We start from the raw sequence: 288,358 nt of genomic DNA, 5'->3' as shown, positions 1-288,358 counted from the left end.
CGGTAGTTTCGATTTGTGTCGAAGTTCCAGTACTTAGTGTGGTTACTACCGAGGGTTGATCTTCTCTGCAAAAAAGCACTCCTGTAAAAATAAATAAATAAATTGTAGTCTGTGGTGAGACAGACTGAGTTTTACACCAATCGCAGACATTGTTTTAGGCACATTTATCCAGAGGGTACTCGGTAACGTTTCTAGGAGTCATTGAAGTACGTATTACCTTCGAATACATTCACACAACGGAGTCCGCCCGCGGAAGAGTCTCGAGGACCCCCAAAGAGAACACTAAAAACTCAAGAGTACGGAATCTACAAACCCAAGAGACTCGACAGTAAGGTGTCTCTACAAAAGTTAAGACCTAAATTTTCGGTCAGGTTTTTTTTTTTTTTCCGTCTTTCACTTGTAAATAAAAAGGGAAGTCTTAATTAAACAGACTGTACTTTGAGTGTTTTAACAACAATTCTTTTATCTGAAGCAAAGTGGTGTATTAGTTCTCAAGTGACACGAGATTTACCATAAAACACTTTTGCTTTTGAAATGTGGTTTCCCTAGTAAAAATTATTTGTATAAGACAAATGTCCCCGAACAATAGAATGTAAATTTTGAATGAAATGTATAAATATTGTCCATTTGTCTGAGTTTACATCAAATCTAATTTAAACCCAACTAAAACTATATAGTACGGAGAATATACCTTCGATAAATAGACCATTGGAATAGTTTGATCTTATATTCTCGTTCGAAGACAGTACTGACACGTGTGTTAAGATTGGTCGAACCAATAGACCTAAGGGAACAATCTCTTCTAATCTTCGTTCTCAATCTTCGATCTTAATCTATTAAACTGTTAACAGCTTTTCTATCCAACTGTTGGACGGTGTCTCACTTTATTATGTTTTATGGATTTTGTATTTTTGTACGTACTTTTATGTTCTGGGTATCAAACCTCGATAATTTACATCTCCATTTAGTTGCCGATGACTGGAAGTTTGGTGTAACTCTTTACAAAGTTCATCAGTAGTTTGTACGTAACTTTTATAAAGGTAGGTTTTACAAAATTTAACTAAAGGTAGGTGACGAATATCCCTATTAGAAGTCTGTAAATTTTACGTTTAAATACACATATCCTGAAGTTTCAGTCACCTATTTTCTCTACAACCATATATAAAGATTTTTACTGTCTTTGATAGTCGTGTTAATCAAATTTTTTATTTTTGTATGATGCTGTGGATTATTTCTTAAAAAGGAAAACCCACTTAAAGGTTGCATCCAGGTGTACGACCTAAAGTTTTCGACTGAGGTACTTGACAAAGAACCTTTTGACGAACGTTTTCTACTAAAAATCTTTTTTTGTCGATTCGCTCAACTTCCGAATAAGTGTTATACTTAATCCAAATAACTTCAGAGACTTTTCAGGGTGTCATTCCATTATAAGATTAAAACAATCTGGGACATGAAGTATTAAATAACCTGGTTACTTAGAAAAAAATTACATTTTTAATAAGGATAAAATGTCATAGGTAGAAGACAGTTAACGAGAAAACCTTTATGACCAGAGACCGTTACTAAGGGTAAAGTCATTCCCTAGGTCGTCCTCTATCTACTATGTAAGTTTTCCCAGATCGACTTCACTAACATTATTTCCCTGATAAGACTCTCTCCCTCTTCCGTTACCGTGGGGTGAGGACATGACAACGGACCTTTTAGGGTACCTATCTCCTCGGACCATCCGACATCAGGTACCCCAGCGATTTTCAGCCTGTGTTGACTCGCTGAAGTGAAAGTGAAAGGTGAAAGTACGTAACCTCTTCCTTTACCGTTGGGTGAGGTCACAAGAACGGACCTCTTAGGGTATCTGTCTCTTCGAACCTTCCGACGTCAGGTACCCCAACGTGTCTCAGCCTGTGCTGACTTCACTGAATCGTCACCATCATAAGACTCTCTCCACCAGTCTAGTCTCCATTCTCTTGGTCGTTCTTGGGTCCGCAATCGTTTACTATCCTTCGACAGAAGTAGGATCCCTTCCCGTGTCATATTGGTTTCATACCACTCGGGACCTCACCACCTTCCCCTCGTCCGAGGTCCTTGACACGGATCACCATACGAAGGACATACAAATTGTATGTCCTTCATACAAATTGTTGGGTGAAAAGTCCCTCTTTTTTTTTTTTTGGATAAACATTATAAACGACTAAAAGTACCGTATTTAGGAGGACGGTATCAGTTAAAGTTCGATGGCTTCATTACAGTCACTTACACCTCAATCCTCCTCTACGTCTTATGTGTGGAAATGGATCCTAAAGATTGTGTCCTTGTGTCATCAACATTCATCTGAGAACTCTCAGGAAACCTACCGTTCCTCTAGTTTGGTCAGTTATAAATTCGATTGGTTGGGACTTATAAGTAATCTTCCTGACAACGACTTCGACTTCGAGATTATGAACTGAGTAACCCTTTTTTGGGAGTACGACCCTTTCTAACTCCTGTCCTCTTCTTACACCGTCTCCTACTCTACCAATCTATCGTAGTGGTTGAGTTACCTATACCTCAACCTCTATCACTTCCTACGCCTTCGCATCGTCCCCTAGGACCAGGGGGACGTCAAGTTCTCCAACGTTTCTCAACCTGAGCTGAATCACTGACTTTTTGTTGTTCTTGTTGAAGTTCTCGTAGGTATTAATTCTTTATTACCCAAAACTCATAAATTATAAAAATTACGGTACATAAAGGATATTTAAATGGATAAAATTTTTGTCCGATACAAATTGTTGATCGAGTGTTTTAATGACTCGTAAATTGTTCGCTAATTGTCGTTTGATAACGGACATTGGTATGTACCTTACCAGTGAATAGTTTTGGTCTTGGTACCCCCTCCTAGGAACTTACTCTGTGACCCGAGAGACTAGAGATTGGTTTCTCAACTCTCTTGAGACGTAGGTACTCGTCTAGGTACTCTTCTTCCGACGTCCCCAGTCGGAGGGTCCCATGTCCTGTCCCGTCGTCCCCTGTCTCTTACCTAGACCCCTTACCTCCGTTTCCCTCTTATTGGTCACCTAAGGGTTGACACATACAAGTTCTGAGTATATGATTAAACCTGTTCACGGAACTTTTCATGTGTGACTTCGTTTTTAGTGATCTATAATATGTACAAATTACGACGAGTCCACTAAGACTATATGTCGATCTAAATTTTATTTCATAATATACTTGTGTCCAGAGTCATAATTACTACGATGTTGGTAGTGTTAACTGACAAAAAGAGAAAGGAACTTGAGTCGACAAGAAGTGACTGAACAGATAAACTCTTTTATAGGAAGATCTAATAAAACGGTGTAGTCCCCATCAAAATCCCAAGACCCACTAAGTCCATTCTCATCATGATATCGGTCTTAAGTTTCCAATCTCTCTCCCGACTCTCCTCGATGTGTCCACTAGTCCTGGGGTGGATTGAACATTCGTCCCATGTCATCAGGGGGACTCGTCTCCTCTGTCTTTAGTCTTCAATCCCGTCAACTTCATCGACTTTAGACGGTTTGTCGAGCCCGACAGTATTGTTTTATGGTCTCTGACTTCTCGAATTTGTTGTCCTTGAATAAAGAGTGTCAAGACCCTCGACCTCCAGGTTCTAGTTAAACCGCGACCAGTCAAACCAAGTAGTCACTCTTGAGAGAAGGACCGGACATCTTTTGACGGAAGAGTGATACAGGAGTACTCCACTCTTCTCTTGCTACGATGGGCCTTCAGGTAAGAGGTCTCGAACATTTGGTGTCGAACTGAGACAAGTGAGTTGTTCGTAAAGTACTTCTGGATGGTTTACGACCCGTGAGACTGAGAAAACGAATTTTAGAAAGTCGTCCAAGAACAATGACAGGTTCAGTGACCCTGCAGGTTCAGTGACCCTGGAGGTTCCGATAGAGTATACTCTATAGTGAGAGGAAAGAACACAACCAACAGGAAGTGGTATTCAGGGGACTAATTCAGTGGAGGACTTCCGATCACCACGAAACTCAACCCCATAGTTAAACTCGAGGTAGTGAATGTACCAGTACACTGAAACTTGTACAAAAAATCGGGGTGTCTCGAGTCAAAGAGATAGATATTATTCTTCATTATTATCACAGACGGAGAAGTCCAATTGAACTTCTAGTTTTGATTAGAACAAGTATTAATGAATCGGTACAAGGACTGTATCTCCTTTTCAAGTAAAGTACTATTTTCAAGTAAAACAATAGTAATATGGTACACCCCGAGACACTTCCTGACAACACGCACACCCACGATTCAGCGAGCCAGCACAGGCTGAGAAACTCTGGGATACCTGGTGTCGGGTGGTCCGAGGAGGCAGGTACCTCAAGAAGTCTGTACTTATGACCTCACCCAACGGTACGGGAGGAGGTCCCCTAGAAGGGGTGAGTCCCTAACTTGAGCACAGAGAATGCAGAAGTTGTAACCGTCCACCCAAGAAATAGTTGTCGCGGTGGACCCTTCGGTTACTTCCTGTCAATCTCTGTACGTTTATAGACGGACAGGGGGTCTGAAAAGGGGTCATGACCAAGTTTTGGTTCTGAGAAGTTTATAAACAAGTTATAAATTAGAGTCTTCCTACAGACCACGAGGGCAGGACTTATATAGAGGGAGTAGCTTCGTTTATGAGTCTCGACTAGTCTGGGTGAGAAGTATCTTCCGTCACATAGTAGAGAGATCGTCACTTGAAGAGGCATCCCTATTGAACAACGGTAGGGTGAGTTGGGTTAATAGGATCCAGGGTCCCGAAATACTCAAGGAACCGTTCCCTGTCTATGTCTCCTTACATGGTAGTCGGATCTCGGTTCAGTCGTAATTACAAGGTAGTTCTTTCGTCACCCCTCCGGAGGTTTTTAGAAAAAGTATTCCGTCTAGAGGTTACTGTTGAAAGAAAATGGCATAAACCTTACACTTTCCTGTAAAAATCTCTTCCCGTACTTCGTTCGTTACTTCACATTCTTACATAAAGGTCTGGAATTTGTAAGAGAGAATACCATCTATTCTCTCTACTACAAAACCTTCCAGATCGACATGGAACGGATCCTTGTTATCTGTCACCATCGTTGGATAACTACCTTCTAAGTCTCAGATGGTGGGATGGACACCTTACAGGGACTCTTAGAAGGTATTTTCCTGCGAGTCCGTCGAAGTGTCGGGTCCTGAAAGAGACGGCACAGGAGACAGATGATATAAAAAGGTACAGGACAAGATCAAAGTATTCCGGTGGTATTTACTTAATGGTGTTCGAACGTGTCAAATTTTGTGTCTTAAATAACGGAGTATCAAGACCTCGGACCTTCAGACCTTAATTCCAAAGTCACCCCAATCCAGGAAGACCTCCGAGCCTCTTAGACAAGGGACGGAGAGAGGATCAAAGACCACTTTCGTTCACTTCGTTCGTTCGTGTTTAGGAACGATTGAAAATCTCTTCACGTACTTTGTTGTTTCCACACATTATTACATAAAAGTCTTGTAAATTCCAAGAACAAACGAGTAATAATGTATAGAACGTAGGAGACAGGTACTTTAAGAGGTCCGTTCTTATGACCTCACCCAACGGTAAGGGAAGAGGTCCCCTAGAAGGGCTAGGTCCCTAATTTGGGTCCAGAAGGTGTAGCGTCCGTCTAAGAAATGGTAGTTTTGGTGGTCGTTAGGAACCGAAACTAAACACTTACATAGTGAGGGTAGAGACGAAAACACAGTGTACCGTAAAGAAACACACAAAAACACAGGTTTGAAGAGAGAAGAATATTTCCGTGGTCGGTAGCTGAACCCTGGGGGGAGTAAGTCATACTGAAGAGAAATTGGACCAAAAAAGGTGTTTATGGAACAATCTAATCTAAGGGTCCAGGACCCCGAATCCAAACATTGAAGGGAATATCCCTTTGTGTCGAGTTGAGTGTTGGTGGAGGTACGCCGTTTGTGGATGGATACAAGTTCTGAGATTAGTACAGTTTTTGATACCGACCTGGTGTTGACGAAAAAGATGACAACAAGGATGTACAACTAACGGTTCAGTCAATAAAGAAAAGGACACTAAAGTCAAATCATTTCATTCTCAATATATCTAAATTCCCGAAACATCTAAGGCTTATACGTGTAAAAGTTAGATAATAAGAGTCGACTTGGAACTATTCAGAATAAATGGATTACGCTGTCCCTTATGGATTACGCTAGTCAAAATTATGACTAGTCATTTCTGTCGTAGAAAAACTTTTTATCTACTTGGTTTTCTAAAATATTCACTGTACGGTCATACAAACATAAAGAGTCGTAAAATTCAAAATATATAATATGGGTTTCTGAATTATAGTTGTCATTCGTTGTCATCCCTCTTTTATTATATAACTGTTTAAGATAAACAACTAGAAAGATTTAGATAAAATAAATTACTTATTTTAATATTAACACAAAGGTTTTTACTTGAAAATCAAAAGATATTGACCCCAACAGTAAATAATGTGTGCAATTGTGTCTTCCAAAAGTTCGTTATTGTAAGACTCTAAAGCTAATTTATTAATCCCAACTTATATATCCCTCTTTCCTCTACCCAAAAACGGTAAATTACTCCTGTCGCAAAGTAAGGACCTACTATTATCCAAGACCTCTACCTATCATATTGTTGTACTGACATGAATTACTGGAACTTTACTTGTGAATTTTCATTAATTTACCCTTTAAAACAAAATTTTATTTTACGAATCGAATATCCATCGGAGCGCCTTCTACGAAGACTAGGTCAGTAGAGAATATCTTAACCAATGAGAGAAAGACACAAGGGAGACTAGGAGACAAGTCAAAAAACAGAACACATAAGATATGGAGGGAACCAGAGATAGTCTTATGAGTTCGTAGTCTTTTATAAATTCGTAGTTATAATTCTCGAAGGAAGAAGGAGAGTGGGGCAGGAACAGGAGCGACGAGAAGAAAAAAAAGAAAAAAATTATTACATAAATAAAATCAAATCAAAATAAAACCAACGTGACCCAGAAACAACGACGAAAGAGATCAACGTCACTCGTCCCGGTGAGAAGTAACATCCCACGTTTGAAGAGTAACGTCTCCGAAGAGAACAACGTCTCGTACCTCAGAACCCGTCCGACTGAAGTCATCGACACCGACCACCTGAGATCTCGTATCCGAGTCATTAACACCACGTACCTGAATCAACGAGGTGTCGTACCTCCTAGAAGGGTCTGGTCCCTAGGTTGGGATCAGGGGACGTGACCAGGGATCTAAGAATAGGTGACCTGGTGGTCCCTTCAGGGTGTGGTAAGAAGAATTTCCGGTAGGTGTGAACATGACATTCGGTAAATCACGACCAGTCCCATTGTCCATCTCGTCGTTTCAACCGTTCTCAGATGTCCTTCACCGATTTAACTAAATGTACTCTTTACCACACTTAGTGAGAGTTCCTTCTGTTATATAGGTTTTCAGTTTTCCTTCTGCCCCCTAGACTTACGAGGAACCCTAGATTGTGTCCGGTACATAGCAAAACTTAGTGGTCACCTTTTGTGTCAGGGACCTAGAACCATCCATTGATAACTAGTATCTACTCTAGTATCTTTTTCGTTCTCGTAAGGTCTTTTTGTAGATAAAGACGAAGTAACTGATATGATTTCGGAAACTGACACACCTAGTGTTGTTTGACGCCTTTTAAGAATTTCTCTACCCTTATGGTCTGGTGTAATGAACGGAGGACTCTTTGAACGTACGTCCAGTTCTTGTCCATGTTGACCTATACCTCGTTACCTGACCAAGGTTTAACCCTTTCTTCATGTAGTTCCGACATATAACAGTGGGACGAATAGATTGAATATACGTCTCTTGTACTCTTTACGGACCGACCTACTTCGTGTTCGACCCTAGTTCTAACAGTCCTCTTTATAGTTATTGGAGTCTATACGTCTACTGTGGTGGGAATACCGTCTTTCACTTCTCCTTGATTTCTCGGAGAACTACTTCCACTTTATTCTTACACTTTTTCGACCGAATTTTGAGTTGTAAGTTTTTTGTTTCTAGCACAGTAGGTCAGGGTAGTGAAATACCGTTTATCTACCACTTTGTTACCTCTGTCCCTGTCTGAAATAAAAGAACCCGAGGTTGTAGTGACGTCTACCACTAACGTTGGGACTTTAATTTTCTACGAACGAGGAACCTTCTTTTCAATACTGGTTGGATTTGTTGTATAATTTTTTGTCTCTGTAATGAAACGGATGTTTCCAGGTAGATCAGTTTCGATACGAAAAAGGTCATCAATACATACCTACACTTTCAACCTGGTATTTTTTCCTACTCACAGTTTCTTAACTACAAAAACTTGACACCACAACCTCTTCTGAGAACTCTCAGGGAACCTGACGTTCCTCTATTTTGGTCAGGTAGGATTTCCTTTAGTTAGGACTTATAAGTAACGTTCCTGACTACGACTTTAACTTCGAGGTTTTGAAACCTGTAGACTATGCTTTTCGGTTGAGTAACCTTTTCTGGGATTACGACCCTTTATAACTTTCGTCCTCCTCTTCCCCTACTGTCTCCTACTCTATCAACCTACCGTAGTGACTGAGTTACCTGTACTCAAACTCGTTTGAGGTCCTCTACCACTTCCTGACGCTTCGACCATACGACGTCAGTTACCACAGAGTTTCTCAGCCTGTGCTGACTCGTTGACTTGTTGTTTGTTGTTTGATAACTTATTTAATGAAGTTAGAGTGTTAAACCCTCGATAAGTTTCCAAAATTTCCACACTCTCATCTCTGTGTTCTCCGAAACACGAAATGTTTCTAGTAACAACATCTTCAGACCTTAGACATCTAAATAGAAACCCTAGATCTTGAGACTAAGTAGGGTAGAAAGTGTTTATTCCAAACCAAAGTTATATTTAATAAAGTGGAGGAACCTTAAGACTTAGGACTTTTTATTTTTCTAGTCTATTTAGGTTTAAAAAATCTAACTCCCTGTCAGATGTTTTATGAACTGGTTGTGAAGAATTTTGATAATTCCAGTATTTTTTTGTTTCCTTCAAAGTCTTTTGACAGTCTCTAATCTCCCTCGATTCTACTGTTACTGATATTCATTAAACTATAGAACCATCCTGAGACCTTGTCTTTTTACTATAGTCCCTTTTTCATGACTTTAGGCTCATTTGTCACCTTAAATCAACTGTCATTTCGTCTTTGAGGTTATGTAACCCGTAGACTACGCTTCTTGACCGAGTAAACTTTTCTGGGACTACAACCCTTACTAACTTCCGTCCTCTTCCTCTGCTGTCTCCTACTCTACCAACCTACCGTTGACTGAGTTACCTGCACTCACACTCATTCGAGACCCTCAACCACTACCTGTCCCTCCGGACCGCACGACGCTAAGTACCCCAGCGTTTCTCAGCCTGTGCTCACTGACTTGACTTGACTTGACCTGACTTTCGTCGTCACAACAAAGGAATCATCACTGTTCGTCATTTCTTTCTACAATTGTCATCCTCTTTGATCCACTTCACATATACTCTTGGGAGACACGAATGATGGAAATATAAAACATTTAGACTTTTATGAGATTTTAAAGTTTCAAATGAAAGTTTTTCAAATCCCCTACATACATCTCTAATTGTACCTTTGAATTAATGGGATACATTTATCCATCGGTTGCCCTTAAACGATATACAAAGTCCTTTGAGTTTGTCCCGAGACTAAGTTAGATCTCCTCACCCTACCCCTCCATCTACCCTCCCTCCAAGTTTTCCCTCTCCTATATACATATGGCACTTGAAGGACTACAAGTTCGACCAAAATCTTTTCCGTCTCCTTGGTCTCCAGTTTAACGGTTGTAGGCGACCTAGTATCTTTTTCGTTCTCTCAAGGTCTTTTTGTAGATAAAGACGAAATAACTGATACGGTTTCGGAAACTGACACACCTTATGTTGTTTGACACCTTTTGAGACTTTCTCTACCCTTATGGTCTGGTGGACTAGACGGAGAACTCTTTAAACATACGTCCGGTCCTTCGTTGTCAATCTTGACCTGTACCTTGTTGTCTGACTAAGGTTTATCCTTTTCCTCAAGCAGTTCCGACATATAACAGTGGGACAAATAAATTGAATATACGTCTCATGTAGTACTCTTTGCGACCTGACCTTCTTCGTGTTCGACCTTAGTTCTAACGGCCCTCTTTATAGTTATTGGAGTCTATACGTCTACTGTGGTGGGAATACCGTCTTTTACTTCTCCTTGAGTTTTCGGAGAACTACTTTCACTTTCACCTTTTAATTTTTTAACCGAATTTCGAGTTGTAAGTCTTTTGCTTCTAGTACCGTAGACCAAGATAGTGAAGTACCCTTTATCTACCCCTTTGTCACCTTTGTCACAGTCTGAAATAAAAAGACCTGAGGTTTTAGTGATGTCTACCACTGACGTCGGTACTTTAATTTTCTACGAACGAGGAACCTTCCTTTCAATACTGGTTGGATCTATCGTATAAGTTTTCGTCTCTGTAATGAGACGGTTGTTTCCAGTTCCGATACCAAAAAAGTCATCAGTAAACATCAACCTGATATTTCTTTCGACTCACGACTCCTTAACTACGAAAACTTGACACCACAACCTCTTCTGAGAACTCTCAGGGAACCTGACGTTCCTCTAGGTTGGTCAGGTGGGATTTCCTTTAGTCACGATTTATAAGTAACCTTCCTGACTACTACTTTGAATTTGAAGTTATGAGACCGGTGGACTACGCTTCTTGCCTGAACAAATTTTTCTGGGACTACGACCATTTCTAACTCCCACCCTCCTCTTCCCCTGTTGTCTCCTACTCTACCGACCTACCGTAGTGGCTGAGTTACCTGTACTCAAACTCATTTGAGGTCCTCAACCACTACCTGTCCCTCCGGACCGCAAAACGTCAGGTACCCCCAGTGTTTCTCAGTCTGTGCTGATTCGCTGACTTCATTTGACTTAACTATTGATACCACACTACGTCTCTAGAGATTTAAGAACTTAAAGTTTCTGGTCATTTTCAAGTATATTTTAGGTCCTTAGATAGTCACAATTTTTATTAAACAAAGTAGGTTATTCATTTCATTGAAAAATCTTTTTGGTGGTAAGATCTTAGACGGACATTACGTCCTCTGGACCCAAACTAGGGACCCAACCCTTCTAGGGGACCCCTTCCCTTGTCGATGGGTAAGATTATAAGAACGGACCTCTTAATGTACCTCTATCCGCGGACCACCCGATGTTAGGTACCCTAGTGTTTCTAAACCTATACTGACTCACTGATTGTAAAAGTGGTAAGTCAACAATCATTGTGTAATATTTTCCTATCAAAATTGTGGGGATTTACCTGTCTTACTTTTAAGCTTATTTCTTTCGGAAAAATGAAAAAACGTAAACCTCCGAAAATATGTAGGACGGTTACATTGTTGTACCTACTACGACTCCTGTACTACGATTCACCTTTTTCGGTTAGTGTCTTCCAGTTTATACACGGTTCACACGAAAAGTGAGTCGACACAGACTGAGACACTGGGGTACCTGACACCGGGGTGGTCCGAGGAGACAAGTGTCCTAAGAAGTCCGTTCTTATGACCTCACCCAACGGTACGGGAGGAGGTCCCCTAGAAAGGTTGGGTCCCTAACTTGGGTCCACAGGGTATAACGTCCGTCTAAGAAATGGAAGACTCGGTGGTCCCTTTGGGTTCTTATGACCTCCACCCATCGGATAGGGAAGAGGTCCCCTATAAGGACTGGGTTCTTAGCTTGGTCCCAGAGGACGTAACGTGTGTCTAAGAAATGGTCGACTCGATGGGCCCTTCGGGTCTTGTTTATATAGTCCATAAATTTTATCAGTCTGAGAATCTTTGCTTCCATGTTACTACTGACGGTCTGCGACCCTCCTCCCACCTTGACCCGTCGACGACAAGTTACCCATGTTTCACCGTCATATATTCTATTTGCGCAACATCCAAGGAGGACATGCTGTAACACGGACGCGACATGACACGTGAATTTTTCAGTAAGGAGTCTCCCGACTCACAAGAATGGTGTTATTTTCTGTTTCTTTATTCCTTTTCGGGAAAAGTGACTGATAAACAGAAATACTTTTGGAAATGTACCAAGAATGAAAAGAATCAAAAGACGACTGACCGGTTTTGACGAAGAATCTACATCTGGTTGTAAACCTTTGACGACCCTATTTTCTACACCGACTTAGACACGACCGGGGTCCTTCAGTGACCTTCTCAAGAGACAAAACAAAACTTATCTAATAACTATACCCAAAAGGGGGGTTACTGAGTCGGGAAAAAGTAATTTTTTTTTTTTTTTCTTTCTCTCTCTCTCTAAAACCCTCGGTCATTTACACGTAAAAAAACGGATCTTGTAATTCCACTCTTAAGTGACGACCGAAATGACTACCGGTCAACATTCTGGAACTAGTTCAACGATTAGAGAAGTTGTAGAAAAAGAGGGAGACGTTTCATCCTTAATAATACGATACCATCCGTTGGAGCTTCTACCAGGGGTCACCAGGATTAAGGACCATAGGTATGGGAAGACATTAGGTGAGAGGATGTCACCCCGACCTGGGTCACTAAGTGAAGATTGTTTGTCTGATACCTGTTTCATTACCCTCCAGTGAGGTTCTAATCCAATGTTTCTTTAATACTCTCGAGAAAGGTGAAAGAACGACTTAGTGACCCTCCCTTCGGTTGACGGTACAACCCTCGACAGAACACCTCTCCAGTGATACCGTTGGGCGACTACCTCGGGAGTCGATCCACTCCTTGACTTCGGACGGTTGTCGGTGAGTTCACTCGACCTTTCCCTCAAGAGGAGACGGAAATCTACTCGGGTATCGATTCTGGTCGTCGTCTTGACACCGGAGGGCCCTCTGGGACTGGGTCTCCATGGGTCACTTCGGTGTGGGTCCCAGGACTGGGTGTCTTTCATACTCTAGTACTTATGAACACCAAAAGTCGACGAATTACAACCCCATTAAACATATGCCGTTATCCATGATTATGTTTACGGATGGAACGTTTTGACACTTCTTGTTAACCATTTTACACGAATTAATCTAATAGATACGATTATTCGATTTTGTACACTTTGTCCTTCTCTTTTCGGATCGAGTATTTTCCGTCGGATATTTACAATCAAAAGAGAAGGTAAGTGGAGATTTTACTCTTGTTAGTATTGACGAGAGAACACTTTTACAAAACTTTTTACATTAGATGATACCTTGATATTATGTACATTATTACATTCCATAATAACATTGTTCTTTCTTTTGTAACAATGAAATTTTCGACAAACGTCAAATGTGACCAGACCAACCGGGTTTTCCTTACTTCTTAAGAATTCTTCTGTGATCGAGAAAACAAACCCTCCACCCCTGGGATTTATTCACCCATGCTAATACTCTTTCTTTCCTTAAGTGACTTTCGACCTTAAGTTTTGTCCTCCACTGGGACTATTACATTCTTAGGGGGGTCCTTCGAAACCGTTAGAACCTTTTCCACACCAAAAGGGTGTTATGAGTTCTAACCCGGTGTATGATAAATTACGCATACAAGTTTCTGTTTCACAGAGATTTTCCTACCTCCCGGACCTCCCATGTACCCGTCCTTTATGTTTCTAGTACTCTATCCATGTCCGGACTTTAGACTGGGGTCTTATTTCGAATCGGAACTCAAATCCCTGTCTTACTTCCATATTTCATTTAATAATATCTTTGTGAGTTCCTTTTCCGAGAAAGAGTTTCATACCTCCTGTTCGTACAAACAGTATTTATAAAAGGTGATGGAGAGTAAAAAAATAAGAATAATTAAGAATTAATTAGAAGAATTAGAGAGTAAGTAAATTCTCTATGTTTCTTCCACACAACAAACGATCAGTTCCTTGACTTAGTTATCATTCAGTTTTAAAGGGTGTTAAATACAATGAAATTATTTTAGTACACTAAGGAACCCAGAAGAGGAAAAAATAGAAAATGAAAGAAACTCCCTCTTCATCTTAAAATTTAATAAATAAATAAATAATAAAAAACCGACACGGTGCACCGAACGTCCTCAAATCAAGGGTTTGGTCCCTAACTTGGGACCGGGACCGTCACTTTCACGGTTCAGGATTGAGGGCCTGGTGATCCCGTAAGGACCATACTCAAACACACACACACACACACTTTTGATTCCTAGGTCTCATCAGTCTCTTATTCTGTAAACATATGGGTCGAACCCGTAACACGGACGTCTACACCGACCCAGACAGGAAATAAAGTCAGAAAGTATTCGGTGTCCTGCTTCAGATTCGACGAACCACGTTGTAAGTTCCAGGAAGTAGTAGACGGAAGACTGGTAGAGAGGTCACCGTGAAGGGTGGGTTAGGAATGGGGGAGGATACTGTGTGTGGTCGTTGTGGTTTGACAGGTTGACGGTCTGAAGTGGACGACAGAGTCTGAAGAGACGGATATTAGGTGGTACATGAAGTAGGAATTCTCGGGTTGAGTTTCCAGTGGGGATGGTCCTTCGTAGGAGGTCGGGGGTAGCCAGAAAAGGGTGTTGGTTGGGGAGACAGGACCCGCAGACAAGGGTATTGACGTAATACAAATTCACACACCCGACGAGTTTCGATGGTGAGGGATCGATACACTGGAACTTGGTCAATAAATTGAGGAGACAGGGAGTCAAGGAATAAACAATTTACTACATCCATATAACACTCCTAATTTACTCAGTTAGGAACATTTAAATCTTGCCACGGACCGTGTAGTGTTCACGAGGCAAAAGTAATATTAATACTTAAACGAATAGGAAGACAAACGAATAAACTAAGACTCGAGGAACCTTAATTCCTGTTGTGTTACAGGTTGTGTATTTTCTTTGACTTCTGATATGTAAAGCACGATTACTTTTAGACCACACACACGTACTCACACATAAAAATTTGTCTTTGAAGACATCGATACCTAAGGAATCACTTAAGGAATTATTACGGGTCTACAAACGTTTGTACTTGATTTAAACTAAAACATATAAGGTATTCGTAGATAACTATTACTATTATTTTTAGGATAAAAACAAATTTTTATTCGGGGGTTTGTGATAGGAGTCTCGGGTACCTCTTCGTTTGGTCCAGGTAGAAAATAAAAGGAGGTACATTTGTTTTGTGGTTTAAATTAAACGTAGACATAGTTCTTCGGAAAAAAAAAAAAAAAAAACTCTCAAAGTAATTTTCGTCTTATATCGTAAACCCTTCCTATTAATTTACGTAGACTTTGGGTCCTCTATTGTTCTCTACTTCTTAAAACATTATTTTAGTCGGATCAATTTAGGGGAGGGGAAGGAAGATTCAAGTTTTTACTGACAGGAACCTTTTGTCTCACCCGAGAAGTAAATCTCGGAACGACCTCCGAACGTCACAGGGAACCTCAGAGGTAAGGAACTCCGTCCTCCATCTGTGACAATGTCTTAATTAAACTTTCAGATTCGACCCCTCACGTCGGTATGACGAAGAGGACGTCTGGACTGGGTCCAAGATGTTGGAGGTGCACTGGAAGGGACTGGTGGGTCTGTAGAGACTTCAGTATCATGAATAATCGATTAGGTCTCTGAAGGTTTGAAAAAGATAAGTGTCGTAGAACACAGAGGGTCAAAAACACGCACACCATAAGGAACCGGTTTTCTTTATGGATTAGAAGTAGTAATCGACGACGACGACGACGACGATTCAGCGAAGTCAGCACAGGCTGAGACACGCTGGGGTATCTGCCGTCGGGTGGTCCGAGGGGGCAGGGACCCTAAGAGGTCCGTTCTTGTGACCTCACCCAACGGTAAAGGAAGAGGAGTGTAATCGTCAATACAGGTTTTTTTAGTACAGGATTGTTGAATCGGCGACGAACTTTCTTTATGATGTATACTTGACTTTCTTTTGACGAGAAACTTTAAAATAAGAATGTATTGGTATTAATGAATGATTACCTATATACACGGACAACCCGTGATGTGTTGAAGAATTTGAAACTTTAGTCTAACCTGTGGTGGTGAAGGAAACGAACAAGGTATGTCTAAAAACACATCATGAATTGTAAAAAATAGTGTCATCTCAATGACACTCTTAAGTCGAAACGGTTCAACATTCTATCTCCTTACATCGCACTAGATTACATCTTTGTTACTTGATGATCATTGTGTATACTACTCCTAATGACAGAGACCCTAAAAAAATAATTTTTTTTTTATGTGACTTAAGTGACATCGTGGGACCCCACGGAGTCACACGTCAAACCTTTAGAATTTATAATAGGGACCGATGAGATTTAAACCGGTACTCGGAAGTCGGAACCGTAATTCATCCTTGAATAAGGGTGGCGGGGGTTTGATGTCTAGTCTTACGCGTAAAATTGTTCTACGGATTTCTCTAAACACACGTATATTGTCAAACTCTTCGTGTCAATATTCGTAATAACTCGTGGTCTAGTATAGGACGATAAGACTCTACGGGATATAATCATCTATAAAAATCTAAGAACACGAAAAATTTTTCTCATAACGTAGAAAAGACATGTTGAAAGGGTACACCCATCAGTCGATCTACCTCCCGTCTCTACAGTAATACAAAACACTAGAGGGGTCACAAGTCACACCTCATAGAACGTACCTCATTCCCCGAGTTTATAGACGACTTGTTTACCTAGGTTAGAGACCCGGAGGGTCTGTGTGAACCACCCTAGTGAACATGTTCTTTTAGCAACCGTTTCGATCTCGGGTTTCTATGGTTACTGTAAGAATCATCTATGTCTTACTTATACCGTAAAATCCTAGAACCCAAATTATACAATCAAGAAAATTTTATCTGTGTAGGGTTATAAACCCAGTATCGTTCTACTCTTAATATGGAATAAAAAGTCGGACCACCCTTATATTAATACAACATCTCAATGTATCGGGGTTTGATGTCACTGTACTGATATATTTTCACTTCCGTCTTGTCTTCGACAATTTTAAATCCATACGACGTAAAGGACTTTTATATTACGTGACTCACAAGCTTCTATTATTACGGTAAATAATTAACGTGAGTGCTTAGTAGACTTACGGTTTTAGACGTAGGTACGTTTTACAGTACCTTTAACCTAAACTAAGACAAATTTTGTCGACAGAGGTGATGTCGGTTTGACTTACATGGTTTAAGAACCCTTATTTAAACTTTCCTTTTCTTTCGTCTTTGTAAAGAAACGAAACAGTCTCGCAAGTTCACACAAGAGTCACGGTGGTCCATGAGTGATGAAAAGAAATAGGAAGTCTCTATAAAGAGGGTAGTTTACAAGGTGACTGAGTAACTCTGTTTCGTAGTACCATCACCTATGTTCCAGTGAGACCAGAGAGACGTCGGTCACACTTAGACGGAGTATTGGTGTTTGATGAAAAGAGTAGGGCTCGTCGGTAGAGTATCTACACCTTCCCTTCTCCCCCTCGGTCGATCCTCGTATCTCACTACCGTAGAATTATCTGGTCATCCAGAACCTCCATATTTGTAGGTGGGAATCCCACACGAGAACTGAGGTCGAGACATCGCGTGGGGTCGGGGAGGGTGACGTCGGTAGTGAGTCGACCCAATGACGTCGTCCACAAATGAAGTACAGAACCGAAGTAAGAATGAGTAATTATGTCGGGTAGAAGTGTCTCGGAGGACTGTTTAGAAATTTTTGTTTTGTTATGTTTTTATCTGGTGTAATGAGGGAACGGGGTTTGACAGACTATCCAGTCTTAACGAGTACTGGTGAACTTATTTTAGGTAGGGGGAAGGTGTCGATTGGTCTGGAATGTCCTAGACCGGTGGTACGTGGAAAGATTGGAGTAAGGTATAGGTGAGGCAAATATGATGAGAGGTCGGTGCATCCACCGTGATCTCCATTTCTTGGACGGACGGTTACGTCCTCCACATTCTCTGTGTCCAAGTTAGGGACCCAACCCTTCTAGTGAACCTCCTCCCGTGCCGTTGGGTGAGGTCATAAGAACGGACCTCGTAGGGTACCTATCTCCTCGGACCACCCGATGTCAGGTATCCCAGAGTGTCTCAGCCTGTGTTGTCTTCGTTGAATCGTAGTCGGTGTGAGTGGAGGAATAGGGACCTTACATGGTTTAAGGAAGTGAGAAGGTCCGGAACGCGATCGAGGAGAACGACAGACCTTACGAGAAAGGGAGCTAGAAGTACATCTATTGACAAAGAGTGGTGAGTTTATAGTCGTTTCTTCCTTGGAGAAGTCTTTTCAAACGGACAGATGGGTGGGATATATTTATCAACGAGAATTGTTTGTGTATAGAGAGACCTATAATAACCATAATAGGGTAAAGTACAAGAATTTGTACATACGATAGACTTACGTAGGATAAATAATTAATTGTACGGTCAAAATCTTTAATACAAAGGGGTATTATTATTTACCTCTTCCGTTACCGTGGGGTGAGGTCATGAGAACGGACCTTTTAGGGTACCTGCGTCCTCGGACCATCCGCCGTCAGGTACCCCAGTGTGTCTCAGCCTGTGCTGACTCACTGAAGGGAAAGTGAAAAGTAAAAGTACGGAACCTCTTCCTTTACCGTTGGGTGAGGTCACAAGAACGGACCTCTTAGGGTCCCTGCCTCTTCGGATCACCCGACGACAGATACCCCAGTGTGTCTCAACCTGTACTGACTTCGCTGAATCGTCGTATTATTATTTACGAGTCACCCTAGTCCCTAGTATATATAAAATAAGTGAGGGTGCAAGGAACTTGTCTCAGACTATATTCTCAGTGCGAAAATATTTCCGAAATCTTTACTTGAGAGAACAAAAGGATCTTATTAACTCTAGGTCTTCTCAACACCCGTACACGGTGTGGTATATCCGTCAATTACTTCTCCGGTTCCTGGGTCAGATCCTCAATGACCAAGTGACGATAAAGACAACGTGGAGGACCGAAAGTAAGTTTCCTTTTTGTTAGAGTTGGTTTCACCGAATTTTTTTGACAAGTTTTCTTTAAGTCTACTGAGACTAAGTCTGTACGGAGTAGAAACCTGTACTTTAACAGACGTTTCAAGTAACAGGTTTGAGAAGACACATTTCTGACGAGTGGTTTGAAGGGTCCCGTAAGTGTATGTTCAGTCAGATCTGAAGTTCCATCTTCAAAAAAAAAAAAAAAATTCAAAGTAGAAAATAATTGTTTTATTTAGACAACAACTTTAATTGTATAGTCTACCTTGTTGTTTTGATCTTTATTGAATCTAGAGACTTCTATTAAATAAGTAATTTAATCTTGAAAATTTGTGTCCGTTTTCTCTTTTATTGATAATAATTTTACAAGGTTGGTTTAACGACGAATAGAATGTGATACGATTAATCATTGTCGTGGGCTTTAAGTGAGAAGGTGTTGGTAGTCTCTTTTAACCTCTAATATCTTTCCGACGTCCTCCTCCCAACTATCCGTCCGTCCCCCCGACACGACCATCAATAATCTTTCTGACTTATGTTTGGTAATTCCAAACTCAAGTTTTGGTAGGAACCCCAAAAACAGTCTAACAATTATGAAGAGAGAAGAAAGGTAGTAGGACTCCTGTTGGGACATTATGAAAGTTCAATCCAAAGAGTATCCTAATACTCTTTGGTAAAAGACGTACATCTATCTTACTAGGATTATTTCGTATCTTATATGATCCAGTGCAAGGGTGAATTTTGGGAAGTTTCAGAGGAGTAACAGGAATCCTCTTTTTACGTATGAGGAATCGTACTTGATGACCAGGATAGTGTCACCATGGGGTAAACGAAGAGTTAAAATAGAAAGGAAACATAAGAGACGGAGTCAGTGTACGTTGATATAAGTCAGAAAGTGGACTCTTGTAAACATCTACGACTGAAGAATCGACCTACATATAAAGAGAAAATTTACAACCTTCATATCATATTGTCGTGTACAATACCTGACTGGAAACATGAGGGTTTTAAACATACAACTTCGAGATTGAAGGTCACACTAACATACACCTCTATCCTGGGAATCCTCCATTGATTCCAATTTACTCCAGTATTCACACTCCGAGATTATACTATTCTAATTACAGAAGTATTTTTCTCTTTGGGTCATTGAAAGAGAACGAGAGAAAGAGAGAGAGACACACATGTTCATTCGTTAGTAACTCGTGTGTCGTTCTATCTACCACCGGGGAATGTTCTGTTCTCTTCTTCGAAGCCTTAGTTCCGATGTAAAGACGGTGGAACTAGAACCTATCGTAGAAAATATTCGTGGAACTAGGTCAGAAATCTTGACATTCTTTATTTAAAGACACCAAATTTAGTGGATCAGATACCATAAAACAATACTGTCGGACTCAACCGATTATGTGAGATCTTTTATAATAATTTTATTATTTTATTATTAATGGGGGTACAGGTTCCATTCTCTTTGGGTTCATTCTACCATCCACAACGTTCTCCTGTAGTCTCCCGTCTGTGTGACTTTGGTATGAGTGTCTTTTGATCAATTAGATTAGTGTGATCCTGGTGTCGGAACAGATTTGTTACTTTGATTCGGTACGGGTACCCCGGTGGGTTCTACCCGCCCAGTACCACCTCTTCAGACTGTCTTACACCAGGTGACCTTTTCCCTTACCGTTTGGTGAAGTCATAAGAACCGAACTCTTGGGGTACTTGTCATACTTTTCCGTTTTACTATCCTATAACTTTCTCCTTGAGGGGTCCAGTCATCCACGGGTTATACGACGACCTCTAGTCACCTCTTTATTGAGGTCTTTCTTACTTCCCTACCTCGGTTTCGTTTTTGTTATGGGTCAAACCTACACTGACCACTATCTTCGTTCCAGGTTACGACATTTCTCGTTATAACGTATCCTTGGTCCTTACAGTCCAGGTACTTAGTTCCGTTTAACCTTCACCAGTTTGTTCTCTACCGTTCTCACTTACAGCTGTAAGATCCTTAGTCGCTTGAGTTTACCTGACCTTACCCACTTAAATTAAGTCTACTGGTAATATAGATGATGACGTCCGTCTTTCGGGAGTCTTCTTTACCTCATCAGTAGTACCAGTTGTTTTCTCAGGCTTTACGTCATGAACCTACGTTAGAGTTTTTACTGACTTACTAGAGACAAGTAAAGGTTCCGTTTGGTAAGTCATAGTGTCATTAGGTTCAGATACGGGGTTGGTCATTGTGACTTCTTCGACTTGAACTTACCAAAATACTTCTGGATGTTCTGGAAAATCTTGATTGTGGGTTTTTTCTACAGAAAAAGTAATATCCCCTGACCTTACGTTTTCATCCTTCAGTTCTTAGTGGACCTCATTGTCCGTTTAAACCGAAACCTTATACCTTACTTCGTCCCGTTTCCGATTATCTCAAAACGATTCTCTTACGTGACCAGTATCGTTTGTGGGAGAAGGTTGTTGTGTTCTCTTCTGAGATGTGTACCTGTAGTGGTCTACCAGTTGTGGCTTTAGTCTAACTAATATAAGAAACGTCGGTTTCTACCTCTTCGAGATATGTCAGTTGTTTTTGTTCTGGTCCTCGACTGACACCGAGTCTAGTACTTGAGGAATAATGGTTTAAGACCGAATTTAACTTCTTTCATTCCTTTTGGTGATCTGGTAAGTCCATACTGGATTTAGTTTAGGGAATACTAATATATCACCTTCACTCTTTATCTAAATTCCCGGATCTAGACTATCTATCTCATGGACTACCTGATACCTGCCTCCAAGGACTACAACATGTCCTCTGTCCCTAGTTCTAGTAGGGGTACCTTTTCTTTACGTTTTTTCGTTTTACCGACAGACCCCTCCGGAATGTGTATCGACACTTTTCTTCTCTTCACTTTTCGTTTCCTCTTTTCCTTTCTATATTCGTAGACTTACGTCTCAAGGTTTCTTATCGTTCTTCTCTATTCTTTCGGAAGGAGTCGTTAGTTACGTTTCTTTATCTCCTTTTATTGTCTTACCCTTTCTGATCTCTAGAGAAGTTCTTTTAATCTCTATGGTTCCGTTGTAAAGTACGTTTCTACCCGAACTCTTTCCTGTCTTTACTATACCTGGATTGTCTTCGTCTTCTATAATTCTTCTCCACCGTTCTTATGTGTCTTCTTGACATGTTTTTTCTAGAAGTGCTGGTTCTATTAGTGCTACCACACTAGTGAGTGGATCTCGGTCTGTAGGACCTTACACTTCAGTTCACCCGGAATCTTTCGTAGTGATACTTGTTTCGATCACTTCCACTACCTTAGGGTCACCTCGACAAAGTTTAGGACTTGCTACTACGACACTTTCACGACGTGAGTTATACGGTCGTTTAACCTTTTGAGTCGTCACCGGTGTCCTGACCTTTTCCAGTCAAAAGTAAGGTTAGGGTTTCTTTCCGTTACGATTTCTTACGAGTTTGATGGTGTGTTAACGTGAGTAGAGTGTGCGATCATTTCATTACGAGTTTTAAGAGGTTCGGTCCGAAGTCGTTATGTACTTGGTACTTGAAGGTCTACAAGTTCGACCAAAATCTTTTCCGTCTCCTTGGTCTCTAGTGTAACGGTTGTAGGCGACCTAGTACCTTTTTCGTTCTCTCAAGGTCTTTTTGTAGATAAAGACGAAAGAACTGATACGGTTTCGGAAACTGACACACCTAGTGTTATTTGACACCTTTCAAGAAGTTCTCTACCCTTATGGTCTGGTGGACTGGACGGAGAACTCTTTAGACATACGTCTAGTCCTTCGTTGTCAATCTTGACCTGTACCTTGTTGTCTGACCAAGGTTTATCCTTTTCCTCATGCAGTTCCGACATATAACAGTGGGACGAATAAATTGAATATACGTCTCATGTAGTACTCTTTACGACCCGATCTTCTTCGTGTTCGACCTTAGTTCTAACGGCCCTCTTTATAGTTATCGGAGTCTATACGTCTACTGTGGTGGGAATACCGTCTTTTACTTCTCCTTGAGTTTTCGGAGAACTACTTTCACTTTCACCTCTCACTTTTTCAACCGAATTTCGAGTTGTAAGTCTTTTGCTTCTAGTACCGTAGACCAGGGTAGTGAAGTACCCATTATCTACCCTTTTGTCACCTTTGTCACAGTCTGAAATAAAACCCCCCGAGGTTTTAGTGACGTCTACCACTGACGTCGGTACTTTAATTTTCTGTGAATGAGGAATCTTCCTTTCAATACTGGTTGGATCTATCGTATAACTTTTCGTCTCTGTAATGAAACGGTTGTTTCCAGGTAGATCAGTTCCGATACCAAAAAGGTCACGAGTACATACCTACACTCTCAACCTGACACTTCTTCCGACTCGCGGCTTCTTAACTACGAAAACTTGACACCACAACCTCTTCTGAGAACTCTCAGGGAACCTGACGTTCCTCTAGGTTGGTCAGGTAAGACTTCCTCTAGTCGGGACCCTAAAGAAACCTTCCTTACTACGATTTCGACTTTGGTCATGAAACCGGTGGACTACACTTCTCAACCGAGTAACCTTTTCTGAGACTACGACCCTCCCTAACCCCCGTCCTCCTCTTCCCCTGCTGTCTTCTACTCTACCGACCTACCTAAGTGACTGACCTACCTGCACTCAGACTCACTTGAGACCCTCAACCACTACCTGTCCCTCCGGACCGCACGAAGCTAAGTACCCGAACTTTTCTCAACCTGTGCTGACTCGCTGACTTGACTTGACTTGACTTGTTGTTATCACATCAAACACATAAGGTCCATAACGTGATTGGTAAGATCTTACACTATCGAGTGTATTAGAAGTTCTGTGGGCATTATATCGATAATAACAAAGGTAAAATGTTCATTTCATGTCAAATCTCTCCAATATAGAAAGAGAATCGTCACTATTTGGACTTTAGTCACATCCATTTGTTACATGTCCAGTACCCGTGTTCCACGGACTTCTTGTTCCTGACACGGGACCGTGATTGACCGACGTTCAGGAAACATTAACGACGGGGCACGGACGGGTCTCTAATTTCGGGACCTCAGGATACTCCCTAAGGACTTCCTGGGACCCTACAGAACGGATTGTTATAGATTACCACACGGGTTTCTATGAGTGGAGTTCATAGACCTCCTCCCTAATTAAACCTTCTCCCTGATCTAATAAAAGGTTTTTGAATTCGTTTCAATAAACTCAGTTACTGTCCTTCAAAGACTTTTATCTAAAGTCGGTGGAGTTACTTCTAAAAAGATTGTCAAGTCTCTACCCTACCCGATAGACCTCTGGACCCAGAGTTCTTCACCCGACTTCTTCCTTGACCTTTAATTAATTTCCGATCTTACCTCTACTGGTCTGTGATCTGATCTCAGCCTGGTCTAATGGATTTTCCAAGGTAGGTGGAAGCCCTTATTGGCTGGGGTCCAAAAGTGTCACCCACCTGAGAAGTGCTGGAATAACAACCATGTTGGTAAATTCAAACGTTTTGTACCCCAGGATTTGGTCGGTCTGGACAATCCACTTCTACACCAACGTAAAAAGACAGCGAAAATATTGGTCTGAAGGAAAATGACTTACGGACTTCCTCCCATGTCACTTCACGGGTAAAAACGAACCCTTATTCGTTAACATGAACACTCAAGCTTTTCCAGTAGGGTCAAGAGGTGAAAATGAAGTGGGAGAAGGGGACGGAGGACTTCGGGTTTGATCCTACCATTTTATGTCGTTCCGGGTCACTCCCCTCAATTTGGAAGACGAAAGGTAGAAAGTAATCGTTTTAATGTTCATATTATGAAATACTTTCCTTCAAAATATAAAATGTTTTCCTTCAAAATGAAACTTTTGATAACCTCTTCTCTATTCCCTTTGCTTATAAAGATCGAACGACATCAAGTGAAACGGTTCAACCGTCGTCTAAATAAGAAAAAGACCCTAACAAAATGAAAAATGAGACAAAAGGGGGGTGTAAATTAATATGTCGGTAGTTCGAAAACAAGAGGGTTATATGGATTCATTGTAACCTACCAAAGAAAAGTAAAATCTGACTGGTCGTGTCAAGAGTCTTTTAATTAATTAAGTCGGTTAAACACGAAACGAAATTTCGTTATTTATTTACAGAACTCACGGATAAGACACGGTCCCAGAAACGATCTGAAGTCCTATGTTTTTTACTTGTTTGGGACCGGAGGTGGGACCTCCTTTTTGAATTGACTTGAAAAACCCAACGTTTAATATCTTTGGTTTGAAGTTAATCGACTCCGTTTTTTCCCCTCAAGTAACTGAGTGTATAAGTTTGGTGTCTTTACTGGTCCTACTGTGCTTGATCTCTGAACTCACGAAAAGTCTACAAAGAAGGGTAGCGAATAGAGTCGAACTAAAGACAAAACCGTTAAAGGGTACTTTGACTGTGGTATTATTGGTTCTTGAGGTCCAATATGGAAGAGAGAAAAAAAGGTGGGTTCTCCTTTTTTTTGAAAAGTTGTGTCAACGTATATTTTTACAGGATCCTTTCTTGAACTAACCGGGTCGTATCCAGTATACGACAGTCTGTGACACCGATGTCCCCGTTCCAGTCGTTAGAATCTGAGACACCCTCTCCCTCTCCCACCCTTCTAAACCCTCTTACCGTAACTTTGTACATTTTATAGTACATTCTTTTTTTTTATTTTATTTATTTTTATTGACGTTTTTTTATATAATTTCATATTAAGTATATGTCTCTTGACGTGTATAAATTATACATGTCAAACTACTCAGGTCTGTAGACGATGGTAAATTTAGAGTATAATGTTGTCTCCCCAGACGTTCCCATCTCTCCCTCTTGTCAAAGGATTCTGTTTCACCCACGACCACTACCAAATCAACGAGTCAATACAACCTGAGAAACTTGGAGTACTGACATCGGGTGGTCCGAGGAGACAGGTACCCTAAGAGGTCCGTTCTTATGACGTCACCCAACGGTAAAAGAAGAGGTCTCCTAGAAGGACTGAGTCCCTAACTTGATCATAGAGAACGTAACGTCCACTTAAGAAATGGTGACTCGGTGGTCCCTTCCCCCATGACAATACAATGAACTTTTTTCTCACGAGGATACGTCTGGTGTTTAAGTAGAGTTCCTCGAATGATCCAATATCCCTTCTGTCTATACGTTCGTTTATTGTTATTACATCACAATATTGTGTGAAATTACCTTCATACAAATTCTCATTACGACTCCCGGTAGTTTCGTGCTCTTTCTTTAATTAAGAAGGACCTCCAAATCTTCCTCGACTTAAGTACCTCTTTACTCTTCCCTACCCTTTTGTCCTACTTTAGTCCAACACCATCCGGATCACATACCTCAACTCCTCAAACCCATGTTAAGTCACCCGATGTCCTACCCTGAACTCTGATAATACGTCCCCTCACAGTGTCCTGGTGAATCTCTGTAGGAGGTACCCTAGGACGAGAAAACCTTTGGGTCGACCGGGAGACTATCTGTATGGTTAAAGGTGTTCTGTTCCTCAGGTGTCCCGGTTACTCCACACAAGTAAGTGTCGGACATAAGAAAGGGTGAAGATCTAGTGTTAGGTTCACGAGTCTTTGACTTTAAGGGACGAGTTTCCTACTGTTCGGACGAAAATCCCAAACATTCAAGACGTCTGACGGTGTCCAGAGACGAGATCTGGAGGTACCCAGATAGGTTACCCTTTTCTTATTAGAAAAGTTACTTGACACGACCCTTTTGACCTATAGGTGTACGTTTTCTAACTTCAAATTGTGAATTGGAGTGTAGTATATGTTTTACTACATATACTTCAACTTGTGAATGGAGTGTAGTATATTTTTTAATTAAGTTTTACTTCGTTTCTGGATTTATATTCTCTAGACATTTTGAGAATCTTCTTCTTTAACTCTATTTAGAAATACTGGAGTCTAAACCCTTACCTGAATATCTACACTGTAACTTTCGGACTTTTTGTTTTCCTTTTTATCTATTTAATGTGAAGTAGTTTCAATTTTAAAAACACGCAGTTTCCTGTAATAATTCTGTCACTTTTCTGACCCCTTCTTTATAAACATTTAGTTTACAGACTACTTCTTCTATATAAATATATATTTCTCGAGTATATCGAGTCATTATTTTTCTATCGGATTAAATTTTTAATCTTTTACTTGACTTATTTGTAAAGAGGTTTATTCTATCTGTTTACCGGTTATTCGTTTACTTCAACAAATTGTAATAATCAGTAAGTCAAGAGAAGTCAAGTCAAGTCAGGGAGTCAGCACAGGCTGAGAAACGTTGGGGTACTTAGCGTCGTACCGTCCGGAGGACAGGTAGTGGTTGAGGACCTCAAGTGAGTTTGAGTATGGTAACTCAGTCACTACGGTAGGTCGGTAAAGTAGGAGACAGCAGGGGAAGAGGAGGACGGGGGTTAGGAAGGGTCGTAGTCTCATAAAAGGTTACTCAGTTGAGAAGCGTACTTCACCGGTTTCATGACCTCAAAGTCGAAATCGTAGTAAGGAAGGTTTCTTTAGGGTCCCGACTAGAGGAAGTCTTACCTGACCCACCTAGAGGAACGTCAGGTTCCCTGAGAGTTCTCAGAAGAGGTTTTGGTGTCAAGTTTCCGTAGTTAAGAAACCACGAGTCGAAAGAAGTGTCAGGTTAAGAGTGTAGGTATGTACTGGTGACCTTTTTGGTATCGGAACTGATCTGCCTGGAAACAACTGTTTCATTACAGAGACGAAAACTTATACGATAGATTCAACCAGTATTGAAAGGAAGGTTCCTCATTCGCAGAAAATTAAAGTACCGACGTTAGTGGTAGACGTCACTAAAACCTCGGGGGGTTTTATTTCAGACTGTGACAAAGGTGACAAAAGGGTAGATAAAGGGTACTTCGCTACCCTGGTCTACGGTACTAGAAGCAAAAGACTTACAACTCGAAATTCGGTTGAAAAAGTGAGAGGAGAAAATGAAAGTAGTTCTCCGAAAAATCAAGGAGAAGTGAAAGACGGAATTCCCACCACAGTAAACGTATAGACTCCAATAACTATAAAGAGGACCTTTAGAACTAAGGTCGAACACGAAGAAGATCGGGTCGTAAAGAGTACTACATGAGACGTATCTTCAATTTATTCGTCTCACTGTTATATGTCGGAACTGCATAAGGAAAAGGATAAACCTTGGTCAGACAACAAGGTACAGGTCTAGATTGACCACGAAGGACTGGACGTATATCCAAAGAGTTCTCCGTCCAGTCCACCAGACCATAAGGGTAGAGAAAGTCTTAAAAGGTGTCAAATAACACTAGGTGTCAGTTTCCGAAACCGTATCAGTTATTTCGTCTTTATCTACAAAAAGACCTTGAGAGAACGAAAAAGGTACTAGGTCGCCTACAACCGTTACACTAGGGACCAAGGAGACGGAAAAGATTTTGGTCGAACTTGTAGACCTTCAAGTGCCAAGTGTATAACGACTTCGGACCGAACCTCTTAAAACTCGTAATGAAATGATCACACACTCTACTCACGTTAACACACCATCAAACTCGTAAGAAACCGTAACGGAAAGAAACCCTAACCTTGACTGAAAAAGACCAGGACACCGGTGACGACTCAAAAGGTTTAAACGACCGTATAACTCACGTCGTGAAAGTGTCGTAGTAGAAAGTCCTAAACCTTATCGAGTTGACCTTAAGGTAGTGGAGGTGATCGAAACAAGTATCACCACGAAAGATTCCGGGTGAACTAAAGTGTAAGGTCCTACAGACCGAGATCTACTCACTAGTGTGGTAGCACTAATAGACACAGTACTTCTAGAAAAAACATGTCAAGAAGACACATAAGAACGGTGGAGAAGAATTACAGCAGACCAAGAGAATCTAGGTAAAGACAGGAAATAACACGGGTAGAAACGTACTTTACAAGGGAACCATAGAGATTAAAAGAAATTCTCTAGAGACGACGACGATGGCTATTCAGCGAAGTCAGTACAGGGTCGTCCGAGGGAGCAGGGACCCTAAGAGGTCCGTTCTTGTAACCTCACCCAACGGTAAAGGAAGAGGTTACGTACTTTCACTTTTCACTTTCACTTCAGTGAGTCAGCACAGGCTGAGAATCGTTGGGGTACCTGACGTCGGATGGTCCGAGGAGACAGGTACCCTAAAAGGTCCGTTCTCATGACCTCACCCCACGGTAACGGAAGAGGGATTCTCTAGAGATCAGAAGGGGTAAGACAACAAAAGGAGATAAAGAAACGTGACCAACGACTCCTTCCGAAAGAATAGAGAAGAACGATAAGAAACCTTGAGACGTAAGTCTACGAATATAGAAAGGAAAAGAGGAAACGAAAAGTGAAGAGAAGAAAAGTGTCGATAAACATTCCGGAGGGGTCTGTATGTAAAATGAAAAAACGTAAAGAAAGGGTACCCCTACCAGAACTAGGGACAGAGGATATGTTACAGTACTTGGAGACAGGTATCAAGTAGTCCGTGAGATAGATAGTCTAGATCAGAGAATTTAGATAAAGAGTGAAGGTGACATATTAGTATTCCTTAAACTAAATCCAGTACGGACTTACCAGATCACCAAAAGGGATGAAAGAAGTTAAATTCAGACTTGAACCGTTATTCCTCAAGTAATAGACTTGGTGTCAGTCGAGGGTCAGAACAAAAACGACTGACATATCTCGAAGAGGTACAAGATGATGAAGATAGATGATGAAGATGTCGAAGAGGTAGATAGATGATGATAGAGGTAGATAGATGATGAAGATGTCGAAGAGGTAGATAGATGATTACACCCGTCCTTAGGGAATCTTCTTTACCTCATCGGTAGTACCAGTTTTTTTCTCAGACTTTACGTCATGAACCTACGTTAGATTTTTTACTGTCTTACTAGAGACAAACAAAGGTTCCGTTTGGTAAGTCATAGTGCCATTAAGTTCGGATACGGGGTTGGTCATTGAGACTTCTTCGACTCCAACTTACCAAGATACTTCTGAATGTTCTGGAAAATCTTGATTGTAGGTTTTTTCTACAGGAAAAGTAATAGTCTAGTCTAGTCAGCGAGTCAGCACAGACTGAGAAACGCTGGGGTACTTAGCGTCGTGTGGTCCTGAGGGACAGGTAGTGGTTGAGGGCCTCAAGTGAGTCTGAGTGCAGGTAGCTCAGTCACTACGGTAGGTCGGTAGAGTAGGAGGCAGTAGGGGAAGAGGAGGACGGGGGTTAGGGAGGGTCGTAGTCTCAGAAAAGATTACTCAGTTGAGAAGCGTACTCCACCGGTTTCATGACCTCAAAGTCGAAATCGTAGTAAGGAAGGTTTCTTTAGGGTCCCGACTAGAGGAAGTCTTACCTGACCAACCTAGAGGAACGTCAGGTTCCCTGAGAGTTCTCAGAAGAGGTTGTGGTGTCAAGTTTTCGTAGTTAAGAAACCACGAGTCGGAAGAAGTGTCAGGTTGAGAGTGTAGGTATGTACTGGTGTCCTTTTTGGTATCGGAACTGATCTGCCTGGAAACAACCGTTTCATTACAGAGACGAAAACTTATACGACAGATCCAACCAGTATTGAAAGGAAGGTTCCTCATTCACAGAAAATTAAAGTACCGACGTTAGTGGTAGACGTCACTAAAACCTCGGGTCTTTTTATTTCAGACTGTGACAAAGGTGACAACGGGGTAGATAAAGGGTACTTCACTACCTTGGCCTACGGTACTAGAAGCAAAAGACTTACAACTTGAAATCCGGTTGAAAAAGTGAGAGGTGAAAGTGAAAGTAGTTCTCCGAAAAATCAAGGAGAAGTGAAAGACGGTATTCCCACCACAGTAGACGTATATACTCCAATAACTATAAAGAGGGCCGTTAGAACTAAGGTCGAACACAAAGATCCCCTGACCTTGCGTTTTCATCCTTCAGTTCTTTGTGGACCCCATTGTCCGTTTAAACCGGAACCTTATGCCTTACTTCGTCCCGTTTCCGATTATCTCAAAACGGTTCTCTTGCGTGACCAGTATCGTTTGTGGGAGAAGGCTGTTGTGTTCTCGTCTGAGATGCGTACCTGTAGTGGTCTACCAGTTGTGCCTTTAGTCTAACTAATAATCAGTACTTTCACTTTCACTTCATCGAGTCAGCACAGGTTGAGAAACCGTGGGGCACCTGACATCGGGTGGTCCGAGGAGGCAGGTACCCTAAGAGGTCCGTTCCATGACCTCATCCAACGGTAAAGGAAGGGGTCCCCTTAGAAGGACTGGGTCCCTAGCTTGGGTCCAGAGGGCGTAACGTCCGTCTGCGAAATTAGTCTAACTAATAATCGGTAATCCCTTTACGTTTAGTTTGGATTTTTCTGTACTTTCACACCGTACACTTAATAGAGAGTCACTCAGTTTAAGTGAGTCAGTACAGATTGAGAAACACTGGGGAACCAAACATCGGGTGGTCCGTGGAGACAGGTACCTTAAGAGGTTCGTTTTTGTGACCTTACCAAACGGTAACAGAAGAGGTCCATTAGAAGGACTGGGTCCCTAGCTTGGGTCCAGAGGACGTAACGTCCGTCCAAAAATGACAGACTCGGTGGTCCCTTCGGATAGAGAGTCATTTTGAATTAAAAAAAACTTTCCGTCGGACTTCCCTTCTCCTTTATTCATTAAGTCATTTATATATCTGTGTATGTGTTCACGTATTTATGTTACCTGTATATAAATTTTGTTTTACAGGTCTAAGGGAAACCCCTTAACGGTCACTATAATTCAATAAGACATTGTTTGTTGTAAATCCATAGTTTTAAGAATTGATGAATTTTCGAATTTTTACTTTTCGTAAGGTAGGTGAGGTCAACGGATAATTTACCCATTAATTAGGGACAAAAGTCCGGAGTATATAAGGATACCTTTATAAGAAGGTCACGTTGTGTGGACCGGAGAGGTTTGGGGACAAGGGTTATGTCGTCGTTGAATTGACTGACCACTTAAATTTTTACTTTGACTCGCACGAGAGGTCACGTCGACCCAGACGGAGGTCTTTCCGTAAAACCTTCGAGGAACACCGTCAGAAACAAGGACGTTCCCTAGTCTTGTGTTGAATCTTACCTCCCCTTTCCACAATCTCTAGGTGCACCACGTGTGACACCACCAAAATTTTGTATAGACGTTTAAGAAACCGTAAAAAGGGTAGACCTCCATCTCAGAGATACGTGAAGGGAAAACTTGGATCGATTCCTGAAACGAATTAGTTATCTTATTCTGTTTACACCACTTCGGACTGAAGACTCCCACAAATTTCTTTTTTACGACGTACCGAAGACAATCAAAGAGACCTTGTTAGTAAAACCCTGAGAAATCAGTGGCGTTTTCTTCAAGTCCTCGGGGCTCCAGTGGTATACCTCTCTCGTATACGGTGCCCTCCCTCTCTGTCACGAGATCGGTGTCGACAACCTCCGAAAGGTCGGGTCCACGATCTGTACCGTCACTTACAAAGACGAGGGGTGGTGGTAAACTGGCGTTGGTGCACTCCCTGGTACACTGTGAGTGGAGGTACTCTGATCGTTCAAGGGCAAATAAACATTCGTTTATTTACTAACCATAGTAAAATTCCGTATTAGTAAAATACTAAATCCCACCGAATAGTCTCCCCTTTTTTTAGGTCTTGTGTATTATAAGAGGTGGGGTTAGAAATGATTATTACTTCAAACTAGAGGAGAGAAAAAAAGTAAAAACCGGGGTGGTACACCGTACACCCTAGGGTCAAGACGGTGGCCCCTAACTTGGTACGGAAGACGTCACTATCGTACCTCAGAATTGGTGACCTGACGATCCCGTCAAGGACTAGACGAGAAAAAAAAAAATTAAAATAAAATAAAAATTTGAAATGTATTAACATAATCAAAACGGTTTATAGTTTTACTTAGGAGGTGTCCATATGTACACAAGGGGTGGGACTTGGGAGGAGGGAGGAGGGAGGAGTATGGTAGGGAGACCCAGCAGGGTCACGTGATCGGGGTTCGCAGGTCATAGCACGTAGCTTGGACCTGACCGTAGAGCAAAGTATGTACTACAAAATGTACAAAGTTACGGTAAGAGGGTTTAGAAGGGTGGGAGAGGGAGAGGGTATCTCAGGTATTCTGACAAGAGATTGGAGAGAAAGTAAAACAGTTAACCAAGGTTTGAGTCCTCCCTTTTAAATAAGTTACCGGAGGATTTTGAGGTTGCAATAGTTGGGTTATATTCTTAAAAAGAACAGGTGATTCACCTGTACCTACCACAGAGACGAACTGAAATCACCAGTTTTTACAGAGGGGTTCGTCAGTTAATCTCCCCGAAAAAGAATCTTACAATAAAGAATTCAAAAACTTTTCAGAAATTTTATCGTGACTTGTTCAGACGAGATAGAACACGTATATGTAGACAGTTTGGAAAGTGTCGTCTGTAAAAAGAGTTGCGGAACGGTGAAAAGAAGAATAATCTCCAAGTTTATCATGTCACCAGGAGTTTGAACGTACACACAGTCTTAACACACCTCCCGAGTGTTGTGCCCGAGGACCTAAGGGAGGGGTCTTAAAGACTAAGTCATCCGGACCCTCCCCGTCTTCTTACAAGTATAGATCGTTCAAGGGTTCACGACGATTACGACACTAGGTCGTGTCTATGAGAAACTCTTGGTGACTCGAACTTCTTAGTTTACATATCTTACCATCTTTCTCAGGAGTACAACCGACACGGTAGAAGATCATTTTACGTTTCCAGGGATTACTCTGCTTCCAGGGGTACACTTATTTCTCCGTGTGTACCTTCTATTAGTCAAACATTGAGGGTAAATAGTTCACTGTTACTGGTTCTGGTAAAGTACTTCCAACCAGTACTTCGTTCACAAAAGAAAACAGAGTAATTTTACGTACCAAACCAGTGTTTCTGTCAGGGCCCGATGTTCGTGATCTGTGACCAACCTAGGGTTTACGACGGACAATTATTACTCAGGTAGATACTCAGACCCTGAGGTTCTACTGATCATTGTACAAAGTATTCTCTTAATAAACTTAATTCTATACATAAAGGATTTATTTATTTACTTACTTAAGAATTTTTGTTTTTCTGTTTCAAGGGGTCATTTTTGGTTCTGGAGACGGATATTATGTCAACACTCGTAGTTGTTACTATTACTGTTTATTCACGAAACATTTAGCAGACTCCAATATATCGGTCCTTTACACCGAACTTCTCTAAACGGACACCTAAAGTAGATTCACAATTATAGAGAAAAGTTTCACTGTACTCTTAGTTTACTTTATACTGTTGACTTTCGACGCCGTCTTAGGTGATTGGGTAAAGGACAAACAAAGGAAATATCCAAGGACACGAAAGGTCTTCGGGGATTTTGGGCCTTCATTTTCGTCTCCCCCATTGTACACGACTCACGAAAGTACACGTGTGCTTTCTCCGGTATAAGGACCTTCCCCTCTCGACTACGGTCAGATCGACCCCGGTAATAAGACTCAGAGTAAAGTAGACGTTTTTCCCTGTTGCTATCGGAATTAAATATTCAACACTCCTGACTCAATTATATACATTTCGAGAATCTTTGTCTGAACCGTACATAATTAATTAAAACAATAACAACAATGACAGTAAAAGAGGGAAAATTTTTACTCCTAAGCCGAGTCTCTCAAACTCTTTATATGGGGTCTAGAGGACCGACCTTGTAGAGACGTTAGGACGGAGAGTTAATTTGTCTCCTTAATCCCGTCCTTTCAGCTTTATTTTACACATGGGTATTTAGACGGTAGTAGTAAAGACGGACCTTTTATGTAACGATTACCTAGTGTCGTGTCACGAGACGTCTCAGTTCCGAAGTCCTGGAAGGACGGAGGTCACGACACCAACTACTCCCGACGGACCTTCGGGAACTCTACATGGACAAACTGGTGTGGTCCTCCCCCTTTTAACTTGGACCGTGTGAAAATCTCGTAATATTTCACTCTTCTGGTTTGGGTTGTTACCTTAGGACCTTACTTTCCGAACCCGACGAATGGTTATCTTGTGATAGTGGTGGAAGGGAGAGGAAAACCCAATATAAAGGGACTGAGCGTCGGAAGGTGTAGAACCCCACTTCAGTTTCTTTTCTCCCGTTACAGATGACGGTAAGATGAAAACCAGATCCGGTTCCCAAAGAAGTAGAAAATTTTTTAATTGAAACATAAAGTCTTCTATACGAAGTCACTGAGTTAAAACAGGCTCCGTTGAAGTGTAATTTACGAAGGACTAGTCGTCGTCCTTGAGGTAATTTTGGATTATTTTTCCCTTTGTAAAATTCCTAGTTTCTTCTACTTTGTAATGTCTTTGCGGTGGTAGTATCAGTTTTCAGGTCATTAAGATGTGGTACTCAGGGACTAAGAAATGTTACCACGATCTTTTTAATTAACAAATTAGTACTACTTCTGTACCGATATTCATTATAATTAACTATAACGGAACCCGGATTTAAAATAAGAAGATGGTGTGACTCTTCCCCTAATAATACATCTCATCACCTATTAGAAGTTTCTCTATAAAAGAGTAAGAGACGTGGGAGAGAGGTCGTACGTGAGTACCCGTGAAAGAGAGCGACAACGAGGGATCGACTGAAGTGCTAAAGAATAAGATCAATTCTCGAGTCTTGTCTTAGTTCAAGAGGAACTTCCACTTGTACAAATTTCAATATCGATTGTGTATAAGTTGAGAATCTACAAAGTTCGTGTCAGAACAAATAAATTACACAAGTCACGTATGACAAGATTCGTAAAGTGTTTATAATTGAGTAAATTGGGAGTATTGTTAGGATAGTTTAAAATGTCTTCTTGTTCAGATTGTGTCTTTCCAGTTCATTGAACGGGTTCCAGTGTGTCGACCTTTCACCGTGTTGTCGATGGAATCTTCGTCCACACTACTAAGTCGGATCCCTTACACATTACAATCCACAAATACCATTTCGAGACCGATAGACAACTACTGGAAGTGCGACTCATACTTGGTATGAGTGAACGTACGAACTTGAGTGAATTAGGATTTAATTGGGATTTTCCATCTGAGATTAAAGAAAGGTGAAACGTCAACAATTCTTGGTTCTGTTTTTACCGGTTCATTGAACGGTCCCGGTGTGTCGATTATGTACCCTAAGTTTGGGTCCTCCGTCTGGGGTCTCGTCCGTGGACATAGGCCGTCCGACATGTCCTCTCTGAACATCGAGATAAGCGTGACACGAAACAGAGTCTGTATTTGGAGGACAAAAGTTTACTTCGGAAGTGGTAGTGGTAACGACGCCAGAGTAATACACCAGACTCATTTGTCACAGTAAGGCGATAGGTGTGAAAGTGGAGGGGTCATGCTGTGGGTCGACGAGAATTGTGTCTAGATCTGTGCACTCAATCAGACTGAGGGACAGACTGTAGTCCCACTTCCAGTGTACACTCTCGGTCTTAAATCAGTATGATTGGTGGTCCGTAAGGAGTTGGGTATAATGGTTGGGACGAGTTTATCTCAGTAATTACGGTTCTTTGTCAGTTGAGGTACTGAAAATTGGATTTTAGACGTAAAGGGGTCGTTAATTTAAAAGAATGAACGTGTAGTCCTTGCCAGTGGTACCGTCTCAGACCTGGTTTCTTACTTTGGTTTAAATCAAAATTTATCTTTCCACCTCCTTTCCTAACATTATGTTTCCCGTCACCTTTGCAATCCAAGAGTCGGAAAATTACGTAAATCGTAGACTCCCTGTATCTGAAAGGGACTTCTAAAACCTTTGGTTTTGTGGACCTAAGATCTCCGAGTACGATCACCAATAGAATGTCTGTAAGGAAGAGAGAGGAGAGAGAGACAGAGACACTTCGTCGTGTACCGATAAGTAAAGGACTACCTCTCGAGGACCCTGAACCATTGTTCTACAAACGCTACCTACGGGAAATAGAAACCTTAGGGAAGGAAGGACGTGACCGTCTTAGGTTTAGAGAACCGAAAGGTGTATCGGACAAGGTTTCCAACAGAAAAATTAACTCGAAGACGAATTCTTACGAATTCCGAGATACACAAAAGAACGATGAATGACTGTGGTGGTACTTTAGGACAGGCTGTCACGACCCGGGAGTAAAGGGGGGTGCTGAAATTTCTATGTCGAGTCGTGAGTAAATTGATTATTGATTGGAGGGAGAAAATTAAAAGATAATTCTCACAAAAGAAAAGAGTCTGGGATTCTTTTCCGAAATGCCACTAGTCGAATCCTGAGAACCCTCAACTTGGATAAAACTCTCCCTTCGTGTCTCTCTTCGGACATCATCACCTAAGGTTACCGATCCGATTCGATTTGGGGTCGTAGTCTACACTCAAGGTTAGAGACCTAGAAGGTCTTGTTTACTCTTCCGTATTTAATTAAAACTTTCTAAAAATTACAATTACTGAAATTTCAAAATCATTTCTCGTGATAAAAGGGATTGTAATAGAACGTGTTTTCAACTTTATGGAACGAGAAACAGGTCTCAACTCATTGGTTTGACTGGACTCTAGTAATAAAAAAATCTTTTTTTTAGGATATTTGTGTTTGAAAGGTTTTCGTTGTATAAGTCATTGATTTTCAAATAAAACAGGTGACTTTAGGTAAAATAACACACAGGGTAACAGGATCATTTTGAACTCACTCCTTTAGTTTTACGTACAATTTTGTCCCCATCTAAAACGCCTAGACCGACCGAGAGTAATTGAGAACTAAACATATAAAGGTGTACAACCAGCGACAGAGGTTTTGTAGGGAGACATAGAGGTTCCGGTTAAGTAATGGTCCTGACCCGAAGTACGAGATTGACCTAACAGTAATAGGATGAGAAAAGACCGTGGACAGTTTTGGGACTCTACCGAAAAATTCTGCGATTCCAGTGAAAACCGGTAGGTCCGTCTCCGTCCTTCCGGAGGACCACAAACGTCTAGTCTCATAAGGGACTTAGAACCGAAGACCCGAGGACGAAGGACGGACAAAGGGGAACTTCCTCAGGGTGTCCCGGTACCTGCCTCCTACGTCAAAGGTGTTGAGTCCCCGATAGTTCTGAGACCCAGAACCAAAAAAACTACTGGAGACCCGGGGATAGAACGACTGAAGGGGGGGAGAGGGGAGGGAAGGGTAAGTCCACAAACTTTACTGTTCGACGATAAATAAAACGAGGTAAAGGGTGAAAATTGTCTTTGGTCATCGACTTCTACACGGTCCACCAGGACAACTATTTGTTACTCAAGATTATGTTCTAAAGGAGGACCTTGCGGTCGAAAAAAAAAGACCGTCTACTGGCTCCACCCTCCTTTGAACCGAGACAGAAGATCTGTAAAAAGGAAACCGTCGAACAGAGGTAAGGGATGTCTCACTGTCTTCTTCCTCTTACCATGCGACCGACACGTCCTCAAGGACCCCGATAAAGACCACCACCGATTGTCAGATTGGAATGAGTTGAATGATTTAAGGACTCCAGTCCGGTGAAGGGTTGACTCGCAGACCAGAATTTCACCGGGGGTAAACTGAGATCCTAAGGGACCACTATAAGGTAGACGGTGTCGACACTTTTTAGGTTGGAAAGCTAGAGAACGTGGAAGGTAGTTTCATAAAGAAAAGAGACAAGGACCTGTGTCATTCACGAGTTATCTGGAAAAACTTTCGAGTCACTTGAGATGAGAGATAAAAGGGTCAAAGTGTTTATAAGGTAATAACGTCTTAATTACGTAGTCGGGTCATTGACTGCAGGATGAAAGATTCAAGGTACTCACTCTCCCCTCACACGACCTCCGACTTCCAGACTACCTCTGGTCAAACCAGTGCACACCCGGTACACCGGAACCGATCAAAGACGTCTACGTTCTTCGTAACTAGCTCACTGACACCTAGTTCCTAACACGTCCTGTGTTTCTATTTCTTTACTTTACGTAATACGGGTGTACGTTCGTCAGATATCCCCTACCTCCCGTACTTCGTATCGTCATAACCGTACTACACTACCTTAATACACTAAGGTCACCGTACCTCCACATTACTTCCCGGTCAGGTCGACAAACACCCTAGCCGTCGGTTCTTTCAGAAGGGTCTCCTTTAACGTGAAACCGATCCAGGTCTTAATACTTAGTTGGTAAGTTCCTTCCCTTTCTCCGTATGAAGACCGTATCTCTTGTCTTATATGTTTAAGTTTTTGTCAGTCTCCGTGTGTCTACCGGTTGTCCGTGTATTTTTATACGGGTCGTAGTGATAAATAATCTCTTTACGTTTAGTTTTACTACTCCATAGTGGAGTGTGGTCAGTCTTACCGTCAGTAAATTTTTAACTGTTTATTGTTTACGACCTCTCCCATATCTCTTTTCCCTTAGGAGGAGGTGACAACTACCCTTATATTTAACCACGTCGGTCATACCTTTTGACCATACGTCTAAGGAGTTTTTGATATTTATATTAATGATAAACTAGGTCGTTATGGCGAGGACCCGTCATAGGTCTGTCTTGATAATAAACTTTTCTACGTACATGGAATTACAAGTGTCGTCGTGATAAATGTTATCAGTTCTGTACCTTCGTTGGATCTACAGACGATTGTCTACTTACCTATACTGTCTTCTCCACCATACATATACGTAACCTTATAATGAGTCGGGAATTTTTGTTACTTTATTACGGTAAACGGTCTTGTACCTACTTGGATGTCTACTAGTATGATTCACTTCATTTATTCTTTCTCTTTCTTTTTATGGTATACTATAACGATTTTATACTTTATGTACTTGAATAAGTGTTTTGTCCTTGTCTGAGTGTCTACATCTCTTGACTAAACACCAATGGTTTTCCCTCCCGACCTCCTCCTTACCTAACCCTCAAACTCTAATCGTCTACGTTTGACGATACACATACATATTGACTTAGTGAAACGACATGTGGCCCTTGATTCTGTTGTGACATTTAGTTGATATGAAGTTATTTTAGGTAATTTTTGTTTTACCAGTCTTCAATAGTTGCTACCAAGTTTTTTCGACCCTGTTTACAACAGTACCGTCTTACCATCTGCTACTCCGGTCTTCCACTCCGTTCCACTAGACACAAACTAAAAGTGGGTCTTCTACCGCCCCTCGTTTACTCCCAAATTTTTGTCCTCATCGTATAAGTTTTCGTCTCTGTAATGAAACGGTTGTTTCCAGGTAGATCAGTTCCGATACCAAAAAGGTCACCAGTACATACCTACACTCTCAACCTGACACTTCTTCCGACTCACGGCTTCTTAACTACGAAAACTTGACACCACAACCTCCTCTGAGAACTCTCAGGGAACCTGACGTTCCTCTAGGTTCGTCAGGTAAGATTTCCTCTAGTCGGGACCCTAAAGAAACCTTCCTGACTACGATTTCGACTTTGAAGTCATGAACCGGTGGAGTACGCTTCTCAACTGAGTAACCTTTTCTGAGACTACGACCCTCCCTAACCCCCGTCCTCCTCTTCCCCTACTGTCTCCTACTCTACCGACTTACCGTAGTGACTGAACTACCTGCACCCAGACTCACTTGAGGCCCTCAACCACTACCTGTCCCTCCGGACCACACGACGCTAAGTACCCCACCGTTTCTCAGCCTGTGCTGACTCCCTGACTTGACTTGACTTGACTCGGACTAGTCTGTACGTAAAAATTCACGAGTGAGACTGATTCCTTCTCTTTTGTCAACTCCCTCAATTTTAGGTAAATCACCGTAGAAGACACGTCTTCGTCGACCGTCGGATTCTCCTTCTGACACCCCCGGTTATATCCTGTCTCCCTTACTTCTCTTCCTACAGATAAACTCTTCAGAAATCCTCCATATTAATTATTTTGAATCACCGTCGAATCAACCCACTCCCGTCTTCTCTCCTATTCCCTAGAACCTTCTGAAAGTCCAAAGAAAGAGTCCGTTAACTTATAGGTTACTACTGTAAGCATATCGTAAAGAAAAGAAAAAAAAAAAAATTTAACCTCCTATTAATGAAATGTCATAACACTACCAAAGACGGTATATAGTATATCACAAAGAATTATCTCCACGATCACCGTAGAACCTGTCCTTCTAAGAAATACACACCGTAAGGGAACACGTAAATTTTAACAATTGTAGAAACCGGGTTAGGGGATTCGAGGTCATCGTAAAGGATCAATAAAACTGTAGATTTTTCACTGAGGGGTGTAGGGGAACTCTGGGACTTATGTCTTCCTTCTTACTTAACCCCGATCACTCCTCCTTACTCTGGTCAACCCCCGTGTGAGTCAAACTCCATTATTAATTTCGAGGGTACAGAAGTGGGTTAGTAGAGGAACACTGTAGTGAATTTCGGTGAGGTTGATCTTTCCATGGAACTTAACTTGGTTGAGTTCAGATTACTGAGGAGACAGTGTGTTATACGGGACATAGTAAACCAGGGTCGAGTCGCATCACGTATTTACACCAAAGGTTACAAGTGTGCCCACCCTTTAAAACACTCTTCGGGTTCTAGAGACGTCAGTCCAATGTCTTGTACCCCAGACACGACAAATAAGAGGGACACGGAGAGACATAGGTAACAGGTGTAAGGGGCAGAAGGAGACACGAGGACCTCCGATTCCAGACGTTTACGGATTTGAGTCTCAGTGCAGACCGACGTCGAACCAAACCGGTTATCCTCCGTGGTCATGTCTCTGACCTTCCGTCTTCTCTCCGGTCCCCACACAGAAGAGAACGAGCGGGAGGGGACGGACGAGACTAAGACCGTCGTCACCGGGGCCATGACACCTACATCGAGGACAGTCAGGGGAGAGAAGGTACAGAGTCCGAGGTCATGGTGACAGAGGGGAGAAGGACGAGAGAGTACAATCGTCTGATCAAGTGTAGGAAAAATTAACGTTTAGGTATTAATTTTGAACGTCTTCTCTGACTGGTGGGGGAAGGAGAGGTCGAGGGTGTATATCTGTAAATTCCATGAAGTAACCGGTGGAAAGTAGATGTGAATGGAGACCCAGGAATATCAGAGGAGAAATTCCCGTAGGCGATCGACACAACTCTCAAATCGTTTCTCCGGGGAAACTACCGATACGCTCTGGGGGCGGAAGGTTTTCTGTCTACGGGACTAACCTCACTACCGAATGGACGAGACTTGTCAAACAGAGAGATTTTGTAGCGACCGGGTTTAGTTTGATATATTTTTGCATAAGGATATTAAGGTCACGTCTTCTGAATCACTAGGTCCATCATAATAGAATTGGAACTACAAAGATCTATTTTTGTCTTTTGTCGTACAACTGGTAGGAACTTAATGGTATAATTTTGGGAAATTTTTTGAATTGTTCTATGCATTTTCAGGGTTTCTTTATTGTCCAAATCTTCTGGAGTCTCCAGTGGAATTAAAAGAGTACAAAGACATTAAGGTAAAACATTTTTTCATCCCGTAATTAATTAGTCAGACACCATTATCCTCAATAGATCTCGAACGGTGAGTCTCACTGGATACCTGATCGTTTAGTCGTAGAGGGTCCTTGAACAGTCTTTACGTCTTAGAGGTAGGGGTGGAGGGTCTGGACGACCTAGGTTGGACGTGTAAGTTGTCCAAGAGTCCATTAGGGACCTCTTCCTTTACCGTTGGGTGAGGTCACAAGAACGGACCTCTTAGGGTCCCTGCCCCCTCGGACCACCCGACGACAGATACCCCAGCGTGTCTCAGCCTGTGATGACTTCGCTGAATCGTCGTCGTCGTCCTCGTCGTCCATTGGAGGCACATGTAACTTTAACTTCTTCGTGACTAGATTTTCTCAAGAGTTTGATAGACACGACTTCTTGATCTCACACCACAAAAAAAAGGGGGAAATTAGACAACACCTAACTACGTAAACTTTTACGTTACTTTAATTTAATATTCTTATTACTTTATTTTTCCGTCTCTGTATATTTATATTTTATGTTTGGGTTTGAAAATAATAATCTAAGATTTCTGTACCTTAATGAGTCAGTTTAACGATACTTTCAGAGATTTACTACGTGTGAGTGACAAAGAGACCTAAGGTGTTGTAACTGGCTGTTGTCCAAGTACCTACCAGTCATGCGTCACCCGGTGTGAAATTACTCGGGACAAGGCCAAATAACTGTAAAAATGTCTTCCCTTTTGTCTCCGGGTCTGTTTGTTACATGAGTTCCACTGTGTCGACTTATTACTTTCTGTGTCATAACTTAAAATGTAGAGGTTTTGAGAAGGACTATATGGAATAATTGGGATCATTTTTAAAATTTATGAATATCTCGTGTACTAATTCCAGTCCATATTACAAAATGTTCCTAACAGAACGTCAGTGAAGTGTATGAACAGTAACTCTAAGACAGTCACCGGAATAAAATACCAACTCCTTTGACTTCAAATCTCTCCAATTATGGATCAGGTTCAGAGGAACCCATTTATTCACTACTTCGACCCCACACCTGAGTTCGAATTGGTAATTCATTTGTACGAACATGGTCAGTCTCAAGAGGTCTCTTTGTCTTGGTTTATCCTCCACACGTACACACACACAAACACACACACACACACACACGCACACACATACACAGAATTCCTCTAAATAATAATCTTTTACTGAGTGAGTTAATACGTCCATCCGTTCAGGGGTCCAGACGTCCCTCAGTTTCCGACTTCTGGATCTTCTTGGTACAAATTAAGGTCAAACTCAGACTCTTGGTTCTCTCGGTTACCACATCAAGGTAAGTTTCCGACCGTCCGAACTCTGGGACCTTCTCGGTCACGAAGTCAAACTCAGGTTTCCGTCCTTTTTTCGACTACAAGGTAGGTTTCTGTCCGTCTGTTCTTGAGAGAGAATGAGTGCCTTCTCAGTCGAAAAGACAAGATACGTCCGAAAGTCGACTAACTTACTCCGGGTGAGTGGAATCCCTCTCGTTAGACAAAATGAGTCAGATGGTTAAGTTTGTCATTAGAATAGATTTTTGTAGGAGTGTCTGTGTGGGTCTTATTGCAAACTGGTTTATAAACCCGTTGGACACTGGGTCGGTTCAACTGTGTATTATAATTGGTAGTGTCACAAATTGGTGATGGGGTGAAATGGAGGACAGAGATGAGACAAGTACTTAATAATTAATACCCCTGTTTTCGTAGTCAATGTGTTTAGGGTGTCTGGACCCCAACGTCCGTTAGATAAAATGTAATTTTATTATACGACTGGGTTTAAGGGAACCCCATAGACGTTAATTCGGTTCAAAAGACGGTGAAATATCGTTCCTTGTAAAAAGGAGGTTATAAGTTATTGTATTGGGAGTAAAGGTAACTCTAGAGTGGTCTTTGTGGAAATTGTAAGTACAGACATCACTGTAAGATAAGGACTGTTATATACATAAGAGATTCTGTTCTCGAAAGAGATGTCTAGACGAGTGAAGAAAGGCTCAGAAGTAGTTTTGACTAAATTACAGATGAAGATGGTTGTTAGAAGAGTTCTATTAAAGATAGTGTATGGAATTTTAAGAAGGTCGACGATGACGATAGGTTAAAGTTTTGTAAAGGTGTAAAACTCCGTAAATAATATCGTCGTAGGACGAAAGTCATGGTTTCAGAGATAGTCAGTACCAGGAGGAAAATAAAATTCCTCGACCGTATAGGTTTTAAGTACACCGGTTACCTGACCTTTAGGTTCGTCCTCGAGTACAACGATAGAACAGAACTCAGGTTTTAAACAACCCATCCGTTCGTCCGACCTTTGAGAACATCCTCCATTTCGATGTCAGAACTCCGGTTTAAAAAAGCAGAGACCTTTGGAGTCAAAAACGAGAATTCCGGAAGCTGACTAATCCACTCCGGGTGACACAATAGTCCCGAAGGGGATACCGAGTCGACCATTACTTAGGTGGACGTCACGTCCTCTGACCTAAGTTAGGGATTCAGTCTTTCTAGGGGGTCTCTTCCCTGTCAGGTGGGTAAGATCATAAGACCGGACCTCTTAAGGTACCTGACATATCAAGTACCTCAGCGTTTCTCAACCTGTACTGACTCACTGAGAGTGAAAGTGACACAATAATTCACACTAGTGGAAATAAATTTCAGTCAACCAATACCTATAATTGTTATAGATGTTTCATGGAGATATTGTTGTGGACTAGTAACATAAATAAAAAAAGGTCTCGTAAATTGTAGGGGATTGTGTAATCTATGTCCGAGGGGAACACCGAGTCACCATTTCTTAGGGGGACGTTACGTCCTCTGTGTCCTCTATACCCAAACTAGAGACTCAACCCTTCTAGGGGACCTCTTCCTTTACCGTTGAGTGAGGTCATAAGGACGGACCCTTTAGGGTACCTGTCTCCTCAGACCATCCGATGGTACCGTAACGTTCTTAGGCTATGTTGACTTGCTGATTTGTTGTTTTTGTTTGTATAATCTATTAAATAAATAAATAATACAATAAATGACATACGGGGAGAGGAAACTTAAATATTTACATTCCTTAGAAAAGACAAAACAAGTGACTACACCGAATTTATGGATCTTATCACAGGCTGTAAGTTATTTATACTTAACTTACTTACTTAGGTCCAAAACGGTGAATTATTTTTCGTTGTTGGTTACCTACTTAATAAATTGAAGTGACTTGTCAATTTTCGTTCGTTTACTTGTTTTTAGACAGAGAATTCTAACAGTATCCTGATTTCCTTTATTACAAACACTTCACAGACCTTTTGTCTCTCGTAAGCCATTCACCGTAACAACTGACAGCAGAGAAGAACAACAAGTAAGTTGTTTATCCCACAATCGTTCATCCCCGAATGTTTCGGGGATGACACGTAGTTCATGACCAGTGACTTCTATAGTGTCTCACATTTTCTCAGGGACTGGAGAACTCTGAATGAAAGATCACACTTGTTTACAGGACGGGATCTATCGATCGAAGATGTCACAATAAGATGTTTGGACACCGAACATAAGATGAAGATGTTTGGGTACCGAGATAAAGTATGAGTCCAAGTACCTGTTTCAGTACGGAGTTCCTGTGCTACCCGTAGACAAAGTTTCAAGTCGTGAAGAAGTGACAACCCACGAAACGGTGTGTCTAGAACGAGGAGACCCGTCAACCCTACATATGTGAACCCGAATTGTTACTGTCTAGATGGGACTTCCCAGTCCCATCAATCATAGTGTAGACTTCGAAGGAACTCTCATCCGAACAAAGTGTATACTGAATTTTTTTTTTTGCCTACTTTATAGTAATCCCACCCTACTTTCTCTTGAAAGGTCCATTAAGATCAGACTTACTACAACTGAAATAATGTTAATGACGAGATTCCTTCTACTATTAATGTTAATTGATGTCCGACTTGTCCGAAAACTACGAAAGATATTGTGGGGTGGATGATGTTTGTGTCCCCGTCTACGTCTACAGACCAACACCCCTACACCCACTTGGGACTCCTGGATGTCTCGTACCAGTCCGTAGGGGTGTCGTCCCCAAGAGTTGGAGTCGACGTGAAATCTTAGTAGATCTCTCGAAATTTTTAAGACCTACAAGTCCGACGTTCATTTAGTCTTAGAGACCCTCACCCTAAGTCCGGAGCCAGGAAAAATTTCGAAGGACCTTGAGAGTCGTACACCAACTCTAAATCTGGATGTGGGAAGTTCCGAGATCAAGGACGATGCTGACGATTTTGAAGTTCTCATGGGTTCAGTGGGTCCCTAAACGATTACCGTGTCTAAGACCAAGTCATCGAGACCGCGACTCTGAGCTGTAAAGGTTTTTCAAGGGTTCATCTACGACTCCGACGATCAGTCGTAAATATAAAAGTCATCGTTCTGAGATCAGTCAAGACTAAGTTTCGTCTGGGACCTCCCATCAAGACATTGATTGTCTCCTCGAGCACAACTGAGACCTCTCTCACACCCTACCAAGGTTTTCAATATTTCTTTAGATTTCCGGAAGAATTTGATGTAGATGACGGGACTTCAGGCGTTCGACCGAATCACGACTTCATCACGTTTCATTACTAGTTTTTACACTTTGGACCTCAATTTGGTATACACTTAAGTTTGGGACCAAGGGGGGTAGAGGTCGACACGCACACACTCGTACGATCCAACTCAGTCAGCACAGACTGAGAAACACTGGAATACCCGGTATCGGTCGGTCCGAGGAGACAGGTCCCTTCTTATGACCTCACCCAACGGTAAAGGAGGAGGTCCCCTAGAAGGACTGGTTCCCTAACTTGGACGTAGAGAATACAGAGGACGTAGCTGTCCACCCAAGAAATGATGATCACGGTGAACCCCTCGGGGGACGTCGACACACAACACGATACGAATCAGGGAGTGAGGAACTCTGGGGTACCTGACATCGGAAGGTCCGAGGAGACAGATACCCCTAAGAGGTCCGTTCTTACGATCTCACCCAACGGTACGGGAGGAGATCCCCTAGAAGGCTTGAGTCCCTAACTTAACCCCAGAGAACGTAATGTCGACCTTAGAAATGGTCGACTCGATGTCTGACATTGTTTAGTGGATTGTAAAGGTACGGAGTTAAAGAGGTAGACCTTTTACCCGTACAATCGTTGTGGATGGAATATAAGAACAATACTTCTAATTTACTTAATTATGTATATTCTGTGGTTCTTGTCACGGACCTTTTATCATTCACGAGTAATTGACAATCCACACATGAATAATCTCATCTTTCCATATCCAAACCCCTAGTTCCGTCTGTACTCAAGTTCAGGATCGAATCGATGCATTGTTAATACACTGTGATTCCTTAAACAGAGGAGATTCGGAGTTAAAATAGTAGACATACACTGTCATTACGGATAAGGTATCTGAAGAACTTTTCCAGTTTTACTATACACATTTCGTGTACCGTGTATCATCCAGACTTACAAACACGGAGAGTTTTAAGCATACAACTTTAGGATTGGAGACCACACTATATAGTCCTTCACCCCAGAAACCAGTCTTCTCACCCCGGGAGCACCTACCCCAATCACGAGAATATTTTCTCTAGGGTCTCTCGAGGGACCGGGGAAGGTGAGACACTCCTGTGTCACTCTTCAAAAATTGGACCTTCTCCCGGGAGTGAGTTGGTCCGACCACGAGACTAGAACCTGAAGACCTAAGGTCTTGACTTTATTTATTTATAGACGACGGGTATTCGGGGGAGTCGGACGTTTTATGACAATATTGTCGACTCGTCTGAGTCTGTCATCCGTAGTCACTCGTCGCCTACTACCCCTCCCGAGTCCGGACCTATATGAAGTACCACCCCCGAGGATGACACACTGATTGAAAATCCCACTGGTGGAGAGTCCCAGAGGTAAAGACGTAGTCATCTTAGTTCTACTGTCGTCACGTCGATCCTCCTCTAGACTCATGTACACTTTCACAAATTAGTTGACGTCTTAGTTTTTGACGTTTATATTCCAACATTACACCATTACCGTAAAGAGGGGTTTGGAGGTGGGGTCTCTCTTGTCTTTCACTCTGAGCACGAGGCCGTGGGTGGTTTGTGAAAGGGTTTCATGTCGCAAGTCATTCACCCTTTAACTGTGTCCATTGTAGAGTGAACGGCGAATTCGGACTACTGTGACACTTTCTTTACAGTAGTGAGTTATTTTTGTTTTTGGGGAGAACGGAACAAACACCCCGTCAAAGAGAGACTGTTTCGAAGAGAGGATACGAAGAGAGGAAGGGAGACGTCGAAAACCACCATGAGAATCGTTTATGGGGAGGTTTGTGATGGGTTCAGGTAATTTCTCCCTCCTCCAACACACAAATTACCCATAACTTTTCGTTTAACCTATTACGTAAGATCTCCCTTGGGGGTCTCCCTCGTTCCACCGTGGGTCACCACGGTCCGGTGAACAGAGTCGATTATTTTGGAGGGGGTTGTCGGTGGGGGACGCGGGTCGAGGATTCACGGTAGACCGTGGGTGTAGAACTCTAGACGGTGAAGACAAACACGAGGTCTGTCGATGTCGAGTGAAGGTACACCGTTGTATTCACATAACTGTAAATAGTAACCTAAGGTGAAAGGGCTTGTCTCTCTCTGTCCGGACCGTCCGTGCCTCCCGTATGAAGCGACGTCCTAGCGCGGGTCGACGACTGTGACCCCTAATGAAGGGATAAGACAGTGGGAAACCGTGTCTGTGGAGACGCGCCACGATTACTGTTAGTGACCGAACACGAAGTCTATTCCTCCTCTCTCCCACCAAACGTTTAGAGATGTGAGGTACGTTCGAAGAGAAAGATCCTGTTTTCCTACGTTGAAAACATTTACATTAAGTACAAAGTTCTTTGCGGTGTTTGTACATATATACACACACACACATACATATGTAGTTATAGGTGTACATATGGGTATATACACACACATAGAGATAAAGATATATAGATGTAAAGATATAGATAGAGGTATACAAGGACAATTTTTATGACACCGCAATAAACTCGTACATAGACACGTACACAGTCGCACAAGAGTATGCGTACAGACACACCTATTTGTCGTATATTTTTATGTCCAATAAAAGGGTGTTTGACGTAGGACTATGACGTAATTCGTTGTCTGAGTCAAAGGTAACGTCATAATTCTGAGTCCAAAAACAGGGGTGACTTCCCGATTTTTAGACGAGTTTTTCGGTTTTACAAAAGGGAAAGGTAAATTTGAGTAACATAAGGGCAAACACTCTCAGAGTTTGCTCGAAAATCGTTTTTGTTTGTTTGTTTGTTTTTTTCTGTTGAACTGGGTTGAAAACCTCGGTGACGTTTACGATGCATTCGGTCTTTCAAGGGGGTTTAGTGGAGTAAACAAGTCCACAATCGGTAACAAGGATCAGAAAAAAAAAAAGGGGTGGTGTATGGTAACAAAACTTTCACTCGGACACCAGTCTTGTTACGTAGAAGATATTGACCCTAACAGTTTCTTACTTGGAGAGTGACACAATAGTCCCCGAGAGTAAACGACACTAGAGTATCAGTTTATTATTCGGAACCCTCATCGGTCACTTAGTGCGACGGAACCACCGTCACACTACTGCTGTCGATGCTGTAGACCTTAGATGATCTATCCTCTGGTTCCTCCTTTGCAGACACCCACTTGTCCTCAAATGATGTCTCTTTCCTTTCTTTTTCTGGAATAGTGACCCCTCCTTACCTGTACCAAAAGACATTACGGATGGCACAGAGTTTCCTAAATCAGTAAGTTATTTATAATAGGCTCAACTTAACTTTCTAGAGATAGTTGGACTTGTTTCCGTTTCTATCTTGAGTTTAAAAGTAATTCCTACATGTGAACATATGGACACCGCCTAAGTAAAACTACGTATCGTTTTGGTTATGTTATAACATTTCAATTTTTTATTTTATTTATTATTATTTTATTTTTAAATTTTTTTTCCTACATGTGAACGTTCCTTCCTATTACTCCGTCTTAACACAGGTTTATACGAACTGAAACCTAACTTGAAGGACAGGTGTCTATACCTCCTACTCGGCCGTTCTCAGAAGACACTTTGTCCTTCTGTTTCCCAGCTTCTTTAATTCTCGACCTTCCTTCAGTCTACTCCACGGAACTCGGGCCCGACACTCATTGAGGGTTCTTGTTCCGTCTACCGAGGGTGAGGTCCCGAAAAACCGGAGGGACACGACAATACACAGGCGCGGAAGACCCCTAACTTTTTACCACCGGTTTTGGAAGAACGGTCTCCAGTCTGTCAAGGGAATTCATTCTCTTTTTCAGTTTACCTTCGTCAGAGTAAGAGTGGAACCTTTGTCTTTATTTCCCAGTCTTCTGTAGAGGTGTTCAGTAAGTTCCGTTTCTGAGAAATCACGATTATCATTCTCTGTACTATACCCCTTTACTTGTACTAGTATAGGGTGACCCTCCTCTGATGTGACCATTCTATAAAGACTTCCTGTCGTATTGTTATCCATACTTTTCGGAAGTTTAAAACGTATAGGAAACTGGGTCGATCTCATATTAGCTGGGTTAACATCCTAAAATAAGTATCCCTTATTTGATAGTCCCGAAACGTGTTTCGATATTGATTTTATCATAATTAAGACGACAGCGAAGATTGTCATTTTTTATCTTTGTTAAATTTAAAAGAGAATGTCCCTAACCTACTTATTAATCATGTATCTGTTTGGTTTTAGAATTCGTCATTAATTCAACTACACATTTTTACAATTAATCGTCACTTGACGGGTACGATACATTAAGTTAAAAAAAATTCAATATTTTGATGTTTATACCACACTAGGGTAAAAGTATGTTACGTACTCATCTTCATGTGTGTGGATTTATAACTCCCACCAATAGAGATCTACCTCCCTATTACATACTGAGAGTAAAAGAAAAAATATAAACAAAGATTACAGACTCAAAAAATTATTTGTACATAATAAAATTAATACAAATTTTACTCATTTACCATTTAGTAGACAAAGACTTTTGAAACATCGACTAACGGAATAAGGAACCCCATCTCTACCCCCAACCCCTCCTCCTCTTATTCATCTCTAGTTTTAGTAGAAAATTTTAATCATAATAACATGTAATATTATAATATATATTATAGTATAAAATAAAATAACATATATTATATGGTGCATATTATTACTGTGGGAAAGAGAATAGATTGTGTCATAGGAAATACCGAAAACAAAATAAACGACGTGGAAGAGTCGGAGGAAACGACCGAGGAAAAGTAAGGGGAACTAGTTCTAGAACATGGTAACCCGATAGGGTACTGAGCCAAGAACCCGGGAAGAAAAAAGGGTAGGTGTGAGTGAAACGACCACCAGAGTAAGTTAGAGTATCAAAATTTATATTAGAGATACGATTATGGAGAGATTAAATATAGAGGTAGGGACCGAAGGGGACGGATAGGGAACGGGGTTCTTGAGGTCCGAGTATCTAGAGGGAGGGATGAGTCGTAGAAATGAACCTACAGATCGAATTATTCAGTTTTTTCGTTCAAGGGAGAGAATCGATGGTTTAGACGAAAAGGAATCAGTAGTGTAGTTTATTACCGTTGAGGTAAGAAGGTTACCGAGTCCTGTTTTTAAGTCACAGTAGGAGTTAAGTAGACAAAGAGAATATAACACATAAATTAGGTAGTTCTCTAAGACAAATGAGACGGAAGTTTTACATAAGTACAAGACAGGTCAAGAATAGGAGACACACCGACAATGGGACCATTTTCGGTGATAATAGAGAACGGACCTAGGACTGATTGACCAAACGGAACGGATGAAAATCAGACAAGAATTAAATCGTCGGTCCCGCTAGGACGATTTGTAAGTAGTTTAGCCCAGTACGGAAATAGTTTTAGGAGGGTGTCAAGGAGTAAGGAAAGGCTCTCACTCGGTTTAGGTAATGCTGTCGAATTTCCAGGACGTACTAGTCTAACGGAAGAGATTGGAGTAAAGAAAGAAACGAGGGGGAGACACCGTCAAAATTTTGGACGAGAAGTTTAAGAAACTGCGACAAAAATAAATCTCCGGTCCCTCGAGACAGAGAACGATAACTAGACCGAAGACACTGACGATCCGTATTCCAATGTACGTCGTCGAAGGTAAGTGACGGAAAACTCACATAAATTAAGTTACCTAGGCCGGTGGTACCGACTCCCTCGGATCCTCTGACATCTTGCACGGTGTACCTCTCTTTGACTTCTGAGGTCGGTCATCGGGGAGGACTCGAGAGTCGACTGTCGGTCGTGGATGAACGGTCTATACACTCACTCGGAAGAAGTTTCACCTACGGAGTCGGGAAGTGACTAAGAGAGGTCGGTTGTGGTGCCCCCTTACCTCTGTTCAACAGGGGTGGTTCAGGACGAGTACATTTGTTTTTCTACTAACAACAACATCGGTAATACAAAGTGTCACCAAACAAGATGTCGGAATCTCTAAGAGGGTGACGTCGTCGGAGTGGGGAGATACAAACGGAGAGATAGGAGAAGCGACGAGGGACTGGTGTGTCTGTACGAAAAGAGTACCGGAATCATGAACGACAAAGGTAGATGTAGGGGTATAAATGTGTTTCCGGAGTGAGTCAGAAAGGACCATCGAGTCGACCATTTCTTAGGTGGACGTTATGTCCTATGGGGTCAAGCTAAGGACCCATCCCTTCTAGGGGACCTCTTCCCTTGTTACCGATGGGAAAGGTCGTAAAAACGGACCTCTTAAGGTGTCTGACATATCAGGTACCCTAGTGTTTCTCAGCCTGTGTTGACTCGTTGGAAATGAAAGTGAACGAGTAGAGGAAATCCAGACGTTAGTGAACGATAGGAAGGTCATTATTAAAGGGAGGGTTTGACCGTTTGGTTTGTACGAGAGGGATCACAGAAGGGAAAAAGGTGAAATAAAAAAGGGAACCATTAGTAGTGACAGATTAGTGCCGTAGGTCAGAGTAGTGAAGTACCGTTTATCTACCCCCTTGTCACCTTTGTCACCGACTGAAATAAAAAGACCCGAGGTTTTAGTGACGTCTACCACTAACGTCGGTACTTTAATTTTCTGTGAACGAGGAACCTTCCCTTCAATACTGGTTGGATCTGTCATATAATTTTTCGTCTCTGTAATGAAACGGTTGTTTTCAGGTAGATCAGTTCAGATACCAAAAAGATCATCAGTACATACCTACACTCTCAACCTGATATTTCTTTCGACTCACGGCTTCTTAACTACTAAAACTTGACACCACAACCTCTTCTGAGAACTCCCAAGGAACCTAAAGTCCCTCTAGGTTGGTCAGGTAGGATCCCCTCTAGTCAGGACCCACAAGTAACCTCCCTGACTACAACTTCGACTTTGAGGTCATGAAACCGGTGGACTACGCCTCTCGACTGAGTAAACTTTTCTGGGACTAGGACCCTTTCTAATTCCCGTCCTCCTCTTCCCCTGCTGTCTCCTACTCTACCAACCTACCGTAGTGGCTGTGTTACCTGTACCCAAACCCACCTGAGGTCTTCAACCACTACCTGTCCCTCCGGACCGCACGACGTCAAGTACCCCAACGTTTCTCAGCCTGTGCTGACTCGTTGACTTGACTTGACTTACCTGATATACTAAATAAGTAAATCTAACAAACAACGTGCAGTATCGAAATTTATAGTAGAGATATGACTAATGATCTTCCACTTGAGACACCTCTATCCTTAGAAACAGACAAAGTAAGGGATAACTAAGGATACACGGAGCTTGTCACAGAGGGTGCATCAGTGGAGAGTTATAAACACCAAGATGACGTCGGTACATGTTCCTAGACAAAGGAGACTCTAAACTGGTAGGAAGAGTTCGAGAGAGGAGAGACCCCGAGAGACAAAAGGAAGAGGTACGAGAAGGGGAGGAACGATCTGTTTTCGTCGTCGAGACGAGTTCAGAGTCTGGTAGTCTCTGTGACCTGTTCGATCAAGGACGTGATCTTTCTGAAAGAGGAAGGACCCGTGGTCCTTGGAAGAGACATAGTCTAGGACACAAGTAAGGTGTCATCCCTAACTAACGTCTGAAATACGAGTCCAAAGGTTCGGAACGAGAACTATCGTTTTTAGTCATTTTTGAAGTCGAGACTGTTACTTACTCGGTTCTTGTCCACTTAATGTACGAGATTCTTAGATAACAAAACATTCTTGATGGGGGTTAGAATCTCCAAATTTGGTTGTTAGTGAACGAAATAAGTACTCAAACGTCAAACTTGACCCGAACCATTTCTGTCAAAGGGAGACGAGATACACGTAGGTGACCTCCGTTTAGTTAATCCCCGACCCTCTGGATGAAAGTTCACACATTAAAAAAAAATTAAATATTATAATAACCTCATGTTAACGAAATGTTGCACACAATGAAAGACGACGTGTTGTCTTACTTAGTCGATATACATGCGTATGTAGAGGAAGGAGAACTCGGAGGGAAGGAGGACAGGGTGGGTAAATCCAGTAGTACATCGTGGCTTGGCTCAAGGGGTGTGAAATATCGTGAAGGGTGATCGGTAGATAAAGTGTGTACTATCACATATATACGGTTAGGATTAGAGGGTTAAGTCGGGTGGGGAGGGAGGGAGGGTACAAGTGTCCAGGTAAGAAATGTAGACTTAGAGATAAAGACAGGACGTTTATCCATATAAACATGGTAAAAAGATCTAAGGTATATATACGAAATTATATACTATAAACAAAAAGAGAAAGACTGAATGAAGTGAGGAAGAGGTCGAGTCGTTTTAGACCGAAAGTCTGAAATAGATATAAAACGAAAGTTTTTTTAAGATTAAACTTCGAGTCTTGTGTGAGTGAAAAGAGTCTGAAGTGACCCTGTAAAAACATATCCTTCCTTACGGTAACCGGGTTTCCGTCTCTAGGAGTCCCGTTGTGTCGATTATTACTAACTTTATACATAGTCAAATTAAAGTGTTTATTGATTATATATAACATAAACTAAGTAAGTAATTAAATGGATTATAAGACTAATACTCTTGTCCTTAACTTGACTGTCAATATACAGGTCCGGACTCTATGTTCACGAAATTGTTTATAAATCATTTACTTACTTGTTACTATTAGTATCAATTGTAGATCATATTATCAATTTAATTAATAATAATAATAAAGAAACGACCGTGATCAGTATCGTAAAATGGACTTGTTGAGATCTTCTATAATAAAAAAAAGGATAAGCATAAAATGTCTACCCATTGACTCCGTGTCCCTCCAATTCTTGGACGACACTTTACCGTCTCGACCCTAAGTGTGAGTCCGTTAGTCTGTAACTATGGGCAGAGATTGGGAATGTATACTTGTCCCACGCTACCCCTGATATATCCTCTTCGTAGCATTGGGTTGAGAGTCCTCGACTCATTCCGAAGGGTCCTCCATTACAGATTCGTCTGAGGATTTCCTGTTTATCTTTATTCTCAGTACGTTTCTCTAACTCTTTCCCGAAAGAACCGTCCTAAACGTTCTAGTGGAGCTCTCTCACGGTCCGTACCACGATCCTTATGTTCCTCTTTATTTTGTAAGAAGAAGTACTTTGTTACGCACCACCCCCTGTCGTCTATACATGTGTTCTGTGGCACTCCTCCACCTCCTTCGTCCTTAACTTGGACGAACTCATTGTTCAATCACTCCCGAAGGGTCTCCTCCACCGTAATCTCAATTTAGAACCTTTAACACATTCTCAAACAATTTGTTTGTTTCTCAACTTCCCAGTAAAGGTTATCTTCCTTTCTGTACACGTCACTTTACACTTTCTCGAAAACCTTCAATTCGTTTATAGTTTATCCCATCCGTCTAGTATCGAAATAAAAAAATTATAAAAGTCTTTTAATCAGACGTCACAACGTGTCGAAACGGAGTTCGAAAGACTCTCGTCGTTCAAGACAAACTACAACTTGGAAACAAGTACAGAGACTTTATGTCTGTATACATAGGAACAAGAGGTCGGTCCCCAGTATATCCGAGTAACAGAAACAGTAAGTGTTCTATGGGGAAGTATACCCTCCTCTAACGATTAGATTCAGAGAACAGAAGGGTCTGACGTCCCTAAAGTAAGAGAGGAACCGGTGAAGTGAGATATTCGTTCTTCAAGTATGACTTGCGGCCGTACACACACGTGTCTACCTCGATCGGTGACGTCCCTTATCTCCTCTTTAGGTTTCACAAAAAGGACGGTAGAACTTCGAGGAGTGATAATCGGACATTCCAGACGAAAAGGTTGAAGTTTAGTGTCACGATGGAAGGTAAGTTGTGAGAGGTTACGGGGACGTATTACACCCTCAAATTCCTACTCAAGTGACTTCAGTCCACCTGTGCAGTATACTGGAACCCGTTCAATAATTAGAAAAACTCGAAACCTCAGGAGTAGATACTTTACACTATTATAATAATTGGAATACCCCTTAAACACTCCTAACTTTCTCAATTACGTACACATCTTTAACTGTGTTAAAACCTTTCTTCAGGGGCTTTTTATGGAATTACACCAAATTCCTCTTTCCCCCTTAAACATCTAAGTGTACTAACTTTTTCGGTCTCCCATACGGTTAATGTCCTTCTCGAACTAGGTCCCCGAGTTTACAACAGTGGTCTTGAATTAAAAAGAGGTACAGAGACGAGAGTAAAGAACCGAAACAAGTTCCGAGGTGTATCATAATTCTACCGTCGGTTCTTTGTATCTGAGGTAAAAGGATACCCGGTCAGGTTGTAAGTTTAGCTCAGGACTCAGACTGTGAAAACTAGACTTGTGTAATTCTACAAGTAGAACTTGACTAATGGACCGATCCCCTACTCTTTAGATTAACAGAATTCGAACTGATGATGAAAAGTGTCTCTGAAACTAGAAGTACTATAAGTGACATTACTCAAAGTTGCTCCCTGTTGTACTTTTCACTTCGACGGATGATAACCGAACATAGTTCCAGGTCGTGATTCTTACACCTGAGATTCCGTTCTGACGGACTTAAACTGACACCGCGACCGTAAAAGACCTCTTCCGTTACCGTTGAGTGAGGTCACGAGAACGGACCACTTAGGGTACCTGTCTCCTCGGACTATCCGACGTCAGGTACCGCAGCGATCCTCAGTCTGTGCTGACTCGCTGAAGTGAAAGTGAAAAGTAAAAGTACGTAACCTCTTCCTTTACCGTTGGGTGAGGTCACAAGAACGGACCTCTTAGGGTCCCTGCCCCCTCGGACCACCCGACGGCAGATACCCCAGCGTGTCTCAGTTTGTGTTGACTTCGCTGAATCGTCGTCGACCGTAAAAGATCGATACATTGATGTACACTTAATAAATCAGAGAAAGACGGACAAAGGGTAGACTATTAATCCGAATAACTATCATGAATAGAATATTGTAACGAGTATTTCTTACTTTTATCAATTATAAACATTTCACAAATCTTGTCACGAAAAATCACGTAACATTCAAGATGGTGTTAAAAATTAAAAAATTTTTATTCGAACATCAATTGATTCGAGAGTTTAGAGACAGTACATACACCGACGGTTGAGTCAGAGGGGGTTAGATTTTCACACGTTATTCCGGAAGGGACCACCGAGTCTGTCATTTTCACACGTTAACTAAAGAAAAAAGGTCAGATTTACGTGCTGAAACGTAAATTGGGATAATTTAAAGAAGGGCACCACGACCGAGTCGTCGTGAAATAAAGGGAGTGAACGACGTAGGTGGGTAGGTGGGCAGAGACCCACGTTCACGACTATTACTCTCTCCGCCTTTTCTCTTCCCTTTCGTCACGGGACGTCTGATTCGTACGTCGGACGTTAGTAGTTCAGGACGGACGTTGAATTGTGACCTCGGGTTGGATTACATTCACCAAGATTAGTAAAATTTTAATCTGTATCTCAATTTTCAACTGTTCGTGTATTTGAATTATCGACTAGAGGTCCGTTGTAATGATAGTTTGACGTAAGTTTTATTCAGGTCCTCCAACAATAGGTTTCGTGGAGTCATTTTACTTTGCTCGTCCTGTTACCAACACTGTTAACGTTTTAACGACTCTGGTGTCCACCTTAATTTACAGACAGGACATTTAACTTATCTCTGTTAAGTCCCTTCGTTCGGTAGTTTCTATGTAGTGAACTTAGGACAAACCGATGAGACTGTAACTTCTTCCATTCTTTTTCTTAGTTGACCCCCTTGGGATTCTACACCTTGATGTTTTTATTTGAACAGTAGGGACTGTAGACACAAATATTTGCGTAATACAATTTTCTGTGTCTCAAGGGATACCGAACGTTATGGTTCTACCGTAGAACCGACAAATTCAAAAAGGGTATCGGGTCAGCATCCCCGAAAAGAACGATAGAGAAACGAAGGTCGAAAACAAAGTCAGAGAGGTATTTTCAAACGTTTCTCAATCAACCTGTCAAAGTTTTTGTGTCAAATATTGGTTGGACGAAGTTTTTCACTTGGATATGATTAACAAGAAATTACTTCTTCATCAACCGGGTGGTGTGGTGGTGATGGGGCGGGAAGGTTAGGGTCTACCTCTAAAAGAAATAGTTATTAGGGTCCCGTCCAAACTTAGTTTCTCCACTGTGTGCGTCCTCGGTCTACAAACCTCCCATTCTTCCCCTCCATCCAAGTGTGTTAACAAGACGGAAGAACTAAAGGCGACTCCAAGAAAGGACACCCGGCATTCTGTGTCGTTGTCCGAGGCCCGCGTACGCGCCTGTCGGGGCGTTCCCAACGTCACCCTCAGACGAGTGTCCGACGGAAGGACAAGGCCACGTCGACCACAAACGTCTTCTTGCGCTAGACTTCCAACTAAATAAATGGGACAGGGGGGAGGAAAAAAAAAAAAAAAATTACTTACCTGCATCTACAGACAAACAACTTTGTTAATTATTTGAGATCACAACACTAATTTTAAATTGTCTTTGTGTAGGAACCGACCGTCCACCTTGAGAGACGTGACTGAGAACGTTACAAGTATTACATTGAGTCTCACTCTAATCTCCTAAAAACAACAACAACAAGACAAAATTTCTTTTGTCGACTAGTGAAAGAGAACACGTTTCGTTATCCGAGACCAAGGACGGGGAAGTAAAACAGAAAAAACAGGCACCTCTGAGGCTTCTACAACTACCCCCACACCCCCCCCCCCCCCCCGCGGAGTAGATACCTCCCTTCCTTTACACGGACTTCCAGGCGGAGGAGAACACGGTCGAGGAGGAGGGTTCAGACAAGTTTTAGTTTCCATATCTCAGGACTCTCTGCGTCAGACTAACGGCACTTTGCTCCTCGATCCGGTCTCCTTCATTTGAAAAGAGGAAATTCTTTAAATTAGAAATAAAACTCCCCATCAATCTTGTACGTGTGGGTAACTATTTCGAAATTTCCTCATCAGTCACTTTTTATTAATTAAAAAAGAACGTGGGAAGGGGGACGGAACGGGGTCGAAGGTGGGGTCAGGGTCGGTAGTCAAGGGAATGGTCTCCATTAGAAATAATTGTCAAAGATCTCGTAAGAAGGTCTCTGTAGGATATATCTATGTTCGTAAGTATATACCTATACGCAGAATTTATGTTGTTTATTATTGCAAGTTATGTGTAACAAGATGTAGAACGAAAAAAAGTAAATTGTTATGTAGTTTCCAAAACAAAAACAAACGAAGGGGTTTCACGATAGCTTCTCTCTTCAGTAGGAAGCCAAGTTACTAGACTAAGTCCAAGACCGAGTGATATGACTGTTGTTTCTATGGTTTAATTTGAGATGGAGTTAGAGTCCAGTACAGTCAGATCTCTTTGTCCCTAGACGATAAAGACGATTTATACTGAAGTTTATTGTTCTTCAAACCGTACCTATCTTTTCTTCCCCTTCCTACCTAAGACAAATTATAATTATCCTACGGCACACCCTGACTGTCAACTCGTCTTCCTGGGAAACTTGAGTCAGGACGCTTTGTTTTTGGGTAATCACGGAGAGGGACGCAAACATTCATCCTGAGTCTGAATGACCAGTATCAACACAGTAAAAACGATCAATTCCTTGAGATCCCCGTTCTATTGTAGTCATAAGACCTATGTTATGTCAACTGGGCACTTGTCATACCCCCGATACCCATGGTTGGAGGATACGTCGACTTTTAGGTGCACGTCCAAAACTGAATGGGTTCCATTGATCATTATCGGATGACAATTGGTCTTCTGAATGACCATTATATTTGTCAGGTAATTGTGCATAAAACATATACATGACATATTGGAACGTTCTGTTGAAGTGGGTCACTGAGTCACCATTTCTTAGGTGGACCTACGTTCTCTGAACGTCTTCTGTGTCGAAGCTAGGGACCCAGTCCTTCTAGGGGACCTTCTCCTTTACCGTTGGGAGAGGTCATGAGGACGAACTCTTTAGGGTACCTGTCTTCTCGGACCGTCTAACGTCAGGTGCCCCAGTTTTTCTCACCCTGAGTTGATTTCGTTGTTGTTGTTGTTTTTACATAATATATGTCACATAAGAATGTTATTTCATTCAATCTCTTTTCTACGATATTTCTCTTTGAATTTTGTATAAATGTCATGACAAAAATAGTTATCACATGTAAATACAGTAGACAAATGTTCTACTTAACAGACAGTTATAGACGTAGTTATAACAGAATATGTTTTGTGACATCTACAATACATACGTATAATGATTACGATCTGTGGTTACTTTTCTATTACACTTTTTTAAGTCTAAATAAATGACCATATTACTCAGTACATAACTATTGTTTCTTCTTCGTTATACTAACGAAATACCATCACACCACATTAGCTATGTTATCGAAGTGTCATCGGATCGGACATGTGATTACTTAAATAACATTATTTTTAAAATACCGTAAGTCATAATGTCACAACTTTTGACACTGAAAAAACTTTTTGGTGACTGAACACTGCTATCTTACTATACGTCAAAGAGATTAATGTTCTCTCAACGTGACATGTATACATGTAATATATATACTGTACATACAGTATATACGTTAAGAAACTTTCGTTTCAATATTTTGTCATTCTTTTGATTGTGTAATTAAAATGTAATTTATGGTGAGTGGAAAATGGATACATTCTAATCTGATCACATAAAATACGTAAGTACTGTATGGATTGAAAAAGAATTAGTAAAGTTATAAAGATCCCATATACCAAGTAGATACTCAGAAAAGTTTAACAGTGTTTAGAGGTTTTAAAAAAGATTATATAATTAAATTTATTTAGGTACATATTCAACTGGACGTGTCGAGTTTGGTCACAACAAATTCCCAGTCAACATGTTCCCTCCACCTCTACCTTTGTACAGTCCGAAACCTGACCTTGTCTGGACTTACAATTATGACCACCAATATTGTCAAAAATTGAATTTATTCAATAACCTGGAGAGTCCTGGAAGTAAAAGGAAATACATTTTATCTTTGTGTATAGAATTTCTCACCAACACTCTGCAACAATTTTTTTCAGTCCCAGACATCCGTAGACGACAGCGACACTATTACGGCGTATTGTTTGTTAGGGTCTAAAAGGTGCTGAATGTCGCTACCAGTAGGTAAAGTGTGTGTACCAAGAGAAGGCCACTAAACCGACAGCAGTCGCCATGAACGGACTTGAACCGACCTGAGTCGAGACCCAGTTCAAGTCCAACCGAGTTATACAGAACCAAAGTCCAGTTTTTCGTTGTTAATGACCCCCTATACAAGGAGAGTACCACCTTCTTCCTCGGAGTTCTTTCGACCGTCTTTGAGTGGTCAGGAGAAAGTCCGAGTCGAACATTGACCGTGTAAGAATGAAGACGGGTACAATATAACCAGTTTTGTATTATACTGACTTCGGTTTCAGTTACCTCATCCTTCTTATGTCATGGGTATCACTTGGAGTCCCTTCCTTCTTAACGTCTGTTTTACATATCCGTGTGTCACTTTCACAATCAGTGAGTCACCACAGACTGAGACACTGGGGTACTTGACATCGGGTGGTCCAAGGAGACAGGTCCCTTAAGAGGTCCGTTCTTATGACCTCACCCCACGGTAAAGGGTGAGGTCCCCTAGAAGGGTTGGGTCCAGAGGGTGTGACATCCGTCTAAGAAATGGTAGACTCGGTGAGGTCCCTTCAATAACAAGAAGAATAATATATAATATAATAGTATTATATTGATAATATAGTTAAATAATCGTGTGACTCCTTCGTTTAGATCTATTTTTCCGTCTACAATTTAAAGTGATAGTTGTAATCGTATAATGACAGTATACAATATATTATTGTATAAACAATAATAATATATGGAAAGTGTATGTCTTCCGTATTCTGTGACGTGATTTAAATATTATGAAGATTTTTTGTGGGATTTTTCGTTACAAAACTTTTGTAAATTACAAAAAGTTGAAATTTTTCCGTTAGACAAACAATAGTAGAGTAGCTATATGGATTAGTCGTGACTTTTGTAAATTATAAAAATTTGAAATTGTTCCGTTAGTCAAACAATAGAACAGTAGATATATGGATTAGTCGTGACCACATCTTAGACTTTTTCTGACAAGGGAGATTCGTCCACGGTGGGGTCCCGATTATCGTACCGTCAAGTCAAGTCAACGAGTCAACATACGTTGGGGTACTTAATGTCGTGTGGTACGGAGGGACAGGTAGTGGTTGAGGGTCTCAAGTGAGTCTGAGTGCAAGTAGCTCAGTCACTACGGTAGGTCGGTAGAGTAGGAGACAGCAGGGGAAGACGAGGACGGGGGTTAGGGAGGGTGGTAGTCTCAGAAAAGGTTGAGAAGCGTACTCCACCGGTTTCATGACCTCAAAGTCGAAATCGTAGTAAGGAAGGTTTCTTGTGGGTCCTGACTAGAGGAAATCTTACCTGACCAACCTAGAGGAACGTCAGGTTCCCTGAGAGTTCTCAGAAGAGGTTGTGGTGTCAAGTCTTCGTAGTTAAGAAGTCGTAAGTCGAAAGGAGTGTCAGGTTGAGAGTGTAGGTATGTACTCGTGACCTTTTTGGTATCGGCACTGATCTGCTTGGAAACAACCGTTTCATTACAGAGACGAAAAGTTATACGATAGATCCAACCAGTATTGAAAGGAAGGTCCTCATTCGCAGAAAATTATAGTACCGACGTTAGTAATAGACGTCACTAAAACCTCGGGGTTTTATATTTCAGACTGTGACAAAGGTGATAAAGGGTAGATAAAGGGTACTTCACTACCCTGGCCTACGGTACTAGAAGCAAAAGACTTACAACTCGAAATTCGGTTGAAAAAGTGAGAGGAGAAAGTGAAAGTAGTTCTCCGAGAAATCAAGGAGAACTGAAAGACGGTATTCTCACCACAGTAGACGTATAGACTCCAATAACTATAAAGAGGGTTGTTAGAACTAAGGTCGAACACGAAGAAGATCGGGTCGTAAAGAGTACTACATGAGACGTATCTTCAATTTATTCGTCCCACTGTTATATGTCGGAACTACATGAGGAAAAGGATAAACCTTGGTCAGACAACAAGGTACAGGTCAAGATTGACCACGAAGGACTGGACGTATATCCAAAGAGTTCTCCGGTCAGTCCACCAGACCATAAGGGTAGAGAAAGTCTTAAAAGGCGTCAAATAACACTAGGTGTGTCAGTTTCCGAAACCGTATCAGTTCTTTCGTCTTTATCTACAAAAAGACCTTGAGAGAACGAAAAAGGTACTAGGTGGTCTACAACCGTTAAACTAGAGACTAAGGAGACGGAAAAGATTTTGGTCGAACTTGTAGACCTTCAAGTGCCAAGTACATAACGACTTCGGACCGAACCTCTTAAAACTCGTAATGAAATGATCGTACACTCTACTCACGTTAACACACCATCAAACTCGTAAGAAATCGTAACGGAAAGAAACCCTAACCTTACTTTTGACTGGAAAAGGTCAGGACACCGGTGACGACTCAAAAGGTTTAAACGACCGTATAACTCACGTCGTGAAAGTGTCGTAGTAACAAGTCCTAAACTTTATCGAGGTGACCTTAAGGTAGTGGAGGTGATCGAAACAAGTATCACTACGAAGGATTCCGGGTGAACTGAAGTGTAAGGTCCTACAGACCGAGATCCAGTCACTAGTGTGGTAGCACTAATAGAACCAGTACTTCTAGAAAAAACACGTCAAGAAGACACATAAGAACGGTGGAGAAGAATTATAGAAGACGAAGACAATCCAGGTATAGTAAAGACAGGAAAAAACTCGGGTAGAAACATACTTTACAACGGAACCATAGAGACTAAAAGAACTTCTCTAGAGATCAGAAAGGGTAAGACAACAAAAGGAGATAAAGAAACGTAACTAGTGACTCCTTCCGAAAGAATAGAGAAGAACGATAAGAAACCTTGAGACGTAAGTCTACGAATATAGAAAGGAAAAGAGGAAACGAAAAGTGAAGAGAAGAAAAGTGTCGATAAACATTCCGGAGGGGTCTGTTGGTAAAACCAAAAAACGTAAAGAAAAGGTGCCCCTACCAGAACTAGGGACAGAGGACATCTTACAGTGCTTGGAGACAGGTATCAGGTAGTCCGTGAGATAGATAGTCTAGATCAGGGAATTTAGATAAAGAGTGAAGGTGAGACATTAGTATTCCCTAAACTAAATGTAGTATGAACTTACCAGATCACCAAAAGGAATAAAAGAAGTTAAATTCAGAGTTAAACCGTTATTCCTCAAATACTAGACTCGGTGTCAGTCGAGGGCCAGAACAAAAACGACTGACATATCTCGAAGAGGTAGAAACCGACGTTTCTTATATTAGTTAGACTAAAGCCACAACTAGTAGACCACTACAGGTACACATCTCGGAAGAGAACACAACATCCTTCTCCCACAAACGATACTGGTCACGCAAGAGAACCGTTTTGAGATAATCGGAAACGGGACGAAGTAAGGCATAAGGTTCCGGTTTAAACGGACAATGAGGTCCACAAAGAACTGTTGGATGAAAACGTAAGGTCAGGGATATTACTTTTCTTGTAGAAAAACCCCACAATCAAGATTTTCCAGAACATCCAGAAGTATCTTGGTAAGTTGAAGTCGAAGAAGTCACAATGACCAACCCCGTATCTGAACCTAATAACACTATAACTTACCAAACGGAACCTTTGCTTGTCTCTAGTAAGTCAGCAAAAACTCTAACGTAGGTTCATGACGTAAAACCTGAGAAAACAACTGGTACTACCGATGAGGTGAAGAGATTCCCTAAGGACGGGCGTCATCATCTATATTACCAGTAGACTCAATTTAAGTGGGTTAGGTCAGGTAAAATCAAGCAACTAAGGATCTTACAGCTGCAAGTGAGAACGGTAGAGGACAAACTGGTGAAAGTTAAACGGAACTAAGTACCTGGATTGTAAGGTCCAAGCATACGCTATAAGGAGAAATGTCGTCTTCTGGAACGAAGATAGTGGTCAGTGTAGGTGTTGACCCATAACAAAACGACACCGAGGTAAGGAAGTAAGAAAGACCTCAATAAAGAGGTGACTTAAGGTCATCGTATAAACCGTGGATGACTGGACCCCTCAAGGATAAAGTCACAGGATAGTAAAACGGAAAAGTATGACAAGTACCCGAAGAGTTCCGTTCTTATGACTTCACCAAACGGTAAGGGAAGAGGTCACCTGGTGTAAGACAGTCTGGAGAGGTGGTACTGGACGGGCAGAACCCACCGGGGTGTACCGTACCGAATCAAAGTAACTCAATCTAGTCCGACACCAGGTACACTAATCTAACTGATCAAAAGACACTAATATCAAAGTCACACAGACGGGAGACTACGGGAGAGCGTTGTGAATGGTAGAATGAACCCAAAGAGAATGTACCGTTCACGGATTGTTTTTATTGAGGAACGGACTTCGTCTGCACCGAGACGACCTTTTGTATCCTCAACCGTGGAACCACTCGACTGGTTCGTGACTTGTCCTCGACGGGGGAGTCGTCGTACGACACGTCACGTGCTGGACACACGGTATATGTCACTACGACGAGGGCTCTCCCCTTCCGCCGGGTCCTCAGAGTAGGGCGTACCCAAGACCGAGTAACGGTGGTTACGGTCTTCGTCAAAGGAACCTCGAAACTAAGTGTCGGATGAAAGGTGCAAGGTTTCATACCTGACCTTTCAACCTCGAAACTCTTGTGGTACTGTAAGTAAAGGGTCTTGAGGACTTTGAAAAGTACAGACTTGGGTGTGGGTCCACTACACCCTTGAACGTCCGTCGAGATTCAGGACCCTCGATCCTAGTGTCTCTTTGCGTGTCTGAATGTGCTGAATTAAAGAAAGTAGGACTGACTGTCCTATTCCTGTCTTCCTTCTCCTCTCTTTAGATTTCCTCGAAATGACCGCGACTGTAAGATTCGAACGGTCTCTATTCGTCGATCACCCCTCATCCCCCCACCCCATCCTCCGACGTCTGTACCACCCCGACCCCCCTCTCGAACTCTCCCCGTGGGTCCCAGTCCACCCGCCCCCTCTGGGAATAAGATGTGTCATGTTGGTTACACTCCTCTTTTCTACACCTTAAGTCAGGATTTAACGAATAAACCTTTTATTAATCATTCACCAATCACCTGTCACCAAGGTGACTTACCTTATAATTAAAAGGGGTTTCAATAAATCTTGGATCAGTACCTCTCCTCTCCTTCTTCCACCCTCCCCTCTTTGTCTCTGTCTCTCTCCTCTCTATCTCTGTCTCCCTCTTCTGTGTCCCTCTCTCTGTCTCTCTTCCCTATCCTTACCTTCGCTCTCTTCTGTCTTTGGTTCCCGAAACGGGTGGCAGGGCGGGGGTGGGGTCTTGGACACACGTCGAGTCCCAGACCGTGTTATTATTACTTCCACACTCTCACTCTTCTCCACTCCACTGTAGCCAGAGATACTACGATGACTTTCGTAACGGGTCTCTAGTCTGACCTTGTAGATTTGAAGGGTGACTGAACAACCGAGAGAACAAACCTCTTGAAGGTATATACGAGAAATCGTATTGAGCAGGTAGGAACGGGATGAAGGAAGTAACAGGAAGATCTGAAACGAGAAGGAAGGTGAAGGGGAGGACGTCTGTCTTGTTTCCTTTCGTAGAGACCGAGGGACGGAACTTCTGCCAGAGAAACCAAAAGGACAAAGGAGAGAACACTCTCCGACAGTCCGTGAAGGAGACTCCAAATAGACGTCAGACTAGACAGTCAGAAACTCTACCAGAGAGAGAACCAGAGAGGGACGTCGCTGTGGTGCTCCGGGGGGAGTCATTCCAGACTCCTCGTCGGCGAGTGGACCGCTAGAATCGACGGCCCGATAAGAGAGGACGCGACACCTCTGACTTCGAGGACTTCTTCCTTCCCCCATCTTCCTACGACGGACCACTTACGACGAACCTATGGTCGTTCTTAACTTCGAACCGAAGAAAAGTGGGAAATTTTACACCTACCCGAGTGCAGAATGGACGGACGATACGAGTCCTTACTGAGAGTGGTGACCTGTCGGGGCAGAAAATGGACTTGGGCAAGGTCTAGGTAGGTCTCGGGTCGACGGCCGTGTCCCTAAGTCGTAAGGCTCGTACCGTACAAATAAAGCTTTGTCAGTACTCCGAACTAAACTACATCACTTTCTTTAATCACGAACGACTTATGTCGAGTTAATAATGACGTAATTAAGTATGTCTAATCGTCGACTGTAACCGACCCTCCGTTCTTAAGCCTGTAAAGTCATTCAAACCGACTTCTCTCGACGGAGAGGTGCCGACGACTTGTGGGGAGGAATCGGGGTTGCACGTCTACTACTGAGGCACAGATCTTACTGAAAGTGTAGGCCCCACGTACTACAGTAAAATTACAATCGACCTTTGCCCGTTTAATTTTGTACCAACTCTCTACGGGGTTTTAGTCAGTAGTTTGACTGTGGGAATCTCTGGACGAAAGAGGGTTCGGATAGTAGTTTACTGAGAAGTTTCAACCTTCTTTGACCTTGTACGATGGTTCCTCTACATCGTTCTAAGGAAGGACACGTAGTAGTTGGAACCATACACTTAGACATGGAACACATTCGTCAATCCACAGAGTCGACGTCCATTGTTGCCGCTTGTGTATTTCCTACTAAACGAACGACATATGAGGAGAGGTTTTATTATACAACTTTGGTCCTGAGGATTATGGAGTCTTACACCGAAATAAACCTCTATCCTGGAAATATCTACACTAATTTAATTTTCCCTAGGACCCCTGAAGGGACCACCAGGTCACCAATTTTGAAGTGGAAGATTACGTACCCCAACCAAGCTAGGGACCAGTCCCTAGACTCCAGGGTATACGGAGCACCGGTTTTTCGGTTTTGTCATTTGTTCTCGTTATAAAAATGTTTAAGTTATGAACTTTTTACCAGGTGTAGTTTCTTTTTTTCTTAGAATCTTTTTTTGTTTCCTTAGGGAGGCTTACCCGGGAACACAATTAAGTCGTAAGAGGTCCCTTTGTCTTGGTTATCCTATGTGTCTCTCTCTTTCTCTCTCTCTCTCTCTAAGTAATGTCCTTTAACCGAACGCACCAATAAAACAACAACAAGTCAGTGATTCAGGACAGACTGAGAAACTCTGGGGTATCTGACGTCGTGTGGTCCGAAGGGACAGGAAGTGATAGAGGGTCTCAAACGAGTTTGAGTACAGGTAACTCAGTTACTACAGTAGGTTGTTAGAGTAGGAGACATCGGGGGAATAGGAGGACGGAAGTTAGAAAGGGTCGTAGTTCCAGAAGAGGTTACTCAACTGAAAAGAGTAGTCCACCAGTTTCATGACCTCGAAGTCATAGTCAGGAAGATTACTTATAAGTCCCAACTAAAGGAAATCCTACCTGACCAACCTTGAGGAACGTCAGGTTCCCTGAGAGTTCTCAGAAAAGGTCGTGGTGTCACGCTACGTACCAATACGTTCGACCGTTCAGGGTACTAGTCGTTCTGACACAGTCGTCCGACTTCCGTGACCTCTCGTCTACCAAATCAAAGGTGGACTAGACTACTGGACCCTTGACCCTCTCGACTTCCCCAACGACGACGACGACGATTCAGCGAAATCAGCACAGGCTGAGACATGCTGGGGTATCTGCCGTCGGGTGATCCGAGGGGGCAGGGACCCTAAGAGGTCCGTTCTTGTGACCTCACCCAACGGCAAAGGAAGAGGTTACGTACTTTCACTTTTCGCTTTCACTTCAGCGAGTCAGTCCAGGCTGAGTCGCTGGGGTACCTGACGTCGGATGGTCCGAGGAGGTAGGTACCCTAAAAAGTCCGTTCTCATGACCTCACCCCACGGTAACGGAAGAGGCTCGACTTCCCCATTCACGTAGGTTAACGACCGTCCGAACTCCGAGTCCTTCTCGACTACAAAACCAATCCTTTTTTCACTCGGGATCAAGTTTCTTCCGTATCTGTCCTCTTTAAGAAAGAATGAGCCCCTTTCCAGTCGGCAAACCCCAAGACACAAATAAGGACGACCAGTTCAAGGGTTTGTTTGAGTTAAAGTACAACATGAATGATGGAGTTTCGGGAGAGTGGTAAGTAAGTAAGTACATACGTGTTTTCTAATAAGATTTATGAACCGTACACAACAGAGTAAATTGGTAACCTAAACCCTCCCCCCCGTGGGTCCTTCGGGAACAAAAATATATTGTTGTTAGGGTAATTCACTTAAAAGGGGGTTAATATCTGTTTTTTCGACTACGAGTCTCGGAGTTCACTCGTCACGTGAAACGTGATTATGAGGGGAGAAGGACGTTAGGAGAAGGAGGAAGGAACCTAGAACCAAGTTTACAGTGGAGGAGGTTCTTCGGAGGGAACTGGTAAGCAAGAATTTCTCGATCGTGAGACTTAGTGAGAACGTGAAGTAAGGTAAAAAAGTGTCGGGGATAGTGAGAAACTTTAATATAAAAATTAAATACACAGAGTTCAAATAACAGACAGAAGGAGGTAATCTTACTCATTCAAGACACTCCAACTCTTTCCAGTGGAGGAGATTCAACCCGGTCAGACTTAGAAACCGAGAATTTTCCTAAGAACCACGTATCATTCGGTAGTTAATCACAAGAAACCTACTTTAGTACCTATGTGGGTCTCAGTGTGTCGACCATTCAGTGTCTCAACTCTAAAGTTGGATCTGTACGGAAAGAGATTTTAGATCCTAAATACGGAAAAGATCTGAAGTGTGATAGGTAGAACGAACTTTGAAACAATAAATGAAAAGACAGAGAGGAAGTGCCAAAGACTCTCATTACGCTGGTGTAGGAGAGTATCGAGGATAATCCTGTACCGGAGCGAGAGGTCTGTGAGGCGGGCAAACGACTCTACTGATGTAAAGGTACTGTTGTAGTCTCCTCCTTCTTCCCGAGTCTCCGGGACACACGAAAAGGAGGGGAATCGTAGTGTCTTATTCTTCTCCAGGAGGAGTCGAGCGAAGTCCGGTCTTCACAGTAGACGTCGGAACCCTCCTCAGTGTCGGGGCCACGACTGTCGGAGGGGGCCCACTGTGCGTACGTCCCGTCTCCGAAGTCGGGTCCGGGGTAAAGTCCTCATTCGTGACCGGTTCAACGAATCTTCTACAATCTGGAAGACCGTTCCTTTGAACGAACCGGGGACAAGAGTCCCCGTCCTAAGAAGAACCGGTCACTGTCGGACCCACTAAGTCTCCCATCGGTCGGTAGAAGAATGAGGACCTCACTTGTGTCACGTCCTTTTCGGAAGGGTGGGCTCGGACGGAACCAAAAAAGGTAAAAGGGGACTCGTCCTTTTTTTTTTTTCTTGTTACCTTTGAGGGGTAAACACGGCCACCTCTCTCTCTCGATACTTACTTTGGGAAGAAATCACGAGTGTTTAGTAAGTGAGACGGCAGTAGTCTTTTGGGTCTCCTCATTTCTTCCGTCTGAGCCGAGGACACCGGTGGGACTTCGGTTCCCCGGAGGCCTCGTTGTCTCTCCTACACGAGCGGAGAAGAAGGTACCTTGGTCGGGGTCGGTACTTTCGGTTCGTCGGAGACGAGGTGATGCGTGCGACAAAACGTGTCCCTAAACCTTCGTCATGAGGTGAAAGGACCTGACTATCTCGTCCGTCGACGGACTGTACATACCAAACTGTCGTCGATCTGTACTGAAGGAAGGAGTTTTATCGAGGGATACGGACTTAAAGGGGGTAATTGTATTATGGGAACTCAGAGTGTCTTAACAGGAAATTCTCTTGGCACTGTTGTTACGTTTGAGGGGATCTTCCGGTTAACAGGTGAGCTGTCCCCAGTCGTTTGAAAAAGACTTTTACTGGTCTACCATCTATAAAATCCAATACACCTGGTGTACCAGAGGTGACGTTGACGTTATAATTGAAGACGTCTCCATCAGGGTATCGTCGGGGTCTACCGTACACTCACTTACCCGTACCGACACAAGGTTCTTTGAGGTGGTTCGGACACCGTCCGACCTGACCCGGGTAACGTGTACTGGGTAGTCGGGACGCGTTCCGACATTCAGTCACTGGAATGGTAGAGAGATGGGGGTCTCGGAGAGTGTACTCCGTACGTCTTACTTCTCTACGACGTTACGACAAACAACTTCATCAATGGTCGATTGTTGTCAGGTTCCCTCCGACAAACTATCGGTCGTAAAGGTCTTCCTCGGAACTATATCGTCCCTTATAAGTCTCCCGACTCTTAACTCCTCCCATCCCGAGATTTTACTTTAAACGGTTGAATCGTTAAAATTGATTTGTCTAGACAACCAATATCAGTATTTAGAGGTCTAAGGTATGGACCTACTCTCGTAGTGCCTAGTACCAGGGGTAGACCCCTGCTCGTCTTTCCTTTCTAACCCTCGTTTCCTTAGTTTATTCTTTGGGACCCGTGTCAGTGAGAAAGGTTGAAACCGTAAAAACAATATAAGGACGGAGTCCTTACTACAAACGAAAACAGTAAGGTCTGTTACTCGGTCTCAGGACAACAAGACCGAATCCACTTGGTATTTCGGGAAACCTTTGTCGAATCAAGAAGACATTCGGTCCTGACGTTCCGTCGCACGGTGACAGGAAGAAAGGAGGGAGAGACGTCAACGTAGTGACACCGTCAGTGTCGTGGGTTCTAGTCAGATAACTGGAGAAAGTTCTACCGTCTTCACTACTGACACTTCCACTCTTTACTAAAGTCATTTCCTATTAACGACAGCAAAAGTGAACCGACGAAAAACCTGATGGTATAGCCAAACCATCTCGTGTCTCGTGATTTCGGACTCAACACACACGAGTAACGTCAAGGTCTGAAAGTCCCTGGAACACAGACAGTCCTATCCATTCCAAACCGGCGTCATTGAAGTTTTAAAGTCAAAGAAGTGTGTTGGGTGCAAATAAAGAGTACAATGTACAGGTTGCACCAACAGTCCGTCCGAGAGTAATCAGCAAGTTCCTGGGTCTATGAGAACCGAAGTGGTAGTGTACACAGAAGAACTAGTAGAGTAGTCCCCTTTCCCGTACCGTATAATACGGGGTCTAAGATTTCGGAGACGGGTCTTCACAGTATTAGACAGTGTAAAGTAACTGACTTGTTCAGTGTACGATGTACCTTGAAGATTCTCCCCCCAATTCACGTTAGGATGGTATACGGACCTTCCTACTGTGTCATCACTCAATCGGATTACTGATGGTCTCCTGGACTTATTTCCCAACTCCGTAGTCGAACGTACTCCTTAGTTTATAGGAGTCCCTTTCTGTGAATCGATCTTCGACTCATGACCAAGTCGAAGCCCTTGTCCTCAATTATACTTATAAGGTCTCCGTCGTGTCCTCTTGTTGCGAGTAATTCCTTTCCGTTAACGACTTCCGGTTCAACTTCAACTTCGGACTCCTGACTTCGTCCATAATTTCTCTTGACTCCGAGGTGTCACCCTCTTAGCAGTCTGACGGAAGAAGGTCCTTCTTCGTCGGAAATTTTCTTTTTTTCCGACTCTATTTACGTTACACCTATAGTGATCTAAGTCATATTTTGGTTCCCAATTCGTGTCGTCATCGAGACTCTCACCCATTTTGATGACTGCACCTTTTCTCAACTGTATAAGACTACGTCTTCCTTTACCTCGCCACTCCTTCTACGACCATACAGACGGGGTAGGACCAAAGGTTCACTTCGGGAGGTCCGTGATGTCATCGGGATCCCGGGTTCCATTTTGCTTGGTCCGGACCCTCGGTCCGATCGTGTCAACGCATCTAGCTCGTGACGTGCAGAACTCGACGACGGTCGGTGTGACACTAAATACACTTACGTCACGGGTCCTCGACTGTCACTCGTTTCACTTCTTAGGACTCACTATCGGGACAGAGGTGTGGGATATTTTCCGTTCTAAATCTGGGGGCGAGAAGTGAAGGGTGTCGAGGACGGGCGAAGTCGCAGTAAAGGACAAAGACCGGAACGGGAGTGGGAAACTGAGACTGTCGTCTCGATCGACAAGACCAAAGTTACCAGTCCCAAATGGTCACGAAGGGAATGAACAAGGGGTCTTCACTCCAGTGTCTCCCACTTAAGTTCCAGTACGTTTCATACAGTCGGATCTCGCTTCATCTCCTTCAGGCGACAAACGTTCGTACACCTGTAGGGGTTTAGTCCTCTCCGTTCCTACTCGGACCTTAAGGGTACTCGTCTCCTGCGTTCCTTAATCCAAAAAACAAAGACAATAACAGTCAGAGGACCAAGTGACTCCTACCACACGTTCTATTGTCTCCATAGAAGTCACGGATGTGTCACGAGTCATATTTCGTCCAGGAGTAATTTACAACCACCCTTTTTTTAGTACTTATGTATATAAATTTCTTTTAAGTTGGAAGAAGAAAGGTATCAGTATTCTTACTTCCCTTAAACTGGTGTTTTGTTCGATGACTTTACACTTTTTCAGTTGGTTGATTTCATCTTCCTCTCTTCCACCCAAAAAAAAAAAGAGGACATCCTTTCGTTCCATGGTAGATCTTGGCTTAACTACGAACCCCTACCACAGAAGATCTATTTGTGAGTGAACACTTAACCAGGAATGTTAAAGTCAGGATTCTACAAGTCCCCACCTCACTCAAAGTCAAGAAATTTACGAACATTTTTGTGGTTCGTCCCAATCACAGACCATAATCGTGTTTTGTAACTTCCATAATAGTGGAACTTTTGATCGTGGTTTGTAGTTGTCACAACGGTATTGTTATAACTTGTTTATCTTTTAACGAAATCAGGAACCAGTAAAACTCCCTTTCGTTACATAAATGTATGAAGAGGAATCTCTTCGTGTTTATATCCACTGTTAACTTGCACGTACCCACACCTTATTGGTAAAAAGTACTTTAGTACTACGAGTCGTTTTATTTATGACTCTGACTTCGGTTCAGTTAGAATCCGTTTGTAAACGGAGACTTACGTGCACACTGGAGGGGAGGGTAACAGGAAGGGGTAAAATGAAAGACTGTGTCTGTACACAGAGACAGTTCAAAAGACCACTTTTGAACTGAGTGTAGTTATTGCCACTTTTGAGTCGAGTCGTAGTTGTTCCGAGACCGAAGTATTTATAGACAGGAGTTTATTTGTCTTTTAGAGTAAATCTTTGTTTTTTTCTTTCATCCCTTCTACCATTTCCTGTCCTGTCTCCCACTTTAGACTGAACTAAATAACCTGCGATAATAGGTTGTCGAATAAGAGACGGTTGTACACATGACCGGTAGTTTTTTGGGTACGAATTGCTTCTAAAAGTAGTTGCGTAAACGAATTACGGAATAAATGTACGTATCTTAAGGTGTATCGTAACGAAGACTGGTTCCCTGAGTCCAGAATCTCTTTTTCTACAACGTACCCCAAGTGTGGTACTTTAAGGGACCCGAGTGGTGTATAGTCCCCGAAGGGAACACCGAGTTCACCATTTCTTAGACGGACGTTACGCCCTCTGGATCCAAGTTAGGGACCCAACTCTTCTAGGGGACCTCTTCCCTTTCCGATGAGTGAGGTCATAAGACCGGATCTCTTAAAGTCCCTAATATATCAGGTACCCCAGTGTTTCTCAGTCTGTGCTGAGCTGTAAGTGGTACATGGGGTAGTGGGTCCTCGTCGACCGGAACATCTTCCGTCTTACCCGACACCTTCTGAGTCAATGTCGGGTTAAACCCTCTTAGTGGACTTCCAGTCTCAAGATTAATTATCCTACGGTGTATACGAAACGCCTCTTCCGTTACCGTTGGGTGAGGTCATGAGAACGGACCTTTTAGGGTACCTACCTCCTCGGACCATCCGACGTCAGGTACCCCAGCGACTTCCACCCTGTTCTGACTCGCTGAAGTGAAAGTGAAAAGTGAAAGTACGTAACCTCTTCCTTTACCGTTGGGTGAGGTCACAAGAACGGACCTCTTAGGGTCCCTACCCCTTGGACCACCCGACGGCAGATACCCCAGCATGTCTCAGCCTGTGCTGACTTCACTGAATCGACGTCGTCGTGTATACGAAACTTAGTCAACGGTTATGTAAAGAGGGTTTCGGTATCCAGGTCCTAGTTCCCATTTTCACCCTCACCGAAAAGAGTGATACAGTGGCTTATAGGTCAGTGTCGTATAAACGAAAGGCACGGACGTTGAGACCCGAGAAGACAGAGACTCCAGGTTAAAGTATGCCTCTTTTCGAAGGTAGTCCACTGTACCTTGACGACGTGACTACACTTTCGGTACTGACGGTTGACCACGAGGGGAAGGACGACTTGAACGATCCCCTCTTCCCCAAAGACATGACCACCTAGGAGTAATACATGACTCCCTGTAGTCAAAGGATAATATGTTCTGGCAAGAGATCTTGATTCCCTAAGAGGTCCCATAATGTATCATGTAGTCGATCTTAGACTAAAACCTTCACCGACAAAATACATGCACGTACGATTCATCGAAGTCAACACAGACTGAGAAACGTTGGGATACCTGACATCGGGTGGTCCGAGGAGACAGGTACCCTAAGAAATCCAGTCTTATGACCTCACTCAACGGTAAAGGAAGAGGTCCCCTAGAAGGACTGGGTCCCTAGGTTAGACGTAGAGAATACAAAGGATGTCACAGTCTGTTCAGGAAAGGAAGATCGCGGTGGACCCTTCAGGGATAATGTATCAAGTACGATTCAACGAAATCAGCACAGGTTGAGAAACGTTGTGATACCTGACATCGGATGGTCCAAGGAGACAGGTACCCTAAGAGGTCCGTTCTTATGATCTCACCCAACGGTAAGGGAAGAGGTCCCCGAAGGGTTGGGTCCCTAGTTTGGACCCACAGAATGTAGAGGACGTAACCGTCCGTCCAAGAAATGGTGATCACTGTGAACCCTTTTGGGTAATGTATCATGTGGGTACAGGTATGATTTTCCATTACTTGTACTATAGTAGATGTCGGTTTGGTTCTTCGATAGTAAAAACATACCTTGAAATTTGTACATCCTTTTCACACATGGAATCGACTTATCGGTTCCCTCACTAGGTGCGAGGTTTTGATGGAAAGATACAGGGAACCTGACGTTCCTCTAGGTTGGTCAGGTAAGACTTCCTCTAGTCGGGACCCTAAAGAAACCTTCCTTACTACGATTTCGACTTTGAGGTCATGAAACCGATGGAGTACGCTTCTCAACTGAGTAACCTTTTCTGAGACTACGACCCTCTCTAACCCCCGTCCTCCTCTTCCCCTACTGTCTCCTACTCTACCGACCTACCGTAGTGACTGAACTACCTGCACTCAGACCCACTTGAGGCCCTCAACCACTACCTGTCCCTCCGGACCACACGACGCTAAGTACCCCACAGTTTCTCAGCCTGTGCTGACTCAGTGACTTGACTTGACTTGACTTGACTACAAGACGAGTCACTACACTCCTGACTGGGGAGAGAAACTTGTCAACCGAGGACCAACACGAGACGGACATCCCCCGTGAAGCGAGATACCAAAAGGCTGGAATTGGGGTAGGGTGGAGACCTGCTGCTCTTAGGAACTTTGCCTCACAGGGACCCTTCACCTTGGCATTGACGAGGTCCATCCAGTGTCAGAGTTGCTTAAAGCAGCTTCCTTTCACCCTCTTAGGAGTACAGGCATAACCAAGTCCCTTCCCTGGAGCATCTAGGTTTTGATAATCCCACTTCCTCCTCTGTTTCCTCAACCCCAAGAGCAGTTGCTACTCTCACCGGTAATGATGTTGATTACCTCGGTTGTCCCCTTTTTGCTCCCTCAGCCCTCTCACACCTGTGTGATCAATTCTCCATCTTCAATTCTTTCTGTTGAAATTTCAAATGTGGTTTTTGTTTTCCTGCATAGACCCTGACTGATATCCAGCCTTAGAATGACGTTCAAGATTAGGCGGCATTTCAGTTATTATCCATTTTTTCAGAAAGATTCATTGGAACACTCAATCACAAAAAAGGGGGGGGGTTAAGTAATTTAATATGGAATTAGTATTTTTCAAGACTACTATCCAAATAGGAATGGGGAGATTCCTGTGAATTCCTGCTGGAAAACAAATTCATTTTATTAAAAGGTTTTCCTCTTTGTGTTTGGAGATTAAAGAAATGATAGAATTTATAATTCCATTAAACAAACAATTTCACTTATTTTTGATAAATTGCACTACGTGTGGTTTAATTACTGTGTCCAGAATAGCATTTCACATCTGTGGCCCCAAAAGCTGTTATTGCTGTGGACCTGCGGGACAAAGAAATAGAGCCCTCCTGTGGCCAATTTAAGTACTACAACCCCTTGCAGTTCAACGTTGATAGTATTAACATCTTGATCTTTCGTATTAACATTTCTGATCTTTGAACAGAAAAATATCATACAAATCCTGCCCTGCATTTCTAAGAAACAGAATAGAAGCTTACTATGCATAGAAATAATACCTGTGTTTCTTGGCACTACACAAATATAAAACATAAACTGTGTAATCAAGGCCATATTAAATGCCCAATTTTTGAAGGCGTAAGTAGAGGGAGTGAGAACAGGTCTGGGAACAAAAGAGCTACTTAGACCCTGTACGTGGCAGAGGTCTTAACACAAACACAGTGATTTACTTCGAAATTGGTTATACACACAAGTAAGTCTCCTGGGCACCACAGAGAAGAAAACTCAATAAATGCTGCAAGAGTTTTTGATGTGCAGATGCAATGAAATATGTACATTATTATCTTTTGTGGCAGAGACAAGGGAGCCCAGTGAAGAGGAGTGGTAGAGACCTCTCAGGGCAAGCCGGAGAGAGATGGAACATGGAAGGGGGGAGCATTTATGCTTTGCAGTTGGATGGCACTGGGTTTTAATGGCATTTTAGCACATCTCTTGCCTGGAAAATCCCATGGATGGAGGAGCCTGGTGGGCTGCAGCCCATGGTGTCGCAAAGAGTTGGACACAACTGAGTGACTTCACTTTCACTTTTCACTTTCATGCGTTGAAGGAAATGGCCACCCACTCCAGTGTTCTTGCCTGGAGAATCCCAGGGACAGGGGAGCCTGGTGGGCTGCCGTCTATGGGGTCGCACAGAGTCGGACACGACTGACGCGACTTAGCAGCAGCAGCAGCAGCAGCTGTGTGACTTAGGGCAAGTTGTCCAACCTCTCTGATTCTCAGTTTCCCATCTGTAAAGTGGATGTAACAATATCTGCTTCAAGACAATGTATAGTGTCATGGGGCAGGGAATATGTTTCTGAGCCAAGCTCCCAGGCTTGAAATCCTGACCCTGCCACTTATAGTGTGACTTTAGGCAAGTTATTTAACCTCTCTGTGCCTAATCTATAAAACAGGACGAAGTAGTACTGACCTTGCAGGGTTTTTTGAAGATTAAATGACTCAATATACACAAAACACTTAGATCAGGCATCGTGGATGAATTTTCCAGTGTTACTACTATTTAAAGTACCTTAGGATGCCTTCCACATGTTAAAAAGTAAGTGTTAGCCTTATTATTTGCTGTAAGTCATCATGGACAATTTACTTGTTATCTATTCCTTATCTGCTTCTTTCTCTATTAAGTAGAGTCAAGTGAAATTGCCATTTTTATAGGTGAAGAATACTTGAATGCAATATTTTCTTGGTTTGATGGAATACAGACCAGCGCTTATCACCAGGTCACACTCAGGGTTATTGGCAAGAGCTTAAGATGAAGGAATAAAGTAGGGCTTTCTGTCCACATTTATGCCACTGAGCCCAGAAGCCCCTTCCCTGCCTGTGATGACAAATCCCTTGAGCAGAATTAGTGGGGCTTTGTCCCCCCGCCCCCCCCAGTTCCTCTGCTAGTGCAGGAAAGGAGGAGAAGGAAGTGATGATTGGGGTATCTGTACCAATCTTACAGTCTGGCAAGGAAAACAGAATCCACCCCAGGTAGTTTTTATAGAGGGTACTTAATATGGAGAACTAGTTACAAAGGTGTCAGAAAAGTTTAAAAGCCACATAGGAGACATTGAAGCAACCCAGAGATGAGCAACAGTGGGGAGTAGCTACCACTTTGACTGCTGGAGGGGAAAAGGGCAAAGGGGGCATCAGAGCCAGAGCAGGGCCCCTGGCAAGAGAGGGAGCCATGAAGAGCTGCCCGGCCACTCCTAGAGCTGCCCCCACAAGCAGAGAGGGGGAGGGAGGTCTCTCTTCCTTCTGCTCCCTGGTCTCTGGCCAGTGCCTCCCTTGGGCTGAGCTCGTCCTTCTCTGTTGGCAATGGGGCATGGGGTTTGCAGGCATTAGCTCCTTGAATACAGAGAAGAGCAGGGTAAAAGAGAAATGGACTTGCCAGCAAAGAGGCAAATGCCTGTCTGGAGAAGCAGAAGTTGAAAGGAAGAAGGGGAAAGACTGGAAGGTGGCGGCAGCAGAACATAAAGTCCAGCCTCCTGTTTCTGGCGCTTCAGCATCTTCTCAATCCAGTGGAGGTAGAATCCAGACACTTTGCTACTTTAGCCAGGCCCTTTCAAATAAAAACTGCAGGAACCACCAGAATCCGTCTCAGGTGACTTGATAAGATGGGGAGGGGTACAGGCAACTGGGCAGGAGCCTTCTGGTTGACTTATGACCTCCAGGCAGAGAGGTTTAAAGACCTGCACTGCATATTCTTGGCCTCCACCCTTTTCTCCTGATGCCAAGTCCAGCGGCCAGGGAAACAGACTTCAGGAGGAGAAGCCTCACCTTGGAAGTTGTCTCCTCTAAAAGTACAGAAATCAGACAACAGGATGCGATGTGGGTAGCCTGGATTGAATACTAGAACAGAAAGGGGCACTCATGGAGAAACTGGGTAAAGTCTTTATTTAGTCAATAGGATTGTTAATTTCTTAGTTTTGACAAATGTACTATGAGTGGGCTTCCCAGGGGCGCTAGAAATAAAGAACCCGCCTGCTAATGCAGGAGACATAAGAGACATGGATTCCATCCCTGGGCCAGGAAGAGCCCCTGGAGGAGGACATGGCAACCCACTCCAGTATTCTTGCCTGGAGAATCCCATGGACAGAGGAGCCTGGCAGGATACAATCATAGGGTCGCAAAGAGTCGGACCTGGCTGAAGCCACTTAGCACACATGTACATGCTATGAATATGTTAGATATTAACACATTATGGACTGGGCAGGGTCGGGGGGAGGGGTTAGCAGAAACTAATACCTGCGTCTGGCAATTTGTTATGTAAGTAAACGTTGAAGTGTCCCCAGTCGGTAATGTTCTGGAAACAAAAGATGTATTTATAATATGTAACGTTGGGTACTATTTTCTCTTCTGTAGATCTAAATTTATTTTAAAAGAAAGCCCACAAGATTTCTGTGACCTCCTCCAGAAAGGCTTCTTCCTTTAGCTTCAGTGGGCAGCTTCAGCTGACACAGCACCACTGAAGCACCACCAAGGAGAAGATGCTTCCCCCACAAACCCACAAAACACCAGTAAACACATTCAGGAGAGTGTCAGGAAGCTCATATCCAGAAAGACTTCTGCAGGATTTTTCATACTAGTAAAAAGCATGAATGCATAACAGTATCCTAAGTACAAGGAGCACGGTTAACTCGTGTTGTGACCACAGCCACGCTGTCATTCTCATTGATGGGGTTTGTGTTATACCCCCTTTGGTTAAGCCAATGAACTGGGTGATGTTCAAACTTAATGGACAAAGTTCATGCTCCAAGTGTGTGTTAGTCAGTGGTGTTCAACTCTTTGCAACCCCGTGGACTGTAGCCTGCCAGACTCTTCTGTCCATGGGACTCTCCAGGCAAGAATACTGGAGTGAGTTGCCATTCCCTTCTCCATTCATGCTCTAAAGAAGTTCTTAACCCAAGTCCAGTCATGGTACTGGGTTATCTACAAATGAATTGACCTTGTATAGACACATTCATCTTTTAAAGTCACTTGAATAACTTTTAGAAAAAGCAGAGCATAGCTATACACACATACATACACACATGACCAGTTTAGGAAGCAATCTGACTCAGTAGCACAGAAGTGTGAATTGATTTTTTTTTTTCCAGCTTTTTTCCCATTGTCTTCTATCAAAGTCCCCATTTTCCCACTGGGTGGTGGCTCCCTTTAAGGCATCTCAGTCCAATCCTATAACTTTTAATTCACTTTTGGTAATTATAACAGTCTCATTCTAGTTACCAAGACTTAGTTCTGTTCATTTTAAATTTTCAATGTTGTATATTTAATTCAAAGTGGCCCCTCCCAACATAGGTGGCTGCGGCTAGTTCTGATGGGGTCTTTCCCCCTCTGTCCTCTTTCTGATAGTTACTCCTCTGACATTGATCTGAGGGTGGGGACTGGGGAAAGTCTCCCTTTGGGACTGGTTATGATAAAATATATTTAGCCTCTTTCCTGTAAACTCCTGGCCACTAATCTATCTTGTAAACTGTATACTCCATTGTGGTTGCAGATGGAAACTCTAACAGTATCTAATAAAGAGACACTTGATTCCATTGACTTCTGATCCATGAGTACTAGCCCCAAATCTGCATCCCCCTGATAGAATGTACTTCTTTGGTCATCCCTCTGGCACTTCCTGGCAAGCCTGGGGCCCTGGATCTGATACACAGTCTGCAGCCCTAATCCACAGGCTCAGTACATCTTCTGGGCCCCTCAGAGACCAGCCAGGAGTGGTCTTTGGTCCTTCGTCTCTGTGTGGCTGTGCTCTGCTCAGGTCAGGTGTACTAGGTCAGGAAGCTTTGGCACTGCTAACCAGGACAGTGAAGGTCACCGCTTCTTACAGAACTCACAATTCTGTAATTAATTTGGGGGGTTTCTATCTCTGATCTTTGCAGACAAGATCCAGCCATGCTCATCCTCATCCCCCTGCCCCCCAGAAGAAGGCAGAGATGAGGAAATGGCCTCTCTGTCTTGTGTACCACCTCGACCTCCAGCTTCCATCTCGCAACAGTATAGGACCTAACTCTGATTAGCACTGCTTGCCCCTGGAACTACAGACTGTAATACCAAGAATGATCTCTTATTGGTGCACTGGGACGACCCAGAGGGAGGGTATGGGGAGGGAGGAGGGAGGAGGGCTCACGATGGGGAACACAGGTATACCTGTAGCGGATTCATTTCGATATTTGGCAAAACTAATACAATATTGTAAAGTTTAAAAATCAAAAAAAACAAAACAAAAAACTTGGCCCTAGAAAATTTGGAGGTTTCTCACACCGTGAGACCATCTTCCCTGTGTGTAAGGTCCAGAGCAGAACAAGAGCTCAGTTACAACCTCCCCGCAGACCCCTGGGCACATACACATAAATACATTCCTACTGGAAGCAGCTGCCCAGTCCAGAGGACTCACCTCTACGGCTCCAAGGACGTATCCTTTGAGATGCACAGTGGATGCTATAGATCTGTCCCACCTTGACATTCCTTTGAACTTTGTGAATTATTTTTTACTCTTTTAACACAGTACTGGCAGGGGACTTGAGAGGCAAAAATTATCAGGGACTGTTTCAAAGCTCCATCCATACAAAATCTGGAGGATGGGGGAGGTGCCTCCCCGTGGACCACTCTTCGAGGGAGAGCTGTCCATATCAAAGGAGCAAGTACTTGGCCAAACTTACCTCAAACCACAACTTCACACTGGCTGGCTGGAGTGTCCCCACAGGACTTACTTCCCTCCTGTCTCTATTCAAAGGCCACTTGTACTGATGATTTAACAATGAATATCTCCCTGCTGCGTGCTTCTGAGCTTAGACGGTGTTGAAAGGGCATCGCTGCCCACTTCTTTCCCTTTGTATTGCTCTTCCGAGGGATGTAACCAGGATGGAGAAACGGGAGTCAAGAGGTAGAAGGGTTCTCTCTAAGTAAATGTTTACAGCACTGCCTACATTTTGCTTTTAGAAGCATCGGCTGATGGCCTACTAAATGCCAAGTGTAAAGTAGGTACTGAGAGATGAAGATGAGGGAGGCATGGTCCCTGAGTTCCCAGTGCTCAGAGGCTGGCAGGGGAGACAGCCAACTGTAAGTGCGAGGGTGACGTGTCTCCAGGGTCAAGGGGAGGGATTCATCTGTTCTGGGTGCCAAGGTAAGGTTACAGAGACGGAGTGACCCAGGAGCTGGGTCTAGAAGGGTAAGAAGCTGAGGGTGGAGGTGGAGGGAGGCAGCAGCTAAACAAGGTCAGAGCTTGTGGCCTGCCTAGTGCTGGGCCTCTCAGCGGTGCCAGAGCCCCGAGTGCAGGCTTTGAGGGTGGTTTCCCTGGTAACCACACGGCAGTAGATCCTGAAGGATACCCCTGCTGCCTTGCGTCCAGGAGTGTGATAAAAACAGAATTGCCCGCAGCAAGTCTTTGGTGGTAGTATTTTCACTAAGCACTTTCTCATATGCCATGGAGTCCGCTAAGCAGGCTACATGCTGCAAACCTCACTGAATCTTTACAACCACCCTGCGAGCTGGTATGATGCGCCTATACCCTATTTTGCAGAGGAGGAGATAGGTTTAGCAGTATCAATAATTCTTTTGAAAAAGCACATAGCAAATAAGCAACAGAGCCAGGTTTTGAGCTCGGGTGACTATGACTCCAAATCTCCTATTCTTAACCCCCTCTCCTTCCTAAGAGGAACTTAGGAATCTCCTTCCTAAGATTCAGAATGTTCACAATGGAGTCCCTCCATGTGCTGGGTTCAGGGTATTTAATACAGACCATGAGAGCCAGGGCTTGCCCTCGAGGAGTGTGCACCCTATGGAATGAAAAACAGGTGAGCAGCCAATCGCAGCCCACAGTGGCAAGAGCTACGATATGTACCTACAGCCTTAAAAAGTAAAAAGATGGGGCAGCCACCCAGCAGAGAGCTCCAGTGATGAGTCCATGTGTGTGATTTATCTCAGTTTTAGAGTCCAAATGGTACTTTAGTGTCTCCAGTTCCGTTCAGTTGCTCAGTCGTGTCTGACCCTTTGCAACCCCATGGACTGCAGCACCCAGGGATCGAACCCAAGTCTCTTTCATTGTAGGCATATTCTTTACCAGCTGAGCCACAAGGAAAGCCCTTAGTGACTCCAGGACTCCGACTAATCAGGATCAGGTAATTTTACCCAATATTACACGAGGGATTAATCACCTTAGGCTTGGATAAGGAGTGTCTCTCCTAAGAAATAGGAAGATTAAAGTTTTTAATTTGGGAGAATAACAGGAACTTATCACACATTGGCAAGAGGTCTCCAGGAAGGAGATGTGGATTCCCTTAAGGGAGAGCTCCCACTTTGCCAGGCTCCCCCATTTCTATTCCTCTTGTAGTTTGCTACTCTGGTCCCTGCTGTAAATGACTTTTAAAAGACAGTCAGGGCTAATGTTCATTGCAGCACTGTTTATAATAGCCAGGACATGGAAGCAACCTAGATGTCCATCAGCAGATGAATGGATAAGAAAGCTGTGGTACATATACACAATGGAGTATTACTCAGCCATTAAAAAGAATACATTTGAATCAGTTCTAATGAGGTGGATGAAACTGGAGCCTATTATACAGAGTGAAGTAAGCCAGAAAGAAAAACACCAATACAGTATGCTAACGCATATATATGGAATTTAGAAAGATGGTAACGATAACCCTGTATGCGAGACAGCAAAAGAGACACAGATGTATAGAACAGTCTTTTGGACTCTGTGGGAGAGGGAGAGGGTTGGATGATTTGGGAGAATGGCATTGAAACACGTATAATATCATATATGAAATGAATTGCCGGTCCAGGTTCAATGCGGGATACAGGATGCTTGGGGCTGGTGCACTGGGATGACCCAGAGGCATGGTATGAGGAGGGAGGTGGGAGGGGGGTTCAGGATGGGGAGCACGTGTATACCTGTGGTGGATTCATGTTGATGTATGGCAAAACCAATACAGTATTGTAAAGTAATTAGCATCTAATTAAAATAAATAAATTTATATTTAAAAAATAAAGACAGTGAGGGCTGATTAAGACTGTAGTATAAGAGAAAAACAGTTATGTTCCACCTTGTAAAGTTAACTAGACAGAGCAGGGAATCTGATATTGAAAGGCAGATGTAGCCTGTCATCAGAGCTTCATTCACCTTTAAATTCAAGATTTTGCCCTCAAATCAGGATTTTTATTATCTTGTCAAGATCTTACCTAGAGCTGTTAGTTTTGTTTGGTTCAGCTATTTTAGGATAGAATGCTTTACTGAGCTTTATTGAGTGCAGAAGAAAGGTGAGAGTTACAAGAAAAAAAGCCTCACTCTTGAATCTTAGAAAACCTCATTCATTCAACAGATTCAGAATGTTCATAATGGAGTCCCTCCATGTGCTGGGTTCAGGGTATACAATAGAGACCATGAGACCCAGTGCTTGCCCTCGAGGAGTGTGCACCCTATGGAATGAAAAACAGTTGAGCAGCCAATCGCAGCCCACAGTGACAAGAGCTATGATATGTACATATAGTCTTAAAAAGTAAAAAGATGGGGCAGCCACCCAGCAGAGAATGAAGTTGAAGAAAAGTCATAGAAGGCTGCTTGGAAGTGGTGAAATCTGAGTCTTGAAAGATCAATCTTCAGGAGCATTTAACTCATGTTTTAAAGTCAAATCCTCACTTAAAACCAATAAACCAAATCATGAGGTCGTGCACTCACTGGACAATAAAAACGTATGCAATATTGACAGCCCACCATCCGTATTGTGGGAAAATTCACTTCCAAAGCAAAGATGAAAAGGAACAATCAATACAGCAGAACACACAATAAAATCTACCCTCATTCTAGCTGATGAACAAAGCTTAAAATTAGTGATCTTTTCTAGGACAGCAGTAATTTCAAAGTTAGACGCTAGGTGGTGATCTTAGCACAGTTTGCTGTCCTTGACATTGCCTGGAGAGAGCCAGTTAGGGAAGGTTCACCCTTTCTAGGAAAAACAAAACTCTGAATACAGCCATCATGAAAGTGAGTTGATTGAAGGGGATAATAGCTTTCATGGTATCTTTTCCCTATAACAAACAATATATATCTTCGGTTTACAGCAAATGTTTTCTTGTAGACAGTCACATCTACAGTGATGAGGACCAGTGGAAGGACACTCTCCCAGGTCCCTTCAGCCCAGTTGTTTTATAAAGGTAGCGATGCCTTTGGACAATGGAGTCGGGAGTTCATATTCAAGAGTCTCCCCAAGCAACCTTAACCTTGCACTCAACTTCATAGTCTCTAAGGAGAGGCTTGCAACCTGGAAGAAGTTGTTAAAAAAAGTCAACACCCAAATCACTAGATCTGAGCCTTGGTACAGAATGCCTGCCTCCCTCTCTGTTAATAGAAGAATGCTATACTAGAGGATTAGAGGTACTATGGAAAGCACGTTAAGCTCCTTGAATTAAAGGAATTATGAGAATACCAGATGTTAGCAATAAGTCTCAAAGATGACAAAGATAAGGGGAAACCTTAACTCTTAGAGCCATAAAATAGCAAGAAGTTGATACCACAGGCAAAAAAGAAAAATGAAGGAAATAGTTACAACTGAAAGTATTTTAGGTAAACAGGTAAATTATGGGGGAGAGGAATGTAGATTTCATTTATTATATGCAAAAGGAGTGGAAAAAATTTTTGAGATTGAACACCAGAAGTCAGCAAGACACTAGGCAGAGAATAAAAAAGGAAAAAAATGATTTATTGTTGATAATATTGTAAGCAAGCAGGTTATTTATATCTGGTTTCCAAGCGCTGACCTAAGAACTTGACCCATGCTAAGGGTTCACTGGTCTATGAGGAAAAGAGGAAAGAAGGACACTGTAAAAATATTTCAAGAAGTTAAACATGTTAAATTCTTTAAAATTTGCTTTTATCCTTAGATTAGATTTCTACCCTTCTAAAATTGAAGAAAAGCCTTCCTTCTGTGAAGTGGTCACCATAGAGCTGTTTGTGGGTCATTTTGCTGTTTTGTTGTGAGTCCTGACACCTCCAATCCGTGGCACCATTGTGTGGGTCCTGAAATGTGTTTTTTGGAGACTGACGCTGGTGTAAGGAATCCAGAAGTCTGAAAACTACAGAATCAACAACCCATTTAAGAGAGCAATAGTCAGCCAGGTGTTAATCACTTACTCATTCAACAAGTTTTTGCTGAACCCCTCCCGTGGGCCAGGCCCTCGTGTTGGGTCATGGGTGGTGATCCATGAGCCAGACGAGACCCCATCCATCTCTGACACCCATCGTGCAGGGGTGGGTGAGGCGTGAAGAGTCTGGTGGGAGGTGTCATATTTAGGATGGTGGCCTTTTAGTCAAGTAGTTGCACAGGGAAGAATTTTTAACATCTTACATAAAATTGAGCACTGTATTTCATTAAAGCTAGCTGGGAGTATTTCTTTCCTGTAACAGTAGGGTAAGTGAATGTTACTAGGGAGTTACTTAAGAAGTATCTCCATCTCCACTCTGAGAGTTGCCATGCTCTCTCTCCAATTCTGCCTGCTCCCTATGCAGAGTATGCCGTAAAGGAATCCGACTGAAGACAGAGGCCCAGAGGTTCTCAAACTGAGTATCCATATCTATCCTGAAAAGGTAGACTAGGTAGGTATGGGCATGGACAAGATATTTCTCACCATGTCATGGCAAAAAGCAAAGTCTGTTTAAGGGATCCACGGTTACTCCCTTTCTGATATGTACAGGCGTCCCTTAAGGGCATTTTGAGACTCTTGGGAACATTGACTTATATTTGGAATTGATCCCAGCTACAGTCTGGGTCTCCAGTCCTCAATGGTCAAGTCAGCAGGAGAATTTTCGATGGAGGAGATTGAAAGCGCCTGATAGTGAGTACGCTGGTTTCCATGGTGACATGCTGAGTACTTACTGCTCCTTAAAGACCAGCAACATGAATAATTTAAATTATTTATTAAGGACTGCCTAGCCTAGAATATAGGGATCTGGGTTAAGAAAAAATTTAAAGCCTCTGCTTCTAGAACAAAAGTGATAAATAAAGATACCTAAAAGGAGGCTTAAAAGTAGTATTTAGAAGTGGTTTCCTTTATAGAAAAGTCAAAACATACAGAGATTGGCTATAAACATTTACATATCAGAGAATTGTTTCAATGCATTACCTTAAGCTTTACAAGGTTTTCAGGCCCTTTAGGGAAACGTTTCAGTTCAGGTACAACCTTACAAATTATTTTACTACCGCTTAGTTCCCTTAACTATGCACCTGTGGGTCTTACTTTACATTTTTAGTTCACTTGGAATTATTATATCTGCAGTATACCCCTCAGCCCAAATATATCTGGCCAGTTTGGGCCCCTTCAAACCAGTGTGGCTGCCAGCACCATGGGTGGTGGATGGTGAGTGCCCTCTCCATTGCACGGCATCTGCAGACTTGGTCCAGAGGTGTCTTTCCTGTATTTCTCGACACTCTGGCTTGATCTCATAGGTTCACTTTGCACATATCTTTATTCCCAACTGTGAAGAAACCACGATGCTTCAGGCACATGACTAGGTAAACAGAATTCCCACCCTGCTCATCCACCTCTGGCCACCTGGTCTCTGCACTGCTCTTCTGGCTGGGCTTTTCCATGGATAGAAGAAATGTGTGCTCAGTCATGTCTGACTCTCAGCGGCCCCATGAACTGTAGCCCGCCAGGCTCCTCTGTCCATGGAATTTTCCAAGTAAGAATACTGGAATGGGTTGCCATTCCCTTCTCCAGGGGCTCTTCCTGACCCGAGGACTGAACCCACATCTATTGCATCTCATGCATTGGCAAGCAGATTTTTACCATCTGCATCACCTGGGAAGCCCATGGATAGATCTCCCGCAAATACCCCTCTTTCAATGATCTCTCCAACAGGCAATTTTCTTGAGGCCAGCCTTGTATGATAAGGCCTTGGATCACCCTCTTTGAGGACCACCCTTGAGACAGCCTCACCAGACACCAACTGGCTCAGCAGGAGGGCCTGGATCAGAGTCACCTTCCCCTTTCATTGCTTCCTGACTCCCTCCCTCCCTCCCTTCTTTTGTAAATTCCACATTAGATCTCAAATCCAAATCCTCAGCTCATGATGTCTCATCACCATCTATCTATGCAAGGCTTGTTTCCATACCTTTCTGGTATGTACAAAATTATGTATTTCCTGTGGAAAAAAAAATACTGTTGTCTCCTATGCAGGTATTTTCAATGTACACAAAGTTGTGTACACAAATTCAACGTACATGCATATTTGTGTATTCAACGTACACAAATCGTATTGCACTGTACACCTCAGTCTGTTTCTCGCTTTTTCTCTCAGCATTCTGATTCAAAGTTCTCTTTATGTTGCTAATCATATATAAAGCCTTGGCTAACCGCTGCTTACTCCCTAGAGAATATCCACTACAAGGGCTTCTCCATTCTCTTAGTGAGGGACCCCAGATGGCCTCTACCTGAAGGTGAGAAACAGCGAACATCTTCATATACATCCCCTTAAGGACCTTTGTCAGCAGGATGACAGGCTTTCCCAGCAGGATGGCTCAGTCATCAGATATACTAGCCTTAACTTGACCAAACAGAGCAGGCGGCTAGCCGACCTGACCATGCCAGTCTACAGGGCCACCAGCAGGGAATAAAGATCTTTACATCCCCACCTCTCCACAACACTCAGTGTGAGATCATGCGGGATCTGATTTGAGTAAAGTGAGAGATTTTGTTTTAATTTCCATTTTTTTGGAAACCTCAGTGACTCTACCACCTCATCACAGACTGGATATCATTTTATGCTTTTTCTTCTTTATATAGCAAGTGTTTTTTCCCTTTGATTGAGTTTTTTTTTTAATCTTCATTTATTTATTTTGGCTATTCTTGGGTCTTAGTTGCAGCTCTCAAGATCTTCATTGCAATATGTGGACTTCTTAGTTGCAATATACAGGATCTAGCTTCCCAACCAGGGATCCAATGTGGGTCCCTTGCATTGGGAGCACTAAGTCTTACCCACTGGACTATCAGTAAAGTCCCTGACTGAATTTCTATTAGAATTAACAAATTCCCTACCTGTTCTCCATCTCTTACCTTGGTCCATGGTTATTTTCATTGAACAGAAAAACTTATTCTTGGGGCAGTCAAATCCATCCATGGTTTGGTTTGTACTCATAGCTTGTATTTTGGGGATTTTGTTTAAGAATTTTATTCCCATTTCAGAGTCACAAAAATGTTCTCTGATGTATCTTCTATTAACTTTCTGTTTTGCCCTTCTTATATTTAGGTGTTAAACTAGCTAGAGTCCATACATGTATATGGTGTTAGACAGGAATGCAGCTCTGTCTCAGAGCCTCAAGTTGTGTTTCATTGGTCTATTTGTACTTTTATCAGATGTTTGCTGTTTTTATAACTATGACTTTGTGGTAAAGCGATCCTTCATTTCCCCACACTTTGCTCTTCTTTTTCAAAGTTGACTTGGTTACTCACGAATCCTTAAACTTCCTTATCAAATTTACATTGAATTATTGGATTTCTAAAAGGAAAATCTAGCTGGGATTTCATTGGGATCTCATTGAATTTATAGTTTTCTTTGCTGAGAATTGACATCTTTATTATAATAAGTTATCCCACTCAAGGGTATGGAACAACTATTCATTTACTCTTGTCATATTTATATATCTTAATAGAGTTTCATATTTTTTCCACTGAGACTCTAAGTATATGTTTCTGCATCAAATTGTTTCAGTAACTATTGCTTAATAGTATTTCCAAATTTCTAGTAAGTCTAGTTTCCTCTTGTTATCTTATTTTTTTCTCTTAAGAATGTTCCAAGCTAGTCCTTTTTTTTTTTTTAACTTATGTATTTAACACTCTCACTTCACTTTGGGGCTTCCCTGTTGGCTCAAACAATAAAGAATCTGCCTGCAATGCAGGATACCCAGATTCAATCCCTGGGTCAGGAAGATCCCCTGGAGAAGGGAATGGCAACGCATTCCAGTATTCTTGCCTGGAGAATCCCTTGAACAGAGGAACCTGGCAGAATACAGTCCATGGGACTGCAAAGAGTCGGACACAACTGAGCGACTAACACTTTCACTGTACACATTTATTTTTACAGCTTGATGAATATTCTGTAAGATGTATATTACATACTCGTATACCAGAGAGATCACTAAATGTTCTTTGATAAACTAATCCCTAGGTATTTTACCATTTTTGTTTTTGTTTTAAAGTGTATCCTAGTTTCTAAAATATTTTTAATAAATAGTTGCTACTGCTGTAGAGAAATGCTACTGATTTTTTTAAGTTGTATCTGACAACCGTCTTGAAATTTTATTCATTCTAATAGATGGTTGATTATTCTAATAGTTTTCTATTAATATATAGATGATCTTGTCTATAGCAAATGACAATTATTTTGTTTCCCTCCAAATCCTTTGGCCTTTGATTCGATTTCTTTCCTTACAGTGCACTGCCCAGGACCTCCAATATTAAGTTAAGCAATAATAGTGAGACTGAGCATCCTGTGTTGTTCCTTGTCTTAGAAGGAATTCCTCTAGAATTTCTCTATCAAGCATAGTGTTTTCTGTAGATACTTAGCATATGACCTTTATAAAATCAAGATATTTCCTTCCAGATCTGATTTTCTAAGAATTTTTATTTTTAAGCATACATAATTATTAAATTTTACTGGCTTCTGCTGCAATAATTGTATAGGTTTTCTCCTATAGTCTATTGATGTGGTAAGTTACACTGATTGATTTTTCTGATTTTGAATCATCCTTGCTTTCCTGGAGACAAAACTTTCTTAATAGTGTCTTATCATTGTCATAATATAGATGATGATAACATAGTTATATTGGCCTCACTAATATTTTTAAAGATTTTTTTCAAAGAAGCTTTGGGTTCACAGCAAAACTGAGCAGAAAATACAGAATGTTTTCCACATACTCTCACCTCCACACATGCATAGCCTCCCCCACCATCAACATCGCCGACCAGAGTGGGACATTTGCTGATGTACCACACTAATGAACATAAACTGACAGATCTTAATCACTCAAGGTTCATCATTTACATTCTGGTTCAACCTTGGCATTGTACATTCTATGGATTTGGAGAAATGTATAATGATATGTATCTGTCATTATAGTATCATACGGAGAATATTTATTGTCCTAAAAATCTTCAGTGCTCTGCCTGTTTATCTCCCTTACCCCACTATAGCCTCTGGCAACCACTGATCCTTTTACTGTCTCACAGTTTTGCCTTTTCTGGAAATGTTGTAGAGTCAGGATCATATAGTACGGAAACTTCTCAGACTGGCATCTTTTAGTTAGCGATACACATTTAACAGAGAGATGGAGCCAAAGCAAAAACAGCACCCAGTTGTGGATGCGACCGGTGATGGAAGTAAAGTCCAATGCTGTAAAGAGCAATATTGCATAGGAACCTGGAATGTTAGGTCCATGAACCAAGGTAAATTGGAAGTGGTTGAACGGGAGATGGCAAGAGTGAACATTGACATTTTAGGAATCAGTGAACTAAAATGGACTGGATGGGTGAATTTAACTTGGACAGCCATTATATCTACTACTATGGACAAGAAATGGAGTAGCCCTCATATTCAACAAAAGAGTCCAAAATGCAGTATTTGGGTGCATCTCAAAAACAACAGAATTATTTCTGTTTGTATCAAAGGCAAACCATTCAATATCAAATCCAATATGCCCCAACCAGTAATGCTGAAGAAGCTGAAGTTGAACGGTTCTATGAAGATCTATAAGAACTTCCAGAACTAACACTCAAAAAAGATGTCATTTTCATTATAGGGGACTGGAATGCAAAAGTATGAAGTCAAGATATACCTGGAATAAAAGGCAAATTTGGCCTTAGAGTACATAAGGAAGCAGGTCAAAGGCTAAGAGAGTTTTGCCAAGAGATCGCACTGGTCATAGCAAACACCCTATTCCAACAACACAAGAGAAGACTCCTCACATGGACATCACTAGATGGTCAATACTGAAATCAGATTGATTATGTTTGCAGCCAAAGATGGACAAGTTCTGTGCAGTCAGCAAAAACAAGACTGGAAGCTGACTGTAGCTCAGATTATGAACTCCTTATTGCCAAATTCAGACTTAAAGAAAGTAGGGAAAACCACTAGACCATTCAGGTATGACATAAATCAAATCCCTTATGATTATACAGTGGAAGTGAGAAATATATTCAAGGGAATAGATCTTACAGACAAAGTGCCTGAAGAACTATGGATGGAGGTTTGTGACACTGTACAGGAGGCAGGGATCAAGAAATCCCTAAGAAAAAGAAATGCAAATATGCAAAATGTATGTGTGAGGAGGCCTTACAAATAGCTGAGAAAAGAAGAGAAGCTAAAGGCAAAGGAAGAAAGGAGAGATATACCCATTTGAATGCAGAGTTCCAAAGAATAGCAACGAGAGATAGGAAAGCCTCCCTCAGTGATCAGTGCAAAGAAATAGAGGAAAACAATAGAATGGGAAAGACTAGAGATCTCTTCAAGAAAATTAGAGATACCAAGGGAACATTTCATACAAAGATGGGCACAATAAAGGACAGAAATTGTACAAACCTAACAGAAGCAGAATATATTAAGAAGAGGTGGCAAGAATACACAGAAGAACTATACAAAAAAATCTTGATGACCCAGATAGTCATGATGGTGTGATCACTCACCTAGAGACAGACATCCTGGAATGCAAAGTCAAGTGGGCCTTAGGAAGCATCACTACCAACAAAACTAGTGGAGGCGATGGAATTCCAGCTGAGCTATTCCAAATCCTGAAAGATGATGCTGTGAAAGTGCTGCACTCAATATGCCAGCAAATTTGGAAAACTCAGCAGTGGCCACAGGACTGGAAAAGGTCAGTTCTCATTCCAATCCCAAAGAAAGGCAATGCCAAAGAATGTTCAAACTACCTCACAATTGCACTCATCTCACACACTAGCAAAATAATGCTCAAAATCCTCCAAGCCAGGCTTTATCAGTACATTAACTGTGAACTTCCAGATGTTCAAGCTGGATTTTGAAAAGTCAGAGGAACCAGAGATCAAATTGCCAACATCTGTTGGCTCATCAAAAAAGCAAGAGAGTTCCCGAAGAACATCTACTTTCGCTTTATTGACTATGCCAAAGCCTTTGACTGTGTGGATCACAGCAAACTGTGGAAAGTTCTGGAAGAAATGGGAATACCAGACCACTTGACCTGCCTCCTGAGAAATATGTATGCAGGTCAAGAAGCAACAGTTAGAATTGGACATAGAACAATAGACTGGTTCCAAATCGGGAAAGGAATGTGTCAAGGCTGTATATTGTCACCCTGCTTATTTAACTTATATGCAGAGTACATCATGTGAAATGCCGGGCTGGAGGAAGCACAAGCTGGAATCAAGACTGCCAGGAGAAATATCAATAACCTCAGATATGCAGATGACACCACCCTTCTGGCAGAAAGGGAAGAACTAAAGAGCCTCTTGATGAAAGTGAAAGAGGAGAGTGAAAAAGCTGGCTTAAAACTCAACGTTTAGAAAACGAAGATCATGGCATCTGGTCCCATCACTTTATGGCAAATAGATGGGGAAATAATGGAAACAGTGACAGACTTTATTTTGGGTGGCTCCAAAATCACTGCAGATGGTGACTGCAGCCATGAAATTAAAAGATGCTTGCTCCTTGGAAGAAAAGCTATGACCAACCTAGAAAGCATGGTAAAAAGCAGAGACATCACTTTACTGACAAAGGTCTGTATAGTCAAAGCTATGGTTTTTCCAGTAGTCATGTACAGATGTGAGAGTTGAACCATAAAGAAGCACACAGAGGTCTGTGTTTTTTAGCTTCTCTAGGACTTCACTTTCACTTTTCACTTTCATGCATTGGAGAAGGAAATGGCAACCCACTCCTGTGTTCTTGCCTGGAGAATCCCAGGGACAGGGGAGCCTGGTGGGCTGCCGTCAATGGGGTCACACAGAGTTGGACACGACTGAAGCGACTTAGCAGCAGCAGCAGCAGCAGTACTGAAGTACTAGAGTGCTGAAGTGCTGAAGAATTGATGCTTTTGAACTGTGGTTCTGGAGAGTCCCTTGGACAGTAAGGAGATCAAATCAGTCTATCCTAAACGAAATCAACCATGAATATTCATTGGAAGGACTGATGCTGAAGCTAAAATTCCAATACTTTGGCCACCTTATACAAAGAACTGACTCATTTGAAAAGATCCCAATGCTGGGAAAGATTGAGGGCAGGAGGAGGAGAAGGGGATGACAGAGGATGAGATGGCTGGATGGCACACCAACTCAATGGACATGAGTCTGAGTTGGCTCTGGGAGTTGGTGATGGACAGGGAAGCCTGGTGTGCTGCAGTCCATGGGGTCACAAAGAGTCAGACATGACTGAGTGACTGAACTGACTGACACATTTACCACATGCCTCCATGTCTTTTCATGGCTCAATAGTTTCTTTCTTAGTGTTAAATAATATTCCATTTTCTGGATGTATCAAAGTTTATTTATTCATTTATATTTTGAAGGACATTTTGGCTATTTCTAAGTTTTGACCATTGTGAATGAAGTTGCTAAAAAAAGTCTTTGTGCAGATCTTCATGTTAACATAAGTTTTCAACTCCTTTTGGTGAATATCCAAAAGTACAAACTTTTGGGTAAGAGTATATTTAGTTTGTAAGAAAGCACGAAGCTATTTTCTACGGTGGCCGTAGTATTTCACATGTTCACCAGCTACAAATGAGAGCTCCTATTGCTACACATATTCACCAGTATTTGATGTTGTCCGTGTCCTAGACTTTGGCCATTCTAATAGGAACATAGTGAAAATATCTTTTTTAACAAAGGAAATAACACTATAACATTACTCACCTACTGAAAATGTTCTACTGTTTTCCAATCACAATTACATCCCAGCTCCTTATCACAGTCTGTTAGGAAAGTGACTATATAATTTATCTATTGAAACTAGGCACTTTTGAGGCTCTACGTGTAACAATGCCACGATAACCTCATATCTAACCCTTTCTCTGATCCCTCAGCTCCAGCTACATTGGCCATGTTGCTGTTTTCAATAGTTCCCACATTAAGGCTTTTGTACCAGCAAAAAGTCAATAAGGATGCATGAAATGTTTATGTGGCCAACATTATATCTGGGGATTTGGTGAACAAAACAAAGTTTCTATTTTCATTGAGTTCACATTCTAGAAGGTCCTTCCATCTAAAAGACTCTTTCCCTAGATTCCCACATGGTTTGCCCACTCGTATCACTCAGGCTTTTGCTCAAATGTCCTTGAAAAGGTCTCCCCTGGATAGCCCATCTACAATAGACTGCTCCTACCACCCTGTCAATTGCCATTCTCTGCTCCTAACATTATTTTTCATCAGTACTTGAAATTTTACTAGTCATTTGTTTGTCTTCTTATAGTCTCCCTTAGAATAAAAGGCCAGGGTTTCTGGCCTCAGTCACTGCTGTATCCCTAATCCTGGAACACTACCTGAATCATCAATCAATTATTATCTATTTACTAAATAAATAATGAACAGTTCGCTGTGGACATTTAGTATAGATAAACCTTTCCCTTTGGGAAGATTTAATTATGTTTTTCAAGAATGTTTAATAACACTGAATTTCTGAGAGATGTCTGAAGAGAGGATCCCTATCACAACCATTTCTCTTAAAAAAAAAACAAACACTTTCTCATGTCTCCTGTCTCTGCAATAAACACTGGACTACAAGGAGACTCCACCAATATTACTGAGCTCTCTTAGTATCACGAAGACCCAGACTAAGAGCACATGCATGAAAGAGTTCATGAGTCCTTCTTCTGAGGTTTCCCATGGCAGATTCATCCACCAGTTTCCCTTTCGAAAACGCTGCACTTTTGAAACTGCACATCAAGCATACTTCAGCAACTTCGATGCTGAAGTCTGTGCTGCAAAGGCTTATCAGGGGTGTTTCCCCCTGTGGCGCAAGTTCAGCTGGCTGGAGTTTTTTCAGGTTCTTGCCTATGTGCTTCCAAAAGTTCTCTGTAGATAAGCATGTGAGTGAGAATGAGCTGTAATTATAAATTAATGAAAACAATTTTCTGTCGAACTTATGGATATTGTTCTCATGAAGATTGTCTGGCTAATCAAATGTTTTTCCTTCATTCTGCCAAGTTCCTCAGAAATTTAATTAAAAGTGGCTTTGACTGTGTGTATCCAAGGGAAACCAATTCCTGGTTTTAACGAAGGAAGAAATGAATACTTAAAGCAGGCTGCTATTATGGAGCAGGAGAGCACAAGTAGGGTTTTGAACTGGCTTGCATGCCAAACAGAGCTGATGACTTAAAGAATTTGTAGAGAGAGATATTTCTTTGGAGAAGAGAATATCATGGAAACATTTCATTCAGTGTGACTTTCTAAGAGGCACGTGTCATGTACTTCTTGGAAAGTAATTCCTTTCAACCTTACAGTCATTCTGCTTTAAACATACAGTTATCTCAGTTTCAGTTATAATGCTTCTTGAATTTTGTATGTTTCAATCCAGTATTACCTGATTCCCTGTGCTGTCCCTCGTCTATTTTCCTAGACTGCAGTCTTATCTCTGTAGTTAGAATGCAGCTGGTGTTCAAATTCGACTTGAACAGGTGAAATTTTTCAATTAGCTGCATGAAACTGGCCAAGACACTGAATCTCCCTGTGGCTCAGTTTGTTTCACCATAAATGGAGCTAGCATTACCTTCTTGTTGGGTTGCTGTGAAGAATAGATGTGATCCTATGTGGGAATATTTGTGAACTACAATCTGGTGTGAACCAAGCCAGGACCAAGGTGAAGCAACTGAGGGGAAAACTGAGGGGGAACTCCCCAAAACTCAGCAATCAAAATAAATATTTAAATACTGCATTTTTTAAAAAGTCAGATTTACTACCAAAAAAACTCCATGAGGAGCAAAATATCAAAAACATTGACCCTCAGTGTGAAAATGTGAGCACTGTAATCACCTGCGTGGTAGAGGTATAAAGGAAAGATATGGATCAAAGACTCGATTAACAGTCTTTGCCATGTCACACTTTTTTTAAGATTGTCCTTTGCTTTCAGCAACTGGTTTCAGAGCTGGGCTGCTTGTGCCTTCTCACTGTCGGGTCAGCTGGAAGCTATTCTCAACATGCTATTTGCTTGAACTCTTGATTTCTTTTTCTTGCAGGTAACAGGGTTGCCTGACGTCTCTTTCCTTCTTCAAGTTCCTCTGTTGTCCTGCGAGTGGTGCTCTGGTTCTTTGAAAAAGTCTTTTAGTTTAAGATTTGCTGTTCTTTAATCACAGCATCACCAACTCGATGGACATGAGATTGAGCAAGCTCAGGAGGTTGGTGATGGACAGGGAAGCCTTGCATGCTGCAGTCCATGGGGTTGCAAAGAGTTGGACAAGACTGAGCAACTGAACTGAAACCTTGGTTTACTTCCTTAGACTCCTGAGTCAAAGACTGGCTTTTTCTGGGCTCTCGAGGTGATGTAATGATGTCAAAAGAAACACTTGCTTTACAGTACACTCTCAGGTGAGTTTTCACACAGATTTGCATTCAGTGGTCCAGCCAGGTGCCAAGTCTGGGCATACAACCCTCAGATTTTGTGGAAACACTAAGACAACTCATGTTTAAATATGGACAACATGAAACAAGTTTAGAAGTTCAGCACATGTCCCTGACACACAGAACTTTCTCCAATTCTCTCTTTCTATGCAAGCATGGAGTATTCATTGATCTATTGTTATCATCATCAGGTCCCTATTTCCACCCCCAAATTCTTATTTATTTCTTATGTACCATGTCCTAGCTGCTGTGCATACATGATCTCATCCAGTTCTTACAACATCCTTTGGGGATAAGAATTGTCAACTCATTTCTGGATGGGGAAGCACAGTTGTAGGCTAATACAGCTAGTAATAACAGGTTCATGCATTTATTCAACAAATATTTACAAAGTTCTTACCATGACTGAGGCTCTGTGTGACTATCCTTGGAGGCTAAGACAGACTGCAGCTGAGTTAAGCAGGAAGGGGTTTATATAAAGATATTGAGTAGCTCACAGAATCCTGGAGACACATGGCTATGCCAACAGGGACAAACCCTAAAGTCATTTCACAGACCCAATCTGTTAAGGAAATTGTCACCATTGACTGCACCATCATGGGCACTGGAAAATGCCAGCAGCACATCACCACTGCTGGGCTTCAGCCTCCACCAGAGAGCATCGTTGATATCCTTGCTGCTCTGCATCATTAGCTTTTCATTTGGAAAAACACAGTCACATGTCCAAACCCTAACAGTGAAGATGCCTGGGAACATGAATGCCTAGGAACTTCTGTTGTGGGATGTGGGTTGAGTCTTTAACAAACACTCAATTCCCAAAACATGGAAAGGGATTTCAGAGGCTGGTACAGCCAAAATTATGACAAGTGATCACTACATGGAGTCCTTGCCCAGCAGGCATTTGCACACACATGGGTGAGAGGATACACACAAGTGACTGTGGTGTGTAAGATGTGCCACCAAAGTGACGAGGACAAGGACTGCGCCTTGGAGGGAGATGGAGGAATCCAATTCTGGCTAGAGATGACAGGATCACACTTCTGCTGGGTCTTTTTTGAAAAATTTTTATTGAAACATAGCTGATTAAAATGTTGTGTCAGTTTCAGGTAGAAGCAAAATGAGTCATGTATACTCTTTGCTGTGCTTAGTTGCTCAGTCGTGTCCGACTCTTTGTGACCTCTTGGACTGTAGCCTGCCAAGCTCCTCCATCCATGGAATTCTCCAGACCAGAATACTGGAGTGGGTTGCCATGCCCTCCTCCAGGGGATCTTCCCAACCCAGGGGTCAAACCCAAGTCTCCCGCATTGCAGGCAGATTCTTTACCATCTGAGCCACCAGGGAAGCCCAAGAATCCTGGAGTGGGTAGCCTATCTCTTCTCCAGAGGAACTTCCTGACTCAGAAATCAAACCAGGGTCTCCTGCATTGCAGGTGGATTCTTTACCAGCCGAGCTAGCCAGGAAGCCCATATTTATACATATACATATATAAATATTCTATACATTTTTAGTTTCTTTTCAATTATAGATTACAAGATATAGAGTATAGTTCCCTGAGTTATACAGTAGGTTCTCATTGGTTTTCTACTTCATGTATAGCAATATGTATATTTTAATCCTGAACTTTTCGCATTTATCCCTTTCCCCCCTTCCCCTTTGGTAACCATGAGTTTGTGTTCTATGTCTGTGAGTCTATTTCTGTTTTGTAAATAAGTTCTTTTGCATTTTCTGGATCTTAAAGAGTGGTAGAATTTGGAGAGATAACAACGGTGACAGGGTCAAATAGGAAAAACCATTAAAGAATGAGACACCCAGGCAAACAGGTCCAAAGTGTGTTGGCAGTGAGGAGTCCTCATATCGTGCTGAGTAGCAGAAGAGAACAGAAGGTTTACTGCAGAGATGTGGACATGAGATTATAAATCCTGCTCAAGGCGATGGCTATGGTGAAGGGAAATAAAAAATAATTCAAAAGTGAAAAATGAACTCAGGATGCTTCTTGTGAAATAAGCATCAACTGAGCTTACTTCTCTTTTTAGCATTTGTCCTGGTTGTAATTCATTATTTGTGTCTATGATGATTTGAGGAACATCTGTCTCCTCTGTTGGATGGGAGCCTTCATGAGGGAGAGACCTTGTCTGCTCTTTCTCCCCGTCTTATACTCAGGGCCTTGCCCAGTGCCAGTTGCACAGGAGGAGCTCAGGAGATATTTTCTGAGAGGAAGACAGGTTATAAGCAGATTGATACATAATTAGATGGAGAATAGGAAATAGAGATGTCAAAGATGATTCTGAGGTTTTGGTCATAGCAAAGTCTCATAGACATGTTGAATTTGAGGTTCAAAAGGGATATCTGCAGGGAATATTTTCAACTGATTTTTGGAGATGAGGGAAAAGTGATTCGTAACCTACCAGACTTAGGCAGGTAAGTCTGTTTTGTACACTGTACATACATATAATATGTTCAGCGGCTAACACAGCACAAGCATGCGCTGCAGTGATGAAATTCCATGTGCACTGGCTTTGGGACAAAAAATGATGTTTAAGTCCATTATTTCACACCATCTGTGCCCCTGTTCCTGGCTCAGATGGTAAAGAATCCGCCTGCAAAGCAGGAGACCCAGGTTGGATCCCTGGATCAGGAAGATCCCCTGGAGATGGGAATGGCAACCCATTCCAGTATTCTTGCCTGGAGAATTCCATGGACAAGTGATCACTACATGGCATCCTTGCCCTGCCAGAGAAATCTGTCAGGCTACAGTCCATGGGGTCGCAAAGAGTCAGACATGACTGAGCAACCAAGCAAGCATGCACATGCCCCTGTTCCTACGTTCCCCGGACTGATAGAGAGTCAGGACAGCACTGTGTGGTCTGAGCGGAGAGGCGTATCTCCCCTGATGAGCTTCATCCAGCTGCCCGCCCTCCCACATTTGGAGTGTGACACGGAATAAGAGCGGACATCTGGTCCAGGTTAGGAGAAGAGCCTACGTCAAAGACACAGCGCTCAAGCCCCACCAGGATATGTGTGAGAGTGCTCCTCCGACTTATGCCATAACTCATATCAAGAGTGGATGAATTTTTCTTAGTGAGTCTCTCAGTGTGGATGTCTTGTTTTTCAGTCTTGCTCCTCTGGGGTCAAGTGACCCAAGCAGGGTTTGGTGGCTAATAGGAGGGCAGGATTTAAAGAATTACACAAATACTGGAGGCTTTCCACCTAGCTCCCTGGGTAACAGCAGTGAGGTGATGGGAAATATTTTACAAATTAAGTTGCTTTAGCCAGAAAAGGGAGCAGAACTATTGCTTCCTCACGATTAACTTTCTCTTCCAACACTAAGAAAAGTGAATGTTGTATGTCTTCTGTGTCTTCCTGAGCTCAGTTAGAGATAGCAACTGAATCTGGATTGCAAGGATCTCAGAAGAAACCAAATTATCCAGGCTAGCAAAGCGGGGACATGTATGAAGAAGGGAAAACCAGGGAGTAGACATTTGTGGCTTTGTGCTTCCCAGCAACCTTGATTTGGGTAGCAGAACCCACACCTCACCTGAGAGACAATGACCCCACTCCGGCCCCAGTCTGGCCTGCAGAGACTATTGCACCCTTGGGCAGAGAGGTTAGTTTAGGGATTGACACATTCCTTACCAAGTCAGTCAGGAAAAATCCTGGGGGTGTAAATACAGTCATTCGTGAGTAGTTTCAGATACATATGGATCCAGCCTCTTTACACAATTATATCAAAAGGGGATGGGAATTTTCTTTGGAAAATGAATCTACCTAACAGCTTGTTGTTTACACTTTATGATACTCTTAAACACAAGTATCATGCATTGAATATTTGTGCTTCACACATGAAATCTTTAAACACATTTATTGAAATGATTCATCTTTAGCTTTGTCAAGGCAGGGGCAATGGGCCCCCGAAAATGGATTGGATGTGATGAAAAACTGCTGCTCAGAGAAACTCTGCATCCTACCGAAGATTTCACTTCATAGGTATATCCTGAAATATATAACTTTATGGAAGTGCTGAAGCCTTCCATGAGACAAATCCTTCAAAATTAAAAGCAAAAAGCTTTGCTTCCTGAGGAAAGGGTATTTTTTTTCCCCTAGTGGATAAAAGCATCTGTGTAAATGACCACAGTTCTTCCCAGGTGGTGCTAGTGGTAAATAACCTGCCTTCTAACACAGGGGAGACACAGGTTCGATCCCTGGGTCAGGAAGATCCCCTGGAGAAGAGCATGGCAACCCACTCCAATATTCTTGCCTGGGGAATTCCACAGGCAGAGGAGTCTGGTAGGCTACAGTCGATAGGGTGGCAGAGTCAACATAACTGAAGTGACTCAGCATGCACACCAATGACCACATTTCTTTCTTTGCTTTGGCCGTCAGGGAGCTCTGAAGCAAATTTACTGCTCAATTATTGAACTTGATAAGATTTTTTGAGTTCCCTCATCTTCACTCTGCATTTGTTATAATTTACATTTCTCTGGCCCTGTTACTCAATTTTAGGCCTATATTTTATTATATATATTCTCCCCTATATTATTTGTTGAATAAGGTACAAGATAAGCCAGTTCTGGCTCAAATAATACAATAGTTTTTTCAAAGCCTATGGATGTCTGAGACAACAGAAGTGAGTGTCTAGAACAAGGGACTATTAGCTTGACTCTTACAAGGTGGAATGCTTTGTTTCCCTAAAACGTAACTCCAGATCTGGAGATGGTACTGGTGGTGAGTGTTCTTTGTTGGGCTTCTGCTCTGATCAGTAATGAATTACTTAACTTTGACAGGTTCTCTTTTCTAATAGTGCATTAGCATTGCTCACTGCAAAATTCCATTTGGATTCGTGGGTGAATGTTTGAAATCATTCTGAATACAAAAAATTCAGAGTTGTTTCTTAGTTGCAATGTCTTTGTGAAAGGTGAGTGCACTTAACACCTTTCTGTTCTATAAAAACATTTCCCTTAAGAGTCTGCCGAAGTCACAGGAAAAATAGGTAGAGCTGTGCTACCAGCAAAAAGGAGCCCAAACTGGACATCTGAATATGACTTGGAGACACCAAACGAGGGACATAGAAAGAGGGGGTGGGCATAACCTAGGACTTGCAAGGGGCACGGGACCATCAAGATTTCCAGGAGAAATTACGGAAACATCTGCAAGGTCAGGGCAGGAAGTCCAGGGCTGCTACTCAGAGAGGGAAGTGCCTTCCCTGAGACTGTTTGAGCAGAGCTGAAATAACCAGGCCAGAGGGGTTGATGGAAGCCCCGGGAGTAAACTCCAAGAATGACCAACAGTCCATCAACTCAAATTCAAGTGCTTCAGACACAAAGGGAGGACCGTTTGGGACATTTGACCATTTGGGACATTTAGGACCCAGTGAACTGCGTTAGTCTGGCACACACGTAGCTCAACGTTAATTGCGTTACAATAAAGAATCTGTGTTCTGAGACTTCCCTGCTGATCCAGTGGATAAGACTCTGCACTTCCGCTGCAGGGGGCCAGGGTTTGACCCCTGGTCAGGGAAGTTCCACATGCTGCATAGTGTGGCAAAGAGAAAAGAATCTGTGTTCAGAAAAGTTTCTTGATTGCCTTTGCCTCTGTTCCGATCATGGCACTGTGAAGGGCTAATGAAAGAATAAAGCAAACAGAGTTGATTGCAGAGTTATAATCAAAGAGTTGGGAAACTTTGCAATTTTGGTGCTTGGAAAATACAAAGTCTACAAGACCTCAGCTGAATAACAGATAATTGGCCAGGAAAATGCATCCAAGAGGGGCTTGGAGTGTTTTGGGTATGAAAAGAATGTCTCCCTCTTGCTCCAGGGGGGTGTGGTGAGGTAGGACGGGAGTGGGGGTTGGAATACTGGGGACTCACTTCAAGTCCTGCCAATTTGGCAAGAAACCGCCTGCTTCACTGGGTTGGCTCAGCCACCCATTATTTCACACCATCCCCCCAAGGGAGATCACTTTCAGCCTGACCCTTAAGCATCTCCAACCTTTGTGACCCTCACTCTCTACATCAGTCCAGCATTGTTCAGCCTGACAGATGACCCGGCCTCCTCCTGGTTTTCTTTAAATAATAGGAGAACATTTGCTCTCTGGAAATACCAGGTTGCATCCAAATTTAAAAAAGAAAAATAGGAGAGGAAAGCATTCAAACAAAACTCTTGGAATGGGGCTCCTGCGGTAACATACCGAATAAAGGAAAACAGGAAAGCAATTGCAATATTAAAAATAGATGACTTCCTGCATGTAAATTCTTCGCTGACCTTGTTGATTGGAGTGTGGTCACTGTTTGCTGGCCTGCCATCTCTTGACTCCATGAGAATTCGTATCAACAGACATTTCTCAGGGTTCAGTAACACCTGCCCCCGTTTTAAAAACATTGGTTTGTACATCTGCCTGTGGGCATCAAACCTTTTCCCCTGATGTTCAGTGCCTATCAGAGACTGATTTCTTATCTTTTGTCTCATTCTTACATGTCAAAGGAGAACTGATGAATATGAGGTACCTCAGAGGACCCTGGAGGGGAGATGTTACTTGTGCATAACCTCATGCACTTTGATGACATCAGTGTCCACTGCCAACAAAGCATGAAAGTAATGGCCATAAAGCACAAAACCATGTGCCTGAATAAATAAATAAATAAATAAATAAATTAGTGTATTCTAAGACAGATGTGTAGAAAAAGGGAAAAGGAAAGTAGGGTAAGAAGGATGAAGCAGGTGGGTGGTGTTAAATAAGACAGAGAGGACCTCAGTAAGAAGATAATAGATAAGCGGAGACTCCATGGGAGGTAGGTGTCTTGAGGAAGCATCCAAGCTGACAAGCAGCCAAAGCAAAGGTAGGATCATTATGCTTGGTGAACAGTAAGATTCGTTTCCCTCTCTTCCAATTCCAGGGAGGCCCCAGACAAGACAGTTACTGTCCGTAGGCAGCAGAGGGAATGGCTTTGAAGCTGCGGGAGCAGTGATGAAAATGGTTTCATCACAAGCAGTTCTGTGGAATTGGGGTGTGCAGGGGTGAAAAGGCAAGGTCGGAGGTTTAAAAAGGGAGCACGTTCCAAGGTTCCACTCCCTGAGTGGAGAATCAGGGCTGGAATCTCAAGGGCACACCCAAAACAAGTCAGCAGGAGACAGGAGCGTCGTTGTGCTGATTCCCCACACAGTTACAAGCGTGGCCTGGTAGGTGCCTTCTGAAACACTTGTGGAATTTGGCCCTGGATCACAGAATTTTAGGATTGTTCCTCCCCAGCTGTGTTTGTCCCCTAATCCCCTTCTTTGTGTTGCCTTAGTCACTGGGGTTCTCTTAACCATTTTCTGTTTAGGGCCACTCTTGAAATTAGATCTCACCAAGGGATGATCCATACCCTAGGACTGCCCTCTCCTCTCTTACAGTAATCAGAAAGCCTGGGGAGTAGGGATTCACACACACAGTTAAAGAGGCATGGGAGTGGCCAGGGCCTGAGAACTCAGGTATTTTTTTTTTTAAATAAAAAGCCTTGATTTTTCTCTCATAGCCATTAGAGTTCTAGGATGAAGGGGGAAGAAAGAGATGGAGCTAGAAGCTTGTGTATTTAAAACCTTCCTAGTTTCGCAAGGTTCTTGGGAGAAAGTCCACACCCCTCAACAGCCTTTATGCTTCTAGAGTCTATCTCTCAAAGTCCTCCTTCTTGCCAGCTGAACACCCGGGCACTTCTCTGAGGGGCCCCGCTTCCTACTGCCTTCAGGTGTATGTACCTGCTGTCCTGGAATTTTCTTTCAGCCCCACCTTAGCCTGGCTAAAGCCCATTCATCCTTCAAGTCCCAGCTAATCTGTCCTTGCCCAAGGAAAGATCTCCTAACCCCCTAACTGGATTGGGCCACTGCCCTTTGAGAACTTGGCATGGTTCATAGTAAGTGCTCAGTAAATATTTACGCTTTATAAATGTAGTTGATGAATGAATGAATGAGCACATGAACAGAAAAATAAGTTAAAGTCAATGGATATTTTCTTTAAAAACTGAGAACTAGGTGGACAAAAGTCCCGGCCACAAAGGAAAGAGAAGAGAATAAAAGAAAATAAATTCTTTAAGGTCTGAAGTGCTTTTGCTTAAGGCAATTTTCAGGCCAGGTCAACCAGGTCAGTCGCCAGAAAAAGCAATGGGGATTCGTTCTAGGACATTCATCTTCAGGCTTAGTGTTGAAAGTAACATTGTTCGCCTTGTTCACTGAGACTGAAAATGAGCTGAACCGCCCCAGGCAGAGGGGGCAGAAGGGCACAGCCAGGAAAGCTAAGCACGTCCAGTGTTGAGGGGTGAAGAAATGACATTACAAGAACATAATTTTAATTCTTGCCCTGTTTTGATCCAGTGTGGATGACCTTGGGCAAGTCACTTAACTTTTGGAATTACACTCTGATTGTCCAAAAAAGAATAAATACACTTGGGGACATTGGGAGAAAAAAAGAGATATTAGCCAAGTGTGTGTATGACCACAATAGTGGTGTTATTAATGATCACCGATGCTATCCCCAGCTGTTCTCCAGTATGATTTTATTAGTCCCACTGCTGTTTCCTGATTCGCTTCCATTCAGGAAGCTTTGAAATAATGGTTAGCAGAGGGGCACGTTGCAAAAATAAAAATTCTCACTCTTTTAACTTTTCCATCCACTTTAATCCCAATGCCCATCCTTCCTCTCTCCCCAGCTTCAGCTGGAGTCCTGCCATTCCTGTGATCAATCACGCTTGGGGGAGAATCTTACTCATGTGGTGGGGAGCCGGGGGTTGGGGGGGGGGCGCGTTAGGACGGTCGGGGCGGAGGGAGTTCTGGTCCAGCATGACTGTTGAGTGTGATGTCCTTTTGTGGTGCCCTCGAAAACAGAAGTGAGGAAACAGGCCGTCATTTATCATGTGGCTTTGTAATACATGCTGATAATGCAAAACAGCCAGGCCGCTCCTGAGGTCGGTCCAACCAAGTACCAAGAGTCAGCTGAGGGGGGCCAAGTCGGAAAGGGAGGTTCCCGGTGGGACGTGCCCTTTGGCCAGGGATCTCCCTGCAGTCACAGCTTCCCACTTGCTGCTGGAGACTGCCATTTGTCCTCTGGAGAGACCACAGCCACCTGCCTTCTGTACACTGCCAGTGTGGGGCGTCTTGGGGAAGCTGAAAACTTCCCCATTTCAGCCGCTCACAGCCCCGTCCTCCCCAAGCCTGGAATGCTATTGGATGCAGGTGCTAGACAGTGGGGCTTTTGGTGTGGCAGTGGTTGCTGGCCCTTGAACCAATCACTGTAGCCGAGGAGAAGCAGCATTCTGATTGGCTAAGCCTAGGTCACCTGCCCACTCTTGGGTGTGAGGCAACCTCAGTTATACCCACACCACAGTGAACCTTGTTTCCAGGATGAATGACAAAGGAAGTGTGATGGAATCACTGGGATTACTTCTCCGATTTCTCCGAATTTCCTCTAACCTCTCAACCCAGCACACCAGTTAGCACCATGCCTTTGCCCAAAGGAGGCTTCCATCAATATGTCTTCTGGCAAAAAAAAAAAAAAAAATCCACTTGAATCCACAAATGAACACATGATAAAAGCCACGCAAACGCAAAAGACCATGGAAGCACTTTTTAAAAAGGGACCTTTTCCCCACCAGGTACCCACCTAAGAAAACACCAAGCCAAGAGAATGACATTACTAAAACAGAATAGTCAGTTCCAGCCTCTCCAAGCCCTCAGCCACACTCTGCTTTGGACCTTTGCTGCTCTTCTCAGTGTCACAAAGGCTCCACGTAGCTAAGTCAGGGCCTCCTTTCTCAGGCCTCATCTGATTTTCCCCATCAGCAGCAATTGACTCAGTTGATAACATTCTTCTCCTTGAAACCCTTTCTTGCTCTGGTTTCTAAGACATCACACTCACTGTTCTCTTCCCACCTTACAAGCCTTCCTTCTTGGATTCTTTTGCTGGTTCTCCCTGCCCTCCCACCCTCCCTGCTTCTGAATGTTCAGTGCCCAGGGATCAGTGCTTGGAGCTCTTCTTTCCCCCTAAGTAAATAAGTAAGTAAGTGTTAGTCGCTTAGTCGTGCACGACTCTTTGCGACCCCATGGACTGCAGCCCACCAGGCTCTTCTGTCCATGAGATTTTCCAGGCAAGGATACTGTAATGGGTTGCCATTTCCTTCTCCATGGTATCTTCCCAATCCAGGGATCGAACCCGGGTCTCCTGCACTACAGGCAGATGCTTTACCGACTAAGCTACAAGGGAAGCCCTGTTTCCCCTTGGATGATCTCATCTAATTTATGGCTTTAATACCATCCATGTGCTATGATCCAGTGTGTGTGTGTCTAGGCTAAACCCCTTTCCTGTGCCCCAGATCTTATATCTGTCTTCATTCACAGCTGATATTTTTACTTGGATGTTTACTAGAACTCACCAGCCTATCCCATCTATGACTAAGCCCTTGATAGCTCACCTTTCACTGCTATCAAAAAGAAAACAGTTCCTCCCATAATCTAGTCACTCAGGCATATCCACCATGCTGTTCCTGACTCTTCTCTTTCTCTTCCTCCATATTTTTCCAAAAGATAATTCTATATGCTCCACCTTAAAATATATTCAAAACTGAATACCCTCTCTCCTGCTGCCACCCTATTCCTAACAGGTCTTCCTGCTTCTGCTGTTGTCTCCAATCTCAAGTTCATCCTCATGGCTTATTCTCAACACATGAGCCACACCGATTCCACTGAAATTTTAACAGATCTTGTCAATCCTCTGCTCATAGAATACAGTGGGCTCAGAGTAAAAGCTAAATCCTTGTTGTGACCTATGTGGGCCATGTGATCTATTTCTCACTTACCTCACACACTTTGTGTGAGTGCTAAGTCACTCAGTCATGTCCAACTCTTTGTGACCCAATGGACTGTAGCCTGCCAGGCTTCTCTGTCCATGGGATTCTCTAGGCAAGGATACTAGAGTGGCTTGCCATGCCCTCCTCCAGGGGATTTCTCGACCCAGGGATTGAATCTGCATCTCTTATGTCTCCTGCATTGGGTGGGCGGATTCTTTACCATTAGTGCCACTTGGGAAGGCCACCTCACTCACTTTCAGTTCAGTTCAGTCCAGTCGCTTAGTTGTGTCCAATTCTTTGTGACCCCATGGACTGCAGCACGCCAGGCCTCCCTGTCCATCACCAACTCCCGGAGTTTACTCAAACTCATGCCCATTGAGTCGGTGATGCCATCCAACCATCTCATTCTCTGTCATCCCCTTCTCCCACCTTCATTCTTTCCCAGTATCAGGGTCTTTTCAAATGAGTCAGTTCTTCACATCAGGTGGCCAAAGTTTTGGAGTTTCAGCTTCAACATCAGTCCTTCCAGTGAATATTCAGGACTGATTTCCTTTAGGATGGACTGGTTGGATCTCCTTGCAGTCCAAGGCACTCTCAAGAGTCTTCCCCCAACACCACAGTGTTGAAGTGTTATCGCTCACTTTACCTCCTGTTAATCACATCCTTTCTCCTTCCACTTCTTTTCTCATATATTCCAGGCATGCCTCCACCCCAGGGCCTTTGAACTTGCTCTTTCCTCCCCCACAGAAGCACTTCCTCCAAATATCCACATGGTTTCATCCTCAACTCCCTCAAATATTTACTCAAGTCACCTTCTTAGACAAGTTTTCCTTGGAAATTCTGTCCAAAATTCAGTACTCTAATTTTTCCTGTCTCCCTCTCCTTTTTATTTTTATCCTTTCCTTTTATCATTAGCTAACATTCATATATATTATATATATACATATAGCATATGTTGGAGAAGGCAATGGCAGCCCACTCCAGTACTCTTGCCTGGAAAATCCCATGGCTGGAGGAGCCTGGTAGGCTGCAGTCCATGGGGTCACTAAGAGTCGGACATGACTGAGCGACTTCACTTTCACTTTTCTCTTTCATGCATTGGAGAAGGAAATGGCAACTCACTCCAGTGTTCTTGCCTGGAGAATCCCAGGGACGGTAGCCTGGTGGGCTTCTGTCTGTGGGCTTCTGTCTATGGGATCGCACAGAGTCGGACACGACTGAAGTGACTTAGCAGCAACAGCAGCATATGTTATATATATAACATTTACTATAGTCAATAGACGGAGAAGGCAATGGCACCCACTCCAGTACTCCTGCCTGGAAAATCCCATGGATAGAGAAGCCTGGAAGGCTGCAGTCCATGGGGTCACTGAGGGTCAGACACGACTGAACGACTTGACTTTCAATTTTCACTTTCATGCATTGGAGAAGGAAACAGCAACCCACTCCAGTGTTCTTGCCTGAAGAATCCCAGGGACGGGGGAGCCTGGTGGGCAGCCATCTATGGGGTCACACAGAGTTGGACACGACTGAAGTGACTTAGCATAGCATAGCATAGCATAGTCAATAGAATGGACTTTCCCGTAAGGTCTGTTGAATGGGGATTCTTAGTAAGAATTCTTACTAAGATTCTTTTAAATCTGTGCCATTGTCCAGAAACTTAGTGCACAAATGTGCACATTTATGTGATTCATTCTTTTTCAAAAATTGAGCTATAATTGATATATAATATTAGTTTTAAGTATACAAAACATAATGAGTTGATATTTGTACACACTGCAAAATGATCAACACTATAAATCTAGTTAACATCCATCACCTTACATTGTTAAAAATAATTTTTTTCTTGCAATGAGAACTTTTAAAATCTGTCTTTTAAAAGTTTCAGATATGCAATATATTCAAAATATTCACACATTTTCTTTACTTATTTCATCCTGTGCATTATATTTTCTCCTTCTAGATTGTTAGCTCTGTGAGGATAAGACTATTTTTCTTTTAATCATTAATATCTTCTTGGGACCTGAAATAGTGTCTTTACATACAAAAGGAAAGTAAACAAAAGAGCATAATTGTATAACTGAAATCTGAGACCCTTGAAAGTCAAGCTCTATATTTGAGCTTAACTTCTAACTAAATTCAGTCATTAGGCAAGATAGGATTCCAAGTCTTGAGGTCCATTTTTGGTCTACAGGAAGCCAGGAAGATTTTCTACTTATGTGGTTTACTAGCCTTAAAGTTTCCAATAGCTTCTCATTGTCTTCAGGGATCAAGTTCATTCCACCATCATCTGTACCTTTTCAAGTTTATCTCCTATGTCAGCACATTTGTTTTCCCAGCCAAACTAGTCTGTCCACTATTTTCCCAAACTGCCTTGAGTTTATTTTCTTCCATATTCTTTCTCTTTCCTTTCTGTTATCCGAAACATCCTTCACATCTCCTCTACTCATCTATGCAAACCCACCTCACTCTTCATGATCCCTTTCTTTCCCCACCTGATGAAATCCAATGGGTCTTTCAGCTCACATTATGCCTCCTTTAGAAGGTCTTCCCTGAACTTTCCAGATGGAATGAAACGCTCCCTATCTAGTAAGTTTATAGTACCTTTCCCCAACATTATTCAGCTCTTTGTACAGTGCCAACATGGAGTAGTAAAGTGAGGATCCACAGCACAGAGTCTAGAGCTTAAGTGTATTGATTCAAATACTATAATTCAAATACTATGATTAAATATGCTATAAACAATTTCACTGATTTTTTTCTGCAAACCCAGTGTATAACCATAATGCCAGTGTGACACTGAGTTGAATTCAACACCTATTTATTGAATGAATGCACAGTGAGAAACAGAAAGATGAATTCAAGGTCCTTCCCTGAACCACTATCTACAGAACCACTGTCTGTTCAGGAAGATCAATGTATACACAGCTAACTTCCCATTATTTACTATATCCTACATACAATATGGAGAAGGCAATGGCACCCCACTCCGGTACTCTTGCCTGGAAAATCCCATGGATGGAGGAGCCTGGAAGGCCGCAGTCCATGGGGTCGCTGAGGGTCAGACACGACTGAGCGACTTCACTTTCACTTTTCATTTTCATGCATTGGAGAAGGAAATGGCAACCCACCCAGTGTTCTTGCCTGGAGAATCCCAGGGACGGGGGAGCCTGGTGGGCTGCCGTCTGTGGGGTCACACAGAGTGGGACATGACTGAAGCGACTTAGCAGCAGCAGCAGCACATACAATATGGTTCTTTTATTTCTTTCTTAAAGTTTCAGCTTTCCTCAGTCTCTCACTCATACCTACTTTATAATTTTGAATCCAGGATAAATTCATAGTTGAACCAGTTTATTGTTTCTTTTTTATAATTTCAAATATTTATTTCTTTAAAATGGAGAGAATTAAGAATATTTGAGAAGTAATTTAAAGATATAATCCTTTAGAAATCTTGCAATATTTCCACAACTAGAACAATCTTTTTAAAGCCTTATTTCACTGATTTAACTTCCAAACTTCATTTAATATTTAATGATTACATAATGTACTAACAAGGCACTTTGCATATTAGATATATTAAAAAAACTAATGACTCTTGGTAGTGTTGATGGTTAGAAGAAAATTTTCAAAGGTATATTTTTTGTTTCAATGTGGGAACATGTAAGTTGTAATCTATTAGTGTCTGCTTAATGAAATTGTTTTTGAAACCCTGCCTGTTAACCTTTAACCTTGAAGCTCGTGCATAGTTTCCTTATTCATTAAATGACTAACTCACCGACCAGAAATATTTATGAGCTCTTGGCTCAGCCTGAACCTTTCTGGCCTAGACTAGAGACTGAGGAAGTTTCCAGAATGATCTCTGCAGCCTTCTCCTGAGACATATCTCTGGCTGCCCCATTTATTGTCCCTTTCCTAGTCATACCACATGCCAAGCTCCCACCTCAATCTGCTCCCTTTTCCAGTAGGCACATTTGTATCTGGTATTATTGTGGTGGCTTTTTTACTTTGCAGTTACTTTTATAGATGTTTAATCAGGTGCGCCAGTGAAAAGATGCAAAGTGAAGAGTAGGCGTTTCTAAATATTTCTTCAGAAAGCAAATTCAGCAATATTCCATCTCGTGTCTTGTTTTCCCCCAGAGGCAGCAGCGGAGACACTGATTCCTTGAAGGTGAAGCCTGGAGCCACAGCTTAACACCCATGAAATTGTTTTTCATGCCTATTATTGTTCTCACCCTCCACTCTGGATAAACAGGCTCAGAAGTGGTGTATATGTCAAGTTGTTTTCCTTCTGAAAGATGATCCTTAAAGTCACTTCAGAAAACAGAAGGATAATTCTAGAGATAAAAAAGGAAACCACGATTATATTTAAAACCTCTCAGTAAGCTAAAATGCTATTCACAGAACTGTAAAATAATCTTCCATAGTTCCTAACTTTCAAGTAATTTAGAACAACAGGACTCAAGTAATTTAGAACAACAGGACTTATAAGAAAAGATGCCTTATGAGAGTAATATCTTGGGTTATTTTCTTGAAGGTAGTTGAGAGGAAAAAACTACTGCATAGGCTGATATGGGCCTACTTCAGGCTATAAAACAGTGAGCATCTAACTCTTGAAAGGAGTAAAGAATTAACAAACAGTGGCATGGGGGAGAACAGCTGTGGTAGTGGCTCATTTTCTTGAAAAAACCAAAAAGGCTGGTCAAGAGAGAATGGTCTTTCAAGATTGCTTTGGAAATCCTCTAACACAGAAGCTTCACCTTGAAGATACCTCTGCAATCCAAGGTCAGGGACGGTGGGTCAGCTTTTCCAAATGTACTCAATGCCCCAGGTCCCAGGCTAACAATGACAAAGGGAAGGAGATGCTTAGTTTAAGAATCTAGAATAAAACATGCTAAAATTCATCTCAGGAAGTTTGGAAGATTACTTTTCCCATGGTGGCCATACCCAAGCCAGGATCACAAGTATGTTTATGGACAGAGCCCAGTCTTGTATCAGGTCCAAGTATCCCCTACTTTTCAAGAGTTCACTTTACTCCACCTGGCTGTTATGAAAGATTTACATCGGTACCTGTTTTATCTAACCAAAAGAAATCTGAAGAGGTTTTTGCTATCACACAAAAAGACAAAAAATGAAAATAGCATTTACTGTTGGCCTTACAGCAACCGTTACGGAGGAAGTATGCACCTGAGCAGAGGGAGGGGTACCACCAAACTCCATCCTGGCAACTACACTCAGCATCAGCCTCCACACCCTTGAAGTGTGTCTGTGAGCGTCTGTGCTTCATCTTCATTTATTTTGTGCTTCTGTTAGCAAGACATGCCCTCAGGTAATTGCTTCTTCACTTTAGGCCATTTCAGCTTAGGAAAGGTTTCATAGGAACCTCTAATTTCAGATAGCAGAGGGATATTTGAATATTTCAATAAAATGGCTGGACCATTTAGACAACTTGAGGAATCCACATGATTCCCCAGGCGAAGGACTACGGTCTATGAAGTAAAGACACATGTAGGGCCACAAAAGAGACACAGATGTAAAGAACAGACATTTGGACTCTGTGGGAGAAGGCGAGGGTGGGATGATTTGAGAGAATAGCATTGAAACATGTATCTTACCATATATAAAATAGATGACCAGTGCAAGTTTGATGCATGAAGCAGGACATCCAAAACCAGGGCTCTGGGACAACGCAGAGGGATATGGTGGGGAGGGAGGTTGGAGAGGGCTTCAGGATGGTGGGAGGGTGGACACATGTATACCCATGGCTGATTCATGTCAATGTATGGCAAAAAAATCACAATATTATAAAGCAATTATCCTCCAATTAAAATAAATTGATTTGTTTAAAAAAATCAAGGACTGTAGTGGGTAAATAAAATAGCAATTTGTGATCACAAACCTCAAGGAGATAAATGAGGCAGTTGAGGCCTTCATGGGCAGACAGAGAAGCAGAAGCAGCAGTCTCTCCATTCATGGGGTTCAAACAAAGAAAACTGTGTTAGACAAGATTGAACTATAAGAGAATTCGGCTGCAGTTTCCGCGGGCCACATAAATAGGAGGAGGTGGGGAGTATTTTTGTTGAAGAATGGTTTTCTGGAACTTCATCAAAGTGAAAGAAGACCCTATCTAGTTAGTCAGAACCTATCAGAGACACACCTTGAAAGCTTAAAACCAACATGCAGTAAAATGAGGGTCAGGTTCTCAGACCTCAATGAAAGGTATTGGTACAAAGGTGCTCTTTACTGAAAAAAAGTCTTTGGCTGAGATGCTGACATTAAAGCATAAAAGCACTACTCATCAATTAAAACAAAGATAGGGAAAACTAGCTGTGTCAAATGTCTTTGTATTACCTTATTTTACCTCAAGAGTATGTGAAGTTATAAGAAAAGAGAGGCTCAGTGAAGCAAAGCAGTTTTACCAATGTATTCTAGCTAGTAAGTTACTACCCAAAATTTAAATCTAGAATTGAAAGTTTCTAGAGTCCCTGCTACTTCCATAAGCTGCTGCCTCCATATGCGGCCCTGGGCTCTGCGAGAATGAAAGAAGTAAAAGGCCAATAATGCTTTGAAGAGGAAAGTCGGAGGCTTTTCTGTTACTGAATAATAAGGTAACCCCTGAGGGATGAATGGATAAAGCATTCTGCATACAGGGGCTAATGAGAGAAAGTTAATATGTCAGCTTTTGCTGGCTCCAAAGTCCCCATCGACTGAACATCAGGATCCTACTTCCTCTTCACTTGAGATTCTTCCCCCTTTAGAATCTCTAGGAAACCCCGGAGTGTTTTGGGAACAGCAGACTAAAGCTACCCTTCAGTAACACTGCTGTTCTTTCTCGGATCCCTGTTGCTTATTCACGTCCCTCGGGGTTTTACCTGCAGCACTGCCATCTCTCAGACATCTCCCCGAAGTTAATGGTCGCCTGACACTGCTTCTCTCCTCGTCTCTACTCTAGTTACCCATAAACCCAAACGCCCGAGTTCTGGGCCTATATATCCAAATGCCTGAGTTCTGGGCCTATATACTCAAATGCCTGAAATCTGGGCCTATGTATCCAAATGCCCGAGTTCTGGGCCTATATACTCAAATGCCTGAGTTCTGGGCCTATATACCCAAATGCCCGAGTTCTGGGTCCGTATATCTAAATGCCTTTCAGACATCTCAACAGAATATTCCCAAGATATCTCAAACACAACACATGCAAAATAAGTTGCCTTCTTCTCCAAAAGTCTTTTCCTCTTGTCAGTTGAATTTTTACGAATAAAGGACGCCAGGACCCACAGTGATAGTGATTCAAGTCAGAAAACTGGCATCATCCTACCTGTTTTCTTCAAGCAGACACCAAGTCCCTCATTTTTACCTTCCTGACAACAGTTCATATTTCCTCTCCATTCTCCGAAGGGTGGGGGGGTAAACCAAATGCTCTTGGGCTACACCCACTTTTCTATTCACACCTTTGCAAGCCTCATCTTCTTTATTTCCTTCCTTGTTTCCTACCAGGATCACCCTTCTTAAATGCATATGGTATCAAGTTACCACATCCCTACAATGCAAAGACCTAAGTTTGATGCTAAAGTCCCTTCATGATTTGCTGCCTACTTATTCAACCAAATCTGGCCCATTTACATGTTCTTAAATCTATGACTCCCAAACAGCATGGGAAGACTATACCGGGGCTCAGGATGTAGATTGTGAATAGTAGAGTTCTACTTACTAAGAATAAGAAAGTTAGATTATGCATACTTGATATGTCGAAGAAGAAACAAAGGGTGGCTTGCTATTTGAAATAAGCAACACTGTGGAGGACAAAAAATACTGAACTTGAGCCACTCCCTTTCTATGTTTTTAGAGGTTGTTTTTGGAGTATAGTTGATTTACGATGTTGTGTTAGTTTTAGTTGTATAGCAAAGTGAATCAGTTATACATATACATATATTCACTCTTTTTAAAGATTCTTTTCCCATATACAGCTACTCTTTTAATCAAAGCTGTTCTTCTGGTGTTCCATCCTCCAACTAATTAAAGAGCAATCAAAGCAAATAGGTTTGGAATTAAAATAACTTCATTGAGAATGTATAGCCTGAGTATAATTTGAGTAAGAAAGATGACTGAATGAATGCCAGTTGAGGCTGAAAACAAGACTGATGGTTTAAGAAAGAACCATTGGAGACTTAGAAAAAGATGAAAATTATTAACACTGAAAGATAAAAACAGCCTATTGCAGAGTCTGGGAGAAATTTTTCCTAACTGTAAGGCAAATGGAAGTGTACTGAGAAAACACAATGAGAGCCTGGTCATGCTTTCCCTCATGAAACAGAGCAGCCCTAGCAACCTGAGAAGAGTCCTAAGACACACAGAGTTCTTTCTCTTGCTTAAAGACACGCAGTCTGTCTAAGCAGAACTTCACATGTGGGTTGCTGTCTTTTGAGATAGAGAACTCTTTCTTACCTTGCTCTATTCCCAAGTTTCTGGCCCTACTTGTAGACTATTAACTTCCTTAAGACAAGATGGTGTGTGCGTGTGTGTGTGTGTATGTGTGTGGTAAATGCTTCCATATGAGGCTGGTTCATCATACGTAGAATAGCGAATAGAGTGGTAAAGATGTAAGTGAAAAACAAAATGGTCCATGCTAAGAAAGAATTCTGGTTCTTTTAAAAAGAAGAAGAAGAGGGGAGAAAGGAAAACATTTTTATAGCACTTGCTATTCTAGGCATTAATCCAAGTGCTTTTTATGTATTACTTGATGTTTAAAACAATCCTGTATTCGTATAAACTGTGCTGTGGTAAAATGAAACAGATAATCCCCAAATCTTCATAGTTAGCATAACCTACGTTTATTTGTTGTTTATGCAAAGTTGGTTTTGAGTAAATAGGGATTGTCCTCCACTTGGTAGCTCAAAGATTCCTACTCCTTCTATCTTGTGATACTACGTAAGGGTGCCCTGGTAGAGGAAGAGGGGATGCAAAGGCAAACCAGCTCCTACCTGCCCCAGCCTGGCAGTGACTCATGACACTTCCACTCCCAAGCCATTGGCCAGAATTGGTCCCATGGCCTCAATCACAGCAAAGACACCTGGGAAATGTCAAGGAGCTCCTGGATATCCTAGTGAGCACTAGCTGTCTTGTTCACAACACTTGTGAGAAAGGTAATAGCATAATCCCTGTGATGAGAAATTGAAACAAAGAAAAAATAATTTACCCAAATCCACATTGTTAGTAAGTGATAGACTTGCGATTTTAACCAGACAATCTGATTCCAGAATTTGTGCTTTTAAAGATTATATTATGTAGTTGATCCTTGAACAACATGGCTTTGAATTGCATGGGTCCATTTATATATGCAGATTTTTTTTCCAGTAAAAATGTGCCTCAGTATTACATGATTCATGGTTACTGAGGGCTGACTGTAAAGGGACATGTGGATTTTCGACTGCACAGGGTTGGACACCCCAACCCTTGCATTGTTTAAGGGACAACTGTATTGCCTTTCAAAAGTAATAGAGGTGCCAGTGATTTTATTAATGATTTGTAACAGAGAAAACTGGGGATGGAGACAGAAAATTCTCTCTTGGAACCCCAGAGCCAGGTTACACTAGCCCCAGCTGGATACAGAGGATTAGGAAATGAATGTGCAATCACTGTTCTGTAAACCTGAGAAGGACCCAACCAGAAGGCTAGTGATCAACAAGGACAACTGAGAGAAATCTCTGTATCCCACTTAGTGACACACACCTAGTCCAGATACATCTCTCTCTAACTGAGCAGCATGGAAAATATCAACTCAAGACTTACAGGAAAAGTATTGAAAATCCAAGATAAAGGGAATAGGAGATTGACAATACGGGAGTCTATTCTCTAGAGCAAGGTGGCAAAACGTTTTTGTAAAGATCCAGATGGTGAAGTTTTTTAGGTGTTATAGATCATACTGTTTCTGTCACAATTACGTAACTTGACAGAAGGGCACAAAGCAGGCGTGGTGTTCATCACTCAGTTATGCCTGATTCTTTGAGACCCCGTGGGCCCCACCAGGCTCCTCTGTCCATGGAATTCTCCAGGCAAGAATACTGAAGTGGGTTGCCATGCCCTCCTCCAGGGGATCTTCCAGGCCCGTGGATGGACCCAGGTCTCCTGCATTGCAGGCAGATTCTTTACCATCTGAGCCACCAGGGAAGCCCAAATCTTCCATAGGCAATACATAAATACAAAGCAATCAATAGAGAAATACAAAGCAGCATAGGCAGCACATAAATAAAGAGGTATGGCTGTGTCCTGATAAAACTCTGTTTACCAAAACAGATGACTAGATTGGTCCATGGACTATAGTTTGCCGACCCAACACTTGCTCTAAAAATGAGGAAATTACCAAATAGAACAGATCATTACACATCTGAAAAATAATTGGGTAGGAATCCAAAATCTATAAATCCAAACGGTGATGGAATCGTTTATCAACAAACAAGTGACAAATATTTTTAACAAGCTATTGTTAAAAGAGATTCAGTTTATATAATTCTGATAAAAGTCCGAATAGGTATAATTTAACTCAAAATTAATTTGTGGTAGAAAGTTATATAGTGTCCGACAGTGGACAGTAGCCCACCAGTCTCCTCTGTCCATGGAATTCTCCAGGCAAGAATACTGGAGTAGGTAGCCATTCCCTTCTCCAGGGGATCTTCCCAACCCAGGGATCAAACCCAGGTCTCCTGCATTACAGGTGGATTCTTTACCGTCTGAGCCACCAGGGAAGCCCATGTGTACTGTACATATATATAATATATACATGCCTGTTATGTTAAGTGAAGTAAGTCAGACGGAGGATGACAAATATTGTTTGATATTGCTTATATATGGAATTTAAAAAGTCAAATAGATTAGAATAGTGACTGCCAGGGGTGATGGTTAGGTTAAATGGGGAAATTTTGGTTAAAGGATATAAACTTTTTTTATACAATGAAAAAGTTCTGGGGATGTAATGTACAGCATGACTACAATTAACAACCCTATGTTACATACTTGAAGTTGCTAAGACAGTAGAGCTTAGATATAGTCACCACAAAAAATGATAGTTTTGTGAGATAGATGTGCTAATAATTTCACTGTGACATTCGTTTCACAATATATGTGTATCAAATCATTACATTGTACACCTTAAACTAACAGTATTATGTGTCAGTAATACCTCAATTAAGTTGGAAAAATATATACATTCATACATATGAGCCAATTTTATAAACATTTATTTAAAACTTCATAAGATAATGAGATGGCTGGATGGCATCACTGACTCGATGGACGTGAGTCTGGGTGAACTCCGGGAGTTGGTGATGGACAGGGAGGCCTGGCATGCTGCGATTCATGGGGTCGCAAAGAGTCGGACACGACTGAGCGACTGATCTGATCTGATCTGAAGATAAAAACAGGATAAATACATAAAATGTCAATAGTGAGTTCAGATGTAAGAATATAGGAGGCTGCGTCTTTTTTTGTATTATTTGGGGTTTTCTACATAAATATTTCATAATCAGAAAATTTTTTTTTAAAATACAAAATACAGGGGCTTTTGAATCAGAACTGACATGGATTCTCTACTACTCACTAGCTGGTGATCTTGGACATATCATATCTTTGATCCCCAATATTCTTATTTGCAAAAAGTGAATATGATCACATTTACTTCACATGATTTCTTGAAGGATTAAATGAGTGTGTGTGTGTGTGTGTGTGTGTGTGTGTGTGTGCACAGAGAAAGAGAGAGAAAGGAGGGAAGCTGACTACTGTGGCAAAGAGATTTCTGTGAATAGTGGGTAATGAACACTTTTCCTAGTCAGGGTTCAGTAGAATGTAAAACAGTTTCTGTCAGGAGTTGAGACAGAACTGGAATGCAGAAAGAAAGGACTATGCTTTCTTTTCTGAACTTGGAGCTGAAAGAACAAGCTTCTCTTAGAGGGAAGCCGGCAAAGAGGTCCCAGGGATTAGGAAGAGGGCCAAAGTGGGCTGGACACAACAGGAAGCTCGGACAGCAAGCATGTCCCTGCCCGATGCATGGATGCAGCTTGACGGGAAGGTGGTGGCTCCATTCCTGACCTTACCCCTGATAATCTGCTCCTTAAAAACTCCACAAGCTGCAGAACTCTAGGACAAAGCCCAGGATTTCAGTAGAATCACTTTGGGAGGAGATGGAGAAGACTGGGAGAAGGAAACAAAGAAGATCAAAGAGAAGCTGGGAAGAAGGGATTTGTCTCTCACAGCAGTGTCCTTGGAGCAGAGGACCCTCCACACGGCTCAGGAATCTCCCGTAGATGACTGAGTCCCATACAAGACACCGCAGAGGCACCAACAGCAGTTAGGCAAATGGTTCCTCAAATATGCCTGCACCTCCAAGTGCCACACGAGTTGTATCTTCATACCAGGAGCACTTTCCAAATGCTCCATCTCTCGTCTCCTTTGAACATTCCTGCCCTACCCTACATCCCACTAAGCGCACAGGGGCAGGTCCACGCACGTGCACACACGTCTGTCTTTTGGCTGACTCCCTATTTACATCTCTATTTCTCAGCATTGGCATCCCTATCCCTGATGTCCAGGAGGGTTAGCTGTGGCTTCTAGAACCCTATGCTGAAACCAGCATGGCGCTCACTGCTCTACAGTGGCATTGCCTTGCTTTTCTCACCCACTGGACTGCAGTACACAAACTGAGGACAGAGAACATGGTTCCCTAGGCTCCCACCTGGCACACTAATGTAGTTGGACTCCTCTTCCAGTCACTTCAGCACAGCTCCTTCACCACCATACCCAACATAACTCCCCTAGGTGCTTTAAGACCTAATGCCCAGCATGCAAAGTGGTCTCAGAAATCCTAGACTGGGAAGCAAAGAGGAGCTGCAGGCAGTAGACATAATGAGGAATGATGGGCCCAGGCTATGGTAACAGAGAGCCTGCAAAACTGCTGTATAATTTCAATCTACCCCACTTTCCGCAGTCCTCCCCATTATTCCACATTTCCTGCAATGTTATTTCCCAAAGCCTGGGCAGAGATGAGTGTATAAAATCTGTTTACCAACTTGGACACTTTTGCTCTTCATACCATCTTGAGTGTAAATCTGTAGCTTCCCTCTTCTTGGCAATAAGTTGGCAACCCATTCTTGTCAAAACTATGGAGATCATGCCCTTATTAGTAAGGAAATCAGAACAACTTCTGTTTATTGAGTGCTTACTCTAAGTCATGTCCTATGCTAAATTTTACATACATTATTTCACTTATTCCTCACAAAAAATATTTGAGATGAACATTATTGTCCCAATTTTGTGGATAAAGAAATTCTAATGGAGTTTGAGTAACATGCCTAAGGTTACACATTTACAAAGTATTCCAGTCAGAATGTGAAACAAGCCTTTCTGGCCTGTCCAAAGTGTACTGCCAAGAATTACAGATATAAGGGACTCACTAGAGATCACTCAACAAAAGTTCAGTTAGAAAAGACCCCAATATCAAATTAAATGCCGAACTCTGATGGTAAGTGACTTATCTAAAAGACCAAGGGTCAGTTTGAACTACTGATAAGTAGGCAGCATTTAAGAGACTTCGATTACAGAGGTAGCAATCACAGACCTCAGAAGTATGTTGGAAGATGACCCCAATTAACACCACTGGGCATACTCGGTTTAGATGTAATATCATGTAACTGGTACAACATCCTTAAAGTTCCAGGTTCTGTTTTCCAGGGTCATTGATGACAGTTTTGTTTTCAGAATAAACAGGTAGAGTGGGATAAAGATTCCCAGTGGATAGTTAGTCTTTAGCAGTGTCTATGACCCACATTTTAAGCCCTAGAAATAAACACGGAACACTTGCCAAAAGCCTGTCCATCATGTCATTTTAGACAAAGATAAACCCAATTAAGTGTAACCAACAATGTGAAGAAAGTTGTTGAGTATAGGAGAATTCCTCATCCTAAAAAAAAAAAAAAAAGCAGCAAGACAAATTTACTTTTCTAGGGGGGTTAAGAATACCTGAAGGTAATGGGATTAACTCTGACATCTGTGCTTAGATTTGAACTCTTGGTGGAAGAAAAGCTTATAGCTTAATTTTGCAAGACCCAGCAAGGAAGCTTTGTTGGCCAGTAGGGAAATGGAATCTAAAAAAATTGGATTAGCGCTCCTGATATAAAGACTTATGTGATCAAGAGGAGCATGCAATTATAAGCAGTTGTACTAGACAAGTCTTTTCCTGTGTGATGCTTCAATTTTAGAAAAGACCACAAGCTGGGTAACCAAACCATGACTGATCTATCCCATCCAGCAAGTGAGCCGGTCCTGTACTGAGACAACTTTGCACCTGGTAACTAGAAAGACTAAATCCTTCTTAAAGACAACCGTTTTGAGTTCTAATGTTCCTCTTTTTAGAAAAAGGAAAAAGTCAGCTCCTGGAAAAAGAAGGACTGCTCCTTCACTTGAAGTTCCTACCTCTACTTCACTACCCATTTTCGTCAGGAACCATCTTCCATTTTCCATCCCAAACTACACATGAGCCAGTCTCCAGGGTGACACCCTTCCCAATGGTCTCATAACTCCAGTCATATAACTCATGATCCAGTCATTTCTGAGCCTTCTTATATGAGAATGTGAAATGTAAACTCTTTGTCTTATTTTTGTAGGTCAGTGTCTAGCATAGTGTCATATACATGGCAAGTTCTCAAGAAAAGTTTCTTTAAATCATCTTTTCCCCAATAAAATGTTTTTAAAAAAGAAAGAAGGATTTCTTGAATGAATCCACAAATGAGTAAAAAAAAGTAAGTAAATGGTTAACCCTCAGGTCCTCTGAAGGCCTGTTCTGGGGAGATGTGCCTGGGTGATCTTTCAGAACATTTTCACTCATTCTGTATCCTTCAGATGAATTGCTTAACGTTGTTGAGGTTCAATCTTCTTACTTATAAAATGAAAGCAAGGCTACTAATTTCATTAGGTTATTGTGAAGCTCAAAATAAGTAATTCATGCTTGGTGCCTATCCATAACCCAGACACTGTCCCTCCTTACTTTACGTTCAGTGTATCTTCTACTGAAAGAAGTTATCTAGTGTTGCACTGGGGCAGCAGTCATGCTGTAATGGGGTAAAATGGTAACTTGGCCCTAATAGCTCAAGTGTTTGAGTCTGATGTGTTTAGAGGATTTTTATCTGGTGGTGGGGGTAGGGGAATGATGAGGACTATATTAGTTTCTCGATATAGCTTTCCTTACAACAGAAACCTTGTAAATTAGAGTACCTGGGGCTTCCCTGGTGGCTCAGAGGGTAGAGCGTTTGCCTGCAATGCGGGAGACCCGGGTTTGACCCCTGGGTCGGGAAGAGCCCCTAGAGAAGGAAATGGCAACCCATTCCAGTATCCTTGCCTGGAGAATCCCAGGGACGGAGGAGCCTGGTAGACTACAGTCCACAGGTCACAAAGAGTCGGACACGACTGAGCAACTTCACTAAGAATAGTGCTCAAATTTCTACTTCCCAAAACATTAAAGAATAAATATCACAAGGGATCTCCTTGGCTCACAACATCTAAAATGCATGGATAAAAGATGTAAAAATGGTTATCTGAGCTGTCAGGAAAATGATGGAAATCATCAGAGGTTAAAAATGCAAGAAAGCACAAATCTTTGGAGGTAACCAACCATCCTGAAGCAATGGGTCCCTGTGATCATTAACTTATCACTGGTGGCCTAGAGTCTTTATTTTAATTGACATCAAGCAGGGTTGGGAATACAATGCCTAGAAATTGAACCAGATGAAGATAGAAGAAGATCCATCTTAAGTAGTTTAGGACACAGAAGTTGACATTTTTTTTTCCCAAGGTATTTTATTTTATTTTTTTAATTTTATTTTATTTTTAAACTTTACAATATTGTATTAGTTTTGCCAAATATCAAAATGAATCTGCCACAGGTATACATGTGCTCCCCATCCTGAACCCTCCTCCCTCCTCCCTCCCCATACCATCCCTCTGTGTCGTCCCAGTACACCAGCCCCAAGCATCCAGTATCATGCATCGAACCTGGACTGGCGACTCGTTTCATACATGATATTATACATGTTTCAATGCTATTCTCCCAAATCTTCCCACCCTCTCCCTCTCCAGCAGAGTCCATAAGACTGTTCTATGTATCAGTGTCTCTTTTGCTGTCTCGTATACAGGGTTATTGTTACCATCTTTCTAAATTCCATATATATGCATTAGTATACTGTATTGGTGTTTTTCTTTCTGGCTTACTTCACTCTGTATAATAGGATCCAGTTTCATCCACCTCATTAGAACTGCTTTAAATGTATTCTTTTTAATGGCTGAGTAATACTCCATTGTGTATATGTACCATAGCTTTCTTATCCATTCATCTGCTGATGGGCATCTAGGTTGCTTCCATGTCCTGGCTATTATAAACAGTGCTGCGATGAACATTGGGGTACATGTGTCTCTTTCCCTTCTGGTTTCCTCAGTGTGTGTGCCCAGCAGTGGGATTGCTGGATCATAAGGCAGTTCTATTTCCAGGTTTTTAAGGAATCTCCACACTGTTCTCCATAGTGGCTGTACTAGTTTGCATTCCCACCAACAGTGTAAGAGGGTTCCCTTTTCTCCACACCCTCTCCAGCATTTATTGCTTGTAGACTTTTGGATCGCAGCCATTCTGACTGGTGTGAAATGGTACCTCATAGTGGTTTTGATTTGCATTTCTCTGATAATGAGAGATGTTGAGCATCTTTTCATGTGTTTGTTAGCCATCTGTATGTCTTCTTTGGAGAAATGTCTATTTAGTTCTTTGGCCCATTTTTTGATTGGTTCATTTATTTTTCTGGAGTTGAGCTGTAGGAGTTGCTTGTATATTTTTGAGATTAGAAGTTGACATTTTTAATGCAAATGTAAACCAAAGGAAGAAAACCTAACCACAAAAGAAAACAATAAAGAAATGTTCTTATCTCAAGCTCATCACTGGATAGAGTCTATCTTGAAAATTGCTGTTCACAAGTGGTCTTCATGATGGTTTAGAGCCAGAAACTAGAATTGTGATCCCACAATATTCAGCTTTGGAATTTAACTTAAAGTGATTCAAGATTCATAACAAGTTCCTGGATAAATATTCTTAAATCAAGACCTCAAATAGTTTCCTCAAGTAATTACAAACTAACTGAAATATAAAAATTATAAAAACACAAGAGGGATAAATTTTTTAAGTAAAAAAAAAACTGCAAGAGGAAACAAGTCTTTGGAACGAGAATGAGTAACAAGAACAAGATCAATAACAAATGGCAAGATTATAGCTACAAGACTAGATGATATTGGAATTCTAAATTAAGAAATATAAAATATGTAGACTTATTCTCTTAATAAAGAAATGAGAATATTTGAAGTATAACAAGATATCAGAAATTACAGAATTTGACCAAGTGGATCTTACAAAAGAATCAAATAAAACTCCTGGGTAAAAAGAAACACACATAGTAAATGAAACTAGAAAAACTAAGTAGATGTACACCATTAGATACAATGGAAAAGAGTATTAATGAACTGGAAGAGAGAACTGAAGAGCTACTCAGTATTCAGCAGAGAGGAAAAGAGATTGAAAAAATAAAACAGAAGTTAAAAGACATTGAGAAGAGATGGTAGCAGTGGATGTCTAAGTCATGCTGATGCCCATGGTGTGGTAGTGGTGGTGGGGTTTCATTGAGAGGGTCCTGATCAGATGGGCCAGTGGGTTGTCGTTATAACTCAGAGACAACAGATTGAGAAATATACAAACCACTGTACAAGTTGCTCTGAATGTTCCTGAAACATAAGTAACATGTTTGGAAAATGAACTCAGAGTGGTCTCTGGAAACTCTGGATTGTCATATGCACCATTCGTCTCTGGATTAATGTTGGAATTTGATATGAAAATAAGAATAATGGAACAGCTCATTCTCTGGAACATTCAAACTTCAAGGTCACCAAAAAGAAAATGAAAAAAAAGCTGCTCATTTCAAAGCCTATACCTCCAGAAAGCAGATGATATATTATGCCAAAGACCTCTCTAAAGATTTGTCAAGATCCATAGAAATTCTTGCTGATGTAGCACAAAACAGTACATTGGGGAAGCAGAGACCGAATATGAGCACAGAGTAATCCTTGGAGAGATGCATGAAGTGATATGCAATTTACAAAGAGTTGTTTTTTATTATCTTCATGCCACAGCATATCAAAATTCTGCACTTGGATGGATATTTGGGGACCAACTGAAAATATCAAATCTGTAAATTATTAAGACCTTGTGTATACAAACACTGGAGAAGGCAATGGCACCCCACTCCAGTACTCTTGCCTGGAAAATCCCATAGACGGAGGAGCCTGGTAGGCTGCGGTCCATGGGGTCGCTAAGAGTCAGACACGACTGAGTATACAAACGCACATTATAAGGGTACAAGAATAGTTCTCACTATGACTGGAGGAATCTCCTATGATGGAAAGCTTAAGTTAGCAAAGTTTCATTTTGGTGACTTTTTGTGCCCACACAAAGGAAAAAGAACAGCTCTGCCTCCCTGTTAATTCATAGGAAATGAGATTTGTTTGATGGACGACAAGTTGCCTTTGATACACCTTGCAAGAGATGTTGAAGTTGTTGGTTACAAACATCAAAGGTACAATCTCTCTTACAGTTGCAAACATACTCATGGGCAACTCGGATTGTCATTTCAGAGGGTTGAATTTATCTAGTATGCCAGCCCATCTCATCTGTCATGACAACCTCTGCCATAGCTTCTAGTCTTTCCACGCTTCTCACACAGATACAGGGTCGTGGGGAATCTGTATGAATTGTCAATCTGACGTTGTTGCAGACATGCTACATGTCATTCAAACAGAATAGATGTGACTCTGTATAAGTCTCACTGAAAGTAAAGTTGCACAAAAAATTCTTCTAAAACACATTTTTTGTAGCTCTATGGTTCAACTCCACGAAGATACCGGTAGGCAAATATTATATTATAAAAGAATTCCCAGTATCCCTGAGCTTGGAAGCAGGAACTGATGCTGCAGATATTGAGACAATTCAAAAAACCCCTAATTTTATAGGGGTTCAGTTACTGCTGCTATTGGTTCTGTTGAGTAAGATTTTAACTGGATTAGTAGTACCATGTTAATTTTGTGATTAAAATGCTCTCAGTCAAAATATTTTGAACACACTTATTAATAAAACTAATAGCTAAAAGTTCAAAGCAAATAAAGAAGGTGTGATACATATATAGGCTTATGAAATACTACTCAGCTGTAAAAAAAAATTTTTTTTGCCATTTTCAACAACATGGATGGACTTGGAACACACATTACACCAATGCCAGTCTCCTAGTTTTGACCTTATTCCATAGTTGCTGCTGCTGCTGCTGCTAAGTCGCTTCAGTCGTGTCCGACTCTGTATGACCCCATAGATGGAAGCCCACTAGGCTCCCCCGTCCCTGGGATTCTCCAGGCAAGAACACTGGAGTGGGTTGCCATTTCCTTCTCCAATATTCCATAGTTATGTAAGATGTAATCATTGTGGGAACCTGAGTGAAGTGTACATAGAACCTCTCTACTATTTTTTGCAACTACCTATGAGTTTATAATTTTTCAAAATAACAACCTATTTTTTAGCCAAGCCCTTATTTTGCCAAGTTTTTGGCAGCAAGGATGAACAAAACAGGGCTTTATACCATACTTCCCTGCAGTAACTTTATAATCCTTTTGGGCGAATAGGTAAGATGAAAATATATTAAAGATAGAAATAACAGGAAAATGGTTGTAGTCATATGAGTAATGCTAGGGTCACAAAGTCCAACAATTTCAAGACTTCAGTACTGAGTCTTTGAAATAACAATCCAAAGTGCCAACTGTTGAGAAATTAGCCTTGTTTCGGTGTCAAATTCATGCCGTTAAGGTGGACAGTACAGTAGGGTATATCCAATATTAGACCAAAAGGGCTTACCCCAGAACAGCCTTCAGTTTTCTGTTTGGAAAATCATCTAAAATAGATCTTGCCACATACATCATTCATGTGCTAAGTGGCACGCCTTTTCCATAACTGATCACCACTTGCCCACCCAGGCCACATGCCAACCTGAGTAATAGGGTGGAACCCTGGGCACAGGTCCTGGTTACTAGGCCAGCTGCCCATGTTCTGGGAGGACCTCCAGGGGCACAAAGATTATGCGGACCCTCCCTGACATAGAGCAATCCATCACTTCTTGAGTGACCCTTCTCCTCTTGTATTAGTGAGACCCACCTTACCAAGGTCTGCTTTCCTTGGCACTGAGCCATTAGAGATTGTTGTTCTTTATTCACCCATTTCTTTTCTTAAGAAATGGAAAGCAATTTGTTATGTAATATTCTGTGCCTACAATGGGATATGTATTATATATAAAGCCACTGGCCAACAGAGGATTCCTAACATGAATGATATAATTGACTCTGGCTGTGTCCTTGTCCCAAATTTTTCCCACCTTCCTGCCTGTCCCACAGACATAACCAGTTTCCTGAATTTTGTGTTTATCATCTCTTGCCTTTTAAAAATAGTAGACTACAAGGTAGGTATCCCCAAACAATCGTGCTTGCCTCTCTTTGTGTTTTGCTATGAATAATGTAGATTGTGCTCCTTTCTATTGATAGTATTATACATATACACAAGAGTTTCCACACTTAGGCCATAGAAATGTAATCTGTACTTATTTTAGATAGTGTCAAGTTGTTTTCCTAAGAAATTGTACTATTTTATAGCTCAACAGTAGTAAATAAGATTCAATTTTTCCACACCCTCACCAACACTTTGTATTACCAGATTTTATCATTTTTTGGTTAATCTAGTGGGTGTGAAATGATATCTCATTATGATTTTAATTTGCATTTCTCTGATTACTCATTTCTTTTTTGCTCACCTAGTGGATGAACCCAGGTGGCAATAGTGGTAAAAACCTATGTGCTAATATAGGAGACACAAGGGAGACGGGTTCAATCCCTAGATCAGGAAGATCCCCTGGAGAAGGAAATGGCAACCCACTCCAGTGTTCTTGCCTGGAGAATCTCATGGACAGAGGAGCCTGGCTGGCTACAGTCCATAGGGTCACACAGAGTCGGACATAACTGAACGATTTAGCATGCACGCATGTACAGTGGATGTAAAATGATATCTCATTATGATTTTAATTTGCATTTCCCTGATTACTAAGGAAGTTAAGAATCTTTTGGAAATTCCCTGGTGGCTTAATGATTAGGATTCTGCATTTGTACTGCTGAGGGCCCAGGTCCCATCCCTGGTCAGAGAAATAAGATTCCCACAAGCCTCGAGGTGCAACCAAAAACAAAAACAAAAACATAGGATCTTTTAATATCTTGAACAGTTATCATCTATATTTCTTTTTGTGAATTACTTTATCAAGTCTTTTTGGATTTCAATAGGTTGCAGCCATTCTTTATATACTCTTCATCCTAGTTCTTTGTCAGATATGATTTCAGGATTTTCTTCCAAGTTTGTGGCTTATCTTTTTACTCTCTTTATGATATTTTCAGCAAGCAGAAGTTATTAATTTTAGTGAAGTGAGATTGAATCATTTTTTTCCTTTTTGGTTTGTGCTCTTTGTGTCTTTCAATTCCATAGAGAAAGAGGAATTCACTGTGAAAGGGAAAACTTTAAATCTTTTAGAAGAAAATACAGGAGAACACTTTTATAACCTTTGGGTACAGAAGGATTTCTTAAACGAGACCCCAAAACTGTTAATCATAAACCACTGCTATGTTAACAAACATTTTTAGAGATTGTTAGGATAAGTCAGGAGGATAAGTTGAGCTCTAGCTGCTGTCGTTTTAATCATTTTCCCTGGAGGAATACATTGCTCTGAGCTGCCACTGAAGGGGCAGTTTCAGAACAATAGGCTGTCAGCCCAGCCAGGGCCACTGCCTCTGTCCTAATTCCCATCCTTCTGCCCCCACGGCCACCACCTTCCCAGAAGGGAGGCACAAGGACCCACAGCAGTTTCTTCACCTTTAATTCTTCTTTGTTACCAGTGCTGATGGGGGTCTGTTTCCGCTAATCTTAACTGTGGCAAAATGCTCCAGGATGTCTATTCTTCTGGTTACATATGGAATTTCCTGGATTTCAGTTGATTGCTTGGGATGGGGGCTGATTAGATGCAGCTATTTCCAGGCATCCTTGCCTTTTCTTTCCTGAAAAACCATTGTGTTAGCAACATATTTTTAGGTGGGGCTACATTATTCACATACATTTTCTTTTCTTTTTCATCATACAATTTCAAACTAAATCCCCTCCCCCAACACACACACACAAAATGCCAGCATCGAGTGTTACTTTCAACAGTTCTGTTCTTTGTAATACTATTTGGGTAATCCTTATAATATTTTTAACATTTTATCATTTTAAAGCCCATTTTTTTTCCCTCTCCAATCTCATGAGCTTCCCTCCCCTTCCCACTCCTTTCTCATATGCCTATTTATGGATCATTATCCCCTTTTCCATCAACATCGTCTCAGCTTAGTCCTTGGAGGGGACTCGGTTGATGTGAGGCTCTCTCATGATGAATAGGATTTTTTTCACCCTTTGTAAAGTGCTGGCTTCCACTAAGGGCAGCTAATTTCTTTGTAGCTACTCGGAGTAAGTAGGTTAGGTTACCAGTACTGCTGCTTATCTCATTCTAAAGTCAATGATCCAATTCACATGATCACCACCTATAAATGTGGGGAAACTATTACACAGAAGCCCTAGTAATTGATTAGTAGGTATTTCCTGAAATGAATTATTTACGAGACAATGCTTTGATTCCCAGAGTATTTCTGAGGCAATTAAGACCTCGTCAGTTGCTTATTTTTTGACTGTTGGATGATGGTCATTTTTTTCTTGGTGTAATATGTGAAATGGAGACTCATTTTCTCAGTGTTCCAGCCGCTGGCTCTTTCTCATTTCTTTGTCCTGTGTTTCTGTCTGAAATCTTCTCAGGTACATGCTTGTGAAACTGTTGATCTTGAGTTTCCATCTGTCTTGGTTTGGATTGCACTGAAACGTCATGGGTTGTTTTGATCATTGAAGAAAATTGTAGTCAAGATCTGCATCCTTCTTTCTGCCTTGCCTTCTCAGGTTCAGCCAGTCATGTCAGAGGGAAAGTGAAGGGGATTTGTGGTCTCTGCTCCTGAGACCTGGATACTCTTGGGGTATGCCCACAGAGAATGGCTGCTCTGCATCTTGCAAGGCTGCTTGAGGCTGGAATTCTTGATTTTCTATGCCTACAGTATTTATGACTTTGTATGCCCCAGGCACTAAATTGCAGACTGTGCCTTAAAATCTGTGGGACAGGAAGTCAGATAATAATTTCTGTCTTACACCAAGCACTTTCTGTGAACAAGGTTTTCATGCTGTGAGCTTGACTTACAGCGTCTTATTTAATCTTAGAAACACTGTGTGTCCTAGATGTGATCATCCATATAAGAAACCCAAGGCTGGGAGAGGTTGGGTGTATTTTCCAGGTCATTCAACTAAAGAGTGAAGAAATTCAATTCAAACATAGATTTACCTAACTTCATAAGGTGCGTTTAACCACTACCCTGTCCTGCCTCCCTCTTAGAGAAAATAAATGATAGGCCAGAAATACATGAAGTGGCGTGAAAGTCGCTCAGTCGTGTCTGACTCTTTGTGACCCATGGACTGTACAGTCTATGGAATTCTCCAGGCCAGAATACTGGAGTGGGTAGCCTTTCCTTTCTACAAGGGATCTTCCCAACCCAGGGATCGAACCCAGGTTTTCTGCATTGCAGGCTGAATCTTTTACCAGCTGGGCCACAAGCGAAGCCCAAGAATACTGGAGTGGGTAGCCTATCCCTTCTCCAGTGGATCTTCCCAACCCAGGAACCAAACCAGGGTCTTCTGCATTGCAGGCGGATTCTTTGCCAACTGAGCTAATACATGAAATAATACCAGAAATACATGGTACTAACTAAAAGGAAGTTACAGAAAGGTGAATTCATGGTAAACTGGAGTAGTTAAGGGTTATAGAGCAGAAGGAAGGGGTCCATAGAGAGCCTCTGACCCCATGTTTCTCAAACTCTTCTAAGTTGTTAAAAAAAAGTAACATTTAAAAAACATGGAATGTTTTGTGAGTTTCTACAGGGGCCATGCTAATTTTCTTTGATTCTTTCCAATTTTAGTCTATGTACTACCAGTGAGTACTCTTAAGTTTTTAACTTACAACCCACAACATGACATGTATTTTACATTCAGTTCAGTTCAGTCGCTCAGTCACGTCTGACTCTTGGTGATCCCATGCACTGCAGCACGCGAGGCTTCCCTGTCCATCACCAACTCCTGGGGCTTACTCAAACTCATGTGCATAGAGTCGGTGATGCCATCCAGCCATCTCATCCTCTGTCATTCCCTTCTCTTCCTGCCTTCAATTTTCCCAGCATCAGGGTCTTTCAGATCAGATCAGATCAGATCAGTCACTCAGTCGTGTCCGACTCTTTGCGACCCCATGAATCGCAGCACGCCAGGCCTCCCTGTCCATCACCAACTCCCGGAGTTCACCCAGACTCACATCCATCGAGTCAGTGATGCCATCCAGCCATCTCATCCTCTGTCATCCCCTTCTCCTCCTGCCCCCAGTCCCTCCCAGCATCAGAGTCTTTTCCAATGAGTCAACTCTGTGCATGAGGTAGCCAAAGTACTGGAGTTTTCAGCTTTAGCATCATTCCTTCCAAAGAAATCCCAGGGCTGATCTCCTTCAGAATGGACTGGTTGGATCTCCTTGCAGTCCAAGGGACTCTCAAGAGTCTTCTCCAACACCACAGTTCAAAAGCATCAATTCTTGGGCGCTCAGCCTTCTTCACAGTCCAACTCTCACATCACATCAGGGTCTTTGTGACCCAGTAGATGCATATATTTATAACTGAGACAAAATTTTACTTCAATATTGGCCCCAATTCTATGCAGTGTACCCCACTTTTCTTTGTTTTACATCTTTTTAAGAATTTTAAAAATGTGGACCATTTTAAAAATCTTCATTGGATTTGTTACAATATTGCTTCTATTTTATGTTTTTAATTTTTTGGCCCCAAGGTATGTGGGATCTTAGTTCCTTGACCAGAGATGGAACCCACATCCCATGCGTTGAAAGGCAAAGTCTCAACTACTGGACCTTCAGGGAAGTCCCTATATCATTCTTGAAAAATAATTCTGGTCCTAAATAGATTCTGTGACCTACAAATCCTGATCTAAAAACTTCAACAGATGGGAGACATCAAAGCCTGGATATGCATTGAGTCCTCAGCATAGAGTCTTGCAAATATTAAAGCCAAATATCTTTATTTCTTTGTATGACCCAGCACACTCATGTAGCACCTCAGTGGCAGACCTGGGATAGAAGCCAGATTTCCTGATTCCCAGTCCAGGCTTTTTGAGTCAAAGAAAGCTTGTCAAAAGGGAGAGACTCTCCCGTGGCAGAGTTTCTTCACAGGCACAGGGAGAAGTGGGAGGAAACGGCAGTAGTGGGACACTGACACAGCCCCCACAACGGCCCTAGTCCAAGGTAACAGAGTGTTCAAACAGAATTAATTCCAGAGCCCATGCTCCTTCTGTGGTTTTCTCTCTTGTTTGCTCAGTAAAATAACCTGGGAGCCCTTCAGCAATACCAATGCCCAGGTGATACTCGGATCAATTAAATGCAATTATTTAGGGACAGAGATTGCCTTAAACCTTCCCCAGGTGATTTTACTAGATAGCTACCACCTCAGTGCAGTGTAGAAGGTATCCTTTAAAACCCTTCCTGTTTATCCTTCAAGCCTCAACACAAATGCCCCTCTCCAGGCCCACAGAGTCCTGACTCAAATTCACAATCAAAGTGACTGCCTTTCCTTAACTGTATTCATCCAGCTCTCACAGATCCTTTCATCCAGTTTGTCTCCCCTGCAACATGGTGCCCGGATTGGGTCCCAAGCTTATGCCTGACTCATCTTTGTATCTAAGTGTATAATAAAAATTTACAGAATGCCCTTTGCTCAGAAGGCTTTTCTTCCCCAAACCATCCACATCTCAGAAATTTACTCTGATCCAGCTCCAACTCCTACTGAGGGTGATGAACAGTCTCCCCAGGATCCGTTCTACCAAGGACAAAAAGGGCACTCTTGTGAGGAACGGCAAAATCCTGACCAGTGAAAACAACAGTCGTCAAATGCAGTGAGACTGAGGCATCCCTCCCCGAATGGCCGAGCTTCCTCTCCCACACATTCCCCGCCAGTCATCTCCTCCAGGTTTTCAGATTTCTGACAAGGCAGTGTGGTCCAGTGGCAAGAACCCTGGACAGGAAGTGGGGAAGAACGGCCTTCCTGTCCTGATCATGACCGTTAGTGTATCCTGCTGTAGGGCCTCACTTTTCCGTTTTATTAGCTAGGAATGACAGCGTTCCAAACTCAATTGTCACCCTGTGCCCCTTTCCCCTTGGGGATTATATAAGAACGCTTATATATGAAAACAAGCTTTGTTCAGGTCCTTGAGCTTTTCTGAGGACTGTGTTGTATAAATATGAGATACCTTTTGTTATTGTTTGTAGCCCAGGGGATTTGCGGAAAGAAGTTGAGAGCCAGCGATGCTCATTTTTATAGGCAGAAAATAGCTGCTGGAAAAACAATCTGGGGGCAGAGCACAGTGTTCTTATCGAGCAGACAGAATTATCTTTCCCAGGCAGCCACGAACACAAAACACCTGGTGTACACGTTTCCTGCCCCTTCACATATTTTAAAGAAAGAGACCTTTACCCTGATCTGTCAAGCAGTGATCTTCATGAACTTCTGTCCACAGACCTCGACAGCTATCTTGGCCTGCCGCTGTGGAGTTAAATGGTAAACATAGCTGATCATCACTCGTAGGGCATCTTCTCCACATGTCACTCAGATCTTATCAGGTCCACACATGCATTTCTTCTTCCTAAAAATACAGGCCTTGGATGGGCTAAGAGTCAGGGGCATCCTGACATATCCACCAAACACCGAGTTGGGTGCTGTTGAGAAGATGGGAAACTTGAAGACTTGATCCTGACCCAGCCATAGATTAAAATCTTTGGAGAGAAAACAAAATAAATCCACTAAAAACATTTAGAGAACTGTACAAATCTATTTATAAGATTCACTCCCTACATTAAAGACTCAGGTGTTTAAAGACAGTAGAAATCAGTGTGGGAAAGCTCCATGGAGGATGGGGATGCAGTATACACAGAAGGTGCTTGATGGTATCAGTTAAGTGAATGAAGGAAAATGGAAACGGGATTTGAAGGACAAAAAGCATTTGAAATGATTCGAATGTTGTAGCGTTTAATATTGTCCTGGAGGTCTCTGAAATGGTAGTGCTGTGTACTAAGTCACTTCAGTAGTGTCTGACTCTTTGCAAGCCAATGGACTGTAACCTGCCAGACTCCTCTGTCCATGGGATTCTCCAGGCAAGAATACTGGAATGGGTTACCATGCTCTCCTCCAGGGGATCTTCCTGACCCAGGGATCTAACCTGCGTCTCTTACATTTCCTACAATGGCAGGCAGGTTCTTTACCACAAGCATCACCTGGGAAGTCCTTGAAATGATGGAGGAAGGAGGAAATAGCTGTGTTGGGAAAGCCAGAGCTTAAGGATTGACTTTGGAGGGAAGCAGGCTGACCTGGGTATGCCACTCACCAACTGTGTGATTCTGAGCAAGTCAGCAAGACTTCCTGATTCTCAGCAAGTCTTAGAGCACTCTAAGCTCTACTTCCCTGGTCCATTATAAGTCAGCACTCACAATACCTCAATCATAATTTTGGAGAAGAATTAAATAGATTAGTGAAGGCAAAGTTCTTAACCCAATGCCAGCCATATAGTAACTATTCAGTGTTTATATATTATTATTGTTTCTATTAGTACTAGCAAAAATATAAACCAAGGCAGGAATTGCTCAGTCTGAAAATAGGTTTTCTCCATAATAAAATAATTAAAATACTTGATATTAAGTCATATTTATGTATAATAAATTTGAGCAGCCAGAACCTGCCCATTGCATCATTGTGAGGGAAAGAAAATGTCTATTTATACCTCTCTCAAGCTCTGATTTCCTGCTTCTTTCCCCATCCCTACTACCCCTGTATCCCCATGGTCCCACTGAGCACCCAAAATCTCTCCTCTTTGCCCTCTCGTCCCCCCAGTCCCCACCTTCTTCCCCAACCTGGTGAGAGACTGGTGAGTCCTAAGGATGGATCTACAACTGTAACCTTTCAGGCAATGATGACAGACTAAGGGGTCTGGGGACCAAGATTCTCTTAAATACTTTTTGATCCTATCAAGTCATATATGGACAGCTAATCACCTCGAACACAAGAAGCTCTGAGCAGGAGAATTTCAAGTTCCTTTATAGATCAAATTTTCAAGAGTGAAAACTTAAGAATTCTTTCAGGCAGAGACATAGATTCGACCACCAGTGTCATAGCTAAGCCATGACATCACAGATCATTAGGGCGTTGGTAGCTGCACACAGGGGCCTGCTGCAGGCCTCTGCTGGTCAAGCTGTGATCTCTCACACCTCTCCCTGCCCAGTGGTTGACAGTCGTGCTCCTACTGGAATGGTCTTGGCCTCACTCCTAGGTTCACAGGTCCGTCTTGACTTCAAATTATTCCGTCGATGAGTCATGTCCAGCTCTTTGTGACCCTATGGGCTGCAGCATGCCAGGTTTCCCTGTCCTTCACTATCTCCCGGAGCTTGCTCAAACTCACGTCCACTGTGTTGGTGATGCCATTCAACCATCTCATCCCAAACTTCTTAGCCTATCAGATAATGGTCTTTACATTCATCCCTTCCTTATTCTCCACCTTCTCCTTAACTCCTGCCATGATAAACTTCTCCCCAGTGCCCTGAAATACCACATCCTTTAGGTCATTGTTCTTTGATCTGAACACCTTCCCTAACCTTCACCTGGTCAACCCTTGCTCACTCTACCAGAAGCAGCTTCAGTATCATTTCCAAAGTAAAAACTATCATCTCTTCTCCAGCCTTTGGACACTACAATTCTTTGTTCTGGGTTGTTTAGACTCCAGAAGTTTGGTATATAGTAATATGTTCAAGAACTATTTCTTGAATGAGTTCAGACTTCAATAATAGCATTTGTTATGATGTGTGGTAATTGTCCTACTTAACTTGGTTTATTCATCAGGCCATGAGTTTCTCAAAAGGATGAGGTGAAGGGAAATTGTGTCCTTTATATTTGTATTCTAGGATTCTAGGACGTGACTCATAAGGCTTTAAGTTGAATTCTGACAAATTAAAATTTTCTAATATTTTTTTAATTTTATTTTATTTTTTAACTTTACAGTATTTTATTGGTTTTGCCATATATCAACATGAATCTGCCACAGGTATACACGTGTTCTAATATGTTTTTTGCAAAACTAATATTTTTTTATTATTGTGAATTCTTTCTTTCATGATTAGCTTGCCCTTCTCTGTTAAATGTTGAGTTGAGGAAAAGGATAGGGAGATGTCTCCAAAATACAGCTCAGAATATGAACAGCAGGAAAGCAGGTGAAACTGTCTTAGGTTAGAGTCTCTGAAATTGAAGGCTGAGTCTCGTGCAAGTGCTCTCAGGGACACTTTGGAGGCAAAGTTAAGTGAGACGTGGCTTCTGCTGTGGTCCAGCCTTAGCCCAATGCCATGGGAAGCTCTGGGACAAGGGACAAGGATGGCCTCACAGAATTATCCCACCCAGAGGCAAAGGAGCTGGGATTTTATACCCTTGAATTTGTAGTTGGCTGCAACCACCCCTGGACACCTCCCAGGCATTTCTGGGTAGAGGAGCTCCTGTGGACAAAGAGCGAGTCTTCAGGGAAGGATCAAGCTGCAAGCCATTGGTCACCAGCTCACAGCAGCAAAGTGACAAGAGAGCTGGCCTGGGAAAGGACCTGGAAAGCACAACGAAAGCTTCTACCATACCCCTAAAACAAAAGATGATGAAAGGATTTACCCCTAGAAAGGATTATGCAAACCTTTATTTAAAGCCTATCTCCTCTTATTTCATTAACAAGTCTATCTGGACCAGTTGCTCACTTCTTAATAGATGAGAAATTGCAAGAGAGTAGGGAGTGCAGAGACTCTTAAAGGTAAGTGCACTTGTAGAACACAAAAAGAAGCAGGAATTCCAAACAGCCTAGCAGTCTGGAACTTTGTAGTATAGAGCCCTAGAGGGTTATAAATTCAAGTCTAAAAATATGGAGATTTACAGCGATACCCTAAGTCAATGAGAAAGGTTAGCAAACTGCATTTTGCATCCTATGTTTAAAAACACAGGATGTGGAGAAGGAAATGGCAACCCACTCCAGTATTCTTGCCTGGAGAACCCCAGGGACAGAGGAGCCTAGTGGGCTGCTGTCTATGGGGTCGCACAGAGTCAGACACGACTGAAACAACTTAGCAGCAGCAGCAGCCTGGACCCAGGTGATCTGTTGGATTGATGCCTTTTTGTTTTTATTTCTGCTGTCAAAACCAAGCAACACCAAATTAATGACAAAAACGGAAGAATGAAAGGTGATTCAACTCTTCTTGATTTTTTTTTCCTCCACTCGCCAAGAGAAAATGATGGTTAGAGAATTTTAATCTTACTTGACACCTTGCCTGGGTGTTAGTTATTCTTTTTTTTTTTAATATAAATTTATTTATTTTAATTGGAGGCTAATTACTTTACAATGTTATATTGGTTTTGCCATATATTGACATGAATCCACCACAGGTGTACATGTGTTCCCCGTCCTGAACCCGTTAGTTATTCTTAAATGCTCACTCTCCATGAGGAAGCCCCTAGGCCTTCCTCATCTTAGAAGGTAGCTCCAGCTGCCAGCCGAGTGCAAGGAAGCTGGTACAGCCATGACCTTCCTCCTCTGTGCACCCCCCAGCCAAGACTGTTTCTGCAGTGCTTTCAGCTGGGGTGGGAGCCCGCTGCTCCCCGCACGCTTGCCTCCCCACTCTCCCCACATCTCCAAGTGCTCTTGCCACCTATGGCTGATATGTCACAGAAGAAAGCGATGCACTGACTGGGACACAACTGGAAAACATGTGACAAAGAAAGCAGAAAGGACTTGGACTACATGAGGTCAGAATTTTACACCTGTTTGTACAACTTAGGTCTTGGTGGGAAAAGCAGAAAATTAAAAAAAAAATGCTTCAAGAAGCTTAAAATAAATAAATAAAAACACAGGATGATGTGCCAAGTAGCTTTAAAATATTTTGTTCAAAATTTGGAAGCTTATAGAATACAAATAATTACATAGTCATTTTATTTTTGCGGATTATCTCCTTTGCTGCCAGTCCTTCAATAAGTGAGGTGTCACTGAACTACGCCTCGGAAAAAATCTGACCTCCAGGAGCCTGTTGAAACTCCTTGGAAAGTAGCATAACTTCAGACTTGTTTGAACGTTCTGATGGTTCTGATGCCACCTGGCACATGTGATTACATAATCAGAGCTGATAGAAACCTCCAATCACCACATACACACAATCTGGCATAGAGCGAGTTCTAGCTTGGCATCAGACATGTGGGGTTCAAGTTCCTCCACTGTCATTACATCTGTGTAATCCTAAACAAGTCATTTGTCTTCTCTGAATCTCAGTGTCTTTGTCTGTAAAGGGGGCATAATCATATTTATCATATTAAGACTTGTTATGTCACATATTACACCAGTGTATTATATGTACTATGTTACTATATTTATTATATTAACAATATTTTTTCATCATGTCTCAGCAGCCTGCTATGCAACACAAATGAGATAATGAGAAATTGTTCATAAGAGGTGTGAAATAATTAAAATGAAAGAGTATTTGGAAAAGTAAACACTTTCATTCCTTTATTCTTTCTGATGCAATTTTTGACAGTTTACATAAACCTATAAAACTGATGCAGTAGACATGAATGCCATCTCCCATAGATTTACTCTGCCCAAGTGCTCTACCGCCTGTCTTCCTAGGCTGCCCTCCTGGTGGCCAGCCTGTCCCCACATTTCTTGCTCTGGTTTCAGAATGAATGCCTTTGGAGAATGGGCTTTCTCAGGAAGAACATTGCACAATCAGAAAAGGCTGATCTGCCAAGTCTGTAACATTTTTTTTCCTGGAGCCTTTTCAGGAATGTGTCACAGGAGGTGGGGGAGATGGGCCATGGAACAGAGAGTACTAGGCACCAGCCACCAGGTAATAAAATGTCCGAGCATTCCTTTTCAGAATCTAATGAAGACATCAATCTTCATTAAGTCAAAGGGTCTGGGGTCCACAGCAGTGAGATTCACTAAAGCTGCTTCAAAAAGCAGGAGGAACAATGACCAAAATGCAGGCCAGAAAGCAGGAGGCAGTGAATTCTAGAACTCGATGATGTCTTTTTTCAACAAGGGTTGAATTTGCCAATAGCTATAGCAATTTTCACTAAATATGAGCTTAGTGTTGTGCCGGAGTTGGCTTGCCCCAAGAGAGCCAGTTTCTCAAGGTTCTTCCCAACCCCATGCTCAGTGATATCATATCGGTAGCTTGTCACTGACCAAGGTGGCAGTATTTACACCATGGAAACCAGCAGGTGCCATCAATAGGGTCCCTCACACCCCACCCAGAGAGCCAGCCTACCAGTACATCACTGCTTAAGTTTGTCTCCAAATGTCAACAAGATGTGTGGAATCCTGAAATAGCTTTCAGAAGAGCAGTGCTGTTCTTGAATTTCCGTGTGAACCACTGAGGGGAAAAGGTCTGTGTATATAAATATCAGAATTTTTTTGCTTTCGGATTCCGAATCACCTTCCTCATATAACCTCTCTTTTCCTTCAGGCTGAACATGGAGAATGGCTACTACTGAACTGAGAAAAACCTGAGTCACTGCAACATCCTTGGCATTGTCCATTTGATTGTTTTTTCCCACAAGTGTTTCCCAGGCTTTAGCTTCTGCTAGTACAGAGGACCCCCTACGGACAGCAATTATCCCATGGGGAGTACACTCTCATTACCGGATCCTGCAGAAAAAGGAGGGGCAAGATGCTGCTCTCTGCTTGGAGGAAGTTTGTGAAACAGATTGGATCCAACTGAAAGTGTCCAACCCTAGTGGTGTGCTGTGCTTAGTCGCTCAGTCGTGTCTGACTCCTTATGACTCCATGAACCGTAGCCCATCAGGTTCCTCTGTCCATGGCAGTTCTCTGGGCAAGAATACTGGAATGGGTTGCCATGCCTCCTCCAGGGGATCTTCCCAACCCAGGGATTAAACCCAGGTCTCCCAAATTGCAGGCAGATTCTTTACCATCTGAGCCACCAGGGAAGTCCTAGAATACTGGAGTGGGTAGCCTATACCTTCTCCAGGGGAATTTCCCAACCCAGGAATCAACCGGGGTCTCCTGCATTGCAGGCGGATTCTTTACCAGCTAGGCTACCAGTGAAGCCTGGCCAACCTTAGTTGGAGAACATAATTTTCTTTTTCTTTTCTTTTTTTTTGGTCACATGACCTGGCTTGTAGAATCTTAGTTCCCAAACCAGAAATTGAACCTGTGCCCTCAGCAGTGAAAATGCAGAGCCCTAACCACTGGACCATAGGGAATTCTCCCTTCTTTCTTTCCATACCAAACGGTAGGACTAATGGAGAATTAAGGGGAATAAAAATACAAACATGCACAATATCCACTTCCACAGACCTGTCTCTCTGACATCTTTGTGGCTGTAGCTGGTGATCTGCATCACTGTTCCTCATAACTTACCTAGAGGTTGAAAGGAAAAGGGGTGGGGAAAAATGAGCATTTCTAGAGCACTAACTGGCTATCAGGTACTACAGTGTCTTAACCTAGTTGCCACAGCAACTGTGCAAGAAAGGTACTATTACTTCCATTTTTTCAGAGAAGGAAAGATAAGAATTACCTAATGTTATCAAGGCACAGAAGCAGGAATTTGAATATTGGTCTCTGACTTCAGATTTTGGGCTCTTTTCACCATTTCTACTACTTTATTGACCCATGGGAAAAACAAAGCCCAACTGCGGAGCTAGTTCTGGAGACTTGGTGCGGGCTGTCTGCCTCCCCGGGGCTGGCCTTCCACAAGGATACACGCTGAATTGCCCAGTGGGAGAAAGCCAGCAGCCTTTCAGGTACAGGGAGTGCAGTTTCTCATTGCAGCTGCAGTTTTGAGACAAACCCCAAGTCTTTGCTGTCATGTTCACTAAAGATGTAAAGCAGGACAAGAGCATGGGAATCAAAGACAATCCTGGGCAAAGTTTTGAAGAATTTTTTGTTTTCAAGCTGTTCTGTCCTATAGCCTAAGTAGCCAACTCCTCCCAATTTAGCCTCAAATTATCACCTATGTTCTTCAAAGAAAGAAAGAGAAGAATGTTCTTTCCAGTAATTTTACACTAGGAGAAATACATGATGGTCTTACCTACAGACTTCACATCAGCAATTGTTCATCATTTCGTGTCATATCCTAGGCTAAGGAATGTGACACACTCCCTTTGGTTTCCTGGGATACACCCTAACAAAGGACTTGTCTTTCCAGGTTTCAGTGATAAAGATGTTATGGATATTCATAACTTAAATTCATAGAGTATGCCAACTCACAACTCAGTGAAGTTAGTAGGTTTTTTTTTAGATTTTAGTTGAAGTGGTGAAGAGATATTGTATTGATTTATGCTTGCTACACCTTTACACATTCAAAGATAATCATTTATGCTTCCTCTAAATCTTCTTTTTGCCTGGGCAATGACTTCTTTAATAGACTTTTTATATTTTTTATTATGTAAATAATAGATATTCAAAGGTCAAATAATAAAAATTCTAATGTAAAATGATATAAAATAAGGTGTTGGTTTAATTATTAAAGTGAACACTTTAACAAGAAATTATACCTTGGGAATTTAATCTTGGCACCCCAATTATTAATATAAAATTTTATATACAATTTTATATAAAGTATTTAAAAATTTTTTATTGTGATATCCTAAAGTCTGGACTTCCCTGGTGACTCAAATGGTAAAAAATCTGCCTACAATGCAGGAGATGTGGGTTCAATCCCTGGGTCGGGAAGAGTCCCTGGAGAAGGAAACGGTTACCCACTCCAATATTCCTGACTGGAAAATTCTGAGGACAGAGAAGCCTGGTGGGCTACAGTTTATGGGGTCACAAGGAGTCAGACACGGCTGAGCAACTAACAATTTTTCACAAAGTCTAGCAAGAAAAGAAAGAGAGAGAGAGAGAATGTGTACATGTATTATGTTATGAATATGCTGTTGAGGAGAAGGAAATGGCAACCCACTCCAGTATTCTTGCCCGGAGAATCCCGTGGACAGAGGAGCCTGGTGGGCTGCTGTCCAAAGGATCGGACACAGTTAGACACGACTGAAGCGACTTAGCATGCATGCATGCACTGGAGAAGGAAATGGCAACCCACTCCAGTATTCTTGCCTGGAGAATCTCAGGGACAGAGGAGCCTGGTGGGCTGCCATCTATGGGGTCACACAGAGTCGGACACAACTGAAATGACTTAGCAGCAGCAGCACGCTCAGTTGAAAGTGTCTTTATGATCTGCAGATGGAAATGTATGCAGTGGATATTCAGGTTTGGAACTTAGGAAGTTTTGGGCTATAAGTATAGTTTTGAAATTTATCAGTATATAGATTGCAATTCAGAGAAGGCAATGGCACCCCACTCCAGTACTCCTGCCTGGAAAATCCCACGGACAGAGGAGCCTGGTAGGCTGCAGTACATGGAATCGCTGAGAGTCGGACACGACTGAGCGACTTCACTTTAACTTTTCACTTTCATGCATTGGAGAAGGAAATGGCAACTCACTCCAGTGTTCTTGCCTGGAGAATCCCAGGGACGGGGGAGCCTGGTGGGCTGCCGTCTATGGGGTCACACAGAGTCAGACACGACTGAAGTGACTTAGCAGCAGCAGATAGCAATTGGAGCCATAAGAATGGAAAAGATCATCCAGTAAAAGTACATAGAGTAAGAAGAGGATAAAGTCTAGAACTGAACCCAGAAAATCCTCTACATTTGAAACCTACATTCAGATGTCTAAAGCCATCCAAATACTTCCACCATCTCCAGGCTGACTCCAATGGGATTCTGTCTTCTTTTACCTGTCAGGTAAATTTTAAACCAGAAAAGAAGCTTCACTGACATTTCAGATCATGTTGGATTTTTTTCCACACCAATTTGAAAGCTGCATTGTGGGAGAATTGACATTTTAAGAAATGGCACGGGAGAACTCACATTTGAAGTCAGGATGTAGGAGCAGTCAACAGATACAAACCCAAAGATGACTCAGTTATTAGAATTATCATAGCAGGACTTTTAATCAACTATTGTAATATGTTAAATAAATTGTATTAAAATATGGATATAATAGGTAAAGAGATGAAGTATTTTAGGAGAACAATTTAAACAATAAAAAATTGAAAATATAAAACTGAAAAATATAGTATCTATGACACTGGTGCTTAAGAATAGCATTTAAATACTGTGGAGGAAAGGATCAGTGAATGGGAAGAAAGCACAATAGCAATTACTGAAATAGGAGGAAAGAGAGAAAAAGATAGAAAAATGAATAGATTATCAATAAGCATGGAATAAAATCAAGTTTCTAATGTACATGCAACCTTTTTAAACAGTCACTCCCCATTCTTTCCTCTCCTCACCCCCTGGAAACTGTGCCTTCTTTATTTTTTATTTTGTTATTTTTTGGCCACACTAAATGGCATGTGGAACTTCCCTAACCAGGGATTGAACCTGAGTCCTCTGCAGTGGAAGCATGGAGTCTTAACCACTGGACCAGCAGGGAAGTCCATATCCATGTAATTTGAGTATGAGGGGGAGACAAATAAGCAGGCAGAAAAAATACTTTAAGAAATAATAACTGAAACTCTCCAAATCTGATGGAAACATGAACCCATGAATCCAAGATATTCAACAGGCCCCATGCAAGATAAATATAGAGAAAACTCCTCCTAAATATATGATGCCCAAACTGGTGAAACATAAACAGAAAGAGAACATTTTAAAAGCAACCAGAAAAATAAGATATACATACCAGGAACAATGATATGAATGATAGCTGATTTCTCATCAGAAACTATACAAGACAAAAAACATCTTAGAAGACAATGCAATATCATCTTAAAAGGAAATAAAACTGTCACCATTGAATTCTATATCCAACTAAAATATTCTTCAAAAACGAAGGTAAAGTAGGGACATTTTCAGATGAAAGAGGGCGGACAGAATTTGTTGCAAGTAAATTTATACTATTCAATACATTATATGCTAAAGAAAAAAATCTCAGACTAAAAAGAAATTTATCAGATAGCAACTTGGATATACAGAAAGTAAAAAATGATGAGGAAAGGTAATGAGCTCCCAGTTTCCTGTCCAACATGTAAGAAACTTTAAGAAGTCACTACTCTGTCCTAACAGTGAAAAGCTGAACAAACTGGAAAATCAACAATTCTCAGACTTCTCTGTCGGAGAAATGAGGTCAGAGGTCAAACTGTTGCCCTTCAAATTGAAGAAACAAGTGAATACAGAGAGCCACAACTTATTGCAGCAGAAACTTACAAGTAGACACTTCTGTGGGAACCACTGCCTGGGCAGAAAAACCTCAACTGTAATTGACAAATTGCTGCAGGCTGAGTGTGGACAACTCCAAGAATTCTCAATGAATGGTAAAATTTGAAACTAAAAATGCCTACAAGGCAAGAAAGGCATCTATTTGGTTTTTAAGACAAAATAACTCAAAGAAGCACAGAAAGCCAGTTATTGAAAAAATCCCCCAACAAATTTTAACCACAGTCCCTGTCTTCAGCTTGGACTAGAAAACAGTAAACTACAGACAAAGCAAAACCTGCTCTTTTGAAGAAATCTTATTTAAAGAACAGAAAAGAGGAAAATAAAATAGTCTTTGAAATGTGGCAGCTGGTTTTTAGAGAGCCCTGGAAGCTTGCCTTAATCATTCTGGTGAAATGGAATACATGTGGTCATTGGAAGATGGCCGTATTGTTTCTTGTCAGTAATGATCTTCATATGAAGGGAGGATGCTGGCCTGGGCACCATTTGATGTCACTTAGGCAATCTGAGATATCAAGGTCAAGGAGCCTCAAGTCTTCCATTCCATATCTTCACTGAATCTCCCCCATATAAGTTTCTTGTTACTGGATGATGAGTGAATGATGGACTCATCATGGACTGATGGACCCAGCATGGTTGGGCAGCTCTCACAAAATATTCCTGTTTCTGAAATCCTGCACAAACATAAACATGTTGACTGAGCCAGCTGCTGTTATGCTTCCATCAGGTGATCAAGACCATCTCAGAAGATTCTTTTGAAAGTGGTGCCCATTTTCTTCAAATACCTGATTATTTACTTATCACCCTCCAAGATTAAATGTTTGTAAATCTAACAAAATATATACAAGATCTACATAAGGAAAACTACAAAAGTCTGATTAAATCAAAGAACTGAATAAATGGAGAGATATTCTGTATTCATTAATAGGAAAACAGCATTATCAAGATGTCAATTCTTCCCAGCTTGATCTACAGACTCAGTGCAATCCCAATCAAAATCCTAGCACATTACTTAATAGATATCGGCAGACAAACTGATTCTAAAGTTTACATAGAGAGGTAGAAGAACTAGAATAGCCAATACAATACTAAAAGAGAAGAAAAAAGTTGGAGGATTGATACTACACAGCTTTAAGACTTACAACAGTAATCTTGTGTAATGTTGACAAAAGAAAATACATAAAAGGATTCAACTGAGAGCCTAGAAATAGCTTTCCACAGATATAGTCAACTGTTCTTTAACAGAGGAGAAAAAGCCATCAGTACAGTCAGTTCAGTTAAGTCGCTCAGTCATGTCCGACTCTTTGCAACCCCATGAATCGCAGCACGCCAGGCCTCCCTGTCCATCACCAACTCCCAGAGTTCACTCAAACTCACATCGATAGAGTCAGTGATGTGATCCAGCCATCTCATCCTCTGTCATCCCCTTCTCCTCCTGCCCCTGATCCCTCCCAGCATCAGGGACTTCTCCAATGAGTCAACACTTCCCATGAGGTGGCCAAAGTATTGGAGTTTCAGCTTCAGTATCAGTCCTTCCAATGAACACCCAGGACTGATCTCCTTTAGGATGGACTGGTTGGATCTCCTTGCAGTCCAAGGGACTCTCAAGAGTCTTCTCCAGCACCACAGTTCAAAAGCATCAATTCTTCGGCGTTCAGCTTTCTTCACAGTCCAACTCTCACATCCATACATGACTACTGGAAAAACCATAGCCTTGACTAGACAGACCTTTGTTGGCAAAGTAATGTCTCTGCTTTTGAATACGCTATCTAAGTTGATCATAACTTTCCTTCCAAGGAGTAACCATCTTTTAATTTCATGGCTGCAATCACCATCTGCAGTGATTTTGGAGCCCCAAAAAGATAGTGTGACACTGCTTCCACTGTTTCGCCTTCTATTTCCCATGAAGTGATGGGACAAGATGCCATGATCTTACTTTTCTGAATGTTGAGCTTTAAGCCGACTTTTTCACTCTCCACTTTCACTTTCATCAAGAGGCTTTTGAGTTCCTCTTCACTTTCTGCCATAAGGGTGGTGTCATCTGCATATCTGAGGTTATTGATATTTCTCCTGGCAATCTTGATGCCAGCTTGTGCTTCCTCCAGCCCAGCATTTCTCATGATGTGCTTGGCATATAAGTTAAATAAGCAGGGTGACAATATACAGCCTTGACGTACTCCTTTTCCTATTTGGAACCAGTCTGTTGTTCCATGTCCAGTTCTAACTGTTGCTTCCTGACCTGCATATAGGTTTCTCAAGAGGCAGGTCAGGAGGTCTGGTATTCCCATCTCTTTCAGAATTTTCCACAGTTGATTGTGATCCACACAGTCAAAGGCTTTGGCATAGTCAATAAAGCAGAAATAGATGTTTTTCTGGAACTCTCTTGCTTTTTCTATGATCCAGCAGATGTTGGCAATGTGATCTCTGGTTCCTCTGCCTTTTCTAAAACCAGCTTGAACATCAGGAAGTTCACAGTTCACATATAGCTGAAGCCCGGCTTGGAGAACTTTGAGCATTACTAGTGTGTGAGATGAGTGCAATTGTGTGGTAGTTTGAGCATTCTTTGGCATTGCCTTTCTTTGGGATTGGAATGAAAACTGACCTTTTCCAGTCCTGTGGCCACTGCTGAGTTTTCCAAATTTGCTGGCATATTGAGTGCAGCACTTTCACAGCATCATCGTTCAGGATTTGGAATAGCTCCACTGGAATTCCATCACCTCCACTAGCTTTGTTCGTAGTAATGCTTTCTAAGCCCACTTGACTTCACATTCCAGGATGTCTGGCTCTAGGTGAGTGATCATAGAACCGTTCAATTTTAGCTTTTTCAGTGCTACTGGTTGGGGCATAGGGTTGGATCACCGTGATATTGAAGGGTTTGCCCTGGAAATGAACAGAAATGGTTCTGTCGTTTTTAAGATTGCATCCAAGTACTGCATTTCAGACTTTTTTTGACCATGATGGCTACTCCATTTCTTTTAAGGGATTCCTGCCCGCAGTAGTAGATATAATGGTCATCTGAGTTAAATTCACCCATTCCAGTCCATTTTAGTTTGCTGATTTCTAGAATGTCGATGTTCACTCTTGCCATCTCCTGTTTGACCACTTCCAATTTGCCTCGATTCATGGAACTAACATTCCAGGTTCCTATGCAACATTGCTCTTTACAGCACTGGACCTTGCTTCTATCACCAGTTACATCCACAACTGGGTATTGTTCCTGCTTTGGCTCTATCCCTTCATTCTTTCTGGAGTTATTTCTCCACTGATCTGCAGTAGCATATTGGGCACCTACTGACCTGGGGAGTTCCTCTTTCAGTGTCCTATAATTTTGCCTTTTCATACTGTTCATGGGGTTCTCAAGGCAAGAATACTGAAGTGGTTTGCCATTCCCTTCTCCAGTGGACCACTTTCAATACAATGCAGCAAAGATAGTCTTTTCACGAAATGGTATGGGAACAACTGGACATCCACATGCAAAAAAAATAAAGCTACACACAGACATTATACCCTTCACAAAAATTATTTCCAAAAGGTCACAGACCTAAGTGTAAGATGCAAAACTCTAAAACTCCTAGATTCTAACATAGGAGAAAATTGAGATTACCCTGAGTATAGAAATGACTTTTTACATATAACTCAGAGTCATGATCCACAAAAGAAACTGATACTCTGGCTTCATTAAAATTATAAACTTCTTCTCTGTGAAAGACAATATTAAGAGCATGAGAAGACAGTCCACAGACTGAGAGAAAATATTTGCAAAAGATACAACTGATAAAAGACTGTTATTCAATATATACAAAGAGCTCTTGAAACTTAACAATAAGGAAAAAATGATTAAAAAATGGATCAACTACCTCACCAAAAATGATGTACAAATAAGGTGGCAAATAAGCATAAGAAAAGATGCTCCATAGACTATGTCATCAGGGAGATGCAAATTAAAACATCAGTAAGGTATGGATCACAATAAACTGTGGAAAATTCTGAAAGAGATGGGAATACCAGACCACCTGACCTGCCTCTTGAGAAACCTATATGCAGATCAGGAAGCAACAGTTAGAATTGGACATGGAACAACAGACTGATTCCAAATAGGAAAAGGAGTACATCAAGGCTGTATATTGTCACCCTGCTTATTTTACTTATATGCAGAGTACATCATGAGAAACGCTGGGCTGGAAGAAGCACAAGCTGGAATCAAGATTGCCAGGAGAAATATCAATAATCTCAGATGTGCAGATGACACCACCCTTAGGGCAGAAAGTGAAGAGGAACTAAAGCGCCTCTTGATGAAAGTGAAAGAGGAGAGTGAAAAAGTTGGCTTCAAGCTCAACATTCAGAAAAGTAAGATCATGGCATCTGGTCTCATCACTTCATGGGAAATAGATGGGGAAACAGTGTCAAACTTTATTTTTTGGGCTCCAAAATCACTGCAGGTGATTGCAGCCATGAAATTAAAAGACGCTTACTCCTTGGAAGGAAAGTTATGACCAACCTAGATAGCATATTCAAAAGCAGAGACATTACTTTGCCAACAAAGGTTCGTCTAGTCAAGGCTATGGTTTTTCCAGTGGTCATGTATGGATGTGAGAGTTAGACTGTGAAGAAAGCTGAGCACCAAAGAATTGATGCTTTTGAACTGTGGTGCTGGAGAAGACTCTTGAGAGTCCTTTGGACTGCAAGGAGATCCAACCAGTCCATTCTGAAGGAGATCAGTCCTGGGTGTTCACTGGAAGGACTGATGCTGAAGCTGAAACTCCAATACTTTGGCCACATGATGCGAAGTGTTGACTCATTGGAAAAGTCCCTGATGCTGGGAAGGATTGGGGGCAGGAGGAGAAGGGGATGACAGAGGATGAGATGGCTGGATGGCATCACCGACTCGATGGACATGAGTTTGAGTAAACTCTGGGAGATGGTGATGGACAGGGAGGCCTGGTGTGCTGCAGTTCATGGGGTCGCAAAGAGTCGGACAACACTGAGCGACTAAAGTGAAGTGAAGTGAAGGTATTACCACAGCTATGAGAATGACCACAATCTGAAACACTGACACCACCAAATACTGGCAAGGGTGTGGAGTAACTGGAACTCATACACATTTCGTAGGAATTCAAAAATAGTGCAATCATTTTGGAAGATGGTTTGCCAGTGTTTCACAAAGGTAAACATACTCATAAAATCCAGCAATCATACTCCTTGGTATTTATCCAAAAGAGGTGAAAACTCTTGGCTCACAAAAACTTGCACACAGATGTTATATCTGTTTGAAATAACCTTATTCATCATTGCTTAAACTTGGAAACAACCAAGGTGTCCTTCAGTAGGCGTATGGACAGATAAACTATGGCACATCCAGGCAATGGAATATTATTCAGTACTAAGAAGAAATGAGCTACCAAACTGTGAAAGGACACGAGAGAACCTTGAATGTGTATTAGCAAGTGAAAATGTACATTACTAAGTGAAAGCCTGGGAAGACTACGTACTGTGTGGTTCCAACTCTACAACATTCTGGAAATAGCAAAACTGTGGTGACAGATCAGTGGTCGCCGGGAGGAGGACATAAAGGATGAAGAGGCAAAGCTCACAGGAATGTTAGGGCAGTTAGAATACTCTGTATGATATTATAATGATGAGTACACGTCATTATACCTTTGTCCAAACCCCTAGAATATACAATATCCAGAATGAACCCTGAAGACTTTGGGTGATTATGTGCCAATGTAGATTCATCCCTTGGTAAAAGATGAAACATTTGGTTGAATGATGTTGGTAGTGGGGAAGGCTATGCATGTGTAGGTGCAGAGGGTATGAGGGAAATCTCTGTACCTTCCTCTTAATTATGGTGTGAACCTAAAACTTCTCTAAAAAAATCAAGTCTGGGGTTTCCCTGGTGGTCCGGTAGTTAAGAATTTGCTACTAATGCAGGGAAAATGGCTTCAATCCCTGGTCCAGGAGGATCCCACAGGCTGCAAGGGAGCTAAGGCCATGCAGCCCAACTACTGAGCCCATAAGCTGCAACTACTGAAGCCTATGTGTCTTACAGCCTGTGCTCTACAAGAGAAGCCACTGCAATGAGACGCCAACAAACCACAGTGAAGAGTAGCCTCCATTCGTGCAACTAGAGAAAGCCCACAAGTAGCAACGAAGACCCAACGCAGCCATAAATTAATTAATTAATTAAATAAAATTGAATACATACATACATTGAAAAAATAAAGTCTTTTAAAAAGTCTTCAGAGAGTCATAGGGGCTCACAACTCGCAAAAACTCCCACACTTTTGTGAGTTTTACTTCTAAGAGTTTTACCAGGTCTTTACAGGAAACAGTAGAGAAATCTCTCAGTGCTTCTAGCAGAAAACTAGAAAAGAACCATTTTGAAATATGCTAGAGCATTCTGTTCTTCTTAGCAAGACCTGTACTCTAGAGAAACTATTCTATCAAAGCCCAACTTCCTAGGGTTCTATCAGAGCCTAAACTCACTGGAGAAAGGGAAATACCCAACTTTAGCCCCCACCAGGCATTCTGTCCTACTGAAGGACAGAATGGTGGGGAATAAAATTGAGAAGAACTGATGAAAGTCACTGTCCAGGACACAGGTCACCAAAAGACTGAGGCCTAATCATAGGATTAGTGAACATTCTCCCTCTCCCCAAACTTTACTATCATATTACTAAAGGCATATTTACTGCAGTTCCTTTATACACTACATGATGTCCACCTTTCAACAAAAAAGTATAAGGCATGCTAGAGGGCAAGAAAAATACAATTTGAAGAGATGAAACAAGCATCAGATCCAGAGCCAGAGATGACAGGAATTCTGGAATCATCAGACCAGGAATTTTTAAAACCATGATCAACATGCTAAGGCTTTATGGGGAAAGTAGATGACATGCAAGAACACATGTATGACTTAAGCAGAAAGATAAGAAGTCTTAATACTAGTTGAAACAAAATGTTAAAGACTAAAAATTCTGTAACAGAAATGAAGAATGCTTTTTGATGTCACTAGTGGACTGATCATGGCTGAGGAAAGAATCTCTAAGCTTGAGGATATGGTGTTAAAAACTTCCAAAAGAGAGAAGAAAACAAAAAGGCTGAAAAAACAGAGCTACCATGTTCATGGATTGGAAGAATCAATATAGTGAAAATGAGTATACTACCCAAAGCAATTTATAGATTCAATGCAATCCCTATCAAGCTACCAACGGTATTCTTCACAGAGCTAGAACAAATAATTTCACAATTTGTATGGAAATACAAAAAACCTCGAATAGCCAAAGCTATCTTGAGAAAGAAGAATGGAACTGGAGGAATCAACCTACCTGACTTCAGGCTCTATTACAAAGCCACAGTTATCAAGACAGTATGGTACTGGCACAAAGACAGAAATATAGATCAATGGAACAAAATAGAAAGCCCAGAGATAAATCCACGCACATATGGACACCTTATCTTTGACAAAGGAGGCAAGAATATACAATGGATTAAAGACAATCTCTTTAACAAGTGGTGCTGGGAAATCTGGTCAACCACTTGTAAAAGAATGAAACTAGAACACTTTCTAACACCTTACACAAAAATAAACTCAAAATGGATTAAAGGTCTCAATGTAAGACCAGAAACTATAAAACTCCTAGAGGAGAACATAGGCAAAACACTCTCCGACATACATCACAGCAGGATCCTCTATGACCCACCTCCCAGAATATTGGAAATAAAAGCAAAAATAAACAAATGGGACCTAATTAAACTTAAAAGCTTCTGCACAACAAAGGAAACTATTAGCAAGGTGAAAAGGCAGCCTTCAGAATGGGAGAAAATAATAGCAAATGAAGCAACGGACAAACAACTAATCTCAAAAATATACAAGCAACTCCTGCAGCTCAACTCCAGAAAAATAAATGACCCTATCAAAAAATGGGCCAAAGAACTAAATAGACATTTCTCCAAAGAACACATACAGATGGCTAACAAACACATGAAAAGATGCTCAACATCACTCATTATCAGAGAAATGCAAATCAAAACCACTATGAGGTACCATTTCACGCCAGTCAGAATGGCTGCAATCCAAAAGTCTACAAGCAATAAATGCTGGAGAGGGTGTGGAGAAAAGGGAACTCTCTTACACTGATGGTGGGAATGCAAACTAGTACAGCCACTATGGAGAACAGTGTGGAGATTCCTTAAAAAACTGGAAATAGAACTGCCTTATGACCCAGCAATCCCACTGCTGGGCATACACACTGAGGAAACCAGAAGGGAAAGAGACACATGTACTCCAATGTTCATTGCAGCACTGTTTATAATAGCCAGGACATGGAAGCAACCTAGATGCCCATCAGCAGATGAATGGACAATAAAGCAGTGGTACATATACACAATGGAGTATTACTCAGCCATTAAAAAGAATACATTTGAATCAGTTCTAATGAGATGGATGAAACTGGAACCTATTACACAGAGTGAAGTAAGCCAGAAAGAAAAACACCAATACAGTATACTAACGCATATATATGGAATTTAGAAAGATGGTAACAATAACCCTGTGTACGAGACAGCAAAAGAGACACCGATGTATAGATCAGTCTTATGGACTCTGTGGGAGAGGGAGAGGGTGGGGAGATTTGGGAGAATAGCATTGAAACATGTATAATATCATGTATGAAACGAGTCGCCAGTCCAGGTTCAATGCACGGTACTGGATGCTTGGGGCTGGTGCACTGGGACGACACAGAGGGATGGTATGGGGAGGGAGGAGGGAGGAGGGTTCAGGATGGGGAACGCGGGTATACCTGTGGCGGATTCATTTCGATATTTGGCAAAACTAATACAATATTGTAAAGTTTAAAAATAAAATAAAATAAAATAAAAAATAGGAAAAAAAAAAAAACCTCAGCTCAAAAAAACAAAACAAAACAGAGCAGAGTATCCAAAAATAAGCATAACTACCAAAGGTGTTACAAACACATAATGGGAATCTTGGAAGGAGAAGACAGGAAAAGAAGAAATATTTAAAGCAATAAGGGCTCAGAATTTCCCCAAATTAACATTAGACATGAAAGCACAGATCTAGGAATCTCAGAGAACACTAAGCAGGATAAATGAAAAATAAACACAGAAACAAGAAAAGACACACCTGGGTATATCATATTCAAATTTAAGAAAACCAAGCATAAAGAAAAATTCTTAAAAGAAACAGTTATGTATAGAGGAGCAAAGATAACAATTACATCCAACTTCTCTACAGAAACCATGTAAGCAAGAAGAGAATAGGGTGAAATATTTAAAATGTTAATAGAAAAAACTTCCAACTTAGAATTCTGTATTCTGTGAAGTTATCCTTCAAAAGTGAAGGAGAAATAAAGACTTTCTCAGAAAAACAGAAACTGAGGGAATTTGTTGTCAGTAGACCTGCCTTGCAAGAAAATGTTCAGAAGTTTTTTAGAGAAGGGAATTGATTTTGATTAAAAACTCAGATTTGCAAAAAGAAAGAAAGAGCACCAGATAATAAATAAAAGTAAAATAAAAACATCTATTTTTCTTATTATTAGTTTATATAACAGTTCATTCAAAATAATAATAGCAATAATATGTTCAGTTATGAATGTTTGTACATATATAAGCATATATATACAAGCATACATATATACATATGTTTGTGAGTATTCATTATGAAAAAAGCTCAATTTTTTTTTAAGTGTTAGTTGCTTAGTCACATCTGACTCTTTGTGACCCCATGGACTGTAGCCCGACAGGCTCCTCTGTCCTTGGAATTCTCCAGGCAAGAATACTGGAGTGGACAGCCATTCCCTTCTCCAGGGGATCTTCCCAATCCAAGGATTGAACCCAGGTCTCCTTCATTGCAGAAGGATTCTTTATTGTCCGAGCCACCAAGGGAAGCCCATACATAGGTTTATGTATGCTTATATATAAATTAAATGAGTGACACCAGTGATATAAGGAATACAAGGCAGGAATTAAGAACATTCTGTTATTATACATATCAAAAGGCCAGAAGAATAGTAAAAAGCACCCAAATAATCCAAGAAAAAACATGTAAGCAAGAACAAGGAAATAAACAATCAGAACAAGTTGAAAACAAACATAAGATGGTAAGCGTAAACCCACTGGTGTGAGTTTTAACACATGGTTGCAAATTCTCTGATGTCCACTCCCTTGAATGTTGAAGTCAGTCTTTCCTCCCTTGAATCTGGGTAGGCTTATAAGCACTTTCATCAATGTGACTTCTGAGGCTAGGTCATAAGATGTCACACAACTTTGGCCTTGATCCCTGAAAACACTCACTTTTGAAACCCTGAACCAGTACGTAAAAATTTTAACCACCTTGAAGCTGACATACTAAATCTGTGGCTTAGCCATAAAATGGAATGCTACTCAGTAATATAAACCACTGATGAACCACTAATAAACAAAAAAATATGATGGAAACTTAAAAATATTTTGCCGAATGGAAAAAGCCTCACACAAGACTAACTACTGCATGACTCTTATAGTTATAGGGAAAACTAATCTATGATAGAAAAAATGAGAACTATGGTTGACTTTGGTGGGTGGGAGTCAGCAGAGATTGACTGGGAAGGGCAAGAAACAACTTCCTGAACCTGAAGGTACTGTTCAAAAGAGGTTTGGGTATTACAAGTTTATGAATTATCAAAATCAGCATATATACTTAAGATAAATTAAGATTTGTTCTGTGCATTTATATCAAAACAAAAGGCTGCAAACAAATACCGAACTCTCCTTAACGTTACGCATACTGAAATATTTATAGGGGAAAAAAAACTGATGTCTGCATTTGCAATGCAATAAAGAAAAGATGCATTCATGGATGGATAGAGGGAGAAACAGATGAACAGATACGTGAAAAAGCAAATTTAGTTCAATGTTAGTAGTAGACTCTAGGTGGAAGGTGTCCAAGTGTCTACTGTCAATTTTATCAACTATACTATAATTTGAAATTTTCACGTTGAAATATTGGAAAATTCCCCCCACCCCAAAAAGAAGAGAAATTTTTTTTTTAGAAAAAGGGGAGCGGGACTGGAAGGCAGGGAATGGGTAATTAGGGAGTTTCTCCTTCTCCTTAGAAGATTGTTACTTCTGCAGAAGAAACTGCTTCTATAAAAACTGATTATACAAAGATCCCAGTAGAATGGAGCCCTACAGGATATCTATATTAAGTGGGTTTCAAATCCTTCCAGAATAGGTCGGAAATGCCCAGGTTCCTGAAGTTGTAGGAGATTTCCTTGCCTGAATTTGCCATGGCTCCTTCATGGCTGGTGGCCTGCTTGGGATTGAGCTAGGGATCCCCAAATGCAGCAAGCATTGCTTCCAAAGGTGCTTAGACTGAGATCTGTTGAAAGGACAAGGTCTCCAGATGGACATCTCAAAGGATCCATTATTCTAGTACAAAGAATATTGCCTATATGGCCCAAAAAAAGATACAAGGGGGAAAAAATCCACTGTGCTATCAACTCCAGGAAGGCAGAATCCAATTTTCTTGCTCACCATTTTATCTCCAGCATTTTAGTACAGTGTCCAGCACAAAGTAAAAACATATTAATTAATGAAGTAAGTGATGTTCCATCCTATTGAAAATCTTGGAGTAAATTTCAAAATAAATGATCCACACATTTCAACTGCCCTCTTTACCCAGCATCAGTGGAAACAACTTCCAGCAAGAAGTATAAAGTATAGAATTGATAAAGTATAGAATTATGTATCTTTGTCAAAATGGTTAATATGTTTTTCTAGCGAGAGAACAAACAAAATGACAATTACTACTGTTACTCTATTTATTAAGCAGGTACTATAAAGCTAGGGAATATGTTAAGCACCTTACCTTGTTACCAATACTTGCAATAATCCTAAAAGGTAACTGTGGGATGAGAAAACCAGTGCTTAGCTAATTTACCAAACGATACACTTCGAGTAAGACCCAAAGCATTCGAATGTATGCTGCCTGACTCCAAAGTTTATTTACAACACATCACAGTGTAAGGTATACATGCTGTATACCGAATGACACATAAATAAATGTAGATTATCATCTAGTTAGGTTGCTTTTCACCATGTGCATATATGGAGAATCTACTCTTGGCAAACACCTACCGTAGAACATGGGTGTGTGTGTGTGTGTGTGTATGTGTGTGTGTGTGTGTGTGTGTGCAGTGACTGCCTAAACAATTAAAAGAAGGAAGGAAGCACATCCTCCCTGGCCTTTGGCCTCTCCCTTCCTCACCCTCTAGTAAATATAAATCTGTCCAAACCAGAAAGCTTTTCCTAACTCTAGTAGAAATAGTTGCCCTAGCATTATTATTCTCCACCCAACACAGTTTTTTAAGTTTTTTTTTTAATATCTTTTCTCATGAAAGGATGCTCCTGGGGGGTTGTTGTTTCCTCATGCCCTCAGTGGACACTCTAGAGCTCTGTTCCTCTCTCCAGTGAAGATCTGTTTGAACACTGAACAAGAATATCACACATACGGGCACATAGGAACCATCAGCCTGGGGAAGAAACTCATACTGCAGAGAATCAAGACGTACTTAAATTTTGTCTTCAGTGAAATCGACCACTCCTGGTCGGGGGTCACAAAGAGTCAAACACAACTGAGTGACTAACACACACACACAACATAGAAAGTAATGTACGAAAGAAGGAATTGAAAACAGAAACGAATGCATAAAGCAGTCAACAAAAAGTTGATAATGTTATTAAATCTAACTAAGAATAATCTTAAGCAGATGCAAATGAGAAATGATACTTACGATTGGTTCTTATAGTCAAAGGCTGTTTATATAAAGTCCCAAGACAGACAAACCAAAATTATGCTGTTTTGGAACATGTACATACTTATTAAAACTGTAAAAAATGAGAAATTTTTAAGAATCATTTTTATTGTAGTATAGCTGCCTCACAGTGTTGTGTTAGTTTCAGGTGTACAGCAAAGTGAATCCGTTATATATATACATATACCTACTTTTTTTAGATTCTTTTTCCATAGAGGTCATTACAGAGTATTGAGTAGAGTTCTCTGTGCTATACAGGAGGTCCTTACTAGTTATCTGTTTTGTATATAGTAGTGTGTATATATGCTTCAAAACTACATGAACCATGAACTTCCAGATGTTCAAGCTGGTTTTAGAAAAGGCAGAGGAACCAAAGATCAAATTGCCAACATCCATCAGATCATCAGAAAAGCAAGAGAGTTCCAAAAGAACATCTACTTCTGCTTTATTGACTATGCCAAAGCTTTTGACTATGTGGATCACAACAAACTGTGGAAAATTCTGAAAGAGATGGGAATACCAGACCACCTGACCTGCCTCTTGAGAAATCTGTATGCAGGTCAAGAAGCAACAGTTAGAAGTGGACATGAAACAACAGATTGGTTCCAAATAGGAAAAGGAGTACATCAAGGCTGTATATTGTCAACCTGCTTATTTAACTTATATGCAGAGTACATCTTGAGAAATGTTGGGCTGGATGAAGCACAAGCTGGAATCAAGATTGCTGGGAGAAATATCAATAACCTCAGATATGCAGATGATGCATATGCACTTTCACCCTTATGGCAGAAAGTGAAGAGGAACTAAAGAGCCTTTTGATGAAGGTGAAAGAGGAGAGTGAAAAAGTTGGTTTAAAACTCAACATTCAGAAAACTAAAGATCATGCCATCTGGTCCCATCACTTCATGGGAAATAGATGGAGAAACAATGGAAACAGGGACACACTTCATTTTTGGGGCTCTAAAAATCACTGCAGATGGTGACTGCAGCCATGCAATTAAAAGACGCTTGCCCCTTGGAAGAAAATTTATGACCAACCTAGACAGTATATTTAAAAACAGAGACATTACTTTACTAACAAAGTCTGTCTAGTCAAAGCTATGGTTTTTTCAGTAGTCATCTATGGATGTGAGAGTTGGACTATAAAGAAAGCTGAGCGCTAAAGAATTGATGCTTTTGAATTGTGGTGTTGAAGAAGACATTTGAGAGTCCTTTGGATTGCAAGGAGGTCCAACCAGTCAATCCTAAAGGAATATTCACTGGAAGGACTGATGCTGAAGCTGAAATTCCAATACTTTGGCCACTTGATGTGAAGAACTGACTCATTTGAAAAGACCCTGATGCTGGGAAAGATTGGAGGTGGGAGGAGAAGGGGAGGACAGAGGATGAGATGGTTGGATGGCATCACCAACTCAATGGACATGAGTTTGAGTAAGCTCTAGGTGTTGGTAATGGACAGGGAAGCCTGGTGTGCTGTAGTTCATGAGGTTGCAAAGAGCTGAAAGGGCTGAGCAACTGAACTGACTCATTGAGTGTGTATATATCAATCCCAATCTTCCAGTTTATCCCTCCTCACCCTTACATCCTGGTAACAATAAGTTTGTTTTCTGCATCTGTAACTCTAAGAGATTTTTTTGTCACTAAAACTTGATAGTGACTAACTCTGATGACGAAGCAGGGGGACTTGATTTGGGAGGGTTGTGAAATGGTTTCTAGAACACTGGTTTAATTCAATTTCTTGAATTAGCTCATTGTTCTCAGAAGCGAATCTCTTGGGTATCAAGATGGATATTGACACTGTAATTATTATTTTAACTGTACATATAAATCCTTTCTACTATTCTTAATTATGATTTATCTCATGTTAAAATACTAATTTTAGAAAATTTAAGTTCTAGTTAATATGAAGATGGAAACTGGGACAGTATAAAATTAGTGCCTTCTAAATTTCTATGTTATTTAAGAAGAAATTAGAGATATGGATAAAGTTTTGCTTTGTTCAAAACAGGTAGATTTTCTTACAGAACATTGTTTTTAAATATGGCTTTTACATAAAAAACATTTTAATGTTTCCTAATTTTAAAAATAATATTATAAGCAGTGTACAATAAAGCTCAGGTAGGATATATAGCCGGAGAAGGTGATGGCACCCCACTCCAGTACTCTTGCCTGGAAAATCCCATGGATGGAGGAGCCCTGTAGGCGGCAGTCCATGGGGTCGCTCAGAGTCAGACACGACTGAGCGACTTCACTTTCACTTTTCACCTTCATGCATTGGAGAAGGAAATGGCAACCCACTCCAGTATTCTTGCCTGGAGAATCCCAGGGACAGGGGAGCCTGGTGGGCTGCGGTCTATGGGGTCGCACAGAGTCAGACACGACTGAAGCAACTTAGCAGCAGCAGCAAGATATATAGCTTTTTCAATGCTTTAAAATCTGATGAGATTTTACATTTGTAAAATTAGCTTATTTTGCATATTTCATAATATAATTTATATTATATTCTGGAAAATTTATTTCCTCCAAAAGAGATTAAATCATTAAGGGCTGACTATTCATTATGAATAAAGTTTCATATTTTGAAAAAATAAGTGAATCGAAGTGTAGTGGCTCAGTTATGTCCAACTCTGTGACCTCATGGACTGTAGCCCACCAGATTCCTCTGTCCATGGAATTCTTCTGGCAAGAATACTGGAGTGGGTAGCCATTCCCTTCTCCAGTGGATCTTCTCAAGCCAGGGGTTGAACTCAGGTCTCCTGCATTGCAGGCAGGTTCTTCACACTATAAGTTAAACTTTTATAAGTCTCCTGCTATGGGAATCAGAATACCTCAGCTTTCTGTTTGATCTTAGGGAAGTTACTTTAACTCTCTAGATGCTAGTTTTTCACATGTGAAAAGTAAAAGACGATCTCCAGAATGATTCCAGTAATGTGTTTCTAAAGCATTTAGTTGTTTCCGAAAGTTTACTGTTATAAAGGAGGCTGCCAGTAACATCTTTGTGCAAATAACCTTCTACTTTTGTTTAGTTCAGATTAATTCCTCAGTATAAATCCCCAGGAACAGGATTAGTAGATATAAATATGTTTAAAGCTTTTGATACAACAGACCAGATATATTCTCTAAGTTGCTTTCCTAAGGCATTATACCACTCATCAGTTCAGTTCAGTTCAGTTGCTCAGTTGTGTCCGACTCTTTGCGACCCCATGAATCGAAGCACGCCAAGCCTCCCTGTCCATCACCAACTCCCGGAGTTTACCCAAACCCATGTCCATTGAGTCAGTGATGCCATCCAGCCATCTCATCCTCTGTCGTCCCCTTCTCCTCCCGCCCCCCCCAATCCCTCCCAGCATCAGAGTTTTTTCCAATGAGTCAACTCTTCGCATGAGGTGGCCAAAGTACTGGAGTTTCAGCTTTACCATCAGTCCTTCCAATGAACACCCAGGACTGATCTCCTTCAGAATGGACTGGTTGGATCTCCTTGCAGTCCAAGGGACTCTCAAGAGTCTTCTCCAACACCACAGTTCAAAAGCATCAATTCTTCGGCGCTCAGCCTTCTTCACAGTCCAACTCTCACATCCATACATGACCACTGGAAAAACCATAGCCTTGACTAGACGAACCTTTGTTGGCAAAGTAATGTCTCTGCTTTTGAGTATGCTATCTAGGTTGGTCATGACTTTCCTTCCAAGGAGTAAGCGTCTTTTAATTTCATGGCTGCAGTCACCATCTGCAGTGATTTTGGAGCCCAGAAAAATAAAGTCTGACACTGCTTCCACTGTTTCCCCATCTATTTCCCATGAAGTGATGGGACCAGATGCCATGATCTTCGTTTTCTGAATGTTGAGCTTTAAGCCAACTTTTTCACTCTCTTCTTTCACTTTCATTAAGAGGCTCTTTAGCTCCTCTTCACTTTCTACCTAAGGATGGTGTCATCTTTATATCTGAGGTTATTGATATTTCTCCCGGAAATCTTGATTCCTGCTTGTGCTTCTTCCAGACCAGCATTTCTCATGATGTACTCTGCATATAAGTTAAATTAGCAGGGTGACAATATAAAGCCTTGACGAACTCCTTTTCCTATTTGGAACTAGTCTGTTGTTCCACGTCCAGTTCTAACTGTTGCCTCCTGACCTGCATATAGGTTTCTCAAGAGGCAGGTCAGGTGGTCTGTTGGCATAGTCAATAAAGCAGAAATAGATGTTTTTCTGAAACTCTCTTGCTTTTTCCATGATCCAGCGGATGTTGACAATTTGATTTCTGGTTCCTCTGCCTTTTCTAAATCCAGCTTGAACATCTGGAAGTTCATGGTTCACGTATTGCTAAAGCCTGGCTTGGAGAATATTGAGCATTACTTTACTAGAGTGTGAGATGAGTGCAATTGTGCGGTAGTTTGACCGTTCTTTGGCATTGCCTTTCTTTGGGATTGAAAGAATGGAAAAGATTGGGAATGAAAACTGACCTTTTCCAGTCCTATGGCCACTGCTGAGTTTTTCAAATTTGCTGGCATATTGAGTGCAGTACTTTCACAGCATCATCTTTCAGGATTTGAAACAGCTCCACTGGAATTCCATCACCTCCACTAGCTTTGTTTGTAGTGATGCTTTCTAAGGCCCACTTTAATTCACATTCCAGGATGTCTGGCTCATAGCAGTTGATAAACTGGCAGTAGTTAATAAAGGCTTTAAAAATGTTCTTAATCTTAAGTCTACCACTCCACTTCTAGGAATAGATGTCTAAGAGAAAGAAAAGACAGTTATGTTTATCAAACTAATATTTATAATTTTTAAAACATGAGAAAAAACAAAGGTCAAAAACAGAATACTGGATTTTATACATTTAACAATGGAAGACTGTGACTATCAAAAATCAAGATTTAGAAGAGTATTTACTAACATGGGGAAATGTTCACAGTATATATTTAGTGAAAAAGCAGACTTACAAATGCCATGCATATTATTATACAATTATATACTTACATATCTATGATGACATACATGCTGCTGCTGCTGCTAAGTCACTTCAGTCGTGTCCGACTCTGTGCGACCCCATAGATGGCAGCCCACCAGGCTCCCCCGTCCCTGGGATTCTCCAGGCAAGAACACTGGAGTGGGTTGCCATTTCCTTCTCCAATGCATGAAAGTGAAAAGTCAAAGTGAAGTCACTCAGTCGTGTCCGACTCCTAGCGACCCCATGGACTGCAGCCCACCAGGCCCCTCTGTCCATGAGATTTGAGTACTGGAAAATCCCATGAACAGAGGGGCCTGGTGGGCTGCAGTCCACGGGGTTGCTAGGAATCGGACACAACTGAGTGACTTCACTTTCACTTTTCATGATATCTAAAATATATATACACATATAGACATAAAATAAATATGTTTTGTGTTACTATTTGGTTTCTAATCATATATATTCTAAATATACACATATGTGCTAAATATATATAACCTATATTTAAAATGTGTATCTATGTGTTTAGTCGCTCAGTTGTGTCCAACACTGTGACCCCATGGACTGCAGCCTGCCAGGCTTCTCTGACCATGAGATTTTCCAGGCAAGAATACTGGAGTGGGTTGCCATTTCCTTCTTCAGGGGATCTTCCCAACCCAGGGATTGAACCTGCATCTCCTGTGTCTCCTGCATTGCCATCAGGGAAGCTCATATTTAAAACATATGATTAAAACCAAATTATAATAATGTTATTAGGTAGAGAGTAATGTGATTTTAATTTCCTAAATTTTAAAAATTTTGTGTAAAGAACATATATTAGTTTTGTGACTTGAAGAAAAGAAAAAGCAGTAAGGAACTTCCGTGTTGGCCCAGTGGTTAAGAATCTGCCTTCTAATGCAGGGGATGCTGGTTCGATTCCTGGTCGGGGAATTAAGATCCCACATGCTCAGGGCAACTAAGCCCATATGCTGAAACAAAGACCCAGTGTAGCCAAATAAATAAATAAGTATTTTTCAAAGCAGTAAAATGTAAAATAAAACCAAACAAGTCATTCCAGTTCACCTCATCATTCACAGTGAATGGTCTCCTTCATCCAGACTATTTTTCTTCATAAGAGTTTATTCAGGCACATGGTTTTGTGCTTTATGGCAAAGCCATGGGTGTTGGCCATCTTACTTTTGGTTCCCAGGGCTTCTTGATAGATCTAAGGATAATCCCATTCTCCTTACCAGTGACTGACTCAGAAATGGCTAACTCTGACAAATGAGCCATCAAGTGAAGTCCAAAGTGTGAGTAGCAATCATTTGCTTGCCTCTGAGAGAGAGCCCAAGGAGGAGATGGTTTCTCCTTCACTTTCTCTCACTGTGGTCTAGACCAACCACAGCCATCTTGCAGATCTTTGCAACTGCTGCCGAAGATCAGAAACCAGAGAGATGGAAATAACCAGGGTATCAGGTGGCAGCGCAGAGTTGCTGAAGTTTTACATCCAGTCTTACTGTTATGTGAGCTAATACATTTTATTATTGTTTAAATCAGTGTTTCATAACTTTCACTGTGTAACAGAATCTCTAGGGAGTTTAGAAACTACCGATCCCCAGGTTATTCCAAGGTTAAGTCAAGGTCTTCAGGGGCAAACTCATCTGAGTCAGGGTTTTCTGTTCATTACACCTAAAAGCATTTTGATGGATGAAGACACCTCTGCAGACACCTCCATTGCTATTTTCCTTAAACCTTCAAGTCAGGGATTTGCTTTGGGGTTTTCTCACATCAGTTCCTCCCGGGCTGAGCTTTTTGCCTCTAAAGTGCACCATGATCAACGTCTATTTCTTGCAGATCTACCAAACCCATCCAACGCCTGTTCCATGTGACTTTGCATATTTGTAACACATTAAGGATCAAGGATGTGGATGAATCTACTCAGGCATTCCATAAAAGTGTTTATTTTATGTTTTCAAAAAATATTTCGTGAAGACTGGGCTTCCCAGTTGGCACTAGCAGTAAAGAACCTGCCTGCCAATGCAGGAGATGTAAAAGATGCAGTTTTGATCCCTGGATGGGGAAGATCCCATGGAGGAGGGCATGGCAACCCATTCCAGTACTCTTGCCTGGAGAATCCCATGGACAGAGGAGCCTGGTGAGCCACAGCCCACGGGGTCACAAAGAGTCAGGCACAACTAAAACAACTTTGAAGCCGCTCAGTTGTGTCTGACTCTTAGTGACCCCAGGGACTGTAGCCTTCCAGGCTCCTCCATCCATGGGATTTTCCAGGCAAGAGTACTGGAGTGGGTTGCCAGTGCCTTCTCCATTTAACACAGTAGTTATATGATATTTTACTAAATGTTGAGTGTAACTATCAAGTGAATATGATATTTGAATATCTTATGTTTTTGGTTGGTACACTGTAGAAGGTATAGGATGCTAGAATCTTCATATATTCTATTTTTATAAATTGCCAGTAAGCTTCAAAAATACTTTTCATGAAAGTACATTCATAAAATCACTGTTAGCAAGGAAACTGTTATAAATAGTACCTGCTTAAAAGAATTCAACAAGGTCTTAAAGATGAAGTCTCTCAGAGCATCGATGCTCAATGCAAACCATCAAAAGCACGATGTCTGAACAGTTGGTGGGTTCAATGGAGGGGGTATGTATCATGACATACATAGTGAGAAAAAAAATCAGAGAGCCATAAATAAGAATGACAACTTTCAAACTGACCCACTACTCTACTTAACCAGGGCCTAGAAAGCAAACTGGTCTCAGGAGGGCCAACCCTGCACCTTCCAGGGACTAACCCTTCATAGAGATGGCTGTACAATTAACACAAGCTGTGGGCTGCCAATGGGCTTCCCAGATGGTGCAGAGGTAAAGAATCTGCCTGCCAATGCAGAAGACACCGGAGACGTGGGTTTGATTCCTGGCTTGGGAAGATCCCCTGGACTAGGAAATGGCAACCCACTCCAGAATTCTCGCCTGTAGAATTCCATGGACAGAGGAACCCGACAGGCTACAGTCCATGGGGTCAAAGCGTGGGACACAACTGAGCATGCGTAACTGAGCACACAAGAATGCCTGTGGGCTGCCAATAAAGCATAGTGAGCTTGCCCCACAAGATGGCAGGACCCCTGTGGGAACCCAGTCCGACCCACCACGCTACTGATGGTGTTCATGCCATTAAACAGCAAGTTAATAATTGTAGTGGTTTATCTCAACACTCCCTGCTGCTTTTAGTGCTTAACTCAAATGTGATGTTCATTAGCTTTTGCTGGGAGCAAGAGGCAGAGCATTATCAGAAAATGTAAAGATCACTTTGCGATTATTATTTCGCCCTAGGGCAAGGCTACCCTAAGTGCCCCCACACGGCTCCTGGTGGGATGTTATCTCCTGAAGGCTCTGGAAATGAGTACAACGGCATTTAGATTTCCATCCATGCCTGCCCTACTCCACCTCCACACACTCTTTTTTAAAAAATTAATACTGGACTTACTTAAGTCGCACAAAGTGCCAATTGATAAGATATGGAATAAGCAGTGTTTTTGTTTCAGCGTAGCCTGGCTGACCTGGTCACTCTACTCCAGTCCCACCTGGTTCTTGCTGACCACAAAGCCACTTACTTTCTTGTCATCCTAAATCTCTTGCACAAACTCCTGTCATCTGGTGCACTAAATGCTCAAGGCAGCCATACTGTCTTACTCTGTGCATTTTACATACAGTGCAAAGTTTGAGGGAAACCATGGGTTAAGAACCCCAGCAGCTTGTGAAGGTCAGTAGTGAGCTGAGACTTTTAATAAAGTGCCTGGTGGAAGACTCTCTCGTCATTTAAGAGAGATTGACAAAGCTTCCACTTAGAGTGAATCAGTCTCTAGGAATCTCCCATCACGAGTTGGTGGACAGAAGATCCAGCCAGCATCTTAAAGAGAGCAGTGACTTCATTAAGCCATCACATCACAACCTGCTTTGGCAAGGAATGAGCATTGGATTCTTAGATCAGACATCATCAGTATTCAAATATTTTTGATTGGAAGCTGCATAGAGGAGGCCAGAAGAGAAAGAGAATGTCACTTCAGAAATTGACATCTGCCACCCAGCCAACCCTTAAACATCTTATCCTGCCCAGGCACACAAACTCCGGGGAGCCCGACAGTTGGAGTGCTAGTTAGCTAATTCAAAGGAAAGAGGCTTTCCTAGGTTCTGCTTAAATATCCAAAATCTTAACTTGTAATGATTTCCCCAGCATCCCACCTGAAAAACAGGTTATTTGCCAAAAAAAAAAAAACACAAAACTGTAGCTATAAAATATGAAGATACTCATAGAAATAATTACCAGTGTTTTCACTGATTGCTTTGTTCTTACAACATCTTAAAAAGTTCCCAGACAATGTAAAGTTAACTATGACTTTTTTTTTTGAGCCCCAAATGAGTTTCTGAATGTCAGGCTAAATCAGACTGACAAAGCAAGGGGGTGGAGAAGAGCATATTGTTATGGGCTCTATAACATATTTTTTAAATTTTATTTATTTTAATTGGAGGCTAATTCCAATATTGTAGTGGTTTTTGCCATACATTCACATGAGTCAGCCATGGGTGTACATGTGTTCCCCATCCTGAAACCCCCTCCCACCTCCCTCCCCATCCCACCCCTCAGGGTCATCCCAGTGCACCAGCCCTGAGCACCTGGTCTCATGTATCAAACCTGGACTGGTAATCTATTTCATATATGATAATATACATGTTTCAATGCTATTCTCTCAAATCATCCCACCCTTGCCTTCTCCCACAGAGTCCAAACGTCTGTTCTATACATCTGTGTCTCTTTTGCTGTCTCGCATATAGGGTCATCATTACCATCTTTCTAAATTCCATATATATGCATTAATATACTGTATTGGTGTTTTTCTTTCTGCCTTACTTCACTCTGTATAATAGGCTCCAGTTTCATCCAAAAATATGGAACACTTCATGAATTTGCATGTCATCCTTGTGCAGGGGCCATACTAATCTTCTCTGTATCATTCCAATTTTAGTATATGTGCTGCCGAAGCCAGCACTCTACAACATATTTTTGTAATACATCTTATTTTGGGTTGATCTTGATACCAACTGGAGTCTGAGGAATGGCAAATTTCTCCACAAGCCTAGTGGAAGATGTTTCTAATGGGTCCTAAACTATTTACTGTGAGTTTCAGCATTTGAATCAGCTTCTGGGATTAAAACCTAAACCCACTATTTCTTCCTAACTGTACAGTTTTGTACAAATCAGTGAACCTGCCAAAACTTCTATTTCCTCATCTGTGAACTGGTGATAATATCAGTACCTGGCTCATGGGCTTGTTATGAAAACTATATTTTTATAAACTGCTTTGTACCCAGCCTAGCACAGACTAAGTTCCTAATAATTTATTGATTAATATTGTTTCTGTTATTTCTATGAAATCAATGGAGGTTATGAGGAGGTGCCATTGGTACTTGAGGGGAGGGCCATTTAGTAGCTACTTGCCCAGAAATGAGACTTTGAATCTCCTTCTGACGGATGCAGCTTTATTTTATTTCTTTAGCAGAAGGGAACTTTTTTTTTTTTAACATTTATTTTTATATATTTATTTGACTGTGCCAGGTCTTAGTTGAAATACATGAACCCTTAGTTGCAGCACACAGGATCTAGTTCCCTAACGAGGATGGATTCTGGGCCCCCTGAATTGGGAGCATGGAATCTAGCCATTGGACCACCAAGAAGTGCCCAGATTCAGCTTTAATGGCCTTGCCAGGCATCCACAGCTGGCCATTCTGGAGGGCACTCGACCTTCACCAAGGTCACCGGGCAACCTAATGCCACAGTGCCAAAGCCTGTGTTAGCAGGAGACACTGAGCGAGCTGGCTGCCACATGGAACAGTGATGGGACTTAAAAGCCTCTCTCAGAGATGACTCTCACCCTGCCAATAGAAGGGAGACAAATTGGTCCTTGGTGGCTGTGGCTCCCCCAGGTCCTTCCTCCTCAGGGGCTTCATGGTTGCAGAAACTGCAGAAAGCTCAGCCTCTTGATCCATTATCTGTCACCATTCTAATGATCTGGCAGGGAAAAATACCTGCCCTCAGTCCCCCTGGGACAGACTCACATTCATTTATGAGCCAGCAGAGCACCCCTTCCTCACAACTTAATATGTTTAACAGCTAATTGCATCTGTGTAGGGATTACACTTTACATTGTGCAGCTTTATGGAAACAAACCCCGGGCTTCCTCAGATTCCCCTAAACAGCTCCTTATCTTGGAGAGTGAGATCCTTATCAGGGCCATATGTTAGAGGGCCTGGGCTGCTTCCAAATGACCCCAAGAGAGTCTGGGGCCTCATCAGGCTGCAGGCGCCGGAATAGAGTCGCAACCTGAACCAGCTCAGAGCCCCAAGCCAAGGGAGGAGCGTCTTCCCTGCCTTCTGCCCTCCATAAACCTGTCGAAGGCCACTCAGGGCTGGGGTGGCCCACATCAGCTCCTCTCCCCAGGTGATTTCCTGTGCTGTCAAAGCCTGGGGGATTCATGAGCACCTCATGCAAAATCACAGTGAAGCCTCTGCCTGTTCCCGGGGTGCTGTGGAAGCACTAACACATGGCTTTTTAACTCACTTAGGAGCTAATCCCTCTAACCCGTGAGGAAACCAGTTAACACTAATGGCTTCCTTTTGCCAAGATGGCAAGGTGGGCTCCAGCCAGAGAACCAACTTGTTTCACACACAGTTATCACAAGTCTCGGGAGATTCCTGGCCTTGGCAGACACTAAAAACACTCCTTCCCCTGGGTTATAACAATTCAGTGAGAGACCTTGTCTTAAGGAACTCCTGGGGGAGGGAGGTCGGCAGAGCGCAAAGAGCAGGAAATGTCTCCCAGTGAGAGGAGCCTGGAGCCAGAGGGGCCCTGCTGGAGTTTTCCAGCCTGTGACTCATGTGGCTACTTCCCTACTTGACCTGGCCTGGACTCCTGCTCCTCGGCCACTGTGTCTCAGCGCCTCTTCCTGTCTCCATTCCGCCCAGGCCCCTGAACAAAGCAGAAGTCTGGAATCCACAGCAAGGACTGAAGTGTTGTGTATATAGTTGGGCGTCATCTGTGGAAGCAGCTCTTTTGAAAACAGAAAATAACTTCCCTACCCTGAGAAGAACTTGGTGAGCTCTTAGAAGTGTCTACTTTAACAATTGGAGACTGAAACTTTGATTATCATCTCTTGAAAAAGGAACACCTAGTACATTCGTTTTCATTGATTCATAGTAATAAGTAAGGCACTTGTCGAGCACTTAGGTGCCAGGCACTGTACTAAATGCTTTAAATCTATTACTTTATTTAATACTCACCACAACCTTTTGAGGTCTGTACTGTTGTTATCTCCATTGCATGAATGAGGAAACGGAGGCTCAGAGAGCCTTGTTCATGTACCTTGTACATGATCACTTAGCTACTACATGGTGGAGCTGGGATTCAAACACGGGTCTGTCTTATTCAAGCACTCAGCTTCTTTGTCTCTAATATTCTGGGCAGAAAGGGAACTTGGAGACCAGCTGAGTCAACGGGTACTCTGATCCTCAACTCTTATAACTCCTTAACTCCTTTCCAACAACTTCACAGAACAGTCTCTGCTTACTACCAGGAAGGCAGACCCTGGGAGGCACAAAGGAAAGAGCATTAGGCATCAGATGACCCAGGGTCTGCCGTTCTCATGGTTTTTATCCATTGATCTAATCGCCATTTGGGAACACAGAAGAAAGTCAGAATACTCTCCATGGACACCTCTTCATATATGAAAAGAGAGTCCTTGCTTAGTCCCTTACATCTTCTCCAGTCCAACCAGTTCCAGTTTGCCAACCATTCTGTAAGTAAGGCCGTTGCAGGCACCGTCCTCTGGGTGTGAGGCAACCTGTTAACTCTTAAGTGTGGTTGCAAGAATGGAGAGTTAGAATTAAGTTGGTCTGATCAGCTTGGAGACAGTGGGAACCCTCCCTTCTTTATCTCCCCATACTCACCTAGTTATACAACTTAAAATTTCCTCACCTCTTTGGAAACCCCAACATACCCTGAAAATGCAGTCAACGAAAGTCCTTAAGGTGTTTTGGTCTTGCTGATGCCTAGGAAAGCAAGCTAAAATACCAAAAATCAATTTGCAGAGAGCCAATTGGCTAAAGTTCTATCTACCAAATGATAGATTTTATCATTGCATTCCACAGATACTGAGTACCTACCACTGTCTGGACATTGTTCTAAACACTGGAGATGAAGCAATGAACAAAATAGACAGAAATTCTTGTCTTGATGAAGCTAACATTCTTAATATAATGGAATTGCTCCAGCCACTTTTAAGTTCTTCTGATTGCTTTGAATGTCACTTTACAATGCCTCAATGGGCATATGAGCATTCATCTAGTATTTCTAGCAGTCAGAAAGAACAATTCAGCATTTCACATCAGTGTGGTTAGTTTGGATCCCTTTACAGAATTTACATATAAATGGCAAATAAATATTATAATTTTATGCTAAAATTTATGAACTTGAATGAATCATTGAAAATGATTAAATGTATTCATGGGAAATGTAAGCCTATGTCCATCAATTTCTGAAAAATTGAAGTTTCCATAAAATTCTTTTATGAAGACAGAGTGAAAACCAATCCATTACCACTTCACAGAAATTGTCAGTACAAATGGATGTAAACTTTGTAGATAATTTTTTAAATTTGGGGGCTTATTGATAATTTCTTTTCACTTTTTCAAGATTTTATTTTTTAGAACAGCTTTAGATTTACAGGAACACTGCATAGAAAGAACAGAGTTCTTCTATACCCCATCCCCCAGTGCTGTTTCTTCCATTATTTTTTAATAATTTTTTAACTTTTTATTTTTTACTGTGGTATAGCTGGTTAACAAACAATGTTGTGATAGTTTCAAGTGAAGAGTGAAGGGACTCAGTCATACATATACCTAGTACCTGATGAGTTAATTATTAGGCAAACCAAGTATCTGACAAACTGATTCTTAGCAAATTGGTCACTGGCTAGCTGATTTGGGGCAAACTGATATTTGTAAACCAATGTAAAGTTATTGCTAAACTGTGGTGCCCCATCCCAAAATATGTGCAGAAAAATCAAATTAATTTATTTGAGTCTCTGACCAGTGAGTTTTTCTGAATCCTGACTCTGTCACACTTCGGTCTTCCCAGGCACTTGTCATCCAGCAATTTGTTCCTCATGCTGAGTCCTTATGCCAGTCTTCAAATCCAAGGGATCAGGGACGGCAGAAAATTCCACTGGAGGCTTCCATCCAGTTTGTCAATGGTAAGTTAATTAGCAATCTTTGAATCATTCAACACGCTATAAACTTAACTTCCCTATCCCCAGCATCATCATAGGAAAATAATTACCTTTATTGAATACTTTCCACTTATCAGGCAGTATGGTAGATGTCTTATGTACATACATCATTTAATCCTCATCAGGCTGAGGGAAGGAAGACTCAAAGCAGTTAAGTAATTTTCATGAGACCATACAGCTAGTAACACACTTTCTTCCCTCTGGCAATCAGATGTTTATTGTTACACTAAGCTTTTACATTTAGTCAAAATGGTTTTAATTTATAGATAAAGCTGCCTGAAAGATGGGAATCCTGAAGGCAACCATATATTAACTAAGACAGTCTTCTCCTGGTGGCTCAGTGGTAACAAACCTGTCTGCCAATACGGCAGACACAGGTTCAATCCCTGGTCTAGGAAGATTCCACATGCTGCGGAGTAACTAAGCCTGTGAGCCAAAACCACTGAGCCGTGCTCTAGGGCTGGGAAATGCAACTACTGAGCCCAGGTGCTGAACTATTAGAGCGCGCATGCCCAAGAGCCTGTGCTCTGCAACAGAAGAAGTCACTACAATGAGAAGCCCAAGCACCTCAACTAGAGAAAAGCTCATGCAGCAACAAAGACCCAGCACAGCCAAAAATAAATAAAATTATATTAAAAAAACGAAGACACTTAAAGGTACCAGACTACCTTCACATGTATCTTTTCTTTGGTTTTGATTTATCAGAAGACAAGTCAGTGCACTGCCTTCCATTAGGATTCCATCCTGATTCCCATCCCAAATATGAGCATGTCCTCAAGATATAAGCAGACAAGATCTAATCCTGGCATGACCTTGCCTCCTGGGGCTTCAAATTTTAACTGCCAGTCTTCACTTGTAACCTGGTGATGATCGCACCTAACATAAGGGGTATGACAAGGATTTAATGAGATAGTATATGTGGAGTGAATAGTTCAATGCTTGGCATATGGTAGACAATCAACGGTCAAGGTTATTTCTCTGTCTTTCAGGCTACTCGGGTCTGAGTGACTGCAGAGCTAATTGAAATGTTTATCACCATGAAACAGAGAAACATAATGAACGTGCAATCCATAATATATGTTTATCTAAAAACACTATTAAACTTGCTCTAATATATATATCATCTGAAATTAAAACTTATTGGTACTTCCTTTTAAAGTGAACATTGCCAATTCTGTAAGTTCTGACTCAGGAATGGTTCCTGGCATGACATTTTCTTGTCTTGTTCATCAGTCAGAGAAGCAATAAGCTCTCCTGCAGTTCAGAAGACTACAAGAGTGAAAGCTGGGCAGAACACTGAAATTTACTGATAAATGAGGTGATAAGGGAAGAATGAGGATCTTTTTTTCTGTCTTCATGACAGGTCCTCAAGGCAATTTGCCAACCATATTAGACAGCAGAGGTGGGGGGAAAGGTACAGATATCATGATCTATTCACAGTGACTGAACTAAAAGAAAATTCTGTTTCTATTGACTTCAGGTATATGCTGCTTAAAAGATTCTCAAGTTGGTTTATACAGGAGCACACTTTGATTTGTAAAACAGATATATTTATGAAATGTTACACCTTACCTGATAGTATTTTGAAATACCCAAAGGGAAGTCATTGTATACAGCAATCCCTACTGAAGAATTCCTAGTAAAACTAATGGCAGTGATGGAATTTACTCTTTCTCTACTTCGAATGTTCACTAACTGGAAAAGTTTAAAATGTGGACGAGTACTATAAAGGTCAAACAATGTTACTTATGACAAAACAAAAGATTCCTTCTGTGTTGCCATAAAATGCCTGCCAACATGGAATTCTTCTGAATGCATTATCAGAATCTCCTTTTGCTATATAAGTGAAATGCAAATTTTTCAACATGAGGTGAACCAGACCAAGAAAAGCCTCATTCCCCCAACCTGCTGTCAAAGAGCTTCTTACCTGATTTTTGCCATGAGCATTCTGACCCAGGTTAAGTTCCCCCACAATAGAATCTATGTATTGTAATACCTAGAAATGTCCTTGAACTCAGATCTTTGTTCAAAAATGACTGAAAGAAGAATGAGCCAATAATGAGAAATATGCTCAGTTGGTTAAAGGGATATCCTAAGAATATGTAGAGAATTCTGGGATAAGATTGAAATTACTCCTTTCCAGGGTTCTGCTAACTTTTAACCCAAGCAGCTAAGAAGACAGTTCTGACCACTAACTGTTAAGGTGCCTGGCACATAGTAAGTGCCTAACAAACATTGGTAGAAACCATCAATGAGCTCCTTTACTGTCTTCTACATGGGCTTGTCGCCGGATCTACACTATGATGCCTCTATCTTGCTTTAGAGTCTCTATTAATTAAATGGGTTAATATTAATAAACTCTTTTCAAAAGAGTGTCTGGCACAAGGTAGCATATTTAAAGTACAGTTAAATACAAACAAACCAATATTACTTGCTTATAATTGAGTATTAAAGGCTGAGTCTTTGGTCCTGATTTCTCTGGAAGGCCTGCTCTCGCACTACAGGCTGCCAGTTTTCTCGTTAGCTTAGGCAATGAATGTGGAATGCTGTTGCCCACTGTGCATCCAGCCTGAATTCTCAACATTGGCTCTGGGCTTTCCTAAGTCCATTTCTGCTCTTTCTGTGGCAATGAACGGAATGTTTTCAATCCCCTTTGTCATGATAAGTCATTTTGGCTTAACGAGATTCCCTATGTAAAGCACCAGGCTCCCATGAAATCTCTTTGCCTAACAATGGCTCAGAGGCTTCTTGATGAGTCATTTCTTGCCCCACATCCTGTGAAAGGCACATGGGATCAGAGTCAGTCAGTGCTACTATCCTTCCCACTGAAGCACTCAACCCCCTTTCCTGGATTTATTCCCCCCAAATATTACTCCTTGAAGAAGGGAGAGGACAAAGAATGGGACAAACTGGAGCAGAGGTCAGCTTCTCATTCCCCGCCTTTTTCTTTTTGTAGCGCATCTAAAAGTCGAGACCTTCAAACAATTCAAGTATGGGGGTATGCTGTCGCCAGTTCCTACTAAGTATGGTGTCATAGGTTCTAAAGTATTTAGTATAAACAAAATGTGAGACTAACATAACATAAAAAAAAAAAAAAATCAAACCATGTGTTTTCATTCTTTTATTTTTAAACCGAAAACTATGAGTGAAACTGCTGAATGTAATACTGTTCTACAGAATCAAGACATTACAGAAAGGTCATATACTGTGTTGTGTAAAAAAAAACCTAAGATCCAATCTGATGTCTTCTCATTAACATTCACTCGTCACATATCTGTCACAGTTTACTGTAATCCTGCTCTTATCAATAGTCTTCCTTAGAATAAGTCTAACTCAGAGCTCTTTCTTATCTCTGAGTCAGACCTCAGCTGAGTCTGTTATGTCCTACCACCTTAGCTCCAGAACTTCAAGCTAACTTGACTGTTATATTTCTCTCCAAGTTGCTACTTCAGATTTCCCTTCTTCTTTCCCTTCTGATCAAAACCAGAGTAAATGTCTTTTGTTTACCTTTTTAACCTCTATTACCTGGGAGCATTCTGTAACTTCCCCCCCAAAACATCAGGCCTAAAATTACTTTCACAAAGACTGCCCAGATTTTCACTTATGTCTAAACGCTTTTATGGGAGAGACTCATGTAGAAAACACAATTTTATAAAAACAAAGTGGAAGCCCCTTTAATCTGTGCTCACTCCTTACCTGAAAGCCTGGGCATGATATGCCTACTGCCCCTATGGGACAAGGGCACACAAATGTGAAAAGTTGTATATTAAGAGCTACTCTCTGATTATATGCCAATTTAAAAAAATAGAGAAATTTGTTTTTCAAAAAGAGCTACTCTCTGAAAAGCATTCACTTTCTGGGTTTGCTATATTTTACAATCAGGGTGATAAATATCTGAGTCAGACTTCTAAGGCATACTAGGGGAGACAGGAAAACTGGGCTAACTACAAAGTGGTGGGTTTTAGTTTTTCCTTTTCTTCTTTCATTGAAACAAAGGAATATGCATTGATAAGAAAAGCTACTCTGTGGGTAATGAACTTAAACCTCCCACCACTCTCCTCTCTCCTGTGGTGTGTGTGGGGAGAAGGACTGCTGGTGGAGGGGGAGGTGGGAGGTTGAGAGGAGAGGAAGTTTAATGGAAAGAGAGAAACAGGAGGTGAAAGGACAGAGGGTTTGAGAGGAGGGAGAAGAACGAAGTAAATCAAGGGAGAAAATGAGAGCGGCCAGGAGCCAAGGGGAGACAGCGTGGCCTCACCTAAAACACACCAAACATCTCCAGTGAAAATTCTGAAAATAAGGCCCTGCAGGAAGCACTTTTAAAAGCTACAAGGTTCTTTTCAACACAGGGGCAAATGAGGAGAGAAAAGGAACTAAGAACAAGGGGCATGGGAAACAGAAGAAGGAAGGGGAGGGCTAAACCTCCCCTCTGAATTATTCTGTCTGAGTTGCTGAAAGCATTTCTTTATGAAGTGCGAAGTTTCAACTGAATCCAAACCCCTGGCATTGGAAACAGTGCCAGGGGCCACTTATGAGAAACAAAATCTCTTTTTCTTAAAATGAAGAACATTGTTTTTCTGTGAAGTCTTCTCCATCTTGAATAGCCTAGACTCTCCTTCCATTCATTTACTGGACAACATTGTAACAATAGGAAAGACAAGACCAGACCTGACCTACAGTTTCTCATCTCTCAGAAGACCCTGCCTCACTAACTCCAGCCAATGGCTCAACCTGTAAGTGCAGTGCCCAGGAGCCACACAAACCTGGAACTGCCCTCTTTTCCATCATAAAGTTGTACAGAACGTCTAAGTGAAATGATAGGGTATGAAAAATGGTACACTGTGTATTTCCCCAACCACAGGGGAAAAGAGGTATATTTAATAAATGACGCTGCTACAACTGCTTGAAGAAAACAAAGCTAGATCCCTACCTCAGTCCATCGTCATTGCTGTTCAGTAGCTAAGTCAGGTCCAACTCTTTGTGACCCCATGGATGGCAGCATGCCAGGCTCCCCTGTCCTTCATGTCTCCTGGAGTTTGCTCAAATTCATGTTCATTGAGTCAATGATGCTACCTAACCATCTCATCCTCACTCCCAAATCCCCAAAGGATTTCAATGTAATAAAAGAAAAAAGACAATTTAGAATTGTGCATTATTTTAGAATTGGGAAGATCTTCCTCAATATGATTTTAAAAACTTAGAAGACATTTAAAAATATACACAGGCATATTTTTTGACTATATAAACATTTCAAAATCTTTTATGAAAAAAATCCCACAAAGAATAGGACTACTCTTCAGTGCCAATAATCTTTAGATAACTCTACTCACTGAATTCAAGCAAAAGTAATCACTCAAAATGGCAATGTTGGATCAGAGGTTCTGACACTGTAAGGATGGTGTGTGTTAGTCACTCTGTAGTGTCCGACTCTTTGTGACCCCATGGACTGTAGTCCACCAGTCTTCTCTGTCCATGGAATTTCCAGGCAAGAATACTGGAGAGGGTTGCCATTCCCTTCTCCAGGGGATCTTCCCGACCCAGGGATCAAACCCCATGTCTCCTGCATTGCAGGCAGATTTTTACTGCCTGAGCCACCAGGGAAGCCCCATAAGGATAGAGTAAAGCGTTATTGAAAACTATAAATATGCTCCATGCTTCCCTGCACTGCTGGGTCTGGTCACCTTTCTCAGATATCTTGGTCCCTGATTTTCATGGTTGGCTGTTCTGAGAGGCATGGGGGTTACTAGAGAGCCAGAAATACTGTTAGAGTACTTATCACATATCTCTCAGTCCATGTTTTAAGAATCTCAAAAGTGCTCGGAATTTAACAAGAGTTTGTGTGTGTGTGAATTATTTGTGCTATGAAGAAGAGGGGAAGAAGCAATTACACCTCAAGCCAGAAATATTCACCCTCAAGACAGCTGTGATAGTATTATACCATTGTATTTTTTTAAACTAATAATACATTTGTTTATAAAGTATATAAGCATTTTATGAAAATATCCTTTATAAGAAGAATAAGAGAACAAGCGAAAATAAAAAACAGCCACAGGAAACGCTGTCAGAATCTCCCTCCTCCATTTCAGAAGTGAGAGAAATGATGGGTATAGTGATGCAACCTTGCAAAGGATTCCTTCAAGTTTTTCGCTTTTTTTTTTTTAATAAAATGGCATCAATTGCTAAAAGCATTATGACCTTTGTTATGCTACATAATACTGATACAAAATGTGAATAGTACAAAGTTCATTATATATAATATAAGGTTTTAATATATTACATTTGTTTCTACATAAACAGACTATAAATATATGTGCCATAGCATTTTATAGTTTTATAGTCATTGCTCCCAGCCTCTCATACTATGGCACCAAACAGAAAATACATCTTTTTTAAAAAGAAAAGAATAAGGGCAGAACCAGTAGAAAGAGCTTTACGTGTTAAAAGTCTAAATAATACAATAGGTATTGTTATAACTTGAGCTACAAGGTAATTTTGAAATCTGGCTAAGAATTACTCAGAGAGTGAACAAACCAAATCATATTTTACTAGGGCATACAGGTCAAATGACTAGAATACTGACTGGCTGGGAGTGGGGAGGTGGGGAAGGGACAGTCAGGAAAATACTGAAGGGAAGGGGAAAGACACGGAGAAGGGAGAAGGAATAAGAGTAAAATCCTTCCTGAAGCTTTGACACCACAGCTCCACACCGAATCTACTGCGTTCAGGCTCAGACATATCACATCAGGACAGATAGGTAGGTGTCCATCCAGAAGAAACCAGAAGCTGGTTCACACAGTCAGAAATCCTCAACGTGACACGGAGCCTCCGTCTGAGTGTCCTTTTCTGTGGCATCTTGAGCAAAGGATCAGTCTGGAGACAAGAAGCCAGAGCTGCATCATTTCCTTCCTGGGGCTTGGCCAGGAGACACGTAAGAGAACGGAAGGAACTCTCATTAGGAGTCGGAAACAGCACAAGGAACTCTCATTTAGCCCAAATGAGAAGAGCACGCAACCTTCTAAAACCAGTCACCTTGTCTGAAGCCTTTACATTTCCTCACCAACCCTACATCCACCACCTCCACACCAGAGCCAACACAACGCATGCGCAGATTCCAGGGCGCTCCCAAAGCAAGTCAGCGTCTTCCTTTCCATCAATCCAAACCCCAGAGGTAAGACATGGCTCCAACAAGCAAAGCTTCCTAGATGGATTTAGCTCTAAAGGTCTTTCCCATCTTCAACACCTAAAGCACTTCCATTGTCTGGTTTATCTTCTAGTTTTACGAGGTGTCCGCTCCCCGGGCACCGCTACTTCTCTGAGAGTGAAGTCATTTCTTGAACTTCTTTTGCTGCAACCCTTGGGGCAACCCAGGGTAGGGTGCATCCACCATGCTTTTTAAATGAATGAAAAAAGGAATAAGGTCAACACGGGGAGAAGACACAAACACATTCTTGGGTCACAAGCATCTCAGGAAATGCCTAGGGGACTGGCTCCCTGCAGTCTGAGGTCCTTTTTTTGAAATGAAAATCAAATGTGGCTACTTCCTGGTGGTGGAAAGAACAACACTTGAAAATCGGAGCAGCACCTCTCGTGTGATTTCCAGGACTGGGGGATGCAGGTGCCTCCTTTTAAATCGGAGGAGAGCTCAGTGTGGTCCCAGAGTCAGGCTGGAGAATCGGAGCTGCACTGCCGACCTGCGGCCCAATCTCCATCAGCTTTAAAAGTTCAGCCTCCTCGCTGGAGTACACAGTGGTGTCCGTGTCGTCAGAATGGTATCCCGACTGGTAGCCGCTCGTCTGGTTTGAGCCTTCGGATGCCACAGACTCCTTGCTTTTGCTGGGCATCAGTCCACTGCGGAAGAGATGGCAACCAAATAAGTTGGCAGAGAGAAGGCAGTTCTTGTGCATCTTATCCTAACCCCATTCCCTACCCCGTGTGGGCTGTCAGTTTCCTGCAGACACAGCTCATCCCTCCCACTTGTTAATCAACATAGCAGGTTTACTCAGACAACGTCTATTTTCAGGTACTAGGATGAAATCTGAGTTTCAGATAAGTCCTCTTATTCAGGTCCAAATCTTTCAAGCCTGAGATGAGATGAAAGGCAGTTCTTTTGGATTATGCAAAGGCTCCAACCAATGGAACCTTTTTATGGCCTTGCAGACTGACAAGTTTGTGTACAAGAATAGGAGCCAAAGGGACTCTTTCATGACGTGGGAGGAAACTGGGATGTTCTGAAAGTCCAATGGTACTTGTCACACACTGCCAAGTAGGGGATCACAAGGCCCGTGTATGGTGTTAATAAAATTCTTGAGCAACTTTAGACTTTAATAAGCCTGAAGTGTGTGTGTACAATCAAGCTAGACATGTCAAAAACTGCTTTTTACTCATCAAAACCACATTCTTTGGAAGCATGGAGGACTGGATCACTCAGCAGCAACCAGAAAATGTTTTCAATGGTGTGGAACTGTGGTAGACGGTAATCATGTCAAAGCTTAGAAAAAAGCTTAAAAAGGCCTTTTATAGCTGGGTGTAGGCTGTGTGGAGCTTAAGTCATTCTGAAGTATAGTGATTTCCCACCTTACTAGGTGTTTTATCAATCTATGCATGTTACAAACCAAAAAAAAAAAAAAAGGATTTTATTAACTCTGTGTTCATATATGGTTTAAAAGTTATTTCAAATAACTAGAAATGCATCTTTTCTTTCAATCTAACCTCAATACAATGGACTTGGTGTCTCAGACAATGGAATGGTATATAGTCATTGCTAAGCAAATAAAATACTTTAAATCGGTGAATAAAACATATAATTGGCTCTCACAATTTCTCATCATGGGCCTAGGACAAATGATAAAATTGCACAATGGCACATTTTAATTTTTTTTTCTTAACAAGAGCATCACTCAATAATGCAAGGGGGCTCCCATTTTATCCAACAGTTAGATTATAGGTAGATCAAAATCTTCTCAATTCATACCTTGAGTGAAACTTCCAGCAAATAAATAACCATTCTACATCCCACTATTGTTGTAAATACAGAGTTTCTTATTTATTTATTAAGTTAAAAGCAGGTGGTGGTGGTTTAGTCGTTAAGTCATGTCCAGCTCTTGCAACCCCAAAGAGCCTGCCAGGCTCTTCTGTCCATGAGATTTTCTAGGCAAGAATACCGGAGTGGATTGCCATTTCCTTCTCCAGGGTATCTTCCTGACCCAGGGATCAAACCCAGGTCTCCTGCACTGTAAGCAAATTCTTTACTGATTGAACTACCAGAGAAGATACAGGAAGCCAACTGTAAAGGCAGGTACGTCTATTCAAAACAACTACAAATTCCTATAGAACCATGTGGAAGATATTATATTCAAAACCAAATTCACTGTTTTCCCCACAATTAAATACTCAATAATTCAGCCAATAGTATTTAAAGCAAGTAGACAATGGTTTACTTAAAGACAGGGGCACCCATTTCTGTTCAGGTTTGAAAATTCTTCACTGTAGAGTCCACAAAGATTTTAACTATCTCAAGAGTTTTATTAAAGATTAAGCCAGTGATCTCTTTGTCACTTAGCCAATATCACACAAACCACTGACCAAAGCAAATATGCTCAGAAATTCCTTAGTATACATAAAATCTGGTAAAAACCAACCAAATCCTCTTATTTCAGATTCTTTTTAGACTTGCCAGGTAATGTGTTTGTTTCTGTTCTTTATTAGTTAGGTTGATGCAAATTTGCCTAACCAATAAAGATACAAAAAAAAGAAAACTCTGCGCTTATGCTCAAAGTCCTAAGTTCCTTCCAAAAATTCCCCTTGAAATTTGTCTTTTCTAGTTGGCTGAACCTTACCTAAAAGATGGGGCTAACTTGGTTCTGTCTTCCAGGGTTTTCAGCTCTTCAGATGCAAGAACCATACCACTGTCCGTCTGGCTGTCCTTTTTAAGAGACAATGAGATGGCACAGTTGATTGAGTGTATATACTGACCAATCACTTAATCAAACTGATTTCCTAACCCATCTCTGAGACAGCATTTTCATGTTCTGCAGAGAGAGGTAAAGGTATTATAGCCAGAAACTGTACCGGCTATGAGAGGAAGCAACTGCTTCCACAATAGACCCAGGCCTGGAAGAAGAGAGGAATTTAGGAAGAAGCTAAGGAGACCCGTTTCTATCCCTCTTTCCACAATATTATTTACACTTCAATGGAATTGGGCATGAAGCTCAATTGTCTTGAGCCTTAACTAGGGGTTTCACTTATGGAAAAAACAAGGCAGCCCAATAAGTTCCATCGCTATAATGATCCCAAGACACATACCCACAAGGGAAGCCTCATAATGAGGCTCCAAGACTCCAATGCTTAGGCTAATATTTATCTAGCTAATGTTTCATCTTTGGTATTATTTCTAAGACTATTTTTAAAAGATGTACTTACATCTGGGATGACTTTTACTTCTGGTTCTTCCAACGGGATATCTTCAAACGTTTTTACACTGACGGGCCGGCTCTTTCGCTTACTGTTCTGCAGATACTGACTGCAAAAAAACAAATATTTATATTTTAGTAGTGGTATATATTGACTGCAGATTCCACAAGTGATACCTAAGTTCATTATCTTTGAACCACAAGTTTAATAGCGACCTGCAAAACATCCTCTGGAAAAAGAAAAACAAAACAAATATTTCTGCTAGCACACACCGAAGGCTTAATTTCCTGTTAAGTCCATTTAAAAGTATAATATAACGGAGGGGCCTAGATGAGCCCCCTTTCCTTTGAATCTTGCTTCTGAGGTCCAGGGCTGGACGGAAGGCTCAGTGGTCTGCCTACTACTTGGCTTCTTGATTACCTGCGATTCCTCCACTAAGCTCTCAGCATATCGCCGAGTGTTTCACATCTTTCTGGCCATCTACTAGGCAAATTATCTAGACAACGTCCACAGAGCAACCATTCCACGAAAGATGGGCAGAGGAAACACTCCCAGATTTCACTGGGTTCAGTAAAAGATGCTGAACCCAGCAGACTCTGGAAAGCACCTTCTCCTGCTATATGTAATAGAGGCTTAACGGGTCGAGGTGGGCTGAATCTCACAATCTTCTATTTTTGGCCCACAGAGCTGGGGCTGTAGTTTGAGAATCATGAGATATTCCGTCTATTTCCAAGTTTACCATGGATTACACAGACTTGGGAAAGCCACGAATATATTTCTATGTCCCTGTTTCCCCATCTTTAAGATGTACAGGCCAAAGCTTTCCTTCCCTCACTCACAAAGATATCTGGAGGATGAATGAGGTGATCAGTGGTGGGTGATAAAGGATCTTAGAAACAGTGATGATCCATCAACCAAAGCTCGTTTTCCTCCTTTGAATTTCAAAGACTACCAGTTTCTTTCAGGAGTCCAGAGGACAGGACATGTCAGATAGCACATCACCTGTTCCTTAGGGGTGCTTTTTCCCTGCCATGTGACTTTGGGTGAGTGGGAGTGGTTTTGTGAAAATCAGCCCAAGTGGAGAGAAGCAAAGTTGTTTTCATAGGAAGGGATAGCAAATTCACTCTTCACTTGAACCCCACTGTACTTCCCACCTGAGGAGCCTTTCAGATATATTGCATATTCCTTGTGTTTTCTGTGACCAAGTGAAGAGAGGACTCATTTGGGCAAAGGAGGATAATGGAAACCAAGTCTTCCTCCCCTGCCCGAGGAGGCTGGTTTTTCCTCTACAAAGAGAGAATGAGGCTCACCAGTGACATCCACACTCAGGAAACCCCATGGGAAAGAGGACACAATGTATTAAAAATAAGGAGATTGAAAACCCTACTTCTCCTAAATCCAGTCCCCAAAAGTGATAGTTCTACCAAATTACTGGTACCATAGTCAATCATTCATTCATTCACTCATTCAGGAACCCTCCCATGTGCCAGGCACTGTGTCAAATGATCCTCAACTACTATCTCATGGCATCTCCATGGTACCTCTCTAGGTGGGTTTCCTTAGCCCAACTACAGATGTGGAACTAAGACATAGAAAGGTTAAGGAACTTGTCCAAAATCACATAACTAGACTACCTGGATTATCATCCTGAGGGCAATGAGCAGCCACTGAAGAATTTTAAGCATGAGATTGACAAAGTCAGATACACCTTTTAGAAAGATGACTCTGGGTTCAGGAAGGTAAGACCCAAAATCATGAGATCAATTAGGGAGCTGTTCCACTTATCTAGGAGAAGGAAGGGCAGCTTGACCAAAAGGTGATGCCTCCAGGTCTGGAGAAGTAGACAGATTCCAGAGGTATTTGGGTTGTAGCATCAAGTAGAGTTGGTGAGCTTCCTTTGAAAGGCCACTTTCTTGGTTTCTGAGCCCAATAATTCCAAACATTGTTCAGCCAGTCTCAGTTGGCAAGGCATTTTCATACACATTGTTGCATCTGTTCTTAACAAATCTACACAGTAGGTTTTTCTTATTTCTTATTTGGAAAAGAGGAAGTGATGGCTTAGGGGGGTAATAACTAGAACTGGAGCTCAAACTTAGGTTTTTAGAGGCCATGTAGGGTTGTTTTTGTTTGTTTTTACCTCACTCCACATTGATGCCCTTGGAATAGCATTAGGAAGGAGAAGGGAGAAGAGGGCACTGGATATGATTGTTCAGTTCTTTATTAAGCACCTGATATGCATGCAGCCCTGCACGCTCCCATGTGTGCACTGAGCGTGCAGTGATACGGAGTGGAGGAGGGGGAATGTGGGCTATGAGACAGACAAAAGGTGAAGAAAGAACAGGTTCATTTCAAGCAGTCTAATATCAGAGCCAAATCCAGGAGCATCTAGCCAGCAGGCTGTCCCTGGCATCAATCTACAAGGAGCATTTAAATCATCACTAGCAATTAACCAAAATGAGAAAAAAAAAAAAAAAAAGTATGTGCCAGAACCTTTCTCTGGGAGAGAACTGAAAAGAAGTCTTTGATAAGCTGCTTGGAGTGGGGGGTGAAACTCCCAGGGGAAACAGTGGACCAACTGCAGATGGTCCCCAAACTACCCTGTAAGGAAGATGAGCCCAATTAAGATGTGTTTTCTTGCAGGAAGCATGCAAACTGGGGGCCGGAGCTGATTCATAGGGAAATTAGAGACAAAGCAGAGTCTAGACACTAGTGGTCCTGCCTCCTCACCCCTCCCCTACACACCTCTCAGCGTCTTCTCTAAATAAATGCTGAACAAATATTTTTTAAAATAGTTAATGGGGCAAAAAATCAGGAGGTTGGCTCCCACAGGGATGTCTCTGTCCTGCTCTATTTATAACACAATGAAATTGAAAATTATAAGCAGGAAGAAAGTGAGAAAGACACCTCTGCTCTCCTCCTTGACTGGCAACATGAAGATAAGGGAACAAGTCCCCTGAAGGGACCCCAACCTCTCCTCTTGCTCCTCAGGGAAGCAGAACCACAGGAGAGCATCAAAATGAAGTGTGCTGTGTGGAGACGCCTGGACTCTGCCTCTCTTTTAACCTAAATGATTAAAATGTGAGCGTGGTGTCTTATTTTTAGAAAAGGGAAAAAAGTGGAGGGGATTGAGTGGGGATGCAGACGAGAGATTCCAATTTCCGTTTTATTTTTCAAATTATGGCTGGATAAAAGACAAACTGGACTGCAAAGACCAATTCAAAAAGCACAGACAGCAAATAGCAGCCAGGCCTGCACTGGGAGTGTGGTGTCACATTTGTCCATGCTTCTGGGGATAAATGTTAGCAGCCCTGCTTCAGATCCAGCATTGCATTTGGCACTTCCATCACACATGCATGACTTCATCAACTCTCAGCACCATATGCAAAGCGCCCAAGCGAGCCAAGAGGCTGCCGGCTGGGTCCTCACCCCACCTCGTCACAGAAAACCCAAGGAACACAGCTCATGATCAAATGGCTTTCTGATCAAGCAGAAGGCAACAGTGTTGCAGGAATAATTACCACACCAGAAGGCCAGTTAAACTTGAACTAGGACTTTTTAAATATGAGGGTGGAACTATGGATTTTCAGATTTTCATTTCATTCCTCCTTCTATTTGAGGCCCCTTCCTTGGTTTGGGAGAAAACAGTCCTGAGTTAGATATCGGAAGAACAAGATTCATCCCCAGGATGTGTTTTAAGCAGCTCACACAATAGCTATTATTTATTGGGTATTCTCCAGATACCAAGCAGTTAGAAACTCATTATGTCATGTAATTCTCAAAGTCATCATTTTTGTACAACACCAGTGTCCTGGCCTAGGTCACACTGAAAATTTGCCCCAGATCAGAGCTGCAAAGAGCAGACTTGGGAATCCAACCCAGTTATGAAGTCAAAGTGTTAGTCACTCAGTCGTGTCTGACTCTTTGTGACCCCCTGGACTGTAGCCCTCCAGACTCTTCTATCCATGGGGATTCTCCAGGCAAGAATATTGGAGTGGGTTGCCATGCGTTCCTCCAGGGAATCTTCCCAACCCAGGGATCGAACCCAGACCTCCTACACTGTAGGCAGATTCTTTATCATCTGAGCCACCAGGGAAACCCAATTCTATCTGACTTTAAAATCTGGATCTTTAACCACAATATCATATTCTCCCAGGTAATTGCTCTGAGTCTCATATTCAACACTTACATCAAAAGATAATAGTATCTACTTTGCCTAACTCTGGCAAAACCTGGTAAGAAAACGTTCTTTCAAAAATGCCAAAAGTTCTTGACACAGATGGAATGGACAGCTTACTAGCTGGCTTCTACCCACTCTGAGCTTTCCTCTCTCCCATGGCAGCACTCCTGCTGCCCTCCCTGTGCAAGTCCACAGGGCACACTGACCAGGGTGACTCCCCACCTGCCATCTGGCACGCTGGCCACAGGCTAGAGCTCCATTCCCCCCCAACCCTGAGCTTCAAGGTGCTCCCTGCAGCCTGTGCACACTCAAGGGGGAAGGCTGGGCCTATATGGTCAGGGGTGCGGTTACAGGAGGAAAACACCCAAAGGGGTGGGAATGGGAACAAAGTGAAGTGAAGTAGTCCCAGGCTTAGGAAAAGACAATTTTAATATCATATTGTAGAAACCATATCAACTCTTTCCTTATGCACAGGTGCTGGGAGAGAATAAAAAGAAAGCTGCCTTTAGAACCCTTCTACAAATCAGGAAAATACTGCAGTGCATGTGTTTTAAATAAGCCCAGAAGTCCCATTATGCAAATAAAATGCTGAAAATCAGACTTGGGAGGGGCTTCTGAAGATGTGCTGTCCGGTCTAATTCAGGACACATCCCCACGGCAACTGTATCCCAGCCAGAGAGGCAAAAGTGTGCTTTCATAAACGCACAGAACTCTTCCTTCCTGAATCTTTCCTAAGCTGTTTAATTCACATTAATAAAAGAGTACATGGGGATAATTTAAATACAGATGTCTTTGTAAAATCGGTCTCTTTTTCTGGAGATTAACAAACTATGGCATTCCAGCTATTTGCAGCTGCAGGGCTTAGGATTCTGAAAGGAAGAGCTTCGGCCGCAATGTGGACCACAGATGGGAAGAGATTCACCTACCCAGGCACCCTCCAAGGAGGACCTCTCAGGGCCAAGGGTGAACGTGCAAGTGAATGCAGCAACTTCATACAATGTCCTTCCTCCACCCGCCTCCCCAGGATGACCTTGAAGCCCCTTCCCCCCAGGGGATGTTGACCTTAGACCGTACCTGATTCCTGCTGTGTTGTCATAATGGAATTTGGGGTCACATACTTCCTCTTCCTCCATACAGGAAACAGGTGAGGTAGGCAGAGAGAGTCCCGAATCCTCTTCCATGCTCAAAGTCTCTGATATGGGAAGAACAATGTAGTCTTTGCCATCCTGAAACAATAAACATAGAGTGCTATTGTTATGGCTTCAGTCCTTCAAGAGCCTTTACATGAAAAACAAAGCCCACGGGGGCTTCTTGTTTATGGGGAACGTGGCTTTCATATCTGAAGGTGAAACTTTAAGACAACTTTAAAAATGGCTTGTCAAAAACACAAGGGCACTTGAAAGGGATGTGTATATGAGAGTATACTTTAGGAACGAACAAAACACGAGATGGGCAAAACACAGAGGAGTACGCAGGCTGTAGTTACAGCTGGAGCAACAGAACAGGCAGAGCTCCGCAGGGCTTAGAAATCATTTCTTCACAAAATCCTATCTACACCAGCCAGGTCCTTTAAAGGGCATGTCATCCAATTTTAGCCTCTACACTTCAAAGCAACGGAAAAACTGATGACAGTCTAAAGAAAAGCAATATATGTGCAGGAAAATGGGTCTTCTGAGAAAAGGTTATGCAACTTAACATTAGTTCATGGAGAGAAAGAAATAAAGGGCAATTTGATACTTCTCAGTGTTTGGGAGGTTTATTGATAAAGACAGATTTGACACATTGTCCCCCAGCTGTTCAGAAGAAAACCAGGAGGAAATTGGCTTCCATTCACTGTGGTAAGAGGTGTTGACTGGAGAGTAAATAACTTTCTAAGGGTAAAGACTACAATAAAATCCTCTGATGGAAGTTATGGGGGCCTGGGATTTCATGGAGGGGGAAAAAAACAGAACATTTATTTTGCAGGATTCAGATATTTTTTGTCTGAAGAATGTATTTAAAATTCCTTGAAATTCTGTCCACTGTTGATATTCACCCACTACTGATATTCACTTAATCAACGAGGTTTTGTTTTTTTCAATTTGGGGGTTGTATTTGTTGTTTTTGTTTGCTTTTTTTTACTTCATAAGAGTACCCGAAGACACCAAAATATACATCAGTAAAAATAAATGTGATCAGCTGCCAGGTTATGAATTAGGATCTCATCTGTTTAAAGAGGCAACTAAGACTTTTAGAAAAGCATTACTGCTCAGATCTGGAATGTGGCTCCTTATTCAGTGGCTGAGAGGACAGCGTGGTGGCCATGAGAAGGCAGCAAGAGGGCCCTGGACAGCTACGTACTCTCTGCAGAAGCTTCTTGCATGGAGGTCACAAACCTGTTGAGCGTTAGCTTGTAACAGATTTCCCAGATGCTCCACCAGCTCTGAAAACGTGGGTCTCTGATTGGGATCCCCATGCCAGCAGTCAAGCATGGTCTGGTACCTAGGGAAGCAAAACACTGATGTCATCAACTGCCTCTTTCCTCCTGATCTGATGCTGAAAATAAGCACTTGAATGAGTAAACATTTATAAAGAGTCCACCATGAGCCAAGATGCTAAATAGGGATATGAAACTATGTAAGACATAGAGCCCTACACTTGGAACATGAAGTGTGTACAGAAAAGGAAACATCATAAATCAACATCTAGTAAAAACTGACTGGTTCGTACAGATAAACTGCTGTCATTTCAAGAAGGATGACTCTGTGGTTGAGATTATCAAGGAAGACTTCAAGGGAGAAGTAAGACACACACTGGGTCACAAAGGAGGTACACAGAATGGAAAGTCTTCTAGGCAGGGAGAATATTTGTGAGTAAAGAAGGAGGATAGAGAAATATGTGTAAAATCTTACATTTCTGGTGTGGTGTAATCAGGGGCTCTCATTCTAGTTCCTTCTTTCAGTCGCCTACAAAATTCCTCATCAATCTTGACTCCAGGATACGGAGAAGCACCTGAAAGAAAACAGGAATGGGACACAATTGATTAGATTTTCTCTTACAGAAATCCCTGAGTCTAATTCACATATATATGAGCCTGACTCACACCTTCTTCACATGTATACCTTTTTCCCCCTTTCTTTCTCTCTCTTTTTTTAAGATTCTTATAACCCAAAGCTTCCAAGTAAGTTTCATCCAATGAAGGTGAGATACAGGAGTAACTGACTTTTATCATTTTCTTTGCAGCATGGATGGAGGAACAAGGAGAAGGGACTTACCTAAGGAAAATATTTCCCAGAGCAGGACACCAAAAGACCACACGTCACTCTGAATTGTGTACACTCGGTCAAAAATCGTTTCTGGGGCCATCCACTTCAAAGGGAGGCGAGCCTGTAAGGGTAGAAGACAAAGAATGAAAACCCAACTTGGCAAAAACCTGAAGAAAAAACTTCCATTATCCCTGCACACAGCTTCTCAGGCTGGCCCAGGAGAGTTTGGATTCTGCAACTTAATAGATCGCAGGGTGCATCTTTGAAACTTACATCTCCTTTTCTGACATAATCTGGGTCTTTATAAATATCCCGGGCCAAGCCAAAGTCACAGATTTTAACCACGTTCTTTTCCGACAAGAGGATGTTTCGCGCTGCCAGGTCCCTGTGGATACACTGCAAAAAGAATTGTGTGCATTAGAGTTCAGCCTGGCTGATCTCTTCTACATCTGTTGTGACCTCATGCTTTAGAAAAAAAAAAAAAAAAAACCCACATCAGAAAACCAACTGATTAACAAGCACTGGGTTAACATCTTTTATCAACACTTCGGGAAAAAAGAAGTCTGTGAGGTTCACTAAGACACACATCTGCTTATTTCATAAACAGCCTCGGACTCTGAAACTAAATAATTAAGTTATAGCATAATGATGGAGTCATAAATAGACTTCTCTTGGGCACAATTAAGAATGTGTTTCTGGTCACATCCACACATCCCTTTTGCCTGGCACCATATCGGGTTAAAATGTGTTATTCTAAGGAGGCCCTCGAATGAATGAATGCACGGAAGTCAGAAACAAGGGGCTCTCCTTGGTTTGGTGCCCTTTGTTGGTTTCTCCATTTCATATGTAACCGAAGCTGGACCAGCTCTGAGAAACAATTCTGAGTGGGGCTCACCCTGTTTTCAAAGTGCTGGCTTATCACAGAGGCCAGTGAAGGCACTCTCAGCCTCTTGCCCATCAAGGAGATTCTCTGATGCACACAAAAGGAAAAGCTAGTTCTCCTTGGCTTTCTTTCTACTCTGTTCTGTCCCTCAGTTTCTCTCTTCTCTGCATCGCCTAACTTCATGTAACTTCCTACACTAAGCAGTTCTATCTCCACTGGACAGATCTGTGACCGAACAAGAGCCTTGGGGAACATTTAGAAATGAATGAAAGGCTCAGATGAGACACTCTTAGGTCTGTGGAACAGTGATGTGTGAGCCAAGCATGAGGGACCCCACACCTTGCATCTCTATAGCACTTTTCCTCTGAACAAGCAAGGCACAGGGATATATTGTATAACACGGGGAGTATAGCCAGTATTTTGTAATAACTGTAAATGGAGAAAAAAATTCTATACAAATTTCAAAGAAGTTTTTTACAAAGCACTTTGTATAGTATGATTAAGCAAACCAGGAGACTCCAAAAAACACAGTCCTTCCTACTTCCTTCTCCAAGCCCTACCAAAGAGCTTCCTTTTTTGAAGCAACCAGGTGTTATTCAAGAATCAGCTGGTATATGCAGGGAAATGAAAGGATCCTCTCCTCCATTCCCTTCCCTGTGAAAGGAGCCCTAACTAACTGGCAGGCTCTGACCTTTAAAACATAATAAAATAAAATCGTCAGGAAGGGCAGAAAGCCTTTCTCTTTGGGAAAATCCTCTAAGATTCCACTTCTCTCCCTTCTCCTTGGGAGCAAGAAGACAAGAGTTCCCAGGCAGAAACCTCTGGGATCCTGAGGCTCTGAAAGCTGTGACAAGCTTTAAACTCCAGAAAAAAGACACGGCTGAGGGATTTCACTCTAATTTAGAAACAAACAACAAAATAAAAATGTTAAGTCCTTCTTCTCCAAGTAGGCTGCAGCAATTGCATTCTGTCAAATGATCATTTTTCCTGAAACTTGATTTGAATTTGTCTTGTTCCATGTAAAACCAGCCACTTTACTCTTGCCAGGGTGGTGACTTCAACCTCACTCCCTCCACAATGTTTACAACCTTTGGAATGTTTGTGACTTGTCACGTACCCACCTCAGCCTTTGTTCAGCCTATTTTTCTAATTTTAGCTCTTTCAATTGCGCTCTCTAAAGGCTGTCCTTCCTGGTTTCTAATTATACTACTAACAAATACTTTTTGATGGATGGTGATGAATGTAAAAGAAATGAAAAATAGGCTCTCTTACGCCAAGATATCTGCAAGGCTCAGCCCCTCACCTCTTCCAGGCCATTGCTCAAATTCCATGTTTCCCTCAAGCCATGGGAAACACTCAGTTTAAAATCAGTGTACAGAGAGAGGCAGTTGTACATACAAACATACAGCTCCTACAGACTATAACTCTTTCTTGCTTATTTTTCTACACAGTACCTGCTCCCATCTAAACCACTTGTTTCTATTGTTTGTTCCACCCACTGGAAAATAATCTCCATGCAGGTAGACAGTCTGCTTACTCGCCCACATGGTGTCCTTAGTGCTTAGAACAGTGGTCCCCAAACTTTCTGACACCAGGGATCACTTTCGGGGAAGACAATTTTTCCATGGACTGGGAGTGGGGGACGGTTTGGGGATGATTCAAGAGCATTACATTTATTGGGCACTTTATTTTTATTATATCAGCTCCACCTCAGATCATTAGGTATTAGATCCCAGAGGGTGGGGACCCCTGGCCTAGAAGACTGCTGACACTTGGAAGCTATTTATCACATGAATTAATTTCATGAGCTCATAATATCTCTTTAATGAGTAGAAATGGAACCTCCCCAATAGACTCTCTTAACAGTCCCAGGAGTGGTGAATGAACTACAGTTCCAGAAAAACACGAATGGCTGGCACTGGACATCTCATTTCCAAATTTGTAATGTAAAGAGATACTCTGTCTCACCTTCCGTGATGCCAAAAACTCCATGCCCTTAGCCACTTGGAAGCTGTAACAGATGAGATGCTCCAAGGTCAGGAAGTTCTTGTACAGATCTTCAGAAACTGTCAGAAGATACAGGAGCACAGAGATTGGTATTTCAGTCAGAGAGTATTTGTTTCTAAGCTTAATAGAGTAATCTTCATTTTAAAAACTGGGAGTTAAATTTCAGGAAATAGAAACAAACAAAAAATGCTTCTCTCTTCTGTAAGTATGCTGAATCATGGTATATTATTAGCCCTCATCAAACCTTTTAGCAAAATATTGGTTTTTTCCATTTTAGCCAAATTGGGTGAACAAATCCAGGAGGCAAAATGGAGGTGAAACTGGCATAGATAACAGGGAGGTAAAAGAGGGCTTTTACAAATTTGCTGTTTTAAACTTGTTTTTTTCATGTACCCAGAGGGATAAACAATAGTTTCATATCAAGAACTCTAAAAATAAAACAACAATCTCCAGGGTCATTGAATCTTTTCTCTACAAGCTTTGTCCTAGGATAAAGGCCAAAGGTCAAATTATAATCTACAACGGATAACTAAAAATACCAAAAATATATTTACTTCTCTCACTTTCAAGCTGAGAAAATGCTGTAAACACATTAAATCAGGCCTGTGAGGATACTTCTTTTCCTTCAAGGATATGAACCAGAGATGACAGGAACATCGAAAGAAAGATAAACTTATGTAAACTCATGGTATTTACTTCCGGGCAAGTGGTACAAATAAACACTAAGACATTACTGGGTGTTTCAACATGATCTCTTAACTTTGGTCAGATAAGATAAGACATGGCTTCTCTCTTGGAGACAAATACCAGAGTAAATGAAAACTCAGATGTAATACTAGCCTTGTAAGTAATAAAAACACTTGAATCTTTTTCTCAGTGACTTTCTATGCTTAGGGCTGGAGGCCTGTCCATGAAAAATTAGTGAAACTTCTTCCTTTTCTAAAAAAACGAAGGCAAAATTCCAGGCCAACACCCCCTCTACTCCAATGGTTCCCTCAAGCTCTTGGGTTTCCCGCTTACTGGCCACCATTTTGTGAGAGAGAAGATGGGGCAGAGACTGCTGCACTCAGTGTGCGCTGGGTTATATGAGCTCTAGACAACCCCACCATGCTTTTCTAGACCACGTTCTACCTCACACCGCCTGCTTGGCTTCTCTGGGAAAGAGGTTAGTTTTATGTTCTGTGGCCTCATGTCAAAGGGAACAGAAGTGGGTTTCTTCCACTATTTCATAACAGAACTCTTCTATGCTTATGCCTCAAGAAGAGCCAGATGTCAAGAAGCCCCATCTCTTCCTCCACGGGGCTGTCTCTGCTCCTTCTGAGGGAAGCAGATATACAGGGTATCCTGAAGATGAAGAGGTTCTGGAAGTTAGGCTGGGAGCACAACCCCACTCATAAAGAGCACCAAAATATCAGTGGAAGCATAAGTGGATAAGGAAACAGGTATTTTCCAAGACTCCTCTGAAGAAGTATGGAAGACTTGATAAGCCACTTGGGATGGGGTAGAGACAATAGAGGCCTTTTCCAAGGCCTACACTGCCTTGGAAAAGGTTGGGTATGATTAACTGAAGGACTTCTGTTGTGCCGCTACAGCAAACAAGGTGGGGCTGAACCCCTGTGGACAATGGGGAGGCTGATCAACCACTAGGGAGTCTCCTTCACACTGAGCTTCTCCTGCTGATACATGTTGAACCAACTCTTGAAGAGCAATGGTTTGAGTGTTGCCAATTGCTTAGCTCTCCAGGAACACCAAGGTTTCTCAGGCTAGCCATGCTCTACTCACAACCTAGCCCACTGCTTCTTTAGACCTTCTGCCCTTCACTTTTGGAGAAACTGAATGGAAGCCTTCTAGAAATTTAGGTCTCTTCCAAATACTAGGTAAGACTTTTCCAGGACAAAATTCTTTGTCACATCCCGTCACCTGGTCTGTTCCCACAGAGCATGTATTGGGCATGGAGGAAGCAATGGCAGGTACCTTCCTCCTCCTCCACGTCACTGAGGGACTTCTCCTCAACAAACCCAGAGCTGGCTGAGCTCTGGCTGCTGGTGATGCTGTCTAAGCGGCGTTTAGGATCCATGGTGATCTCCCCAACGTATTCTTTCCCTTGCCGGAATTGTGCCCCTTTGGTCTATAAAGAAACAGATGAACAAACTCCTTGAATACCAGAAAATCTCTACGATATAAACTATAGAAGCAATTGTAACTATTAGAAGAAGATGAGGGACATCAATTTCAGGATCATGAAATCTCTGGGCTGAAATTTTGGGCAGGTGTGCTAAATAATATATTTTCTTCCATAAAGCCTGGTTCCTTTTTAACTTAGAGATAAAGGCCTTGCTTCCAGTTTCCCTCAGACACGCTCCCAACATTAGGGCATTTTGACAGTGAGATTGATACTCAATAGGGCCAAATATGGCCAAGGAAGAGACAGAATAATCCTGAGCTGTTCTCCCCTTCTCATTCTTTTTCTTTAATCACCCACCTTCCCCTACTCAGCATCACCTGTAATGGGTCAGTAGATTACACTCCCAAAAACAAAACACGAGATGTGTCCTCCAGAAGGTAAAAGAGAAAAATACAACAGCCAAGAAAGTAACATGAAAAGATTCCTCACAAGTTCCTCGCAGAATTTTACCAAAACAATTCATCTGTACCATTTTGAGTTTTCCTCTGCTTTACGATGTGGCCACAGGTGAGGTAGAAAATGACATACCTTGTAGGGGACAAATTCATTTCTCTTGCTTCTTAAGTAAGTTGACAGGTTTCCAAACTTGCAGAACTCCACAATCACCATGAGTGGCCCTGCAGACAGCACAGCATGCCAAGGAAAATGTATTTTCACTCATGTTTCTCACCAAGTGTTTAATACATCAATGAGTCAGAAAACATCACAGACAAGGCTACAACCTTTCACTGGAAGCAGGATCATAGAAACCAGCTGCTTGCCATTCCCTTCCATTGTAATTTTTTTCTTTTTCTAACAGGCCTTTCCATAAAAGATTAGTCAAAATTTCAGAAGAAAATCCACCCACTTGCTTTTCCATACAACCATGTGAGCTGATTTCATTTTAGGGGGAACTACTCTTAAATTCCTTTGCTCTCAAATTTGGGAAGAAGTTTACTTTTCTCCTCTGAACACCTTTTACATAGGAAGCAAACTTTATTATAGTGATATGGCATTTTTTAATTCATAGGAAGTTCTAGAATAATCTATAGTTCCCATTAAATCTCCATGAAATATATTTATATCTAGGAATCTGCCAAAGTTTCCTAATTTAAGGAAACCAAGGCCATGGGAGTTGGGTGGTTCCCTCAAATACCAGCAGAAAAGTATATGCTGAAATCCCACAACCAGAGCTATCCACAGACACTTACCCCCTGGCTTGGTACAGGCACCAAGAAGATTGACCACATTGAGATGGTGGCCAATATGAATAAGGATCTTGAGTTCGGACATGAGGGCTCGGTGTTCACCGTGTGTTGCTCCTTCTACAGATACAGAACGAAGAAGGCAATCGAACATGAGGGCATTACCTTAGGAGGGTGAATGCCACACTGCATGCATCTGTGCAACTTTCCCTCCAGGGATAATATAACTACGAGCCAATTTACAGACGAGCTACATTAAAAGACAAATATAAGTTATATTTTATAATTCTAGATCAGATTCTTTAAATGCTTGATATTAGAAGGAAGCCATTGTGAGGTCTTCTTGCAAAGTGGAGAAATACATCTGCAAATGAAATCATGCCCAGATTTTCTTCTTTTACAAAAGTGGATTTTCACATATCAGGTTTACCATGCTTCTTAGGGCTTGATTATTTCAGTGCTTCCTCATAAGGAAGCAACATCATGTATTAAATATCCTCATGTGTTATGGGCTCTGCTGAAGTTCCCATCAATCTGTGCCGAGCAGGAAACTTAACAAGGGCCAGCTGGCAAAGCCAGTTGGCACATGAGGCTGATGAGGCTAAGACTGTGAGTTTGATCCTGTCCAGATGGGTACACTTCACTGTGATTCACAGACCTGGTCCACACCTCAGACCCTGATGAGCCACCTCAAAATTACACACTCCCTTGTCCACAAGGGAGAAGAGGCAAAAGGAGAGAGATGGCTTCAAGATGCACAAGACCTATTGGCAAAGGATCAGCAGCACTGTCTCCATTAGTGAAAGCACATCACAATTATAGCACAGAGCTTTATAGGCATGACCTCCCCCAATTAAAATGGGAAGACCAGAATACCATTACTATTAGGCTTAACAGTTGTTTGCTCTTATTGTTTAGTTGCTAAGTCATGTCCAACTCTTTTGCGATCCCATGGACTGTAGCCCGCCAGGCTCCTCTGTCCATGGGATTTCCCAGGCAAGAATACTGGATTGGATTCCCATTTCCTTCTCCAGGGGACCTTCCTGACCCAGGAATCAAACCCGTGTCTCCTGCATTAGCAGGTGGATCCTTTACCTCTAAGCTACCAGGGAAGCCCCTAACAACTGTTTATTAAACTTTTAATTCTTAAAATGTCACCCATAATCCTTTTTACCCCAACACAACCATTCTTTTGCATATTATCGTTTATATACTCCAATTCTAGGGAACATGGCTAGTATTTTTACTTCTTAGGTCAAATTTCTTTTTCTGCTTCTTGATTGTCTATAGTTATCTTGCTAATGCACCACAGTACACTAAGAAACAATTTTGAAGTGACCAAGCTTTTATTTTCCTATGGCCCAACAACTAAATATATATATAGTTGTAAAAGCTGTTTCTTGTATGAGGGCTCTCAGGCAAGGTGGGGCAGTAGGGTAGCTGAAATCTATCCCAACTTTGCCCACCAGGCCATGGACCCTGGCATGAGAGGAACTTTTTATCCAGTTTGCCCAAAGGCATTATAGAGTCTGGCTGCAAGTTTGGCTAGTGGGGCCATCTAGCCACAAAGCCACTGATACAAGCCTTTCATCATGTTTAAAGGATGGGATGAAACAGATGGAGGGACATATCACCACATAGTTTTGCTTTTACCTTTCAACATTTTGACAGCCACTGTCTTGCAGGTTGCTGTCTTGTCAATTCCAAAGGCATCGGCTTCAATCACTTGTCCAAAGGCACCACGACCAAGAGGCTTACCTAGAGTCAACAACAAAACAGACGTCGACTTTATCACTATTGAAACCACAGGCAGAGATTCTGACTTGATGGGATGACCATACATCCTAGTTTCAGGGACGGTCCTGTTGACCCCCTCATCCTGGCTTAGTAATTTAATACCTCCCTCTTCCCTGGTGGCTCTGATGGTAAAGAATCTGCCTGCAATGTGGGAGACCTGGGTTCGATCCTGCGTTGAGAATTTCCCCTGGAGAAGCAAATGGATACCCACTCCAGTATTCTGGCCTGGAGAATTCCATGGACAGAGTTGCCTAGCAGGCTACAGTCCATGTGGAGGGCAAAGAGTCAGACACAACTGAGACTTTCACTTCACTGGGCTTCTCCCAGTTCCTCATTATCTTCACTCTCCAAATGTCCTGCTCTGAGCAATTATACAAGCAGCATACTTCTCAGTGACTAAATGGATGATTACTTGAATTCAAGAGATGAAATGAATTTTCTAAACCAGAATCGAACATTTGAATAGACTAGATCTGTCATCAGCCTAAACGAGGATGAGACGGCCTGGTAAACCCAATAGCAAATCAATATCGATTGAAAACACACCTAGTTTCAGCCGGTCTCTGGGGAATTCCCATTTGCTGGCATCGTAAGGCAGGCGTTCACAGTGCTCATCCAAGGGGAGCTCGTCTGGATCCATGACGATGGATAAGTAGCCCGTCTTCAGTTCCCCTCCATTGGCCTGGAAAGCATTACTCTTCCCGGTCACACACACTCTGTTGTTTGGCTGTTGTTTTGTGTGCTTGTTATTGTTGTTTTATAGAAGCCCCATTCTTGGTGTCTCATTTTCTAAATGGCTCATGGAGTGTGAGGGCTGTCCTAGTATAATTCTGTTCCCAGTGTCCCCTCAACCCGCAAATGAGCTCAGAGTTTAATTCTCAAATCTTAATTACACTAGACAGTCCAAGCCCATTTCTTCTCCAGTTGCTTCTATCAATTAAAGCCCAGTGGTCCAGCCAAAAGTAAGTGGGTAAGAATGTTATTGTATAGAAATAAAATTGTGCCTATTGAGCCAATAACAATGGAAAGAATCAACTCAAAGAACTCCAGTCAGCTTTCATTAATCATGAAAACCAATGTGAATGGGACAGAAGGAAAATTATTCTGTTACCCGCTTAACGGTCCGTAGAACGATGACAAGAAGTAGCCAGAAGAACATAGCAATCACTGCAGTGCCTACTAGAATAATGACTTCCAAGTTTGTCTTTTCCTGGGCACCTGGCAATACACAAATGAATGAACATCAACAACTGGAAACTCATACCTTTTGACATAAAACAACAAAGTTCAATCACTAAAGCAAAATTTCAATCTTATGAACTCAGAAAAATCCTAGGCATTAATAGTCACAATCTCTAACTTGGATGGAGCTTATAATATTCTTAATGGATAATTTACAGTTTGCAAAACATTGCTCATGAAAACTTCCAACACTAAAATTCTAAAGTAATTAAGGAGAGAAATATTAATATCTTAAAAGGGAAACAAGGTGTTTGTAAGAAGAGCAGACTTTGATGGAAAGAAAACAGATCATGTTCTATAGAAAAGAAAAGTATCGTATTTGGAGAAAATGTATGATTTTGTGCTGCTAGTCTATATTTTGATCTGTATGGAGTTTGAGGAGGACTGTTTAAGAAAACAAGCAGGGAAATAAATGTATTCCTTTGGCCAGAGAACTATTGGTGACCATGCACCTACTAACCAGGTGCACATCACTTTAAATATGTCATGCCACTTAAGTCTTCTCAATAACCCTCAGTTTTCAGATGGAGAAGACGCTCAGAGAGAATTAAGCTATTTCATCAAGGGCACACAACAAGTTGCTGGAATGGTCAAGAGTTGAATAAGGTCTGTTTAACATCAGCTAACATTACATTACCCCATCCTCATGTGGTAGCAGCCTCAGTGAGGAAAGAGAGAGAGCTTAAGTGAGTGCATGAGTGCACAATCACTCATGAAAGGACAGAGAAGAGAAAAAGCTGAAGGTCAGCAAGGAAGCTGCAGATGCTCAGGACTCCAGAGGACAGCTCTGAGGGGGGAAAATTAAGCCCAGAGGAGGCTTTCAACTAGAGTGATTAGCAAAGTGGTGATAAGGAAGCAATTATCACTTAGGGTCACCTGCCTGTTGGAGGAGTGCAATGTGAATCAGACTGGGCCACAAGCTGTGAGCGCGGCTCAGGCAGCCTCAAGAAGACAGGAAGACAAGTAATTCATTAGTTAGCAAAATAAGAGTTACAGTTGAGAGACAAGCATCAAGTCCGCTTGGAAGCAAGCAGACTTTGTTTTTCTGGTGGTCTTACTGAAGGATTTCTTTGTTTATACACAGAGATTGAAACATCTGTTTGTTCAGAGTAGGAGGTGCAAAGATACAACTGTCTATATAAGTTGGAGCATTAATACTCCCATATGAACATTTGGGAAACCAGCAGGAGCATTAAATACGTACCTCATCCTTTCTTAATATTCTCTGCTGGTGAAAAGTAAACATAATCTCAGTGCCAATGTTACCTAGTTAGGCCTCCTTGAAACCAGCTGCAGAAAGCTAACAGAGCTGAGGCAGGGCATGGGAGAGAACTGGAAATCTCCCTTAGGATTTGCCCTAAAGCATAAAGCAGTTTGAATGTGACCAACTGCCATGCCACTCGAAATCTTTATTTGCAAGTGCAGGTTATAAAATGGCAGTAAGCCTACAGATTCAAAACGAAGTCAAAGTATTGAGATGTAACACTTGGCATCATAGATTAGACAGATTAAAGGGACTAAAATCTAGACCCTGAGAGACAAATTAGGATGAGTTCAGAGAAATCTGTCAATTCCTCCATCTATCAACACTCCTCTCCTTTCCCCCTGCATACCATTCCTTCACCCACATAATACAGTTTCATTGTCCTGTTCGTGGCTTATTTTTTTTTTAAGATAGGGACACACTTTTGAAGATAAAATATTCTGTCACAAATTACCTTTCCCATCTGAGAAAAATGCTAGATTTCACATCATTCCTGCATATTCATTTAGATAAGAACCCCAAATTTTCCATTTCAGAGAAGCAATGGTCCATTGTTCACAATTGAATCTTAAGTATCTCCAGTCCAATAAAAACTATGAACCTCTGTGACTCTCTAGATAGCACTGATTTTCATGACTAGGCAGTAATTCTACCCAATAAATATAGGGGCTTAATTTTCATAACTAGTTAATTGAGCCAGACATATGAAGAAAGAATCAAGGAAAGAAAGACATTCTACCTGCCGGGCTAAGAATTTTTTCTGCAATGAGAACTGCAGAGATAGAAATGTGATGCAAGCAGAATTAAAATAACATTAATTATGTTTTCTGGTTAAAATAAATATATATTTATAGTAGAAAACTTACAAAGTACAAAGGATATTAAAAACCAGCCATAATCCTCCTACCCAAAGTACTTGAGTACAGATACAAGCTAATTTTTAAAAGCAATCTGATTGTCTATGAATTCCCACTGACCTTCTACTATGAAAAATGCCTCCACTTTTGCACACCCAAGAACACTGCATGCCTGGCAGGTGTACAGGCCTTCATCCTCCTTCCTCACCCTGCGGATAGTTAGGTTTCGGTTCCCATCCTTTAGCACAATGCCTGAGAAAGGGAGAAAATGCAGTTTTTGTTTTATTCTTAAATTTTTATTTGAATATAGTTGCTTTATAATGTTGTGTTCGTTTCTACTGTACAGCAAAGTGAATCAGCTATATGCATACATATATCTGCTCTTTTTTTGGATTTCCTTCACATTTAAGTCACCACAGAGCATTGTATAGAGTTCCCTGTGCTGTACAACTGTTGTTTAGATGCTGGGGTGTGCCTGATTATTTTGCAGCCCCATGGACTGTAGCCAGCCAGGCTCCTCTGTCCATGGGGTTTCCCAGACAAGAATTACTGGAGAGGATTGCCATTTCCTTCTCCAGGGGATCTTTCCAACTCAGGGTTTGAACCCATGTCTCCTAAATTGACAGACGGATTCTTTACCATTGAGTCATCTGGGAAGCCATGCTATACAGGAGGGTTTTTATTTTATGATGTGGTCTGGTGGAGCTTTCCAGGAAAAAAAAATTAATATACATATTTCCCTTTATCTTGGGCTAGTGTCTGACTCCAAGGAGTCAGGGTCAACTGCTATCTCAGTACCCGTGGCTTCCATGAGAATTCAGCAGGCTCTGGATACTTGAGCTCTGAGTCTACAAAATGAGTCAGACCACGGACACTAATACTGCTTTTTGTTCTGCCTAAAACAAATCAATTAACAACATAGATGTTATACTATATGACCCTTCTATGTGGAATCTAAAAAAGAAAACAAGCTAGTGAATATAACAAATAAGAAGCAGACTCACAGAGAACAAACCAGTGATGACCAGTGGGAAGAGGGGAGCGGGTAGGGGAAGATACCATAGGGTACGGGATTAAGAGGAACAAACTGCTATGTATAAAATAAATAAGCTACGAGGATATATTGCATAGTGCAGGGAATATAGCCCATATTATGCAATAATGATAAACAGAGTAATAATTTTGAAAAGTTGAGAATCACTATGTTGTCCACCTGAAACTTAAATAATATTGTACATCAACTATACCTTAATAAAAATAAATGAGTAAGTAACTAATTTTTTTAAAAAGATATAATATGGACTTTAGGTAATATCTATAGGAAAATTATGCAGCCAAGGTGAGATAGACATGCTCTGTTCACCTGAGTCCTCCACAAGCGTCTCATTATCTTTAAACCACGTAATCTGTGGAGAGGGATTCCCAGATGCTGTGCAGGAAACTTCGATGGTTTCACCAATACTTGTCGTCTGATTCTCCAGGTTTCCTGTGATCATGGGTGCCATGCGCTCTGTGTACACACACAACACACACACACACACACACACAAATCACAGGACATTTAGTTATGACTTTTGAAATGGTTTTCATATCAGTAAACTATTAAACCATTTAGTAAACTATTAATTTACTAAGCTGAAAATACACAGAGGTGGACAACAGGAATGTTGTTCACTGAGCAAAGTTAAATGAAACAAGTCAGTTCAGACAGATTACTGCATCTCTGAACATTCATACTAGTGATGTGACCTGGTAGTCAACACAAAATTAAAGTTGTCATTCTTATTGACTTCCCTCCTATCAAACAGATAGATAGATAGATAAATTCTAGCCACTGATACCCAAGAATTCTGCCATGTTGTTTCTCTTGGAAAGTATATAACTTCAGTGCAATTCAACAAAGAACACCTTATACGTATTTGGTGTTTTTTACAAAACTCATTTGTCCTACTTCTGTTGCTCACTGTCAACTCTGTGATGGGAGTAATAGTCTTATTTTGAAGATGAAATGGGTTAAACAACTTGTCCAAGTCCCTGTAACTAAGTTAACAGCTGAGTTCAGAATCTAGCTGGCCAAAAGGTTAGTTCAGCACTATTTCCACTAAAACATAGACAAAATAATAATACTCTAACAAAAGTCAAAGATTTTTATTTTTAAATGAAGCCCATGGGTACTTGTTTAAATGTACAGGACAACTTTAGATTTAACCTTTCCTACAAATCAGCAAAATGCTATGGAAATAATTTGTCCAAACTAACTGAATATCAAAAGGAATTTTGTTGAAAGAATCCACTTCAACATTTGGCAAAACGACAGTACCTCAACAGTGAACTGCACTAGGGCTTAAGCAAATAGACTCTAGTCTATTTCCAAGAATAATTTTTGGAAAGCAACCTGGGAGTCCTTAGGGAAGCAAACCAGCCCACCGTGAGCAAGTGTTTCCTGGGCATGGCAAGCCGGAAGCCTCCTTTACATCTCTTCCTGAAGTTTTTCATTAGCTTGAAACAAGACCAGTCACCAAGATGAACAGAAAAACCATGTTCATATATGGGCTGTGATCTGAAGAGCCTTGGGATGACTACACTCAAAAAACCTCTTCTTTTGACACCAGAGTCTTAACACTAGCAAAATCGATCCTAGTTCCCGCCTGAAAATATGCCAAGGCCTTTGAAATGTTATTCGTCTGAAACTGCAGTCTAAATTAACTTATCTGGGCAGTTCTCCTTAAAAAAACAGAACATATGCATCCTAGGAACTAGGAAGGGACACTAAGGAGATGAGAAAATGAGAAGAGAGGGCACAAAGAAACTCTCTAAATTTGCCTGATTTCCCCAGAGACAGAGGCTGCACAGATTTTGTGCAAGGTGAAATGTTAGAGGAGGTGTAGAGAGTGGCTTCATGTGGAACTTACAAAGCCTTTTGCTCATTAGAATGATCAACTCATGACTTTGAGCTGTACCACAGAGGTACGCACACTGAGTTCGCCCTCCCAGGGGCTCTCACAGGTCTTAAACAACCCATCACCACACTCTCCAGGCAGCAAATGTCTTATCAAGCAGTATGCGCCACTATGTTCTATGTTTAGAGCTCAGCAAGGAGTAAAGCAGAAAACAATCCCAGTCTTCATGGACACAGAGCATTTACTGGACTACGACAGGCTGTCTGTGTTCTCATCCTACCCACCGAGTCACCACTGTGACCTTCCAGAACCCTCCAAGCTCATGGTGGGCATTCACACATACACGTCTATTTAAAAAAATGAATGCCCAAGAATGAGGCAGAAATGTCCCTGGTTTAGGGTAATCCCCCGAAGACAGCAGTGAGTGATCCCACCATCAGGGTTGGAAAGAATAGGATTATTTTCTCTTTTCAATACATCACTTCAGCATGATTAGCTTCCTTCTGCCTTGAGGAGTTTTGGTGAGTCAGATATGAGCTCATCTGTCTAATATATAAGCACATAGAAGACAATCTTCTCATGGGCCCTGAAAGCATTACATTGAAGGCAACCCAACTGCCTCTGGATGGTCCAGAGTGACTGCCCTACCTAGGACTGTGAGCTGCCTGGCCACACAATGTCTTTTCTTAGTCTTCCTGTCCTGAGCAAAGCAGACATAGTCTCCTTGGTCCTGCAAGGATGCATTCTGCAGCTCCAAGATCAAGATGTCATTTGTGCCGTTAGAGTTCATGGTGGCATTCATTTTCCAAAGAGCATCCAAGTTCTTGCAGACAGGTGTGGGTAAATCGCCCATGTGGATGGGCAGGGCCTGTGGGCCGAGTTTGTACCACGTGAGGTTCTCAAACATAGTTCTGTCCGCAGAGCACCACAGAGACACATTCTCCTGCTCGGTGGGCTGGATGCCAGGTTGCAGTGTGATTTCAGGACCCCCTGAAATGTAAAACCCATGGTTAGAAGATAGTGATTTACCTTGGGCTTTCTGCTACTGCTTTCGTGTTGCCTTCAGTCTGCAATGAAGCACCAAGAAAAGTGAAGCCCTGGCATTCCCAGACAACAGATACAAGGAGACAACCAAACTGGACAATGTGGTTTCAAAACGTAGTGTTTTGCTAAAACACATTATTTGGAAATGTAAATGAATTCCTCAGGTTTTTATAAAATCTCCACTTGGAGTCTAAGTGTGGTTTTAAGATTAAAAAATGCAAATTGAAAGAGGATAATTATAATATGAGATTTACAAACTTAATTCCTCATTGATATGTAACACCCTCCGACAGGAAAGCTATGTTTATTACCATGAATTGGCCCAGACCGCAATATTTTATCCCAGTCAGCTAAAGCCAAACCGTAAATTAAGATGAACAGACAAAATCGGCAGCATTGGGATGGCACTGCTCCAATGTCATTACAACTGTCTCCCCAAGACCCAACTTGTCAAATGTTCAACAGCCAGCCCATAAATATTGATTGAATCTCGCTAAGCCAAGCACTGTGCTAAGACTGATGACAGACACAAAAACCATGGCGCAGGACTTGAGGGTCAAAGTCAGCTGTTCTCTCTCCTGTGAGGTCAAATGCACTGACTTCCCATGAGTCCAGGAGCTACCTGAGGAGTTCTCATCTATGAACAAAAGCATCGATTATCCACCCACGTTCCCTACCTAAACCCACTGCCCCTCATGGGAGCAGTCAGGACAACAGAGTATCTATCAGCCAGCCCAGCCCCTGGAGAGCACTTACTGGTCACATGGAAGGAGATAACCCTCTCTCCTCTTCCAGCTTTGTTCACTGCTTCACATTTATACAAAGCAGACACATTGGCCGCTTGGATAACAAGAGTACTTACAGTCTGTGAAAAAAATAAATCCCAGGCCATAAACAATGGAGCCTATGTTTATGCACATGCACTCAGACCAAAACTCAGTATCCTCCCCGCCACTGCTGCGACCTGCCTACTCCATTCATACTCCAGTACTGACTGCACTCAAATCCGTGCAATTATAATTATGCTGATGCTACTCACACATTCTACAAAATGAGCTTTGGAACCATAAAGTTTTAAATGTTTTAATACAACATTACATACCTTTTCTCACTTTCATGTTTATAAAATCAGAATTACCATACAGCTGATGTACAGTTAATGGCATATGTATTTTATGTTTCTCTGATACAGTAATAGCAAGTCAATAGTGCTTCTAAAAGTCAATGGTGTTTTCAAACTGGCTTAATATGCTAGTATTTTATCATTCCACTTATCTGACAGTCAATCTCCAATATTCTTCACCTATTATTTTACCCTGCTTCCAGTCCATCCGTCCTTAAAAGAGAGACAGATTTTCAAATTTAAAAACTTAAAACTCACTTTGTTTCTTCCTTCAATTAGGGCAATCTGATTTTTGTTGACTTCGATTTTGTTTCCCCCCTGGAAGTCCTCCACGTTTCTCCATTCCTTACAAGTGTATGGGTTTGTCGTTAAGGCAGTGAGGCTGTAAGACAGAGGTAACAGGTGATGTCATGACTTAATTTTCCTTTAATTTAAATCAATATCAAGGAAAGGAGTCAGACTTTGGTTATTACGTTCTTAGAAATAACTTCGAATGCACTCCGCCGAGTTACAAGACTTGGCGCCAATTAAAAATAGGCCTCGGCAATGGAGGAAAAGGTTCTAGGTAGATTCATTCAGGATACAGGAGGGAAGCAGCTATTCTGGGAACAAACCTCCATTCATAAATTGGATCGACAAGACAATTCAAGTTAATTTAGTTCAAAGGAAGGCAAGGAAACTAAGAAGCCATTGGGCTTCTTAAAGTAATTTCCCTGGGACTGTAGCCTGTGTAGGAAACGGTCAGCATCTGAGGAAGAAACTAGAGAGGCCATCTCGAAAACAACAACAGGAAGTGCACTGCTTAGGGTGGTGGTGGGTGACTTGTTGTTGCTGTTTTTCCTAAGGATGTCTGGACTTGTGTGTTAGGACCTGATAAGCCGGGCCTGAGACTCTGAGGTATATCACTCCCTTGCAAGCATCAGCACTTCCTCTGAGATGGACCTTCTCACAGATAAGGAGATTGGGGTATTCACCAGCTGACTGGCGTAGGAAGAAAAACCAAGGCCTGGCAATTAACAAAGTGGCAAAGAAACTGCATTCAGAGAGGCAGACATAAGGGCTAATTAGAGAGCGCTAATCTCAAAGGAGGATACCCCAAGGAATGACATCTCCTAAGGACACAGCACAGAGAAAGATGGAAGGAGATGAAGAGTACTGCTTAAGGAATAACCTTAGAGATAGCCTCCTTGGCTTAGAATAGAATCATATCATAGCATGGCTATGTCCACCAACAGAGGAGTGGATAAAGAAGTTGTGGTACATATTTGCAACAGAGTACTACTCTGCCATATAAAAGAATGAAATGATGCCATTTGCAGCAACACGGATGGATCCAGAGATTATCATAGTAAGTGAGGTCAGCCAGACAAAAACAAACACTGTCTGTTATCACTTACACATGGAATCTAAAGAATAAAACAAATAAATTTTTTTTTTAAGTGCAAAACAGCAGGGGCAAAGGGCGTGGTCCTACTCACGTGGGCTGGTAGGTGCACTCCGTCTCCAGCTGCCAGTACCAGCGAATGTGACTTGGGGGAGGAACGGCGTAGACCGTGCACGTCAGCGTTTGGGAAGTGCCGTACTGGTAAGAGTCCACGGGAGACAGCAGAGATTTCTCACCAATCTGAGGTGGGACTGGAGATGGGAAAGACGACTTTTGAACTGTCAGTCAGCTTGGAGGAGTGGAAAGTTGCAGTTTTCAGCACCCAAAGCCTATGTTTTGCCAAGCATAGGATTTTTGCCCCCATTTGCTTTTTCAAAGAACATTTAGACTTGGAAACAGGACACCTGACTTCTAGTGATACTCATGATAATAATAATAAACTAGTAAGTTGGGTGCCTTTGTGCCAGTCTCACTGCCCTATGACTCGCTTTTCTCATTTGCATCAGTGGGAGAGCTCTCCTCGCCCTTCCAATTTCACAAGACTGGGCAAGCCTCCAGAAAGAAAATACTGTAGTTGTGAACAATACTGTAAGCAGATGTATTATGTGCTGAGCATTGTTCTAAGTGCTTTACACCAATTTATTCACTTAATCCTCACAGCCACTATTATTGTTCTCCACTTTACACATGAGAAAAATTTAAAAGTGAAATGACTTGACAAGGGCACCTACCCTGCCTCCCTCTTCATCTCTCCCTCCTTCTTCACCTTCCTGCCTTCCTTCCTCTCTCCTGTCCTTTCTTATCTTCTTGCCTTCCTCCCTCCATTCCTTCCCTGCCTGACCTCCTTCTTTCCCTTTTTTCTGTTTTTGGCTCCAAAGTCATTAATGTGAAACTATCTTCTCATCACTTCCAACTTAAGGCCCAAGATTATACTTTCAAAACTTGACTTCTTTTTAATGCTTGTTTTAGAGAGGAGGGTAAATGCTGGGGTGAATCAAATGTGGAATGACTTCCTGGATAAATGAGATGGTTATTCACTGTCCATTCTTACATCTTTATTTCTTGTTCATTTCCTTCTTCCCACCCTTCCTACCAGCTTCTCAGCTTCTCTCCTCTCCCAAACCCCTATATCCAACTGGCTCCTAAATGACATTTCTGGAACCTGTTTTCTTTAAAATACTCCTTGAAGCTGATGTCCCAGAAAAGAAATGAAGCCAAGCTCAGTAGACATACAGAGCATGGCAGGATATATAAGGAAGCACTTTAATATCACATGAGAAGGTTCTGAAGTTTTAATCTGCTATGCCAGTAGAAAGCATAAAGAATTACAACAGACAGGTATTTCCCAACCTGTGTCTGGAGCAAGATATTAATGGATGTACGGGGGAGGGGTGCACTAGTCAAATGTTTGTTAGACCTCGGCTACTCTGTCTGTCTGCCCTCTACCACTGGAAGATGGCAATACACAGTGTCCATCAACTTAGCATCTCTTGCATTGGCTTAACCCTGATGACCTTCTTCTCCCACCCGGAAGACTTATTATAAATAAGCATCTTTCAGGTTGGAAAAATAAAGTTCAAATTATCCTTAAATCCAAAATTTAATATCTCCCCTTTACAGCCTCAGAGTCAGGTCCCAGACTTCTGTTGAAATAAAGATTAAAACATGTCCAAGCAATGTCGACCTAGAAAAGCTTTCTGCATTGGAGCTACCTGTGCATCACTGATACATCAACCCCGAATCAAACTAAAACTTTCCCACAAAATTCAAGAAGAATCTTCAACTTTTGCATGCCAGAAGCACAATTCAAAGGTACTGCAATTGAGCCTGAGGACTGTCCCTGCTGGCACTTTTATTCCACAGTATTTAGCCGTGGGCTAAACCACCTACTTTAGTCTCACATTTGACCAAGGTTCGATCATCTGGCCTCATAAGCAAACGTGTCCAAAGCACACTGCTGCCACCTCGTTTTAAGCCACACTGTTCTGGATCATTTTTATACACAGGAGCCTACTCATGATGCCAGTGAGGCAGAGGTGCCCAGCTGCTCAGGAGGACATCATCAAATTATTTGTAATAGAACAGGGGCAGAGAAGGAAAACTGAACGGACTTACCATTCACCACCAGAGATACCATGTGGCTCTGTTTCTCCTTTGAAATGGGATTGGTAAGAATGACAGTGTAATTTCCTGTATCTTTCTCACTCACTTCCATAATAGTCAGCACATGTCCCACTTTAACTGTGTGATTGGACTCAATGGGTCTTCCATTTTTATACCTATGGGGAAAAAATTCCAGGAATTAGTCCAATCTGAGGCTTTGCTTTCATGTGGCACAAGGCTCTGCATTTATTTCCAGTCGTTACCATTTTATTTCTGGAGGAGGGTAACCAAGGTACTTGACAGGGACTCTCACACGTTCCCCCACGGTGGCTTCCACCAAGGATTCCATGCCACTACCGAAAGCAACAAAAGGCTTTTCTGGAAGAAAATAAAGATAATTTTTTCTCATAGATGGCAACTTCTTAGAAATGGCCATTTCTAAGAAGAGTTTCCAGTGAAGAGTTAAAAACTATGGCTCTGAGTCGCTGCGGTTCCCACACTCCTACAGGTCCCATTCCAGCTTCTCTCTCACCGCTGGTCTCTAGCTTTTGTCTCTCCCCCAGTCTGCTCTGCAAGCCTATTGAGCACTCCAATCTCACTCAGTCCAAGCATTTGCTTCTCTGTGAAGCTTTCTCTATGTCCCCCAGGAGCCCTTGGGTGCTCCTTCTCCTCTGGTCCCTTCACACCCTATACATAACTCCATGTGCACCAGGACTCGGGCCTCAGACCTCTTCTCTCTATCGACACTGCCTCTTGTCAATTACATTCCTCCTAAATTTACATCTCCTGCCCCAGCTTCTCTGGAATCTAGGCTAATATATTAAAGTTTTCACTTGGATGTTTAATGAAGCCACCAAATGAAGCCACCAAACCCTGGGTACCCAAATCTTACTCCCCTCCTTACCTTCTTTATCTCGGTTAAGAAAACTATCATTCACTCAGTTGCTCACACTAAAAACTCAGAGGTCATCTTCTAATTCTTTTCTCTACATTCCACAGGCAGGGAATCAACAGGCAGATGCTATTGGCTCTATCTTCAAAGTTATATTCAGAATCAGTTCACTTCTCACCACCTCTACTTCCACCAACCTTGTCCAGGCCACCCATCCATCTCTCACCTGGATGACTGCAATTAGCCCATCTCTACTTCTGCCCTTACTTCTCTAAAGTATTTCACATTAGGAAAAAAAACTTATATAGTAATCCTATAAAAAACATAAGCCAGAGCATGTCTCTCTCTGCTCAAAACCCATCTTGCATTCCCATACTATAAAATCCAAACTCTTATGAAGGCCTGTAAGTTAGATGCCATATAAATTATCATCTAAACTGAGACATTTATGTGAGTGAAAGAGAATAAATGGGAAATTAAGTTATTTTCTCAAAGCCCCACAGAAACTAACTAAATATAGCTTTCATCAATTGCAAGGCTTATGCTTGCAATTCAAGGAAGCCTCTCAGGCTTGTAATTGAGCAAAACTTGTAAAATGATCTTAGATAAAAGCCCTCTGCTTATTATAGTGATAATAAGAATAGCAGCAACAACAAGTAATATTTAGTGAGCACTAACTACATCAGCTCATTTCAGCTCTAAAGCTGGGCTCTGAACCTAAGCTATGTTCTTGACCCTGAGGTCCCAACAAGAGCTCAAAAACATCTTCTGAATGAACAAAATAGGATTCACTAGCTGACCTAAACGTATTTGAATTATCTCACTTTTCAAGGCAGAGCATAATTCCGAAGGCAATCTTCGCTTACCATGTACCCGGACAAACGTGCTGTTCTTCTTGGTCATCAGCCCACTGGAAGCTGCACAGATATACCACCCCTGGTCACTCCGGGTTACACCATCTATAGTCAAGGTGCTCAAAAACTTCTTCATTTCAGTCCCAGACTGGGTTTTTAGGTCCCGGTTTATAAGTTTTTTATGCTGATGCTGAAAAAGAGGTTACTGAACTTTCAAAGGCCAGCATAACATTCCCCAATAGCTTCTAGATATGGACAAAAGTCTTGGCCCTTGGTGAACACTATTTAATGCTAATAGTAGAGACTTCTGAACTTCTAACATTATGCAGATGACAATTACATTTGGTTTCAGGAGAAATAAATAGAATCAACTGAATTAGGAATTTTAAAACCTCACATAACAGGAATGAGAGAAATATAAACTGCAGAAACACAAGGAAATATGACCACAGTCTACAGAGAACAATGTCTCCTGCCACTTCTTGCAAAAAATTTCCTTAAAGGGAAAATAGATCAAGGACTTTGGAGAATGGAGGAATAATGCAAACTGGAAAGATGTAATCATCAAAAGAAAACTAATCTTCACAGCTTGGACAGAGTTCTTGATTTTGCCTCTTTCTTTCTATGGGTGCTGTATGTCCTGTAGTTCTTTTAAAATGTATGTATATGCGTGTGTGTGTTAGTGTGAGCTAAGGCCCTTCAACTTTATCTGGCTAAAGAGGTCCCTGTCTCTCTCAATCAAACTTCGGTGGAGCTTATTATCAAAGTATTTGGAGGTCTGGCTTTGAGTTGTTAGTGTTACCTTCAAAGAAGGGTATTCCCAGTGGAAGTCGATCCCCACATTTAGCTCAGTTCTTGCCGTACAGTTTAAGATGAGCTTCTCTCCAACAGACAGCTCGACTCCGTGAGGGGGGCTCAGAACCACATCATAAATCTTGTACCCTGGAGCAAGTAAATTGGAAAAAGAGAAAGTGAGAGGGAAACCAAATCTATAACTTGGCTCACATTTTTCAGAAATGAAGCAACTTCAAAATTTATCACATCATTTTCCCCTGAGGGCCTCCCCAAACCTTGGGAACTCCCAGGAAAAATGGCCTACAGAGATTCACAAAGCAGCTCTAAAGGGATTTCCAATGTGTTGTAGCCCAGTGGACAGAAAAGCAGTAAAATATGAGAAGTCAGTAGTCACTGGGGCCAGCTTTAGAAAGTTACTGAACTTCCCATAAAATAGGTATACTTAAAAGAACTGATGCCAAGCAATGCTTGGAACATTGAATTTTTCATAAAATATACTCCTATAATAGAACTCTTATTTATCCTTGCTCCTGATAAGAAAGGAGAAAAACCTCAATTGCACACAGGTTTGGAGAAGGAAATGGCAACCCACTCCAGTGTTCTTGCCTGGAGAATCCCAGGGACCGGGGAGCCTGGTGGGCAGCCGTCCATGGGGTCACACAGAGTCGAACACGACTGAAGCGACTTAGCAGCAGCAGCACATAGGTTTATTGGATGGAGAAAGAGGGGATGTAATGAACTGCTTAACACTAAATCTTGAATTAATATATTTCTCAATATCTTTTGTCTTCCAGGATCTTAATATAAAAGCCAGTTTTTATTATCTAATATTAAAGATTAAAAAGGAATTGTCCTCTTACCTATAACCACAATTATGTACATAATAGACTGGTAACTTTCATCATTGATTTTTGCTTCGCAGAAGACCACGCCAGCATAACTGATCATATAGCTGGGAATACTGAAGCCTTTCTGGCTGTCCCAGGAAATTCTGTTACCATCAGGAACAAATCTTTTTTCTGGATACCTCTGGGTAGAAAAAGAAATATCAAATATTTAATTGCGTTATCCAAAAGTGAAAACCATGAACACTAAAGAATTCATCTTAAGATTACAAATTGGTTTTATTTATTGTCATATTGACCCTTTCTAAAGTTTCCTTTAAAATTCATGTTGATTTTAATGTTATATAATATATACAATATATAATATATATAATTACAATATAAACAGGCTAACCATCTTAATATTAGCTAAAAATTAAAGGTAAGAGATGATGGAAGAAGATGTAACTTACTGCACAGAGTGACACATTGAGGTCTGAAACAGTCCCCAAACACGGAATCACCACAGTTTTGTTTTTGTTCTCAGTGATGTACACAACTTCATGCTGGTCGCTAACAGAAGCAATAAACGGAGACCTGTAATCTAGATGAGAATGTAATTTCATTCATTAATGGCATTTACTAGAAAAGCTGGTCATCTTTCAGGTTCATAAACCCTAACCAGAGAAGTGAATGACTGGGAAAGATATTTCTCACTAGGCAAGGGAATCTGGAGGTAGGTCATCTGGTAGAAATCTGGCAGATTGATCACTACAGTTCTCAAAGTGAAAGAGCGCATGTCTTTATTTTCATAAACATTTTCATATACATTATACATCTCTCATATACATAAATTTTAAAGTAAATTTAAAGTTAAATCTGTATAGTTTGCCTATCGAATTTTATTAATATTTTTAAAAATTCACATTCTTTCTCTTTAAGCAAATAATGTGTCATGAAAGCAGATTAATGGCTTGCAAAGGATCTTTAAAATAAAGAAATAACTGACCATTTTTAATTCAATTCAAGAGAAAGCTTATGTATTTTAAAATTGTGAAGAGTAAATATAAGATTCTGTATAAGGTAATGTTTAATAGTCACTGCATTTAGCTTAAGATTCGGTAGTCATTAATATTTTCAGTGACCAAAACATGAAAAAACATCATGGCAAAGACTGAGAAAAAAACAAAAGAGATTTTAATGCTGTTCAAACATTGATCATATGATGTTAATATGGTGCTGGGAAACCACTCCTTTCCCCAGAGACAGAGTTGGGGTAAAATCATGCTTGAAATCTCTGAGAGATAATGGGTCATACCAATACCCCCAACACACCTGACCAAGCATTTTCACAGCTCTTCAAGGTCACTGGTCCAAGTGAAGAAAGAGTTAATTAAACCAAAAGGGTAAAAGCAGCTAATTCCCTGCAACAGCAGAAGTTTGATTTCCTTCCCAGCTGGAAAACACAGAAAGGCAGCCAATCCAGGCCACCACATGCCACAGCCATTATCTTACGAGGCCAAGACCCACTTCCTGGCTCCATCATTGCTGGAGGGAATGGGGTCAGAAGACTAAGGAAGTAAGGTGGGGACCAGAGGGGATATTAAAGGACTATCCACAGGGAATACTTCAATGTTTTCTTTTCCATTGTTAAACTTCATGACCAAAATCTTGGACAACTCACCTCCTAGAACACTAGGCTTAGACAGGAAGTAGAATTTGATGGTATTCTCAAAGACAGGCAGTGTACAAATAAACAGTGCAGGAGATGGCTACTTCTTAGTATTACCTATCTTTCAGCTACATGCTATGAAATATTACATAGCTTGCTTATAGAGCAAGTGTTTGGAAGCTAAATTAACCCCTTGACGTAAGACTAAAGCTATTCAGTAAATCACTTCTATTTCAGTACCCCCCAAAAAGGAAATAAACAAAAGAAACCCAAACAACCACCCATCCTCTCAAAATAAAATATTTACTGGAAATCATGAAATGAATTTTCGCATGTCTCCAGGTTTCCTGACTTGGGAAGAAGGAAATAACGAGATATTATGGGAGAGGTTCATCCCAGTAGTATTTCCAGACAGCCCGAAAGCAGGAAATCCTTGCAATCTTCTGAGAAAGCCTGATCTCCCAAGACTGCCAGATCAAAAGGAGCCAGAAATTCTCAAAGATCTGAGCCTTGTCTCTTTCAACTTCTGCAGAAGGGAGGAGGACACAGAATCTATCCTGGGTTGTGCTTACCCTGCACAAAAGTAATTCTCAAATATTGTGCAATCCAGGAGTGACATACATTATTTGACGGTCCTCCACTGCACTGACCATATTGCATTACTGAAATGTAGATGGCAATATGCAAGCGTGCTTCCCAAAGCTGATGAAATCCCTGATCTGTAAAAGATGCTTCTGGAAAAAAGTCTAAGCCATCCTCATCTGCCTCAGATTCTCTGGGATGTATAGAGGTATACAAATGTATAAACAAAATTTAGCTCATCTTTACTGAAAAGAAAAATATTCAGTATATCTAAGCAAAATACTATACTATCCAGTTAACACCCACCAAAGTTACATGATTGGTATCTCACTAGTTAAGTCAGTTTTCCTAGGAAAATTAAGTTAATATAAGACTTTTGAAACACAAAGGAAAGAATAATTCAGATTATAAATACTAAATACATGTGTATACCTATGGTGGATTTGTGTTGATGTATGGCAAAACAAATACAATATTGTAAAGTAAATAACCTCCAATTAAAAAACATAAATTTATATAAATAAATAAATAAATACTAAATACACGTGACATGTATTGCACCCTATGTGGATGGTAAGCTGGCCTCCACAGTGTAAATTCCAAATTGCAAGCTCTAGGATAACAGGGCACATCATCCAATATCTCAGACCACACAAGCAAAGGAAAGAAATCCTGTCTTCAAAAGGCTCTTTGAGTCAGTGTCTTCATTTGCGTGAGTGTATGGAAACTTGTTTTTCATAAAGTGTAAGAGGGGGGGAAAAAAGCTCTTATGAACAAAAAAGCTCCAGAGCCCTTGGCTGATTCCCTGTGCATTCTTGGGGAAATCTCTGAATCTGCTGTAGATAACCTATCTCCCCACAGAAACTGCTCCATAATTCATTCCTGAATCTTCCTTTTCAAGGATTTCAGGGTTTTTTTCCTCAAACATCAGAAGGCTTCTTATAAATCTCCATTGCCAGCTGCAAACACAGACTTCCCTTAGAAACAAAGATCAGAACCGAACTAATTGGGTAAAAGAGGTGTAACAGGGCCCAAGCTGCAGAACAAATCACTGAATCTTGTCCTCAGAGGAGGGCTTAGGAGTGAGGAATTCTGTGGATTCCTGTTGGCCGACAGCCTTCAGAGCGAGCCTTTGTTGTCCTCAATTCTTCTGTGCACCTATTGTGCTTTGTAACTGGTAAACCAACTTGAGAAGCGAACTGCATTTAACCACTCACCTTGAACATACACATAAAGAACGGAGCCCATGTCAGTGTCCTGGTAGAAGCACTTGTAGGCTCCAGTATCATTTCCAATCACTTCTGAAATTGTGAGCATCTTACAGAAGACGCCATCACTGCAGTCTGTGACCTCCACTCTTTTCTCAGAGCTGCTCTGATTGTTGGGCCAGAGCCACTGCAAGTCCCTCTGACCCCTGAAAAATTCATTCCAAGCAAGTATTTAAGTGAAATGCCTATGAGGCTGTTTCTAAGAAAATAGAAGGTTTAGTTCTCCAAATTATACAAACTCCTCAACAGACAGATTCACAGCCTTTTTACCTGTGATTACAGGATATTATGGACAATATGACAAAAAGGCAGAGTCTTAATTTCAGAAATTAACTCATTCATTCATTCAACAAATATTTATTAAGCATGTGCTATGTGCCAAACATTGGTAAAGACTGAGAATACAGCAGCGAACAAACCAAACTAAAATCAATGCCTTCATGGAACCTCAGTCTAACTGGAAGACACAGGCAAAAAAAAAAAGTAAATAAACTTCAATGAAGGTGAAGTGTTCAAAAAGTGAATAAAATATATTGTATAAAAGGTAGTGATAAGTCCTATGAAGAAAATTTAGAAGATGCAAAGAAACAAGTGAAGAGCTAGTTCTGGAGGGAGGCAACTTGGTGAAGTGGGCCGTATGTATATTGAGGGGGACAGAGCTTCAGGCAAAGGGAACAGCGATATCAAGGCCCTGGGGTGGATTCCTATCTGGAGTGTTAGGAGAATGGCAAGGAATCCAGAGTAGCTACAGAAGAATGGGCAGTCGGGAGAGTAAGAGGTGAGGTTAGGGTAGAAGGCAATGCAACTGTCTAAGGGCCTCACAGGACGTTGAAAGGACAGCATTAAAACACAGACTGCTTTCACTGAAGAATTTCTCTGCAAAGCCCCAAAGAAGACGGTCAACGTGAAGACAAATGTAACATTACTGACCCTTCTTTAGCGAACTTGACATCAAGTTGCAGCGACATTAATGAAGTTACTTTTAACATACTCTATCATTTTTTTCACGACATAAAAGGAGTACAGAATCTCAGGGGGTTTAAATAACCTATCTTGTCAAGGGTGGTTAAGAGGAAAATCTATGGAGAAATGCATCTTGAAATAGGAAAGCTAAGCCAACAGCACCTCTTCCTATGTTTCTTCCCCAAGGGCTGGGTATTGGTGACCTACCCTTGATAAGGGGACTAGAGTATCCTTTACACTCGGCAAGCTAAAATAGATAGGTGTCACTGTGCTGAACACTTCGCATTCATCACGCAGAAACAATGGCAACAAGCGCCCCAAGGTTCTTTGTGGACCCTCAGCACTCTTCTCAGAGGGCAAGGTTGCCTCCACCCATCATTTCATACCAAAGCCACACTGGTCCCAAGAAGCCTCTGGGTCTGACAAGCATAATCACTACATTAAACCCTAAGGTCTCTTCCTTTTCTTCCTGCGGTAGGGGCTGGAAGGCAAAATTTTAAAGCCTCTTTTTCTTGTCAAGACGACCTATTTCCCCAGTGAGCAAGAATCAAGAGCATGACTTCTTGCTAGCTGGTGAGTGACAGACATGTCAGAACCTCAAGCCAGAGCATGAGATTCACTCAGTAATATTAATGACTGAATATTAAATTGCTACTACAGTCAGAATTTTATCATAAAATAAAGTTCTTGAAAAATGTTAAACAGATGTCCAAAAGCCATGCTGAGAATAACAAATATGTCCCCAAACTTCTTTAACTCTTGGGGTACATCCTTGATAACATTTATTTATTCAACATTGATAGAGTATATATAACATACCACATGCTAGGTGCTACCAATAATGGTTAGCAGGTTGTATGTGTGCTGGTAAAGGACTGTAGGGGAAAAAAATATCAGTAAAATTGCACAGAATTTTGGGGAGAAGACCTTTCTCATGTTTTCATTATTACCTTAGTTCTTAGAAACCTCACTACTTATAAACAATTACAATGACTCTATTATAATTCTGCTGTATGAAAATTATTTTTTCTTTAATAAACAATAAGATATTTGACACAGGAAATCTGAATCTAAAAGGAATCCTTACCTGCAAGTAATCTGAAGCGTTGTGTTAGCCATAACTCTAAGTATGTCTTTTTGGATGCTGAGCCTGGGGGGATCAAGGGAAACACTAGAAAAACCTAGAAACAAATTAAATAAATGAATGCAATTACCACTGAGTCAGGGCCAATAGGAAACACCTTCCATAAACATTACACACTCTATACTTTAAAAGTCCTCTTCAGCAGTTCATTGTGTAAAACTTGTGAATTTACTTTTCACCATTCCCAGTAAAAGTTCATAAACTGTGTCATAACAGGAAGAATGGGCAGATGGTCATAAACCAACACAACAGTTCTGCAATTCATGGAGCGAGGGTGGAGTTCCTGTTTTCCTGCACTGCCAACTTCAAGGTCTTACAAAAGGATATGGGACATTGAAACCAAATGAACCTTCATCTGATGACCTCACTCCTTTGGGAAAGGACCCGCTGACATTTTTTATAAAACATAGGACGCACATTAGTTGATCAAACCGCTGATTACTGAGTACTACGTAGAGCAACTTCTACATAGTTCATCGATGTACTTTGGTGGGAAATGTCCATGACCTTATTTTCCTTTATCAATTTTCTAATGCACTTACTCTGGTAACTGAACTGCCAAGGTTGAACGATCGTACATTAAAACTAGGTGAGAGGAATTGAGAAAAGAAACATTTTCCAATGTCATATAATATGCATGTGCTTTTCCTCAGAGAACAGGACTTTAAAAAGGATAATGCTAATGAATTGCAAGTGGGGAATCTCAACTTATTGATCAAAGTGTTGAGCTTGTTCTGACACCAAGCGTGGAACACAGGAAAAGTGTCTACCTAAATATACCACACAGTTTCCTTGCCATGGGTCACTCCACAGCAAGAAAACTGAGATCTCTGCCAACTAAATGCAAAGAGCTACCAGGTGTTAAAAAACCATCAGAGAAAGAAAAACTGTCCACCATGCTAGGGTCTTAATTGATATCCAGATTTTCAAAACACCACCTTAAAAAGTGATTGATGCTAGGTAAGCACCCAAGTTTCATAAGACCCTTAACTCACATCCACTAAGAACAAATGACTCTATAGGCCTAAACTGGGATTCACATTGTTGAGCAAATAAAAGAGTATTAGCAAATATGAAAATGTATGAATAAACAAGTATGAGCAAATATTTAGTGTAAATGTGCAGAGCACTGACTCTGTGGACCCCAGCGTGAACATCTGCAGGCAAAACAAACAACTGATCACACGTGTTCTCACACACTCATTCAGATGTGCAAAATACATTGTTAGTAGATTTGTTGCTTAATATCAAATTTTATTTTAAAAACTGGAAATTGTTCTATCAATAAATCTCAGAAGCTAATAGGCATTGGACCTGACATGTTTCGGGGACAGCAGTCTTAAACCTTAGCATGTATCACAATATGACTAGGCCTACAAATCTGCCTTTTAACAAGCATTTCAAGTGAGGCAGGCAAAAATGGTTGATGGGCCACTCTTGGATAGCTGTGGTCTGGGGGGTAATGCTCAGTTATTCAGCAGAGCACTTTTCAACATGAAGGAAATAACCACCCTCAAAGTAGACAAACAGTAAAGCAAAATGTTTAGAAGCTAAAGAAAAGTCTTCCAATAATCGAGCCCTCCTGCATTTAAGGAAAGGAAAACGAAAACAATTCATTTGGATGAGCACAGATATCAAGTGTGACTGAGACATGCTCAGTTGAGAAACGTGTCAAAAACAGTAACTTAATACAATTCACATGATGACCCAAATGAGAAACAATCCATTATTTGTGCATATTCACAAGAGAAAAAAATGGTAGTAAAGACTAAGCTCTAAATAAGCTATGCTCCCACCATCACCAAAATAAAACATTCCTGAAAATCTCTGGTAAATCACCTCCACAGATTATCACACGCTTTGGACACTCTTTCCTATGTTAAAAAAAAAAAAAAAGTTATCCATTCATAGGGAACGAAAACAACATCATACTACTCTAGAGATGTATCTCCAACAAAAAACTATTCTACAAGGCTATCAATAATGATAACTTCAAATTCATACATGTAGACCAACGCTCAATTTCTTTTTGCTCCAATAAGCTTCATTCATTTTCATTGGCAAGTTTGAGTTCTGCTTTTCAGAAAGTTCTAAAGAAATAACTCTAAGAAGTACATACACTGCTACTCAATAAAAAGCTCTTCTATGTTCAAATCCCATAACCAAAATTAATTCATTTGTGCACTATTACCCTTCCAGCTCAAAGACAGGAAGGAGAAACAACAGTGCCTCTGTCTCTAAAATCTGATGGCATCAATTATAGCCCGATCCAATTAAGCATGTCACACACTCCAAAAGGGCAACCTCATCATCATATTCAGGGCAACCAGATTACAGTTCCTACTGCTGTGCTATGGAACACCCTGGGCTTAAAAGCAACTCACATCTTTGGGAAATACAGAACAAACCGCAAGTTCCAGAACTTCACTCTCTACCCCTAAAGGGAGACAGAGAGAGATCTTGTCAGGGACAAATGAGTGTCCCTGGTAGAGCTGGCATGGATGAACCAAGTCATTATTAGGAAAATTCAGTAACTACAGACAGATAACCCTGTTACTGTATATGCATGTGAGTGTCCTTAAAAAAAAAAAAAAAGACAGGTGATTCTTTAATTTATAAGGAACTTTAATTTTATAAGAAGTTTCCCCTGAATTATGCCTTTTTTTTTTTTTTTTTTTTGCTTTTTCACCCTCTTCCTTCTGGCCCTCGGAAGAGTGGAAATCTGGAAACCAGCAAACTGGCTACAGAGAGATGAGAGAGAAAGGCGGGGTAGAGGGAAAGGGGGAGAAGGGAGAGAGAGAAAGGAAATTTATTGCAACAAGGGCATGTGTGTTCCTAATCTTGAAGGACAGAAATTTTAGAAGGCAAGGAGAGTGACGAGTGGCACCCAATCTAGGTACCAAATCGCTCAGAGTTTTCAGAACGTGAACTTCTGACCGTGTGCTTACCCAAAAGACCAAAGCGTTCTGAAAGATGTTAAACTAAAACTGTTTTACAATAAGGTGTCTATTACTTGGAGACACTTTCGGAAGCTGTCACAGCCCCGGGTCCAAGGCCCCATTCCCCTTTCTCTCCTCGAAGAGAGTGCTGTCCTGCACCAGGAAGAAGAAAACGTTTCGCTCTCCTCTGGACCCCACTTCATACAGTGGGTGTGTATAGATGAGCTCGAACCAAAAAGGAACATCCGACCATCAGACAGGGGTCCCGCTTCGACTACTACAGAGGCAGAGCTGAGCGCACGGTGCCCTCCGGCCAAGCTGGCTCCCGGCTCCCAGAGGGCTTCCTTCCCCGCGCTCGGGCAAGGATGCGCGCAACCGGACAAGGTTTCACCGCCTGTTCCCGCCTGCGGGGGCACCTCCTGCCTGCCAGCCCGGGGCGCCTTCCCACTCCCGCCTCCCAAGAGCCGGAGGGTGTATCGGCTTCTGCAGGACACTCTCCAGCCCAGGTCCCCGTCGGAAAACAGAGTCGTGGAAATGGAACTAGGCTCAAGAGACTACCAACTTTCTGGGTAAACTTGGGCTAGTTCAGTTCCCTCTTTGGTAAAAGAAAGAACACAAAGTGTCAAGTCACTTTCACCTCTCCAGCTTTACCAGTCCCGATTAGGTCCAGCTTCCAGGTCCTCTCCTCATCCCTATCTCTCCGCCCGCACCCGATCTCTCCGTTTTCTCTCTAGGGAGTGGGCTCCTTACCCACAGAGGCAGCCCGGGTCTCCACGCAGAGCCACAGAGCAAGGGCCAGCAGCGCCTTGCTCTCCATCCCGCACCTCGCGCCGGGCGCAAAGCCCAGAAATCAGGCGCCCGTTCTCTTTCTGGTCCTGCTCCGCCAAAAAGGCGCGGAGATGGACCGTGCGCAGCCGCGCAGGGCTTCGGGGCGCTCAGGGCGAGGGTGCCCCAGCTCCGGCCGCGGCTGCAGGAGCGCCTGCGGTGCCAGTGGGAAAGGATGATCCCGGCTGCCGGACAGCTCCTGGCTTTCCGTGGCGCGCAAGTGATGCCTCGCGCGGGCAGAGGAAACGCAACCATACACCTCCGGCTTTCTCGGAGTCCTGGGACTCAGTGCTGGGTGGGAGCCAGAGCCGAAACTCTAGAGCGCGGGGGCGGGGCTATGCAGGGCGGGGCTTCCCTTCGAGACCAGCCCCGCCTCTCAGCCGGGTTCGGTGCGTGGATCCGGTGCTTTCCCACGCCCACTCCATCTCTGCATCTCCCCCACTTGCCCACAACTGCGTCTGGCCCAGAGTGGCCCAAGGGAGAACGTCCCGGGTGCAACAACCCCATATCTGGCAGAAAGAAAATGTAGCCCGCAACGGGTTCTGAGGTACTCCAAGATTTAGTTGGTCACTGCCTCCTCCAAACCCCCGAGATATTGGGGAGCAACACCGGGAGACCGGCGAGGGACACTGCGCCGTCAGGAGGCGCGCCAAAGTTTGGGACAGTCTTGGCTCCGCGCGCGCCCGAAGTGACTGGGGGACGGGCCGAGGCTCAGCGGCAGGTTGAAGCAACCCGGGAGAATCGGATACTGAGCCGAAGCGAACGCAGGATCGCAACCTGGTGGTGACTCCAGCCAGACTCGAGTGTTTTGCTTGGCCAGCACAGTTGTAGTTTAAAAATCTGAATCTGAATGCCTTTAGTCCGAATATTCACTTGCCCAGTTCTCCAAAGTTCCCACTATTTCCTCTTATACCTGATGGCTTCGAACGTTCTCAAGTTACCTGTCTCGCCCCCTAAAGCATTTAAATCTGAGACCCTCCCCCTGTACCTACCTTTCACCAAAAACCTATCTCGGGCCTCCCAGGAGCTGGAGGTACCCAGGGCTCTGGCGTACCTTGTTCGTGTGTGAGTGTCTCCTTGAAAAGGAGCTTTTGTCCACCGTGTGGCCTGACCAGGAGTCCCTAGCGTGACGCTTCCTGGGCCTTCTCAAGAGCACAGCTTCCAGACAGGATCCCCTTAGGCGGAGGGGAAGGAGGCCTGCAGCGGCGGGCTTCACTGGAGGGGCAATGAAGCAAAGCTCCCGACCCTGGGCACCCGGAACGGTCTGTGCCAAACCTCTCGACTTTCTCGGCAGGTGTAGACTCTTGGTGGCTCTGTTAGAGGAGAACTCGGATTCCTTTCTAACCACATGTATTATTTTCTCTCCATTTCTCCCCAAACCTGGGAAGTGACAGCACATGTCCTCTAACTTCATTAAGTAGGATCTTCTAGATCCATCTCTTACTTTCCAGGAGCTTTTTTCTTTTTCCTATTTTTTCTATTAAAAAATTTTTTTTTACAATATTGTGTTGGTTTCTGCCATACAACAGTGCAAATCAGTGGTGAATATACATACATTGCCTCCCTCCCTAGTCTCCCTCCCCTCCCCCCATCACATCCCTCCAGGTCATCAAAGAGAGCTAGACTGGGCTCCCAGTGCTGCACAGCAACTTCTCACTTCCCTGGTGCTTTTAAATGAAAACTTAAAGGACCATCTTTCAGGAAGATGGAGAGCTAGAAATATTTCATTTCTACATCTAATCCAAACTCCTCCTCCTTGAAATACACAATCAATGTAAAGTCTTCCTTTTCTTCTTTTTTTTTTTTAAGCTGACTATATCTGTGCTGTGTTGTGCTTAGTTGCTCAGTCATGTCCCACTCTTTGCGACACCAGGGACTGTAGCCCTCCAGGCTCCTCAGTCCATGGGATTCTCCAGGCAAGAATACTGGAGTGGGTTGCCATGCCCTCCTCCATGGGATCTTCCAACCCAGGGATCCAACTGTCTGAGCCACCAGGGAAGCCCTTACTGTATCTACTCTTCTACTTTGCCAGGTTGACAATTGAAATACTTTAACTTTGAAATGTAATGCATGTATATGGTTAAAATTATTTTTTAACCATATGGAAACCGTATGGAAAGTTTTAGAATGAAAAGTCTTTCCTCCAGCAGAGGCAAGCATATTTTTAAAATATTTATTTATTTATTTTTGGCAGCACTGGATCTTGGCTACTGAGTGTGGGCTTCCTCTAGTTGCGGTGAGCAGAGCGTAGAAAGACTGCTCTCTAGTTGCAGTGTGCAGGTTCCTCATTGCAGTGGCTTCCCTTGTTGCAGAGCACAGGCTCTAGGACACAAAGGTTGCAGTAGCTGTGGCATGCGGGCTCAGCAGCTGTGGCTCCCTGGCTCTAGAACACAGGATCAGAAGTTGTGGCACACAGGCTTAGTTGCTCCAGGCATGTGGGATCTTCTTGGCCCAAGGATTGAACCCTTGTCTCCTGCATTGGTAGGCGGACTCATTACCACAGAGCCACCAGGGAAGTCCCAGAGGCAAACATTTTTACCTTTCCTATTTTTCCAAGCAAATAAAGGTATATCATGATCCTCCTTCCAAAGGGTAGCCTTGGTATAAATACCATTTGAGTGTTGGCTTTTTTCACTTAAAAAAAAAAAAAACACTTGGAGATCATTCTACATCAAGTCTTAGGGCTCCATCTTGTTCTTTTTAATAGTGGCATGGTGTTGCACTATATAAATACACTAATATTTAATCTAGGAGCTATTTGTCAGGGCCAGGGGTATACTTAAAAGAAACTCTTCTCTTCCTGCAAGTAAACTTAGCAAGGAAAACAGGATGCACTCTGGCAAAGTTGGATAAGGGGGAGGGAGATGGAACCTGGTTTGGAGCAGGCAATTTTTCTCCATCTCCAAACAATTCTTCTCTCTCAACTTTATTTACAATTCGTGACACTTCCTTTTCCACGTCTCACTTAAGAAGATAGTGTCTCCTCTGAATGCAAACCAGAACCTGCAGGCCCGTGGTAATAGCCCCCTTAGAAGTCTTAGAGGAAATGATGCGTCTTTGATGGCCACAAGACCAGAATTTGGCAGGATCTCAATGAAATCAGTCTACCACATTCCCTCCCACACAGCACAAAGAAGTGCCTTGTGTTCATGAAAAATGACAAAGTGTGTTTTTTTCTTTTTTAAGTCTGTTCCACATGCAATACCCTCCCATTATCTGGCACCGCTGCAAAGGAGTGATTTGTGAGTTAATCAGGCAGTACAGGTAAGATCACTACCTTTCAAAGTATGCAAGTGTGTTCAGCTTCCCATAAATGGTATTCAGACATCTTTAGGAACCAAGAGTGGTGCTAAGTACACACAGGCTACCGGCTTACCTCCCAGGTCTACCTCTTACTATCCACATGATCTTGACCAACTTACTGGTTGCATATCAGAAACTAAAAGATGATAATAGTATCTTTTGCCAAGGGTTTTTGCAGGAATTGAATAAGTTACTGTACATAAAGCATGACTTAACAACTGGTAAGTACAAGCACCTAGCACATAATAAGCACCAATGCCCATTAGAAAGCATTCTGCAAAGATTAATTACACTACAATGCCCAGTTTCTTTCATGTTGCTAAGATCTGAATGGCAAATCAGGCTCATTTCTTCAACAACAATTTCTCATCCCCTACTATGTGCCAGATACTACATGAGGAACTAGGGTATAGAAGGTAAAAATATAGACAACATGAACAGAAATGAGCAGTCCTCACACTAGCTCCACCCAAATTTAACTTAATCACAGTGTGCTCTGCATGTCCAGCTATTTCACTGGGCTTTGTGCACAAAGAATATAAATGATTCATATCACCAAAGCATAATGCATCAGTTACATTCCATGGGGCCAACGTTGGTTCCATCACCACCAGTATTTTGGACTTGATGTCTTAAAAAGTATGAAGGCTAGCAAAAGATTAATAACTGTGGAAGCTGGATGATGAGTAAAAAAGGGTTCATTTTACTATTCTCTCTACATTTACACATTTTAAATTTCCCACGATTAAAAAAAAATGTTTTAATTAACTATAATCAAAGTGCTGCCTGGTCTTGTATAATACCACTGACTTTTCCACAGTCAGTTATCTTGACTTTACCTCTGGGAAAAGGTTGGATCAGAGAAGCAGATGGATGGGAACTTGCACTTTTTAATTCATATATTTCTACAACATTTTGTCAAAATGAGAACGTGTGACTTGTACAAATAAAATATATAAATCAAGATCAGCTCTCTCTTCTAGCAGCTGTTATATTTTTCAGCTATCGCCATTTGTTGATTACATATTTGCATGTCACTTTCCCCTGTTTACTTCACTTAATTTGTTTCCAATATTTGTTTTTGCTCTAACCTACCAGAGCCCTGACTACCTTGCCAGATGTTGGCTGCACTTCACAGCCCATTGTACTCATGACACTTATGCACTGGGAGATCACGAGCACCCTTTATCTCTCCTTATCCATCTTCCTTACACACCCATGTGTATTTTACTCTCTGTGTGACTTATTTTTAACTTAAATTTAAAACATATTTGTATGTTCAAGAAAAAGAAGATTTTCACCACAAAGCCAGGCTTGCCTTGGATATTTCTATCAGTGTTTGGTTTCATTCATAAAGTCCCCTATCCTTTTGGGGAGTTTGCAATATATTTATGAAACAGACTTCACTACTTGCCACCTGCATAGGAAAAATCTCAATTACTATAAATATGCATGCCTATGTGCCTTCCCCAAGCTCACCCATATAGTTTCTTGTTATATCACACAAGGATCAATGTAACAATTTTAAAAAGTGGAAAGCATGCAGAGAATTTAAATAATCAACTGAAAATCCACATGGCACCAGAGGATGTTAGAAAATAATAATAGCAGCCAACATTCACTGAGTACACTCTGTGAGCAGGTACTGTTGTGAATGCTTCACTGCATCTCTCACTTCATTGCTGCAACATCCCATGAAGGCAGCAGGCACTGTTAGCAATTCTCAGTGAAGAAGTGACAAAAAATCACCATCCTTAAATAAATGTTCCTTTGCCTTCCTCAAAGTTTTCCAAAACAGAAAAGAAGTTGTTTCATCTCTCTGCAAACAATCCATGCATAGTTTTCTTACAATTAGTTAATGATTGGCTAAAGGCCAAGAGACTCGTTGCTTTTTAAAAATAAAAATAATAACAGTAAGTCAATTTTTGGAGCACTTTATATGTGCTAGGTATTTTCCTTGAATTATCTTATTGTAATGTTTACAATAACTCAGTGGAGAAGATACGATAATTATTTTCATATGGGAGTAGGGGCAAGAGATTTGCATGTTTAAGAAATTTTCCAAAGTCCCACAACTATAAGTGGTAGAATCAGGACTTCAAAGCAGAGAGGCAGTAAATATACAAGAAGCACTCTTCCAAATACATACAGTTTCTTGAAGGACTGGTCTCCTTCAGGGGATGAGGCTGAGTCAGTAGGTGTCATTGGCTTCCTCAGCCTCTCCATGATGATGGCTTCCGTTTTGCTGGGTGGATGGAAGGCCAAGGGTGACTAGGAGAATCACTCTGGGTGAACGGTCAAGGCAGAATAAGGACACATCACTAGATCTCTCCACCTCCCATTCCAGAAACCCCATCCCAACTGGATCTTCACTTTACCCTTCAGGTAAAAGCAGGTACTCCTGTATACATAATTACTTGTGCATTTGGAGCATTTGTTCTCTACCATGGTTTTGGAGGGGTTCTTTAGTCTCCAGGACTTCTATTTGTCCTTCAATACCCAGTTCAAATGACCTTCCCAAGTAATGGTTTAGTTCTTTATTCAACTGCCTTCTTCAACTGAGATCTTCCCCAAAGAAATAGGCGGAGGTTAAATCTTACCTGAGCAGGTAGCTGAGTTTAGCAGGATGGTTATTAAGGAATAATAAGGATGATGAAATGCATGATGTTGATGCTTATTTAATAAAATGTACCCTGTACATTACATACTTATCATGTTATGTCCGATTAAATAGAGCTATTGTCAAAAATACTGTGGGGTTCAAATTATATGTGCTAGCTATATAAAATGTACCTTACAAATCATTCTTAAATTCACATTTATAAAATAGTCATATAAAAATATAAATATATCCAAAGCTATACTGAATTTATACTTTACCCTAGAACAAGTTAGTTTGGACTATTTTGTTATGCACAGAGCTAAGAAATTACTTTCTTTTTCTTATATACACATAGCACTTACACAATGTATGATAATATGACTATGTTCATGTGAATGTTTCTCCCTCAAAAGCAGGAATCAAGTCAAATCTATTTTGCATTTTCGATGCCTAGCACAATCTCTGTGTATCCTTCCTTAATACACTGATGAAGCTCAAACTATTTTTATTATTTTGTTTTCTGCTCTTCTTTGTTTCTTCACTTTTTTCCCTCCTCAGAATTATGTGTCTCTTGGGTATCCATCACAATTACCTTTACAGAAAGCAACTTCCTGGAATAAATAGAACTACACAACATCAACAGACACAGAGTGAAAAAGTTCTCAATTTATTAATCAGTGAATATTGGAGTTTTGTTTTTTGAGTAACAAAAAAAGCATTATAAGATTTGCATGTGCTATACAAAAAATGTGTGCCCCAAATCTCATGTCTGTGCCCTTTGCAGATTGTAACCATTTTCCAGTGAATTAATGCCATCTCCCCTTAAAAGCTTATCAAGCTTTCAAAGAACTAAATAGCGCAAAAACAATTGCTTTGTCTCCTAGAGAATAATTATAAGTCACTCATCCCTCACAGGAAGAATATACCCACTTCCAGGTTAGTTGTATTAGTTTTCAGTGCTTTTCACATTTCTACAGAATAAAGACAGCGTTTCCCAGTAATGTTGCTTCACCAGCAATGAGAGCTAATCAATGAAAGCAGAAAAGTTTTACGTTCTTTGTATATAAATTTAGTCCCCAGAGTTTCCAAAACACTGGTGAGGAATCCCTTGAGGCACAAATAAAAATTTTCTTTCCGTGTGTTTCTGAACATTCATTTCTCACATGTCACTGTTTGGTATACGTAATAAAACCAAGTGGAACAACTCAGCAAGGAACACCTCACACAGAGGGAAAGTTTTAAATAAAATAAAAAGTATAACTTCAGATCTAACTGATAATCATCCCCAAATTGGTCAGGCTGGTTATAGGCAGATGAAAGGCCATAAGGGAGTCATTTCACGCATCTGACCACATAATATAAATAGAAGTTCCAGATGTGGAGAAAATGAGTCTAGTAACAAAGCAACACATCGAAAATATTAGACAAAATGATCTTTGGATTGTATACAAAAACACTTACATTTCCTTATCCTAAGGAATAAGGACTGTGACCTTGAGTCTCCCTAAGGCTACTTGGTTGTTGGTTACTTTAACCTTTCCTCATCTAAAACTTCTGGAAAGAGAAAGGCCATCCCTCATCTTCTCTTCTCAAACACAGTAGCTTCTTCTCAGACTTGACTCTGCCCAGCTGCCTGGTAGGCTACAGTCCATGGGGCGCAAAGAGTCGGACACAACTGAGCGACTTCACTTTCACTTTTCACTATCATGCATTGGAGAAGGAAATGGTGACCCACTCCAATATTCTTGCCTGGAGATTCCCAGGGATGGGGGAGCCTGATGGGCTGCCATCTCTGGGGTCGCACAGAGTCCGACACGACTGAAGCAACTTAGCAGCAGCAGCAGCACCTCGAGCACATCTATTCATTGTCAAGCCCATCTTGAAGCTCTGTGTTTGCTTGAGCCTCATTACACTGTATGTGCCTACCTCTCCAGCCCATGCCTTTCATCAGCTTAAGCTCCTTTGCTCAACTCTGAAGTGAAGTGTTAGTTGCTCAGTCATGCCTGACTCTTTGCGACCCCATGGACTGCAGCCCAGCTGGCTCCTTTGTCCATGGGATTTTTTAGGCAAGGTTACTGGGGTGGGTTGCCATTTCCTTCTTCAGGGGATCTTCCCAAACCAGGGATTGAATCTGGGTCTCCTGCACTGCTGGCAGATTCTTTACCGACTGAGATACGAGGGAAGCCCTTGCTCAACTCTAGACATACTGCTACTGCTGCTGCTGCTAAGTCGCTTCAGTCGTGTCCGACTCTGTGCGACCCCATAGACGGCAGCCCACCAGGCTCCCCCGTCCCTGGGATTCTCCAGGCAAGAACACTGGAGTGGGTTGCCATTTCTTTCTCCAATGCAGTAAAATGAAAAGTGAAAATGAAGTTGCTCAGTCGTGTCCGACTCTTAGTGACCCAATGGACTGCAGCCCACCAGGCTCCTCCGTCCATGGGATTTTCCAGGCAAGAGTACTGGAGTGGGGTGCCATTGCCTTCTCCGACTCTAGACATAGGGAATCCCCAAATCATTCTTGGCTGTCATCCCTTTTCCTCTCCCGTGAATTTCTCAGGAATCTCATTTTCCCTTGTGCTTTCAACTCTCTTCTTTATGGGGATAACATGCAAAGTTGTGCTTTCCAACTCTGACATCTACTCTAGATCCAGACTCTAATTCCAATCTGTCCTGGATATATCCACGTGTATGTCCCACCAGTCTTTTAAATTCAAAGTATACAAAACTGAACACTTGTCTCTGCACTCCTGCACTGCCTCGTGCAGGCTTCTCAAGCGCAGAGTCCATCTAAATGCTTGTACTCCATACCTTCAGCCTTGCTACCCCCCTGCCTTTTTTCTTCCACCCAAACCAATCTTGTCTACTTTCTTTATATCTCTCATATCTAACCCCTATTTTGCTTCACAAACTGCCCTGATTCATGACCATTTGCCTTTGTTCTGGAATTTTCCAATCCATCCATCACTCTGCTGCCAAAGTTATCTTCCTAAAACACCAGGTTCATCTGTCCTTTATCTTTGACTGTTGGCACTTGCATTCAACATAAAGTCCCAAATACTAAGCCTGGTGCTCAAAGCTTCATTCTTTGTCTGCTTCCTGTTTTTCCAGCTTATCTTCTAGTATACCATAGACATACTCTATATCCAGCAATACAGAGTCCACTGATCACTTACAAAGAAATGCAATATACTCTCTGGTCTCCAGGCTTTTGCCCAATGTTAGTTCTCTTTGCTTAGAATATACTTTGTTTCAAAGTCTGCCTATAGGAGGCTGGCCTCCCTTCAAAACCAGGCACTAAGAAGTCTCCTCAACTCCTACTGCTGCACCCCCCATCCAACTAAATTATTCGATCCCTACCTGCAATAGTCAGAAGTCCTTGGATTGTATGTACATTGTTGATGAGTCGCTAAGTCGTGTCCAACTCTTTCCATCCCCGTGGATGTAGTCTACCGGGTCCCTCTGTCCCTGAGATTTCCCAGGCAATGATACTAGAGTCAGTTGCCTTTTCCTCCTCCAGGGGATCTTCTTCACCCAGGGATCGAACCCATGTCTTCTCTAGCAGGCGGGTTCTTTATGGCTGAGCCACCAGGGAAGCCCCCTTGGATTGTGAGCAATAGCACATGTATACCTGTGATGGATTCATTTTGATATTTGGCAAAACTAATACAATTACGTAAAGTTTAAAAATAAAATTAAAAAAAAAAGAAATAAACCAACTCAATCTGGATTAAATGTATCAGATCATGTTGCTATAAGTTATGGGCTGACTTCAGATAATTTTATCTAGAATCTCAGTGTGTCATCCTGCTATTTTTCTGTATAATTTGCTCAATTCTGTCATCAGGCTCTCCTTACTGTTAAAAGAAAATAGCTGTACATCTCCATACCACAGTATACACAAAAAATTCTTTGCCAGGATCTCTTGAGAAAAAAAAAAATGAGAAAGACTCTTTGTCTTCAGCAAAAATCTTTTGCATCTCATTTGCTCATCCCTATAGCACTTACAAGGAGGCAGTGTCTTAGTCCATTTGGATTTCTATAATAAGACACCAAAGGCTGGGGAGCATTCCAACAACAGAAATTTGTTTCTTACAATTCTGGAGGCTAGAGGTCTGAGATAAGGGTGAGGACCCTTTTGGGGGTTTCTCACTGTGTCCTCACAGGGCAGAAAAGGCTGGGGGGTTCTGTGAGGTTTCTTTTAAAAGAACACTAGATTTGCCTGGTGGCTCAGATGGTAAAGCCTCTGCCTACAATGTGGGAGACCTGGGTTCAGTCCCTGGGTTGGGAAGATCTCTTGGAGAGGGAAATGGCAACCACTCCAGTAGTCTTGCCTGGAAAATCCCTGGTAGGCTACAGTCTACGGGGTCGCAAAGAGTCGGACACGACTGAGCGACTTCACTTTCACTTTCAATCCCATTCATGAGGGCTCTACTCTCATGACCTAAGCACCTATCAAAGGCTCCATCTACTCATACATCATCTTTGGGGGTTATGACTTCAAAATATTAATCATTTAATATTAATCCCTTTGGGGAGGTCACAAACATTCAGACCAGGAAGGATGCCAATAGGGTGAGGTTAATCAGAGCCTGGTAGTGGTAGTGTGTTAGTCACTCGGTCATGTCTGATTCTTTGCAACCCCAAGGACTGTAGCCCACCAAGCTCCTCTGTCTATGAAATTTTCCAGACAAGAATACTGGATTGGGTAACCATTCCCTTCTCCAGGGGATCTTCCCAATCCAGGAATCAAATCTGGGTCTCCTGCATTGCAGGCAGATTCTTTACCATCTGAGACACCAGGGAAGCCCATGCAATTAAGAGTGGGGTTGATAACATCAAAACCACAACTCTGAAATGGGGTAGGGACTATTTCTCAAAGAAAAATCTAAAGGTTTTTGTAGAAAGTAAGGGGATATGAATGTTAAGGGGACAACCAACCAAGAACTACTATATTCTCCATACTCCAATTATTATTTATAATAATATATTATTATTATATTTTCCATACTCCATTATTCTATATCTGTTGTAGCACATATGATACTCTGCTTTATATCATATTTATTGGGTCCGTATTTGTTTTCATTTAATTGTGAGACTGAGGACAAGTTTAATGTAGTTTTCATAGCTATTTTCTCTAACCTTCCAATTAATTGAACACAAGCTTTTTTAGTCTTCCTCTGAAATATTCCACTGTCTTCCAATGTTATCATCAAAATGCATCATAAATATAACTAATTAAAATTTATTAAATCAGGTCTTCTTGGGTACACTTTATATGTGTTGACTCCCTTAATCGTCACTAGTGTCTTACAAAGTAGGTACTATTATTATCTTCACTTCATAGATGTGGAAACTAAGACTCAGAGAGGTTAAGTAACTTGCCCATTGCCACGTAGTTTGCATGTGGTGGAGCCAGGATATGAGCCAAGGCAGGATGAATCTAAAGCTGTACTCTAAAGCAGATTCATGGGATGGTCCAGTGGTTAAGAATCTACTTTGCAATGCAGTGGAATTGAGTTCGATCACTGTTTGGAGAACTGAGAACTAAGAACCTGGAGAACTAAGCCATGGAGCAACTAAGCTGGAGCAGGCTGTAACTACCAAGGCTGCAAGCCACAACTAGAGAGCCCGTGCGCTGCAAGGAAAGACTGCACAAGACGCAACTCAGACCTGACGCCGCCAAATAAATAAATATTTTTTCAAAAGTTAATAACGCAGATTTGTGCTAGTTCATCTCTCAGTAAAATACACCTCTTGATAAAACAGTCACTAAAAAGCTATTTCTTGTCTTTCAGCCCTCCCATTCCAAGCATCACTCAATATTGCCAATTCTTCTTTCCTAACATATTGGTTCTTTGTAACTTACTCTTATATTAAGCTGACCATCAAGTTCTAACCATATCTTGCCTCAACTTTTAGAATAATATATTTGAAAATCAATCTCGTATGTTGACCCCAAACTATCCTCCTAGTCTTTACACTCTTCTTTCTGACTTGATCTCCAATATCAAATAGCTAATATTTTTCTCATTATCATGTAGCATGTAGTGCTACTTCATAATCATGTAGGTAGCATGCTACCTCATAATCATGTAGCGTAAGGAACTGATGTTGGGTTATATTTGGAGTTGCTTCTGACAATAATTCTTATGAGACTGCCTATCAACTAACTCCTTGATGCTGTCCCTCCCATGAAATGGAACTCAGAATTATAGGGGCCCTTATTAGATTACTTAACTCAGTCTCCTGTCTTCAGTCAACAGCCATTAGCCACTCAAGACAGGTCTTGATTAGTTCCCTCTTGAAGAAGTATTGAAAAGATTCTCTATCACCACACTCAGCAGCACAGAACCTTCTCTATCATGTGACAGCGACAGAGTCTTCCCAAGATGTCAACACCATAAGGTCTCACCTCACACTCTGTACCCAGAAACCCACTTTAGTACCAGAGGTCTGCTCCTTGAGTACAGATGGCAGACTTCTGGGCAATCCCTATTCATTCAGCAAATTATTCATTTCCTTTTTCATAGCAAGGGAATTATGACATATATATGTAAACACCAGAATTTTAGACTTTTTAAAAGTAATTGAACTACATATACAGTTCATGTTTTTTATTAGAGGCTTTATTGTATAGTTCTTACATTTGTTTTTAAATTACATTATTTAATTACATTTTTATTTATTAGAAAATTCATTTATTAACAACAAAACAGTGGTTCTCAATCCTGACTACACATTAGAATATCCTGGGTCTGGGGAGCTTTGAAAAACTACCAGTACCTAGAATCATCTTACATCAGTTCAGTCAGAATCTCTGGGAATAAAACCTGACCAACCGATTTTTTGTATGTTTTAATGTGATTCTAATATGTAACCAGAGTAGAGAAACATCATGTTAAACTCTTGTTCATGAGAACAGAAAAGACCCCAAAACTTTGAAATTAGCACATTATAGCTCCAGGACTATTTCATGCACTGGATACTACAGTCATAGTGAGCTTTCCAAAGGGTACAAAAATTTGTGAGAAATTTTAACAGTATAACTCATAAGAATGAAATTATTCTTAGCAAACTCAAAATTATTAAGACTTTTAAATATTTTTCAACCAAAAAAATCTAATGTGAGATGGCAGTACCTTTGAATGTATTTGCCATGATTCCAGATTTGGTGCATCTTCCAAAAGTAAGAGCATTTACAACATAAAGAGACCTTAAATCCTCCTTAATAGAGTATTTCAAATTAGAATTCAGTATTTAGAGCTTGAAATGTTCTTATCTACTGCTGAAGAAAATATCAAGGAAGTAAAAGAGTCTGAAGTCAACAGTATGGTAACAACCATTCATTTTGATACAAAGAATAATAGCTTTAAACAGAAGATAAGATTTTTATGTTTATTGAGGCAATTCTTCCATTCTTTCTGAGTTATGTTTTTTGATAAGTGGTATTCTGAGACAAAGAACTGCTTGGGGGAGGTTGTAAAGGAGGAAGACACCAAAATGGAGTTTCAAGAAAGATGAATTATCTAAATCACTTTCTCTGATCTAGAAACACTGTTGAACACAATGCAGTTTGTGATGTCATTTTTCACTCTTCTTTAACTCCTAAAATCAAAAGTTAGATTCCAAAGACCTGGAGTACTATGGAGCACTAGTTCTGATAACCAGTTACAAGAATTCTTCAGGGTCTAAAATGAGGACACTGGACTACAAACATCTCTCAGATTCTTCAGGAGCTTTCAGTTCAGTTCAGTTCACTCACTCAGTTGTGTCTGACTCTTTGCGACCCCATGGACTGCAGCACACCAGGGTTCCCTGTCCATCACCAACTCCCAGAGCTTGCTCAAACTCATGTCCATCAAGTCGGTGATGCCATCCAACCATCTCATTCTCTGTCATCCCCTTCTTCTCCCGCCTTCAATCTTTCCCAGCATCAGGGTCTTTTCCAATGAGTCAGCTCTTCGCATCAGGTGGCCAAAGTATTGGAGTTTCAGCTGCAACATCAATCCTTCCAATGAATATTCAGGACTGATCTCCTTTAGAATGGACTGGTTGGATCTCCTTGCAGTCCAAGGGATTCTCAAGAGTCTTCTCCAACACCACAGTTCAAAAGCATCAATTCTTCGGCACTCAGCTTTCTTTATAGTCCAACTCTCACATCCACACATGACTACTGGAAAAACCATAGCTTTGACTATATGGATCTTTGTTGGCAAAGTAATGTCTCTGCTTTTTAATATGCTATCTAGGTTGGTCATGGCTTTTCTTCCAAGGAGCAAGCATCTTTTAATTTCATGGCTGCAGTCACCATCTGCAGTGATTTTGGAGCCCCCCAAAATAAAGTCAGCCACTGTTTCCATTGTTTCCCCATCTATTTGTCATGAAATGATGGGACCAGATGCCATGGTCTTAGGTTTTTGAATGTTGAGTTTTAAGCCAGCTTTTTCACTCGCCTCTTTCACTTTGATCAAAAGCCTCTTTAGTTCCTCTTCCCTTTCTGCCATAAGGGAGGTGTTATCTCCATATCTGAGGTTATTGATAATTTTCCCTGCAATCTTGATTCCAGCTTGTGCTTTAGGAGAACAAAATTATTCTTAACAAACTCAAAAAGTTGGAAAATGTATGTGTGTGTTTGCATACAGAAAACAGACTGAAAACTTGAATAACCTCTGAGTTTAACAGAGGTTATTCAATAAAAAATATGGAGAACTTAAATGATCTTCAGGAATCACAGAGTACTTTTTACTCATATATGCAGAAAAGAAAACTGATGAAGGACACATATGAAACTTAAAAATAATAACTCCTGAGGACAAGGATGGGAATGGTAGATAGAAGCAGTTACATGTATTACTCTATCCTCTTTTGTGTTTTTTAGTATTTTCATTGATAATTTAGAATCATAATTTAAATAATAATAAACACAACAAGTGTTGAGTTCTCAGAAAGCTCTTAAAGGCAATCCTCATCCTCTGTAATTTATAAGTGTCTTTGTTAGCATCTCATTTGCCCATGTGGATAAGAGGATGTGAACAGAAGTGCTTGCACTTCTCTCTCCTGCTTAGAGAGCATGGAGCAATTCTCCTGGAATACTCCCTGCTTCCTCGTGGGTTTCATGGAGGTGCCAAAGCAGGAGCTTGATCTCAGAAAAGCCCTAACTTATCGATAATAATTAAGAGCTCAAATGTATTAAGTACCTGCTATACAAAATGTTTCTTACACATTATCTCATTTTCTCTTCAAAACAATCCTATGAGACTCAGAAATTTTAGGTATCTTTGACAGCCCACACCAATAGTAAATGGAAGAGCCAAGATTTAAATCTCTATCTTTATGGGCCTTCCTGGTAGCTCAGTGGTAAAGAATCTTCCTGCCAATGCAAGAGACATGAGTTTGATCCCTGGTCCGGGAAGATCCCACATGCTGCGGAGCAACTAAGCCCATGCACCACAACTATTAAACCTGTGCTCTAGAGCCTGAGAACCACAACTGCTAAAGCCCACACACCCTAGAGTCCATGCTCCGCAACAAGAGAAGCCACCGCAATGAGAAACCCATGCACTGCAACTGGAGAGTAGCCCCTGCTGTTCACAACTACAGAAAAGCCTGTGCAGCAACAGAGACCCAGTGCAGCCAAAAATAATAATAATAAAGTGAATAAATAAATAAAAAGTATACATCTACATCTTTCTGGCTTCACAAACCAGTGTCCTAAAATAGAGAGAAATTAGAATTGTGAGACAATGAGGAAATTTGAACAGTAAATGGATATCTGCCTAAGTTGGTAACATTTCTGTTACTATAACCCTCCTTAAAACTTTGTAGTTCTCCTACAACTCTTCTTGACTCCATGAGTCAAAGTCCACAACCATAAATCTCTTTGAGGCAAGTGTCTCTCTACCTTGGGCTTCTGCTGACAAGGCTGGGGGACAACGGCCCCAAGTTTCTTAGAAACTCAACTGTTTGACTGAATAATCCCGAATACCTTTGGTCTTTCTGCTAAACTTGCTGCCTCCAGTGTTCAGTGATATTTTCCTTCTAGCCCTCACCAGCAGGCTTCTCAAATGTCATCATGCTTTTGCTAGCAACTTCAATATTATTTTTTACATATATAATTCCTCCCACACATACATATTGTAACAGTTAAAAAATTTTTTTTGTAGAGAAGTTTCAAGATACTAGGTTTGGTCCATATTACTTTTTAAAACTTTTACATTGACTGATTGCAAGTTTTGATCCCTGTTCAATTCTTCAGCCTAGGTCCTTTCCTCATAATAAGCTCCTAAATAATGATCCTCATGACTGAAAAGGGGGAAATCCTTCAAAATACATCTCCCATAACTGTGAAGGGGGGAGACTCCTTAAAATACAATAGGTGATTTTTCATGAACATATATATAATATATATAATAATACCTTATGTGTAAAGGCTGCCATTGTTTCTTTTCATCGATTTCCTATGGAGTAACATACTGTATTTAGTTTCAAAGGGCTTGTTCTAAAGATATTTCCCTCTTGCAGTTTCCCATATTTGTTTGAAGGGGAAGTACAATGATGTAGTGGAGGAGTGGGAGCTTTGGCGCCAGATGAACCAAGATTATAATCTCAGCTCTGCTACGTGAGCAATTTTAACTGTGCTCAACCCCAGTTTTCTTTTTTAAATTTTATTCTACTTGAAAAATGTTATTGTGGTAAGAACACTTAACATGAGCTCTATCCTCTTCATAATAAAATATAGTACTATTATCTACAGGCACCATGTTGTACCGCAGATCTCTAGAATTTATTCATCTTGCATAACTTAAACTTAATTCTGCCAAACACTTACAGCAGCATTAACACTAAACTTTTCCCCAAAAGATGTAGAGGAGGGAACATTTCCAAACTTCTTTTGTGAAGTCAGCCTAATTCTGATACCAAAGTCAGACAAAAAAAGAAAACTGAAGGACCATATCCCTGATGAACATTGATACACAAATCCTCAACAAAATACTAGGAAACTCAACTCAACAGCACATCAAAAGGATCATACACCAGAACCAAGTGGGATTTATCCCTCAGATGCATGGATGGCTCAACATATGAAAATCAATTAATGTGATACACCATATTGACAGAATGAAGGATGAAAATCACAAGATCATCTCTTCAATATCCCTTAGGTTTTCACTAACAAGCTTCTCAAAATCCTGACAGCCTCTTCCAGCTGCCGCATTTGAAAGCCACTCCCACATTTTTAAATGTTTGTTGTGGCAACACCTCACTTCCAGGTACCAAAAGCTATGCTAGTTTTCTGTTACCACATAACCAATTATTCCAAAGGCTAATGGCTTCAAACAATAGGCATTTATTGTTGCAGAGTTTCTGTGGTTCTGGAGCGTGGGAGCAATTTAGCTCAGTTGTTCCAGTTTCAGGTCGCTCATAAGGTTACAGGCAAGATGTCGGCCTGGGATGCAGTCATGTGAAGGCTTGACTGGGGATAAAAAAAACTCACATGACTACAGCGAAGGAGTCAGATCCTCACTGAAAGTTGAGAGTCTCCATAGGGCTACTTGTGTCCTCAGACAAGGAGGCTGGCTTTCCTAGAGCAAGTGATCCAAGATAGCAAGGTGGAAGCCCCAGAGTCTACCGTGACCTGGAACTGAAAGTCATACATGATCACGTCCACAATATTCTATTAAGCAGTTCAACCCTATTCACAGTCTGAGGCCATTAATACAGGGATTAAATACAGTAGACAGGGGTCACTGGGGATCATTAAGGATTTGGCTATAATTTCTATTAGTGTTGCATCGTTTTCAGCATTCAAATCTTGACCATATTTTAACAGATTTTCCCCAAAGCTTTTCATGTTCATTGATGCCATTTTAAGTTCTAACTTCCAATCGGTTTTCACCATTATATAAAAATACAATTAATTGTATTGTCCTAGTAACCTCTGCCCTTGCTAGACTCACACAGAAGTTCTAAGTAGCTTTTTGGTAGATTCTTTGGGATTTTCTTTTTCCTAGTAGATAATATTTCTGTGAGTAAAAACAATTTTGTTTTTTTCCTTTTTAATCTGTATGCTTTTAATTTGTTGGCTTCTCATATAGGCTAGAATCTCCAATATACTGTCAAATAGAAGTGATGAGGGTAGACATCCTTGCCTCAAGTCCATGCTTGAGAAGAAAGCAAGCAGAAAGCACAGTCACATTACTGTGAAATTGTAAGTTTTGCATAGATTCCTTTCATCAGGCTGAAGACGTTTCCTTCTAGTCCTAATTTATTAGAAGTTAATATGAATGCTGAATGCTGTCAAATGCTTTTTCTGAATCTGTTGAGACAATCCTATGGTTATTCTGGTAAATCGCATTTATGGATTTTTTTGAATGTTGACCCAAACTTGCATTCCTTGGATAAAAATGCAGTTCCTTGCATTCACTTGGACATGATGTGTTACCTTTTCCATATTTTGCTAGATTTGGTTTGATAATAAGGATGCTTAAAACCCAATTTTAGGAGGGATATTTGTCTATAATTTACTTTGCTTGTAATGACAGTTTCTGAGTATTTTTTTTGTTTTTTTAATCATGGTAATAGTAGCTTCATAAAATTAGTTGAAAAGTGTTCCCTTCTCTTCTATTTTCCTGGACCATATATATTTACAGGTGAAATGATACCATTATCTTGGATTTGCTTAAAAGTAATTTGGAAGGAAGGGAGGGATGAATGTGAATATGGATGAAGTGAGGTAGGCCAGGAGTTGATAATTACTGAAGGTTAGCAATGGGTATGTAAGGATTTACTAAACTTTGCTCCTCTGTATATGTTTGAAATTTTCGATAATAAAATATTTTCTCTTAGAAATAAATGTGTCCTTTCCACAGCTCTCCCCTACTTTCCAATGACTATGCTAGACAAAAGGGTGCCCCACAGTTTCAGCAAAAAGTGAAGCAGAAGCTCAGACACTGAGAGTTTCCAGGTCCTTTTAAAGACTGCACTGATCATGAACACCCAAATGTGCACTAAGAGGAGAGTAGGATAAATCAATTACAGCTTCAGTTTAGACGTAGGATTTAAAAGTCTTAATTTCTTGGCTGTTTCTCCCATTTAGCTTTGAAAAATTCTATTCTGCAACTCAATGGTTTCAAAATCTAATGTACATGAGAATCACCTAGAGGGCTTCTTCAAACACAGATTGTTTAAGGCAGTGAAACTATTCTATGTGATACTGGCATGGTGGATCCATGTCATACATTTGTCAAAAGCCATGGACTGTACAGCACCAAGAATGAGACTAATGTAAACTAGGGACCTTGGGTGGTAATGATGTGTCAATGCAGTTTCATTGACTATAATACATGTACCACTCTGGTGGGGGCTATTGATAGGGGAGTAGGCTGGATCAGATCAGATCAGATCAGTCGCTCAGTTGTGTCTGACTCTTTATAGCAACTCTCTGTATTTTCTGCCCAATTTTGTGGTGAATCTTAGAGTCTAATTAAAAACCAACAACAAAAACACAGGTTGTTAGACTCTATCCTCAGAACTTTTCACGCAATAGATGTGGGGGAGAGCCCCCAAATCTACATTTCTAACAAGTTCCCGGGTGATAATGATGATGTTGACCCAACAACCACAAAAGAACTTCTCCTTTAATATAAAGCCTCAGATTTAAGCAATTCCAATTTTCTCACAGTTTAAACCCTGAGTCCAATCCAAGTAGAATATTATTTAGATCAAAGCTTCAATGACTCTAAATTTTGTTTGCTCTGTTTTGGCAAACTTTGAATATTAACCATGTACCAGGTCTTTTGCTAGCCTCTGGAGATACAAGGATACATATTAATGCATTGGCTTTGCCACTGAAATTTTATAGTCCAGTATCCTGGAATGTGAAGTCAAGTGGGCCTTAGAAAGCATCGCTATGAACAAAGCTAGTGGAGGTGATGGAATTCCAGTGGAGCTGTTTCAAATCCTAAAAGATGATGCTGTGAAAGTGCTGCACTCAATATGCCAGCAAATTTGGAAAACTCAGCAGTGGCCACAGAACTGGGAAAGATCAGTTTTCATTCCAATCCCAAAGAAAGGCAATATCAAAGAATGCTCAAACTACCACACAGTTGCACTCATCTTACATGCTAGTAAAGTAATGCTCAAAATTCTCCAAGCCAGGCTTCAGCAATACATGAACCGTGAAATTCCAGATGTTCAAGCTGGTTTTAGAAAAGGCAGAGGAACCAGAGATCAAATTGCCAACATCTGCTGGATCATGGAAAAAGCAAGAGAGTTCCAGAAAAACATCTATTTCTGCCTTATTGACTATGCCAAAGACTGGGTGGATCAGAATAAACTGTGGAAAATTCTGAAAGAGATGGGAATACCAGATCACCTGATCTGCCTCTTGAGAAATCTGTATGCGATCAGGAAGCAACAGTTAGAACTGGACATGGAACAATAGACTGGTTCCAAATAGAAAAAGAAGTACATCAAGGCTGTATATTGTCACCCTGCTTATTTAACTTATATGCAGAGTACATAGTGAGACATGCTGGACTGGATGAAGCATAAGCTGGAATAAAGATTGCTGGGAGAAATATCAATAACCTCAGACATGCGGATGACACCACCCTTATGGCAGAAAGTGAAGAAGAACTAAAGAGTCTCTTGATGAAAGTGAAAGAGGAGAGTGAAAAAGTTGGCTTAAAGCTCAACATTCAGAAAACGAAGATCATGGCATCAGGTCCCATCACTTCATGGGAAAGAGATGGGGAAACAATGGAAACAGTGTCAGACTTTATTTTTCTGGGCTCCAAAATCATTGCAGATGGTGACTGCAGCCATGAAATTAAAAGATGGTTACTCCTTGGAAGAAAAGTTATGACCAACCTAGATAGCATATTAAAAAGCAGAGACATTACTTTGCCAACAAAGGTCCGTATAGTCAAGGCTGTGGTTTTTCCTGTGGTCATGTATGGATGTGAAAGTTGGACTGTGAAGAAAGCTGAGCGCCGAAGAATTGATGCTTTTGAACTGTGGTGTTGGAGAAGACTCTTGAGAGTCCCTTGGACTGCAAGGAGATCCAGCCAGTCCATCCTAAAGGAGATCAGTCCTGGGTGTTCATTGGAAGGACTGATGCTGAAGCTGAAACTCCAATACTTTGGCCACCTCATGCAAAGAGTTGACTCATTGGAAAAGACCCTGATGCTGGGAGGGATTGGGGGCAGGAGGAGAAGGGGACGACAGAGGATGAGATGGTTGGATGGCATCACCGACTCTGGACATGAGTTTGGGTAAACTCTAGGAGTTGGTGATGGACAGGGAAGCCTGGCATGCTGTGATTCATGGGATCGCAAAAAGTCAGACACAACTGAGTGACTGAACTGACTGATCCTTATCTTTAATCCTGTTTATAAATTTTATATAGACTATTTTGTTCAATTGTTACCTAAGCTTTTCATTTATAGTAGATTGTTTTTAAATTTGTCTTGGTAAATTAACAGTTAAGTTCAACTGATAGTATAAAAATTACAGTGTTTTTTTCCTATATCTTGGTTTCAGGGTCTAAGTCTTCCCAAGCTTCTTCCAGAAGAAAACTTAGAAATCATCTCATTCATTCACCACCTCCATTTCACAGCTGAAGAAACAGAAAGTCCAGAAAAATGTGGCAACTTTCCCAAGGTCACTAAGCTAGTAAGTGATAGAACTAGAAAATCCAAGGCATTGGACTCCAAACATGGTGACCTTCCCAAGACATCTAGCCTCATGATTTAAATTCCAAAATCAAGGAAAATTATAGATTCCTGGTGACTGCAGCCATGAAATTAAAAGACGCTTACTCCTTGGAAGAAAAGTTATGACCAACCTAGATAGCATATTCAAAAGCAGAGACATTACTTTGCTAACAAAGGTCTGTCTAGTCAAGGCTATGGTTTTTCCAGTGGTCATGTATGGATGTGAGAGTTGGACTGTGAAGAAAGCTGAGCACCAAAGAATTGATGCTTTTGAACTGTGGTGTTGGAGAAGACTCTTGAGTCCCTTGGACTGCAAGGAGATCCAACCAGTCCATTCTGAAAGAGATCAGCCCTGGGATTTCTTTGGAAGGACTGATGCTAAGGCTGAAACTCCAGTACTTTGGCCACCTCATGCGAAGAGTTGACTCATTGGAAAAGACTCTGATGCTGGGAGGGATTGGGGGCAAGAGGAGAAGGGGACGACAGAGGATGAGATGGCTGGATGGCATCACGGACTCGATGGACGTGAGTCTGAGTGAACTCCGGGAGTTGGTGATGGACAGGGAGGCCTGGCGTGCTGCGATTCATGGGGTCACAAAGAGTCGGACACGACTGAGTGACTGATCTGATCTGATCTGATATTTAGGAAATATTTCACAAATTTCAGTGGAATTTTATGGTTACATTAAATTATTGACAATCTTTGTGAATTAAAGGAGAAAAGGTGGACAGAAAAAGATGAAAGACTGGAGTAGTGATGGCTGGCATCATAATAGGATTAGTAGCTGTAGTACAGTATAGCAATAATAGATGACTTCTTGTGTGCTGTTTACTGTGACTTTCCTAGAATGTTCACTCTTCTCAATAACACCACAAGAAAGGTACAATTATTATACCCATTTTACAGATGAGGAAACTGAAGCACAAGGAAGTTCAGTCATTTGTCCAGAGAGACATGGCTTTTGTGCTTGTTGTTGAAACATGTCTGACTCTGTGACCCCATAGATTATAGCCCACCAGGCTCCTCTGTCCATGGGATTTCCCAGGCAAGAATACTGGAGTGAGCTGCCATTTCCTTCTCCAGGGGGTTTTACATTCCATCTAATGGCCTTGACTATAATGAATCCCCAACTAAAGTTAAATTCTGCTAGGAAGAAAATTTAAATAATATTTAATCATTGTGTAAAGTTGCATAGCTCTTCAAAGCCCCAAATCCTTTCTGGATAGCTTAACAAATCTCAGTGAGATAGTTGAAAACAAGGAAATTTGAAACTCTTTCATCTATGCCTGTTAGAAACCAATTTAAAAACTCTATTCTTCTGAACAGGTCAAATATTAAATCAAAATACTCTTTGAGTAACTGGAATTCATAAATGGGTCACTAGGCTTCAGTGGAGTAGAGCACCGGGCACACACAGACACAGACATGTACACACACACCCTCACTCAGTCTCACGTGTAAACAAACCTCACCTTATACCCTTGGGAATTATTTTTAGCTATCTTTAGCCAAACTGGTTTCACTTGGCAAACTATAACCACTACAGGTGGCACCTATTCTCTGTGAAGTGTTTCCTTTTCCCAGAACTGAGACATTGGCACCACATACCTCCTTACCCTTTTCGACATCTGTGTCTACTTATGTGCCAGCTGAGGCCACCTGACCCATGAAAGGAAACAAAACAAAGGTTCATGGTCATTGTCTACCGAAATGTCGTGTTTTGGTCCAACCAGACCTTGGAAACACAGATTGAGATATGAGATGCCAAGCATTGGGCCACCTTAGGAAGGGGCAGAGGAAAAAATATTTCCCTTACCCATCAGATGGTGCTGGATAAAAAAAAAATAAGGCAGGACTCTAGAGAAATCAATTTATAAAGCGACTAAGTATTCACTACCATTTTCAAAGCATTGCGTTTTGCTTCAGAGGTGCTACAAGGGACATAGAGAGGGCCAAGCTTGCCTTGAAGGGGTTTATAAGATTATAATCAAGTCACAGTACATACATTACATTAGAAAATAAATCTGTAAGGTTAAGTACATGAGCATGTCAAATTTACAAGACAAGCAGCAAATATCACAGGCATTTCTTGAAACAAAAATTGAGAGTTGGAAAGGATAGGAAAACCTCAGTGATGGTAAGACTTGAAGAAGAAAAACATAATTTATTTTGTGACAAATGAAATCACTTTCTTCTAAATAGTTTACCAGGATAAAAATTACCAAGTCACATCTCTCCTAAGAGCTGAACTAGATGACACCCAAGAAAATCCTTGTCCCTGTTTCATATATACTTTTCAGCTTCTCTTCTTTTCCTATCGTCAGCTTTCAATTATCTGTAGCAGTTGAGGATAGAGACCAAAGAGGATAAATCTAGGGACATGTCATACCATTTATTTTTGCCTCCAGGTCTCTTTCTAGTTTTCAAAACTTTGCTTTTGAAAACTTTAGTAATGAGTACCAAAATCTAATGATTTGAAGACATATACACACAAATCTCGGAGAAGACAATGGCACCCCACTCCAGTACTCTTGCTTGGAAAATCCCATGGACGGAGGAGCCTGGTGGGCTGCCGTCTATGGGGTCACTAAGAGTCGGACACGACTGAGCGACTTCACTTTCACTTTTCACTTTCATGCATTGGAGAAGGAAATGGCAACCCACTCCAGTGTTCTTGCCTGGAGAATCCCAGGGACGGGGAAGCCTGGTGGGCTGCCATCCATGGGGTCACATAGAGTCGGACACGACTGAAGTGACTTAGCATATACACAAATCTGCAAAGTTGCCTATAACAAGGATATTCATTGCAATGTTAGACGATTAAAAGATTTTGAAAACAACCTTAATATCCATCAACAAGGAGGATTTTAACATATTGCAAATTGAAAAGATAGAGCAGTAATGTCTCATATGATCCCATTTAGTTAAAACAAAAAAGGACACCTGTACCCCATGATTGCCCCTCATCCTCCAACCAATTCCAGGAGGCAATGTGAGACATTGTCAATAATGTGATAACTGTGACATCAGTAGACTTTTGTTTTTATTTAATATTTTCTGTGCTGGTGAAGTTTTTTAAAAAAATGTATCACAATTATACTTCTAAAATAGTTTAAGTAATTTACATGTACATATATAATTTTGACATTTTTGTTTTTCAGATATTCTGCTTTGCAAATGAATAAGCTAGAGATATCCACTCAAAGTGAGGCAGAATATTAACAAAAGGGTCCATAAAAATGAACCATCAGGCATGAAGAATAGTCACTACATACAGATTTTTTTTTATTTCAGTGTATTGGTCATTACCTCACAGAAAATTATAACTTCCTCAAGTAAATCTGATGGATAGATGGATGAATATTTTGATTTTGGGGTGCTAATCAATAGTTTAAAGGCTCATAAGCTTGAATCCTGCAGCTGAAAAAGCACATGCTTTTTCAGAAAAGAACCATAGAACTAACCATAAATTGTGAAAGGCTAACGTAAGGGTTTAAGAAGTGGGAAGCGTGTGGCTATGATGCTCTCTTAGTTGATGACATTCTGTGACAGCTGCCAGCCTTGAGCAAGATTGAAGACTTCCGGACATCCAAGTGGCCTTTCTCCTCCTTAGCCTGCTGGAACTCCAAACAGGGCAGCTGGATGGCCATGAACTTTGTGCATGAGATCAGGAGGTAAGTGGGAGAGGCTCAGCCCGTTCTGCTGATGCACCAGTTCAGAGAAAGTTAGATGACGCAGCCCTTTGCTTTCCTCTTGGCTTGAATAAAATCAGGAAAAGTGGTTTAGATTCAGTACTTTCTCTGCTCTTCTCAGGGTCCACATGTTTCCTGACCCTTGCCCCTTTTTTCTGTCCAGGGGCAGTCACCTGCACATGGGATTAGCTGACAATGACATCCTATTCATCTCTATGTTCTGGACCCATCATTCTGCTTCATCAGGTTGCCCATGTCCCTGCAGAATAATTCACTTCCTATCCAGCCATCACCTGTCCACACCATCACCTGACCACACCATCACCTAACCATATCACCAAGCTGGGATTTTTTGGTTTAGGAGGAACAAAACTTTTTGAAGGAGGTCTCTATAAAACTAACTAATTAATATAGTTAAACATAACCCTCAGGAAATTAATTGGAGCTCCTTAATTTTTAAGGAGAGTATAATGGCCAAACCTTTGAAGCTGGTAATAACACATCACTCAACACTGGCTGTTCAGTTCTTTCTTTCCTTCTAGGAAAATTCATGGGATTCTCCAGGCAGGAATACTAGGAAACTTTCTCTAAGCCCTCTTTACCTCCTTTGAACCCTTTATTCCAACATTATGGGGGGGAAAAGCCATCGGACGGAATGCCTCATCTCCCATTGTTTACCATGTCAACCTACATACATCTGTTCCTGTCTTATTTTTGTTTCTTCTGACCCCAAAATGATCTCTTCTTCTATGCTTTGTCACCCATCCTCTGCCACTTTCTTAGGACCCTAACTAACAGTTTGTTGTTCAGTAGCTCAGTTGTGTCTGACTCTTTCAACCCCATGGACTGCAGCACGCCAGGCTTCCCTGTCCTTCACTATCTCCTGGAGTTTGCTCAATCAAATATGTCCACTGAGTCAATGATGCCATCCAACCATCTCATCCTCTGTTACCCCTTCTTTCCTCCTGTCCTCAATCTTGCCCAGCCTCAGGGTCTTTTCCAGTGAGTCAGTTTTTCACATCAGGTGGCCAAAGTTTTGGAGCTTCAACTTCAGCATCAGTCCTTCCAATGAATATTCAGGGTTGAGTTCCTTTAGGATAGGCTCGTTTGATCGCCTTACTGTCCAAGGGACTCTCCAGCACCACAGATCAAAAGCATCAATTCTTCAGCACTTCAGCACTCTAGTACTTCAGTACTAGAGAAGTTAAAAAACACAGGCTTCTGTGTGCTTCTTTATGGTTCAACTCTCACATCCATACATGACTACTAGAAAAATCATAGCTTTGACTATACAGACCTTTGTCGGTAAAGGTCTCTTTGTCTCTGCTTTTTAATATGCTATCTATGTTTGTCATAGTTTTCCTTCCAAGGAGCAAGCATCTTTTAATTTCATTAAAATGCAGTCACCATTCACAGTGATTTTGGAGCCCAAGAAAATAAACTCTATCACTGTTTCCATTGTTTTCTCATCTATTTGCCATGAAGTGATGGGACCGGATGCCATGATCTTAGTTTTTTGAATGTTGAATTTTAAGTCAGCTTTTTCACGCTCCTCTTTCACCTTCATCAAGAGGCTCTTTACTCCCTCTTCACTTTCTGCCATAAGGGTGGTGTCATCTGCATATATGAGGTTATTGATAATTCTCTCGGCAATCTTGATTCCAGCTTGGGCTTCATCCAGCCCAGCGTTTCTCATGCTATACTCTGCATAGAAGTTAAATAAGCAGGGTGACGATATACAGCCTTGACATATTCCTTTCCCGATTTGGTCCATTGTTCCATGTCCGGTTCTAACTGTTGCTTCTTGACCTGCATACAGATTTCTCATGAGGCAAGTAAGGTGGTCTGGTATTCCCATCTCTTGAAGAATTTTCCACAGTTTGTTGTGATTCACACAGTCGAAGGCTTTAGCGTAGTCAATGAAGCAGATGTTTTTCTGGGATTCCCTTGCTTTTTCTATGATTCAACAGATGTTGGCAGTTTGATCTCTGGTTCCTCTGCCTTTTCTAAACCCAGCTTGTACATCTGGAAGTTCTCGGTTCACATACTGCTGAAGTCTAGCTTGAAGGATTTTGAGAATTACCTTGGTCTTACCCCTGCAGATGTTTCAGTGTCCACTCTGTTGCATTTAATACTTTCTGCCTGGCCCCTGAGGTCACTGAAGTTTATGATGCTCACCTTAAATTGATAGTATGGTGTATATCCTTCATACCTTTACACTTACATAATATAAATATATTTACTATATTTAAAGCTCTTATATTCTTAACTCTTATGGAGTTAAGATATTCTTTTTAGTAGCTGTATCATATTCTATGGGCTTCCCTGGTGGCTCACTGGTAAAGATAACACCTGCCAATGCAGGAGATGCAGGCTCAATCCCTGTGTAGGGAAAATTCCCTGGAGAAGGAAATACAGCCCACTCCAGTATTCTTGCCTGGGAAATTCCATGGACAGAAGGAGCCTGGTGGGCTATAGTCGATGGGGTCACAGAAGAGTTAGACATGAATTAGCAACTAAACAATACAATCATATTCTATTATATGAATGTGCTATAATTTATTCAGTTATTCCTTGATAGGCATTTGGGTTGTCTACAGCCTCTAGGTAAATAATTCTCCAATATATAACCTTGTCAGTAAATTCATACATCTGGCGCTTTTGTTTCTTTGGGCTCAGTTCATAGGTGCATACTGTTAGGTCATAACTTACATCATTTTAAATTTTTAATGAGTACAGACATGTTTTAACAATTTCTAGAAATTTCAGCAATTCATCTTACAATGATATATAAGGGTATCTTCCCTCCCCCCTCCCCAGCTCAGGCCTATATTGGATGTTATCAATATTTTAAACTTTGACCAACTTAGTGGGTTTAAAAAAAGAAAAAAGGCCATTTCATTCTTATTTGCATGTCCTGAGTACTAGAGAGAATCCCAGGGACGGGGGAGCCGGGTGGCCTGCCGTCTATGGGGTCGCACAGAGTCGGACACAACTGAAGCGACTTAGCAGCAGCAGCAGCAGCAGTACTAGAGAAGTTAAAACACAGGCCTCTGGCAAGATAATATATCAAAATGTTAATCAAAGCGTTTTCCATGTTCTCTCACTGGTACCTTTGATCTCGGATGGTTATTTTTCTATCGCCCCACCCCCTACCACACTCTAAACTGAAACAAAGACTCCAAGATGCCTCAGGCCCAACTGCAGAACAGGAAGAGTTTAATGCCTGCTTTTCCTCTCCCAAAGGCTCTGGCATGAAAATGGAAATTGGAGGCAGAAGATCCATCCTAACTGGGGGCAGAGAAAGAGATGGAAAAGATTCCAGATCACAAAGTAGAAACGAGAAATATCTTTGGCTAAGAGGACCAGGAAACAGAGCAGCAGGAAATCACTGCCAGGTAGCTCTCAAGTGTTTGCTTTCTCACATCTCACTCCCCAGTTGCTGACAACCCCTCCACGCAGCAGTCTTGGACTCTCTGAACAGAGAGAGGGTCAGGAGGAACTTTAACATCATGAGAGGTAATGGGGTGGAAGGTGGGGTGGTGGAGAAAAGAAGGGGGGTGGGGAAGAAGACAAAGGAAAACCGTAGTTCCCTGACCAAAGCAAAACCAAACAAAACAACTGGGGTTTCCCTAAAAGCCTATTCGCACCATACACGTTGCCACTGTTATCTATTTATTGTTCATTTGCATTTTATCTTCTGTGAATTGCCAGTACACATCCTATTCAAGCTGACTTTAAAAAATATATATATCATTTTATAAAAGTTCATTGTATAGTACAGACACAAATGCTTTTTCTGTCAAATGTATTGTAAATATATTTCCTCTTTGGTAAACACTGGATTTCTTTATTTTACTTGTGATATCCTGTCAACAGAAAATTTTGGTTTTGTTTTTAATATTGTCAAATGAATGTTTTTCTTTATTTTTTTCTGGAATTTCTATCTTGCTTACAAAAGTCTCTCTAATAGAGACTAATTGTTCCTCTGGATTATCTTTTTACAGTGTAATGATGTTACAAAGATGCTCTTTTATACAGTTAGACTTTTAATCCATCTGGATTGTCAGTTTTCATATTATAGCATAAACCAGGTAATGATCTGATTTTATGGCCTGGGTTCATATCCTGACTCTACCACACTCTATTAGCTGTGTGACTTTGGACCAGTTACTAAACACCCCTATGTTTCTTTTTTTTTTTTTTAATTCAAGTAGGGACAAAAAACAGTTTCTACCTCAAAAGCTTGTATTGAGGACTGAGTTAATACATGAAAATATCTTAGACTAGTATCTAGCACATAATAAGTGCTCACTAAGTACTAGCTGTTAACTGATCCAGTTGAAAAATCCTGCCACCATCTACTAAACAATTTTTTTCAATCAAAAATGCCCATTTTAGCAATATGAAGTAAACATATACACTTGGGTCTGTTCCAGATTCTCTGTGCTCCATCAATTATATATGAATACTATGTTGTTTCATTATTACCTTTACAGCAAATTTTTTAATTTGGTGGTGCAAGTCCTTCTCCCTAATTTTCTTTTTCAAAACTTTCTCAGTGATTTCCCATAGTATTTATATAAACTTTAAAACAATATTATCCTCTAATATTCATCTATGAAAATTTAAACATTTCAAAAATAATTTTGGACAGAAGAACAGAACTAAGATACCAGCTTGACCCTGCCTGGAAAAGAACTAGTACCAAACTACAAAACTCTTACCAAGAGTGGAGATCAGGTCTACCTAGTTCTACTTGAAGGCACCCACAACTTTGGGCATGGAATGCAAACTCCAGAAGTTGTTGGGGAAAGAAGAGCTATCCCATTCATTCAAACAAATTCCGTTATTTTGCTATGCATCGCTACATTATGGAAATCCAAAAATGTACCCCCACAGGAGGACACACAGGCAAAACAAGTCATTTAGAGACAACTGTCACACCAAATTATCCTTAATCTGGAGAAGTGCTAGCTTCTCCCAACACCCTACCCATGAGGTGCAACACAAGGCTTCTTATGTGTTTACTTTAAACTTTGTTTGGCATTCATGCTTTCTAGGATAAAATAGTTTATCTGGATTTGCAAAATCATTTCCTGTCGTTCCAAGATCAAGCACCATCTTGACTGTAAACATGTACTCTTCTGTCTGCCCGAGCAACTTAGAGGGCACCAATTCAGGTTTCCCTTCCGATTGTGACCAGGAAGAGGCCCAATAAATATTTCAAACATGAAAGGATTGTTATAACAAAGGGGTCTTAAAATCCTCCTGGGTTATCTGAACAGCTTTCCGTTTCATTTTGTTTTCACCTCTACCCCACTGAAATTGGAAGAGATTTTTTTTTTCCCCTCAGGATGAAACAAAAGTTTATGCATAGAAAGGTTGAGATTAGAAAATAAAACGAACAACAAAGGCAAGAAAAGTAAAGGTATAGATATGAAGGGGGAGAGAAAGCTATGTGAAGACGATGATCTGACCACAGGCCAGCCTTGGTAATTCCCAATCAGGATGCACCTCCTGATAGCAAACAATTCCTGCCTCAATGACAACTCCATGTATTTGTGTCATAAACACAATCCCATCAAAGCAAGTATTACACATACCTTACTGTCACATGGCAAATGCTGCCTGGCTTCCAAGATAAGCTTTATGGAGAGTGAAGAGGAAGGGACAAGAGAAACAGGTGAGAAGCCTAGGGAAAACACTTCCCTTAATCCTTTGATGTTACCAAAGTCATCAGTGATGAAAGAAGCATCATTCTTACTCCTCCTCGCCACTTCCTTAGACTGAAACCAGAGGCCAAATATCACCCAACATGGTTCTCCCTTTAAGGAGATGACTTTCTAAGATCATCAAACCAAAACCCAAAGCAGAGGACAGTGGATGTGTTATCTGGGCAAGGTTGCAAGGCGTTTCTCCAGCTTTATTTCTTCAAAGTTGCTCATAATGAATGCCATTTTGAACCAAAAGACTTTATTTTCTTAATCTTCTCTAGATTAAAAAGGGGAAATGATAACCACCTTGCTATTGTTACAGAAGCCTGACAGCCCAAGGTAATTGATGAGAGGTTTAACTTTACAAAAAGTATACATTGGCAATGGAGTATTTAGCTCAATTAGAGATGACAATATCTGGTCCTATCACAGTATAACAAAAGCATCTGGATAATTAAATGAGTTGAAGATATATATATTGGTTGTTGTTGTTTAGTTGCTCAGTCATGTCTGACTCCTTTACAGCCCCATGGACTATAGCTCACCAAGCTATAGTGAAAATCCCAGAATCCCAATCTGTCCATGGGATTCTCCAGGCAAGAATACAGGAGTGGATTGCCATTTCCTTCTCCAGGGGATCTTCCCAACCCAGGGATAGAATCCAGGTCTCTTTTGTCTCCTGCATTGGCAGGTGTCTTCTTTACCAGTAGCACCACCTGGGAAGCCCAGAGATATATATATTCAGTTCAGTTCAGTTGCTCAGTCTTGTAAAACTCTTTGTGACCCCGTGGACTGCATCACGCCAGGCTTCCCCATCCATCACCAACTCCTGGAGCCTACTCAAATGTGTCCATGGTGATGTCCATGGATGGTGGACATCATGTCCACCACGTCGGTCATGCCATCCAACCATCTCATCCTCTGTCGTCCCCTTCTCCTCCCATCTTCAATCTTTCCCAGCATCAGGGTCTTTTCTAATGAGTCAGTTCTTTGCATCAGGTGGCCAAAGTATTGGAGTTTCAGCTTCAGCATCAGTCTTTCCAATGAATATTCAGGACTGATCTCCTTTAGGATAGACTGATTGGATCTCCTGGCAGTCCAAGAGATTCTCAAGAGTCTTCTCCAGCACCACAGTTTAAAAGTATCAATTCTTTGGCGCTCAGCTTTCTTTAGAGTCCAACTCTCTAATCCATACATGACTACTGGAAAAACCATAGCTTTGACTAGATGGACCTTTGTTGGTAAAGTAATGTCTCTGCTTTTTAATAAGCTGTCTAGGTTGGTCATAGCTTTTCTTCCAAGGAGCAAGCATCTTTTAATTTCATGGCTGCAGTCACCATCTGCAGTGATTTTGGAGCCCAAGAAAATAAAGGTTCTCACTGTTTCCACTGTTTCCCCATCTATTTCCCATGAAGTGATGGGACCAGATGCCATGATCTTAGAAAAAATGGAGTAGCAAAAATAGAAAAAATAGTCAACTTAGAAAAAATAGTCAACAAAAGAGTCTGAAATGCAATTCTTGGGTGCAATCTCAAAAAGACAGAATAATCTGTTCATTTCCAAGGCAGACCATTCAATATCACAGTAATGCAAGTCTATGTCCCAACCAGTAATGCTGAAGAAGCTGAAGTTGAATAGTTCTATGAAGACCTATAAGACCTTCTAGAACTAACACCCAAAAAAGATGTCCTTTTCATTATAGGGGACTGGAATGCAAAAGTAGGAAGTCAAGAGCTACCTGGAGTGACAGGCAAATTTGACCTTGGAGTACAAAACAAAGCAAGTCAAAAGCTAACAGAGTTTTGCCAAGAGAACGCACTGGTCATAGCAAACACCCTCTTCCAACAACACAAGAGAAGACTCTACACACGGACATCACCAGATGGACAACACTGAAATCAGATTGATTGTATTCTTTGCAGCCTGAGATGGAGAAGCTCTAAACAGTCAGCAAAAACAAGACTGGGAGCTGACTGTGGCTTGGATCATGAACTCCTTATTGCCAAATTCAGTCCAGGTTCGATGCACCATACTGGATGCTTGGGGCTAGTGCACTGAGACGACCCAGAAGGATGGTATGGGGAGGGAGGAGGGAGGAGGGTTCAGGATGGGGAACACATGTATACCTGTGGCGGATTCATTTTGATATTTGGCAAAACTAATACAATTATGTAAAGTTTAAAAATAAAATAAAATTAAAAAAAAAAAGAAATAGATACATCACAAAATTTTTTTAGGCTTAGTTCTGTGAAGGACACTGAGGGGAGGGGCATAAGAAAAAGTACATGATCTCTCTGCTCTAAGGACTGACCTTCCTGTTAGAATAATACTTAGGCAATAAAATGAAGTAATACAAGGCAATATATGATTACACTTTTAAAACAATGCAGAAACAATACACACAATTAGACTTCCATCAGGGAGAAAATAGTTCTTTGGATTTGATTGCAATGAGATCATCATGTAGAACTCAAGCTGCAGGCTCAGTCCTTTAAATTATAAATTATTCTAGTTAAAGTATACTTCTTTATCTTAAAATACAACTTTGGGCTTTTTTCCTCCTCCAAACTGTTATTTAGTTGTTTGGGGAAGGTTTTCTTTTTCTTTCTCTCTAGAGTTTTCAAGTACATATTTAATATATTTAACTTTATTCAACTATTTGAAAATAATCTAACCTGAAATAACATCAATAATAAAATTGTATTCTCCCCCTTGAACAAAGTCAGTTTGAGTTGAACTGTGAAGCCTCACATTAAACCATTTAATAATGCTTAATTATAGTTCTGCTGCTGCTGCTGCTGCTGCTGCTAAGTCGCTTCACTCGTGTCCGACTCTGTGCGACCCCATAGACGGCAGCCCACCAGGCTCCCCCGTCCCTGGGATTCTCCAGGCAAGAACACTGGAGTGGGTTGCCATTTCCTTCTCCAGCACATGAAAGTGAAAAGTTCTAAATAAGGTTAAATTAGATATAAGAAATAACATGGAAACAAAGCCAATTATTCGTCATTCTAACAGCCATTTTCTACAGAAAAAATGAAAGGTCAACAGGCAATCATGGAGAAAATGAACTGAACAGTTGAAGATGACGTGTTAGTAATATATACCCAACCCTCCCAAAAGTCACTGACGCAATCATAAAGGAGGCTCATGTTATTCAGACCAGCTGTCCACACTGATCAAATCCTACAGACAGCTCCTTACAACAGGAGTCATTCAATAAATATTTATGAAATTGAGCTGAATATTCAACTCTCCACTTTAAGCAGTTATACCCTAAATCATGAGATGAATCAGACAGCACACGGAGGAGTGCATTTGAAATTCACTTAATAATAGCTAAAGTTTATACAAACAATAGTTGATTATTATGACTTTCACTCAGAAATTGCCTCACTTGCCCCTACAGAACCCTGTGAGGTGATTAAGAGGTCATTACCGCCTCACAATAATGAAGAAGAAACTTGAGTCTCAGGAAAGTTAAATGGCTGCTCACCTTACCCAATGTAAACAGGCTGGCTGGCACTGCCACCCATGCTTGCTGAGCTGCAAAAGCCGCCCTGCCTGTGCCTGTGTAACTCAATTCATCAGAAGCACACATACATGAAATGTTTCTAACTTTTCCAAATAACTGTCACCAACTGCTCTGCAGACAACTACCCACACCCCCTTTTCCAGCTATAAAGTATCTCCTTTAATCACATCTCAGTCCAGTTCCCTAACGTCTCACCCCCTTTCAGTTAATAAAGTCTCATTTTGGCTAGCTCCCTTCCTTCCCAGAACAGGCAGGTAAGGGTAACCCAGGGCTTGGAGTTGGGGCGCAAAGGGCAGCCCTGCCCATGCATGGCAAGGTGGCCGTCCCCTTTCATGGGCCAGCAGGGTGGCAGGTTGCTAGGACCTTGTGGAGGCCTTGATGGGAGGTGCCAAGGGCAAGTTCTGCCAGGGGGCCCCAGGCAGGTGTGCTAAAGCCTGGTCTGATCTCAGCAGAGAGTGCCACTGTGGGCCAGGAAATGCAACTCTCCCACGTGGCTTTTGTGATCCCCAGTCAGCTGGCAGCCCAGGCTCAGAGGACCGGACCCTGTGGCCCTCGTCAGAGATGAAAACTCCTTCACTGGCCAAGTCTTCCAGCCACCCCATCACTCCGCTTCTCCCGGGGCTCCTGCTCGAGTTCCCAGCCAGGATAGGTGTCAGTCTTGCCTACTTTCAGACATCCACAAAATTCAGATCAAAATCTTTTGAAATCTGCGTTACTTCAGAACTCACTACTGATCTTTATCCCCAGCACTGCCAGGTAACCTCTAAGGGTAGAAAAGGAGCTAGGAATGCCCCCAAGCTGACCATATGCTAGTGTGTGTGGACGTGGAGTCAGATTGAAGTAAAGTGTTTACCTTTCCGTATTTATTGTTTCAGCTTCGCTTCTAGGCTTCATCATGTGCGTTGCACAAAACAGGCTCTCAACAAATTATTTTTTTCAAAGCTATGTGACTCTTACCTAGATAAGTTTTATAAAACCTGCTTTTAAAGAACTTCACATAATTGCATTCATTTTTTATACTCTACATTTTTATCCTTTCACTGTGGATTTGAAGTGGCCTTTACAATAGTAAGTAAAACTTTGCAGCTCTTTAAGTTAAAAATAATTGCATCAGGTGTTATTAAAGTTAGCATACTGTAAACCACAAGTTCCAGGATATGTATACAGTCTTACTCAAATGACAGTTATGAGCTGTTAAAACTTCATTGTAATCATAGTATTGTAAACTTTCACTCCCACAGCCCTTACTGTGTGTCAGACTCTATTCTAAATGTTTCAGGAATGCTAACTCAGTTGTAAGTGTCAAATCATGTAATCCTCAGAAGCTGTGGAGATAGACAACCGTATATCTCCATTTTACAGATGAGAAAACTGAGGCTAAAGGCTCGTGGCTAGAAAGACAGCAAGATTTGACTCCAGGGGTTGTACCACTCTTAACCACCACACAATATTGTCTCTCTGACTTTATGCTTCTGGAGAATACAAAACATCTTACTTTAATTTCTATCAGCTCTAGTCATAGAATTGCTAGCATTTATGAAAGCTTTTCACTTTTACAAAACTGCTGAGTAAGAGCTTTAAGAGTGTCATGTCACTTAACCTCAAAGTCTGCATCCCCCAAGCCTACCCACAAGCTAGATGCAACCCCGCATTACAAATGTGGAAACTGAATCCCTAAGATGTTAAATTCCTTGGCTAAGTTCATGATATTAGTAAGTGTCAAAGTGAAGCCACAAACCTGTGTCAGCCGACACCAGATTCTGTGCTCTAAACCATGACACTTTGGGTTCTATTCAAAGTGAACTAAATTAGGTTTAAACACAACCCAACTCCCAGCCACCGGGAACTGTCACCTATGTTATTATCAAGTCAGTGGTTACAAACGGATGACTCTGGGTTCCAGGCCCTCTGGTGAAGCATATAAGATCCACAGCACAGAGCCCATGCTGCATGTGCTCATGGCCCTCCAGTGGAGCTGAATAGTGACAGAGTTTCCTCGAATCGTGCAAGCAAGTACTCAGGCCCTACCCAGTCCACTTCACCCAGCTCTGCCAGCTGCCTGGCACCAGTAGGCATTTGAGTTCCCAATCCTTAATCTAGAGATGCTCAGGCGAGTACTGGTCTCATGGTACTACTGACCATTGCAAACTGGTGTAGAATATAAGCTGACTCATTGGAAAAGACCTGATGCTGGGAAAGACTGAAGACAAAAGGAGAAGAGGGCACTAGAGGATCATATGGTTAGATAGCATCACCAACTTGATGGACGTGAATTTGAGCAAACTCCAGGAGATAGTGGAGGACAGAGAAGCCTGGCATGCTACCATCAATGAGGTCACAAAGGTTGGGCATGACTTAGCGACTGAACAACAAGCAGAATATGAAATACATACTTACCAACTGAGCATAGTTTCCTACTATATAAAGCAGACATGGAGTGAGGCAGTTCCAATTTCTGTGCCCCTTTGTCATTAGGCCAACTCTATTTTACAATCCCACATCAAGAGTCTAGGAGATGGCTCCTGGCAAAAGATGCGTGGCACTAACTCTGCTCTCTGGGGAAAAGGATTCCTTTAACATAGGGCTAAAGTCAACCTGCTTTTGCATGTGTGGGCTCAGCAGTCTTATTTCTCTCTCTGTAGACTGTCATCATACAGCTACATAAGCCTTCCAGGCCTTCTCTTTTCCTCAGACTGGGAGGGGTAATAGGCTATTCTGTACTGTCAGCATGATTCATGTGTTAACGTGGGGAGGTGCTCATCTGAAAAGAGAAACTTGGCTTCCACCTTCCACAGAGCTCCAGATAAGACCTAGGATGTGTTGAGTAAAGACAAAAGAGGGAGAAGGGACACCTAGTCTCTGCAAAACAGAGATCCGCTAAACACGATAAGGCTGGACAGCCAGGGGATTTCTACACGAATGCTGGCTATCTGAATACCATGTGCCTGTCAGAAACAGATTTGGGAGCCAGAAAAAAAATAATACGATTCCTCATCCTGACACATTTTGGAAACAAGCCAATAGGGAAACAGTCTTATCATTGAGATATTTTCCTTTTTTCAACACCATGAAAATTAACAGAATATTCTGATACTTCATTTCTCTAGGCTATAAATTTGTATATTGGTAGTCTTCCTTTCCAGGTATAGCATCCTTAGAATTCAAGTTGTTACCGACTTGGACAACAACAGAATACTTTTTGTTTGTTCATATAACAAACATCCAAGTAGTTCTGGCTTTAAGTGTAGCTGGATCCCGATACTCGTATGGTGTCATCAGGAATTAGTATCCGTCCATCCCTGGCTCTGCTCTCCTTTATGTTGGATGTCTTCTCTGGCAGGCTCTCTTCCCGTGGTAGCAAGATGACTTCCAGCAGCTCTGGGCGTGCATGTTGCCAGCTTAGCAATCCCAGCAGAGAGAAATGATCTCTCTCCCAAGCATCTTAGCGAGAGGTTCAGGGCTGTCTCTGTTTGCTCTGGCATCAGTCAAGGGTCAAACTCAGCATTAGTTACTGTGGCCGAGGGATGCAGTGTTCTCATTGGTTGGATCTGAGTTCCCACCAAAGCCAGAGGGTTGTGTCCTTTCCATCCAAATCATAAGAGCAGGGTCCTGGACATGTGATTTCCTTGAAGAAGGAGATGACCCCTCTGTAGATAAAAGGCACTGGGCAGGCGGACCACAGATGGTCTCTATAACAGTCAGGGCTTGGAAAGGCTTCATTAATTCATTTTTCCTCTGGTCCCTTTTTCAAGTATTGAGTTCCTTAGCTTCTTAGTCCAACCCACAAATAAACCAGAAAAGTAAAAATTATTATTTTCATTAGATCACTGCACCAAATATAATAAAATGAGAGCCAATATATCAACCAAAGAACTCTGCATAAGATTTCCTGGCTAGTCTTACAAACCTAAAAGTTATCTCCAGGTAATAATAAGCATCAAAACATTATTCACCCAAACTCCCACATATTAATTCTGAGGCTTCCACATTACTCATACAGAGCCAACTCTTTATTATTAAATGCATAGAATATGAGAAACCATGGATAAAACCCAACATCTTGTTTTAGCCAACATCCTCAGCCTCTTTCCCAGATGGACCTTCACCTCAGCTGCAGGGAGCAACCGCACTGACTAATTTGACTTTCGCATCTGGTGGAACTGCTCCCACACATACCTAGATAAGTCATACACTCCTCGACACACTTCACAGAGTCTGATTAATTCCTATCAACTTACCCCCAATGCAAAAGGAGGGCACTTTATCATTTTGGCAAAAAGACTCAATTAACCGAGACTCAAAAAGCCAATAGTGAAAATCAAGTCCAAAGGGTAACATTTTAAACTGAATTCCTTCCTGCCCTACCCCCAGCTCCTACATTCCCAACCCTCTTTCCTCCCATCCTCATAATATAAAATCACTCCTTTCTCCTCTGTCCTTATTCTCTAAGTTTCTGTCACCACCAAAGCATAAAATGATCACTGGGGAGAGGCGGTAGATGAGAAATGGCAAAGGTGGAAGAGAGAACCTTGAAGGCAGGAGGATGCAGAGGAGCCAACTGTCCAGAGACACTGGATGGGATGTGAACGGGATTTTCCAGTGGAAGGCAACACAGAAGGGGTTGCCTGTGGCGTCCACTTGGTGGTCAGTGTTATTTCACGTTAAGGTTCTCCTCACCCCATTCACTCCAAGAGCCAGACAACCTTGTTTTACTCATGTAGAAGCCTTCTCCTTGCTCTCTTTTGGAAGCCTGTGTACATGGAACCGATTTAATTACTAACAAACTGTCCAGTCTCCATCCCGGTCTGCTGCTGCCACTGCTCCCTGCTAATTCTGATTCAGGCCCCCAGTGTGCCAGGCACAGTGTCAAATGCTGGGCATGCATTCTTTGGTTTGATTCTCACAATAATCCCACAGAATGGGATACTTTTGTTATCCCCATTGTCCAGATGAGGAAATTTTCTTAACTTGCCCAAGGTTAATCTATTAGCAAATGAGAGGGCAGTGACAATACACAAAAATGGAGAGAAGAAAGAAGAAACCTAGAAAATCTACGTATTGCCTAATGGGTTGTTCCATGATCAGACTGTGATTATATTAAGTACAGCTATGATCCTCTTTTTAGAATGTCCACTAAGCAAATAGTTGATAAAATATTGTATAGACTGTATTCCTTGATGTAAGGCTTGTTAAAACATTAGGAATAATTAAAACTATAGGGGGGATTAGATAAAGGTGGTCAAAAGGTAAAAACTCCCAGTTTTAAGATAAATAAATACTCGGGCTGTAATGCACAATGTGGTTAATATAATTAACACTGCTCTATATTACATACGAAAGTCTTAGGTGAGAAAATCCTCAAAGTTTTCATCATGAGGAAAAAATTGTTTTTCTTATTTTTTTATTTTGTATCTATGAGCTGATGGATACTCACTAAACAGGTAGTAATCATTTCATGATATATGAAAGTCAAATCATTATGCTGTACATCTTAAACTTATATAGTGCTGTATGTCAGTTATATCTCAATAAAACTAGAAGGGTTTCCCTGGTAGCTCAACGGTAAAGAATTCACTTGCCAATGCAGGAAGACATAGGTTTGATCCCTGAGTTGGGAAGATCCCCTGGAGAAGGAAATGGCAACCCACTCCAGCATTCTTGCCTCGGAAATCCCATGGACAGAGGACCCTGGCGGGCTGTAGTCCATGGGGTCACAAAAGAGTCAGACACAACTTAGTCACTAAACAGCAAAAACTAGAAGAAAAAATCCTATAGGAATCATTTTTCAGGATCAGCATATTCTAGTTACACTGAATTCCAAAGAAATACTTGTTTTTTTCCTAGGAGCACAAATCCCTCTCTTATCTGAGACAGAACAGAGACCCTATAAGAGTGACTGGCTTGGTGATTTAAGCTTAAATTCTGACTCCCAAGAAGAAACCACATGTACACACAAAGCCATTGCAATTACAGCACTAAAAGTTAGTGTACAGTGGGATTCATACAAGATATGGATCCAGGAATTTCATTTATTGATTAGCCATGGGACTCAGGACACATCTCCTAACGTTTACCGGTTATGAGGACAACCATGATACCCATGCATGAGGTTGCTGTAAAGGTTCAGTATGATGGTGAAGGGGAAAATATGCTGTAAGTACTAGGTGCTCAGAAAATAAATTTAATTGAAATCTGACATACACTATTCTTGGACCCAGCAATCTCACTTGTAGGAGATAAACTTCAGACAGAAAAGCAAAAGGACATAAAGATGTAGGTTCATAAAGATGAACATAGAAGTGTTCATTAAGTGTTGAAATTACAAAGAAGAAAAAAATCGGAAAGGCCGACAAGTCATGGTCCCTCTAGGGCACAGTGGCTGCAAGTTGAGCGGGGACTGAGCTGTATCAGTGATGGAGCTGACTTGCCTGAGCTGGGGTCCTGGACACACTAATGTCTATGAACCTGGACATATCACACAGCTTCTCAAGGCCTCAGGCTCCTCCCTCCATAAAATGGGAATAAGAAAAATGGTTACCTCAGAGGTTGTTGTGAGGATTATAGTTCATTCTTGAAAATGCTTAGAAGAATAAATAATAATAAAACAATAAATAAACAATAAAATTCGCTAAATATCATTTTGTAACCCCTTTTTTTAAAAAAAATAATTGTAAGTGCTGATGTAGAAAATCAAGTTAAAAAACAGCAAACTACATCCTGCTCTGTTTAAGAAAGTAGGTGTGTGTGTGTGTGTGTGTGTAATTGCACAGTTAACAAAACAAATGAGAGGAATATACAACTTTTTTCTTGACAATGTTACCCCAGGGACATGGAATAAGAGAGCTGAAGAAGACATTCTTCTTACAGAATTTGTTTAAGTGGTCAGAATATGAGTAATTTTTTTTATCATCTTTAAATATTTTTCAAAGAAATAAAACCATTAATGTTACCTGAATCTATTGCTCCATTGGAAAGGAACTTCCTCCTTTCATAGGAATACTGCCAAACAGATGCTAAGGCTTCTGTTTCTCTGAAGGGTCTGAGGAGCTAAAAAGAGGGGCTCCAGGGGGTTGGTCAAACATGTCACAAAGTCCAGGAAAAATTATGCATTTGCCAGTAAGAAGGCAGCTTACTATAGCTTAAGCATTGTGTGTCTCTGCTTCTGCCCCAAATTACATTAATTCAGCATGATAACACTGATTATATCAGGCTGATGAGATATTCAGAGGGGTAGCTTTATTCTTTACAAATCATGATTAATTATAAAAACAACTTTTGGCTGAATAAATGTTGCTAGTCATACAAAGTCTTTCAAAACACAGAGTTCAGAGGATTGAAAGATGGAAGACCAACGGGCCAACTGACCTTTGCTGTCTGCTACCACTTTTAAGACGTTTCAAAAACCTCCAGGATGTTCCCTTTACTGAAGCGAATGCAAGTAGTGTCTCCTGGCTGTCCCTGTCTGATACTAAGAACTCTTTAAAGGCTTCAAGTCAGGCAGCAGTTTTCGCCAATTAACAACTTGATGGTCTCCAGGTCCAATGTAACTGCCCTAATTGCTCACTTATTTTCACCAGATAGGGAGTAGTTAGTAATACCCTTCAGCTGAACTGTCCATCTCTCCTAAGTCACTTCTGGCCCCTCTTTCCACCGTGGCCATGGCCTCACCTCTGCCGGGTAAGCCCAGAGTGTCTGAACGTTTAGTCATCACTTCAGAGCCATTCTTCCAGGAAAAGGCTATTGTTCCTGTACTTCCTGATCACTTACTTCCTGTCTTTTTTTTTTTTTTTTTCAGAAGGGAAAGAATAAAGCCCTTTCTAAAATCAGAGGATTCTGCTCAATTTCATAATTGTAGTTCACTGGATTATAATTATTTACTTGATTTGGCCATCAAAACACACCAATACTAGCCTACCCTAATCAACAGTGTCTCTGAGCCATGGTCAACTGCCACATGAATGCCCAATACAAGTATCACCTTTTCAAAAATTCACAAGACCGTGTGGTTCACAACTGATTTTGCTCCAAGACGTCAAAGAAAGCTTGCAAGAGACTCCACCTTATCAATACTACCCCCTGACCCATTTGATGAGGAAGATAATCAGGTACAGAAAGGGTCAGCCTCTCCCTTGGCTGAAAAGGAGGTGGCAGGCACATGAAAACCTGGAAATGCCTCCCCACCTCTCCGCTCTTGCCCTTCCCCCGACTCACACGAAGATAATAACTGGGTCAGAAAACTAAGTCTCACTGTCCATAGGGACTGAGTCACCGGGAGGGGAAAAATGAAGAGGTGGGGGCTCAGGAAACCAAGAACCTGGGTTTGAATCCTGGCATGCACACACATACATATACACATACGCACACAAACACACACTTGCTTAAGGGCTTGAGATATATGCCATCCCAATTAATTCTGACACCCCCCCCATAAGGTAGGTATTTTTATTCTCCCAACTTTACATATTAACACACTTGTCTAAGTTTAGACAGTAAAGCAGTTGACTCACACTTGTCTGACAGCAAAGTTGCACCATTAACCCCTCTATTTGCCGTGTGACTTCTGTGAGTCACCCAAACATGCTGAACCTCAACATTCTTATCTGTAAAACGGGAATAATAAGGCATACAAAATCTGCCTGCATATTGAGTTGAGAATTAAATGAATTTAGGTATATAAAGTATTCACAATACACAGAGGTGCATTTCTCCTTTCCTTTGCTTTCGTTTGTGTGCGTGCTGCAGTCATGTCCGACTCTGCAGCACTATGGGCTGTGGCCCGCCATGCTTCTCTGTACATGGGATTCCCCAGGCAAGAATGCTGGAGTGGGTTGCCTTGCCCTCCTCCAGGGGATCTTCCTGACCCAGGGATCAAACCTACATCTCCTGTGTCTCCTGCATTGCAGGCAGATTCTTTACTGCTGAGCCACTGGGAAAGCTCCCAACTTTAGTTTGCTTCTAGGTAAAATGCTTACATCACCAGGTTATTGTAAGATTTTAATGAGAAAATATACAAAAGTGCCTTGGAAATGATAACTTGCTATATAACATTAGTAATTATTATTCTTAGATATATTTTAAAAAAAGATATTTGACCAGGTAGTCTAACCTAATCATGTAGTTTTCCAATTATCAGAATGGCAAAGATCCGAATGTTTGACATTACATATATTAGGGAGGTAAGGAGCATGAGCCAGAGAAGGCAATGGCACCCCACTCCAGTACTCTTGCCTGGAAAATCCCATGGACAGAGGAGCCTGGTAGGCTGCAGTCCATGAGGTTGCTAAGAGTCGGACACGACTGAGCGACTTCACTTTCACTTTTCACTTTCATGCATTGGAGAAGGAAATGGCAACCCACTCCAGTATTCTTGCCTGGAGAATCCCAGGGACAAGGGAGCCTGGTGGGCTGCCGTCTCTGGGGTCGCACAGAGTCGGACACAACTGAAGCGACATAGCAGCAGCAGCAGCAAGGAGCATGAGCAAGTTTATGGGTGTATAAATAGTCACATAAGAAGACAAATGACATTTGTCAAAATTAAAAATGCAAATAAAGATGCCTTGATCTAGCTTATCCAATTGCATCAGTGTGGTAATATAAAAGGCTACTATTATGGCATCATCTGTAGAAACTGGGGGAAAAAACTTGAAACAACTCAAGTGTCCAACACTTTAGGGCTGAAATATAATGCAAGCTGAAAATGCGAGCAACATATGTTAATTTAAAATTTTCTAGTTGCTACAAAGTAAAAAGAAACAGGTAAAATGTACTTCTGCTGCTAAGTCGCTTCAGTCGTGTCCAACTCTGTGCGACCCCATAGACGGCAGCCCACAAGGCTCCCCCGTCCCTGGGATTCTCCAGGCAAGAACACTGGAATGGGTTGCCATTTCCTTCTCCAGAATATCCAAAATATGATCATTTCAATATGCACTCAATACAAAAATTATATATGAGATATTTTGCATTGCTCTCTTTTTAAGTCTCTAAATCATGGTGTGTTCTACCCTTAAATACATGGACTAGCTACCTTTTCTGCACTCAGCACAGCTACATACACATTAACCCATACAGCAGCATGTCTTTATTGGACATTGCAGGTATAGTTACCTCCAATAACAACAACTGTTGTAACAACAGTTACCTCCAGAAAGAACCTCCTCTCTGGGAATGGGAGTGAAAGGGAAAATTAATTTTCACTCTATGCCTTTTCATGTTTTCTTATTTTCATGCCTTGGGCATGTATGGCTTTTTCAGAATAAAACTAATAAAATAATTTGTACAGTAATTCTTTACAGTAACTTTTTAATCACCCTGGCTTACAGTTAGGGACAGATGATTCATACAACATGAAGACAATCATCAGTGGTGACTGACTCTCCTATTCCTTTTACTGTTGTCATTATTTAGTAACTCAAAGAATCTGTCAGAGAGGTGACAGGAGAGCCATGGTTTGCTACTAATAGAATGGTGTCAGGCTGGGAAATATTTTTAAAGTGTGGAGGTCAGTCAAATTAGAAAGGGGGTTTTATTACTAATTTACTGCCTAGTAAGTGAAATTCACAAAGATCCTACCTGGTGGGGATTCTCTCAAACAAGCCCACTATGAGCTAAGAGAAACCTCATGGCAGGTCACAGAGCAGGAAATAGTGGGGGGTACATGAAGGCAAAGACAGGAAGAAGGGAACAGGAAGGACAGGTGAAGAAAGATGAGGTTTCCATAAACAGGAAACAACCGTATGGCCTCTTTACCTCTTAAATCTTATGTGGAGACAAGCCGAGAACCCCACTCCCAATCAGGAGGGAGGACCTGACTTCTTCCATCTGGCTTAGCCTGGTAAACACTCAACTAGATTCAAGTGAGGTAAATAACACTCCTTCAGTTCCTTCACTGTGGGTCAAGGTGGGGTTCTCGGGGGAGAGACAGAGTAGGGTGGATTGGTGGGTTGAAGGGAAGGGGACAATGGATGTGCCATGGGGATTTCACAGAAGTCAGAAGGACATGGAATCCAGGAAAGCAGTAACCAAGAAGACAGCTATGGCTGTTCTCAAAGACTTAGCCACCAGGACATTTACCAAGGCTTTGTTCATGACCCAGAAACACACCCCAGGATTTTCATATGGGGATTACTTGTGGTATAATTCAGGGGGGAAGCAAATTATAGAATAGGACATTGTAATTCCACTCAAAAATAATTCTACACACACAGATACATACACCTACACACATACAGGTGACCAGACTGGACACATATTTATTAAAATAAAAAGGGAAGAGGTGGGACCCTAGATATTAATTTTCCCTTTTAGATCATTTGTATTTTCCAGATATTTCAATAATGAGGACACATTCATTAACAACAATATAAAACAATATAAAAACAATATAAAGCAGAAATGTACTTCACAGCCTTTAGATATACAGAGAAGACGTAATTTCCTTAATTGATCTGTAACTAATTCTTTAAAATAACCACTTATTAGAAGAGAAACGCTACCTTTTCATCCTTTCTACTTTAAAATATAGTTCATTCAGGACATTAAATAGCCTCTCCAATATACTAATTTTCCTGTATGGTAGTCACTAGCCATGGGTGGCTGCATAATTTTAAGTGTTAATTAACTCATATTTAAAATTCAGTTACCCACACCACTGTATGATTTGATTTCCCTTTTAATTCTTTAAAATAATTCTCACAAAACTACAAAATAAGGTTTATTTTCACCGCCCTTTACTCAGAAATATTTTGGCTTTCTTCCCAGACATCCTTAGAGATAAAATAATTAAAACCTGATTTTTATCTTGTATGTGTTCAATGGTTTTTAAAATGTAAAACTAGATATATTGTTGTTTAGTCGCTAAGTTGTTTCTCTTTTGCAATCCCATGGACTGTAGACTGCCAGGCTCCTCTGTCCATGAGATTTTCAGGCAAGAATACTGGAGTGGGTTGCCATTTCCTTCTCCAGAGGACCTTCCTGACTCAGGAATTGAATCCTTGTCTCCTGCATTTCAGGTGGATTCTTCACTGCTAAGCCACCAGGGAAGCCAAAAAAATAAATAAACAAAATAATAAAGATTCAAGGATTATATACAAATAACTTTATGTTTAAGGTATAAGGATTTTAAGTCATACTGTTTGACTTACCTATTAATGTCCTGATGAAACTATTTTAAGTTCTCCATTTATGTTGTTGTTTTTTTAACAATACAAATAATGGTTAAAATTTAAAAAATTTTCATTTTCTCAGAGTCTCTAGCCACACTTCAAGTGTTTAATAGCCATATGTGGCTCATGGCGACCATACTGGACATTTAGAATGTCTGCATCATTGCAGAGTGTTCTATTGAACGGTGCCACTCCAGATAATGTTCAGGCTCAGATTTCAGTCATTCAGCTCCTCCCTGACTGGACAGGGTCTGGGTGAGGTCTCAAGGTGGTCTGCTATATAAAGAAAGGGGTGTGACTTCCCCTCCTCCACACCTATGACCTGGGGCTAGTCTTCAGTGAGTTCAGGCTGCATCGACTTTGAGGTCCCTCAGCAGCCATCAAACGCTCATACAAACATCCCCCCAACTCAGCTTCCTGATTTCAGAGTCTCATGGAGGCCGAGTCTCTGTTGCGTCCACTGACAGGATCCTCCAGTCCATGAGGAGTCCTGAGAGGGGTCAGGAGGAGGCCTGCTAGTCTCTCTCAGTTAACCACCTTCTGTGACCTACTCTGCAGTCTAGGTCCATGGAATTGTCTGGACTTCCCATCACTCCAGCCTCAGTGCGAGCCCGGTTCCACCAGAGCCTCCCCCAATCTTAAGTCCGAAGGCTGCCCAGGTTTTCCAGAGTCTGAGGCTCTGAGGGAGACGAAACTGTAGTCTCTCTACAAACTCTCTCTCGGTAGACTACAGTGGTCCTAGGCTGCGCTCACAATACATGGCAGGTCCCCAGCCCTCAGACGCCTTAAAACTCCTCTGGCTGAATTTAACACACATCCTCCCACAGAAGTTTCAACCCAGAGTGGGACAGGCTCCTGTTTCTCTCCTCTCTACTCTCTTCCTTTCCTCTCCGCCCATTTCTCTTCTTCCTGTCACTCCTTGGGGCTGGAAAGGAGTGAGATCAGATCAGATCAGTCGCTCAGTCGTATCCGACTCTTTGCGACCCCACGAATTGCAGCACGCCAGGCCTCCCTGTCCACCACCAACTTCCGGAGTTCACCCAGACTCACGTCCATCAAGTCAGTGATGCCATCCAGCCATCTCATCCTCTGTCATCCCCTTCTCCTCCTGCCCCCAATCCCTCCCAGCATCAGAGTCTTTTCCAATGAGTCAACTCTTCGCATGAGGTGGCCAAAGTACTGGAGTTTCAGCTTTAGCATTCCTTCCAAAGAAATCCCAGGGCTGATCTCCTTCAGAATGGATGGGTTGGATCTCCTTGCAGTCCAAGGGACTCTCAAGAGTCTTCTCCAACACCACAGTTCAAAAGCATCAATTCTTCGGCACTCAGCCTTCTTCACAGTCCAACTCTCACATCCATACATGACCACTGGAAAAACCATAGCCTTGACTAGACGAACCTTTGTTGGCAAAGTAATGTCTCTGCTTTTGAATATGCTGTCTAGGTTGGTCATAACTTTGCTTCCAAGGAGTAAGCGTCTTTTAATTTCATGGCTGCAATACCATCTGTAGTGATTTTGGAGCCCAGAAAAAATAAAGTCAGCCACTGTTTCCACTGTTTCCCCATCTCTTTCCCATGAAGTGATGGGACCAGATGCCATGATCTTCGTTTTCTGAATGTTAAGCTTTAAGCCAACTTTTTCACTCTCCACTTTCACTTTCATCAAGAGGCTTTTGAGTTCCTCTTCACTTTCTGCCATAAGGGTAGTGTCATCTGCATATCTGAGGTGATTGATATTTCTCCTGGCAATCTTGATTCCAGTTTGTGTTTCTTCCAGTCCAGCGTTTCTCATGATGTACTCTGCATATAAGTTAAATAAACAGGGTGACAATATACAGCCTTGATGTACTCCTTTTCCTATTTGGAACCAGTCTGTTGTTCCATGTCCAGTTCTAACTGTTGCTTCCTGACCTGCATACAAATTTCTCAAGAGGCAGATCCGGTGGTCTGGTATTCCCATCTCTTTCAGAATTTTCCACAGTTTATTGTGATCCACACAGTCAAAGGCTTTGGCATAGTCAAAAAAGCAGAAATAGATGTTTTTCTGGAACTCTCTTGCTTTTTCTATGATACAGAGGATGTTGGCATTTTGATCTCTGGTTCCTATGCCTTTTCTAAAACCAGCTTGAACATCAGGAAGTTCACGGTTCAGATATTGCTGAAGCCTGGCTTGGAGAATTTTGAGCATTACTTTACTAGCGTGTGAGATGAGTGCAATTGTGCGGTAGTTTGAGCCTTCTTTGGCATTGCCTTTCTTTGGGATTGGAATGAAAACTGACCTTTTCCAGTCCTGTGGCCACTGCTGAGTTTTCCAAATTTGCTGGCATATTGAGTGCAGCACTTTCACAGCATCACCTTTCAGGATTTGGAATAGCTCCACTGGAATTCCATCACCTCCACTAGCTTTGTTCGTAGTGATGCTTTCTAAGGCCCACTTGACTTCACATTCCAGGATGTCTGGCTCCAGGTCAGTGATCACACCATCGTGATTATCTGGGTCGTGAAGATCTTTTTTGTAAAGTTCTTCTGTGTATTCTTGCCATCTCTTCTTAATATCTTCTGCTTCTGTTAGGTCCATACCATTTCTGTCCTTTATCGAGCTCATCTTTGCATGAAATGTTCCTTTGGTATCTCCGATTTTCTTGAAGAGATTCCTAGTCTTCCCATTCTGTTGTTTTCCTCTATTTCTTTGCATTGATCACTGAAGAAGGCTTTCTTATCTCTTCTTGCTATTCTTTGGAACTCTGCATTCAGGTGTTTATATCTTTCCTTTTCTCCTTTGCTTTTCGCTTCTCTTCTTTTCACAGCTATTTGTAAGGCCTCCCCAGACAGCCATTTTGCTTTTTTGCATTTCTTTTCTATGGGAATGGTCTTGATCCCTGTCTCCTATACAATGTCACGAACCTCATTCCATAGTTCATCAGGCACTCTATCTATCAGATCTAGGCCCTTAAACCTATTTCTTACTTCTACTGTATAATCATAAGGGATTTGATTTAGGTCATACCTGAATGGTCTAGTGGTTTTCCCTACTTTCTTCAATTTAAGTCTGAATTTGGCAATAAGGAGTTATTCATTTACAATCCAGTGTTCTGTGGCAGGGGCATCGCAGGTGGCACTAGTGGTAAAGAACTCACCTACCAATGCAGAAGATGCCAGATGTGGGTACGATCCCTGGGTTGGGAAGATCCCCTGTTGGAGGGAGGACATGGCAACCCACTCCAGTATTCTTGCCTGGAGAATCCCACGGACAGAGGGCTACAGTCCTTAGGGTTGCAAAGAGTTGGACATGACTGAAGCAATTTAGCACGAATGCACGTTGTGTGGCAGAGTTACTAACCAGGCTTCCTCATCCCTAGTCAAGAAAGCAAGGCCTTTTCCTTTGAGTATTTTATGGGGAAATGAAATTTAGAAAAGCCCTCCTCAAAACAACAGCTATCTTTTATTTGCAACGTCAGGAGGCATTGCTACTTACACCTCTGTCTTTACTTTTTTTTATGTAAGATTTCTAATCCACACCCTCCCCTGGTGTTTTTCCACCCTACCCACCAAGGCAGATGAATGTCCTGCTTGTCCCACCAGGGTCAAGGTTATTTCCTCAGAAAGATGAGCATTAAAAAGCATATGAAGAAGTTCCCAATCATCATACCAGCTATGAGGAGGAGGAAAAATGTTAATTAAAATGTTTTATTACAATTGTTGGCTTAGACTAATCAGAAACTGTCTTTAGAGAGAAGGTAATTACCAAGGCCACATTTCTGGATGTAACTGGGGAGAGGTCAAAGATGCTTTAAAAAATGGACATTAAAGAGTTGACACCCCAAGTCTTCACCACACTCCTTCTGTGACACTGAGCAAGTTGCTTTACCTCTCTTGGCCTCAGTTTCCTCATCCATAAAATGGAAATAATAATCATGCTATCATGCATTATTGTGAAAATTCAGTGAGACTGCATTTGTAAAATATGATGTCTATAGCATACCAGTTGTTCAGGAAATACCCCCACAATAATACTACAGCCAGACAGAGTAACAAAGCAACATCAGCAGAGGAAATCTTGTAATAGGGAGTAAAAGTATTAGCCTAAATCCTGCTTTGGGGCCCAGAGTTATGGTTTAAAAAGGTTTTAAGTGTAACCATTAAAGTAAACCTTGTTTGTCTCCAGAGAAGGGGAACTCGCTACTTCCAAAGGCAACTGATGTTCTTTTTTTGAGTTCTGATGATTCTAATCCTCTTCCTTACATTATGCATTACTTCCTCTCATTACAACTTTTCCCTCATTTGTTCTTTTAAAAAAAATTCATGGTAATTCAAACAACACAGCAGTCTGTAATATAAAACATTACAAAAGTTTATAAAGAAAAACTCTCTCACTACACTCTACCAAATTCTACACTGAAGCCTCTCCCAGTATCTCCTCTTAACAATGGTTTTTCCATTCCACTTACTTAGACACTGTCTGTGTATACACAGAGTTATATAGGTATGCATTTTTACGTAAATGAGATCAAACTCTATACATATTTCTGCCACCAGCTTTTTAAAAAGTCAGCAGTGTATTGTAGATGTAGTCCTATATCCTGACACAAGAATTGACAGCACTGTGTGGACAGGTCATGATTGATCTAATCGATTTCTCATCGGTGGGCCTCTCCCTGGCCCTTCTTTGGCCTTCTGGTGCCACTTGGAAGAGTCTTAGTGGTTTTAAAGCACTTAAAGTCAGCTATCACATGACAGCTTTCTCTAAGCTAAGCATCCCAAGTGCCTAATGATGTTCCCCATAGAACACAGTTCTAGAAACCTCCAAAAATGCTGGAGCTTCTCTGAACCTCAAAGAACCAGACAGCATGTCCAGGACAGCTGCCGGGCTGGTATAGAGTACAGGAAGTCATGCCTCACTTCCTGCCAGGGAGCTTAGGAGCCCACTCATGTGCCAGGCGGCCAGGTTCACTCATCATTCATAGTTTTGTGACTTTCTCTTCTAAACCTGAACACTTTTGAGAGTGAAAAGTACACTAACTTGATGGGATAAGGAGAAACCAAGACTAAGGTGAAATAGAGAACTTTTCATACAAAAGTTTGTCAGTTAAAATGTTATGACTTTTCTCTGTCATACCAACTAACTGCTTTTAAGCTAAGCTCCAAAGCCACAGTTTCTCTAATAAAGACAAATTGGCCTCCGTGGGAAGTAGGTTTGATTTTTAAATCTAATTCCTTTTTACAGATGAATAATAAGGCCCAGAGAGGTTATGAAACCTATTTAAGGTCATTTATTTAATTAATGACATATTTTTTTAAGGGAAAAAAGGTATGGGGAAATAGGACCAAAATTCTAGCCAGCACCTCCTATATGCCACTCACCACACTCTGATTTTTTTTTCCGTTTTCCTGAGATATAATTGACATTACTGTTGTTTCAGTCACTAAGTCGTGTCTGACTATTTTGTGACCCCATGGACTGTAGCCCACCAGACTTCCTTATCCATGGGATTTCCCATGCAAGAATACTGCAGGGGGTTGCCATTTCCTTCTCTAGGGGATCTTCCTGACCCAGGGATCAAGCCTGAGTCTCCTATATTGGCAGGTGGATTCTTTACTATCACTGTACAAATTTAAGAAAGAGAGCATAATGATTTGATTTATACATCATGAAATGATTACCATGAATAAGTTTAGTGGGCATCCATCATCTCATAAGATACACCATTAAAAAAATAGAAAAAAAATTGTTGCTCCTTGTGATGAGAACTATTAGGATTTACTCTTAATAACTTTCACATATAATGTACAGCAGTGTTAACTATTTTATTATGTTGTACATTACATCCTTAATAATTATTCATCTTATAACTGAAAGTTTGTACTTTTTGACTACCTTCATCTAATTCCCCTCTCCCCACACTCCGCCTCTGATCTCTTTTTGTATGAGTTTGCTTATTTTTGAAGTATAACCTTGAAGTATAACCTACAACACTATGTTAGTTCCTAGTATACAACATAGTGATTCAATATTTCTATACATTTCAAAATTATCACTATGATAAATCTGTCATTTGTCACCATAGAAAGATATTACATAATCATTGACTATACTCCCCACACTGTATATTTCACACTTGTGATTCATTTATTTTGTAATTAAAGCTTTGTGCCTTGATCTCCCTCACCTGTTTCTCTCTTCCTCCCATCCCCTTCTCCTCTGGCAACCACTTATTTGTTCTCTGCATTTATAACTCTGTTTGCACTTAATTATGTTTGTTCATTTGTTTTGTTTTTTAGATTCCACATATAAGTGAAATCACACAGTATTTGTCATTCTCTGTCTGACTTATTTCACTTAGCATAAACTCTCTAGATCCACCCATGTTGTTGCAAATGGCAAGATTTCATTCCTTTTATGGATGAGTAATAATGCTCAAACTACCGCACAATTGCACTCATCTCACACGCTAGTAAAGTAATGCTCAAAATTCTCCAAGCCAGGCTTCAGCAATATCTGAACCGTGAACATCCAGATGTTCAAGCTGGTTTTAGAAAAGGCATAGGAACCAGAGATCAAATTGCCAACATCCGCTGGATCATGGAAAAAGCAAGAGAGTTCCAGAAAAACATCTATTTCTGCTTTTTTGACTATGCCAAAGCCTTTGACTGTGTGGATCACAATAAACTGTGGAAAATTCTGAAAGAGATGGGAATACCAGACCACCTGACCTGCCTCTTGAGAAATTTGTATGCAGGTCAGGAAGCAACAGTTAGAACTGGACATGGAACAACAGACTGGTTCCAAATAGGAAAAGGAGTACATCAAGGCTGTATATTGTCACCCTGCTTATTTAACTTATATGCAGAGAGCACATCATGAGAAATTCTGGGCTGGAAGAAGCACAAGCTGGAATCAAGATTGCCGGGAGAAATATCAATCACCTCAGATATGCAGATGACACTACCCTTATGGCAGAAAGTGAAGAGGAACTCAAAAGCCTCTTGATAAAAGTGAAACAGGAGAGTGAAAAAGTTGGCTTAAAGCTCAACATTCAGAAAACGAAGATCATGGCATCTGGTCCCATCACTTCATGGGAAAGAGATGGGGAAACAGTGGAAACAGTGTCAGACTTTATTTTTGGGGGCTCCAAAATCACTGCATATGGTATTGCAGCCATGAAATTAAAAGACGCTTACTCCTTGGAAGGAAAGTTATGACCAACCTGGATAGCATATTGAAAAGCAGAGACATTACTTTGTCAACAAAGGTCCGTCTAGTCAAGGCTATGGTTTTTCCAGTGGTCATGTATGGATGTGAGAGTTGGACTGTGAAGAAAGCTGAGGGCCGAAGAATTGATGCTTTTGAACTGCGGTGTTGGAGAAGACTCTTGAGAGTCTCTTGGACTGCAAGGAAATCCAACCAGTCCATCCTAAAGGAGATCAGTCCTGGGTGTTCATTGGAAGGACTGATGCTGAAGCTGAAACTCCAATACTTTGGCCACCTCATGTGAAGAGTTGACTCACTGGAAAAGACTCTGATGCTGGGAGGGTTTGGGGGCCAGAGGAGAAGGGGATGACAGAGGATGAGATGGCTGGATGGCATCACCGACTCAATGGATGTGAGTTTGGGTAAACTCCAGGAGTTGGTGATGGGCAGGGAGGGTTGGTGTGCTGCGATTCATGAGGTTGCAAAGAGTCAGACACGACTGAGCGACTGAACTGAACTGAACTGAATATTCCATTGTGTGTATACATATATACTACATCTTCATTATCAATCCATCAATTGATGGGTACTCAGTTGCTTCCATACCTTGGCTAATGTAAATAATGTTGCCATGAACATAGGGTTCCAAGTATTTTTTCAAGTTAGCATTATTGTTTTCTTCAGATAAATACTCAGAAGTGGAACTGCTGGATCATATGATAGTTCTATTTTTAATTTTTTGAGGAATCTTCACACTGTTTTCCACAGGAACTGCACAAATTGCATTCCCACCAACAGTGCACACCAGTTCCCCTTTCTCCACACACACTAGGATTTTTAAAAATATATTTTTATTCAGTTAATATTGACTGAATATTTACTACATGTCAGCCACTGTGTTATTTGCTTGGGAGGCAATCTCTGTCCTTGTGCCACTTCAGGATCTATGGTGATACATAGGCGGAAGATACATGGGCAGAAATGGAGGCTCAGAAAAGTGAACATATTTTCCCAAAGTCACAAAACGAGTAAGTGGCGAGCAGGATTCCAACTCCCTGCCTTGCATCCAGGAATCACACGATAACTGCTCTTCCAGAGGGAAGAGTTTGGCATTGGGAAGCCTTTCTTCTTACTGTTGCCTTGGAGGTGATTTAAAGTACAAGGGCATGTTCCATGCACAGACCTCAGGCTGAGTCACATCACTGTAAGCTGGCCGACTGACTACTCAGGTTTCCTTTCCTTGGTGTTTTCTTATCTGTCTCCTACCAATGGCTTAGCTTCTATGGGTGAGTGGGGTCAGGAAGTGGCACAGAGCCTCTGTTTTTATTCTGTGTGGAAATTTTCTAATTATAGGTCACACCGAGAATTTCCATTCTCCCCCATGCACTTCACTCTGTTTATGTAACTTAATAAGCAAAGACCCAGAGCTTTTTTTTTTTTTTTTCTTAAAGACTTAGACCATGAAGCTTTTAATGAGGAATCAAACTCATTCCCTTATCTTTCTGATTAGTGAATAGCCATCGTCTGTTATCTGCTTAGTCTGTAGCTGAAATTACGATCTCTCCTCTGGTCAGGATTTTATAGTCTGATTATGCCTTAAGCTTCCTGTGTAAGCCATCACGGGAAGTAGAAACACTAACTACTCCCACCTCCACCACCAAGAAATAGATTCAAATACAGTCCTTTAAAACACCAGCCTTTACAGAATAAAGAGATGATATAACACAGTATCAAGAAAAAAGAGCTCAGGATGGTAGATAGAGCATGGCATTTGATGCAACCGAAGGTCCCCATTTACAGCATAAAAGGGAGTGAGATTTCAGACAATCATGCTTTGGAGAACACAAGCTAAAGACCAACACTTGAATTGCTTTATTTTAATTATATGGCTATTTTTTCCCTAATTTAACTGCCTAAAAATAATTCTAAGTTTGTCATCTCAGTCCAGAATCTACTGGATATCCTATTCAGTAATAGTAACTTGTAAGCAAAACTTGTTCAGTAGCAACAAATCAGTTCCATAAAAGAAAATGAAAAAGAAGATCCCACAAAAACACATGTTTAAGCCAAATTTTTTAAAGTCAAAAAACAACAACCTAGGAAAGATTCCGCTCTCTCCCTGCCAGCACTGTGTAAACAGAAATCTTTTTTGCAGAACCTCTCGACAAATGGAAGCTGAAAAAGAAATAAAAAAGAAGTGGGATTTGGTAGAAGATTCTGACCTTGAAGAGCTATACTAATATTAACTATCATAAAATTAACTTTTTAATTATCCTCTAGGGGCTTTAGAATACACTATAATGAAGGGAAACGAATTTATGAAAAAGGCTGCCAAGTAGGAAAAAGGAAGGTGCTTGCTATTCAGGAAGCAAACAGCACCAAAGCAGGCAAGCAGGGCCCAGAAAGACAAGAGTAACTGACCCCAGGAAAGTCACTGAGCTTGGCTGAAATATCAAAAGTAGCAGGCTTACCACGAAAACATTTTTACCTTCCTCCTTGACAAGGTAGGGAGTAAACGAAGTGTGGTATGTTCCTGGCACAGAATCTGGCACAAAAATCAATGTCATAACTGTTATGGCTCTTGTTATATTTTGGGGAATTCCCAAGCAATGTCCATTTAGAAGATAATTGAAACCAGATAAGCAGATATTTTCCAATCTTTGGGTTTTTTTTTTTTTTTTGCCAATTTTGTTTTAATCATGTTCCATTTCAACAAATGGAAAAAATATTACCTTGCTGACTCAACTAGAGTGTAGTATGTTCCCCTCTAAGGGAATAACCCTAAGAATCCTAAAGAGCCTATCTATCTTCCAGGCAGGAAAATTTTGTTGAGGTTTACTTTTCTGTTGATTATATAATAAAAAGAATCCCCATTTTCTACTGTTCAATATAACACAGAATATTTCATGTATACAGTCTTATACTGCTTAATATATTACCTAATATATTTTCAAACTGAATATGACTTTCCCAAGTATACATAGCTATTTTCTTCTTTCCCTAACGCCCCTCACTAAGTCCTTCATAAAAATCACTGCTTTAGAACTCAGACTAGGAGAATTATTCCATTTCTAATACATATTGCAGAGTGGTTTCTGAAACTAGTAGGGCTTCAAGAGCTTGCTAAATTCCTGTGAACTGAAGGCAGAAAATATCCAGAAACATGTGGCTAATGTGGAAATAAGTTGGAGGAAAGGGGGAAGCGGGTTAGATTAGTTATATGGACAGGTAAAAAAAATACATAGGCTGCTCTTTATCCCCTCAACAAAATGAAAGTGTTCACCTAAGCCACCAAAGTCTTAATAATGGGTGAATCCAAGTATATTTTAATGTAGTTGCCAGGTGCACTACCAGCCCACACAGTGCCTTTAGACAAGTTAGGAGAGCACATCCCTTCCTAAAAGCACTTTACTTTCATATTCTGAAAAATCATTGTACTATACTGATTAAAAAAAAAGAAGAAACAACTCCCGTCTACCTAAAAAGTATCATGTAAATTTGCACAAATCTACGAAGTCTATGATGTGAATGATGCTCCACAGAAGGTACTTTTTTCAGTCTACAACTCAAGTTCAGTGACACACAGCTCCCCCGGGAACCACTTGTTTACTGTCCATCACCCCAACCATGAGGAGCTGTGTCTGTTTTATGTACGGCTTCATCTAGCTCAGTTCCTGGTGCATAATAGGTTCTTAATACTGAATTGAATGACTTGATATCCATTGAACAATTGAATGAATGAATGAGTCAATGAAAGGTCCCCCTTTAACACAAGAATCTACTAAAAAAAGTAAAAACTAAGGAAAATGTACATTGGTGCAGCTGCTGTGGAAAACAATATGGAGGTTTCTTAAAGAACTAAAAGTAGAACTACCATATGACCCAGCAATTCCACTCCTGGAAAAAAAAAAAAATCCACTCCAAAAAAACCACTAATTCAAAAGGATATATGCACTCCAATATTCATAACCGCACTGTTTACAATAGCTATGATATGGAAGCAAGTGTCCATCAACAGATGAATGGATAAAGAAGATGTGGCACATTTATACAATGGAATACTACTTAACCATTAAAAAGAATGAAGTTTTGCCAACTGCAACAACATGGATGGATGTGGAGGGTACTGTGCTAAATGAAATAAGTCAGAAAAAGATAAATACATATAATATCACTTATATGTAAAACCTAAAAGATAAAACAAACTAGTGAATATAACCAAAAAATAGACTCACAGATACAGAGAACAAACTAGTGGTGACCAGTGGGGAGAGAGAAGGAGGAGCGGCAAGATAGGGGTGGGAATTAAGAGGTACGAACTATTATATATAAAATAAATAAGGATATATTCATACATATGTTTGCACAACACAGGGGATACAACTGATATTTTATAATAACCACAAATACTCATAACCTTTAAAAATTATGAATCACTACATTATACACCTGTAATCAGCTATACTGCAATTAAAGAAAATACTGTAATCAACTATACTTCAATTTAAAAATCAAAAAACTGAAAACTAGGCATGGCTAATATTGACTGAGCACCTTCTATGCATCAGGCCCTACGCTAAGCACAATCATGTGTTCCTAGGAGAACCCTGTGAGGTAGATACTATTTCCCTCCACAGCCCTAGAAGCTTAAAGAGGTTAAGTAACTTACTGATGTCATTCTGCTTATGAGTCACAGATCACATGACCACCATAATCACATTTCTCACCACTCCACGAGCAAGTCAGTCTGGAGTCTGCATGCTCCAAGAGGCTGCTACACCTGTGGGAAACAGAGCTCCCTTATATGGCCAGTCCAAGGAAGAGAAGGCACCAGAGGCTCCAAGCTCTGATTTCCTTTGCTGTTTATAGAGACAAAACTATCCTCTAGATGCAATTCAGGCAAGCAGTGAGGTCACACAGTGTTCCCAGTTCTGCCCAAGACTCACCTTTGAAAGCAGTTAACAGCAACTCATTCAGCTACAGAATAACAGGAGGCTCTTTTGTCAGCTATGGGCGCAACACTCAAGCCCATTGCACATTCTGAAATGTCCTGGCCGCTAGATGGCACTGAAGCTCAAATGTCACAAAACTGGAATCCTTCTCCAGCCATATTTTAATTAAGATAATGACAACACAGTAGCAGCATTGTTAAGCACTTACTATGCCTCTACAAGGGCTTCCCAGGTAGCACTAGTGGTAAAGAACCCCTGCCTGCCAATGCAGGAGACGTGGGTCCAATCCCTGGGTTGGGAAGATCCCCTGGAGGAGGGCACTGCAACCCACTCCAGTATTCTTGCCTGGAGAATCCCATGGACAGAGGAGACTGGCAGGCTACAGTCCATAGGGTCTCAAAGAGTCAGACACGACTGAAGTGACTTAGCACAGCACAGCATACGCTTCTACAAGCATTATCTCATTTAATCCTCAGAGCAACTTCATGAGGTCGATCCTTTATTAATTACATGTTACAGATGAAGAAACTGAGCTTTAGAGAGGCGACTCTCTTGACCAAGGTCACATGGCTAGATAGAAGCAGAGCAGGGATTTTTATCAAAGCACGCAGACTCTCCACAACCTAACATTCTTACCACTGTTCTGCTTCCTCCCACGCTATCATCATCCGGTCGCTCAGCTGCTGAGCACAGGTTCAATATGACCACATGTTATATTTGAAACTCCTCTTGGGAAATCCTCTCTCAAAGAGGAAGAAGAAAAACCCCATTCAGGCCACATAAGCATGTCAGGCACAAGTGAAGATTCAGATGGACTTGAGCTGTTTATTCAAGGGCAACAGCCTCAAAAGGGTATCAGCCTGGTGATGGGAAAAAAGGAGACACGGCCGGCAGTGCAGTAAAGCAAAGTGGGCTGGATGTGGCTACAGGGTCTTACATGCTAGAGGAGTCCCAACAGATGGCTGAAGGTGAGCCCTGTCTCCCCCTTACCCGTCACGGGATCTAGAACAGGTCCTTAGCTTCTCCAGCTTCTGGTAGTAAAAGAGGTAAATAATGCATGCCTTGTCTTCTTTGCTGGGTAAAAATAAAATGTGTGAAAATTTTCATTGTTAATGTAGTCTTTGTTGTTCAGTTCACTAACTCGTGTCTGACTCTTTGCGACCCCATGAACTGCAGCACAGCAGGCTTCTCTGTCCTCCACTATCTCCTGGAGTTTACTCAAACTAGTCCATTGAGTGGATGAGGCCATCTAGCCATCTCATCCTCTATCATCCTCTTCTCCTCCTGCTTTCAATCTTTTCCAGTATCAGGGTCTTTTCCAATGAGTCAGCTCTCCGCATCAGGTGGCCAAAGCATTGGAGATTCAGCTTGAAGCCATGTCTCCTGCGTCTCATGCACTGCAGGCGGATTCTTACCCCTGAACCATAGGGAAGCCTCGTTGATGTGGCTTAACGGTAGGTAAAATATAATATCATTATAAGCCTTCTTGCTTCCTTTTTACTCAAGCAACCTCCTTTTTGATCTTTCTTAAGCCAATCTTCTCTTTTCACAACCCAAATCTGTTTCCAGAAAACTATTCCTAAAGAAGAGGTCTTACCAGATCCTCTCTTCCCACTCCCAGCCATTCTACCTCCAATTTCAAGCATGGTGACTCAGGCCTTGCACTGACCGCTTCCAATCAGCCTCTCCTTCCTCAGCTCTTCCACCGTTAGTCCCTCCTTGACCTGCTGCTCCCAACAGGCCAGATTCTCTGCAATGCTCAAACATGCTCTTTATTCCCTGACCTCTGCATCTCAGCCATTCCATCCACCTGTCTGTGGTTTGTGCCACCCAACATCTGAGCCATTGGCCTTTTTATTTTTCTTTTTAATTAGAGGAAAATTGCTTTACAATGTTGTGTTGTTTTCTGTAATACATCAACATAAATCAGCCATAGGTATAAATATGTCCTTTCCCTCTTGAACCTCCCTTCCACCCTTCACCTCATCAGACCCCTCTAGGTTGTCAAAGAGCACTGGGCTGAGCTCCTGGCATCTTTGATTAGAGCTCAGAGCTCACGATCTTCCTTTAAGGAATAACTCCCCTGGCATTGCACTGGCCAAGAGGGGGACACATGATCCAAGTCATACCTACTAGGCCTTGTTACTTTGAAATTTGTACCTTAAGAGGCGTGACTCAATCCAACAGTGTTGGAGGTGACTCATCACACAGACCGCGCTCCAAAAAAAACACAACGGCCACCAATCTCCACACATCATCCTACGATGCCTGTTCCCTTATTTTATTTTATTTTTTATTTTAATTCAGGAGCTAATCCCAAACAGATTCCTCTATTTTCCTTCCCCACTCCCCTGTTTCAACTAGCCACAGTCCATCTCTGCTGCTTGCAGCCACTAAACAAACCTTTAAGATTCAGTTCAAATGGCAACTCCTTCAGAAAGCCTCATTTCAAACATACTATAGCAGTCATTTGTATACATTTTTATTTCCCCTTTAGATGATTCACTCAAATTCAAGAACTGGGGTTCGTTCATTTTCATATCCCCAACAGCCCCTATGCCCAGCACATGGGCATTTCTTGATAAACAGTACTTGCAGACTTGGCTAGCAAGCCATTTAAGGAGCAGAGTTTAAAGCAACTAATAGGATTTTATGAAATTTTAATTCTGTGTTCTCTGATGTTCAGACATGTTGTTAGGTAACTGAATTTGTTTTACTCTAGGAATCATCTATCCAAATTCTACAACCATTACCACATTTTCAAGAAATTTAAAAGTGTCACTCAGACCCAGAGATTTCTGACTGTATTGTCCTGCTTCTCTCCCTGTTGAAGTGTCAAGGCTTCAGCAGCTGCCACCATTAGCTCCCAAACAAGCATGTGAATAACAATGGGAAGTGTGACAATTCCCTAGGTTTGGGGTTTGTTTTTTTTTTAGGCCTTCACAGGAAGAGCTTGACTATGGAGAAAGCTATGTTTAGACTGTTGTCTTTTGTATTTAGTTTAGTAAACTGAATTTCAAGGCCCCTAGTATGCAAGTTATACTCATTATATGCAAAAACAATTTCCCCTTCAACATGATTTTCACATCATAATGATAAAGGGTAACCAAAAAGTGAAAACCATTGCAGTATAAAACAGACCCACAGTTAATATAAGACCTTAAATGAATACAATTAAACTGTTGAAATATACGTGTACTATAAAGCCAAGCATGATTGTTGTTATCTCTACCATGAAATGGTGTTTCTTCTCTCTTTCCAGATTTGAGATCATTTTGAAGCAAAGGAAGAAGGAGGGAAAAAAAGAAGTTGATAGCAAGGTTTCTGAGCCTACTGCTCCTTCCCCTTCCTACCAAGACATCAACAATTTAGGAAAAGTCCTGATGGCTGCTGAAGACAAAGCTCCAATTCTTTGGCCACCTGATGCAAAGAGCTGACTCACTGGAAAAGACCTTGATGCTGGGAAACATTGAAGGCAAAAGGATAAGGGAGTGGCAGAAGATGAGATGATTAGTTAGCATCACCAACTCAATGGACATGGATTTGAGCAAACTCCGGGAGGTAGCAGAGGACAGAGGGGACTGGAGTGCTACAATCCATGAGTCAGACACAGCTTAGTGACAACAACCTGATGGCAGCAGCCATCTAGCAGAAGTATAGGAAAAGTTTTAGATCTACTGTAAATATTAGTTGGAGAAGGAAATGGCAATCCACTCCAGTGTTCTTGCCTGGAGAATCCCAGGGACAGGGGAGCCTGATGGGCTGCCGTCTATGGGGCCGCACAGAGTCGGACACGACTGAAGCAACTTAGCAGCAGTAAATATTAGATCACCCCTGCCCTAAGTTATGTCTTATTTGCTTTCATTAATTTCTTACTAAACATCCATAATAATAATGAGAAATCATCACCAAAAAACCCAATTTTCCAACACGCCCATATTTGAAAAGTTATCTTTTAAATACAGAAAAGAATAAGGTTGAACTTGACTTAAAGGTCAGTAAAATCCA

General features: G+C 41.5%; 1 protein-coding gene, 2 non-coding genes and 2 pseudogenes across 3 annotated transcripts; 1 reads left to right on the top strand and 4 right to left on the bottom strand.

Moving 5' to 3' along the window:
- The first annotated feature begins 69,703 nt into the window (after window positions 1-69,703).
- LOC147370663 (mitochondrial-processing peptidase subunit beta-like) lies at window positions 69,704-143,079 on the top strand (annotated as a pseudogene).
- TRNAY-GUA (transfer RNA tyrosine (anticodon GUA)) lies at window positions 109,554-109,625 on the bottom strand. The gene has a single exon. It is a non-coding gene; the product is annotated as a tRNA-Tyr (tRNA).
- LOC147370664 (U6 spliceosomal RNA) lies at window positions 134,325-134,416 on the bottom strand (annotated as a pseudogene).
- A 27,444-nt stretch (window positions 143,080-170,523) lies between the features above and the next one.
- Window positions 170,524-170,630, bottom strand: LOC147370662 (U6 spliceosomal RNA). Its single transcript, XR_015166311.1, has one exon. It is a non-coding gene; the product is annotated as a U6 spliceosomal RNA (small nuclear RNA).
- Window positions 170,631-180,847: 10,217 nt separating this feature from the next.
- Window positions 180,848-225,770, bottom strand: KDR (kinase insert domain receptor). The gene is made up of 30 exons (XM_086405749.1): window positions 225,409-225,770; window positions 221,663-221,756; window positions 219,562-219,758; window positions 216,564-216,694; window positions 216,127-216,295; window positions 215,274-215,413; window positions 214,484-214,661; window positions 212,989-213,103; window positions 212,738-212,901; window positions 210,717-210,873; window positions 209,497-209,620; window positions 208,872-208,980; window positions 207,720-208,061; window positions 205,535-205,681; window positions 204,292-204,423; window positions 201,920-202,026; window positions 201,355-201,490; window positions 200,665-200,769; window positions 199,018-199,131; window positions 198,356-198,444; window positions 197,617-197,770; window positions 195,604-195,701; window positions 193,026-193,148; window positions 192,762-192,873; window positions 192,399-192,498; window positions 191,883-191,988; window positions 190,582-190,733; window positions 185,340-185,439; window positions 184,757-184,842; window positions 180,848-182,768 (listed from the first exon to the last, which is right to left on the bottom strand). The coding sequence occupies exons 1-30, from the start codon at window positions 225,473-225,475 to the stop codon at window positions 182,546-182,548; spliced, it is 4,071 nt and encodes a 1,356-aa protein (XP_086261875.1). The 5' UTR covers window positions 225,476-225,770; the 3' UTR covers window positions 180,848-182,545.
- Window positions 225,771-288,358: the final 62,588 nt, after the last annotated feature.

This window comes from Bos grunniens, chromosome 6 (genome assembly GCF_055505025.1).
Source record: "Bos grunniens cultivar Pamir isolate PY7600 chromosome 6, Bosgru_T2T1.0, whole genome shotgun sequence".
Taxonomy (NCBI): domain Eukaryota; kingdom Metazoa; phylum Chordata; class Mammalia; order Artiodactyla; family Bovidae; genus Bos; species Bos grunniens.
This window is presented reverse-complemented; position numbering and strand designations above follow the sequence as displayed.

Bases quoted from the DNA above. Each gene is read 5' to 3' on its own strand.
- KDR (XM_086405749.1), bottom strand. From the start codon at position 225,475: ATGGAGAGCAAGGCGCTGCTGGCCCTTGCTCTGTGGCTCTGCGTGGAG. The intron at 193,149-195,603 runs GTGAGACAGAGT...TTCTTTTTGCAG, and splicing joins AGTTTTTGGCATCACGGAAG to TGTATCCACAGGGACCTGGC. The intron at 191,989-192,398 runs GTAAGATTTTAC...TTGCTTCCCTAG, and splicing joins GATTACACCACACCAGAAAT to GTACCAGACCATGCTTGACT.